Genomic DNA, 243793 nt, shown 5'->3' on the forward strand with positions numbered 1-243793 from the left:
AGCATACTTGGCCTATTTCTATTTTCAATATACACTGCAGATATTTCTTCACGTGGTAACATTTCAATACATTCGCTGAAGATATAGCGATTCTTACACGTAATTCGGACCCCTCAATTAACGCTCAACACTTACACAGCAAACCTGAATGAATTAACAGTATGGTTCACAAAGTGGAGAATGAAGATAAACCTAACGAAAAGCGTATAGATAAATTTTACCTTACGTAAAATATACAAAACATCTTTCCTGAGTGACTATAAATGGAATCCCATTGCCTAACCACTGACCTTGTGCTTTCTTGGACTTTCCATGAATAAACTACTGACTTGGAATCCCCACACAAGACTGAAAAGAAAACAAACAAACCGACGTTATAAATTATTAAAAAGACTACTTGTCTCACGATGAAAATTAGCCATTTAAAACAAATTTTCAATTTACAAGACAATTATTAGACCTCTCTGGACGTACGGTTGTGAAGTGCGGAGCTTAACCAAGAATTCCAATTCCAAATGTCTCCAATCAATCCAGTCTAAAATCCATCGTTATTATAAATGCTCCTTTTTATGTTTCCAATTAACTATTCATAATGACCTACACATCCCATTTGTACATGAACTCATCAAAACCCGCTATAAAAAATTTCATCAATCATTCATACAATAATCTTTTAGTACGACATTTATCACTTACAACTCTACCTGAAACACCGAGACCTTTTCATTGAGTGAAAATTGAAAAGATTTAAGTGTGAAGGAGTGTTGCCACAAGGCTTTCAGTTGCAAGAGACTCATATGACAATTCCAACATATACGAACATATTTACTTAATACAATATTTGTAGTTGTAAATATCAAATAAATGTAATAAAAAAATTCTTTTTCGTTAATTTAAATTCTCTTTTATAAACTAAATTAATCTTTTACAAATCAAATTCACCCTTTTGCAAATTAAATTCACTCTTCTGAAAATCAATTTTTCCCATTTGCAAATTGCTTATATAATTCTGTTAAAACATCTACAACGTTCAACATTGTACTTCAACCTAGATGGAAGTAGTGCATTCCATTTGTCCACTTTTATGGAATGTACATTATTAAATGGATCAAAGATCAATTTTTAGCTACAGAGAGATCTTGGAGAGACTAGAAAACCGGAGACAAGAAGAACAAGACTTCAGAAAATAACATCCAATTCTTTTTATGATTAAAAATAAATAAAGCTACACTAGTTTAAAATATAAACATTTATTAAACGTATAAAAAAATATAAAATGTTCTCTCGATTTATACATTCTACGATGGCATAAATAGGACGGAAAGTCAAATGACAATAAATTAGTTAAGAAATATGAAGCCCGTTAACTTGCGGCAACCATAGGCTCAGTCGATTGGGTCGACGTCGGTGCTGATCTCGTCGTCGGTGTCGATCTTGTCGAAGCCGCAGTGCCAAGGATTTCAACGGAGCGAACGGACGGCCGTACTGTTGAAGGTCTGGCCAAGAGCATCTTGATGAGTCCCGGAGAAGGCGGCCTCGTGTCAGCCGTGTCCCTGTGATCGTGAGAATCCATCCTTTCTTTCAGCAAAGCTATTTGATCCTGCTGCTGGGACACCTGTTCCGGCTGAGAGTACTGGACGTTCGTGTTGACGTACGGGTACGGGAGCGGTGGCTGCTGGACCGGCGGCCTGTAATATGGAATCCTGGGTAAGGGCGCGGGAGGGGGTTGATAGTAATCGTCGTATCTCGGCTGTTGGTAATACGGTGCCTGCACTGGTCTCCTTGTCCTGTACTGCAAGTACTGGATGAGATAGTTCATTATTTCTTCCCTGAGAGCTTCGTAATCTATGGGAGGGTAATCGTATTGCTGCCTGTACGCGGGAGGAGCCGGTCTCCTCGGCACCGGGTACACCTGTTCGTCGACGACGGAAGGTCTGTATCTCCTCGAGCTCAAAACTCTATCAACCATGGGTACGACTGCGGGCACTTCAGGGTAGTCTTCCTCAACGGGTGTATAATAACGGACCCTGGGATAGTCCGGTTTCAGATTGCTCTGTTCCAATAGCATGTTCCTGTAGACTTCCCTCGGGTCGGGCCCTATTATCTGCGGGTACCTGAAATTCCTCGGGACGTTCGATCCCGGAGTGTAGATGTCCTGGTTGTCTCTCGATCTGTCGAGTTGCCTTCTTATTAAATTTGGAGACTTCTCCAAAGGCCTTTTCGTCACCAAGACTCTGATGGGCCTTTCCGTCGTCCTCGTGTAATCGTACGTCGGCGTCGTCGTCTCCCCTCTTCTGAGGACCTGCCCGGCGTGATTGTTTCCCCGATAAACTAAAACGGGTTTTCTTGTTGAGCTCTCCCTTTCTCTGCCGTAATTTGTCGCCTGGAAGCCAGTACCGTTGCTCGCGGAGTACGAGACCCTCTTCAGCTCGCCGGTTTGGTCGATGAAGCCGAACATCCCCTTCACGTTACCGAGGACATCGCGGGTCTCTATTTTAAAACTGCCATCAGCCGCCTCGTACCCGAAAGTGTACGTCCCGTCTTCGTTGACACGATTGATCTGTTTTATTATGGGCACCTCTTGTTGCTCCTCTTCGGCCGAAACGAACAGGAACAAGCCCAAGCACACGAATCCCTATAAAAATAACTTATTAGAATATTTTTTAGAAAGGTCTTACTGAGTAAACATTATATACTAATACATTAACAGATAAAAACAAATATCTATTTCAACCAAAGAAAGCGCAAATCTTCCGAGAGAGCAAAAACAAACCGATATATTCCTATCATTCCTTCGTTTTTAAAAGCGCATAAATTCACGCGACTGACGGAATATCTAACAGGCGAACCTCTGAATGAAATGCCCAAACACGTCTGGTTGACAAAATCGGTGAAAATATTGTAGCCAGACTAGAATTTTCGGAGACAATTAAATCATTAAATAAACTATAAAAAGTAATATGTACATCAAAGATAATTTTTTATCAAGGGAAAAGTAGATTGTAAGGAAATTTTTTGACATAATACATTTGTGATAGTAATATAAAGTACCATGATGATAGAAGCCTTTACATTTTTAAGAATTAATTAAGTAAGGCAAAAAAAAATTAATTAGTAGTAAACAATAGCATTTTTAAGACAAACGTTTTTGCTAATAGCATGTGCAATTATTTTGCCATAGTATTTTGGTATGATGATCCTCTACATCATCTACACTGCCGACATACCTACACATTCAAACACAACTATCTCGCGGACGACACCGCAATCTTATCTACGCACTATCCTACCCTAGCCATAGAAGCAATCCAAAATCTGATCCTCATTGCCTATGGTCTGCGCATCAGGTTGAACGAGCAAAAAAGCCAGCAAACATTTACGCTAATAATAATACGTCAAACCAGTCGTATAAACAAGGTTATATCTATCATCATACCAAGTCCGTTACCTTAGGCTTTACTTAGATAGCAGACTTACATGGACTACAAGATTAAAACAGCAAGACTTTAACAAAACGTAATTTAGTCACCTACTAAAATCAATAGTAAGCATACATAACAACTCACTTCTTACGAAACACTCATCAGACCTATTTCGACAAAGCTCGGCCATATCCTCCAACATCCAACGAATCCAATCCTTCCAATGCAAAGTTCTCTGCCACCAATGCTCCATTCTACGGCACCAATCAAATGATCCATAAAGACCTTAAAATCCCCATTCGTGAAGGATCCGAACATGCTTTATCTACATCCAATCTAAAATATTCCTTCACCCTAGTCAACTATCCAAAACTCTTTTCTCAACGTTCCACCCTTACAATGCTACTTTAAAACGTCGATGTCTTCGTGACCTTCCTTGCCCTTCCAATTAAATAAAAGGGAGTTCCACCACTGGCTGGTTTCTCTCCCCATTGTCAGATTTGTATATACCTATACTATTTTCTCAATGTATATTTATTTTGTAAAATAGCAATACAATTTTAAAAAAATGTAAGAAAGTAGTTTTGTGAATAAGGCATACTGAAATTGCTTGAAAGATGGCAGGAAGGTTAAACATTGAACGATTTAATTCTAAATTATTAGTTAATATTATTCATAGATTATTCAGAAATCGTGAGATGCGGTGTGGTGTGATGTAGGTTTCAGAAAAAACATTTTCTTTATCGTGCCAACGTTTCGATCTTTATTGATCATATTCAGCGCCTGGGATTTACAAACATTGCATTGTATAAATCCACTTTTTTTCCACATCCTACATGTATTTGTTAAATTTAAACAATGTTTGTAAATCCTAGGCCCTGAAGATTATCTCAATAAAGATAGAATATCGCTTAACGGTCACTAATTACCACACATTATTCATATCATTCAAATAATTAGAAATACAATTATAGACAATTAATAATGTGTATTTCTTTGTGACATGTTGTTTCATAATTTGTGAAGTCGTGAGGAGCGGTCGAGAATGAGGTAGTTTAGAAAAACACCTTTTTCATTGTTTTACCGACGTTTCTTCCTTCATTCCTGTCTTCTTCAGGGCATAAAATGTAGTGCTTGTGGTGTCATATCGGTTGTCATATGAAAAAGCTGTTTTTCTAAACTACCTCATTCTCGACCGCTCCTCACTCCTCACGACTTCAACACATTTTTAATAATTGTCAATTAGTAATTTAATAAAATGCCGTCAATGATATTAAGAATTTTATTAATTATTATAATTTAGATTATTTCAATTATTGCTACGATATATATATGATGATAAAGTTAAAATCGATCTTAAGAATGTATTGAAGGATGTGATGATATCCTTGTTAAGCAGATCCACCTCTTGGACGGCGCTTTGCCTTTGATAGTCCCAAAAAAGGACAAAGTTATAATGTGTGGGTGATGTCCTGGTAGTTGACGCCTTCACACGTGCAGTAGGGAACAGGACTTATCTGCCTTTCTTAAAAGTGTCCCATATATGGTCCATGTGCCATATGACCGTTTACAGGTCGATGGGATTTCTCGTAGTGCAGCTCTTGAATGAACGGTGAGGAAGTATTTCTTCGCCTGTTGTCCTTTACGCGTGGTTTTCCTTTTCTTTTCCCATTTAGTGATGGTTTTACCATACCCTTTTTTAACACGCGTTCTGGGAATCTTGATGTAGCTTATTGTCAATGCGTCGTTTCAAGCCTCTGGCCAGACGATCTGCCTCCTCATTTTCAAAATATCCAACCTGCACCTTCACCCAGTGCACTGCAATCTCTGATCCTATCCTTGAAATGCTTTTTATTTTGAATCTGTTTTGTTCTTCCAGTTAACCTCTAGTATTTGGATCCATGAGGGTATCTAGTGTGACCTGGCTATCGGTCATGATGCAAAGTTTTATGCAATGTTAGTATGTGCTATAAGCTCAGTTTCCACTCCACCGCTTTCAAGACAGCCAACTGCTCCGCTGTTAGAGCAATTTTTATGCAGTTTTTTATTTAGTCTCTTTCTAAACATCACATAGGCGTATCCAACATTGTCATTTGTTTTGCTTCCATCTGTGTAGATTAGGTACACCTCATCTCTTTCTTGGCTGAACTGTTAATTTATTTTAACAACTTCTGCTGGGTGGCTTCATTGTTTGAAACGAAGTGGTCTGTCCATTTAACATAATTTTTATATCGATGCTTGTCACAACTCTCGTTTGTACAGTGTGTTTACCCTTATATTATTATTATCATCATTATTGATTGATATTTATTTAGAAATCGTGAGATGCGGTCTTGTGTGATGTAGGTTTCAGAAAAACATTTTCTTTATCGTGCCAACGTTTCGATCTTTGTTGAGATCCTCTTCAGGGCTCAAAGTGTTTGTCTTCTGTGTAATTGTGCCATCTTGCGTGTCGTGTCGAGAGTCACAAGTTTATAATACTTGAGAAAGTAAATTTTATTTGTCTGAAATAATGCATAAAGTTATCTATAAAAATCAAGCGCTATATGCTGACCGTATTGTTACTGGAAAGACTTTCTTACTGATAAACCTAGTATATTTTGACAATATATATAAGCTAATTTTGGTCTAAAATAGATTTTGTTAAATATAATGTATTTTTTGAATAGAAAAGGGCCGAAATTTTAAAATCACAAAGCATTAATTCGCACGGCACGCGTAATTCACACGTTTCGTAATTTCTAAGCGAAAGGACCCTAATCAGAGGATTTCCTTAAGATTCCACTTTAGTGTAGATCATATCTTTTTTTGGATGTTAATTGCTAAAACCGGGAATGGGAGTGAAATTGGATTACCGTGAAATGAGAAAGCAACAGGATTAGATTTGTCGGTTTTGGTTCTCCCCTTCTAGACTTCTTTTCTTCTTCAGAGGTTCTTCGTTTGAACGGATTTTCTTCGTTCTTGAAAATTAAAAAAGCGCAATGTGACGACACGCGTAAAACAGCGGAGCACCGGGCGTTGTGCAAGTCCGCCGCCCCGTGAGAACGTTCCCAGCTCGGTTCTGTGAACGTTAGCACACCTCATTGATAAACCGGCCAAGAATTGAGACAGTACCTTTGTTGTCGATGGGAGTGGCCGATTTTACACTCGCTTATTGAAATTTCGATACGTGAAAAAAGAGCAATAACAACAATAACTGCCTAATTACTTCACAAATGAAGAAACAATAAAGTCAACAAGAATTGTATGCAAAGAATAACACACTAACTAACAAAATGTTCAAGTAAAGTGCACCAATGCATTAAAAAATATTTAAAGTAACTTCTAAATATAATTTATATACTCAATAATAATCTGTTTTATGACCATTAATTTTTGGTTTATTTACGTTAATTTATTCAATTTCTTTAATTAGAACAAGATTAACATACTCTTTCTTTCAAAGATCAAAACGTCTATTTTTGAAACAAATTTCAAAAGCGCCCAAATGTGTTCCGGAATGAAAAGACAAGTAAATACCTGAAAATTTCAGGTATCTATTTATCTAACATATTGGATATATTCAAAGTCTCAAAATTTAAAAAAAATTGAAGTAAAAGTAGGTTTAGAAGAAATAAAATTTTAAAGTTCTACTTAAAAACACATTAGAAGTAACTTTGACTAAGAATAAAATTGACAAGAACAGTTTAACTGTATTGTAGTGCTTAAATGTTTCAACGTTTGTCTATTTCGTAAAATAATAAAAAATTTCAAGTCAAGCCAGGTCAAAATTATGAATTTGAACAACTGCACTTAAAAAACATCTAATAAAAATATCTTACAATGACCTTTAACATTCTATTATCTTTCCTTATCCACAACAACAATGTATTTACTATTTATTTTGTAAAAATTGAATAATATTTATCTTTAACGATCTAACAAGATTTAGTTAAAAAAAAAAACAATAATAAAAATATAAATATTTTTCCACACGGAGAAAAAATCTATGTACATAAAAAAGAGGGTTTAACTGGTAACTATTTAGATAATTTAGGGTTTAGCTATTCAGTGATACATAATCTAATAAAATATTTAGGTAAAATAAATCCATGACGAATAATTTCTAAAAGGTTACTTAAAGATCTTAAGTCCTATAATAGCAACTTGGTCTGATTTTTCTTCTTATATTAGAACGACCACAACGATAACAAATATATTATTACTTTGTAAATATATTTTTGTATAAAACATAAACAACGAAGTAAGTCTCTTTCATGTATCTTGTTGCCCCTTGTTTGTATTTTCTTTGTGATAATCGGTAAAATATGAATAATTATATAATTAACAGGCGTGAAATAAAACTATGAAAATCTTAATAATTAGAAGGATAATTGAAGTTCAATTATAATTAATGTATTTATTAAAATAATTTAATGTTATTAACTGATAACAAGTAAGCCATTCACTGCCTTATATATTAATGAAATCATATGATAAATTTATGGAGTACAAGATAAATTCCAAATTTTAATCCCAAGAAGCTATTAATTTATAAAAAAAAGGATTAACCTTAGAAATAAACGAACGAGATTATTTAATGCGTCCTTCAGAACTGTAATTTTGCATATTAAAATTAATTATCGCAACATCCTTTCACAGGTTGGATTTAATCTGTAAATCCTGTCAAAAAGCGATTGTTTAATGAGATTCTTTATCTCGTACCGTATATCGTTGCATCACGCATAAAAATAGAAAATTTTCGTCGAGATTTCTAAATCAATTTGCATAACGATACGCTTGTAAAATGGAACACAGGGGCCGCGGTCAACTAGTATTTACCAGGTTCTGGGTTCGAATCCCATGAAATTTTGACAGGAATTTCTTTATTATACCTAATATGGAAACAATTTTCTGATAGTCGGAGATATGTAAATTTGTTAGTGCTCCCAGAGTTCTTCTCTGTAAAGAAAATGACAATATCACTTTGTTTGTACCTTGCTCTATCTTCCTCTAACGCAGTTTTGTTCTCTTTCTTTTTCAACATATATTTCTTTTCTATTACTTTCTATTTTTCTTTCCTAATCTAACTACCTATTTCTATGATCTATTATTTCTCTCTCTCTCTCTCTCTCTCTCTCTCTCTCTCTCTCTCTCTCTCTCTCTCTCTTACGACTACTACTACTAGTACTACTACTACTACTACTACTACTATTGCTACTGCTACTCTAACTACTTACCTATTTACCAAAATATCTCACTCTCTTTCCCTCTTTCTTTCGCTCTTTTTCTCTTTCTCTCTTTCTCTTTCTCTCTCAATCTCTCAGCTTCTTTTTCTTCTACTACTACTACTACTGCTGCTCTAACTACCTACGTATTTACCTAAATATCTCACTCTCTTTCCCTCTTTCTTTCTTTTGCTCTTTTTCTCTTTCTCTCTCTCTCTCTCTCTCTCTCTTTCTCTCTCACTCTCTCTTTGCTTCTTTTTCTACTACTACTGCTGCTGCTGCTCTACCTATGTATTTACCTAAATATCTCACTCTCTTTCCCTCTTTCTTTCGCTCTTTTTCACTTTCTCTCTATCACTCTTTATATCATTCTCTTTTTATATGTTTATCAATATAATATTTCTACGTCTATGTATACACCTATCTATCTACAACCTAGCTACCTAAATATCACACTCTTTCTCTCTTTCTTTCTTTCTACTATTTACCTGTCAATCTATCCAACTATTTATTTCTCTCCTCCCTCTCTCTTTCTCCAATCCAACTAGGTTTCCGTTTCACGATTTTTATATGTCCTTTTTATATGTCTATTATATTAATCCATCCAACTATCACACTATCGGTCTTTCTCACATTTTCGCCATTTCATTCTCAGATACTCTTTCTTTCTTTGTATCTACTACTATCTACTTTCTTTTTTGCTTTAGTTTATCTTCTTTTTTCTATTGCTATCTATCCAACTATAAATTTCGTTATTGACAATCTCTCTCTCCCTTTAACTTATACACACTGTCTCTCTTGTTGTTAAATTTTATGAAGGGTTTAAAAAATAAAATCCATTGTCACTTTTCATTAGGGTAATGAATAAAACACCAATCCTCGACGTGACAATTGCTTTCAAACCCCTAAACATTACCTAAATAGTTTTATAATTGCTTTTGTGTTGTCTGATGTTTTTCCCAAAACCGGTTTTCCGTTGTGTTCATGTTCTATTTCTAATGAGACGAATTAGTCTAACAACCGACCTTGGTGTCGGAACAGCAAAACTGCAAATGAAGACAGGATACGTAACTGCCTTAACTGCAGATTACCCACGTGTTTCACACAATTCCTGTTGTTATGTAAATGTGCGTTTAAGGGGTAAATCTCAGGAACTTACGATTAGTTCCCTTTAGACTTTCCCTGGAAATGTGTTCACTTTTTTTCTCTATTACCTTAACAATTGAGACTTTGTCGTGGGACCGCCATGTCGAACGTGCCTAGTTTTATTTTTTTTTAAAACGCAGAGCATCAAATTTTGGATTTTAATATTTTTAAATAAAATAACCACGATAAGAATGAATCAAGGCTATGACTATCACACACAAAGCTGCCTTTCTATGGGTCTTAATACACCAATTTAAAAAAGTTAAATAAACCTCAGATAATTTTAGAGAAAAGATGTCTATGTGACAGAAAAAGGAAAATATAGTGATCGATACAGAAAAATATTTATACTATAAGTGCAAAGATAACTTTGGCTGAATGGCAGATAAGCAATTATATAGAGAGAAACAGAGGTATAGGAGAGAAAGAAAGAAACATTAATTTGAAGTACAAGAAAAATAGTACAGTTGGATAACAAACCAGAATAAGAAGAGTAAATGGAAAAAACACTCTAGGAAAATCATAATTGATACACAAATATGAAAACAATGAAAAAACACCAATTTAATATACGAGAAGAGATTGTGGAGCTGGAGGAAAATAATGAGAAATCCCAGGGGAAAATACGAGATAAGTAAACAAAATAAGTGATTATAACAGTTGGAAACACAAGCACGATCAAAAAAATTAAACAACAATTTAAACATCGGGAAAATTGGAATTTAATTTAACAAAGGTAATATCTTGGTTAGTGTAATAACTAGGAAAAGGGAACAAAAATACATACACTCACCACTCACGTTTCTAAATATCTATTTATTCATACATACGATTGTTTTTACATTTGTTTCCGATTTATTTGTTACGCTGTTTCCTACATTTGTATACCCTCTCTCTCGTATTGTTCATGTTAATTAAAATTATAGAGATTTAATTTATACACATGAATACAGGAAGATAATGTAAATAATTGTTTTATTCACTAGTTTTCTTGGTCCGCTTGACAAATTAATACCTTTCAATTAATTAAGGTTTCTAGTTGAAATAAAAAAGTCAGTGTCACAAGCGGGATTCGAACCCACGACCTTCGGCTAATACGCACTGCTCTACCCACTTGAGCTGCCGCGAATTCGATCCACTCGGACACCAACTCCCCATCTCAACCTTCAACCTTTCGAATTTTCCCTCTTTTATGTCATTTTTCAAATGTCGTATAATCAAGATTCGATTCTCAGCGACTTATGAAGTCCACGGGGAGCTGTTAGTGAAGAGATATTTCTTTACTTATTAAATATTAATTCATTTATGTTTATTTGTCTAATTTGAACAAATTACTTACTTCAATTAATAATTCTTTTTATGTAAGGTCTTGGTTGAGATGAAAAAGTTAGAGTCACGAAGCCGAAGATCGTGGGTTCGAATCCCGCTCGAGACCCTAACTTTTTTATCTCAACCAAGACCTTAGATAAAAAGAATAATTAATTGAAGTAAGTAATTTGGTGAGATAATACCTCTAAACATAAATGGTTTATCTTCTCTCTTTTCTTTTACTACCTTTTACTACCCTTTACCGTTTTCCATTGATTTCTGCTATCAACTTTTCTCTCATTACTACTTTGTTTTCTAGTCTTCTTTTCATTTTATAACTGTACTCTATCTTTCTTTATCTTTTTCTCTCACTTTCGGTTTCTCTTTGCTTTTTTTCTCATTTCCACTTCTTAACTCCTATATACACTTTTCTGTTCAACTTTTCCTACTGTCCTCTCCTTTTTGCACCTACTCGCTCTTTCTTTTACTCTTTTGATCGCACTACTTCCTCAATGTGTTGTTACCCCCAATGTGTGATTTATTTCTCAAATGTTTGTACATATATCTACATTTATATCATTAATCTTATACATATCCGATCAACCTTCCTCTCGTATTATGTAATACGCAGTTATACTTGTCCTTGATACTTTCTGGACTCAAAACATTGAATGGTTTAATCAATCAAATAAAGTTCTTTTATGTTAGATATCTTAATTTAACAATAATTTAAAATAATTAATCTCAATAGTTTTAGGATTAATAATAATAACAATAATATTTCTGTTTATTAATAAAGCTATTTAGAAAATAGAACAAAATATCTCAACGAAAACATTTTTTGCTTGGATACTAATCCAACAACAGAGTGCTCTACAACTTTTGTTTTTTAAATCGCAATGAAAAAAAAAAAAATAAAATAAAATAAATTCCAACTAATAATTAAATTCTCTGGCAAATAAATTTCTGTAATATAATGCATCTTTTAAATACTTACAAAGTAAACCTCAGTCTTTAATTACTAAGTTCAGAGTCCGTCTTAAAATATTTTTATACTACATGGCTTTAAAATATGGCAGACTGCAATTTTATGTTTTATTTATTTAATTTCTTTTATGTTACACAATGAGCGAAGATGGTACAAATCTGGCCTAAACGGTCTAAAATTTAAATTAAACTGTTCACTCCTTGCTTTCTTTATAATTTTAACTTCAGCAAACAATCTAGACTGTAAATAAGTGACATAATCAGCACGGTAGTACATTTTATGAAAAATCCCATTTCTAGCTTTTATTCTGCATTGCGATTTCTCTAAACTTATATAGAAAATTAATTTACTAAAATTTTGTTCCCACGTTGTGTTTAAATTTTTGTTTAAACGACTTGCTGATATCGTAATGGCATAATTTCTATGAGTTAAACCGAAAAATATTTTTTTATTTATTATTTCTTTACATATAATTTTTAGGAGTCTTTATAATCAGGCAGTTTTGAAATATTTGAAATGTATTTTAAATGCAATCATATAGAATATACATACTATTCATTCCTACATCCAAATTTAAAATATAATTAAGAATTGTAAGGAAGGTTGAACAGCCTTTTTCACAAAAAACTTGGGCTGCAGGACTGTCCGAGACGCTGCGTAAAACACCCCAAGTTTTTTCATAGGTATTTGGGATTTAATGAAACATTCTGCCAAGTGGAAATTAGTTCGGATTTTGTCACGAATATGACCATCAAAATTCAGTGAATATTTATCGATTTTTTACTAATTCTATTTCCTTCCCTTTGGACTTTTCTAATTGACCACCAAACCCCAAAACTCGCAGCATTCACCCAACGATTTGATGATTAATTACAATGTAACAGGTTTGTCCGCAACTAGTACAATATCATCGGCGTACACTCACGCACTCACTTTTATATCTCCTACACTCACACCTCCTCATCTAAAAAAAATATTTGAGTATTTGTTTAACAAAAATATTTTTCTGTGAAAATCATTGATATTTAGCGTTTTTCAAGTACACTGAACACTTACTTGGCTGCTGGTGTAACGTATGATTCCAGAGACTACGGGGAATGTTTCTTAATAAAAAAATTAATTTAAAATTACATTTATTTTTTGAACTTTGCTATTGCTTTGATCTTTTGCTTCATTTATCGGTTATCACATTGCGTGGAATCTGCGAGTGAAGGCGAAGGAAATTAAATGAAAATTTATTTTACGTTATGACTATGCTGAAGAATTTTCCCGGTTATTCCTCATTTGATTATATCATTAGGTCAGTAATGACAGTTTTTTTAAAAATATAATTAAATAATTTTCAGTGAAACTTCAATAAACGATGGTTCGCAGATGGCTGTCGCGTAATCCTCGAAGATAAACGTCAGAATTCACTTGCACGCACTTTGTTGATTGTTTTTTTCTCTCTCGCAGAAGAAGATAAATGTGCTGAAATAATTACTCACCGTCAGCAGACCGTGCGGATGCATGATCACAGTGACTATGGAGCGTCCTAGAACCCGGGTATCCTTTATAGAGTTGGTACTTGAGGGGGAACTCTTGTGCAACAGTCTTCGGACGCTGATGGTTCTTCCATCCCCATCCCCGTTCTACGGCCTCGTTGAACAATCTCCGAATTTCATTGTAATCGAATTATTCCCTTCTTTTACCAGTAATTAATTAATAACGCTGTTGAACTCCTATATCGAATTCCGAATATTAAGGATCGACTATCCTAATTTGCCAGGGTTCCACAAGAATTAATTAAACAAACCTCTTGATATAAAAAAAGCATAAAAAAGAGTTAAAAAAATAAAAAGGAAAAGCTCCAATGAAAAAATGTAACACGCCAAAAATAAATAAATTGTCATCATATTCTAAATACCTAGTTCTCACGGTTGAAACCGAGGAAGAAGTAAGTTACCTAAAAGTACAGTAAGTACCTCGTTGTGCTCTTGTTGGAGAAATACCATGGACCCATATCCACGAACCGGATTACCTCGGCGAAACGGTGGTGGTGATCTGGGTACTCGGACACATTGTTCTGGAGGGTAACGAAAAGAGCAGGTGAGGCGGCTAAGGCAAACGTACCAACTTCCGGACTTAACTACCACGACCCGGCACTCTGATGCTAAAAATGCAGTAAAACATCATTAAACCGGGGCTGGATCGGCAGAGAAACTTTTAAGTATCAAGAGCACTGCAGATAAGGAGCCTCAAATAATCTGACTTGTAGAAGAAGGACCGTCCTCTCACGATTAAGCATAGGCCTTGCGAGGTTGACACACAGACACTTAATTTTGAGCCAAAGACCGAATACATCCGGTATGTAGAGAAAGATGGTTCAATGTGTTCCACCTAATTGAAGAGTGCAACTCCTTGGCCCTACATAAAGAGCGCGTAGGAATGTCAAACCAATATGGGAAAGTCCTTAAAATTGTGTATATTATTAATAAATTTCAATTAATTAAGGCTTTTTGTTGAGATAAAAAAGTCATTGTCACGAGCGGGATTCGAACCCACGATCTTCGGCTAGATACGCCGTTGCTCTACCACTTGAGATATCGTGACCTCGATCCACATTGAAGTCACAATAGCTCAAGTGGTTAGAGCAGCAGCATACTGAACCGGAGGAAATGTGTTTTTAGTTGAGATTTAAAAAAAAAATGAAAAATGGCAAAAAGGAGGGAAAATTCAAAAGGTGGAGTTGAGATGGGAAGTTAGTGTCCGAGGGGATCGAAGTCACGATAGTTCAAGTGGTAGAGCAGCGGCGTAGTTAGTCGAAGGTCGTGGGTTCGAATCCCGCTCGTGACACTGACTTTTTATCTCAACTAAAAACCTTAATTAATTGAAAGATATTAATTGGTCAAGCGGATCACCAAAACTAGTGAATTATTATTAAATATGGAGTGGCCACCACACGTATTTTTCCATAAATCTCCCATTGTTACAAAAAAGTAATAGTGAAGTAACGCGAGAAAATAATTAATTAAATAGCTTAAATAAAATTTCAAATTACGTAGTTAACTAGTAAACCTTTATTTTATGGTGGAAAAATGACAAAAAAGAGGGAAAATTCAAAAGGTGGGGTTGAGATGGGAAGTTGTGTCCAAGTGGATCGAGGTCACGATAGCTCAAGTGGTAGAGCAGCGGCGTAGTTAGTCGAAGGTCGTGGGTTCGAATCCCGCTCGTGACACTGACTTTTTATCTCAACTAAAAGCCTTAATTAATTGTAATATATTAATTGGTCAAGCGAACCACGAAATGAATGAACTTTATTTTATTTTCACTATTTTCAGTGGTCTAGGAAAAAATGGCCCGAATCTAATTTAACGCCAGCTGTTAATAAGAAACTAAAACAATTGATTAATTTTTTAACCTATTGCAATATGTTTATGATGTTACGTTTTGTATAAAATAAATATTAATATGTACCCATGGTTTTCAAATTATTCTATAATTTTTAAAATAGTAAATTTTTAGCATAGCTGGATTGATTCCGCAAAAGAAAGAAATATACCTCTCACTCCATACTGCCGTGAGGGTTTTTTTGTTTTTGTTTTGTGCTAAAACATAACATTGCAAACCATGATTTTTTCGTGATTGGACATGGTTCTGGTGCTTTTCTGATTTCTGCCTCTAATTTTCTTATTCGATCTCTCGATGTGATAGATAACCTTTAAGTTGGTGATTAATATTCTATATTCGTGGAAAACATTTTAGAAATATATGAAAAATATGTTCTTTTTTTAAATTAAAGTACTGAAACTTTTAAATCAAGTTATTTTTTTCAGTTTGTCCCTTTGAAGGAGGAAAAAGTAATGCGTTGAGCCGAAAAACGATGTGCAGAATTTTCTCTCGATTGACACGTTTTTAAGTCTTCTGTGCCTTATAAAAATCGAAATTCCCCCCCCCCCATGATGACCACCCTGGATCCGCCCTTGGTTTGGAGTTTAAAGCATTGAAAAACCTATTAAGTAGATATAACGAAATAGAATAGAAAATGAATGGCCTAAAAAATGAAAAGAGTCGGCATAAAAACAAATAACAACTGAAATATAGTCTTTTGAAATTGCTTGCTTTAACTCTATTTCTGGGCAATTTTAAACAGGATATTTTTTTGAAACATTATTTTAAACTCTAGGATGTAGAACAAATAAGATGGGCCGTTTATAAAGGGGGAAACGCAAGAAGCGTGCAATTCTACTTATACATCGCCTATTAATTTAACTGTTTTTCGTATCTGCGACGCATTGCTTAACGGCTGTGAGAACTGCTCGTTTGTGGATTCTTGTGTATAATTGCACCCGGTGTCTAATACACACGATGCCCTTGCAGATTGAAGCAAAGACGAGGTTTATAAATATGATTGCACGAGCGTTGGAATCTGTTTTCCCAGGAGAGTTGCTACACACTTTTCACTCTGCCTGGGGTTCAAGGTACCATCCGCGAACAGTTTTTCCTTTCTGTTTCGAATGAGGAAATGCAATAAAATTACAACGCTCTTCTTGCCATTTATATGTTTAAAAAAATTTTTACTCGTTTTTACATGTTATCGTTTCATTCGTATTCACTATTAGGAAGAATGAATGAAATAAATGATGTGATTGTGTTGTACTTTCTTTTTTATGCTTTTTTTGTTTAAGTAATTTTTGTGAAAATATTTTCTAGTTCTTAGCCACCCAATTTATTTACAAAAAGCATATAACTCAAAGATTTATTCGTTGTTTGTAAGATACAAAAATAAATATTTAATCATAGTATTTGGAATAGTTTAAAAGGAAGAAAAATCACTCCTGCTTCAATTGATGAATTACTCATGATTTCATATATAAACTATCAACTTTTTAAAAATCGTGACGATCTTATCGATAATTCACTTTTTTAAACTGAACTGGTTCATTAAATCAAAACGATAAGATTTTGCAGTGATTTTTGAATTCGTGAGTGGACATCGCGGCAAGAATCCTTTCGACTGTCGTTAAAACATAGAAAAGAAGGATTTTTTAAATAATACAAATGATTTTCTTGTTTTAAATTTTATTTTATTTGTTTGTATACGTAAATTTATTTCATAGGGGGGTAAAATTTTTTTATGAAAAATGGGTTATTTAGGGCTGTTCATCTCAACATGCATCAAGCCTAGGAAGTCCTTTTCATTTTTTCGCAAAAAAGTAATAGTTTCTGAGATATTTTCAAAGATGTTGGAGAAAACGTGCTTTTTTGGTCTTAGAACTTAAACGAAGCTTTGTTGGACCTTGTAAATAGTGAACGAGATCACAACGTCAATTAGCTAAATAAGGTTATCAATTAAGTAAGATCAAAAAGTCCCGTCGGCATACGTTTTTCAGGCAAAACTGTTAAAAAATGAATAGGGATATTGCTAATTTTGTAGTATTTACTTTCCATAGCCTTTTATATTATTTTTATTATGAATTGCATTAAAATTTAATAGAAATCATTATGTTTTTACTAAAGGAAAATTTAATTAAGGGATTTTGAAAACTAACAAAATGAAAGGTTTTAATTTCATAATTTTGTTTATCGGGCACAATAATTTGTTTAAAACAATTAATGCCTGTTAAACCATTTTGTGTGCCCTTGTTAGGCGTACTTTTAATAAGGTGGTCAGTAATTTCATAAGGAATTTCACTCCACGGATGTTACAACGCTGCGCTCAGTAGTTGCAGGTCATGCTATGACGGTATGCTGCAGACGGTGATCGAAAAGCCTACTCTGCAACGCTTCCCCCATATGCTCATTGGTATTGAGAACTGGAGACAATGGGGGATGAGGCAGATGGGAAATTGCTAGGTTTTCTAAACATTGATGAACTACTAATAAACACACTACTATTTAACATTAATTTCATAAGAAATTTCAATCCATAGATGTTGCAACGCTGCCCTCAGCTGTTGAAGGTCAACTGGCTGCGGATGGAGATCGAAAACCCTTTTCTGCTTAAGCCTACTTGAGTAGATGGGAAATTCGAGGCTTTTCTAAACATAGATGAACAACTCTACCTCTGTGAGGTCTGGCATTGTCATCCAGAAATCGAAAATCTTTGCCAATGAGAGCCTGGTTTGAGGAGTGTATTCCTCGATAATTTCTTGGACATAATGGACTGCGATGATGTTTCCTTCAACAATATGGAGTCCAGTTCGTCCTCCAGTGTAAATCCCAGCCCAGACCATTTACACCGCCTCTGCAAACTGCACTAAAGGGAGCACGAACTGGAGCATTGTAGCTGGAGCTGTTCTCGGGTAGATTCTTCGGCGCCTGCTATTACTATACAGACAGAAACGCGACTCATCAGTAAAGATAACAGCATTCCAATTCATATTCTCTTCAAGGCGCTCGCTGCACCATATTCTCCTGATTTGCTGGTAGCGAGGTCTGCAGGTCGTCTCAAAGAGGCATGGAATGTGAGGTCACGTTCCCATAAACAGTTAAGAATTGTTTATTTGATAAATGCCTTGCCAAAAAATCTTGTACTTTATTTAGGATCTGGCGGGTACTATGAAAGGGCTCCGTCTTGTACCAATGACAATATTTTTGTCCTGCGCTGAGATCCACTACTAGGCCTTTTATTGGCATTTCCAGTCTCTTTGAATCGGGCTAAAGCCTATTAATATTGCGAACTTCTGGTTCAAGTTGATAACTTTCCATTGTTAAAGAGAATACAACTGGATTAAAATTGAGAGAAGACGAGAAAAGGTGTTTGTTTACAAAATGAGTATTCTTCGTGCTTACTATTCTTAAGTAAAACCGTTATTAAAAATGAGGATTAACATTTCTTTGTTTTTTGTTTGTATTTTCTATTTTGTTTTATCCAATTAACAAGAATATATCGGTTAATTTAATAAAAATTAATAGAATAAGAATAAATTACAAATATCCTTATTCATTTTTAAGCACTTTAATTGATAGTTGTTTTTTGATTATGTCTGAGAAAAGTTGATGAATTATTGCGTTAAAAATTTCTTCATTTTTTAAAAATAATATTTTGTTAGTTACATGTGAATGTTAAATTGGTAAAAACATTTCCCCATTAGTGTCAACTCGGTGTTCGAAAAACTGTTTTAAAAGTCCGTGTGAGAATAAATAATATAATGGGTCGTTGCAAAACAAAGATTAGACAAGCAAAACGACATATAGAGTCCATTGTCCCGAGTCGCTTTTCAGATTTATATAACCCGACAAAAACATCCAAAAGATAGAAAACAATAAAGGAGGAAAAATTATGAAAAATCCCAAGATAAAAGTCAATTTCACAATGCCACACAACACTCCGTACATTAAATACCACCGGGCTGGTTAAACTGCTGACGTACAAGAAAAAAAGTGAACCCACGATGTTATTTTATTTGACAAAATAAAACACCGCAATACAAGATCTCAAAAAATTCCTCTGTGACTCGGGGGGACACCAGCAAAGAGTTTGAATGTTGTTAAAATAACTAAGAATATTATTTATTTAATTTTATAAATAATTTTCGCTTCTTTTCAGTAGATTTCACTTTCTAACAGCTGTTTCTTCAACTCCTCTGGTAGCTCAGTTGGTAGAGCGGTGGACTGTAGTAGGTCAGTGAAAGGCAGTAATCCATAGGTCGCTGGTTCAAATCCGGCCCGGAGGAAGATTTTTTTTTTCAATTTTAAAAATTAAACCTTAAACGAATTGTGCGAGTTTTCTGATGAACTCGGCTTATTAACCAAGAGTAAAGGTTGTTTTGTTTCAATTTCTATGGATGACCAATATTCATGATTTTTCGTTCTTTAAATTAACTCGATTAATATCGTAAGTCTTGGTTGAGATGAAAAAGCTAGTGTCATGAGCGGGATTCGAACCACGACTTTCGGCTCAATTCGCCGCTATATTAATTGAAATAATTAATATAGTTCAATTATGGTCGTTAAACATGTATGGGCTGTAAACTGACATTGATATTACATCCCGTGCTTCCTTTACTAGCATAAATGAATTATTTTAAAATAAAAAAATAAATGTATTCAAGATAAGTAATACATATGCATATTACAGCGATATACCAAGAAAAGGATTAGAAGTTTTTAGACAATTCCCACTTCTTCAAGGCAAAAAATTTCACACATTCATAAAACTCGGTGATGTTTAATAATAATTATTTATTTCGTTATCATCGAAAACACAAACGATAAAACAGTTTTTGGATTTTTAGTCGAATAATAAAAACAAAATTTAGCATATAATTATAAAAGTAATTTGTTATTATTCCGTAGATTTCATACTTTTGTCGGATTGCAGGAGACTGCCTTCAACCGCTTAGCTCCTACGCCCTAACCTTGCTCCTTCATACCTCCTTTTCCTCGCAATGGCTGCTCTTAAGGCAAAAGTGTTTCATTGGTTTGAATAAGTAAAACTCGGTGTTGTTTGAGGTAAAAATGATAGTCGATAATCCGCGGGTTGTACAAGCTTAAAGTTCAAGAAGCAAGTTATAGCATTTTCTTTGAAAATCTAGGTTGTTTTCAATTTCAATTATTTCACACATTTCAAAATAAACTTAGGTCACTGAATAGAAACTAGAATGCTTATAAAGTATATTGTAGTGCTTAGATAGAGAGAATTTGTCCTTGGGTCTGGTGCTGCATGCAATCAGGCCACGGGATAACAGTTTTAAACTTTTCACAAAGATCGCAGAGAGTATTTTCTTAAACTTTGATATAAAGCTGTCTCTGAATCACTCTCATGGCTCTATTTTGAAGTAAGAGAACATAATGAAACGGCCTACGTCTCGGCCACAGACTCCTATTCCATTTCTTGCATGTAACAAAAAATGGTATTAGCAGTTCAGACTAGTGTACAACTTGTTTCAATCACTTAAGCCCAAAGCACACAGCAATCAATTTACGCACAAGCATTATGAAGCAATCCGGGCACTAAGGTAGGACGCTCTTTAATAGAGAGGACAAATGACGGGTCTTCAACAACTATTTCCAACAGTTCGGCATCATGTTATGTCCCATCAGCGGCACAGCCGGGGCCCAACCCAAGCCGCAAACCTCGGGCAGTGACAGTCCCAGGCTGGGAAAAACGACACCCAACGTACATCTGGCGACTAATCCTTTTAAACGTTACAATGTGCGCAGGGCTTTAGAGGAGAGGGTTCGGTGTCTAGTCACCGATGAAACCACCTCCAAGTTCACCGGAGATACTTTGCTCTCAATGTCTGGGAGGCACCTCCACATCGCCAAAATGGGGCGCTAGCAAAGAAAACAAGAATTGATGAAGATTTTATCTATTATGTAGTTGGATAGTCTATTAAGAAGTTAAAATTTATTGACGTTGAACTATTATTTATTTTGGTGTAGATTCTTGGGTGATTGGGTAGTGAATTCTGGCATAGGTATGTAAAGGACAATATACCATTGTCCAATTACGATGTTGGATATGTACAGATTGGACATATAGGTTTTCAAGAAAGAAACTATGGTTAGGCCGAATGTGGCTAATTCGAAGTCGGTTTAGAAGGGTTTCTTCTTTTCGGGAAGATCTGGAAGAAGATCATCTTTTCATAATTGGTTCTGATTCTTCTCAAAATGGTTCTACTTTCGGATTTTCCACTTGATTTCGGTTTACGCTAAAACACAGGCTTTCCTGTCTTTGTATGCTGCTTACTAGTGACATAGCTTGTTTTTAATGGTCACTAGATTAATGAACCATAGGACAATTTGGGTGTTATTAGCCAATGGGCCAATTTCGGTTTTAGTCCCCAATCGGAAAGTTCTTGTAGACATTAGCGATATTTTACTTTTTGAATGAAAAGGCTAGACCGAAAATTCATAGGCTAATGCAGGGACAGGCTCCAATAGCTTACTCACATAACAAAGAGCAACTTCGCGGGTAGCTACAGCTAGACAGAACTTTGGGGATATTGTTTATGCCTTGACCGCTAAATTCAGTTTTCACAAAAAATATCTAATCAAAATACCTTATAGAGCAGACTGGGAGAAAGGGATCCCAATTAATGCCGACCTTATCTGGTTTACAGATGGCTCCAAAACCTAATATGGGTCAGGATCTGGCATTTACGGAGATAAACCAAGGACAAGAATTCATATATTGTGTTATTCCCAATAACAACGGATAAACCCACACTTTTCTATACTAGGTTTTCTCCTTTTTTGCCTCTCTTTTTGCAGAAGAGGAAGCACAAGAAGTGCTCCTGCTTCCTCGGGTTCTAACATCGTACTGACCTCCCGTTAGGAAGAGAGGTTGATTCCACGAGTTGCCTGGGGTGAAACGAGCAAAGAAAGTCTAATTGAGGGTCAACTTAGATGAATCAACCAAAGCGCCTTGTCTGAAAGAGGCCTTGAATTTTGAGGCAGTACTTGAAATGCAATTTTAAAGTGAAAATCTCCAGCAGGTCTACATTAGTATATAATAACATAAAATTGGGAGTGATCGTTGCTAAAGCAAACAACTTCTTTATTAAAAAACAAACAAAAAACAATAGCAATAGATTTAGCCACCGATTTTGCAGGTATTTTTTGGAAAAGCGGGATTATGTTCTGCGCGAAGAAACCCCGACCGAACAATATTGAGGGCCATCCTCGCAGAAGAGACTTTAAATTTAATTTGCAACACGAAAACAGTGTCGAGAGGTAAGGGACAACACCAAAATACTTTTTACTTTCAATTTGAGATCCTCCGTAGTCTATTCTACCGTGTCCATCTCTCCCTTGAGGACAGTCTGCCTCCTCTTCGAAGCACCGCAATTTTAGGTTTTTCCAAGTTTACGGAGAATCCCAATTGATCGCAGTAATTTTTCAAAAAATTGTATGTGATTGAAGTCTATGGGGGTTTTCATCCATAATAACGACCTCATCGGCAACGAGAAGATCTAGATTTAAAAAAATCTATCTACACACAAAACGAACGTTTTTCCTATTTATTTCGAAAATTGTGTCGCCTTAAAGTTAATTATATAATTTATTATTTTTTAATTAATTAATATTTCAATTTATGTATTTTTATTTTTATTTATTGTTAATTACTAGATCTACGATGTTTTACCTCTATTTTTACAACTGCATCAATTTAATTTTTTTGTCCTCTTTTTAACTTTGGTGAATAGTTCAATTCTTTATTACATCTAGGTTTTATTGAGTGTTCCTAAAAAAATTAAAATTTTTTTAACCACCTTGAAGATGGACTTTAAGTAATGAAGAATATAAATTTTGCGTATCTTAATTTTTGTACATTAATATTTGAAAATGCTGCACTATATTGTTATTTTTTGAGTTAATTTAAAGCTGTTCATTAATTAATCATCACTGCATATAATTCCATTCATAAAAAAATAAGATGTAGATTGAAATTTTTTAACCACCTTCAAGATGGACTTTAATTAATGAAGAATATAAATTTTGCGTATCTTAAATTTTGGAAATTAATTTTTAAAAATGTTGCACTATATTGTTATTTTTTGAGTTAGTTTAAAGCTGTTCATTAATTAATCATCACTGGATATAATTCCATTCATAAAAAAATAAGATGTAGATTGAAATTTTTTAACCACCTTCAAGATGGACTTTAATTAATGAAGAATATAAATTTTGCGTATCTTAAATTTTGGAAATTAATTTTTGAAAATATTGCCCTATATTGTTATTTTTTGAGTTAGTTTAAAGCTGTTCATTAATTAATCATCACTGGATATAATTCCATTCATAAAAAAATAAGATGTAGATAGGAATTTTTTAACCACCTTTAGGATGGACTTTAAAAAATGAAGAATATAAATTTTGCTTGTCTTAATTTTTGGGAATTAATACTTGAAAATGTTGCACTATATTATTATTTTTTGAGTTAACACTCAAATTTGTTTTAAATTTTGAAATTTTGTACTATAATATAGAATTGTAGAGATTTTATTCTGAACATTGTCAACCGTAAAATGCAATAATAATAATAATTTTTGATGAAAATAACAATAACAAGTCAATGAAATAATATTATACATGAAAAGAGGGTCAATAGGAGGCACGTTCGGGTAATTTCACCTTTAGTCAGCTGTTTCCCCAACTCCTCTGGTAGCTCAGTTGGTAGAGCGGTGGACTGTAGTTGGGCGATAGGGAGCGGATATCCATAGGTCGCTGGTTCAAATCCGGCCCGGAGGAAATAATTTTTTTTGTACAACTTTAATTTTATTAGAACTTTTTTTAAAATTATTACATAGATGAATTGTATAGATAAATAAAATAGATTAATACGTTCTTAATAAATTTAAAATGCTCAGAATATACAAAAAAAAAAGGTATTTTGGTACGGTGGCAAACGGACTAGAGGCTGTTTCTTTTTATTTTTTATTTATTAATTAATTAAAGTGTATACTTTATTGTGACCAAATTACATGTTAGTTTCGCTGAATTTACAATAAGTAGGGTGCTTATGTTAAGGCCCTAATTCACGTGTTTATTTATTTATTTACGGCTTCCCAATTACAAATGGGAAACAATAAAAATATCAAGGATATAACGAGAGACCAGATTTTTATGCAGTTGCATATTTTGTTTGCCACCACATACGTCCGAGGGAATCAATTATCTATATGAATCATGTATCTAGGAAGCCGTAGGTTAAATTTTATAGAGCATATTTTTGCATATTTGATGAATATCGCATAAAATTGCATATCTGAATAGTATCGCATATTTGAAGGATTTTTACGTAAAATCGCAATTATCGCGCAAAATATTTAAAATATTGGTCCTTTTCCGTTAATGTGCCTCCACCGCACTCGACCGCTAAGATTTTTCTCCGGTCACTTAAGAAATGTTCCTTTAAAGGAAATCATAAATACTGAAACATTTTATTGTAGGTAATTCGTGTAATAATAATTAAGAGTATAAATTGGTAATAAAGGAAATCACATTTGAGTCCCAGGGGGACATCCACATTTCTTGCCGTATTGCGCTCATTTTGTAGTTTTCACCTGTCCGAGGACCGAAACATATTGTGAATTTAAAATAAAACAAGAAAAATATTTTCTTTATTGTACCAACATTTCGATCTTTATTGAGATCATCTTCAGGTCCTGGGATTTATAAACATTGTTTTAATTATACAAATACATGTAGGATGTGAAAAAATGAATTTATACAACGCTAGAAATTTTAAACTCAATCAAAGTATTTGTACTCACTCAAAGTGTTTGTTTTATGTGTAGATGTGTCATTCTTGTCTGTCGTGTGACACATCTACACAGAAAACAGACACTTTGAGTGAGTAGTAGGGATTAGGAAGTGAATACGACAGTACTTGGTCACTGGACAATACTTGGTACTTGGCAAAAATTGAGCGAGCATTAGAGGGATGTATTGTTGTATATCATTGTATTGTATGGTAATTGCATGTATTGGTGTATTATTTTGTGTAGCAGTTGTCAGAGTTCAGTGTTAAATAAAAATGAACTTTCTCGCATACGACGCGGTCAAAACGAATGAAACGACAGTTCGTTTCCTCCAGGAAAAGGGCGTCTTCCACTAGCCGTGCGATGTGGAGGTCATGACGGGAGGCTGCATTTGACAGGATTGCGTGACAAACGTATGTGCAAGGCGGAAATGGCGTTAAGAAGTAACGCATATCTAATTGGCTCAAGACTGCCATTCAACCACTGTGCTGTTCATATACGCTTGGGTATACGAAATGGTAAGCGTTAAATTTTGTGAAAGATAGTAAAGTGTAAAGCACAAGTTCGTTGATTGGTGAAACTGCACGCATGAAGTTTACATGAACTCTATTTTGCTCAAACATTCGCGCATTGGTGGCCCCAATTGCACTGTGTAAATTGATGAATCGCTGTTTTCGCGCCGGAAAAACAAACACCGTGAGAATATTACCACAGATAAAACATCTATGATTCTATTGATCCACAGATGGGTTTTTAGTGGCATTTGCGGCGAAACGAGAGAATGTTTTCTAGCCGCCGTTGTGGACAGATAAACCCCATAATTCGGGATCGGATCGCTGCTGGGTCTGTCATCATCTCCGATCTGTGGAAGGCATATGAAACATTATCCCAGGATCCTCCTTTCCTCCATATGAACCACCCTCTCAATTTTGTCAACCCGACCACCCGCGCACATACCCAATCCATTGAAAGTGTATGCGGAAAAGCAAACGCGAGGAACAAATGGCAGTGGGGTGGACTCAAGGGGATTTCCTTTATTACCAATTTGTACTCTTAATTATTATTATACGAATTACCTACAATAAAATGTTTCAGTATTTATGATTTCCTTTAAAGGAGCATTTCCGTAAGTGACCGGAGAGAGATCTTAGCGGTCGAGTGGGGCGGAGGCACAATAACGGAAAAGGTCCAAAATATCATTTTGGTTTTCGGGGAAAGCAAGTCAACTTCAAGATACTCGCAGCCGTGTTCAAGCACGATTCTCATAGGTGTATCATTCCTACATGCATATTTGCAACCAAGTAATTTCAGGCCTAGTTGGCCAGCCTATGCGTTTCCTTCTAAACCTTCATGTACCTGGAACTACCTTATGGTAACCTTTTCGAATGTGACATTAAGAAATCTATGCATTGGAGCTCTGAGCAAATGCCTAATGCCAAAAAATGTAGATATTTGTGTATTGTTCATTTCCTTCTTTGTCAACATTAGTGCACAAAGTTTGATTGCAAGGACCTCAGCATTGAAGATAGATGGAAACAGTTCAAGGGGTTTTACTACGGCATAATTAGGCTTTCATCTTTTACCTTTACACCTACTCCCTGGACGATCTTTGATCCATCAGTGTACCTTCCTAAAACTTGGGATTTACCTTTCGTCAAAGGTCTCTGTTATTTTTGAACACTTGGAAATCATGTTTTTCTTTCAATTGGCTCTGTTAAAGCTGTCTACATCATTTTAATTATAGCTAGAATTTTGTGACGGCTGTTTTACGTCCAGTTTGGTTTCTTTGCACCTCAGGAGGAGGTTATCACTTCGGGATGTAACTTTTGTACATGCACGTCTGGATTATCTCATTTAATTGTGATATCATAGGAACATACATCTAGAGAAACCTATTCTACTATATAATTAACTTTGCCATTAGGTACGTACAAGTTGTCAGCGTACTAGTACAATTCGCCAGTTATAGTATTGGCGATACCAGCAAGTAACTTGTTACTTTTAAAAAATTGTACAAAAATAACAATTTGATGAAAAGTTGGTCTAATTCGAAGAAAACTGAAAAAGGCCACAACGACGGGAAAAGAAGGTTCTACCAATACCGACAAAAGAATATAAAACCCCTTCTTAAGTCTTATTTCAATATTCTGACAAATTTTAAGTGCCCGTAGGCACAATTTCACGGAAGACAATTTAGAGAGGTGTTTTAGTTAGTAAACATTAATTATACTCAATTAGTATAAAATATATAATTTAATTATGTAAGTGAGAAAATATTTTTGTTAAATGTAAATAAACTCTGGAGCGTCGGAGGCCGCAACGGTTTAAGCGAAAAGCGTTGACACGGCGCTCATTACTGTAAGGTAAAGGTCCCTGGTTCGAATCCAGCGGCCCCGCGTTCAAACCGAATCGGACATACTAGCAAATGGGATTTCTTTTCAAAACCACCGGCACCCCTAGGGTTCAAATAACCTCGAAGTTGGGTTGGGGAGAGGGTGATCTAAATACTTGTGAATTTTAATTATTTTTAGTTTTAAAGAGTTTTAATATCTATTTCGTTTAAAGTTTCTATGGTGGTAAAAAAACTGGTTTACTGCATATCATTGCATATTTTACCGAATTAATACTGCATATTATTGCATATTTCAGGGCTTTCAGCTGCATATTTTATGGCATATTTCACCAATCTTTACAGCATAAATATCCGGTCTCTGGTTATAACTGTACATAAATTTAGAAATATTTATATTAATAAAAAAACAACAAAAAAAAACAAGCAATGTAGAATGTACAGAAACAATTTGAAAAATTATTAACACTATATAACTATCAATTATTATTTATAATCAAATTTAATATTAATTATATTAATGATACAATATTTAATTTTAATAATAATATTAAACTTACATTAAACTGACATTAAATATATCTAAATTTTCGAGTGAATTTAATAAGTTTGTTGTTCTTTGTTGAATTTGGCATAACTAGTTCTATGGCAATCGATGGAGAATGTCATTTGACTTCTGGAATGGTAATGTGGAACATGAAAATTAATTCGGTTAAGCAATAATGGGCAATCAGTTAAGGAATGTAATAATTTATACAATAATAAACAGTTAAAAAAATTCGTTCTGTACAGAACAGTCGTCAATTTCAGATCCGACATTAACTTTGAGTATAGTGTATCTCTGTATTCTCCGACTTCTGTAATGTATCAGGGGTAAAAATCTTTTTTGAACGCTGATGTGGGTGGATTGAAAGGGAGCCCAAAACGGTGAACAGTAATCTAATATTACAATGGAAGTGTAAATAATTTTAATTGTATTTGTATCATGGAAATGTTTAGTTTGACGTGTAACAAATCTTAAAGTTTTATTTGTTTCACACAGCCACTTATTTTTTGGGCGAAGGACCTTCTGCAAGGCTAAATTTGAGTCACCAGCCGCCAAAGCCGCAACATCATCAGAAAAATACGCCAATCCTGGCCATGTTCTAAACTGTCCACGAGTCGTGTACTAGACCCTGAGGTTATTTTCATTGAGCTTTCTCCTTACAGTCCTGAAGGAAACCGCAACATTTCCTTTGGAGAGACTAAAGTACACACACGAGGAGAGGGTTTGCGCTATTCTCCACAACCGGAAAAGAGGCAGGCCTCGCACACATGGATTAGCCTGGTAACAAGGATGATGGAAGAAAGACTACTACCTCAATGGATGCTGAGGACCGAGATTCATGGTCAATAACCGATATTAGACTGGAGCTGAATAAAAGTAAAAAATAAAGATTACGACAACAAACATGTGGCTTCCTAAAGATGACGACGTGGAAGATGTTGGGAAAGAGTCTCATACTCGAATTATTCTGAACCGTTAAAAACGGATTTCGACGATTTACCAATGGCTGTTGAAACTTTTAAAGACCGACCTCGCCGATTCCCAAGTATGAAGTAAAGTCAATTGAATCGCGGACATACGTGTTTTTTGGTCCGCCCGGCTGAGCTGGGCGCCGAAAACGTTAAGAAAGGGTCCGTCGATCTCCCAGAATTGTTCTGGAAAAGTTTTGTTCACACAGCCTGTTACAACGAGTCGTTCTTTTGTCATTCTCACTTCTATTTCTTTTGTTTCTTGTTTATCTCGCCTTGTCTGACGGGACGGGACTTCCTCTCTTGGGTTTGAGATTCCGCATTTTGAGTTTTTTTGTTGTTGTTGGGTGATAAATTTCTCTTTTTTCCTTATCCAAGAACGCCTGTTTTCGTCGTACGTTTCGCTCAGACGAGTTACAACGGTCTGTCCGTATAATTTTTTCATTATCGGGCCATTATTTCTGCCAGGTGGAGAAAAGCCGCTTACTGGCTCACATTACTCCGCGGTTTTCCGAAATTGCTAGTGAATCTGGAATCTATAATTAAACGTCTTTCTTTAAAAAAATATTACAAAAAAAATATTCCCAAGAAAATAGATTGAAAAAAATTTGTCAATATTTGAATCGTCGTTTCTCACTTTGGGCAGCCTTGTACTTTGTTATGCTATAGTTAAAAATAAATTAAACTGGAAAAGAAGCGAGTCAAGTAAATATGAATAATTTATTAATAGTTATGATTTATGAGGTTCATATGATTACTCTTGACTGCAAGGTCAGAAGTTAGAAATGTGGAAAGAAGAGAGAGAGAGAGAGAGGGAATGAGAGAAAGAGATAGATAGATAGAGATAGGGAGATATATAGATGGATAGAGNGAGAGGAGAGAGAGTGAGAGTGAAAGTGAAAGACAGGCAAGCAGACATATAAATAGGAAGAGAGTTAATGAGACAGGAAGACAAACAGACAAACAGTCACCAGTGACACCACCCAAGGAACGTTGTGTCTGAAATACCGAGCTGAGACCAGATCGTGGTTTTGGCCTAACAAAGTTTCGACAAACCCAAAAGAAGAAAGATCCTGGAGAAGATTTCTTCAATTGGTGGAACGTATTTAAAAAAAGAGAAGCAGTTTTTGCAGTGGATTAACCAAAGGTTTCCGGGTAAACCAAATAGGCCAAGATCGATATGTTAGAAGCATAAGCTATTCAGCATCAATGTCTCCACATAAAACAAAAAGAAATCTTTTTGAGATTATTGAATGTTGATAAATTTTACAAACCGAATTGGGAGAAGAGAATGGAGTCTTATCTCACCCTGCTTATGTCCCTGGCATCACGGCATCTAAAAAACTTTTAACAGAGTTGTATTCCTCAAAGTGAAGGTGTGGTATAGTTTCGCCAATATGTAATTTTACATTCCTTACAATTTTCAAAGTGCCATACTTTCAAAAGTACCACATTTAGATGACATAACGTCTAGTATCGGGTTGTCCGGAAAATAATGCAGGATTTTAAGTTTTCATTAAAAAAAATCTATATAAAATATTCTGTTTACGTTTACAGGATTACTCATTNATGGGAAATTATTTTGATTAAAGAACATTGCTTTAAAGTAACTAGTTTCTTTTTTTTTGTTTAATACCAAAATCCTGCATTATTTTCCGGACAACCCAATATAAACGGGGTGAAATGACTTTTTCATTTTTCCAAAAATTTCAATTTTCGAATAGACGTTCAAAGTTAAGAGCTTCGAGTCGAGTTAAATATCTAATTTTCCTCATTTGTGACTAGTGTCATTCTTTACATTTTAATCATATCTTTAGTAATTTAACATCGTTTATTAAAGAAACTCAATCGTATTTTCCTAAGTGTCGTACATGTATACATTCCAAATTGATCGTTTGATATCTTTCTTTATAAGTTTATTTATGTAAAAATTATATGATAGTTAAATTAATTTATAGATTTAGCTATTGATAACGTGTAATCAAAAGTCCCTTGTTAAATGGTGTATGAAGATCGGCTGAGTGCACTTAGCAATTAAACGCCTACGTCCAAAACACCCAGTTTATTTATTTAAAAAAATATATAAATGTGCATTAGTATTGATTTTCGACCCTGATTATGTTGGATGCTGAAAACCTTAATAATTTCTTTTAGCCTTTGTGTTTACCAAAAGCCATTAGGAAGCTCTTTCTGAAGTTTTCTGCTTCGGAATCGAGAAAAAAGATAAGAATGGAGGACGAGTCGCACGGAGTTGCAGACATTTGTTGCAACCCGGCCAACGGGCCAGCCATGAGAACTCAATAATTAAACAGAAAATTTTACCATGTTTGCGCAAGATGAAGAAGAAGGAGGCAACGGCTATTGTTTGCCTCCAGTTCTCACCTGCCTTGATGGACATTTGAGAACTTAATCGATTTGAATAATCCGGTTGAAACAGTGGCTCCTCGTTGCCGATATCGGCATTCGGGTTGTACAATGAAATTTTAAAAAATCTTACCGAGAAGTAACGAGAACTGGCGGACCCCATTCAGCTATCAAAGAAAAACATACCATGAACGAACAAATCCTGAACTTATCGTTCATTATTAACACATCAAAACGATATTAGTTAATTTATATATATACACGAAGGTGGGATAATAGGTCATCTCAAAAAAACAACAACCAGTTTTTCTTTCAATCCACACGCTTCGGATTTATTTTAATCCTTCCTCAGGTGAGTTAACGCCTATACATAGAACAATTAAGTCTTACATTTTTTTATATCAACGTGGTTATCATTGTTTCTTCACTACTTACAGGAATGGTTGGTCTGACAGATCTACCTGCCACTTTGGCGTAGCTGAGCTGCTGAATGATTGCCCAGTGTGGTTCGCTGATAAATGGTAGTCTTCCTATCGAGTGCTGTAGATGAGGTCTGATCGTATCCGATGTTGATACATGGTTTGGCTCGATTGTCATTTTCCTGGATGCTCCCGGCGGTGTCCTGGTTGGTGGAGCAGGAACGGCTGAGTGATCTTTGTTGTTCTGCCTATGCATTTGTATATACTGCAATTCTTTATGGGTGGTTGGCGGGGTGTGCACCGCCACATAAAGCGCCAAGTGGCGGGTAAAGTGGTTTGACTCAGTGGGAAGAAATGTGTGGTCCTGCATACTTGACGCATTTAGGATGGTGGTAGCAATATGCCCTGGTATGGCCATATTTTTGGTATTTAGTGCATTGTGGGATGTTCTTTCTTTGTCCGGGCTCTTTATAGTTTAGTGTAGATGAGATATTGCAGTATGAAAATATCCGAGTTCTTTTTATTCTGTATAAAATCTACGAAGAACAGAGGTATGGCAGTCCGGGTGATGAGGTCCTTTACTTGGTGTACCCTTTTGACACCAAATCCTAGTTTTGAAATTTCAGATTTTATTTCGTCGGTTGGCGTTGTGGGATGTAATCCTCGTATCACGATTCGGAAACATTTGTCTTCTTATAATTGGAAACAATGAAAGTCGTATGTTTCTTGTTTAAGTATTTTACTGCCTTCCTGTAACTGTCACTGTCGTGAGTTTTTATTAACAGTCGTTAGCACGAGGAATGCATTAGTTCCAATGATTCTTGCGATGTTACTGCAAAAATCAGTAAAGTTGTTTATTTTATTTAAAATTATTGGAGGTAGTTTCACGGATTGGGCATTTTCTTGAGCGGCAACGTTTGTTTGATGGGATTTGGCGACGTTCAAATCTTTATCTTCGTGATGTCTTTTTTTCATTTTATTTTTTGGTCGTAATGATTGGCTCTGGTTGGTTTTTTTATATGTTGACTTGTTTAAATTGTGAGGCTGTGTCATAGCAATTCGGTGCTGAAGTTTGAGAAGAGAGCTGTGTAGTTGTAGGATTTTCTTTGGCGAGCAACTGATTCATCGCTGGTCGGTGTTTAACTAAGAAAGAATTGTAAGGATTTCCCCACTAAATTATTCTCCCTTACTTTTTGTTGTTGTATCGTTGATAGGATACCGGCGCAGATTTTTTTCTTTCTTATTGACTTAACAATGTACACTATTTACGAAAAAAGAAAAAAAATTAGGTTCATCACCAGGAAAAATATTAATAAATATATGTTCCTGAATGACACTTGTAAAAAATAAATTGAAAAAACTACTTTAAAATAACTGAAAATGCTAGTTAAACACAGAGCACAGAAAAGAGTTGTTGACTGGCCAGCTGTTGGCTTCCAAATTGGTTAATTAATATTATAAATAAGTATTATACACAAAATTTATCTCTTTTTTAAAAGCATATCAAAATATTTACAAGTTGCACATTTTACAATATTTAAGCATCAAAAATCAAGTCCTTTCTTATGAAAATTACATTTACTTGAAGTTAGGGAGTTTTAAAAGATTTTTGCTTTCTCCTTCTTTTATCTTATTCTTTGAAAACCAAAATTTTCAAGAGTGGTAAAGCAGAGAGCGTGGAAAGGGTTAAATCTGAATTGCTTAAAAGGCACAGTGCTGGGCAGACTTATTCCGTCATAAACACTGATGGGCAAATTAAATGCTTTTTTATTTTTTTTTATAATTTGTAGTACATTACAACTACCTTAAAGTAGGTAACAAGTAACAGTGAGCAAGGTAATTAAAACAAGACAAAATTAAAACCAAGAGTGGAGTAAACACCCATTGGTATTACTCCAATGTTACAATAATATTGTTTGTTCAATTGATACGTGTGTCATTATCATTTTCACTGTCATCACCATCACTTCCTAGGAGATCTCGTGGCCAATGTCTCTTCAGTCGGCCGGGAGGGTTTGAGGGGATTCGTCGGGATGCGAGGTACGAAAGGAATATGTAAATCTGTATGTGTAGTTTGGTTCGATACATAAAATGGAGCATCTAGTATTTTTCGTAGTATTATAGCCTGGTCAGCCAAATAGACCTCTTCTTACAACAACTCAGAAACTGGTAAAGCTTCAATTAGCACAGGAATGTGTGAATTGGAAATTGGAAGATAGGGGATGAGTTCTCTTTACAGATGAGGTGAGAGTTGGTCTTCAGATGGGCGTAAGTTCATATGGAGACGCACAGAAGAAAGGCTTGTGAGTTCTCGAATAGATTATGGATTTGCACTCCTTTGTCAATGATAATATTATAAAAACAGACTCAGTGCATAAAGCAGGCATCAACTTTCGTTGAGAGCTTTCGGTTTGAGCTCTGTTTTCAGTCTTTGTGCTTATTCTGGTGAAACTCTTCTTGTTTCATCAGTAATTTCTGGTTGCAAGATAAGCATTAAAATCTCGTGCAAAGAAGGGGGCTGCTATACCATTGATAGGTCCTGAGACTTTCTGCGACATAGGGATTCACACTATCAATGAGTACCTTAGACAAAAAGATAAAATGAAAATGAAGAAAAAGTGGAATTCACTCATTGAACACAAACACTCAAAGAACCTTTTTGAAAGGAAAGAAGCAACAGAGTGCATTAAAGGAAGCAGGAAAAAACTTCGAATCCTGACAGGATTATTGATAGGACACTGGTCAAATAAAGAAGATTGTTATAATCCAATATGGCATGTGCAGATTTTGCAAGGAAGTAGAGGAGATATCAATGGATCAACTAACCAACTGTGGCACCACATTTGCCCGGGCTCACAAGAGTGCTATACGCACATAACGGGGGATGCAATAGCTCTCAAGGGCACGGTACATTACTCACCCCAAATCATCGTTCATCTACATCTACAAAGCGAGTTCACCAACTTGTAGACCAACACCCAACATCAAACCTAATTACACCTTTGGTACTTAACATTTTCTAATATGAGATTAGATATTACAAAGATTCCAAGAAACATGGGACACACTTCATATTATCTACACAATGAGCTAAAAAAAAAAAAAAAGAAGATACTTGGCTCCTCTTCTTTGCTGCATTTTCAGATCAATTTCCTCTGATAGTTCGTGCGCACCATTTTGTGATCAATCATCACCTCTTTCTCTTTACAATAAACAGTATATGCACAAATTCCTTGGTAGCAATAAAGCATAAAATCTCTTGTTAAAATAGAGTACAAAACGTCATACACTGATACTCTCAAAAAACGAGGTCATTTTCCTCCACTTTTCTATGGATCCCGGGGCATTCAATGTTAAGCCAATTACCATTATTAATATCTGTAAATATATAGGTGCAGTTCTCACACCAAAGTTGTCCTAAAAAGCTGAAGATTTTTTGTGCAGTCTCGTGATCTATCGTGTACTATGCATTTCAGGGTGTGGGGATTTGAGCACCAAAAAAAGAAATTAAGGTTGAACAGGTGTTATGGTTTCTACTGTTTTTACCTGTGTATACCCCAAAGCTAGAAACGCAGTTAAAACTTAAATTTTTTCCCATATCCTAAAAAGCCACTTATCATATGTAGCAAAGGTATTGCACGTACTCCGGAACACTACCGAAGAATAGTGGCAGAAGAAATTCTCAGGCATAGACTAAATTGGGTTGTCACTGATTTGTCAGTGAAGGATATAGGGGTAACTGACTTTGCATGCACCCAAATACTTTTTGGGTTGGCTCTTGATCTCAGTAAAGACAAGCATTGCCTATCAGGCACATGACATGGTTAGCTTATCCTGCCAACATCTCCTTTATAAGGAACTTTACCCTAACATAAAACTTGTGGACATGACAATAGAGAAAAAGCTTAGACCGTCAAACAATTTGTTGGTGTTTCTTTAAGCCTGTTTTGCACATATCCAGCAGTATTTAACTTATTAACCGTAAAGCTGGATTTCCATATTTCACAACATAGAAGCGAAAAAAGGTGAGCCATCAGTTGTGTGAGACAAGCATGCCATTTATAATTACAAAAACTGCTGCATCAGCGTTTGCTATCATGGCGAATCTTTATGTTAAGAAGAAAAACAAACAAAGAAAACACCATTGGTGGATCAAAGAATTATTTTGTAGTGAACGCCATTATAGTTTTCGTTTTTGCTTTAAGAGTACCGAGTTTGTTCCATTTTGATGCTAATTTCCTTTGACGCATCTTCTCTCTTGGTCTTGTTCTGATGAGTTTTATCTTTAGCATCCCACAAAAATCGGTAGCCGTGATACATTCGGATAAGTCTAATGCACTCCTACTGGTTCATTCTCATACTCTAGGCAAGTGCATTTACACGAAGCGAAACAAACAACACTTTGATGTACACTAAAAAATCGACACCCGGTTGGCTCACTCCGAAATATCCTTGCGCCAAAATTTTCAGTCTCAGCGCGGTCTCCACAATATGAGACAATTTTCGTGAAACCGTTGTGCCAGTGAGTTGTGTGTGCAGTGAAAACCCAGCTTAATGGTACTCTGGTGAATAAACATAACTTCACATCTAAAGTTATATGTATCACATCCTCTCTATACTGAGACCGATGACAGTTTCTCTAAAGATAGATGAATTTTTGACATCATAAGATTTTCTTAAGTCTAACCTGAGCAATATATTTTGATAGTTCAACAGATGTTCTATTAATAGATGAAACTATGGGCTCAATTTGTGGATTTTTGGAAGGCCATATATATTTGGGCATAACGAATTATTCATTTTGGATAGCATCTTTTTCTTTTTATCAATGTATTTTATTTCAAAACGGTTATCAACTAAAGGATAGGGATAAATAGATGGCCAAAAGGCCTTCTGCATCTCGACCTGCGTTGATCTATTAAGCTCATGTATGTTTTGTGTAACTCACTGGCCAGCTTGAGATTGTCAAAATCCATAGTCTTACCAGCAGCTCCTTATTGTAGAATCTTGTTTGCGGCTTTTCTTCTCCTAGTTGCAAGAATCTGAACCTTCACAAAAACATAAAAGGTGTTCTGTGGCCTCCTTCTCTTCCTGGCAGTATCTACACAGTGTTTGTTCTGTCTGTGCTCCTCTCTGTTGCATGTGCTTTTTTAGGTGGCCGTGCCCTGTCAGGAGTCCAACCAGATTCCTCGTTCGGTTGTGGTTGTCTTTCAGTAATTCCCTTATAGCTTTTGCAGATGGCATTTCTGTGAATCTCTTGTGGGCCTTAAGCTTGGGGAATTATTCAATCAAACTTTGGACTCATTAAGAATCCGTTTTAAGAGGTATCCTCTTTTGTGGCGAGATGTTAGGCCACAGGAGGGTTCGGGACCTAGAGCGTCCAGTCCATGTTGGCTCTCTCTTTGGCCAACATGTCAATTTTTTCATTGCCTCTATGCTCCAAATGCCCAGGGACGCATGGCGGGTCAGGACATTAGTGTCGCCGACTTTCACCAGGGCCTCCATGTAGTGCCAAACGGCAACACTCTTTGCCTTCACTTCACATAAAACAAGGGCCTTTAGTGCAGCCTGATGTCAGAGAAGATGGCTACCTTCCAGGAATATATTCGTAGATGTTTAATTTCCCTGTCACAGTGTTCAATGCTAGGCTTTCAGACTGGAAAACTATAGCATATTTACCTAAGCTTAGAAGTCAGTTCATTGTTATGATTCATCCCGACGACTCCAGCCCCAGTGTGCTTGTCAGTTTTGGAGCTGTTAGTGTACTAGTAGGAATTTGCCTATAGCAGTGTTCCTTTGGCCCCATTCTTCCCGTTGTGGTATCAATACCTTGTTCTTTTTTTAGTTCAATTATATTTTGGAGAAGTGGCATCAATTGGCATGCCTAATATGGCATCTATCTGTATCTCCTCCCTTTTTTTTTCCCATTGTTTATTTACATGGCCTATCCTTGTAGATGGTTGTCCAATTGCCTGTGAGCTGCTTCTCAAGGCTTCTCCTTTGATTAAAATATGAAATGGTGGGAGATTTAACAACACCTCCAATGCTGAAGTTGGAGTTGTGCTTATGACTCCAGTGACACGCTTGTCTTTGAGTGCCACGTAATGGCCTAATTGTTTTAGCCTAGTCTCGGCACACCACATCACTGACCCACATGACAGCTTGGTCTTAAGGCACAGGTGTATAACCGTAGGATCATTTTGGGATTTAATTCCCACTTCTTGGCATAGAACCTTCTGGCAATGTTGATTCTTTGGGTAGTTTTAGTTATATGTTGATTCCAAGTGAGCTGCTGGTCTAGTAGGATACCTAGATATTTGGCCTCCTTGGAAAACGGAGTCAGGGTCCAGTTTAGGCTTGGAGTTTTTAGGCTTCTTATTGTCCTCTTTCTTGCTAATGAAATCATTATCAATTTGTGGAGGTTGATACATATTTCCTCCGTTCCATAAACCACCTGCCAACCAAGGGATTGTATAAGAACTATCAACTAAAGAGTTACATTTTGTTTGAATTTTCTTCGTCGGATCAGACTTAATTTTTTTATCATTTAATAATTCTTGCATTCTTTCTTATAGTGAGATTTTTTGTACACCACTGAGATATTGCCCTTATCTACTTTTGAAATAATCAAGTTTGGATTGGTTTTTTTTGTGAATGTTCAAGTTTTTGGAATGGATTTTTCAAAAAGAGGGTTAGGGAGAGTTTATTTTTTGGTGAATCCATTTCTTATAATGTTAGCAGAGTCTGCCTAACATTATTTTTCTCTTTCTAATTTTTTATATTACTAACAATCATTTCTGCATCATTTATGAGATCACCGGTTGGGAAACTACCTTTTGGATAGGGTAAATTGTAGGTAGGCTCTAAAACGAATATACGGAAACATCAATTGGTATTACAGTATTAGTTAAATTAGTAACATATTTTTTCGAATCTAAAGATTTTGAAGTTTGTTTTGATAACCAGTTATCCAATCTTTTATTCAAAATATCATATTTCTTTTCAAAGTGCACAGTACTATATGTTTGTTGATTTGTAAAAAAAGAAAAGATAGTGGAAGATTAAATAGTATCGAAGATTTGAAAAAATTATCAAAAAAAATTGTAAAGAGAGCACTATAAGGATTTGGTGTGGTAATAAAAGTCAAATGTTAATATTCAAAGAATATTGTATTTTTTTATTGATACGTTAATATTTTTTAGATTTTTTGTTACATCCATAAATATATGTGAAATGTATACAAAATTATACCATACAATTTTTCTTTTTTCTTATTTATTTGTTTTTTTAAATTTGTAATATTGAATATAATATCGATATCATAACATTATAAAAATGTCTTAAACCTATAAGGTACCCCAAAATCTATTATTGCCAATTTTCTGCTAAAATATAATTTCACTTAATAGTTTTTACTCAATAAATTATCAAAATTTAATAATTCAATAAAAAATTCATTGGAAGTCAATTTTTTTTGGAGTAAAAAAGAAGAAAAAAGAATGTAAATAATATCAAGCATCAACTCCCCACCTGATAAAAAAGTGGTATAAATGCAGTATTTTTTGTTTTTAATAAAAATTTTTAATCTCTTCTTTAAATTACAAATAAATATATTACAAGACATACCAATGTACACTAGTACTAAAAACAATTTCTAAAGAACATATTTCTCACTACATACCATACAAATATTCACATATAACATTGCATTATAGTTCTTTAAACCTTTTTTGTGCATAGAAATACTGGAGACAACTATAATAATTAAAATACAACCAGGCAATTTTTTTTTTATTTTTATAATTTTCTGGGAATTTGGGTACATTTTTTGGGTAACAGACTTGGTTCAAACAGGCATAGGAAAACTAACATTTCTTTGGGTAAGTTAGCAATGGCAGCCTTAAATTGAAGGGCAAATTTGTAATTATCAAATTAAACCTGTCTTCATTGGATTGTATCTGGGCTTGACTTGCATAGCATATTAATAAATAGCAAACAAAATATACAACACACATCCTAACTTCAATTTCTGTGGACTAGATTAAAGCAGGGGGCATATAAAATTTTCCAATAATATTAAAAACAATATTAGAAATAGATAAAACAAGTTTTAAAAAATATAAACATATAATAATATTATTTGGAATGCAGTTACAGATCCAAAGAATTTTTTGTATACATCCGATTACAATTTTAAATTAAAGTAAACAAGGGCAAGTAGAACTGACCACAATTCCCAATCACTGGGCCTCCACTAAAGATACTGGGACAATATCAAAAATGCCTTTGTTTGTATAATTGTGTGCCCGACTTGTACTTTTGTGTTGTGTTATTATACTGAATTAGTATACAATTATCTTACGTGTTATAAAGGGTAATCTTTCTTTTCCGCTTCATCTCTTCTTTACTTAGAAATGTTTTAGGCTTCGCTTTCACCGGCTTTTAGTCTGAGGCGAGCAAAATCTTCAAATATAATATCGTCATCCGGTTCACCAGTACCAAAATGTTCATCCCTGAAATAATAACAGTACAAGGTTTAGTGTTAGATTAAAAATGCAAAATTGGTACTGATCGTCAAAATAAACACCAAAATTGCCATTTTCCCCCCAATGTTTTTATGTTACCAGGTCATAAAATATCGGCATATAAGCAGTCCATAGCACATTTCTAATTTGAATTTTATCCTATTTGTGTTTAGAAGCAATTTTTATTTAGTCATTATTGTTTACACACTTCCGAGTACAGAGAAAACATGTAGAATTTATCAATTAAAAGCCTGAGAAGTTCAAAGAGGACGGAATTACAAAACTACATGGAAAATGGCAAAAAGTATTGGAACAAACTGGTTCATATATTGATTTTTTGTTTACAAGTATCTGAAATTTTCATCAAATTTACCATTAAAAAAATGATCCTATACATTAAAATGAAAAGCAGAAAGTATATAGGGCATTCCCTTTAGAAGAGTAAAGACTCATAATCAATTAAAAAATGGCTAAAAAAACAAAAAAAAAACAAAAAAAAACAGCAAAATGCTTGTGCACACAATTCGTAATATTTGAGCCAGTTTAAAGACAAATCTAGAAAATATAGATAAAAGCTTTACATACGTGTCTAATTGTATGAGGTTGGTGTCAACAGGAACATCATTATTATTTGGGGCTTGAGTGGCGTCAGTTCCACCTGTGTTAATCGGAGGTTCTTCTTCCGGTTTAGGGTGCATAAGAATAAACGGAAGCTCAGCGACTAAATCCCTGCAAGACATGTTACCTGAGTATCTGATTCAATTTACAATTTTCTCTGTAATCTGATCCTTACCCTCCTAGCGGCCCGAGGCAAAGTTTAACTTTGACTTTATACTGCACTATTATACCAAGATTTTCTCTTTGAGAAGGATCAGCTACACTGTAAATGATAATTTTATAATTTACATTCATTTGAACATTTATCGATTGTTTTAAATTGTTAGTGTATGTTAAAAGTGATGTTGCTACATTTCAAAACACAGAATAGTATAAGAATTAATAAAAAACAAAACATAGCCCAAGCTTAAAGAGAAATGCATGCACGATGAAACACATGCACACTGAAATGCAAGCATGCAATTGTCTCAAATGATAATGGTGGCAATGATGGCGATGATGGTTTGGCAGACAGCAGGCACATGAGGCAAAAATAATTTATTCAAGCTCTCCGAAGGGGGAAAAAATCAAAACTAAAATTCCAAAGAAAATAATGATATACACTCAAAGACAAAAACCGGACACTCGTATTTTGTTCTTTATTTCAAACCATATGTATTTTTATCGTTATATTAGTTACAATATACTTATTTTCATGTAAACCAAATTAAACATGATTTATGAATTTTATTACAAAATATTTAATTATGTTGATTTGGGAAAAAATTCACGCCAAAGCATCTGCCCGAGCGAGATTTCGACTTAGAAAAATTCTTTTAAGAAAAAATTAATAATTAATTTTTTACTCAAATTTATTGTTTCATTAAAGAAACAATTAATCCACTTGACCAATCAGCTCTGGGAAGGACAACTTGAACGGATTTTTTTATATTTTTAATCTAAAGAGTGGAAAATGATTAATAATACTCTATAAACATAACAACAAGTTATTAATGTTGTGTTTATCTTTTAAATTAATTAGTAATCTTTATGTATAGTTATTATGTAAAACAAACAAATAAAGACGTGTCCATTTTTTGTCTTTGAGCATATAAAAATAAGCTTCCTCAATAAGTAATCTCAATTAAAGATTACTTTCTTAACAAGAGTTATAAACAACTTATAATTCATGGATGCGATTTTCCATGATTTTACTGTTCGACATTAAGGCATTGTTATAAAACTGAACAGTTTTGTTATTTTTCAAATAATACATAAACCCTTAGTGAATATTTATATTTAATTTATTTTATGTACATTCATTTTAGCCATTAGTAACACAGTAAATAAGATTATTATTATAATTATTAACTAAATTAGAACTTGTTTTAATTTTAGTTTACACTTTGACAAAAATATGTACAGTAGAATCATCTGGAGGACATTTTATTGTAATTGTGTTACAAAATAACATAAATCAATTTTTTTCTTTCTGCAAAATTCTATCAAAAATAAAAGCCTTTATATACAATTAACGAGCTACATATTATTTTATGAATATGTCATACATATATGAATGGACGTACGTAATGCATCAACTTTGTTTACAATTTAATTCATGGAACCTAAGCAGCACATGCAATAAATTGTCACAAGTCAGAGATTGTCCTTAATGTTTATATGTTAATTTTGAAACAATAACAATTATTTCTAAAAAAAAAAAAAACTAAATAGTTATTATATGAATATAAAAAAATAAATACAATGCAACAATTTATAGGCAATCAATTTTAATGCAAATAATTATGTACTTAAACTTAGACTGGTGTCACACTGGAACTGAATACCTCTGATTGCGACTACAAATAACATACTCATCTGATATGAGCTCTCATATTGGAATAGACTTGTCAGAGCCGTTTTGTTCATCAGTTGTGGTTGGCATGAATTTGGAATGATTTCCCCCCTAATTTTTAGGTTTTCTAGATAATTTAAAGGCAATTTCTTACATTAAAAGAGTTTCTTTTTCTGAGCCCAAGGCTACTAATGAAAAAACCAAACAATATCACATCAAAAAGTGCACTAAAGGCTCACATCCTGAGCAGAAATCCACAAAAAGTGAGAATTCACTTGAAAACGAGTAAACAATCCAAAATCAATTGTGCCCATCTCATTGGTCTAAAATATTGTGTACAGTTGAAAGTAGCGAGCGGACCAGAAATAGTTTAGATTTTTACTGTGAACTAGTATGAATGGTCCTCCGAGCCCACCATTAGGCTACCTAGGAAATGTGCAAACATTGTTTTGTGTGTGTGCATTTTTTCAAGAAAATAAAAATATAAATAATTTATATTGTACACTAGTAGTAATGAGGAAGCGAATGAGGAACACACACACCATTTTGATTGTAGAGTTTATTAATAAGTTGTTTTGCAGTTCGTCCTTTGGAAGTGAGCCTAGGTCATCAGTCGAAAGCAAAAAATCTCAACTGGCTGGGATGGAGTCACAGGCCAAAACTAAATGGGCATAAACAATGCCCAATTAAGTTGGTTCCAATGTGGGGGGACAGATAACAGTCCATAGGCGAGAAACTTTCTGCAAAGTTGGCCAATGGGCTGACCAAAAATCAAACATAGTCAGTTCCAGTGTGAATTTATTTTTTGTAGGATTGTATGATTGATTTTTGATGTTAAGGTTTTTGAATAATTTATGTTTGCTATATCTATTCACTAATAAGCATCAACAGTTGGATTATCCAAGATAATTCTAATCTAACTATTCATGTAGTTATTGCCGTACTTTTTGAGATATTTCATTGTTGTGAAACATTTCTGTCATGTTCTCTCTTGAGTTTGTCTAGGAAAGCTAGGGTATGTTTACATAAAGCCATTTGGAGAACTAGTCTATTATTGTGGATCATTTTTTTTTCTAATGGGGGTTCACAACAGCATAGGCCATATTAACCTCTGGGTGCTGATGTTTTTGGGGGAAAAAAAAAAAAAAAAGCTCATTTGTAAGTACTTAGGGTTAGACCTTAGCACTGCATCAATGGTTTAACTGTTGCGACCTCTGCCGCATTTGAATGAATAATTTTGCATCCTTGGATTAATTTTTTATATTCATTTTATTTTTTATCGCATTTCATTTTAATTTTTTATATTTATTTTGCTATTTATCGCAATAGCAGAGGTCATATCAACCCTCAGTGTGCCGCCGGACGAGTGCTGTGTCAATGCCTAAACCGACGTGGCCCCCTATGTAATAATTGCATTTGGTTTTGTGGATATTTGACAAAATCTACAGAAAAAAATTCAATTATGAGCCAAACAATTACCAGGTAACCAGAAAAGTTCATGTGGTCTTTCATTTGTTATTGCTGTAATACTGTTAGTCAACATTTTTATTTACATATGAAAATTACATGTTTCAGTTCATAAAGAATGTAAATTATAAAATATTTTCTTTTTCATGGCTTCAAAACTCATAATTGCATGAAATTAAGCTCATTACTAGGACAAATGACCCATAAAACTACTCAAATGAACAACAAAATGAACAACTACAACAAATGAACTCATAAAATTTGCACTGTGTTTGATGGTGGTATTATCCCGTTGTTAATGGTTAGGGATGGTTGAGGTTGGTTGACCTTTGAGCATAAAAATTACTTATTGGCTTTTTTACTCATTCAACCAGACACCGCCGATTGCACCAGTCGGTAATGAGGTTCAGATGTACTTGGATTGCTGCTGTGGCTTGGATAGGATTAGAATGTGTTGATAAGATTGCAGTGGCATCTACATAGGTTGTAAGTTGTGTGTTTGGATGTGTGGGTATGTCAGCAGTATAGATATTGTGAGGATATTTCCTTGTGGAACGCCTGCTTTGATTCCTGTGGTGGTGCTAATTTTCACTTTAAACCATCGAATCCAAAAGGAACGACGTCAGGATAAGATAGTACACATGAGGGAGGATACGTTTTAACTTATAAAGTAGGCCGAGGTGCAACACTCGGTCAAATGTTTCTGTAACGTCCAGAAATACGACTGAGCAGTATTGTTTGTTCTCTAGAACCGAAGATATTGTATCGACTATTCTGCAGCATTGCTGAACAGTGGAATGGAGAGGTTGGAATCCAAATTGATGGTTAGGAATTAAGTTTTCAGGGTTAAATATGGGAATTAGTCTTTTAAGGAGATGTTCAAAGATATTGGATAAAATAGGAAGGAGGCTAATTGGTCTATAAGAGGATGGAGCGCAGAGGGATTTATGAGGTTTTGGTATGGGGTTACTAACGATAGTTTTCACTGGAAGGGGAATAGGTGGTGCTAAATATTGCAATGTAAATAGATGAAATATACATTATTGCTTTTTTTGGTGATTTCAGACATTCTGTAAATTATAATATTTTCTTTCTCATGGCTTCAAAACTCATAATTGTATGAATTTAAGCTTGATACTAGAGCAGCTGAGTAGCTCTTAAAATTTGCACTGTCTTCGGTAATGAACTGAAAAGTAGTGAACTGCCCAACACATTGATTCAAGATGAACTACAGTCTGGTCGACCTTCTGCCTTGAATGACAAAAACTGAGGGAAGCTATTAAACTTGAATTGAACATGAGCAGTCTCAGGAGCTCACTAGTGTTCAATTAAGCCAAGAAAACATTCGTTCTAACTTTCATTGACTTGGAAAGATATGGAAGATGAACAAACAACACTTCATAAATTGACAGTGATGTACTTCAGCGTGTAAACATTTGCCTTTCATTACATTTACAATACAAAGTAGGGATTTTTTGATCACATTGTCACATGTGACAACAAATGGATCATGTACGGTAATACCATTGACTCACTTGACCCTCCTGTCCCATTGTCGCAAAAACTGAATATTCACCGACACAAGGTGATATTAAGTGTTTGGTGAAGTACGCCAGGCATTGCGTCCTACGAACATCTGCCACATGGAAATCTACTGAAGCCAACTGCAACGAATATCTCTTGCCTTGGCCCAGATTAGAAATGTAATAATGAAGCTTGTTTGGGAAGTCCTCCATACTCTCCACACTTGGGTCCATCTGATTTTCACCTTTTCTTACCAATTCACAATCATATGCACAATTGAGAGTTTGATAACAGTAAAAAATGAGCTAATTTTTTTTAAGCCCTAGGATCCAAACTTCTATAGAATAGGCATAACTGGGCGAGAGCTTGGAAGAAGGTTATAGATGATGTATTTTATTTTCCCAGATAAAATATTCTTAACTAATTTTAATTGTGACAATTATTGAATTATTTAAACTTGCACCAACTTTTCTGGTTACCTGGTATTACTTCATAAGGTTCTTAATTCTTCAAAGTCTTTAGGTGAGGTATTGGTTGAGACAAAGAAGTCAGCGTCACGAGCGGGAATCGAACCCACGACCTTTGACTAAATATGGCGTCGCTCAACCACTTGAGCTATCGTGACTTTGATGGGAAGTGGGGTTGAGATGGGAAGTTTGTGTCCGAGTGGATCGAAGTCACGATAACTCAAGTGGAAGAGCAGCGGCGTATTTAGTGGAAGGTTGTGGGTTCGAATCCCGCTCGTGACACTGACTTCTTTATCTCAACCATACCTTACATAAAGATTAATTAATTGAAAAAAAGTTATTTGGTCAGTCAATTGGACCACAAACTCTAATGGATTCTTCATAGTGCAATTTCCCATTTATCCTTGATCGTTGTAGTTTGCTTACTCTTGCATGTTACTTTCTTAACAGTTCATTAACTTAGAACTGAAATAGTGGACATATGCTGCTTTATGCTTGTAGGCTCTCATGAAAGCAAATGGAAAGTTATTTTGGATTATGTTTCCTCTGTGTACTTTATTTACTTTTGGAATAGTGGAAGTTTGGCAAAAAAAAAAAAAAAAAAAAAAAAAAAAAAAAAAAAAAAAAAAAAAATAGAGAAAAAACATGAGTAGATCAAACTGACGGGCAAAAGTTTAATAATCAAAAATCCATGGGGATAAATTGCTAATACAATGTGACTGTAACTTCAACAATTAGTCAAATTTTGGAAGCACAAATTAAAAGAACTATTGGAAAGATTTTGTTTTGGAAAATTGTTTTTTTATTTTTTTTAGGATCACAAAGCACTGATAACAATGCAATTTCTCTGCTTAAACTAAATAATCCAATCGTAAAGCATTCATTAATCTACAAAAAGATGTCTAGTTTGGATAAAATGTGTCAGTGCAATGATGACAGTAAAATATAACTCATAGAGTTGATGATTTTATATTTGTTTGAAGTAATATTTTCCCGTAACTTGCGATGACTGTTGAATATAATTGTGATGTTCGTATCGATGGTGATGGGAATATAACCACATCGATACAAACACCACAATAATATTTTCCCTTAAACCCAAACATTTTTGATAATATTAAGTATTTATTTATTTCTAGAAGATTTCAGATCATATTAAGCAATAAAGCGTGTTGAAAAACATATTGGGGAATTCCAATCTTGAACTAAATCCAATTTAAAGCAAGTATTAAAATTTACTAAAAATGTCAAAAAAACACCACATTTAAACAAACACATACATTTATTCTGTGCGTTTGCCAGTATATTTAAAATATAAAAAAATATTTATTCTTGTTTGTTTGCGCATTTTCTAAGTACTCACAGAGTGGACGAAGCAAGGTTGGTGTCTTCGTGTTTCAGCTGGCCATCTAGAGCAAGGCCCCATTTGTCCTTGTTGTTGGCCAAGAGCGGAGTCAACGAGAAGACCTTCGAGAGCGTGAAACCCGGTCCGATAGGGCAACCTTCCCTGTGTACCATCACCCATCTTTATGCTCACATCATCACCATCACCACCAACACCATTGTCACTTAGGCGTGACACAGTTTTGCCCCACACCGTCCCTCTCCGGTAAGGAGGCGAGGAAGCGAAACTGCACGTGAACGGGGTATTTCCATGCTCAATTACGACACAATTTGATTACAAAGGGTTCATGCAGAATTTCTTTTAAACAAATTTACAGCAGAACACCAATACTATAAAATCTAAATACAATAGAGTAAAAAGGAAAAAATCGTTCATTGGATAAAAAATAATTTTGCTATATTAGCCAGTTCTTTGGATTAAATCACAAATTTTAAAAAAAATTGTACAGTATAAAAAGTTATGGATAAATACATAAAATATCTATCATGATAGAAAGTATAAAAAAATTAAACATCTAGTTACAAAGTTAAGATGTAAATATAAAATAAACAGTAAATAGAAAATAAATATAATCAAGGAACTAATAAAGAGTTAATGGGGGTAAGAAGAAACTGAATAATCGTTGCTTATTGTTAAAAATGGATAAAGAAAATGGATCATAAATAATAATAAAATAAATGATATTAAATAATAATAATACAATAATGGAAAGTAAAAATGGATTGAATTATCAAGTCAAAGAAGAAAAGTGGAAAAAGGAACTCTTTGAAACAAATTGATTCCATGGAAATACCCAAAGGTTTTAGTGTCGTGGAGAGGAATATAAAAACATCAATAGAGAGAAACAGCTTTTGTCCTTCACCAAAATCAATTGTCTCAAACCAAAAGAAACCATACATCATCATTAATCGGTGCCCATTGACTCACATTGTACTCGAGGCTAGATTGGTGTCTTCGTGTTTCAGCTGGCCGTCCAACGCTAGGCCTCGTTTATCCTTGTTGTTTTGCAGTGTCGGTCTAACGGTCACCACTCGTGAAAGGGTGAAACCGGGACCTACTCCACCCCTGGGCACTCTCACCATTTTACTCTCATATTCATTTTTTATTTATTTATTGTTAAAAAAAATTATTTGTCATATTTGATGTCATTGAAAAAAAAAAAAAATCAATACTTTCTTACATAATATGTTACGGCATTTAAACAAAAAAATTGAAAATAAATTATACTCACTCGCTCTCTGCTTCTGCAACTGTACACTTATACTGTGCTGTTGAAAATAAACAAATATCCGCAAACTGTCTGACTGTAAAATAAAAACAAATTCTTATGTGATGTAATATTCTTCAATGAGTTTTAAAATGTATATATTGTGACTAATCATAAGAATATTTCAAAATGTTTTCTTACCAGAAACTTTAATTTTTTTTACAGTCCTATTAGAATTATTTGCTATGTGTACATTTACTGCAATACTTTCCCCATGATGATAAAGCTTTAAACATAAGCAATACGTGTTTTAATATTTAAATATTTAAAACAAAAATTAAATAAATAATGTATGAACCTCTTTGTCAAGAGATGCTTCTAAGTGCAGTTTATTAGGGCTCATCATGAATTCTTTGCTGACTTCTACAGAAGGCTGTTCACCTTGATTACAAGGAGCATACATGATCTTCCTGATAGCTAACCTTACAGAATTTCTGAAACAAGTGGCATATTTTGTCATAATAACAAATAATTGTTCAATTTGATTTTCTTTTACCGTTTATGTGGTTTGTCATCTTGATTTTCCGCAACGAAGGCTTTCAGTTCATAGTCGACGCCGCACGGTTTTCCTGTGTCGCCTGGTGCAGGCTGGAGTGTCACCGACGCAGGGCAATGCGGGGGAAGTTCAAAGTAGAAAGGGTATGCGTTTGGACCTAGTTTTTTCATCAGTCGTTCCTGCAAAATGAAAACAATCAATTCAAGTTTATTCATACTGGATGAATATCAAAACTGTCATACTTGTAGCCTTGTTATAGGGTGCTTTTGACGTTGTTCAATTGGAGGGTAAATCTGCTCGGCGGCCAAGTAAAGGTCTTTCCTGAATGTGAGCCCCAGCACATCCAAATCTTCCCGGCCATATCTGAACGCAGCAAGTACATGTCCAAACACCTTCCTTTCTTTAACATAATCTGGATCTATCAAGACTACACCATCTAACAACAAAAATGGAAATATTTACATTTACATATTATTATTTGCTAGATAATAATGCAGCAATAAATTAACAAAGTACTTTTTTTATTTAAAAAAAAAAAAAATCATTTGACAGATCAACTCTGTTTGACATTCTACATACTTCATTCATTCATGCTGTTCTGAGCTCAAACTGTTTGAATAGCTTATGTCTGCCTGGTTGGATTAAAGCGGTTTAAAATTAATTTAAATAGTAAAACTTTTATCACACCTATCCAAGGGCAAGTTCGTGTTGACACCGTATACAGGAACAATAGACTAGCCGCTCTAAACAAAAAATAATAAACTCAAAACTAAAATACCCTGCAATCAAGGGACCAGCTCTGATATTGATGAATTCAATCAAATAATCAAAGCAGCAGCCCAGATCTCCGCAGATCATCCTCATCACAAAACCAACCAACTTTGCAGAAACACCCCCCCCCACAATTATATCTTGAAAAAATTAAAAGGAAAAATGCAATCATGAGGGAATGGCAAAGGATGAGACTCCGTCACCTCAAAACGATGGTGAATCAACTACAAGAGATCAAAAAGAGCTAGGCACTCATCGTTATCACAGCTATGCACGTATGTTGAAAAGATATACCCCAAGGATAATAATAAATAAAAAATAGTAAAAATTGTTAACATAACGTTACACAAAGTGAGAAGTATAAGATTTTCCCAATTCATTTCCCAAGTGTGTCGTGAATACAAAGCAGTAAGAAGTATTGTGCTCCTCCCACAGAATGAACTGACTTTACAGAAAGAACTCGACATACAATTTTAATACTTGAACATTTGTGGAACAACCACACTGTTGAAAACTTTAAGGTTATTATAACAAATTAATAATATGATCCTCTGTGATGATCCTACTCTGTATTTGATCGATTGGATTTATAAGATGTGTTTTGGCAATTTGATTTTTTTATTTGTTGTTATCTATTCATTCTTATTTTTTACAATGACCTTTTTTCTAAGATAAAGTATTATAATAGTCATAGTTTTATTGCCACTTATAAAATTATTGAAAGACAAAAACTTATTATGAATTTTTACATATTTTGTACAAGCATCGAGGAGGAGGCCATCACAGAAAACTCAAAAAATTCTAGGCAGGCTTTCGGCCTATTTAATGACATAAATCAGGACAATTTATGACTTAAATAAAAATAAATAATAGGCCAAAAGCTGGACTGCAATTTTTTGAGTTTTATTTGATGGCCTCTTCTCTGATACTCATACAGCAAATGTAACATCAGGATGATAAAAAAAAAAAAAAAAAAAAAAAAAAAAAAAAAAAAAAAAAAAAAAAAAAAAAAAAGTTATATGAATATTTATCTACACAAACTAAATTAAAGGGGCCTACTTACAGGGACAGGTCCGGCCTTTTGGTGTCCCAGAAGCCTGATGTAAAGGAAAAGTCTCTGTGAATGGGGTCAAGTGTTAGGGTGATAAGCCTGCTGCCAGGCATCCAGTGTCTGGAGTATAATTCCTGGTGTTCAAGGAAGAGAGAAGTCTAGGTGAGTGGGGTAGAGAGGCCAAGCATCAGATGATGGAGGGTAGAAAGGTGGTTTAGTTTGTTTATTCAGATTGTGTAGCCCTTTTGTATCAGTTCTCAAACAAAACTGAAGCGGAAAAATTGTTTTTCAATCCAGAATTTTTATTAGAGTTCATTGAAAAATAATACATAAACCTACTGTGCCAATGGAAGTTGAAATCCGAAGTTTACTCAAATAATAGATTAAGGCAAAAGGCATGGGGAGAATTAGTTTCGTTTTTGAAAAAAATCAATCTAAGTGGGGATATTGTGATTTTATTAGAGTTGAACCAAGTTGCACAACAGCCCAATGTAAACTGAGGGGTCAAATCGAAATGTTGGCATTACCGCGAATGGGTGAAGGGAGACGGACTCCCGACACTTGAGACGCCACGAATCTGGTATCTTATAAGCTGTGAGTAGGCCCCTTAAAGGGGAATGGGAGCTTATAATACTATTCTGCCATAAACATTTCTTTGAAAGGCTTCTGTAACTGGTGATGATGATGAATATGGTTACTAGGAAGTCCAGGGGGCGGGGTTGTTTTTGTTCGCTACACAATGCAGCTTTCTGGCTTATTATACTTTTCTAGTTCTTTAGTTCAGTGCAATCGAATCGATCCTTCTTCTCAGAAGTCCATTGACTGCTGTCATATAAAATTTTTCCATTCCCTGGGTTTTCTTTGTATGCCGGGTTGTTTCTATTGAGCAATTGCATCGCATTTAAATGACTTTTTCTTCCCCCTCATTGCATAAATTAAAAATGGGGTCATTATTGCATATAGTCATGTTATGCAGGTATTTTCTGCAATGCCAATGACAGGTACTTAGTCCTATCACTCCCCTGAGTTTAACCCTCTCTCACTGCAGCTTTGAGTTTGCCAGTCTTGGTGAGGGGTTGTTTTTGCATAAGTTTACTATTGAGCACTTCTAGAGTTTATCTTTTTTGGATAGAGAACTCTGTGTTTGTTTTTGTATCCCAAGAATAGATTCAGGACCTATATATGATTTCCAAATTTTATGATTTATTTTAGGATTTTAACCACATCCTCTGAAAACATCTGATAAATTAGGCACAGGAAAAGATAAAATTGTGCTCATCGGCTGTGGGGGTGGTTTCTCCATCAGGGGTGCAGATGTGATCCACACAAAGCAAAAAAAAAAAATTAATTTAACAGCTGCTTGGCTATCAGCAAGCTTTATATCTTATAAGGATTTTTTTGTCAGTATAACATTTTTTAACATTTTCTAAGGCACAAGCAGCGATGGCATGTATTTCAGCTTGAAAGATCGAGGTGTACTTTCTTAATGAGTATGATGGCTCATATAATTGGGCTTGTTCAGAAAACTCACGATCTGTACCCTTCGTTTGTTTTGGTATCTGTAAAAAGTATATGGTATATCTGTATACCATATAATTGTATTTGATGTCCTCCTAAATTATTCTCCTTTTTGTCTGGTGAAGGTAGGCTAAAATGATTGCCTGATTATATTGATTATTGTTGTGTGCCCTAAACGTTCAGTTTCAACCAGTTTGATTGCTTCTGGAGCTTAAATTAGCTTTCCCTCACTTTTCCTTGTATAAATATGTCCAATGGAGATGGTTTAGCAATGTTTCTAGTGCAATTAACAAGGTTGTTTTCACTGATTATGTAATACATGTAATGGTGTGGATTGATTGAATTGAGGGAAAAGGATGAGATTAAAAGAAAAATAAATAAATAAAAATAATTTGATGAAATCAACTATTATAGTAATAAAACTTTTTTTTAAAAGGGCGTCTGTTCTTTTACACTCTTTTAGCATCAGACCTCAGATACACCTTTTTAAAAACACCGATTTATTGATCTTTGTTCACTGTTCCTTTGCGTTCCCATCACCAATGGCACTATCATCGTCTTCAGAGTTACCATCATCATTGATGAACCCCTCTAATCTCACATAGTTTGTCAATCTTTGTATGCTGCCTAAGGTTGGAGTAGCTTTGGCTCAACAAATTGGTGGGCCATAGTATAATTTGGTCTTTATTACTGCTCTGTATAGCTTTTGTAACTGGTAAAAATTCTGTTTGATGATCGTGCCTGGTATTTTATTGTTTAATTGTGAAGTATTGTACTTTTATGGGTGCTATGAAGTGATGAAACTGTAGTTTATCATCTCTAATCCCCCTTGCCAAAACAATTATATATGTGTTAGTTACTTACATCAAAATTAAATAAAACCAAAAATGTAATAAATGTTTTTCAAAACCTATTGCCAAAATTTATAGTAATAATAGGCTGATTATGAAAAACATTGCAATCAATAATAATAAATAAATTGAACTTTTTGAATGCTGTTTGATGTGACGTAGAGTTATGCCATTGCAATTTCTAATAATATTAACCTGCAAGTTAATTAAATATTAATTTTTTTCCTAATTACAAATTGGCATGTGACATTAATGTACATTTTGTTGCAGACAGAATATAAATAAGTAATAGATGATTTAAGTAAAATTTTTAAATACTTTGTCCCATAATAAAACGATTAACAATGTAATTTATCTATGTCATAATGAGAATGAATTTCAGCATTCTTTTGGTTTTGTCTGGGAGATGCAGTTTGGCATTTTAACTCTCGCTGGGCTATTTAAACAGTCATGACATTTTTATAAGGAGATCAATATAATCGGAGAAGAAAAAGCTTTTGTTCACTGCCCCAATTAAATGAAGATTGAAGAAAATTCACAAAACGAAAACAGAAAACAAAAGATTTACTGAAATATTATCAAGCCTTCTAGAATACTTGTTGAGCCAAGCATAATACATCTTTCTGTGAAGTCACCAAAGCAATAATTCTTATTGATCACCGTTTATTCTGTTTTATACTAGTTGGTCACTACATTTGTTCTGTGATATTTTGCCACTCCTGTCCCTTTTATACATTTGAAAAAAGTAAAAGGTGAAAGAAGCATAGCAGCATTGTCCCAGCTCTGTAAGATTTTTTTAAATGATAAAATCTAGCTTGTGTAAACAGTATTCTCTAAACTTTAAAAGATGTCCTTCAGCCTGCATGAATTTAAGGCGGCTTATAAAAATTTTGACATATAAATAATGATTATTACTTCTTTATAATCAATTATGTTATGATGAAATAAAAACATTTTTCAAAAATGAAAGTAAAAACAAAAAATAAATCAATAATATGGCTGTCGGAGTTATCAACTTAATGAAACTTGATATGAATCTATTTAGAAAGTGCCATGATCTACTGTTGTACAGCCACTGTCAAGCTGCACCTTTCCTTTATCCTGAAGTTGCTAGGTTCTCCAGACTCTCAAAAATTACCTCGCTTTAAATAGTTCTATCAGAAATTTCTTGATTCTCTGCCTGGAAATCACTGTTCGCAAAATATGATATTGGCTTTTTCCTGTCATTGGAAAATATCACTAACTGGGGTACAAAATTTTTGGCTCTCTCGTCTCTAATTAATTCCCAACACTGCAGTAATGTGCAGCTCGGCGCACCTTTCATTATATCAAGAGTTAAGGGGTCCTCCAGCGTTGTTCGATCTGAAGAAGCCCACTATTAAAGGTTATTCTTTGGTTCAGCTGTGTTGACTGTCTAAAATGAGCTGTGAGAACAGTGGTGAGCAGAGCATCTGCTCGCATTGTAATTCGCATGCCCTCAAATCTGTTTTTCATTTCTTGGCAATGTTCAATTCTGGGAGAGATCTGCTTCCTTCACCTACAACTATAAATACGAGCTGATAGAAGAATTTAATTTTTGAATTGTTTACTGAAGTAATACACGCACATACAAACGCGTGCGCGACTTTTGTTTTTCTGTTTTCACTTTTTTAAATGCATTCAGAATTTTCATTGTTTTAACACAGTGATCTATGGCAGACAGATTTTTCGATCCATTGACTATTTACAGTAGTTCTTCTCTCTATTGTATTTTGGTTTATATTGCAAATATAACAGATTTTCATTCATTTATTCAAACTTAATATTATTTTATTTGGAAATCGAGAGATGTGGTCTGGTGTGAGGTAGGTTTCAGAAAAACATTTCCTTTATTGTGCCAGCGTTTCGATCTTTATTGAGATCATCTTCAGGGCCTGGGAGTTATAAACACTGTTTAAATTTTACAAGTACATGTAGGATGTAAGAAGGTTGTGTATTTGTAAAATTTAAACAATGTTTATAAATCCCAGGCCCTGAAGATGATCTCAATAAAGATCGAAACGTTTGCACGATAAAGAAAATGTTTTACTGAAACCTACGCCACACCAGGCTGCATCTCAAATAATCGTAACGGTCATGATGAGTAATAACTAATCACAACACACTTAATATTATTATTGAAATAAAAGGAAATAATAATTTTTAATTTACTTCGTCAAATTTTATTTTTATACAAATCTCTAATGATAACTAATTCAATATAATGGCACTAATTTGATATAAAATGTATATAACTTTGTAAACTAACATAATTATTATTTCAGTAAAAACCTATGCTTGAAAGAAAGAAATTTAGGAGCAATTTTTTTACATAGACTTTACTTTCAAATAAGCACATAACCAAAATTGGAAAAATAAATAAACAATAAAAAATCATAAATAAACAATAACTGAAGACAACATTTATTGACCTGCTAACTGTCAATGTAAGATCCTGTGCCTGTCTTAACGAAATTTTGAAGCAGAAATTACGTACCCGATAAACTTAACACTTGACAAGTTAGACGACAAAGTTATAATTATAACTGTAAAGTTAGTACATGCAATAAACAAAAGGAAAAATGACATGCATCCATCCCTAGCGCCTCAGCTAATAAACTATCTTTTCTCTCTCTCCCTTGTCCTCTACCTCTATCACTTTCGAGATAATCGTTGGCAATTTGAGCCCACGTTAATCCGGATAATGGCCTCCTTCCCTCTTCTTAATTGAAAAACCAACTACGCAATTGGAGGCTCATTGACGAAAGTCACGCATTGTCGAAGAGTCGATCATGTTTAGCATAACCGTGCCGCCGTTTCTCCACGCTCCAACGTTCACATTTTTGTTTTTAATCCAGCAACACGTTTTCAACGGAAATTATTTCTTCCCGCTATTCCAGTTTTTTTTTTCTAGGCAAAATACTCTTACAAAATGATTTAGGGACATTTAAAACGCGATTTTCAACAGCACACATCTTAAAGGTTTAAATATACATTAGAATTATTAATTATACACTTATTCTACTATTATAAAAATGGAGATGGAAATATAAATAAATTGGCGATAGATAGAGAGAAAGAGAAAGAGAGAGAGAGAAAGAGAGAGAGAGAGAGAGAGAGAGAGAGAGAGAGAGTGAGTGAGTGAGTGAGTGAGTGAGTGAGTGAGTGAGTGTGTGTGTGTGTGTGTGTGTGTGTGTGTGTTATGAATTTTTTCAATTATTGTCAATTTTTCATGTTTTTAATCATTCAACTTTTCTCACCACTTAACACTTGATTTCACCTTGTTTTTCTTCTCACTATATCTCACTCACTGAAAGACACTCTCACACTTGCTCATTCTCTCTCGTCCAGTCTATCTATCTATCTCTATCCATATAATTATCTATTTCCCCCTTAATTAGTCTATCTATCCATCTCTAACACTTCATCTATCTATGCCTCACTATCTACCTACCTATATATATATATATATATGCAATCTTTATACATCTACCTCTATCTACCTACCTATCTAATCCATCTATTTATCTATATATCTGAATCCATCCGTCCATCGGATACGGTTACACTAAATCGGTATTATGAAGTAGAGTTTAATTAATTATTGAGGAAAGGTTTTAAGTTCGCATAAGTCTAAATTTAAAATATATTCATGTTAGATTAAATAAAATAAAATAAAAAACATTTAATCGCCTATGAAAAACAAAAACAACATTATCTTTCTCCACTAAATCCAAGATCTTAAGCAATTAAAATTTATTAATATAAAATAATTTATTTAAGTATCTTAATAAGATGTAACCTTTCACATAATACAACATAATTACACAGATGAACACTTATATTATTTTGTTTTTCAATTTTACTTAGAAGTGTCGTTTATTTATTCATTATACGTATTATTATACATTATTAAATAAATATGGGTAAAATATCTTTTTCATTGCCTATTTCTCTTTATTTCTTTGTGAAACTCTGCGCGTCTTATATACTCAAAGACAAAAACCGGACAATTTTATTTATTTATTTCCATAATAACTACGTATAAAGATTAATAATTGATTAATCTTTTTAGGTTGAAATGAAAAAGCTAGTATCATGAGCGGGATTCGAACCCACGGCTAAATACGCCACTGCTCTACCACTTGAGTTAGCGTGACGTTCTTGTGATCCTTACACACTTTACATAAAGATTAATTAGTTGAAAGAAGTTATTTGGTCAATCGGACTGCGAAAAATAATGGGTTCATTAAGTTAAACGAAGTATCTCTTATCCCTAATATCTCGCTTCTTTCCTCCTCCCGCTCTCTTACTTTCCATTTCACCCATCATGCTTTTTCATTATAAAGTATTTTCTTCCCCCCTCCCCCCCTCTCTCTCTCTCCCTATCTCTCCCTCTCCTCACTCACTCACTCTCTCTTTCCTTTTGAAAATAGAAGACAATAAAAAACTCAAGTGATAGAGTAGCGGCGTATGTAGGCGAAGGTCGTGGGTTCGAATCCCGCTCGTGACACTGACTGTTTTTATCTCAACCAATACCTTATATAAAGATTAATTAATTGAAAGAAGTTATTTGGTCAATCGGATCATGAACTCTAATGGATTTAATAAAATGAAGTATATCTTCATTAATGCTCTCCGTGGCCATTTTATTTGTCGCCGAGAATCGAACCTGATTACAAGACATTTGAAAAACGTCAGAAAGGAGGGAAAATTCGAATGGTGGGTTGAGATGGGAAGTTGGTCCGAGCGGATCGAAGTCACGATAGCTCAAGTATTAGAGCAGCGGCGTATTTAGCCGAAGGTCGTGGGTTCGAACCCCGCTCGTGACACTAGCTTTTTCATTTCAACCAACACCTTACATAAAAAGATTAAGGAATTGAAAGAAGTTATTTGGTCAATCGGGCCACGAAATATAATGGATTATTTTTTCTTTTTCCTCAATTAAGTACAAAGATTGTCAAGTTAAGATGTTGATAATGTATCTTTACAACTGTCCGTTATGTTTATAATGTTAAATCCTTAATATTGTTGGTTACAACTACTATCTATTGTTAGTTTTTTCTCCTGATAGAAGTTATGTTTGTACTAGTTAAAGATTACTTTTTATTTTGAATGCGTTAATCCACTGTAAACAAGTAAGTTTGTAAGAGATAATTAATTTGTTCAACTTTTTGTGTAGATTGAGTAGAGATTAAAAAATTATTTTGTTGAAATTTCACTTTAGGTGTAAGAGTGGTCTTAGAGACCAAAACTTGAGTGATTGTTAAATAAAGCGATAAACACGCCGCTGGTCTAACCACTCGAGCTAGACTTCGATGACTTCGATCCACTCGGACACCAACTCCCCATCCCGACCTATAACCTTTCGAATTTTCCCTCCTTTTTGCCATTTTTCGAATCCCGCTCGTGACACTAGTTTTTTTCATTTCAACCAAAACCTTACATAAAAAGATTAATTAATTGAAAGAAGTAATTTGGTCAATCAGGCTAAATATAATGGATTTAATCAATAAATTGAATTCAAACGAAAACACAACATTAATAAGTTTTGTTTACGTTTACTGTGTGCCTTCCTTTAATCCTTTTACACTCTTTAAATTAGAAATAAGAAAATCAGTTAATTTTCATACGATCCAATCCAGCTTGTCGAGTTAGCTGGTTTTTTAAAATTATTTTCTTCGATGAAACAATAAATTTGAGTAAAAATTATCTTTTTCTTTTTAAAAAGCGTATTTTAAGTCTAGAAGATCTCGCTTGAGCAGATGCTTTGGCCAACGACGGAAGTAGCGTCCGTTACATAGCCAAAGTCCTTAGTGTGCCGCGCTGAACCATCCACGACCGTCTACAGCGGTTTATGGCTTTGATGTGTACAGCTAAAGACGATCATTTTATTGCTCTTCCTGCACAACTAGTCATTTAACGGCTTGATAGGTAGTCAACTCCAAAAGTTCCGCATTGTATGGGGAAGCTCTAAAACTATCATAATATTTTTTCATAGTCTCTACATCCGGTAGGTTCTCCACTGCTGGAGAGGTATCGAGCAGAAATGTGACTCTCTTCACAGATGGTGGATGTTTGTGACCCAGCCAGTTATGGTATGGGGTGGAATCAGCGTTTGATTATCATATAAAACCTATATCTGACTCCACTAAGGTACATTGATAAAGTTCTTCTGGAAGAGTTGGTTCCATTAGCTCCATTTGTTCCGGACAACCTGTTTACGTTCGATTTGTCACCGATTACGTGAGGATGTAGGGATTACCACATTGAATTAGCTAGCACGTTCTCCTGACATGAATCCTGTAGAACACTTATGCGACATGGTAAAGACGGATTATTCATTGTTGAATAATTGTGTCGTTATAAATTAGTTTCGTAATTGAATAACTTAGGGATTTAAGGTAATAATAAAGTAATAATTTAATAATAGTATGAGAAAGGTATATTATGCACCTTTAGTATAATTATTTCTACCATCTTCAGTATAATTATTATTATACCTACTATTATTATAATTAGTATATCATACTCGTTTCTGTTTGTGATCTTCTTTTCGGAATGTCAAGTTAAGCTTGGATGTTTTGTGTGAGTTGGCAACGTTTAAAGTTTATTCAGAAATCGGGGTCAATTTAGCATTTTAACGTAACTGAAGTGAAACGAAGCGGAGGGTAATTTTGAATAATGAAATGAACGTTGCACAAACATACATGTACTTAAATGTCATTCCGGGACTTAACAATGATAAAAGCACCCTTTTTGGCAGCAAGTGAACTGTATCGAAATAATTCAAGATGAAATGGGAAACTACCGGGGCGCATTGTTCTCATCCATTACCGAGAAAGTTTCCAAGGTAGACCGTACAACCCCCAGACGCTAAAGTCAAGTTCGTACACCCGAGTGTTAAGTATAAACAAACACACAGGGATATTAATCACTTTCCCCTCTGATTAACACAATTTGGTTCTGTTTTAACTTTGAATAAGTTTGACAAGGTCTGTTTTGGACGTAATTTTGACAAGAGGGATCCAAATACTTGTCTCCGAAGCCGAAATAATTGATTATTCTCAGTTGTGATGTGAAAACCGCGGTGGCAAGGATGATGCAATCCCGTTTGAAAAGGGCGTGAGGCCTTCGAGTTCACCGTCGCCGCCTTGGCCGTTACTCGGAAGCCAAAAATTCAACTATTTCATCTTCAGTCAAAAATTATTATTGAATAACTAGAAACACGGACAAACACACTAGGTAAATTATTGTTTAACCCTAACAATATATTTCACTTTACCACAGCTGTGAAATTATCTTTTAACATAAAGCTTTTAATACTGTAGAAAAACTACGGGAAAACGCATAAATAAATAAAATGGACGATAAACACGGGAATGGAATTACTCCCCGCATGAAAATGTTATTAGTTAAACACATTGTTTGTGTAATTTTCGTCGAAATTTAACAAGCTGGCGGAGAGATTATTTTTTTAAGTTAAATAGCCAAAATTGCCTTATAGCCAAACTGAACTAAAAGGCAATCATGTACAGCTGGCTTTTAAAAAAATAAACAAAAAGGCTTCCCTTTATTTGAAAACGCTTTGTGGGGAAATGTGTACAGGGTCGGAAACGAACAATTGCAGAATAATCGCTTAAAGCCTTGCAAGTTTTTACAAAACGTTACAAACACCGCCAACTTTTCGGTGTAACATGTTTTATTTATTTTGATACGATTCAAAAATGTCGACTCTCGGGGGGGGGGAGAAAATAAAATAAACGTTTTCCACGGAATACGCGCTTTCTCGTAATTTTCCGGTAAAAGAATACGATGAAAAAGAACTCTTTGATTTCCCCCTTAAGAATTAATTTCTCGGTAAATGCTTAATTAATTATGTAATACTAATTTAAAAAGTTAGGGTGATTAAGAAATTAAATGAAAATTAAAAGGGTTAGAGATAAGAAAATAGATATATAGGGATAGGAAGATAGTTAATGGGACAAACAAAAGTAGAATTGATATATAAATGCAAACATTGATATATAGATGAATTAGGGAGAGAGGAGAAAAGAGTAAAAAGAAAGAGAAAGAGTGATATCGACAGATAGAGATAGTTAGATAGACAGACAGATTGATAGCTGGATGCATAGAGATAGTTAGATAGATAGATAGTGATATATAGATAGAGAGAGAGAGAGAGAGAGAGAGAGAGAGAGAGAAAGAGAAAGAGAGAGAGAGAGAGAGAGAGAGAGAGAGAGAGAGAGAGAGAGAGAGAGAGTGACTCAAAGGGAGGAGAAAATGCCAATAAGAAAATGTGAGAACGAAGAAAAAGTTCGAAAGTGAAAGAATGACAAAACAATTAAAACAATATATGTAAATAATATATCAGCGTAACAATGTATCATCATTTAAAAAAAAGAAGGAATTTTTCTAAGTTTATATGTATAACCAATAAATCGGGAGTGAAAAACATATTTACTAGAAATTACAGCAGTAATTTTCGCTGTGTTAAATATTTGAGTTTAACATAATGTAAATTTTATGTTCTATTACTCACCAATCGGATCAACGTGAGTGACATGATCGACGAAGTCACGCTTTCCTAGGTATACAGTGATCTGAAAAATAAAGTTTATAATAGTGACAAATTGTTTACAAAATTTTTATGTATAATTTGTATGTATGTATGAATTTTATTGCATATCATTTTTGATTTACAGTATATGCTTACAAATAAGTTGTATTGAGTTGGTTACAGGACATTATTGCACTTTTTCACGTAGACTACATTAAATATAGTATCAGACAGTTCAAGTTTTCGTCTTCGGGAGAATGGGACTATAACAGACTCTGCTTCTGAAATATCCCACTACGTTCGGCTCATACGCCGCTGCTCTCTAACCACTTGAGCTATCATGCCTTCAAACACTAATACGTGAAGTCACCGTGAGCCGAAGGTCGTGGTTTCGAATCCCGTTCGTGACATTAACTTTTTCAACTCAACCAAGACCTTAGATAAAAAGAATAATTAATTGAAATATCTAATATGGTCAATTATGACCGCTAAACATGTATGGGTTTCGATCTTTACTGAGATCATCTTCAGGGCAAGGGATTTATACACTTTGTTTAATTATACAAATACATATAAGATTTGACTATGAATTATCCAATGATGTACACAATATAGAAATTTTAGGTTTATTCAAAGAATTAGTACTTACTCAAAGTGTGTGTTTTCTGTGTATGTGCCATTGTTGGGTGTCGTTTGGAGGGTGTTAGTGAGATATTAATTTTTTTGTTTTATTTTGAAGGAGTGGGGAATGATGTAGGCGTAGAAATTCATTTTTCTATGAGGAATCGGCTTCTTTGAGGAGAAAGGGACGGACAATGGGAAAAAAGGGGAAATGGTTTGTCGTTCGGCCCTCCTTTCAGGATTACTATTGGAATTGTTGGATATTTAGACTATGTAAAATTGTTTGATGTGTGGAGTGTAATGATTGTTTTATATGTTGTATTATATGTTTTGTGTTATATCTATGTTATTAATGTTGGATTTGATTCATAGTCATATCTTATATGTACTTGTGTAATTTGAACAATGTTTGTAAATCCCAGGCACTGAATATGATCTCAATAAAGATCGAAACGTTGACAAGATAAAGAAAGTATTTTTCTAAACCTACATCACACCAGACCGCATCTCACGATTTCTACATAATTAAACATAAAATAGATAAGGGAATAATTTATTTTTTAAAAACGCTTTTTAAAAACCGGGTAAAGGCTCCTTAAGATGGTCCCTGCTTTTGAGCGTTTTTGTAAGATGATAATTTTATTAAGTCTGGGATCCAGATTCCAAGGTCCATTGAATTAGCCCCATGGTATTGGCGGATTATTTATTTTGACAAGTGGTTGTCTGTGTTTGAGTAAACATTATTGCCTCAGTCTGCTAGTTTTAGGTCTAATTCTCCATTTTTCAAATTATTCAACGTATGTACTACTACTAATACTAATAATTCTCAGGTGAAAGAATAACTCTAAAGGAGGCACTTATAAAGGCCGTATAATGAGCAACGAGAGCCAGTTCTGCTAAGTTTTTAGTTTGCAAAGGTCATTTATAAAGACGTTAAATAAGGTTGGTACAAGAACAGCCCCTTGGAGTACCCTAGATTCTGTAACCTTGCCAGCAATTTGTACAAAGAATTGCCTGTAGGTTAGGTAATTAATTACTAATTATTTGTTAGGTAGATAGGAAATTGATAGGACGTGTAAAATGTATAATTGTTTATAAGGAATTTCTATAAGTTGCTAATTCTATAATTTTAATTAATCGTTTATTCAATGCATCCTCCCCGATCCTTCATTTCCATATCTCGACTGGATTACACACTATAATGCATTTCTTAATCCATATCACAAGTAGATCTAATATTATTCCTCGGTTTGAATTTCAATGATCTACTTTATTACGGGCCTGTATTTTTTTTTTGTTAATATAAATTAACCACGCCCAATGTTTATAAGTACGGACGCGTAGTTACTTTAATTTTAGCAAAGGTCGGTAAACACCTTTGAATTTAGTCACAATGAGCAATTTACATGGGAGGTCAGTGTTGGAGCTTTTTTGCCCTCACCTTTTGAATTTGGAGGACAACTACGTTTAACACCGGTTAAAGCTTCGAACAAAATACTTTTTAAGAAAGATTTTTGACCTGAGATGAATATAAAAACGGTTAATTTTAAATAAATAACAGTTCTTGAATGACGAAATTATACTTTTCCCAAGAGACAGATAGATAAAAAGAACACAAGCGATTAAATTTCAAAATAAATATTGGGTTTTTCGGAAAATAATACAAGTTTACGGCTATCAAATAAAAACAATAAAATAAATGATTTTAAACATTTTTTATTAATTAAAATACCCTCTATCACTCTCAATGCAGTGCTTCTTATGATGATGGGAATTTCTTTACAGCCTCTGAATAGAATTTTGAGTCTTTGTTATTAACAAATTCTGTAAACGCGATTTTTGATCAATAAATTTTTTTATGTTGTCCAGGTTTCTGAAAAAATGGTAGGCGGTACGGCGAGAGGTCTGGAGAATATGGAGGGTGAGGAAGAACCTCATGACCGAGATCCATCAGTTTTCGTCTTGTCACAAGTGAAACATGAGGCCGAGCGTTGCGTGTATAAAAATCGGCCATTTCCGACTGACAAAAGTCGGCTTCAATAATGCCAACTTCTGGTGCTTTGCTTTAATTCGAGAGCAATACATTTCGGCATTGACTGTTTCGCCAGGATTCAAGAAGATGCAGTACATCAGCCCAAATGAAGTCTACCATCATTTTTTTTTATGAGTTGGGGCTTTGGGAAATGAGGTACTGTTCTCCTTTGTCCAGCCACTGTCCAGAACGTCTTAGGCATGTCCTTTTCCCCGGCATTGTAAGAAACTCTTTTGGTTGCAAGGGAGGTTTTCAGGCACAAAATAATGATGTAGCCTTGAGAGCGTGACGCATTCTCTATAGCACAAGCTCTATTCGTGTTTCCCTGCGTGCATGAGCTCCTTAAGCATCCTCCGCGGCATGTGGAAGATCGGACGAAGGAATCGTACAGCATGCGAGGATGCGAAGACTACGCCTCGAATACGTAAGGGAGTTGTTGGCTTTGGAGCCTGCTGCGGACGGATCAGTGGCACAGAGGAGTTAGGGTACCAGATCCTGTCTGTAATGACGGGGAGGGTGCTTAACCAACTGAACTGTGGGGTAGAGCAACAATATTCCAAGTTCCAAGTCTCGTAGCGAGCTACATTGGAATGGAATCGTAGGTGAAACCCCTGGCAGGCCCTTTCAGAAGAGCCTGTCGTTCGGTGGTGCCTGCATAGGCTACTTTTAACCAAGGAGTGGTTTGGAATTCAACTATAAAGAAAACCGCAGCCGGAGTGGATCCGGTAGTTCCGAAGCTAGTGGGAGCCCCACACTCAGGAAGGTTGAGTTGTCCCTACTAAATAATATAGCATGGTTAATCAGCTGATGATTTCAGCAGCAAGTGAAACCCATTTTAAACTACCCAACCTGTCTGAGTGGTGCAGTGGCTTCTACACCAAGCTTCACAGGATGAACAATGACACTTGTGAGCGGAGGCGTGTGTCGCTCCTTTCTTCAGAATCTAAACGAGTGATAAGGCCATGTGCCAGGTGCGCACGTTAAAGAACCTCGTTGTCCTTCTGATGTTATTGGGACCACAAATGGAAAATATATATGTCCAGAACGTCTGCTGTTATCCTAAAGAATCCACTTTTCATCACAAGTAACAATTATATCCCGAAAAAGTTCGTTTCTGTTTCGGCATGATTTTTCTGGCGTGAGGAACTTTTCGAACTTTTTCACCATTCCAATGGCCTTAAGGTGGTCAGCGACAGCCGAGTTGCTAACTGACGTTGGCTTGACTTAAGTTCTCGAACAGTCGTTCTGGGATTTTCTTCGACAAAAGCTCGCAGAACATCTAGGGAGGAAATCCTTCCACGACCTTCTTTGTCTTCAACGCTAAAGACTCCCCTCGAAAGTTTTTATAAACCATCTCTGAACGGTGCTCTCACTAATACTGCCCCAGATGTCATTAATGTTTTTAATGTTGCTCGGGCACCGTTCCGACCGCGTTTACTCTCGTAAAACAAAATTCGCGAAAATCACGCGTTGACATCTTACTAAAGACTGAATTATTCTCAAGTAACGTAATGCTATTGAGGTAAAAAAAAAACATTTTTGTTTGGAAAAGGATTAAAAAGAGTTGTCATTCATACAAAAGCTAATCTATCAAACGTAAACAGTTTACTATATAGAAGGGTAATTGAAAGAAAACATGAAAACCTGCTTTATTTTCCGGACAACCCACAAGTGCAGTAAAAATAATTGTTCATTTAGCTTTTTGAGAATAATAGATAGAAACAAATAAAATTCAATTATCAAATATTTTTCCCTCTGAAAGGAAATCACAAATTGAAGTGGCTTAAAATTCTACTTCATGAAACAGCAGAAAGTGTCCGGACTGCTAATATAACCGTATTCCTTCAGATAAGAGGCTAAATTTGTATGGGATATGACGTTTATCTTTGTTATTTTATATGTGAGAGCCTTGAATTATTTTCGACGTCAACTCGTCGACGACAGCAGTTGTTCTTCCATAGTAAAATTCCATTTGTGAAGTTGGCAGAAGTTCACCTGCATCTACACCATGTTAAGTAAATAAAGATTGTTGTAAGCTCATAAAAGTTGTCTTTCGTGCTTAGCGCGACTGCCACTCAAATATCTAGGCATCAAAAATTCCTTTTGATACTTTCTGGTTGCCGTCGGTCTTATATTATTATAAGATATTATTTATCTCAAAGAGAAGCATATAAATGTTAGCAAGTCTTTAAAACACCTGACGAAATACATTTATATAATAGCTCACCAAAGCTTATTTATTTATAAACGAATAAAATAATTATTCAGATATCGGTCACCAGATCGCATCTCACGATTTCTGAATAATTATCGATTAACGGTCACTAATTACCACACAGAATAAAATAATTTTGTAATATGGCTAAACCTTGAAGGTGATCTATTTCGTTCTCCCTGAAAAAAATCCTCTCTTTCAACTTGATAACAGCATCTATGGTAACAAATTCCTGTGAAATTGATAATTATAGGGCTGAAATTGCCTAATTGCAAAAGGGAGATGCTGTCTCCTATATTCTTTTCGTTCGACGAACGGGCAGTAAGTATGTCTAAAATAACTCGAGTGTTTGCCATAACATTTGCTAAACGTATTGACTTAAATGTTAGCCAAGTGGGTTTTCGATTTTAGTCTGAAGTTCTCGGTTGTAGGTCGCCTTTAGAGTATTTTTGTCTTTCGTAAACCTTTCTGGCCAACTCACAACATATAAATCGCACTAACGTTTGGGGAATTTTTGTTATTAAGATTGGTCAAATAATACCCAAACTTAATGTTTAACGAAGCATATATTCAAGTATTCAGATAGTCCGACAGCCATTTCGAACATTTCAAGATGTTTATGAAGTTATTTTGTAAGTAAATTGGCAATTTTTAGAATAAAATTTAAAAGGAAATCTAAAGCTAGCTTAATGTAAAAACGGGGCCAAAAGATGGGAAAAGTTTCGTTGGAGAGGAGAAAATTCATGTTTTAAGAAGAAGAAGAAAAATAACTTTCTTCTGGGGCTGGTGTCCCCTAAGAATAATATACATGAAATAAATAAAGGAAGTTCCTTCTATGAAATTAAAAATAAAATTAAAGGGAGTTCCAGAGTTTAGAGGCTCGGACCAGAAAGGCTCTTTCGAAGGTATGGGTTGTAGTATGTTGCAAAAGGATAAGGTCACTACCCACAGGGACACCTTCCTTTTGGGCCCACGCCAAGTCCGACCATCAACCCTGTGCCTGGGAGTAACCAATGATGGAGGCAATTTTCTTCTCTTACCTTCCCATACCCTTCCTTTCCTAATTTTCCTTTCATTTCCTTATCCCCTTCTGCTTTGAATGAGGTTTCCTGGGTTACTGAACCCGCACCACTCACGCAACGGGTGCATCAGTAGAGAGTTCGTATGAACTCTCGGGTGGGCGATCAGTCCCACTTAAAAATAATACTGAACTACGGGAGCTGAGTATCCAAGCGCCTCTACTAATTGAGGTTGGATTCGTGGTGATCGTGGTTGGTAAAGAAATTGTACCTTAGCTGGAGGGTACAGGCCAACCAGAGCCGGAGATAGAGTGCCTTCTTTATCTCTCCGGGGTTAGTGAACCACAAAACTACCTTTTTCAACGCCTTTTTTAGGGCACCTATGAACTTGGTTCGCATTGCACTACCTCGCTAGCCAAGGGATGTGAAAGGCCATACATGTAAAAATCTTCCTGGTGTTCTCTTTGAGTCCCCCCGGGGATAAGTCCGGACGTTAAAGATCCTCATGGGTCTCAACACCCATGAGTAAATATGGGAAGGATAAGGTCAACTGATGATGAGCGGGAGTTGCGAGTGTGATGTGAAGAATTGAATTGTGGGGGAGGGTGATGTAAGGAGGACGCCGAGTGTGGATGGACTGGAAAAGAAAGGAACCTAGGAAATACCGTGCACGGAAGGAGGGGTAGAACCAATTTTACAAATTTACAATCACCCCGGACACATTTCTAATATTTTTCTTCCTAGTATCATTTAAAAGTCTGTGACCCCTCGACCTAGCCTTCCCCTCTTGCAAGTAATTACTACAATAAACGACTATGTGGTCGGTGTCATGGATTTTATCCAAATGGGTTGAATTGAAAATAGATTTGATACAAAAATGCGGTTTCTGGTATTTAATGAATTGTAAATATATGTTGTTAAGAACGGCTAACTTTGCACTATTTTTGGTTTAGGTCTTAACTTGGTCGTCATCGGTCTTTTTCTTCCATTTACTGTGCAGCTGTCTTCATTCTTAACCAGCAGTTTTTCTCTTTCCGAAAATAAAACAGTTCTAAGAAACTAAAATAGACTTTATTGATGACTAGTGCAGCAAAAGTGTTTACAAATAAATACAACAACATACTAATACGTAAACAGACGGGGCCTGTAAAAGTTTATCGGCCCCAAAACGGCGTCAAAGTCAAATCCGACCCTTCCTCCCCCAAGTCCGAATTGAGAAATCTTTCTAGGGCTGACGGGGGAAAATTACACAATTGTTTTTCTGCAGTTGAGAACGACACATAAAGGACTGGCCTCCAAGATGGCCCCGGGGTCAAATTGAGTAATTGGTGTGTTAAGGGGGTCGTCGGCCAGATAGGGGCGGTGTCGGTATTCGAGGGAAAAAAGGGTATCCTCACGGGGAGAAGCTGACACTGACCAAAACAACTGACAAAAATTTCGCTCCATTTAAAACAAATTTGATCCATCTATTTTACTAAACAGACCGGCCATTTCTCCATTTAAATTACGCGCGGTTTTTAAACGGGCAGCGATACTTCAAAGATGACCTCAACAATATCGACCAACTTGAACAACCAAGTGAAACCTTAATCCACCTTTTATTCTCTTTTATTCAAATAATCCTTGTTTAATTAAAACACTCAAATTAATATTAGCTTGAAAGGTCACATATTTCGTTTCAGTCCGATTTCCACCAACTGTATAATTACATTTCTGGCCTCAATCTACGCAAATAATTTCATTGAATATATACTCAAGTATATGTTGGAATTAAATATTTCTATAAATTGTCTGCGCAATAATAATTAAGCTTTGTATTTCTGTCCTGAATTACAACCTGATAATGTCAATTATCCAATTAGTATAGATTAGGGCTAATATCCATCCATCCAGAATCCAACCCGATTACACGACATTTGAAAAATGGCAAAAAGGAGGGAAAATTCAAAAGGTGCGGTTGAGATGGGAAGTTGGTGTCCGAGTGGATCGAGGTCACGATAGCTCAAGTGGTAGAGCAGCGGCGTATCAAGCCGAAGATCGTGGGTTCGAATCCCGCTCGTGCCATTGAATTTTTATCTCAACTAAAAACCTTAATTAATTGTAATATATTAATTGGTCAAGCGGACCATGAAATTAGTGAATTAGGGCGAATAGTGTTATCGGCTATTAGTGCGTATTAACATAAAAGGTTAGTCACGCGAACTGTGCTAATTAAAGTCATGAAGAAATATACGTGCTATTTTGAAAACAATCATTCTTAAACTTGTTCGTTCATAATAGTAGTGGCCCGTCAAAAAAGGGAAATGAAGAAACAAGTTAGATTGAGAAAGGACGAAAAAGTTAGTCAAAGCAGGATAAAATGAAATTGCTTCTAAGGATTTTCAACACGGCACTTTATAACAGTTAATCTAGCATCTCTGCCTGTATTATTTATCCTTTGATATTTATTAAAAGATAAATAAGTTGTTTTAATCGCGAAGAAGAACTTTCAAACGTTATTTGAAATTCAATGAACAACTTCATGAGCAAGTCAACACAATAACACATTTAATACAATACGACGGTTAAATGAATACTCTAACCAGCTTACAATGTTATCATATTTTTTTAAATCGTACCAGGTAAAGTTATTGGCGCTAGATTATATTCATTAAAGAGTCAAAACCAACTAATCCACCATTTTATTCAAAAAAATTCAAATACATGTGGAATAAAATCGCATTGATGAAGACTGTTGCATAAATTCTTTGCTATATACTATATCTGCTATATAAATTCAAAAGTTGAATATCAATGAAGCCTTTAATTTCAAATGATTTTAACTTTATTTAATTTGGAAAGCTTTTCATTTACATTGTAAGCATCTTCAGCGTTATCCTATATAGAAATAATTTTGGAGATATAAATATACAAAATTTTGAAAAATCTGTGTACTAATGTTTACCTAATCTTATAATTTACACGTAATAATTGAATGAAATTATTACATCTAATAAAAAGAAAACTAGCTAACAACTGAAGATGTACTCTGTTTTCTGTATATACTGGTGTCAGCATTCAGACACAGCTTTGAACCTTCTCATCTCTTCTTCCCTTTGTTGACATCACAGTAGGTCATTGAGGGTGATGATGTGTGGATTACGGTTTGTTATATTTATTTCCATTTGTTGAGTCTCCTTCCATCCACTTTCACGGTGAAGAACTGTAAATTCATCTTTTGAGAAGTTATGGCTCGTTACGATCATATGGTACATATTCCTTCTCGTACCTCCCCGTTACATTATACATATTTCCCATCTATATCTTGTTTTAAACTTAAAGTTTCCTCTACTTCTTCTAATCTATTCTTCCCATTCTTCTAATCCGAACTATTTAATTTTCGTCCTTTCACCTTTCTCTCTTTCTGCTTTTATTTTCTTAGTCCATTGTTCTGCTTCGTCTTTCATTTTATTTACTTTATCTTCCAACTTTTCTATTCTTTCTACCCCATCAAATATTCTTTATCCTGGTTTTTGTCTTCCACTTCTTTCAATATATTCCGCGATTTCTTGCTAGCACTTCATTTTGTGTGCACAGCTATGGTGCAGTTCATTTTTCTTCTTTATTTTATCATGTTATTTTCCCACGTTTTCCATTGTAAAAAGCACGTCCTGCTCCTATGTCCCGTAATGGCTTAATTAAAGTTAGTGCTTGCTTATCTAGGTATATTAGTCTCCTGTACTTTGGGAATTTATTATGTTTTAGAACCTTTTCAACGTGTAAAACCTCATGATCTTATTTTTTAACCTGTTCACTATTAGCATTTCATATCCAATCATAAGTGGTAAAGAGTTGATTATTTCTATTTCTTTGCACGCGTTTTCGATTGACATAGGCACTGACAATGATCAGTGCACCATTGACCTGAAACCAGCCATTTTGTGTATCCAAGGGTGGTTCGATAATCTAAGAACAACTAAGTCTGTATGAGTGAGTTTTCTATGTATCGAAAAACCATGTTTACCATATTTTTTCCGTATAGTTATATCCAAGAAGTTGATCATACCTTCTGTTTCCGTTTAAGAAGAATTTTAAAGATTTTTTTTGCGGAAGAAAATTTCGCAAACTCGTTCGCATATATTTGATTTATTGTAGAGAACTGCTGAGTGTGTATCCTAACTATATACCAATGATATTTATTTATTATGCAATGCTTATTAAAGACTAGAGGCCATCTTTTAAAAATAATTCAAATGGAATGAAATCTCATTGATGAACTTTTTTTTTGGGGGGGGGGGGTTATTCTCACTACCCATGTTTCATGTTGTTGATTGCAATCCTCTAGATTGTTAGATATCTTCTAGATGCTCGACGGATCCAGCATCCGACGAATGGCCACGAAGCACCACCATCCGCGCCGTAGGAGGAGAAATAGAGCACCTTTAACTAGTCGTGTTCCTTTTACTCTTGGCAGTCTGGGAGACGTGGATAAAAACCAGGAACATCGAAGTACCAATGGAACAATGGAAAAGTCTACGTCTTCGAGGAGAGAACTCAGAGGAGTGATAGGACTACTAACCGGTCACTGGCATCTGAGAAAACATCTACAAAACATGGGCATATACAACGAAGATCCCATCTGCAGATTATGTAACGAGGAGGAGGAAACAGCCACCCATATAATCTTCGAATGCGAAGCAACAGCTCAATGGAGATTCAACCTAGCATACGAAAAAACAGAGAATGAAAATGTAGCATCGACAGTCAATGACCTGACAGTTCTATGGAGAAGGATAGAATCTATTGCACTAAACTAAGGAACTAGGAAGGTACAATGAGGCAGAAGGCTGTAGTGCCTGGGGAGTACAAACCCAGCTTCTTAGTATCCTTATCACCATAGCATACCATACCTCGAGGAGAGGGGCTAACACGCCCACCATCCCTCCCGTTCACCACACCGGGGGCACAAAAATCGATTGCTTACTTTGCCACACATGCACAGCTTATTAAAACAATTTAACCCAGGTAAGTATACAACCATGATTAGATTTTAAATGTCGGGATGTCGAAAGTATAAATTAAAAGTACAATCTAGCTGACAAGAATGCTAAGTCCTTTTCAAGTATCTATGCCACCTGTGCCTCGTTTGACTTATTGTTTTCCCATCGAAGCCTATGGGCTATACCAGAAGAAACAGTGTGATTTATTGCATGTCTCTCAAGGGGAGGTTTGAAAAATATACACAACGGCGCAATAATTAATAGAACAATACCACTTGTTTAAATATTGTGTACATATATATTTTTTTAACAAATAGTTTTGTTTTAATTATCACCTTCTATGGGTAAAAATTCTTCTAAGCCTATTGTAGGCATTTCAGTTTAAAATTCAACCACTTCAATAGTTATTTTCCTTGAAATAATTTTCTTATATTACTTACACAAAAGAAACGATTAGGATTAAAACACAAGTGTTTAAAGGGGATTTTTTTTTTTGATCGGGTTCAATTTCCCTCAAACGAAACAGAGGCCTCATTTCAATTCGAAAGACTCCTTATTCATTTAATCTTGCTTTTGATGTTACAATAAAACCGGAACCGACGATAAAAGTGCCAGCCAGGGGTTCACCTGGCATCGCTGTGCTTTTCCCATGGACGTTTTTATGCGCCTTTCACGTGAGAAAAATTAGAAAATTCTGGCACAACAGGGTCAAGTTGGAAACATCTCTGTGCCGAAGCGATTTGTTGATCGGGGAAAAAGAACCGTCAATACGTTCAGTCTGGTATCACCCTCTTTACATTTCGCCGAGGGCATCATGGGACATTAACACAGACGCGACCAAAATGAGGTTATAAGTTCTCATAGAAGATCTTTAAATTCTATTCAGTCCTGATGAAAACAGTTAAAAGTTACCACTATGTGTTCAATACAGAGCTAAGCTCACGTAACTTATTGCTTTCCAAACACAACACCATATAACTTTAGTACATAGAAGAGATTCTTAAACGAAGAAGCTTTACTTTAACATGTAGTTTTTATTTTAAACATAAGAAAGTATGCCAAAACAACAATCAAGCATCTGCTTTCATGTTGCAAGCATGAAAACCCGCAGAAATTATGGATGAACGACTTTGATTGTTATAGCCCATCAGGCTTTCCTGATCATAAGAGGCCCGACAAACCGAACGACAAACCACCTATATTTACTGCTAGTTTATTTAATAAGTGTTTCCACGGTGAATAAACCGATTAGGTTCAATGTTAATTATGGTTTAATGTAACTCTTACGTGCTGCAAGCTAATTATTAAATATTTAAACACAAAACTGACAGTGAAAAACTGATAAATAGACACTTGGGAAGCGCGCTAATAAATCAAATAGGTGATTTGATATACAATGAAACTAATGATGTGTTAACAACAGAAATACAATATAGTATATTATATTCGATATTGACCTTGAATGTGAAACAGTTTCAGGAAAAAGTTTCAACCCGATGGTCCGTAAATCTTCGCTGTTTGTTTTCTCAAGGTTTTCGCCGACATGGACAGATCATTTATAAGAGATGATTATTTTCAACTTATGGCTAGAAACATTTCTTATCTTTTTTTCTTGACATCTATCTGGACCGACATTCCTCGCTGATGTCTTCCGTTAAAAATATGTAATATCCTTTATAAGCAATGATAATTTTAAAAGTTATATAAATGTGAAATTTTCTCTCTCTTTTATTTTAAAAGACTTCTGGGAAAATTGCCTGCTTCAAATCATAAACGAGCTAGTAGATAGCTATGCAAAAAAAGAAGCCCATGATGAAAAATTGGTAGCTTTATTCACCCAAGTGCCAATTTCGTACGTAAAAAAGACATAAGGGAAGAGGACAATGACCCAATGGGAACATGAATGGACGAATACAGAAAAAGGCCCAGCAATCAAAAGGTTTTTTCGAAAATAATTAACGACCCTTTCTGCAACTGTGGTGAACAGCGAACATGGAAACACCTCATTTATAATGTTCGAAAGCAAACTTGCAACTCTGACCCAAAAAATTATTCATAATGGAGAAAAATGGCCAACAAGCGAGGAAATACTGATCCACAAGTTCCAGGAAGATTTTCTGAAATTTGTGGAACATATTTATCTGAAAGAAGATTGACGATATCGACGATTGATAGAAGTGATTGTGTTTTGTTGTAATTTGAATGTGATAATTAACTATATTTAAGACTAATTATTGAATTGCCGCTATTTAATTTATTTGTTAATTTACATGAATAGTTAAAATCCATGTTGTATATCCTATCTATTAAAAAAATAAATTCATCTGAATCTACCCCAAATTTTCATTGTAAAAAAGTAAATAAAAGACTGTTACACTTAAAAATACAATATTATGTAAATTAATATCAGATTTAATGGTAGTAAATTTGTGAATGCCCCTAGTCTTATTTAGGGAACGGGCAACAAATAAACGCCGTTCCTCTAGTGTTACTGGAAAAAAATCAGAGTTTGACATACATATGCAAAAATTTTTGCATTCTATAGTTGGAAATCTATCAATCCGGTCCGTCAATCCTGGTTGTTTATATGCATTTCCTTTAGGTATTATGGTGAGCATCGACTTGACATAGCTTTAGGGTTTGTGCTCTTTTGTTTTACATTGCTCTGAAAGAAGTAAGAACTCTCTGATCCGCTGAACCTAATAATCCGTTTTCAAATTAATATCGTTGTTCGGAACAACCCGAATCACACCTCAGTAAGTGATGAATGATGATTAATTTCAATCTGTAGTGTAAATATTTTTTTAACATCCTTCTAAGAGCACTGTACATTTTCTGGATCGGTTTATTTGCTTAAAAACATTTCATCATTATAGCGATCTGCAGTGCATGTTATCAACAATGTTCTTTTAACATTCTGAAAATACTGATCCATCCATGTTAGTCGGTTTTAAAAATAGCTTACGAATCTCATCAAAAAGTAAAGATCCGTTTCGATCTAAAACTTATGTTATCGTTAATTCTGATGTTTTAATCATCTGGATAACTGTTGACACATCAACCTTGAAGAAATCATCAATAGATGCCGTTCCATTTCGATCTATAGGTCAAAACATTTTTCGTTTTTTGTTCTGTTTATTTGCATCTCAAGCGTTTCGTTATTACAGCGAACTGTAGTATATCTTATCATAAATGTTGATGTGTAGCTGTATTTCGTCGTCTTTCGGTTTTAATCGTCCTGGAAGAGAACTATCAGGTCCACCAGACCTAGATATTTGTCGGTTTTCAAACCCACATTAAGTGATGATAAAATTCGATCAACAGTATGAACTTTTGCTATCATTTTTAACAATTCTGAAAGAACTAAGGATTAAATATATTTAATAGGATAATTATCACCAGATCTCTTTGTTTGTAAGTTTTCCAATTCCACAGTAAGTGATGTTCAAATCTGACGTAATGCCATAAACTTTACACAATTTTTTCTTTCTAAAGCTCTTACTGAAGGCACAGTACATTTCTCTAGTCCGTCAATCCTCGCTGTTTATTTGCACACAAGGTATTTCGATACTACAGCGATCTTTGGTTATGTGATCATAAATGGACATATAGGCAGAAATTTTCTATCACTTTTTATACTTCTGGAAAGACTATGAACTATCGGCACATGTACATTCTGTGGTCCGTCATTCCTCGCTGTTTATTTGCATCTCAGGCGTAATGATGATACATTCCGAAGTATAGCGGGGTACGTTTCTCTTTTTTGTTGTTTTCAAGTTGTTGCTTGAAGCATTGTCTGTCCAAACTCACATTTATTTGTATCTCAGGCGTTTTCTTCAATACAGTGATCTCTAGGGAATGTGATCATAAATGGTAACATAATTCTGAGAACTATTCAGATCGTCTTTTGTAATCGTTCTCGAAGAACTAAGAATTATCCTCGCTATTTGTCGTATTTCAGCAGCCTCAGTAAAAGAACATCAATTTTAACCTACATTATTTTGATTGATTTTTTTGCTTTCTTATGATAATTCTGTTAGCATCACCTGGTTCACGGTCCTCCCTGTTTATTTTCAATTCATGTAATTTGTTATTATGTCGATCTCCAATCTATTTGATCATAAATCTTGATATATAGCTATGAAATTTTGTTGTCTATAGTTTCTACCATTCTCAGTGATGATGCAGTTATCATTATTGTAAATATTCTATTTTAAACATTTCTTTTAACATTCTGGAGATCAGCGAACTCTTAGGCATGCCATTCCTTGCTATTGTTGAATTGCTGTGCCATTTTTAAAAGATGAACATCATCCCTAGGATAAATTTTTCAGATTTGTTTAATATGTGATACACTAAAAGACGTTTCCGACCAACACTTTCGCAGTTTTGAGAAATTCCCCTCATTATATACAGTGTCCTTTTTATATGGCCCGGCTGAATTTTTCTCACACGATGACGAAAAAAAAAAAAAACATTTTAAAGGATTTTTGTCGCTGAAAACTATGGTGTAATCGGAATTAAATCAGTCAAAAAATGACAAAGTTATGGCAAAACGTTTGAACACAAAATAGTCATTTGCTTTGCTACTTAGTTTGCTCTTTTGAACCACTCTTCACCGGTGCTCAGAGCGATAGAGTCAGGGGAGATGGGTTGACAAGCATTTTCTATCCTTTGCCGTAGTTCTTCAACTGAGGTTGCTGGGTTATTATTGGCGTGGACACCTTTTTTAAATGGCCCCATAGAAAATAGTCAAGTGGTATTAAATCGGGTGATCGAGGAGACCAACAGATCGGGCCATGAGGTCCTGTCCATTTGTCTCGGAAGTGACGATTCAAATAACGTCTCACGTGCATAGAATTTTATGCGGGGCATCCATCAAGCTGGAGAATCATTCTTTGTCGTTGTTGCAGAGGAGCATCATCCAATGGTATTGGTAAAACCTCCCACAAAAAATTGAGGAACTGACCTCCATTTAAATTGTTTTCGTAGAAATAAGAACCAATTAATTTATTTCCGAGAAGTCCACACCAAACGTTGAGACTGCACCATCTGACGATGACAAGAGTACGAAAATTTCGGATTTTCCTCTGCCCACATTCGAAAAGTCCGACGGTCTAGTATGCTATTGGAGGTGAGCTTGGATTCATCAGTCCATAGGATGGTTGGAAGAACGATTTCTTCAGCCTCCCAAATCAAGATTTGTGCAAGGAACGTTAGACGCCTCTCATAATCAGAGTCCAGAAGTCCCTAGATAAGATGAGAGCGATACGGCTTAAAATTGTAAGTCCGGAGTACATCTCTAATTTAATTTTTTTTAAACCTAAAACCCTTCTAACATTTCGGAAAGAGGAATTCGGATTTTCACCAAAATACAGTAAAATATTCAGCTCCTGGTCGAAATTTCTGCCAGTTTCTTTTTGCCATAACTTTGTCATTTTTTGACCAATTTAAATGCCGATTGCACCATTGTTTTCAGAGTCAAAAATCCTTTAAAATGATATGTCAGGATGTATAGAGTTGTATTTGAAATTATGAAGTTGAACTGTGCCTGAGATACCCTGTATAATTTTTCTGCAAAAATAGATAAAATTTGAAACCAGACTAGAAAATATTAAACAGGATTTTTTTGCGTCAATGGGTCAAAAGAAATTCAGCCGTGCCATCTAAAAAGGACATCCTGTATACTGTTATAAGTCCATTGAATTTATAGGGATATTGACGATCTTTGTATTAACCCTGTTAACTCTTATAATTAATTAAGGTTTTTATCTCAACTAAAAACCTTAATTAGTTATAATATATTAATTGGTCAAGCGGACCACGAAATTAGTGAATTACCTGTTAACTCTGTAAAGTCGAGTTAGATCGAGAAAAATGATGACGTAGACTTGTAAGAATCGGATATTTACCAGTGCTCGATCTGGGTAGGACTAATGTTAGATGTTAAGACGTAAGTCGAAGGTGTAGACACATTGCTAGTCGTTTGAGCGTAGGTTATCAACATGGTACCCATGAATTCAACAGCTATTTTTTGTTTACACATATTTTTATTCTTAAATACGCATTAATTAAATCAGACAAATACATTTCTTTTGTTAATTATGACCTGTCCTTATACGCTCATTCATAGTGGATACATCCCCTATCCAATAAGGTTGTGGGCTGTTAGATGTTAGGATACAATTTAGGTACGTCGGCACGAATTGAAGCGTGTACGAGGGAATAGATAGCATTGTGAATGAAAGAGTTTGATTAATATCTTTCAATTAATTAAGGTTTTTAGTTGAGATAAAAAAGTCAACGTCTCGGACACCAAATTCCCATCTCAAAAAAAAAGAAGCAAACAGAAGGGAAAATTCAAAAGGTGGGATTGAGATGTGACGATAGATCAGGTGGTAGAGTAGCGGCGTATCTAGCCGAAGATCGTGGGTTCGAATCCCGCTCGTGAAATTGACTTTTTTATCTCAACTAAAAACCTTCATTAATATTGCTAGTCGTTTGAGCGTAGGTTAGGATAAATTGGTCAAGCGGACCACGAAAACTAGTGAATTGAATTTGATTAATTTTGCATTTTTACTAACTTTTGTCGCCTTACAATATAGTACAAAACAAAACCAAAACGAACAACAACAAGCCTTCAACGTCTGTTGTACCTTTATTTTTGGTTCTATCGGCCACCACGCGCAGCATTTCGGAAAAATTAACATTTAACATGCTAAGAAAAGAAGGGGGCGTTCACGATCTTACTGGACATTTCTCTATTCGAGTTAATATCTAACAAACATTGTGAATACCCCTTAATTTATACTTTACTTACAAACCTTTAAAATTCCAAAAAACTTTTATTATTTAAGAAAACTATAAAACTTCTTATTTTAAGTAATAAGTAAAAACTTACTTTTCCATTAGGCGAACTCTTCTTAAAAACCCTGGAACAAAAAGTAAAACATTATTGTAAATATATAACATTTAGTCTTTTTATATTCAGTTGTAATATATATTCAATTTGAGTGAATATACAGCTGTGCGTTAGAGGCAATAAAAGTGATATTTTTTTTTATCTGGAAGAATACTCAAAAATAGCCTCCCTGACAATCAAGAAAAAACAGGAGTTCAAAGCCGGATATTCGTTTAGTTGATTTGTACATTCAATAAAGGGGGGGTGAAATGTTGTTAAACCGAATAACTAGAGCATATACTTAAAGGAAGTTCGTCGACGCATTATTCGGACGATTTCACTGGTTACCTGAATAATGACGTTACGTCGGAGACATTTTGCCTCTGTAATGAAAACAAGGGAGCTTTATGCTTCCTTCAATTTACCTCGTTTCCTTCCAAGAAATACCGAGATTTATTTTATAACGGGATAGCCGTTTGAAGAAACTGAAAGAATCACAATTACATATAGCAGTAAATCAAAAAAAAATTAAAACTAGAAAGAAGTTTTTTTAATTTAAGACGTTCTACATTTAAGAAGTAAAAGTAGGACTTATAGACTTGATTTCCTATTCATGAATGCTTTATCAAGGAAAACCGAGAGTTCTGCCTGTTGAGCATTAGTTTTGAATTTGGAAATTTCATCATTAACTATTTATAAGGCACTTTCCATCGACAATTTGTGTATTATTTTTGGCCGGAGACTTTCAAGGAGACTTTGATTTACAATTTGACATGTATTAATTCGTCTTTTATCCTCGGGTCGAATGTTAATTCGAAACAATCGCCACGACAGGGCCGAAAATAGAATCATTTGTAGCGGAGATTCGATCGAAAGCAATACAATGCCTTTTGTCCACCGGCATTCATTTCAATATTCTCACTGTCACGGGTTTTCAATTGCTCTTCTCGTTAATTAATAGAATGTTTCGACAAAATCATTGGTTTTGAGATAATAAAAAATGTCATTTGAAAATTTTTACAGCCCACTTCCTAAAATTATATCAGCATAATTGTACCTTTTACCTGCGCTAACTGCAATAGCAACTAATTGACAAAAACTTTACAATATTGTTATGGCATCTGTATTGTAATAAACCAAATAATTTGTAACAATATTACTAAGTTTAAGTCAAAATTAAATAAAAAATCTATTATTTTGCTGTTTAGTGTCAATATTTTCCATGTTTCATCCATATATTCGTATGTTCATAAATATTCTATGACTTATTAAACTATTAGAAAATTACTTTAGTTATACATTAAGAGCAAAAAAACGTCGCAACTTCATTTTTTAGTAGCAATCGTTACAATTAATAACAAAAAAAGCCAAATTAAACTGACCAAAACAATTTCACCAGAAATATTGCTATGGAAACAATCAAGAAAATATTCAAATCAGTACTGAGTATTTCCTCTTTTTGCCTAGATCACAGCTTGCATCGACGTGACATCGAATGTATGAGATTTTGAATGCAGTGCTGTGGAATATCTTCGTACTCCCCTAACAACGCCATTTTTAATTTTTGAAAATTCTCTGTCACCACTGGGAGACTTTTTACTCTCTTTGCCAACTCGTCCCAAAGGTTTTCGGTAGGGTTTAAGTCGGGACTACATGAGGTTCCCGCATACTCGGTCATCTTAAAAAGTACTCTGAGGATCTTTAACGTCCACACCTAGCCTATTCGGCCTTATCGGATGTTTTGATTCTCAAAATGAGAGCTGACGCAACTCCGCATACGACAGAATGGTGTTACTGCCGCAGCATTGGTGTAGAGGCAGCTCAGCCCCGAAGGGCCAAGACAACCTCGCTCCCCGCTTGTCCATTCCAAGTGGCCGGGCCTGCATTGAGCATCAGACCGTATGCCGCGCGCAAAGGGCTACCTAAGCCGAAATACATCAGCTCGGTCTCCCGCGCACCCCCTAGAGAGAGAAGGCGACTCTATCGCGAAGATCTCAAACAAAACTCTCGTCCGAAAACAAGATTTTAGCCCAATCTTGCTAAGACCAATTGAAGAGATTTCTTGCGAAACTTAACCGAGTTGTTTTGTGTCTTATCAGAAGTTCTGGACCAATGGGAGGCCTTCTCGCACATAATCCACCTTCTGAAAGTCTTACTGAACTGACATGACAACTGACACCATCCCTAAACGATCCATGCCTTCATCATCTTCGTAAAGGTGGAAGATCCTTCTGATAGTTGTTGTGGGAGTGTTGAGCACCCTGGCCATATACGCTTGACTTCTTCCATCTTACAACAATGCTATGATCCTAGACGAATCTGTATCACTTAAAACCAACACTCAAACAAATTTGCAACTTAAAAATGGTAGAACTTACAAAAAATCAAGTTGGAAAGAAACTTTACTGAAAAACCAACAAAGAAGAGATTGACTTTTCAAAGATTTATTTGCAAAATTCAATTGCAAACACACATAGATTTTATCTGTGTTTTATTTACCTCTAATAATAGGTATTACGGATAAGGACTTTAAAGGTAAAACAAACCAAATATTGTTGTAAGGTAACAATGGAGAATTGTATAAAAAAATTATTAAAAATATTAAGCGTGAGAACTTTTTTGTCTGTCGGTGTATTTTAGATTAATTTGCAATTAAAAAGTAGTATTGAGAAAAATGTAATTAGTTTATTTTATTGATTTAATAATTTTATAACAGATAATTAATTTGATAAACGCAAGAAATTAATGAAAATGAGAGGAAAGAGGCAAGGAAAAAATTAAGGAAACAGATACAAAAATATCTACCGGAAAAAAGAGAAAGTAGTAAGAAAGTAACTTGGGAAAACTTCTAAAAGGAGAGAAGTGAAAGCGAAAGGAATGATAAAGCATAACACGAATAAAGAGAAATATTTTCAAAGAGAAAGAGATTAGATAGATAGATAGATAGAGGGAGAGAGAGAGAGAGAGAGAGAGAGAGAGAGAGAGAGAGAGAGAGAAGAGTGGTGAAGAGAAGGATAAAAAAAGATATAGATTAATTTTGGGAAAAGACGCGTTGAAGAGCTATGGTAAAAAGAAAGTCATAAGACGGCAGGTGGAAGTGAAAGAAGACAAGAGAAACAGGAAAACGGGTGAGAATTTGTGCATTTAATGTAATTATAAAAGCAGTGAAAAGAGAATAGAAAAAATCGAGAAGGGACGTGAAAAAAGAGAAAGAGAAGAAGTTACCAAAACGAAATATTAGTAGAAAAGGGAGTGGTTAAAATGGACGAGTAGAGAGAAATTGAAGAGGTGAGAAGAGGAAGTGAAAGAAAGGGATAGAAAACAGAGAATGAGGGAGGGAGAGAGAGAGAGGGAGGGAGAGAGAGAGAGAGAATAAAAGAAATTTTTGTTATACTATAATTATCGCAGGAAATGTATCGAGTAGAGTTCGAAAGGGGAAGTGAACAAAAGACGAAGATGACCTGAAAGACCGAGTATAGTTAGAAAAAGAAAAGCGCGAAAATTGAATGGTGAACAGAGAAGAGTAGAGATGAGTTGAAAAAAGGAAATGAAATAAAAGCAAAGAGAAACATAACGTGTGAAAGAAGAAAGTGAACAAAGATAGAGGGTAATTACAGAGAGAAAACTATACTGGAAAAACTAAGTGACAATGAGATAAAAGTTGAAATTAAGAAGGAACCGACCGAAAGAGAACGTGAAGAAGGAAAATGATAGTTAAAGAAGGAAAGGAAATTTCTACAATTTTTACATTAGTTCAAGTTTAGTGGTTAAAAAACAGAGAGATAGATAGATATACAGATAGATAGAAAGATATAGATAGATAGATAGATAGAGAGAGAGTGAGGGAGGGGAGGGAGAGAGAGGGAGTGGGAGTGAGCGAGGGAGGAGGGAGAGGGAAAGAAGGTGAGAGAGAGAGAGAGAGAGAGAGAGAGAGAGAGAGAGGGAAAGAGAGAGAGAGTAGTAGAAGATAGCAAGTGGAAAGCGGAATGAAAAAAAACAGGAAAAGAAGAAAGACAGGAGAATGTCACCGTGTTACATTTTCGTGAATCAAACAACGTAATAGGAAATTGGGTAATAATTGCATAATTGGTTTTCGATGTTGACAACGTCATAATAACCTATCATACTGTCCAATTAAAAATTAAACTACCATTGTTGGTTGTAGTTCGTATATTATTTTTTATAATTAACGCGATCCATAACGGGGAATTATTTGCCTGTCCGTATAAAATTTTACAATATTATCTTTTGTTAATGCTCGAAAGAATTTCAAAACAGCATATGCAATGACAAAGAACGAAACAAGAACGACGCACGTGATGATGAACAGGCTAAAAATAAAGTACCTGTAACGTTCGAGATGTGTGGGATAATGCTATTGCTTCGGGTGTGCTTTTTGGAATAAATTCTACGTTGCATAAATGCAGAGGTACTGATCGTCGATTAATTTTTCCCAGTCTTTCAACTTATGCAGAAGGGTCAAACTATGAAAATATCTTTCAAAATAAAGTCATTTTGACTAACCTGACACCATCTAGTAACACCTCGGTGAGGAACTGTCGATACGCCATATCCGGCGAGATTGGAAAAAGCCACTAAAACCTTAGAGAAATGTACAGTCCTCACCCTGACTCCAAGTGGGGTCAATCGGTTTATTGAGGGGTCATTCCGTTAATTAGGCCTTTAGTGCCCTGAATTTCTGGGCAGAAGTTTTATGAGTTAAGCTTTGACATTGTGCGGCCAGCTGTTAACTGTATTGACTGTAGAGACGTATCTATGTTTTTATGACAAATTCAATCGACAGTTTATGCTTTTTAAAAGATTTGAATTGTAACGACAATTATTTTCGGAGATCGTGAGTTGCGGTCTGGTGTGATAGGTTTTAGAAAAACATTTTCTTTATTTCTTTATTGGGCCGATTTCGATCCTTATTGGGATCATCTTCAGGGCCTGGGATGTATAAACATTGTTTAAATTTTACAAATACATGTAGGATGTGGAAGAAAAAGGATGTTTAAAATTATGTTAAATTTTATGTTCCAATGGTCTGAGAAGCTTTTTTGTTTAAATTCAACACACGCTTTGTAACTAAATATTAATAATGGCTTATCATAATACAAATGATGCAGTTATTTAACCAAAATGACGGCGTTTGAGACAGACATCAATCATACCTGGCTTATAATAAAAATAATTAAACTTAGTAATTTAATCATTTGACCCATCGCGACAAGTTTTCCCATTGGTTGTTAAGATAAGACTTTCCGGGACAATTCTTTGAACAAAATCACATTGACGTTTCTGGCTTTTTCGACGGTAACGTACAACGCCCACGATTTCCTCCAGATTATACATCATACTCGTGTTCATCATTCTTCCTGAGAAATGAGCCGTATTCGGAGAAACAACAGTTTGAAAGATCAAATCTTATATATTGTAGTATATTTTCAGTCCTGAGGAACATATCTTCACTTATTCCGTTTGCGATTTATGTCTACTCAACAACAACAAAAAATTCTTATTGAAATATCATATAAATATGAAAGTGATTAGATTTGAATATTTAAACAGATCATTAAAGAGAAAAAAGATCATCAAGATAATCAATTTAAAAATAAAAATTTATCCCACTTTATTAAACTGAATGGCCAAATTGGAATTTTCCAACCTTTCAACTTTTGCGTCGACCTTGTGAAAAATTAACGACTTAAAATTTGTCATGCCACTATTCAATTTATCATTTTTTCAGAGACCGTCTGGTGGAGTTAAAAACCATTCATCCATCATGTCAAATGGTATCTTTTTATACCGACGGTAAGATTCGATTAAAACTATTCTGGTATCTACAAGGCTTTTAGTAGTTAATAAGTAACATTAGAGCTACATAAGCGTTTTTTTTAAATATTACAAGAGATAAGTGAAGGTGAAGGCGACAATGGCAAGGGCGTTCAAGTTCAAGAGTGGAAATACGACCTTGTCCCGAAATAAACAATCAAAATGGTTATTTTCACGCCTTACATTTAAAAAAGATTTAAAATTTTCAAGGGAAATGAAATGTATAGGATAAGCAAAACGCAATCAGACGATCTGAATAAAAAATCTGAAGAGAAGGAAACTGAATCAAAACCAATTTACTCTCTTTAAAGTATATTTATTTTCTTAGAGGGAAAACGCTAGTGAATAAAGAAGAAACATACGCACGGAATGATAAAGATGCTGCCAGTGAGTGGCAAATTAGAATAAAAAACTCTCCAAGCCTGAGTAGTGAAATACAATTATTGCCCAAAAATTTAAATAAAAGAAACAAATAATTCATATTCTCGGACGAATGTTGTTTCCCTAATTCAATTTGTTAATTTTGCTCTAATTGATCAATAATTTGAACATTTGAAACCAATCTTTTTTTTTATTAGCTCTATAACTAGTTGTTGTACACATAAAATTAAATAAATAAATCTTGTACTCGTTTATTTAGGATCGGGTCAATTTAAATTTAAATAATTCTTAAGTAACTTTGAAAAAAAATGTTTAAAGTTGGAAAACTTACTATGGTGATTCCAACAGAGACCAGCAAATTTCAGAAAACGTACTCCATTTAATAAAATTTGCTGGTCTCTAGGTTTAGAAACAGTAGTTTAGTAAGTGTTTCAACTTTGAAAAAAAAAAATTTATCAAAGTTCTCGCTATATTATTTCATGATGGTTTACAAGTTTAGTTTACAATTTAAGGTAGTTTTCAATGTCACCATCTTATTTGTCCAAAACCTTTTAGTTTTGGAGTTATCACTGTTTATTTGACGCAAGGTCTTGAAATCATAAAAAAAATCAGAAAAAGTGAAATAATTCCGAAGCTGTTTAAGTACGGATCATAGTTAATTAGGACTTTTTGGCTCCTTTTTGAATGTATAATGTACTTCCAAAGTTTGTAACACAAGTAGGGGAACACCGAGTACAGATGCAAGCCAAAAATACAGAAAAAACAGCGCCTTTATGGAGATTCAGTAGGTTGTAAAATGATTCGTGGCAGAACTGTAACGCCGGGTTGGTAAAACAAACTGATCATGTTGAGTTTTAATATAAAATAATCCACAACATGGCATAAGAGAACCGTTTCTCGGATCATCCAACGTCCATATATATTCTAATATCCTACTTGTTAAAGGGCGAAAAAAGAGACCGAATTTCTAACAGCTTACAGAACTGTACGTTTTTCAAGATTACACGAAGAAAGGCGTCTCCAGTTCTAAGAAGGACAAGACAATTTTTAAAATTAATTAAGATTTTTAGTTGAGATAAAAAAGTCAATGGCACGAGCGGGATTCGAACCCAACGATCTTCGGCTAGATACGCCGCAGCTCTACCGCTTGAGCTATCGTGACCTCGATCCACTCGGACACTAACTTCCTATATCAACCCCACCTTTTGAATTTTCCCTCCTTTTTGCCATTTTTCAAATGTCGTGAACTCGGATTGGATTCTCGGCGACAAATGAAATGGCCACGGAGAGCTATAGTGAAGTATACTTCATCTCAATTCATTAAATTCACTAATTTCGTGGTCCGCTTGACCAATTAATATATTACAATTAATTAAGGTTTCTAGTTGAGATAAAAAAGTCAATGGCACGAGCGGGATTCGAACCCACGATCTTCGGCTAGATACGCCGCTGCTCTACCACTTGAGCTACGTGACCTCGATCCACTCGGACACTAACTTCCCATCTCAACCCCACCTTTTGAATTTTCCCTCCTTTTTGCCATTTTTCAAATGTCGTGTAATCGGATTGGATTCTCGGCGACAAATGAAATGGCCACGGAGAGCTTTAGTGAAGTATACTTCATTTTAAATCATTAAATTCACTAATTTCGTGGTCCGCTTGACCAATTAATACATTACAATTAATTAAGGTTTTTAGTTGAGATGAAAAAAAGTTAATGGCACGAGCGGGATTCGAACCCACGATCTTCGGCTAGATACGCCGCTGCTCTACCACTTGAGCTACGTGACCTCGATCCACTCGGACACTAACTTCCCATCTCAACCTCAAGAATGGCACAATTACCCAGAAAACAAACATTTTGTGCCCTGAAGATGATATCGATAAAGATTAAAACGTTGGCACGATAAAGAAAATGTTTTTCTGAAACCATCACACCAGACCGCATGTCACGATTTCCAAACAATCAGGTTTGTTTAAACTTCAAAAAGGGACGCAAATCACTATAATTTCAGAATAACCTTCTTATATCCACGACTAAATGCATTCATATTATCCAGTAACCCCGGATCGGGATTGGGTTACTTGGCGTAACTCCCCCAAAGCCCTACAGAATTTTGAATAACAGACGGGATTTGTGTACTTTTTGCAGTTTCCTGGCCAACTTGAACTGTCAGCTGCACATTTACACCAACTGTCAAACCAGTTAAACGTCAGGAATTTCGGGCTTACGCCCTGCCCTGTTCGTAGTTGGCTCGTAAACTGCCACGATTTTCATAAATTTTTCAGACGTGGGTACAACAAGGGAATTGTGCACAAATAGGGTTCGGCATGGTCAATGACAAAGTGAAATTGACTGACCCACTCTGGATGACTTAACCCAAGGAAAATAATTCATATCAACCTCGTATTGAGATTTCGTAAAAGTAATATACAATAACCTATGAATATAAAATGAAATTAACGAATATATTTCTTTTATCTATAAATAGTAATGAAAATCCTCCATGAAAGTCCGAGTAGTATTAGTAAGCTGAAACATTACTTTATTAAAATTTATTCTAAGAATACTTGCTTTGATAACTTTAGCAATGTTAAATCCAAATCAAATTTGAACTAAAAGATAATATCATTTTCCACGGACTGTTTACCGAAGATTACACGGCCAATTTCATCAGATGATTCTCAATAGATCAACTTACATACTGCCTATTATGAGAAATTAAATCGTTTCGCTGGGGGCGGCGAAAATGATTGCAACCTCACAAACAATATTCGCATAGAAAAACAATAAACAATGTAAATATATTAGGCTTTTAGCCTCGTCTTTATCCACGCGGGACTCTGTTTTAACGTACCTTGCTAATGTGATACACAATGCTAGTATAGCTTTCTAACATAATGTCTCATGTCTCAAATTCATCTCAGTTCACCTCTATCCGTACATAGCAATAAATTGCCCATATGATCCCCTTAGGATGTAATTGCAAAAAATCCTTTCTTAGCACCTTTCCTTGTCATTATGGTACAGCACTGCCGAAATTTCAGCCCTTTAGACGAGTGGTGTGTTCTGTACATTACCTGTCAGCCAGTCACGAACTGTTCTGCTACTCGTGTACGACCTTTGCCATTAGATTCTACATTCAAAATGGAACCAAAAAGTTCTAATTAGTTATGGTCTGAATCCCAGCAGTTTTGGAGTTATTTCACTTTTTATGATTCTTTTAAGATTTTACGACCTTGCTTCAAATAAACAATGATAACTCCAAAACGACGGCCGCAACGATTTAGGCGTTGACACGGCGCTCATCGCTGTAAGGTAAAGGTCCCGGGTTCAAATCCAGAGGCCTTGCATTCGAACCCGACATACTTACAAATGGGCTTTTTTTTTCAAAAACAGTGGAACCCTGAGGGTTTATATGACCTCGGCTGTTGCGAATCCTCGTACAAAAAAGAAGAAGAAAAAAAACTATTGAAAAATACGTTAAATTCCAATAAGATGTGATCAATATTAAATTTGTAAACGTTGGTGAAATGAGCGTTTGAGTAGCACCGAAAACTTGCAAAAAACATGTTTTTTTCAAAGTTGGGAAACATACTATGGTGATTCTAAACTAAGTACTTATCAAAAAATAATTAAAAAAGCAATTGCACCACTAAAATGGATATTAAATGGACTTCGTTTTCTGAAATTTGCTGGTCTCTAGGTTTAGAAACAGTAGTTTAGTAAGTGTTTCAACTTTGAAAAAAAATATTTATCAAAGTTCTCGCTACTAAAACACTTATTTCATGATGGTTTACAAGTTTAGTTTACAATTTAAGGTAGTTTTCAATGATACCAACAGATTTGGCCAAAATCTTTTAGGTTTGGAGTTATCATTGTTTATTTGAAGCAAGGCCGTGAAATCTTAAAAAAATCAGAAAAAGTGGAAGAATTCCGAAGCTCTTCAGGTACGGATCTTAGTTAATTAGGACTTTTTGGTTCCACTTGGAATGTAGAATCTACTGGCAAAGTTTATAACACGAGTAGCCAAACACCATGTAGAGATAGGGTTGGAATTTAAAAAAAAATTTTCTTAGAACCTAACCTTGTCATTAAAGGAAAGCATTGACGAATTTCAGCCCTTTACATGCAGCGGTTTGGCCTGTATTTTGTCTGTCAGTCAGTCACGAATTGTTTTATATATATAGATATAAATTAAAAAAAGACGAATAAAGTGATAGACATCCATAAACGCAAACTGTTTTTTAAAAGCTACAAATTGGTATAAGGAATTTCGGTTATAAATATGTAGGTCGTCGTTGTAAATGGCAAAATATGCTTAATTTGCAAAGCACGAAATGTCAATTAAGTTACTCGTCGTCATTCGAACGACCGTGCAATTCGGCGAGCTTGCCGGCGAAGGATCACGTTTTAAATATTAAAATTGCAATTTGCCGAGTGTGCACTTTGTCGAGGAGAGGTGATGAAAGGTGATCCTCGCTGTGAAAAAAGATTAAAAGCCGGCCGGGCGCGATTTGTACAAGGGAATTAACTAATCCTCACAAGCCGACCACCTGTGACTCGAGAAGGGACGATGTTCTGTTACGTTAATTGCGTTTTTGTCTAAGAGTTAAGCCTGTTTCGAGAGTTGGGGACGTTTAATTTCCCTAACGTTGAAATTTTCATTCGACTTGTGCTATTTGCTTACAAACAGGAATATGGATTTAAAAAAGACAACGACAGCGAAAGGGGTCGACAAACTCCCCGAAATCTCCACATCAGAGGATTTGCGCGTTATTTACCCTTTCCATCAAACTTTTGATTCTGACACATAGATAAATTTATTTTTAGCAGCTTTAAAAATCCAGAAAAAATACAATATACGAAGCTTTTTTTAAAAACATTTTTGTGTTGAGGCTGTTGCATTCCTTAAAATTAGTTGGCAATTAACGGGGATGAAACGTCTAACGATTAGCTAATTTTGCGCCAAATCATTCTTCTAAACATCCCATTGGATACGAACATCAAAAATGAAATAACCTTAAAATGGTGAAAACAAGACAAATAGATATGGCAGGTTTTCAACTTTCCAGAAGAGAGGTAAATAGATAAATAGAAAGAGAAAGGGAGAGAGGGGGAGAGAGAGAGAGAGAGAGAGAGAGAGAGAGAGAGAGAGAGAGAGAAGGAAAATAGGAAGGGAAAAAGAGAGAGATAGAGAGAAGAGTGGTGAAGAATTAGACGAAGAAACATAAAAGACAAACAGAGCGTTATATTAAAATAGTTTAAATGAGATAGATAATTTAAAAAAAGAGATGAGAAAGTAGGAAAGAAGAACAATCACAAGATGACATACCATTGAATAAATGAGAAATTACGTAGAACTAATGGATACGGACATTGTGGATTGGACAGACAAATGTAATATATATTTTGAGGGAGGAACAGAGAGAAAAAGAGAGGAGGAGAAGGGAGAGAGGGGCGAAGAGAGGGAGTGGGCTGGTGTGAGAGAGATGGTGTTGACAATGTGGGGTTAAAGAAAAGGGAGATACATGAGGGAAAGAGAGAGGTTATTCAAACATATGAGAAGTTTGGTAGTACATTAAATATAAGAATATACAATAAGATATAAATATTATATATAATTCCCTAATTTCGTGGTCCGCTTGACCAATTAAATCATTACAATTAATTAAGGTGTTCAGTTGAGATGAAAAAAAGTTAATGGCACGAGCGGGATTCGAACCCACAATCTTNGAGAGAGAGAGAGAGAGAGAGAGAGAGAGAGAGAGAGAGAGAGAGAAAGAACGTTATAATATGCGAAACTGAATTACTTTTTGTCAACGATTACGTAATTTGTTTTTGATGTCAACACGATGAAAAAGTTAGTTAATTATTAAAAAAATATGAAAATCCACTAACCACATCTTGTCTTATCGATTGAAAAAACAGCCGGTATCACGTCTGTTGGCCCCTATCCATCATGATTTATAGGAATGCAAAATGATTTATGTAGTAATGCATGTTACCGATAAATTGCGAAAATCTATCGTAGGAAAAAAGAAAAAAGTCAATAAACAAGCGTTTAACCAACCTTTCGAACGGCGATTTCTCCAAGTGCGGCATGCTAACAAGTCGGCGCGAAACTGAATCCAAGCAGTTGAAATAAAAAAAAGTAAAAGCGCGTCTGTCACTCCAGCATGAAATGGGATTCTAAATTAACAATCGGAAAACACAATGTTTTGGCCGGTGGCGGTTTCTCTCACGCGAGGCCCGACGGGCCGTGTATAACGAGTTGCGGCCTACGCGAGAATCCCCCGACAGTTCACGTTTTTCCTCATTTCCTTTAAATCTTCCCCACCGTTTTTACGTAAAAGGGAGCGCCTGGGAGATGGGTCATGGCTGGAATCTTTTATTGTTCTCCAACTTGTTTATATAATCCGCTTTCGCCCGTCCAGGCTGGAGCAGCCATGGAAAATATTTCAGACACATTTTGCCAATTCATTCCTTAAACTAAACAAACAAAATGTCTCAAAAAAACCATTTCGGTCTACGATAGATTTTTTATTCTTGTATGTGGGAGTGATAAATCTATAGTTTGATTGCCTATCATCTGTTGGAGGGGGGGGTTGTCTAAGGATTAGTATTGTTTGTCGGTGTGTTTGATGGATTGCCGGATTTTTTTTATTGTTCTAGTTCTTTTTGATTTTCGGTCCTTTTCATTTTTAATCTGTGTAATGTTTTAATTATATTGTGTATTTATGAGTTTTTGAGTGTTGAACATATATTTCTAAATATCCATTTTAGTCCGCTTTTTACGTTGTGTAAAATTTTCATACTTGTTTTTATTGACGATGTTCGCGGTTGTTTTTCTGTTTGTTGAGACGCATAATTCGACTGTCCGTCGATGTTCCTAAACCATTTGATGTTTGTTTATTTGTATATATCTTTAATTTTTCTTAATTCCCCGATGTATTTGTCTCCGCATTCGCATGCTAGTAACTCATACAGCCTCGCAACTAAAACTTCTCTCTACACAAATCACCCAAAAACACTGAAGATTGCGAAATGCCTAAAATCATCAAGGACAGGTGGACTAAGATAATAGGTAACTATCAAACTATAGTTATGTTTCTCTCACTATCATACAACCCAACACAACTTCCAATAAAAAATATCACAAACAAACCTTGTAGGGAATAAAAATGTAAATTTACAATGTCTTAACTGTATGAAACAATACATAAATACTTATACCCAGCAGAGTGTATTGCATCTGTCTTCAGTTTCTCACTGAAGACGGCGCTATGCTGAAACAACAAACCCACGAGTGAACACGGACCAAATAAGTGACGCTTTGCCGGTTCAGCATCTGTTCGCCGACTCACAGACCAATACCCTTAATTACGATTAATACATAAATAACTACACTGGGGAATCATCGATAGAAAAACGATATGTGTGGTGATTAGTGACCGTTAATCGATATTTATTTAGAAATCGTGAGATGGGTCTGGTGTGATGTAGGTTTCAGAAAACATTTTCTTTATCGTGCCAACGTTTCGATCTTTATTGAGCCCTGAAGATGATCTCAATAAAGATTGAAACGTTGGCACGATAAACAAAATGTTTTTCTGAAACCTACATCACACCGCATCTCACGATTTCTAAATAAATAGAAAAAACGACAGTTCAGTTGACACCATAAATTTGCCCGTAAAAAAAATGTTACCAATATAATTATTCTTTTTATGTAAGGTCTTGGTTGAACTGAAAGAGTTTGTGAGGCGAGCGGGATTCGGACTTTTTCATTTCAATCAAGACCTTACATAAAAAGAATATTTATTTGAAAGAGTAACTTGGTCAGTAGACCACTAAACATAATGGATTTAATAAGAAAAATAAGTATCACTTCATTAACAGCTCCCCGTGGCCACTTCATAAATCGCTGAGATCTTGATTACTTGACATCTGAAAAATGGCAACAAAAGAGGTAAAAATCAAAAGGTTACAGGTTGCGAAGGCGAGTTGATGTCCGAGTGGAGCGAAGTCACGAAAGGTCAGGTGGAAGAGCAGCGGCGTATATAGCCGAAGGTCGTGGGTTCGAATCCCGCACGTAACACTAACTTTTTTATTTCAACCAAGACCTTACATTAAACAAATCATTAATTGAAAGAAGTTTTGGTCAATAGACCTTTAAACATAATGGGGTTATCAATATACAAGCAAACTAAGACTTTACATCAAACTTTAAAGACACTACAGCAAAAATCGTTTTGAACTGAACTTGCTTAAATTATAAGAAGTATTTCTGGCTTTGTAAAACAATCATTTTAAGCATTTTTTACATAATTTATATAAGAATGTTAGTTTACTTAAATAAAGAAAAAAGGAAAATGAAACGAAGAAGAACAACAACTCAGAGAAAATAGTTAAATATTCAGATACATTAAAACAAACAGCAGACTACAAGGGAGGAATAGAAATGATGAATGATGGAGTGAGTGCGGTGTTCAATCCTTTTTAAAAAAAAGATAGTTCCTACTCACAGTAAGTTGTTTTCCAACGTTCCGGATTTCGAGCTCTTAGCTCATCATCAGATTGAAGGAGTTCTACCCGCCGATTCCCCCGCCAACGCGACGTTCCAATGAGAAGCTGGTTTTGTTGGCGCTCAATTTGAACGTGCGAAAAGCGGGAATTATAACACAATTAAATATTATAATGGTATATACTTAATATTATTAAATTATTATAAAAATAATAACAATTAAAATAATTTATTTATTTATTTGGACGTTTAATATTATTTATGTACATATTTAAAATGGGAGGTAGACCAAAATATATTATATTATTAATGCATTTATCTCCATGTTCAATTTTACATTTTTTAATTTCAAATTACTCAAACCAATCTAGTTCTCTCCCTTTGTTGAAAATATGTAACACTGTTGTATTTAAATTTGAATTGAAATTATGTTTTGTTTCTTTTAGATGGTCCGAAATTCCGGAAATTCGTTCGATTTAGGCAAGTGTCTAATCTACGCCCTTAAATTTATTGTCATACAATCAATATTAAATGCAATATTAACGCTAAACAATTATTAATAATTATTTAACATTGATTTAATTCGAAAAATTTTTAACGTCAGGAGTGCGTTGTATCAGGAGGAAACCTGCTCGTGTAATTTAATTGATCGTCCCAGTAAATTCTTTATGGCCAATTAACCGCCGAACAATGAATATCTGATGATGCTGATAGACCATTATCAGTACTGATCTGTAATGACGTGAAACGCCATTAATCACCGAGTAATTTTATATTTTGGGAGCTAACCCTGGAAAAATACGAACCCGATTTTGATGGAATTAACAACAATAATTTAAGATATCAGGAGAATTATCAATTTATAATCCTCAAGATTATCAGATTTTCCCCGTTACGTTTAAGCTTAGTTAAAAGAAAAGAAAAAAACAAAAATTCAATTTGTTGTTTCTCTCATGCCAACCAAAAATGCTTTGGTGTAAAAGGAGTTTGTGACTGCGTTGTTCACTTATTTTTTTGAAAAACGAAAAAACAAAAAAGTGGACCCGCTCTTCTCGTGTAGATGAAAGTCGTGATGTAACGAAATGGTTGACCGGCCAACTGTAACCGAACAACAACCGAACTTGTAATTAAAAGTCTTATCAAAGGATAAATTTTAAAATTAAAGTCAAAATATTTAACAATTATCAGGAATTTGATTATCTTTGATTTTAGCTTTATTTTAAAGCCCGGAAAAGTTTGAGCACGAGGTCTCAACAAAGTTTAAAAATGGGTCAGAAACAATAAGGACAGGCGGGGCAAACAAATTGCTGAAATATTCCCGTACGAAAAGTACATAATTGAAAGCCTAAGAAATAACCAAACCGAAAACTTAAAAGGGAATCGGATAGATCAGTTCAATTTGTCATAATTGTAAAGGTTTTGCTCTGACTTGTTGAACTTGCAATTGCGTGACCTCCGATTTTGTTTAGCCAGCAACAAGTATACACCGCTGCTTACGGATCGAATGTTTGAACTAGGATTGTCCGAAAACACGCTTAACAATACATCACCGCGGATATCTTCAGGAAATAGTACAACGATAATGTGACACATCCCGCTGTGAACTTGGATCCTTCGGAGACTTAAAGTCCTCGTCGAAGCACTCAAGCCGGCTGAAAAAGTCTTGTTGAAGCCATATTTCGTACAACATTTAGCAAACCATAAATTCGAACGGCTTATTATTTCTAATTTACGGCAAGTCATAAAAAATGTCCACGATGATGGAATGTTATAGGACGAAAGGGACAATAACAAGTAGTTCATCAGGCGATAGATAGCCCGTCCAATAAGGGACATTTTTATGTTTTGACGCCTCTTCAATCAGGGAGGTTTACTGTGTCAAATCTGACGTAATTTGAGGATAGACCCCCGGGGATTAGGGTAATCGGGTCAATAAAACTCTTATTTACCAAACCCGGTTCAACAAGTCAGAAACGGTTTGAACATAAAACCCTTAATTATCTGAATTTACAGAAATCATTAAACCTATGTGGAAAATATTTGAATTTACATCAGAGAAAGCAAAACATCAACAATGATTAATATTTAAGATAGTGTTACAAATAATTAACTAAAAACTATCAAAAATTGATTTTTTCTTATATTTTACTAGGTTAAAAAAAGTTGTTTTATCGTCGGCTAAATACATTAATTATATCTTAATCACCCTCTGACATTATTGCCAAACGGTCTTTAGTCCACATGACCGAAAAAGCTATCTGATAACTAAATGTAATTGATTGTTGATCGATCATGTCTACTGGCTGACCATTGTTAACATCAATTCTGCATTTAGAAACATCTGAATTCACAGAAATCATTAAACCTATGTGGTAAATATTTGAATTTACATCAGGGAAAGCAAAACATCTACAATGATTAATATTTAAGATAGTGTTGCAAATAATTAACTAAAAACTATCAAAAAATGATTTTTTCTTTTTATTTTACAAGGTTTCAATTATTTGCTAAGTTTTAAAAATGGATCATTAGATGAACATTTTTAATATCGTCCTCAATTAATTTCTTTTCCGTTTTCTTTTAGTTTGTATTCGGTAAAAAAATGGAGTTAATAGGGTAAACATTTGTTGAATAAAGCAGGAAAACCCTACAGGGTATGAAGAATTAAAAATAAATAATATTTATTTAACATAATGGCATAGATGACTAGAATTAGCAAAAAAAAGCGCTATTAAAATGCATAATTCTTGTTTTATTCATGGTATTCTTCTTCCATCTCACAAATGTACTTATTTGCGTAAAATAGATACAGGAAGTGGATTTTGACTCAGAAATCAAGACTGTTGCTGTCTACACCAGGATGCGAATGCTGGCCCATTCCAACTGGAAAATACAAACCAGGAATAGATTTCCTGGACATTCCGGCAATCGTTATTAAACAGCTCACCTTCGTAAATCATGCTGACGGCAAAATTTGTAATAAAAAGTCCACCCGAGCTTTTGAATCCGTCTGCGTTAAATCCCATGGGAGCAATTTAGTTCAGGCGGCGAGCACACCTTTGGGGGAATGCCGAAACATTAATCTCCCTTACTATTTTACACTGTGGGAAACGTTCATTTGTCCATGAGGTTGGATTATTCATTTCGGTTTGCCTTACTCGTGTAAATAGTCTCATACTAAGTAATTTTAGATGGTTAGATGAAAAATACGCTCATGTTGTAAAAAAAGGTGTTTTATCGTCGGCTAAATACATTAATTATATCTTAATCACCCTCTGTCCATTATTGGCAAACGGTCTGTCTATCTGATAACTAAATGTGATTGATTGTTGATCGATCATGTCTACTGGCTGACCATTGTTAACAACAATTGTGCATTTAAAAACATACTATACACGATTTATTATTTTTATATTGTTGATGGACTGAGAGGTTCTTTTGTCAGATTAAAGCTTCCTTTTAATACCATTTAATCAACCGGCAATATTAACATGATATTAATTATTATAGAAAAATAACCTTTCGAAATAGCCGAATGGCTAGTACAAGCACAAGTGCAAACCTGTCAGTTATTGCCATGATGATTTACTACTTTTTAACATTGACGAACGCACGGAATGAAAGGAATTTGTCACAGGATTCACGGCATTCGATCGGGTGAAAATGGTCCCGGGGATAAATCACGAGAGCCCGGAAATTTTCACGTCTACCCGGCGAGTCCTGGGGATGACAAATAAAGAGAGGGCTCGGGGCAAATACATAAATATTGAAAGAGCTTTGCTGAGCAGATAAGATCCTCGCTTCAGATTCTACGGATGACGTAGGATAGGCATTAGTGAAAACAAGATTTGCCCTGGGGGGTGGCATGTACTTGTGGAAATATTTAATTAAACCTAAGATTTGGGTTTGTAATCTTAGGAAAACATGCTTTTATTACTAACTAGTTATTACTATTTTTCCTTTATTCCACATTTTCTGAACTACCTTACTTCTTTTAATCAAATACCAACTTCAAAACGATGAATTTACGAACATTAGAACAGATAAGAAATCTACAAAATGAGATTGCAAGACACAAATGCCAAATTAAGAATATACAATTTACAAATGTCTTTAAGCTCTATACAAAAATGACGTCTAGATTTTTTACTTTAAATCCTCTCTTTTTGAATCCTACTTATCTTACATTTTTACTACTCACCCAGCCGAAGCAATCCCGAACATTCAACAGAACCTAGACTACCCACATTACTTTCTTTTCCAAGTCCTGCACTCCATCACAGGTCAAATTCATAACCCTCACCTCTCAAAAAACCCTGTTTTCATTTTATTACCTCCGTTCCTCCAGGAAAACTCGATCGTGTGTCATTCCAGCCCATGCGAATTCAGGCAACATCACTCTACCTCTCAATGCAACAGGGTGGTAGATATAATAGCATTCTCGTTAGAGTGGAAGGAAGCTGTTTTAGTCTGGCTTGGTATGGTAAAAAAAGGATACTAAGAAGCCGGATTTGTGCTCTCTAGGCACTGCGGCCATTTGTCTTATTGTACCTTCCTAGTTCCTTAGTTCAGAGCAACAGACTCAATCCTTCTCCTTAGAAGTCGCAGGTCATTGACTGTCGCAGCTACAATTTAATTCCCTAAGTTTTTCCCGTATGTTAGGTTAAATCTTCATTGAGCTGTCACTTTGCATTCAATGTTTCCTCCTCCTCATTACATAATCTGCAAATGGGATCTTCGTTGTATGTACCCATGTTGTGTAGATATTTTCTCAGATGCCAGTGACCGGTTAGTATTCCCGCCACTCCTCTGAGTTGGGCCTTCTACAATTGCAGCAATGGTTTTGCTAGTCTTGGTGAGGGTTGTTTCATCATAAGTTTACTACGTCTAGCACCGCTTTATTTTGAGTGGAGTTTATCCACTTCTCCTTTTGTTTTGTTTGGATCCATTCTGCGAAGGAGGATTCTATATTTGTTTTTGTTATCCTATATATATTTTGTATAGGTTCGGGGCCTACGTATCCTTCTCTGGCCAGTCTGTCTGCTTTCTCGTTACCCAAAATTCCATTGTGCCAGGCACCCAAGATATCATCAGGTTGTTGTGTTTCCCCAGGTTTTGGATGCATTCACTGATCAATTTTGATATGATTATTTTACATGCCAATGGTTTAATAGCTGCTTGGCTATCAGATCTTATGAGGAGTTTTTTGCCAGTGTAACCTCTTTTAAGATTTTCCAGGGCACAAGCATTGATGCTATTTCTGCTTGAAAGACCGAAGTGTACTTCCTTAATGAATTCGATTGCTCATGTTTTGTTAAAGAAACGCCCGATCCGGTTCCTTCGTTTGTTCTTCCTCTCCTTCACACTCCATTGAGACTTTACAGTATTTGTAAAGAATGTTTTCCGGATCATATAGTCAGTCCCCATTTCTAAAAATGGGTGTCTGATTTTGTTGATTATGGTTGTACACCCGAATTGTTTAGTTCCTATCCAATTTAATTGTTTCTGGAGGCTAAGTGAGCTTTTCCTAGCCTCTCCTTGTAACCATTTGGCTATATGACCATCCCTAACCAGTTACTCTGGAAATTAATGGATTTCCTCCAATCTACTTTATTGTGAACTTTATTTTTACTTTATTACGTTATTGTGAAAAAAGGGCCAGAGGCGACGGTGGGAATCGAACCCACGACCGCGGCGTGAGAGTCTCTCATGCTAACCACTCGGCTACCGCGGTCCCCAAAAATCTACTTAGTTACATCAGCCAAAAATCCCACCTGTCCGATTGGTACTTTCAAATATAAATATACATTCAAATGCAAATTCTAATGTAAATTCACAATGCCAATCAGGTTTTACGCAAGGCAGCATCCTGGGCCCCATCCTTTATTCAGTATACACTGCACAATCTTCACTCTCTTCACATATGGACATGATACTACCATTTTTACAAGACCTTGACCAAATAGTGCTTTCAGAAACCTCCAGGACCTGTTTGCAAGACTCAAAGAAAGAAAGGATCAGACTGAGCGAAACCGATCTTGCCAAACAACCTCCTCTCTCCACCATATCGCCTCTCTTCCAATCTACTACGATTCTGTTCTCCTCTCAGTAATCAATGTCGTTCGCTATTTGAACTTTAGATCGAAAAAAAGACTCTGAACCCCTCAAAATAATATAGCTGAACAGATGATATAAACTGCGTAAAAGAGCAATTGAAAACAGATGGAATCTTTCACTACAAAACGAACACCTCATTCACATAATACTATTTCAACTTCATGGCTTATAAAAGTGAATTGTGGAGTTTAACCAAGCGTTCCAACCTCTAAAGAATCTAGTCCCTCTAGCCCAAAATCTTTCGAAATGTACAGCTCCCTACGTCGTATGTATCCTTACTATCTACATAGATCCCATTTGTCCTCGAAACCGCAAGAAGATACATGCAAGAAGATACTCCATAAAACTCTGGACACTCATCCCAATGCCCTAGGTCGACCTTTCCATCAAGAAATATTGACAATCCACTGAATTGAATCCATTGAATAGTGCTGCGATAGGAATGTAACTAATGGGTTACTTCTTCACTCTCGTAATGTAAAATTCTATCAAGACAACGCGGTTCCTTGCTGTCATCTCGATCTGGAGTAACATTAACATCAGCAATATTAAAAAAGGTTTTAAAATGGTGATTGAAAATCCTTCTCTGCATCGCATCCCACATGGGCTCAATTGGATTGAGGTCTGGAGACAATAGGGAAAGGGGTAGATGGGAAAATCCTATCATTTCTAAACATTGATGAACAACTCTACCTCTATCTTGTCTGGCATGGTCATCCAGAAATCGAAAATCCCTGCCAATGAGATCCATGGTATTCCTCGATAATTTCTTGGACATAATGGACTGCCTACAGTGAAGTTTCCTTCAACAATATGGGGTCCAATTCCTCCTCCAGTGTAAATCCCAGCCCAGACCATTACACCGCCTACTCCAAATTGCACTGAAGGGAGCACGAACTGGAACGTTGTACGCATCCCCTGTTCTCGGTACACTCTTCGGCGCCTGCTATCACTATACAGGCAGAAAAGCGACTCATCAGTAAATATAGCAGTATTCCAATTAATGTTCTCTTTTGCACCACATTCTACTGAGTTGCCGGTGGCTGGCTGTAGCAGCAGGTCGTCTCAAAGGGTCTATCATTTCATTTAGGATCTTGCGGGCACTATGGAAAGGGTTCCTTCTTGCAGTAATGGCCTATTTCTGTCCTCCCTTAGCGGCGTAATGCCCTGAGATCCACTACAAGTCATCCTATTTGTACTTCCAGTCCTTCGGAATCGGGCTAAAGCCACGCTCTGAGAAACGCCAACTGCCTCTGCGATATCCACTTGCCGGTGACCTCGATGACTCATTCACAATAATATTGTCAATTTCTAATACCAGATGATGTCGGTCCATGGTGAAAGAGAATAGAACTGAATAAAAATGGAGAAAAGGTGTTTGTTTACAAAATGAGTAATCTTCATGTTTATGTGATAGTTTAAGTAAATCCGTTATTAAAAATTAGGATTAACATTTACAAATGCAGTGCATTCAACAAGATCAAAAATACAGTATATTTTATGACCGTTTGCCAACAAAACGCATAAACTGGACTTTCTATATGAACGGGAAGAAAAGTGTAACTACAAACTGAATTTTGTTGGTAGAGAGAAAATAATAAAATATTCCGCACACAGAAGTATGGAAAAATAAATTTCCGGCTACATTATTTCGATATCGTTGTTTCCGATGTTCCCTCATTTCGTAATTTATGTAACAGGAACTTTTACTAATAATTCTTTGTCTTTATAAATGTTTATAAACAAAAATAACGAATACATAATCTAAAAGGAATATGTATTTAATAATTTTTCTCTGATATTTTTCGCGTGCTCCTGATTTCACGATTTATTTATCTTCCCTTAATATTTTAAAATACATTGCAGACTTTGTAATACGTTATTACAAGAGGAAAGATGTCAAAAATGGAGAATAACGAGGGTGAAACGAATTTAGCTTTCGCCACTCACAAAGAAAAAATCAATACCAAATGAAATTTCCCAAACATACTTTTTATTAAATAAAACGACTCGGGTAATTTTAAGAGAAAATTTTTACGATAAACGTAAAAACAAATTATATAAATCACCAGGATATGGTATTTGTGATGTTTTTCATACTAGTTTACATTGTTCTATTTGAGTACAAAAATAAAATCTTGATTTGGAATCTAACATTGAAAATATAAGAATAAACGCATGTTAACCCATTTTGATCAAACACGCATCCGATGCATTGTTTTGATTATAAAAAATCAAATAATAAAATAATATAATAAAATAAAATAATAATGATTAACATCAATATTGATTCAATGCGCGAAAGATTATGTAATGACAGAAAATCCACAGGGTTTTTACGATTTTGCCTCGATTCTTAACAGGAAAGTAAAGGCAATGAGTTTTTACATTAAATCATAATGATGAAGAATGATTTTAGAAAGTGAGAGTGAGAGAAAGAGAGAATTTTTGATTTATTAAGCCCGAATTAGAACCGGAAAAATGGGGGGAAAATGTACTAGTGGTACATAAACAAAGGAACATATAGGAAGTAGGTCCAACAGGCTGGATATAAAAAAGCGCCTCAAATTATTTTCAATAATATATAATATAAGCATTAGACAATTTTATAAAGTTATAGGACAGTTTGATAGATAAATGTAAGTTTTCTATGTAAAACGTTTTGATTGCTTGATGCCTCTTTGAAAAAAAAAATGTAATAGTCTCGTGAATTAGGGCTGTGATCAGAAAACAAACAATGCTTTTATAGTAACGCTAAGTTTTCGACGATACATCGTCTTCTTCATGATCTACAGAGAACAACCGGAAAAAAAGAACATAATAAACGGCTAAACATCATTAGATAGACCAATAGACCAATATTAATACCAAGTTAAATCATAATGATGAAGAATGATTTTAAGGAGTAAGAGACAGAAACACTAATAACATGGAACAAAGAGGGCATCGGTGGCCTCAACGGTTTAGGCGTTGACACGGCGCTCATCACTGTAAGGTAAAGGTCCAGGGTTCGAATCTAGCGGCCCTGCATTCCAACCTGACATACTTATGGGCTTTTTCAAAAACACCGGCACCCCGAGGGTTGATATAACCTCTGCTGTTGCGAACCCTCGTAAAAAAAAAAATAAATAAATAAATAAAATAAAAAATAAAAATCAACCTAAATAATAGTAATTAACGACTAAAAAAAAAAAGCAATTACCGGAAAATTAATTAAGTTTCTATTCATATATATGTCGGAAGATCTTATAATAATCTTAAAATATGATGAATTAAAGTATGACAAAGGAAAAGCAACTGTTCTTCCATTTAAAGTTAAGAATTTTATGTTCTTAAAAAAAAAAAAATAATAATAAGGTCAGGAATCGATTGATGTTTCGCCATAGTACAGAACATGCAGAAAGTTGATGATGTGATTTTGGAGTTTGAGTTTGTTGAGTTTTTGTGTGAGATGATAGCATGTGGGTTGATCATAGATGGTAAGAGTGGAGGAGACAGAGATCTATCTATGCTGGCTGGAGGAGGACCGTTTCATGATTTTTCTTCTTTATTACCCATTACGGTGCTTAAGTTTTTCGTTTTGCGAATGGCCTGCATTTTTAGGATTATTTCTAATCCAGTATATTTCGTGGTCCGATTGACCAAATAACTTCTTTCAATTAATTAATCTTTATGTAAGGTATTGGTTGAAATGAAAAAGCCAGGGTCATGAGCAAGATTCGAACCCACGACCTTCCGCTAATTACGCCGCTGCTCTACCACTTGAGATATCGTGACCTCGATCCACTCTGACACCAATTTCCCATCTCAACCGCACCTTTTTGAATTTTCCCTCCTTTTTGCCATTTTTCGAGGTCACGATATCTCAAGTGGTAGAGCAGCGGCGTATCTAGCCGAAGATCGTGGGTTCGAATCCCGCTCGTGACATTGACTTTTTTATCTCTACTAAAAACTTTAATTAATTGTAATATATCAATTGGTCAAGCGGACCACGAAATAAGTGAATTTAATTATTTCTAATGTTGTGCGGGCACCTGCCTGAGTACTCTTAATAATTGTTGTTGTTTTTGCAGATTACATCGGTGTTAGGAGAAGACTATTTTCTAATTAAATTCACTAGTTTTCGAGGTCCGCTTGACCAATTAATATCTTTCAATTAATTGAGGTTTTTAATTAAGATAAAAACCTTAATTAATTGAAATTATTTTCTAAGAAGAATGAGTTGACACATTGAAGAAGAGTAAGTTATTTTAAAAGATTTGTTAAATAGAAAAACGATATTTTATTAATTTTTATTGTAATATTTAGTTTATTTTATAATTCTCACAGGGTTCCGTAATTATTTGGTCATTTAAAAACTTTTTAAGAAAAAACATGGATATTTCAAATGCTATTAATGGATTCTAGGACGAATCCACTCAGAATGACCGTGTTGAGAGAAGACCGTTTCTTTATATAGCTAATTAGTTGTGTAACTAATTAATAATTAATTGTGTAAACATTACTGCATTATTATTACATCTGTATATATTATATTATTGTATTAACTGTATTGAACCACAATAATGAGGATGTGTAAAGGTCTTAGTAACACATTTTGTGTGTAAAATGAAAAATAGTAAAGGAGAAGGAAACCCCAGTACAGCAATTTGTAAAAACATTTTCTTTATCGTGCCAACGTTTCGATCTTTATTGAGATCATCTTCAGGGCGTGCCTTCAGTGTGCCCTCTCATCACGAAAGACAAGAATGACACATCTACACGAAAAACAAACACTTTGAGCCCTGAAGATGATCTCAATAAAGATCGAAACGTTGGCACGATAAAGAAAATGATTTTTCTGAAACCTACGTCACACCAGACCACATCTCACCATCTCCGAATAATAATTAACTAACGGTCACTAAACCTACCACATAGTATGTTAAGGGTAACTAGTCACCAACCAGTGATTGGTAGTATGTACGTGTATGGAATGTGAGTCAAAGTTAGGGGACATTTGACAGTTGGTCCTGGAGACGAGTGGGCTAGACTTCGTTAGATTTTTATGGAATGAGCGTGCTTTGGAGGAGTATAAGGCTTAGATCCTAGCTTTTGGATTTTAATTAATAAACGTTGTTGTATGTGAAGATCTGGACAGATTCTTTGACAACGTTTATATACGTAATCACAATTTAAGAACTTTTACACACGCTAAATAACAAAAAAACTCCTTCTTCACTCTTTTAACAGAAACGTGGGGTGGTTAAATGGCTTTTGATGTTTAATTAAATTCTGTTGTTTATTAGTTAATGAAAACCCTTTTTTTATTAATATGTTTTGCAAGCCCCTTCACCGTTATTGATCCCATGGTACCTGGGGCCTTTTACTGATTTTGACAACCAAAGGCATAAATTACGAAAATCAGGCCAAGTTTCGCACAGTTTCGTCGATCGTTTAGCGAAATGTACGTAGAAAGAGCTTACGTACGGAAGGAGATGCTTCTATTCTATCTCCCCCAAAAGGCACTTTTAACATGAAATACTGCCTTGAACGATGCCCCAATAATTAAACTAGGTTGAGCCCTTAAGGCGTAAATTTTACTTTATAGAAATTAAAAATGAACAGGATGAACCTTTCCTCTTAAATCTCTCTAAACGTCTCTCCCTATGAAATGTAAGGTCATTTTCTATAAGCAATGATCATTGACAAGTTTTCAGTAAAATTCGAATACAATGGTTACAGTGTTCTTTTTACAATTTTTATTAATTTTTTAATTTTTGTAAATAAATTTATTTTACATTATTATTTATTTAAACATGAATTGTACTTTCTAATGAATTTACTTGTTTAAAAAAGTACAGGGAATTGGTTTTTTAACCAAAACCAAAAAATGAAGCTGAAGTTATCGACCTGCAGCACTTAATGTTACTAGTTGGATCTTCTTTATTTGACCTCCAACTCGTAACAAAACCAAAAATGATAAATTAGTCTCAAAAATCCCCATGATCTAAAAAACATACCTCACAAAAAATATAATACAATTTTTTTTAAAAATCCGGCTGTTTGTTAGAGAATATAAGACAAGACCAATAGTAGAGCTAATTGAACTAATATTGATTTTCATAAATGCCACAGATTATTTTTTCTATCGGAAAGGAATCTTTATAAATACTTCAAAAGAGTCAATGGAGCAGCGAGAGAGAGTGGTTAGGATGTTGTGTGTTCGAATCCCGGAATAGCCCATGGCTTTTCCATAGATAATGGTTGAAAAATTTAATGTAAACTGGTTTGACTTCTCATCCGTGCCACCTAACGCGGGTAGTTGGACTAGTTGGCCCGCCTGTAATACAGGAATTACATTAAGTTTACTTTACATCAAAATAATGCAAAATATAAAGTTGTTAAGAAAATAATAGTCATTTCTATTTACGTTTTAGTGGTCAATTGACCCAGTTACTTCATTCAATTAATTATTTTTTCTATGTAAGGTCTTGTTTGAGATAAAATAGTCAGTGTCACGAGCGGGATTCGAACCCACGACCTTCGGCTAAATACGCCGGCCGCTGCTCTATCACTTGAGCTATCGTGAATTCGATCCCCTCGGGCACTAACTCAATCTACCTTTCGAAGGGAAATGCTTAAGTTAGGTATGGAGGCGTCGGTGGCCGCAACGGTTTAGGCGTTGACACGGCACTCATCACTGTAAGGTAAAGGTGGTAAGGTAAATCTAGCGGCCCTCCATTCGAACCTGAAATACTTACAAATGGTATTTAGCCGAAGGACGTGGGTTCGAATCCCGCTATCGACACTTTTTAATCTCAACCAAGAACTTATATAGAAAGAATAACCCTTTTTGGCAAAACATCAATGCATTTGGGCTCGGTCGTACAACCATTATCTAAGAAAAAAATGTGTTCCGATGAATGATAATTTTATGCAAAAATTGTGAACACTGAGGAATTGAAAGCCGGAATTCAAGAGAAGCATTTTGACCGGATGTAATAAAATGGTGAGAAAGACGGCAGGAAGTTATCAATAAATTCAGACATAACGTGATCTAAAAATATCAGAATAAAGATAGTAAACTGAAATGTCCAGTAACCAGTTCAGTTAAATCTTTGCGAGGTTTACTATCTATTTATCCATCCTATCTTAAACTTTATAGTAAACATTTATCAGGAGGTCATCTCATTATTTGGGGGGGGGGGATAAGGAAAACATTTGTCTGACACAGGTCAGATTTATCGTACAAACAAGGGTTGTCTCTTACCTTGTTGCTTGTCGCCTAATTGTATTGTCTTCCATGATTAATGCAAAGGGCGGTGTGACCACGCGCCCCTTTCCTCTCGCTTCAACCTAAAACAATAAACATACAAACTTAAACAACTTGATACAGTGTATAAACGCCGTCGGAAAGCACTCCACAATAATTACAAAACAAATAATTTAGAAAAAATATTTTAAAATATATGGCTAAAACTTTCGAATTTATTATAACTTACAGTACCTACTGGTTTAACTTCATTTGCAAAGCAGATGAAAAATTTAAAAGTTCGATGGGTTCATTATACCAAGACAGACCCAATTGTTAATCAATTCCAAGAAAACTTAAAAATTATTATTATAAAACGGTCTTTAATTATAATATTCAAACCTCGCTTTTTCCTTGGAATCCGGACACTTATAAGCTCTTCGTTAAGTGCTCAGATTGTAATGCATAATTCAAGATTCGTGCACCACCGATTTAGCAAAAAAATTTAGGCAGGAAAGGCATAACTTAAAACAGTAGTGATCTTCTGAATGCTACAGAAAAACGTTTTTGGGATTTTAAAACTCTGAAAAGACTTTCAATTATAACAGTTGGTAAGAAAAACGCTTTTACATGATTCAACCAACGTTAAAAGTGTTTACAATGCATTTTATTGAAAAAATTTCAATTTTAAAATTAAACCAGTAAGTAAAACCAATAAAACCAATATGATCAAATCAAAAACCGGATGAAAATAATTATACCTTTACAAATGTTTGAAAAATTGGTTATTAATCCTTAATATAAAAAAAAAGTTTAAAATTTGCTGAATGAATCTTCTAAGCAATGAACTCTATTCCTACGCAAACGGATATTTCGCCTTTTAAATTTTGTTTATTCGATGAGTATGAATATTTATTTTAATACAAAAGAAAAGATTGATTCCGTAGACCGAGTTCTTTTTTCTATAAACTTTACAATCTTTGCCTTAAGTCACAATTTGTAGCAGCACTAGAAATCAATACCTCAAAAGCCTGCATATGGTGTCCTAAAGGAAAATCAGTGTTTTCCAACATAAAATCGGCGGTATTCGACCAGGTTGTTTGCTGGGCCCTCTCTTGTTCTCTTTATACATAAATGATCTCATTGATGCACTGGATAACGGGGTACAGATCGATGGCGTTGTGGTCAAAATTTTACTCTATGCAGATGACTTTGTCATACTTTCAGAAAGCCCAGAAGATGATAAAATCAACATTGATAAGTTGGTACCATACTGCGACCTTTGGGGGGTTTAAAGTCAACTTAGAAAAATCAAATTGGTAATTCGGAATGGAGGTAGACATCGTGCACGTTGTACATATCAAAACAATAGTATCACTGTTATCAACGAGTACGAGTATTTGGTGGTCACTCTCACTTCTAAGTTATCCTTTAAAAAACGTATTAAAGAAAAAGGCAGCACCTCTAAATTTGCAATTAACACCATCTGGAATCGGGCAATTACACACACACCTTTCAATCACCTTAATTGGCAAACTAGAGGTATTAACTGTAGCAGTTCTTCGCTACGCTTTACAAGTTTAGGGACTTCAATATTTACAGGATGTGGAAAGGGTTCAATTTTTTTTGTTCATAAATGTTTACTCTTCCTTGTTTCTCTCCAACCTATATTATTTTAAGTTGGATCCAATATTTCTTTATAATCTCAGAACTCGCTTTAAATGTATAGTTCGAATATTAAGTTTAGAATGGAAAAAAAGGGATATTTTGGGCTTCAACGTGGAATCTCTAGTATAAAAAAAATATTGTTAACGCTATCCTATGACTCTAGTTTCTATTTTTGTGATCCCAAAAAAGCGAAAGTTAGTCTTGATTCCTTGTCAGAAGCTTAACAGGATTTCTTAAAGATTCCAGGGTTGTGAATTCTCATTATACGCTGTACAAAGACTCAACCCAAATGTGAAGTTGGTAGGTAAAGATTGGTGGGTAAAAATAAGGAAAGTTTAAAAACAACTTCTAATAGGTGGTTAGTAAAGCTAAGGGGAGAAGTACTAATCCTGAACTTCGAACCCTACAAGGTTTCAGATCGGGAAGATTGTTCTCTGTTTGAAAGAATTTTCTCTTCGTTGCGATTCCGAAAACAGAACGTTATTCTTCGGACGCAGTGTGTTGTCAAGACAAGACTATATAAATTTGCTGGATGGATCAAATTGGTGAGCACTGACGGAGTACACCGGAGCAGCTTGGATTTACAGAAAAAATCTGGACCATGAATTTTATTTTTTAGGAAAAAGGATATATTTTTACTTCTTTTCATTCAATCATCAATGTAGACCACACTTCATTTAATTGCCTTTGGAGATTTTTCTTTAAATTTTTTTGTCTATCATTTATTATGTATCTGTATGTTTTTATGCCTAATTATATATGATTATAAATATTATGTATTCATGAATGCATTTGCTAAGAACATCTTCCGGCAGATGAAATTTCCTTGCCGTATCGATTATTTATGTATTTCTTCTTATTTCATCTCGTAAAAGTAATGTAATATTCAAAAGCTTTATTATTATTATTCATGAACACTCTGGTTCAATGTATGTTCTTGAAAAAGAAAGTAAATTCAGTTGTTTGTTACTGGCATGCTTTCGACCAATTTTAAGGCCATCATCAGGGCAAAACAAACCAAAATACGACATACTGACATATTTAAGTTTTTTACAGGCCATCTCAAATTTCCTTAAAGACCGACTCATTCCCAACATTGCCAAGGACCGTGATTATTACTATTATTACTAAATTACTATTATTGCTATTATTGTTATACGAACACTCTGGATCAAGGTATGGTCTTGAAGAAGAAAGCAAATTTAGTTGCTACTGCCTAGCTTTCGATCTATTTTAAGGTCATCATCAGGTCCTATATTAATTTCACATTACGAAAACATATTTGTACAATTTATTTAACAATGAATATAACTGTATAGAAACACAAACCACCTTAAATATGTCTACAGGCGATCTCAAATTTCAGTCTCTCATTGCGAAGGATTGTAACATTATTGAACCCTTACTAAATTATTATTATTACTATAAACAGAAAGGTTTAGGAATTTTTCCGCAAGAATTCTTGTCCTACGCATATGACACTAATATTGGCGCAAAATAAAACTTCTGATTAATTTATTTTTGATTATCTTAGCAAAAGTAAAAATGTCTACTTTAAATTTTGCAGAAACTATCGTTTAGAGAGAGAGAGGGAGGGAGGGAGAGAGAGAGAGAGAGAGAGAGAGAGAGAGAGAGAGAGAGAGAGATCTTATCCAAATTGCAAAAGGTTTCCATTTTCCTTCCATATTCCAATTTCCTCATAATAATCTTGTAAGAAAATGATCGTCATTTTACCACAAATAGAAATTTGAACTCTTGAATTTTGTTACACAGAATTCCTAACAATCGATAATTATATCAGAACAAAAACATATTTTTGTTGCATCGGATAAATCAATCGTCATTTTAAGTAAAAAGGAAATAAGTTATTTCCAATTTTGACATATGAATATAATTTTATAAGAAATGGGACACATCCCAGAAATTGACATTTTCAATTTGAAGTTTTGTAACATAAACGATACAAAATTGACTCAAAGGTAGTTCCTAATTTGGCCTTATGAAAAATAGAAAAGTATCAGATCCAAGTATACATTATTGTTTTAAGGCAAATCTACACTCACTAAAATCTGCGAAACTTTTAAGCCAGAATTATTGTCGATTTATATCGATTATCGATTATACGTCGTTTGCCGTTGTGGCCATAATTAAAAAGCTGAGCAAATAACATTCAACCGGGGAGAATATCTTCTTCAAAATACCTCAGGGTTGTTTTTTCTGGATAAATAACTTTTTCACTCCAAGTATGCAACAGTATTAATCAATAAAATAGAACAATTTGAGTGAAAACTAATGTACATAACAAACAGGTCATTAAAGTTTGTTGAAAAATCATTATAATTTTCAAATTAACTCCATTATACTATAAATTACTTCTTTCAATTAATTAATCTTTTGTATAAGGTTTTGGTTAAAATTAAAAAGTTAGTGTCACGAGCGGGACGTAGAATTTTTTGATTAACATGAAAACTTTATTATCATGTAAACATACAACATAGCACTAAAAATTAGTTTTTAAATAGCATGTACAATATAAGCTCTTGATTAAAATAATAACGGGCCAAGCATGTGGACATTGACGATAGCCTATCCCGAACGCCGTTTACTGCCGACTACGGACGACTTCGTCATTATATGCTTTTTATTTAGCCCCAATTCTATCAACAACGTTAACAGATTAAAAACAAAATGATTATTTTTTTATTTAAAAATAACAGTGCAAATCTGGAGAAATATTTTACTTGTTAACGATTTTGGGTCATTTCCAGTTTATTCAGCTTGTTGATGACCAATTTCGCATAATATCGGCACTTTTAATTATGATATTAAAGATATATCAGCATGGGAAAATATGGGATCAACAAATCTTAGGTTTTAAATCCCCAAGTCGAATTGATTGTTAGAAAATGGTTCACGATTGCCCTAAAATGGAAGTAAAAAACTGTTGTTTATAGGGTTTATCAACGCTCAATTTCACTCTTTTCGTCAAACGTTTCCAAACATAAGCAAACTGTATGCATTTGGCCAACTTCCAAACTGGAGCTTTTTTCGAACCAAAAACCCATGGGAGAAACAGAACTATTTTAGAGAATAGAGTTACAATAATCATTTTACGGTGAGTTTAAAATTTTTACATTTCAACTTCTAATATCTAGGTTTTTTCCAATTAATTTAAAACTTACAATACAATACAAATTGACCGTTGATAATGTAATTGAAAGTCATAAAAAATCGTAACATCTTTATAATGTAAGTCAGCAGCAATAAAAGCAATTGTTTTATAGTATACAAGACGTTGTAAACTAATATTTATTTTATCAGTTTTTTGTAAAACTTAAATTAATATTTATAGTAATTCTACAAGGAATTAACGATGTTCGAACCAAGTCGATTTTATTACTTGGATTGGATCAAAGACATCAGATAAAAATTTTCGATTAATTAATTAAATATAAAAGTTGCATCAGCACGGAGCACTGTATCAATTACATATTCGTATATTGTGCGTCCAACAGGGTGATGAAATTGATAATCCCGGCCCATCTAATCTCGCTTTATCTTTCGATCAACTGAATTAAACTAGGTTTGGATGAGGGGGAATCGAACTGCCTGATATTACGACTTTCATAAAAGTATATATGAACGTATTTCAGCCGACTGTACATTGCTTTCGAGATTGGATCTTTTCGGAAACTCGAAATTATTAAAGGAGTATTGAAGTTCGTTTGACTTGGCTGTTGTTCAGGGGGGCTTTATATCGGAAACAATGGAAACTTTTAAATGTTTAAACGTAATGACTTCGATCGGTTGGATGGTTTTACAAAGAATCCATAAGGTAAAACGCGGTCAATTGGGTAATATTGTTCTGAAACTTTTTTTAAAACCAGGTTATGCGAATGCGTGAAATCATAAAACTATTCTGTTTTCATAAATAAACTAGGGGGCGTCGGTGGCCGCAACGGTTTAGGCGTTGATACAACGCTCGTCACTGTAAGGTGAAGGTCCCGGGTTCGAATCCAGCGGCCCTGCATTCCAACCCGACATACTTACAAATGGGCTTTTTTCCAAAACACTGGCACCCCGAGGGTTGTATAACCGCTGCTGTTGCGAACCCTCGTAAAAAAACGTAAAAAAAACTAACTATAAATAAACTCTAACTCAGTAAAATTGGTCCGTTGGTTCAAGATGGGTTTATTCTGAGAAAAATCAAGATTTTAACTGTAAACACTTTATCTATAATGGTCTCGGATCATTTGTTAAAACAAAACCTTTCAAAAGATAGAAAAAACATATCATGCCATATTCCATTCTCATTAATTTTTTATTTTTCTGATAATCTTTCTACTATTTCAGAGAAGAACTGATATTACAATAGTTCTTCATTATCTCGATGCTTTATGCATTCATAAAAATTTACTCAATGTCGTGTTCTGTGGCCGAAGACTGAAACTAATCTGATGATTTTGAATAGTAATTGTAAACGCAAAAATCATCGAAGATAGTTCAATAGTTCATTTTACTCTGTTGATTTCAAGAAAGATTTTTTTATTTAAAAAAATCTGTCCTTATGAACTGTGTAAGTTAATAAATCGAAATACCGAGATAATAGTAACAATGTCGATCCTTATGGATCCGTCCGTCCTCGTTGATTTTGAAGGAAAAAAGACATTTGAATTGATCTGTGGGGTTTATTAAGTATAAATCAAATTAATTATCAAGTATAATCTATTGTAATATTTATATTACAACTTAGAAAAATCACCCTAGAAGGTAACAAGGAAGTAAGGCATTGCAATCTTTATGGGTCCGCCTTTTTTCGCTGTTTTTACTTGCAATATCGAGATTTTCGGCAGTGTCTCTTGACGTATGGCATTGATTTTATAATGACAAAATTATTTTTATACTAAAATTATATATATCCTTTAAAAAGTATAAATAACTAGTAAAACCGTGTTTCAGTACATTTGATTCTGTTGGTTTGATAGAAATTACCCGATTGACAGCTTTTGGGTGTGTCCCCTTTGTAGAGAAGAGTTGCTCAGGATGTCGAGGAGTGCCATGCCTAGGACCCTCACAGGGAGCGAGGAATGGCACCCGACATAAAGACGGTCAATGGGCACGAGAGTGGATTATTGGATCCCCTATTCCGATTATTAAGGAAACGGGGGGGGGGGTGTTTCCCATTTATAATATTGTAAAGATAGCTTTAAGTGTGTATGTATGTATTTATTTATTTGTGTGAATGAGTGAGTGGGCCGACTGCGGTATATCGAGAACCCCTCGGCCATCCCAATTTGAGAGCACATATGACTCCATTGTTGGTAGCCCAACATAACAAAGAGGAAAAAACCGAGAAGAAACAAATAAATTATAAAATATTAAGATATAAGTAAATATAATATTTTAAACAAACAATAATGAGATAAGGAAACTAGATATATGAAAATATGTATGTAATATGTAATTAGAAGAAACCTATCATATTTTGATCTCTGCTTTTTCTTTTTCTACTAAAAATTCTAATTAAATATTTACGGAATGAGCATAAGCGAATAACTTATAAGAACTATGTACAATACTTATATAAAGTAGGAGGTTTATGCGCCCACAAACTGCTGTGGTCATCGCCAGCCCTCTGCGTGTTTTCATTTATATATATTCATTTATATATATACAACGTCGACATCTTAAAATACTACCCTCTCGTTTGAACCTCAGGTTGTCAAATACAGAATAGAAATAAAACGTATCTATGTACAATCACCACACAATATAAATATACCAGCCTGGTGACATTTACTCCCCCAAAGTACTCGATAATAAGTATGTACTTAATGAGAATAATTTGCATTATTTGATACTGCACGTCAAACCTTTTAATTTTTCCAATTTACTCGCTAATCCTCGACAAATAATTAAAGAATCTCCAAATAAAGAAAATTCGGGGGAAAATTGAAAGTATTTTTTAACGATGTCGTAAAGAAGATTGAATAGGAATGTTTTTAAGTGCAGCCAACAGAAAGGCGATCCGGCGAAAAGGGGTTACGAGAAAAATGGTCGTTAAATAAAATATATCTTGGCACGGAGACTGGAGAAGGGTCACAGAACCCAGCTTCCCGAATATAATATCATCCAGTACAGCTGAGATGTTATATATTTTCACTGGGGCCGACGCAGATATTAGGGTTGGCTAAATCGATATTATCAGTGGCTTAGAGGTTTAAGGATCCAAATTCATATAAATTTTCATATTATTTCATCAATGGGTTGATTGTTGAAGCGCTTTGTTTTTTATGTGCATATACACTGACGGGCAAAAAATTCCATCCACTTGTAGTATAAATTGATTTGTACTTGATTAATCAATATATAATTAATTTGTGTTTCACGTTTTATAACATATAATAATTGAGTCTTTGTCTAAAAAAGTTTAAAAAAAGTAAATTCTAACGAAAAAAAAAGACGGACGGATAATAATTGTTTTAATTTTGTCCCAGAGTTTTAATAAGCATTTCAATATCACGTATTTCGCCTTCTTGCCCTAATCATCGCGTGCGATGACGCCTCCGCACACTTTCTACCAGTCTGAAAATGTCTCTTTGCTGGAGGTTAGCCCATTCTTCTCGACGAGTCCTTTCAAGGTCATGGAGTGTATGTATATATGTACGAAGTGATATACGTGGGTTCAAGTCTGGAGAACGGGCTGGCCAGGCTAAGACCCTGATATTATGCTGTGGAAGGTACGTTTGTACTATGTGAGCGACATGTGAACGGGAATTATCGTGCATTACGATAGGATTTCGCTGATTTCATCGAGGATAAGCAATGCATGATATCCATCCATATACACAAAATATCGTCCACATAGCGAGTGGCCGTCAAAGACCCTCCACGAACAACAACCAACTCTGTGCGACTCTCCATTGAGATTCCCGCCCACACCATCCCTGATCTACATTGAAAAGGTTACCTCTGGGAAAAATTACAGACTTCGTATCCTTCATTTTCCTCTACACACTCTTTCACACCCATTTGGAGATCGTAGAGCAAATCCACCCTCATCTGTTAACAGTACAACACACCAATCGTCCAAAGACCAATGGCTGTGTTCTCGAGCACATGCGAGTCTTGCAACTCTGTATTTTCTGGTCAATTCTGGTCTTCTTACGGGGCGAAAACGCATCAATATTGATGAAAGTCCATACTGATTTAATTTTCTTTGAGCAGCGCGTTTAGAAATTTGGACTCCTCCAACTTCCTGGAGCTGATGAATCGCTTGAACAACAGTAGGTGCCGGTTTCGCAAAATCAAAAAACGGTCATCCTGTGGTTCTGGGCTTTATGCGGTAGAACCCAGTTTCTCGAAAAACTCGTAAAAAGTCTCGCAGAGTTTCGTAGGGAACTCCGATAGCAATAGCCGCTCACATACCTGATGGAACATCCATCATCAATAGGAGCTACACTACGCGCAACATCCTCGGCACTAAGTGGCATTTTTAAGTTTAAAAATTGATATTAAGAAAACAAATATGAAAACTAAACAGTTTATTAAATTTCAATTCAAATGTGTCTGAAAAATATTTTAACTTACGTAAAAATTAAACGTTGAAAAATCCTTTATCCTTGTTTTGGATTAAGGATATCTATTTATCTGTGTGTGTGTATATATTATATATATACATCCAAGAAGGTACTAAGAGGAAAAGAAACACTGCAAACCACGACAGTGCACAAACCAGAAAAATGTTTCGAGATGAGATGGAAATTCTATTTGGATAGAAAGCAAATTATGTTATGAAAATTGAGATGAAAGTAAATTGAGTTTTAAAAATAAGGATTGAAGGCACATGAATTTGAAGCGAAGTTCTGAAGATTAAGATATCGAGGTAATTTTTTACAAAAAATTGTGTTAACTTCAATCGCAAATATATTGTCTACGTTTCATTTACATTAACGACCTACTTTTGCCCCATATCGATTTATTAATTATATTAAAGCTTTGGCCCTCGTTATATTCTTGTAATTTAAGTTAATATCGATTGAAGTTTTTCAGGGTTTTTTAGTCGATAATAGTCGAAATAAGATTTCGTTTTAAATTCTAGTTTATTTATCTTTATTTAAGAAGGTTTTTTGGACGAGAATATGAACGTACAAACAATGCGGAATTAACTTTTAATTGTACAAAGACACGAACCAACAAAGACTTAACTACCCATGCTGGTAACTACAAAAGGCTTAATTCAGATTCAGCCTCCTCTCATTTGACTTTCACCAGTACCTTCAAAAAGCCAGCCGAGCATAAAAGACAACATTCAACGATTCAAAAACAGCGAGAACAAGCGGACCAGGGTAATCGTTAAATAATACGGTAACTTACAAAATTTTATCATTTACTACACACGTAGTAAATATACTTCCATAAACGACTTAGTATAATTAAGCGGATGCAAGTAAATCTTACAGATTTAACAATTGACAATGCCTTCTTAAGAAGTAAAGGGGGCGGTTTTCCAGCTCGAATCTAAATTGAGAACAGTCGGTTTGGAATAATTTCAGAATCGGTTGGGAATAATTTCTTCCTGCACATAATTTGGCTTTGATGTTCGCCTGTAAATGTCTATCTGGACGAATCATTGTAACACCTAATTTATGTTCTTAGAATACTTATAAAATAATGCAACTTTGGTGAATCCCCAAAGGAAAAGCCACAATTGAGTATTTAAAATTTTAAAAAAGTTTTGCCATTTGTTATTTTTTAAGCAGCTACTGTGTATCCGGAAGTGCGAATTTTTCAACAGAAATGTCGTTATCTTGTGGAAAAGTTAATATAGTTTGAGAAATAAAAGCCAGATTTGTATTTTATTGACGCTAAAATTGAAAAATTACGCTTTTATGTTCGAAAAATATTTTAGACTAAAATCGCAAAAATGTTAATATTTCAGGAAAGAGTCAAAATAGAAACCTCGTTCTGATGTCAGCATTTAACCTTGTAACATCTTGCATAAATACATGAATACATAAATATGTAGACGAATATGTATATTTGAGGGCCAAGATTTCAGGCTTAATGCCCTTAATCGTTTTCGTCCTGAACGAGTTGGCTTATGGCCAAACTGGTACGTAAAAGGGCTTTTAGGTTTCAAAACGGGTAGAAGAGAGAATTTTGAACATATCGCATTCAGGGCATAAAGGGCTGTTGAATCTTTTGAATTTAAAAAAGAATGACAAGAAGACAATCCATCCCTAAGTTGCCGTGACCGGTCAAGGTTTGCTTGGCCCAGAAATCCTAAGACCGTCATCGCTCTTGCCCTCTCCTCTACATTTTGGAAGTACTGGCAGGCGTGTCTTTCTTTAGCACTTTTTCCCATCCGTTTTTCCACGCAGTGTCTCCAATTTTTTATGCTTCCAGAGCGCTGCCTTTTTAGGATGTTCCTCAGCATTCCTAGGACGTGTTCTACGCTTTTTAGGTCTGGTTCCCATTTTAATTTGCCTGATGGCAACTTTCCTTTGGAGGACTATGTCAAACGGCTGGACATAGGCGAATACTTCGAGGGCGCGCATTGATATCGTCCTGCAGCTCTACCCCTCGATACTTAACTTTCTCGCTTGCTTTTATTATTGCTTATTATCGCTTCTATCTTTATTATTGATATACATTATAAATTTTAGACATTAAGCTATGTTACCATTTGAATTGAGATTTTTTGTCACATTGTTGATAGTATTTGTTTCATATACATCGTTAAAAATTTTCATTGAGATTTAAAAAAAATAGCATATATGTAAATATGCTGTTAAAACAAATCCTTAAGTTGTTAAAATAGGATAATTTATTATATATGAAGCTAATTCAGCTATTTACTTGCCCATCCCATTGGTGTTTTATGTCGTTTTGCATTTAGCATATAACCTCTGTAGAAAATGTAACCTTTGGAATATAATAATAATAAAAACTTTTCTATTTACTCGAAAAAAAGAGTGCCGAAAGGTGAGTTTATGGTTGAGATAAACCGTAGCGCAAATCGGACGGTAACGTTTTAATTTATTTGCATTTAAATTTATAAAAGGGTCCCTGCTGTTGAATCTAAGTCGAACAAAAAGCCAGTCATCCAGGGAAAATACTTAGCACGAAAGGATTTTCCAGTGACGTTCTGTCAACTGAAAACGTGATTTTAACAACTCCCATAAACCACTGTTATATTTTTCCTTCGGTCGTAAAATGCGTTGATATTAAAAGGATTTAATTAAACTGTCCGGTTTACAGGGAAACAGAAAGATAACAGAACGCAAATTTCTTTAACATTTTTAGAAAAGACAGACTTTCTAAAATGACAGACATGACCAAAGGCATAGGAAAAGATCAGAATTAAAGAAAAGGAGGTTAATTTTTATTTAAAATTACTTGTAGGAATACACTAAAAAAATCGATGAAAAGTGACTGTCAATATAGTACCGACTCTTAAATATGCATTTATATGAGCTTCTTTGTTAAATTGATCTAGGAATAAACTATACAGCTTTGGCGATCGATAAACTCACAAATAGAAATTGAGCCTATATTTATCGTTTTAGTTTTGTAAAATTACCTCGGAGTAAAACTAATGATAAGCTCGTTTGTGTATATTTACAAACTTAGCTTCTGATAAGGATAAATAATTTTAAGAAATGCTTAAATGACAATATGAATAGGAAATTATTAATAATGTTTGATCAAAAAATGTGTATGTAAAACTGAAGCCAAACTTAACTTTTCAATAAGGCTACGTAGGACGGTTTTATTTTCGAACTTTGTTCATGATGAAGGGTAAATAGATTTGCAAGGGCATCCCGGAACTTTCATCTCGTAAAATAACGCTGTAAAAGTAAGCCAGAGTTAAATGCATCTTGTTGCCTTCGTCTATATGGAGATAGTGAGCGATATTTCATTGGGAAAACTCGCTTTTATAACTCCAATAAATCAAATTGTTACAGCAGGCTAATTTTACAAACACTCGAACCATGGCCGATTAGGTTTAGCAGAGAATTTTTTTACAATTTTTACGATCTTATCAAGCCTATCACTGAATTACAAAAAGGTTTCGGTTTGCGAATATAATCAACTTTTTTCTCTTTTTTTTCAAATCTAAAACAAAAATTTGTGCCATTTGCGTTGTGATTGTTTGATGCACTCTTCCGTAGAATTCCTCGATAAATGAAATGCTTATACATTATACATTCAGTATTTCGTTGATTTTCGCCATCTTCAGTAGACCAAAATGATCGAAATCGACTAAAATGCGTATTCACTCTCCCGCAGAAGAAAACATATCTGCAACGATGCAACGACCACTGACAAAAATCAACGAAAAAGACAAAGCTACTGTTTATTACCCCGAAGATTAGACTCATGGGACACGGCCAGACTAGAGTGTTAACACACTAAAGTTTAAAATGATCGAACCAGCCTGCAGGTGCAGGTCCATCACCACACAGACTAAAATATCGGAAAAAGGAAACGAAATACATGACCAACAACCTCAGCCAAAATACGGCCAAGATACAGGTTCATCACCCCACAGACTAAAATGATCGTACACGACCGACCTGCAGTTTCATCACCCCGCAAATCAAAATATGTATATGAAACGAAATACAGGACCAACAACCACTGACAGGAACGATCCGAAACCTCCAAGATTCAGCCGAGCCACAGGTTCAATACCCTGATGGCTTAAAATAATCGGACACGGCCAGGCCTGAGGTTTAGCAACAAAAGACTAAAAGGTTCGGACTAGCCTGCAGGTTCAGCACCCCACAGACTAAAATGTCGGAAAGAGGAAACGACGTACAGGACTAACAATCAAAGACTAAAATGATCGGAAACGCCAAGCCACAGGTTTATGAGCCAACAGTCCAACACCAAGCGAGGAAGTGAAGTATGAAGAGATAGAGCTACAGGACGACATCGATGCACGCCCTCGAAGTATTCGCCTATGTCCATCCAGCCGTTTGACATAGTCCTCCAAAGGAAAGCCATCAGGCAAATTAAAATGGGAGCCAGACGTAAAATGCGTAAAAGAGCACGTGCTAGAAACGCTGAAGAACATCCCAAAAAAGGCAGCGCTCTGGAAGGATAAAAAATTGGAGACACTGCGTGGCAAAACGGATGGGAAAAGTGCTAAAGGAAGACACGCCTATCAGTACTTCCCAATCGTAGATGAGCGGGCAAGAGCGATGACGGTCTCAGGATTTCTGGGCCAAGCAAACCTTGACCGGTCATGGCAACTTAGGGATGGCTTCCAAGCTGCAGGAACATCATACCGTAGACCAAAATATCGGAAACGAATGGTCCAACAACCAACAATATAATCGTTAGCCGAAGGTTCACCGCCCCGCAGACCAAAATGATAGAAAACGACGCACTTACTGTCTCAATCCCCAGACCTTACTCAGATTTCTCAAAATAGAGAATTATGAGGTGACGATATTCGGAAAAATAGAGCAAAATTCGAATATAGATCATGAGGCGTGGAAATATTTATTGCCGTTTGATAGGAGGGTTAAATTTGTATCTGAGAACATTTGAAAACCAATAAGCTTGAACGTTTATTTTTAAGCAATGACAATGCTGTTTTCTGAGAAATATACTTGTTGATTATTGAAATTTTAGACAAGTTTTTTAACCCAGACTATTTGTCAAAAGTATCGAAATAGGAGTTAGTGTATTGCGGGATAGCTCATTCTCAGTTGGACCTCAATTTGATGCGGCTTGTTTTAATTAGGATAGGAGAGGTTGGCCCCACGAGTGTCCTGCAATTAGCGGATCCATTTACGGATTACCCTAGGAGGCCCATTTCCCCCGTGGCTCTTCAGCATAATTTATAAAATGTTTCCCTCCCAAACCCTCGGGAAAATTATGAAACGCCACGCTGCCTTACTGAAAATCAGCAATTGCACGAAGTGTTAGTTTCCTAATGTTTAGTAGATTCTATTCCACCGATTCCCTACGAGGTACAAACTGGCATCCCTTGTTTCACAGATTTAGAAACACGACAACAATTTCTAATAAAAGAAACCGATTCATAATGAAACTGTTCCGAATTGAAAGTGCATTTAACATGAATTAATGAATTGAAGAGGCTAGTTAGAAAAGCGGACATGTCCATTTTTCCAGCCATTTGTGGTGCACATTTTTGTTGTTATTTCAAGGCGAATCGGTTAGTGTATCGGGTTGTCCGGAAAATAATGCAGGATTTTAAGTTTTCATTTAAAAAAATCTATATAAAATATTCTGTTTACGTTTACAGGATTACTCATTTGTATGAATGTCAACACTTATTAATCCTCTTCCAAATGATATTGTTTGTTTACCTCTGTAGCATTCCGTTACTTGGAAATAATTCAGTCATCCTTATAATGTCAAAGCGAGAATTTCGTACGATTTTCTTTTACGAGTTTAAACTCGGCCGAAGCGGAGCCCAAACGGCTAGAAACATTAACCAAGTCTGGGGCGAGGGTTGTGTTAATGAGTGCACTGTGCAAAGGTGGTTTAAAAAATTTCGGGAGGGAGATTTCAGCCTTGAAGATGAAGAAGGTCGTGGAAGGCCTTCCTCTCTTAATGATGATGTTCTGCGATCAGTGGTGGAAGAAAACCCCAAAACAACTGTTCGAGAACTTGCAGAGCAACTCAAAGTCAGTAAAACGACCGTCGCTGACCACCTCAAGGCGATTGGAAAAGTGAAAAAACTCGAAAATTGGGTTCCACACTCATTAAACGATCGCCAAAAAAATCAGCGCTTTGATGTTTGTGCATCACTTCTTTGTCGAAACAAAAATGACCCATTTCTGGCCAGAATTGTTACATGTGACGAAAAGTGGATTCTCTACGATAACACTAGACGTTCTGGACAGTGGCTCGACAAAGGAGAAGCTCCAATACATTTTCCAAAGCCCCCAACTCATCAAAAAAAGGTAATGGTTACGGTATGGTGGGCTTCATTTGGTTTAATACACTACAGCTTCTTAAATCCTGGCGAAACCATCAATGCTGAATCATACTGTAACCAAATTAATACCATGCATCAGAAATTGGCAGTAATGAAGCCCTCTTTGGTCAATCGGAAAGGGCCCATTTTGTTGCATGACAACGCTCGACCACATGTGTCACGTGTAACGTCACAAAAATTATTGGAGCTTGGCTATGAAACTTTGCCTCACCCACCCTACTCTCCGGACCTCTCGCCTACTGACTACCATTTTTTTAGACACCTGGACCACTACTTACGACACATAATATTCAAAAATCAAACGGAACTGGAAAATGCATTTATTGACTTTATCAATTCTAAAAATTCTGAATTCTACTCAGACGGAATTAATAAGTTACCAACACATGGGAAATTATTTTGATTAAAGAACATTGCTTTAAAGTAACTAGTTTCTTTTTTTTTGTTTAATACCAAAATCCTGCATTATTTTCCGGACAACCCAATAGATTTTTCCGGGCCATACGAAACAAAATCCTAATGTAAAGATACAAAATCGGACATCTCCCCACGGGTAGTCATTTACAGGACATCTCCACTTCGACCAATCATAAGTGACAACAGGCCGATAATCCAAATGAACTTACTTGTTCGCTCTGTTGTTACTCGTGATTATGTTTTTTACTGTTCATTATCACTATTAATTGTGTATAAAATGGAAAAGTATATAGAAGTAACTCCACCTGAATCTTCAAGAAAAAGGAAAAACGGCCAAATAAGTGGAAGCTGGTCAGTTGCGAAGCGTTTGAAGTAACATTGATTGTATTTTCGATCTAGATAGCACAGCCTACGGTCTTCGTCTGGGGCCGCGGTAGCCGAGTGGTTAAGGCATCAGACTCTCGGCTAGTAGATCCCGCGGTCGTGGGTTCGATCCCCACTGTCCCCTTTGGACTTTTTTCTGACGCCTAAGGGGCAAGGTTACACGACATTCATCAATGCAAGGGGCGGGTTCAGGTCTCAGTGACCCTGCATTTGGTCCCAACTCACTTCAAACATGAGTTTCTTCGATGGAAGAATACCGGCACACCGGGGGATCAAATTCACACTCGTGTTGCCCCCATAAGTAGAGCCAGGGATAAAGTAGTCAAAGTACAGTAAGCCCTGGTTCCTGGTATCCATTGTTTAAAAAAGGGTCTTCGTCTTGCAGAACCCGAATATTCTGATTTTAATAACATTTTTTGGCGTATTAGATATTCCGCCACGGATATGCTGATAATGCCAACGTGCAATCACAGAGGAAACCTGAACTGCTCCCAATCACGAATGGCGAACCTTCCATTGATTCATCCAGGAAAGTTCCACGAAGCCTTTTATGAAATCGAAGCAACACCCCGATACTTTTGTTTGCAAGTACGTAAAAGAAAGGAATTCCCAAAGGAAAACGAAGAATGAGAAAGTGAAGTCAATACCGGTTGAATTTTTCGTCAAGGGAATTCACTGGGAGTACATACTTGTGCAGATTTGAGCATATATAATCCATTTCAATCCAATCCAACCACATAAAACAGCTGAAAATCCTGGGAAAGGAAATCAGGCTTATTCTAATGCTCTTTTTATGTGTCCAACATCAATAATTATAATCAATAAGTTACTTTGTGATTAATAATCTGCGGATAGACTTATATTTCTTAATATTTATCCAAATCCCTATTATCTTTTTCCTCCTTATGATTACTACCAGGTTATAACCTCGTATAAAATTCTAAGTCTCACAGCTCAAGATCATTGCTATAGAGAATATTAAATAAGACTTTATAAAACCAATTTAAACAAAATAATATATATATATAAATATGTACACTAATATAAATACTTTCTTAATTTGAGATTGTCATTAACATAATTAAACATGTTCCAATTCTTTTTTATAAAAACAACCCAGAAAACTGTACAATCACTAACGCTCATTAGTGATGAAAACATTTCCAGCCAATATAAGGTGTCAAATGGTAGTTTTTACCATAATCAAAAACCAAATAATTACAGGATATCACGATATAAGAGAATAATTTAGTACACAATGATTGTAAACATGTCATTCTTAATGAATATCACTTTATTTTCTATTGTTTCTCTTTTCAGAAGTATAACGAGGATAATTTCGTTATAAATGGATTTGAGAAGAAATATACAATGATTCTCATTTGTTTTTAGTAATGAATTTTCATTAATGAAATATCGGCCAACCACTAGAAAATGACAAGAAATCAGATCAGTCTATCATTGTGAGAATCATTATTCCCACAGATAATGATCATAAGGGAAATATTGGCTCAAAAAATGTTATCTGACAACATATAAATTAGTTAATAAATTCTCAATAAATGGAAACGAAGATCTGAAGAACGTTAACTTAGATATCGTACCGAGAGCTTATAAATCATGAATTAATTTTATCATCCCTCCATATTTCTCATCAGTGATATATTATTGCTAAGAATAACATCATTACACAATTGTTTAAATATATAATGTATCCCTAATGGACATCTATTAGAAAAATAAAACAACCATCATGCGGAATATAATCCCCAGAGATCGTGACTATGAGGAAAATTTTATACCAAAATGAAAGCAATTTAGCAAAATTTATTATCTCGTATTGATCAAAACCTTTTTTTCTAACAAAAAATCTTATCATGAAAATAATAAATTTCGTTCAGCTCATGATCGTAGTCTTGTACAGAATGTCAAGAGTGTTAATTAAAATTAGTAGTAGTAAAAATAATAATTACCTAATAAAGGAAACGTATCTAAAGCATTTTCAGATAATGATAAACCAAGCTAAAGTAATTAAGATTTAATGAGCTTTTCATTAAAGTAAAATCTAAATAGACCATTATTTTAAGGAATGATTAACAAAATAATTATATAAAGGTTATTTACAGATTCTGAATTCACTGAAATACTAACAGAACAAATATTTCTAAAAAAAAAAGTTCTTAGCAACGAATCTAAGCAGGATCGAACGCTCATCAATTATGAATTAACTTTGCTTTATGAATATTCAACTCCCATCTAGACTGCATTATGGAAAATTAAAATAATCCTTCCTAAAATGGAACCTGAGCCAAGAGACAAATCGCTCCAACGTTCTACATCACAATAAATAATTAGCGTCACGCCCCTAATTGATTTATTACAGTGATTGATAGTTCGACAGATTGTTTTAATGTATGACGAATTTACACATTTTAATTAATCCATCATCGACATGTTTAAGACTACTATTAATGTGTGGTGTTTAGTGACCGTTAATTAATGATTATTGGGGGGGGGTCGTGAGATGCGGTCTGGTGTAACGTAGGTTTTAGAAAAACATGTTCTTTATCGTGCCAACTTTTCGATCTTTATAGAGACCATCTTCAGGGCTCAATGTGTGTTTTCTGTGTAGATGTGTCATTATTGTCTGTCGTGTTGAGAATGAACACTGGCACTCTTCACACGACACATCTACACGGAAATCACACACTTTGAGCCCTGAAGATGTTCTCAATAAAGATCGAAACGTTGGCACGATAAAGAAACTGGTTTTCTAAAACCTACGTAACACAGACCGCATCTCACCATCTCCAAATAATCACTACTAATAATAACAATTCACAGAAGGCTAATCACCACAATCATAAAATTTATGACCAAGTAGAATAATGGCAAGGAATTCACTAATTTCGTCGTCCGCTTGACCAATTAAACATTACATTTAATTAAGGTTTTTAGTTGAGATGAAAAAAAAGTAAATGGCACGAGAGGGATTCGAACCCACGACCTTCGGCTAGATACGCCGCTGCTCTACCACCTGAGCTATCGTGACCCCGATCCACTCGGACATCAACTCCCCATCTCAACCGTGTCGTGGATTCGAATCCCTCTCGTGCCATTGACTTTTTTTCATCTCAACTAAAAACTTTAATTAACAGTAATTTTAATGTTTATGTTGGTTTTTCTTCTTTCTTTTCTCCTTCTGAAATGTCTCTTCGTGTCTTAATCCCTTCTCGCATATAGATTTTTTCCATATACGCAGAGAACCGCGTTTTCTCAAGCAAAGCAAGTGGTATTTTCCTTTTCAATCTCAGCCATAGTGATGTAGATGTAAGATTCGATCGATTACCGAGATTATCAACTTGTTTACATTTCTAAACGAAACCAACGTGACAATTCATATTCACTCTTGCATTTTCACTAATCATAATCTTCATACGTCAATGAACGATTTATACATTATTATATATAAAATGTGCAAATTTGGGGTCTGAATAATTAAAAACTGGAGTAAAAAAAATATTCGGGTATACTGAAATTAACTAGGCAAGGCAAATAATCATCAGCATAATTAGCTTGATACAAAATATAGTCGATCCTGACTAGGTTCCTAGGAATACCATTACCAGGCCTATCTGAAAGAAAAAGTCTATACAACTGTACAGAATCTATCAGCAATGTCAACTTTATACAAATCTCCAAAATACAGAATACAAGAAATTGCGGAGACTATTAAAGAAAGATAAAGGAGATTTCTCTGGTTTAAATAAGTAAAAAAGAATCAAGGGTGCAATGTTATTGTATACAGAAAACGTGTACAAAATTTAACAGGATCTATCAACAATATCAACATTATAAAGACCTCAACAATACAAGTACTACAAGCAATTGCGGAGATTATTAAGGAAAGATAAAAGAGATTTCTATGGTTTAAATAAGTAAAAAAGAATCAAGGGTGCAATGTTAACGTATACAGAAAACAGTTACTTGAACATCCTTCAAGGCTAAACTGTCCGGGTTTTCCTTTTGTTTGTCACCGAGGCAAGAGATGAATAATTACGTTGAGAAAATTCAATTTTCAAGTTGAGAGGGAAGAGTTGAGAAATTAGTATTCAACTGAGAATTTCTGCCAAGGAGCTGGGCTGATGCGAAGCGAGTGTAATTACGTGAAAACAGTTTCTGCTGATAATCGCAATTCTGAACGACGTGAAAATAATGAACAATATTATAAACCTACTTGTTCCTTTTAAATTAAATCTGTGACACTTGCGACTTCAGTGAGTTACAGTGAGTTATTTAGAAATAAATAACGCTACTCGTTCGTTTTCGGCTTTTTTGAAAATGTACATTTCATGTGATTGTCCTACGTAAAATGACATTTAAACCCTTAAATAACCATTTATGTACACTTCGTAAAAATTATTTAACAAGAGTAAAGAATTTAATATAGGCGTTAAATTGGAAACCTGAGCCCAATGAAATGGTTGAAAATACAATATGACTCTTTACAGACATGATTTTCCCTCATTTTAGTAGGTTCATAAATATTCATATATTTAGCACTCATTTTTTTAACTCTTATATCCAGTGAGTTATTTGTGTTTAGTAAAATTTTTAAAATGCTGTTAATATCTGAACATCAACCTTTTGGGTAAAAACAGCACACACATGTAATATTTAGAACATGAATACTGAATATAAAAAGGACTTAACTGCTTCAAAACCCACCTTTACACTTGTTTATTTCAAATAACGAGTTTTTAAAGGAGTGCCAGTTTGACGTTCAGTGTCATGGATCGAGAATATGTGTTTTTCTGAAATATAAATTTCCTCTTATAATAAATATGTTAGGTGGCCAAAATGGGTATGGTGTCGGATTCACGTCCACCCTCACGGGAAAAAACCATGACTATGGCGTCAAATTCCTTGGCTTATCATCATTTCAAAATATCTTTGGCCATGGGCTCAAACCTAAGACTTAGGAATTTGGTTTTGGCCATAAAAAGAAAATTCCGTCATGTAATGGATTTTGGAAATGAACAAAATAGTTATGGGTCAGATTAATGAAGGTAAAGATTAATGAGGGTCCATGGTCATGAAGGCGAAGATTATGGATTTTTTTGACATCTCGTTCATAAGAAGTAATGTTTCTTACTTGTGGGTGACCAAAATAGTTAATGCGTTAGATTAACGTACATAATCATGGGTTCGTATTTAGTCTTAATTGATGTTTCAGTCGCAAGATGCAAATTCCCTTATGTAATGGGTCATGAGGTGACCCAAATTGTGTTGAGGTAACAGTCACAGTTACGTCTATAGTCATAACCTTCTCCACAACATGAATTGTTCTTCATGTAATGGGTTTATTGAGTGAATATTGTGCATTATTTTTGAAATGACCAAAATAGGTAGGGCGTTAGATTAACTTGCACGGTCATTGGTTAGTTTCGAGACTTCGGAGCTTGTTGATATTTCATCCACAAGATGCAAATTCCGTTATGTAATGGATTTATGAGACGAGCAAATTGTAATGGTGTCAGATTTACGTTCATGGATATTGGTTCAAACCTAGAATTTGGAATTTTCTCAACTCTCGCCCACCAGATTTAAATTTTTACTTTAAAACTTTATTGTTCGTAATATTAGAACTTCTAATAACATTTCAATAGTCTTTTAATGAAGTCTAATAGAACCAATCAAAAATACGAAAAGCCAGAGTTAGTCTTAATTAACGTTAGGACACAAACGCAAATAAATTAATTTCGAAACATATATGTAATTTAAGAGATTTTCTTATCTCGAGGTGAGGGGGAAAAGCCCGCGGCTTTTAATACAACACCGCCATATCGTCGATGATGATGATGATGTAATTAAAGCAAAATTTGCGTTAAAAGCGCCAGAAATGGGATATCAATTAATTTCGGCATGTTATAACTACAAGCGGTCGGTGTGTTCGGCTTGGAAAACTTCACTCCCTCCCGGTTATCCTAAGTTCAGACACTTTAATATTGAACTTTCACGCTGGAGAAGCATGTAAAACCGAAGAGAAAGGGGTGAAAATGTTGAAGCGATCAATCAGTAGGAACAAAACTTGGTGAAAAGCTACTTCCGGGGGATGTACATACACCATTTACCACATCGTCAATATCTCCTTTCTAAACTTGATATACAACGTACAAATTAAAAATAGGTTATTATATATTAAATAGGGATCGAATCCCGCTCGTGCCATTGACTTTTTATCTCAACTGAAAACCTCAATTAATTGTAAGATATTAACTGGTCAAGTGGACCACGAAACTAGTTAATTTAATAGGTTATTATTTTTTTTTTACTTCATTTATTTTTATCTACAACTGTATATTTACTATATACAACCAGCAGATTGAATTTCAATTTATAATTCTGGCATTACGGGTGATATAGAAAAAGCTACCCTAATTAAGTAATTATAATGATAATTTACTGTGTAGCCTGTAATATGGTTTGATGGATGAAAAAACTGTTGATATGTGAAGATCTCTACGAAATGTGTTACTGTTTGAGTGAAACGGTCAAAAACAATTAGTCTTAAAATTTTTGGATTGAAAACTTCGTAATCTTTGAATATTGGAATATTTCACCGATCCATAAGGTTGGCACCCATACAACCAAATAGGTTTGAGTAGATATTTGTATGTCAAGTTATGATTTTAATTATAATTTTGATTGTCCGTTAAGCAGGTAGTATTTTAAATCGTTTGTTGAGTGACTGTTGTTAGTCGTGTGTGTTTGGATTCCAAGTTAGCCTTCTTCAAATGTAAATCCTAAATAGTAAATCCTAAAACTCCGTCGGATTGAGAATTTGTCATAAGTCATTGTACAAGTTAAGTCTCACGGCGTAGTGTAATGGTGATATGTTGTGACTTTGAGGAGTTAAACTTTATTTTCCAAAGATTACTCCATTTTTCATTTGTTGATACGTGGTTTTGTAACATAAGTGAAGCATTTGTGAGGGATGACTTGTTAATATGGCGATGTCATCTGCGTATGTGGTGGTAAAGGGCATTCTCATTTGTGTACATATCAGAAGTAAAAATTACGTGGTTTTTAAATTAAAAATATGTCCAGGTACAAAGAACAATATTTTATTGAATTTTAAAATTTTTAATGATATTGTGATTTTGAATAATTTCGTTTTCATAAACAAGTAAAGTTCAGTAGGAATTGAGTAATAGCCGCTCTGCTAAAAACAATTATCAGTGTTTGTTCTAATAAGAGCCGTACATTGTTAAATTCGGCTGAAAATTTAATTAGAGAGTTCATCAAATTGTAACCGTAGTGCGGTTTTCCTGTTTGTTCAAAGGGAATTGGGCCTTATATACGTTAAGAGGCGACTATCCACGCTTCCTATGAGGAATTATTGTATTTCCTCATTAACCATTACATTACTACCTGGTAATACTGTGGCGTATTGAGGTAGAAAAGGATCCCTGTTGAATTCCGCACGACTTGCTACAAACGAGATCCCAAAATTGGAGAAAAATCACATTTCAAGTAAACCCCTTCAATTATTCGCTCGATTTAATAATACCTAGGACCTCAAATTGAAAATTTACCGGAGAAATTTAGTTAAAATGGCCACAATCACTAAGGGCAGAAAAAATCAAAACCAATAGTCGGAGGAAAAGAATACAGAAAATAAAATGGAATTAAACTAACCATTTGGTGAGAAATGATAATGAAATAAAGAGTTGGAAAATCATTAATGGTGCAGACAAAAATAAAAAGAAAGCAGATAAGACGACCATATGAGGCAACGAAGACAAGAAGTTAATGGGTGAACAAAGTACAAAAACTGAACAGAATGGGAAAAAATTAAAATGTTAGGCCAAAAAAATGAAATAAAGAATAATCAAAATAAATTCATGTGAAGTATTTATAAATAAAATTAAAAAATGATGTGTCCTTAATTTTACTTTCAAGTATTGTAATCTATTAGGTTTCATGGTCCGATTGACCAAATAAATTCTGTTCAATTAATTAATCTTTAAGTAAGGTTTGGTCGAGATGAAAAAGCAGTGTCATGAGCGGGATTCGAACCCACGACCTTCCGCTAATTTACGCCGCTGCTCTAACACTTGAGCTATCGTGACTTCGATCCCTTCGGACACACCAACTTCCCATCTGAGCCCCACCTTTTGAATTTTCCCTCCTTTTTGCCATTTTTCAAATGTCTTTTTTATGTGTGGTGTTTAGTAACGTTGGTTAATGATTATTGGGGGGTCGTGAGATGCGGTTTGGTGTGACGTAGGTTTTAGAAAAGCATTTTCTTTATCGTGCCAACGTTTCGGTCTTTATTGAGATCATCTTCAGGGCTCAGTGTTTGTTTTCCGTGGGAATGTGTCAAGCCGGGAACACACTTATCCGATGCAACGCCTTCGACGCTACCCGTGGTTACCCGACGCTTGCCACGTTTTGGTAGGGTGTACACATCTATGCGAAGTCAAGCGAATTACTTTAAGTTTACTTTACATCAAAATAATGCAAAATGTAAAGTTTTCAAGAAAATAATACTCCTTTCTATTTACGTTTTAGTGGTAAATTGACCAAGTTACTTCTTTCAATTAACTAATCTTTAAGTAAGGAATTGGTCGAGATACAAAAGTTGGTGTCACGAGCGGGATTTGAACCCACGACCTTCGTCTCTTCGCTCTTCGGTAGCTCAAGTGGTAGAGCAGCGGCGTATTTAGGCGAAGGTCGTAGGTTCAAACCCGCTCGTGACAATGACTTTTTTATCTCGACCAATACCTTACTTAAAGATTAATTAATTGAAAATAATTATAACACTTCAACCTATTAGCCCATGAGCCGTTTTCTAATTTATTTTTTAGGGAATTTTGTTTAATTAAAACAAAATTAATAATTGAAGTATAAAATCAGTAAATAGTTTATTAATTTAATTAAATATAATTTTTCCACCGAATCTCTCAGTGTGGTTACTGCTGTCCGTCACAAATTCACGTCAATCATCTCATGAACTGCTTTCGCTGGATCCATGAACTGGATCATCTCGGCAAAACGGTGGTTGTTATCACGATATCCGGACATGAAGGTCTGGAAGGAAGTTGGAAACTAAAAGGCGGACATGGCGGTTTAGGCGGGGACGTCACAACCCCCGGAAGAAGGAAAAATTAATCGACCATCAATTTGTTGAGGATTAGGGATGCAGTTACAAAAAAAGTGAGTATTGCAGATCCTCAGCTCCGGACTTACCTATCTCAATCTGGCCCTCTGACGCTAATATACAAGAAAAAAACATGATTAAAAAAAGGTGGAGCGTCGGTAGGCTATATCGGCAGAGAAATTCTCAACAGTGCGTATCAAACGGACTGCCGATTGGTGGCCCTTAAACGACCTGACTTCTAGTTCATCCACACTCGACTAAGAAAAGATAGACAGACATTTATTTTACCAAGGCCGCGTATGTGACTGGCATGTATAAAAATATTTCTCGATGAATTTTAACCTAATTGAAGAGGGCAATTCCTTGGGTGTATATAGAGAGCGTGTAGTGCGTGGCAGTAACCTTCCCATGTTCTGACGTTTGGAGAAAACATAATTGTTTTATTGCATACTATACTTGATAGTTTTGTGTACATAGCTTGTGTTGAGATTGGATATATATATATATATATATTAGCATAACTGAGTGGTGAAAGAGAGCTATATATTTAGTACCCCAACGATGGAGGAAGGTTGATGGAGGAATACAGAACAGTACTCCACCACCCAAATTGACTGAATGGTATGTAAAATGGAAAGAAAGAATCCATGTAAGAATGAATGAGAGTTTGAATGTATCTAGAAACTGCGTTCAGTGCTGACCTAGCTGTTGACAGAACCCGGAGCCCAAGTGATTCTTGAGGCCTGCCGGTAATTTACTGTAAATTACAAAAGCTGGAACTGTCGGTGGCCTGCGACAGTGATAGGATCAACTCTATACTGATGTGTACAGGGTTTATAAACTGCCCCCCTTTTATTTCTTTTGTTGGAACTTTTCTTGTAGAGCTTGTCGTTTAAAAGTTATTAATGTTTGAAAAAACTTCAAATTTTATTCATCTCAATCGTCAATCATTTACATCCTAGCAACTTAAAATTACTAAAGTTAATTACCAATTCAATTACCTTCTAGTAACGTTATTAAATTAATCCTAGTAAATTAAATTTTCAAAATGGGACCACCGATCTCCAAAATACAAAGTATAATTCTATTATGGAATCCATATCACACTTCACGAAAAGTATTTGGTGTTATGCGAATTATCCCAATATCGGCAAATGTAACGATTCACTTCTTTGGTTTGTGTGTAAGAATAGAATAATTTCTCTGAGTTGATTTTAAAGAATTACTTTTAACTAATTAATTAAAGAAGAGATCGAGATCATTTGTTTTGGTTCAGTCCATCTCCAGCGAAGCAAAAGAAAAATGATAATTTGATTGTTTAAAGTATTAATTGTGTTTCCGTGGAAAAAATTAATATGCCGAGCTGGTCTAGATCTATGGAAGATAGGGTAGAATTAATTTTTCTTTATGGAGCCATCCATATTTTCACGAAGCTGAACGCATGTTTCACACCAATCATCCTTATTAGGTGTTATATCAGGCAATCAATAAACAAATTTGAACAAACCGGAACAGTCATTGATAAAAAGAGAATAGGTACGTTTTAGTTTAAAAAAAAAAAAAACCAAAAGCAACTTTTGATTTAATTTTTAAACAAGGCAGATATTAATTATTGCCGGGGTTTTTTCTTTTAAAGAGAGTAATAGACTTTCAGAAGAGGTGGTAGAGGATGTACTTCTCAACTTTGTCGAAACTCCTACCCAAACATGCCTGCGAGTCGCCAGTAGGCATAATATTTCGAAAAGTTTGGTCCGAAATATTTTCAACAAAAACAAATTTCATTCATACCAAATTCAACTGCATCAAGGAGCTGGCTCAGATAGGCACCATCAAATATGCGAAATTTTGGACAACGGAATCATAGTTGAACCGGGTTTGATACGGAGAATTTGTTTTAATGACGAGGCGACTTTTAAAATTGAATTGAATCGTCACGATTGCCAATAGTGGGATAATCCTAATCCTCATGCAATGAGGGAATAACACACCCAATACCCTGAAAAACTAAACGTTTGTGCAGGGATCGTAGGGAACCATGACACCGTTATTCATCGATGGCAATTTAATAGCAGAAAATTACCTTGAGCTCCTTGAAAAAATGATTTGATGGACGCTACGGTGGAACACAAGAGGAAGAACTTGAGGAAGGAGAAATTATTTTCAAACAAGATAGAGAACCACTCGACTACACAAGAAACGTGAGAGACTTTTTTGATGTCCGTTTACTTTCAAGATGGATAGAAAGACAAGGTTTCAACGAGTGGCCAGCGAGATCTCCAGATTATGTTTGAGGACACATTAAAACAACGGTGTACCGACCAACTTCAGATAATCTGGAAGATTTGGAAGACACAAATTCTTCTTTAAAAAAGTCACAGAATTTAATTCCATATTCAAAATGATACGTTCTCATTTGAAAACAAAAATGTTGCACAGACCTGGGGTGTACCATACATTGACATGGACTTCAGATTCAGATTCTACGTACAAAATTATGTAAAGACGAATCCTATTTTATTTTATATAGAATCCTAATTATTTAGAACAAAATAAATAAAAAGGGATGGTAATTTAAATTCAAATCCAAATATAACTTTTAACCACTGTTTTTCTCTCAAGAGTAACCAAAATCCTTACATGGCTACAGCAACAATAAAATAGTTTAGACCGTGTGGACTAAAAATAACATATATATTTTGTGTACATATTAGTAATTACACTTTCTTATCAGTAAATAACATCATAATTAAATAGTTTTTCCTTAATTGGAAAGTTTGAAAAAAATCATTTCCCAACAGAGAATTCGACAGGAACGTTAAACTCTCCTGTTTACTCAACAAATTCTGAAAAGCAATCTATCCGGAAGGATGAGAAAGGGAGACAAACAACAGGGTTGAAAATAATACTAAAACGCCCGGAAACGCTTGGCCGTGGCTTAAAAATATAACGGGATATTACAGAGTCACTCGTAATAAAAGTACTTTTTCCAATTGTTCGGGCACATATGAACGATTTATTGGCAATCTCATTGGAAAGATATTAAGCTCTTAAGCTCCGTGCAAACTTAGCCCTGATCCCATCAAAAAATACCCCGCCGTACCCTACTGTAATCATTGATAACATTTTTGTTGGTTATTTCAAAACTCAATTAAATGCACGCTTTCAATGTCGACAAATTCTATGTAGTTTAAACAATAATTATAAATCCCATTATTACCGATTACGGTGAGTGATTTTCTATTAAAATAATTCAATTTTAGCCCAACGCCCTTGCTAAGACACTTAAAATAAGCGTTTAATTTACATTGACTGTAACAAAACATTTTCAATTTTCTGTAAAGCCACCAAGATAAAACATAAAACCATTGCAATCGACAATTTTCTAAACTTTTTATCTTTAAATTTTAAACTATGAAAATTGAACTTTTAATAAATAATTTTCTTCAAAAATCAACTATTGCATCCGTTTTCTTATCTCAATCATTTAGAGGTCAAAGTCAATAAATGTAAAACTTATTTATGTGAGAACAATGATTGTTGAGAACAATGTCTCTTCTTCATCTCTTTGATGCTAGAAAAAGACATTAAATTTTAGCTTTCATAATTTAATAATACCTATATTCAATTTTAAATTAATTTTTGTAGTTCCCAACCGCTTAAGCCAAAATCCATAAAAAGGTAATAAACTTAAACGCTATTCTAAATAAATTTTATATCATTATATTTTATACCTCTGAACTACAGTCCTTTCCCCTTTTATATTAGACGTGGTCATCTTATTTGCGAATATCTCAGCATCTCAACGAACAAAGAATTTATCTTCCCCATTTAAACTTCTCATAAAGATATAAAAAAAATTATTTTGTTTTTGTAGGCTGTAATTCGATAATGTATAAGATAACAACAAATATGATTTACATATACATTAAATTACATAGGTCATTTAATTTTTAAAAAGTACTTTTGTAATAGTACTCACAAATATTAGTTGAGAACCACAAGTCTCTATCAATACATATTTATAATTTATGACCACTTAGTGAAAGAACAGTTAACTTTTTTCATTATTTAAACAACACAGTCATAAAAAATTTTGTGTGTGTGTGTGTGTGTGTGTGCGTGTATTTCTATTGCAATATTGTACTAATTAACATGAAATGATATTTCAAAGCTTATGTCACTGAAAGTGATACTTTATAACCTTAAAATACATATACAGCCAAGGCAGAAAAGCACATTATAAAAAAATTTATGTTGTTGTACATGCATTTCAAGGTTATTATAGTTAAGGCTATTATGTATTAACAAGGTTATTATATATTATTTATAATGACATTGTTTAATGTTTTTAATGTGGTTTTTTGAGATTATTGTGCATGTATCTTAAGGTTAGTATATATCACTTATAATGGCATAAGCTTTGTTATATTTAGAGAAAATCTAGAAAAGTTATGGATTTTTTGTTCAACACCGGACATCAGAGGAAAAATAATTACCCCCGAGTAATCCAGCCCAAAATGTCAATTTTGGTTGCTATAAAAATTCATATTTGAGAGCTATAAAGAGGGCTTAAAAGATTTTTTTTCCAAACAAAAAATCTTTTTGGTCTACTTTGCCGGAAGTTCAATTAATACGAACCTGCTTCTTATTTATTACTCTACGTTAAAAAATCGACTATTTAACGTGAGTATAATAACATTGAAAGAACATGAATAAAAACATGCACTAAGAAGGAAATAACCATATTTTTAAAAAAATTACATTTTAAAATAATTATTTTATCGACTCCGGGGGCGATTGTCAAGAACGCTCCGGAAACGTATCTAATATTTTTCGCGTAAGTACGTCCAAAATATTTCATTAAAATCGGTGATCACGTCCGTTGCCTCCCGTTTGGTAATAAGAAAACATTAATTTAACTCCACATTCCTTTGCCTTTAGTTCTTAGCCGATTCTGATATGAATTTTGAATCTTTCCATTATTTAAAGGACATATGAAATTTTTAAAAAGATTTGCCTTATTTACCCGCATAAAACCCAATACTGAAAATGTTTAAACGCAGAAATACGTCTGACAGACCAACTCAGGTATGATCAAAATTAGTGTTAACTATCGACTAGAAAGATCGTGAGATGCGGTCTGGTGTGACGTGGGTTTAGAAAAACACTTTCTTTATCGAGCCGACGCTTCGATCTTTATATCCCAGGCCCTGAAGATGATCTCAATAAAGATCGAAACGTTGGGACGATAAAGAAAATGTTTTTCTAAACCTACGTCACACAAGACCGTGTCTCACGATCTCCACAAATAATCATTAATTAACGGTCACTAAACACCACACATTAGGGATAACGACCAAATTATAGCTTTTCTTTGCCACTTTAGATGAGAAGAATAAATTTTCATCAGTTAACAATATCGCAAAGGTATTGGATACATTTTTTCTAGGTTTGGCTCGAAGTTAATGATAATTTAAGAGGAAAACAATTATATTCAGTTCATTCTTTAAAAAAGGTCACGTAAAGGTATGAAATACTTTTTTTTGTAATCTTGGCCTACAGTTCTTAGCTAATTTAGGCGAGATTAATGAATTTCTCTTCATCATTTAAAGGTCATATAAAGGTGAAGGTGTTAATTACTACTTTTTTTTAAAGTGAGGATTTATGAATGTAGAATCTAGACTTACTGGAGTTTGCAGGAGTAATAGGGGGGGATGAGAGAAGGGTAGAGATCGGATCGATCCTTGGGGATGGAGGGTAACAACCGTCCTTTCGCAAGGAAACACTCGCCGGTAAAGTACCAAAAGGGAAGACTCAGGAGGACGCCCGAACAAAAAGAAGCACTTACCCTATTTCCCTCTTGGGATGTTTGGTTATTAGGGATGCTGGGTAGGCCTAAAACTAAAAATTTTTCAGCTACGCGTTTATTCCTTGAACCCACAGTGTACTTTTGTTACAATCGCTTCGCCTATTAAGTAACATTTATTTAAGTAATATTATCATTAATATCATATATATAATAGTAAACTACAATCTATGAAGTAAATGAAGATATCAGTGTTGACTATTTAACAGGATGTTATATGTTTTTTCTTTGCATGTTTGATAAAATGATGCAACAACGAAATAATTTTTGTATTCATAACTTGGCACTTTTTATCTTTATGTCGGATTAGCCGCTTTTGAGTCTTCGGGGTTAAAATTAGTCTTAATTGGGTTCGCGAAGGATGAATATAATCCTTTCAGCGTCTCTCTCTAGTTTCTGCAACTATCCTTTCCAATACTACTTCATTAAATGGGGAAGGCTTTTAGTTTTCAATTTAACGCGTCTAACACGGAATCGGAAGCCAATTTTAAATGCCATGGAAAATCGACTAAGTCGCCAATGGCTTAAAACACTATACGGAGGATAGGCAATTTACTTTAATCTGTTCGTTTACGAAGAGAAAACCGGGTATGAAAAAAATAAAAAATTCAACTGTTCCAAGGTTATCGGAATTCTTTGTAAATACCGTATTATTGTGTTTTAAAATTCAACACAATGTGAGAGTTTAACATCGCAAACTACCGTTATATTCGTGTAATTTTTAATTTCAAATATTTTCCGTTTATCCTGTATGAGAGGTGGGCACTGAAACGATTCTCTTCGCCCTATTAAAGGATCAAAACCAACAAGAAACGTCAACCGTGAAATAGGTTGGTGCTCACCACGAATTATGGAACCATATATTTCCAAAGTACGCGCACATGCGTCATGAACAGGATAAATAGGGGCGTAAGGACATTCCGAGACATACACTATTATAAGGAGCAAAACATTGACAAAAATAAAAAAAATAGGCTTGTGGTTTATCCAGAATATAGGTAAACCATTTTACTACAGGCAGACATACAAATACATTGCCATACAGGAAAAAGGTAGGGACACACAGATAACCCATAAAGAAAGACAAAAAAGATAATACTATACAGAAAATAAGCTAAAAATGCACATACAATAATTAGCAAATAAAAAAAGTAACTATTTGACTCAAATATTAAGTAAATGTGTAAATAGGTTTACATATGTAAAATCGAACATTGCAATTTGATAATTATATATTTGATGTTATAATTATTAATTGGCTGATTTGATTAAATCTTGGCAACGTTATTTGCAACTAATTTAGAACCAAATAATGATTATAAAACTCGCCCATTACAACATTAAAAATTGAGGGAAATAATTTATTTTCTTCTTTATATAAATATACATAACTGCATTAGTTCGATAGTGATGGAATTCGTTATTACATCATCATGACGAGATGGGCCGTGGTGAGGTTGTCGCGGGAACAACGACACTGTCTCCTGCGATAATTTTTAGGTAACGTGGTAGCGACAGGTTTTTTGACGAAAAGGTTCGGATGATGGAATAGTTTGGAATGGAACCTTCGTAGCGGGATTGGACGTGATGAATAACCCGAGGAAGATTTGGTAGGGATGTCTGGTTGGTAAGAAACATAAAAAACGTCGAAAGAAGCATAAAAATCGTTTTAACATGATAAACAGTATGTAACAGTCTGTGCGCTTAAGTTGTGTATGGGGGCCCAAGGACAGTCGTTTTTCCAAGTAGAGTCTAGCAGAGCGTTCTTTAGTTTAGTGTGTATATATATATATATATATATATATATTCATACTAAACTATATATATATATATAATGTTATATAATATAAATAATAATATGTATGTTTATTTAGTTTCGTTAACAGGATTCTCCACTTCGGAGGATTCGAAGATATGCAAGTGATTGTGATTTTGGAGATTATGGGAAGTTGTGATGGGATCTTATGAGATAAAAGTTTGTTAAATGGGTTACTAGAAAGTAAGATTGGTTGGTAGGTAAGATGACTGGTGTGCCCCCAAGGAGGCGCACTATCGCCACTTCTGTGGCTGCTCGTAGTCCATGATCTAATCCAAGAACTCAATGAGTTACGATACCATACCATAGGTTACGCAGATGATCTGGTAACAATCATAAAAGAGAAATTTTAAGACATTTTGTCAAATCAGATCCATAGTGCCACAAATATTATAGAAAGTTGGTGTGAGGTTTGAAAATAAACCCTAAAAACACTTATCTCATACCATTATCTCATACACCCTAACCATCCCTAACCATTCACAAAAAGATAGAAGCTCAAACTAAGGCTCTCACTATAAAAGGTGAAGCCTTAATTTTCTCTAAAGAAACAAAGTACTTTGGTATAACCCTTGACCAAAGGCTCAAAGGGGGAAAACAGAGCCGGAATGGGCAGAGGAGCAGGAGTCCTAGAAGTGGATCCTAAGAATGAATTGGCTACCTTTGCAGATACGCTATGGTTTTTCAGTCGGTAATTATAATAATTGTACACTGAGTCAAGAAATAAAAAGGTTGGAATACACTAAGATAGATAGATTTATGACTCTAAACTCTAACCTCATGTGATCTGAAGTCAAAGTTACTAAGAATCCTTGGCGAAGTCAGTGACGATAATGACCTGAGCGTTGCCTTGGTTTTTGGGTACTCTGGGTAATAAGCAGGTTGACATATCATCCAAGGGTGAACTACTGGAATGAATAATTCTGGACCCGAACCTACTGAGGCCTTACATTGTGAACACAAAAAATTACACAATAAAAATGGATCTTTAACGAGTCCAAATCCTGGTAGAAATACCCCAGGGATTTGAGTATCGGCAGAAGAAACATACAAATTTTGCCAAAAAGAGGAACGAGCCGCGAAACTCGTTCTAATGTGAGAGGTCTATTCAGGCGTAGGTTTCTGCTACTAGGTGAGGAAAATTACCCGGGGACTGAACGGTTAGAGCATCAGAATACTTGTCTATGAAAATGGGCTTTTTTTTTAAACTAGCACTCCGGGGTTAATATGACCTCTGATATTAAAAACTCACGTATAAAAAAAAAATAATAACCCAGCAAATATTCTCTTATGCAAAAGAACGATTAGCCAGGCTAACAAAAGGATAGGAGAACAATGGCATTATTTAGACCGAGGTTCAAATGCTCGGTGGACATGTCTCTATTTCTCCGTACAAGGTATACATATAGATTAAGGATTTGATGAAAGTCCGCAAGATATATGTATATCAACCGAAACGAAAGCCATTACGGGAGTTGAACTTGATGGACGCGTGAACAACCTCTTTCCTTGAAGGCAATGCGCAACTGATAGATACACAAGACGGCTTTTAGCACGGCTGATAAAACTCTAACCTCGAACTGAACAACGGCACATGTAACAAAAGTTAAATACTGAGAACTGCGGTATTATAGCCTTTGATGACCCAAATGGAAATTAAAACCTTCAATTTTATCTCTGCAGGACTCCTTAACGAAAGAAACGTCAGACTGGACGCACGCAGAAATTATCACTGGTATTCATACTTCCAAGTCCCTATCCCTCGCTATAGTGTTTAATGTAGGTTAACGATTTGATGAAGGTACGCAAGATACAAAATCTTGGTAAATAGATAGCCATATAAGAGGTATAAATTGGCGCAGGGTGGAAAGAAAATTCAAATTAAGGTGCATTAAGAAAATTCGCACAAAACGTACATACATAGTTTGATAAATAGAGATAGATAAGTACACAATATAACAAATTCTTCAGTACTAAATGATAAGTACTCTCCGATTTAAAGAATGTGTGTAAAAAAACATTAAAGATAAAATTCTGTACAGATAAATACAAATTTGACGTAATTCAAAAGTTAAAATATGCTTCTGTAAAAATATGTTAACAACGGAACAATTCAAATTACAAGCTCTAACAAAAAATTTCATTTTCGTTATTGTTAAAATTAAAAGAAGGTTAATAAATGGAATATAGGGTGGACTTTCTAGAGAAGCAATTTCACACTTGGACGGTAACTTATTGTATGTGCTTAACTGACCGTCTTTGGAAATTCTCAATTCGTAAAAACGGATTGTAAATAAAATTGAACTTCACGATTCCGTTTGGAAGAAAAACGAATCCTTTTTATTCAACCATGTCAGAAAAGCAAATTGAGGAGTTAACGGCGGGAAAAATTTCAAGTCAAATAATCAGATAAAAGACTTGAGGTCAATTAAATTTACTAACATACAATTCTCAATTATAACAACGCTTCGAAAGTGAGTTTATTCAGCCATCGGAGTTAGAGCAATTGAAGACAACATAAACGAAGGCCATTACGGGAATGGAACTTGATGGACGCGTGAACAACCTCTTTCCTGGAGCCAATGCGCTACTCATAGATACACAAAGACGGCTTTTATCATGGCTGATAAAACTCTAACCTCGAACTGAACAACGGCACATGCACCAAAAGTTAAACACTGATGACCCAAATGGAAATTGAAAATTGCAATTTTATCTATGCAAGGCCCCTTAACGAAAGAAATGTCAGACTGGACGCAGAAATAGTCATTGATTAATGGCAATCATGTTGAACATGCCTACTAGTTAGTTTGAAGGCCGAATTTCTAGTTATGAAATACACTCGAAGTAAAACTTCATTAACAAATTAGATATAGCTTAACTTTGCCCTAATTAGTTCGGCAAATTTATTACTAACTTAATAATACAAATAGTGAAACATAAACAGTCTTCAACACACAGCTGACCCTTTGCATAAATGGTGATTTATACCAAGAAGATTAACGGCACATTAAAATCATTTAAACCGCCAATAAATTAGTTTGGCCGTTTCTGATCATTTTGGTCTGCCTATATTCAATGTTTATTTCAGATGGCTTCTTAATAACCAACCACAGATGGGTTCAGGGCTCTGCTTATTTCCCTGTCCAATCACCAAATATGGCCAAAAACCAGTCTGACCGACAAAAGCAGCAAGGCAGACCAAAAATGATCGGCAATGACGAGGTTATCAACCCGCATATACCAACTGAAAACCTCACAACATGAAAGACATTACGTTTTGCAAATAAAAGTTGTTCGTCATTAAAATATTTATTATTATTGATTAGAAGTGATTTTTTTTTATTGTCAAATTGAAAAATGAACGATGCAATGGGCGATTAATGAGATAAACTAAAACGTGCACCACATCTTGAAAACGATGATGAATAAACTAGAGGTTTTCAGGAACTCCTATCCGATTTTCTATATTCTGCAGGCGAATCTCAAAATAATTAATAAGTTTCACTGGAATTTGGCGGATCAAAAAGAAAAGGATCATATCTTCTCTTTCGTAAAGATTGAATTTATACTAATATCCTTTTCCTCCCTAAATTTTAAGAAATCTTTATTAAGCAGCACAAAGTATAGCCATAAGACATTTATTTTTAAAATACCTGTGCAGTAATTTACGACTCTTGAAGACTTAATGTAAATTTGTTTCGTTCTAAGGCCGTAAGAGTACTAATTCAACAAGTGGCGGTTGCTCCGCAGTCTGAAAGTCAACGTGTCCTCCACCTGATAGCTAAATTTACATATGAAGGCGTCTAGTCATAAAACCTTCGTCCTGTCGTACCTCTACTGTATTCCCACTTGAGTCAGAGAGGTCGTTAGAGAATGTCAAAAATGTTGGTTTGTCATAAGATGACAAATAGAATACGTGTACGTCTTATTTAGGTGTGCTCTTAAGTAAATGTGTGACACATTCTTGTTAATACTGAAGTTGCTAATGGACTGCTGTCAACATTAATCGGGGGGGACTGCTTATAAAGAGGATTTTATGCACCCTTTTAGATTTAATTAGACTCATACAGCACCCTCCCCTCTAAGAGCTATTGAATCCTTAATTTTGATCTTACTATACACCGAATTCATCTCGGTGATTATTTTATCTATATGCATGATCACTTTCTCTTCCACCAATTCCGCAGAGGAATAGGGCTGCACAATGTATTAGCAAATGTATCAATATTTCCTCTTTTTATTTACAACATACACGACCATACTCAATAACATCAATTTTCTTCATATGACCATTGATTCTACTGATGTTTTCTCAACAACGAGTTATACTTCCATGTTCCTTTTACATTTCATAATGTAAATCACAAAAGTTGCAAGAACTTAGATTCAGTCATATATCTACAGTGCATACTGTTAATCGCAATGTCTGTAAGAGTTTACGTCGAGGTGCCGGTGTTTTTGAAAAAAAAGAAGCCCATTTGTAAGTATGTCCCGGGACCTTTACCTTACAGTGATGAGCGCCGTGTCAACGCCTAAACCGTTGCAGCTACCGACGCCCCTATATGTCTATTGTGAAAGATCATTTATGTGCAAGATGCTGTTCTCATATTTCCTGCTTACTCTAGGACGAAATGTACAGTTATCATGTTTTGTAACTCAATTTAACTAGAGCTTGTCATTAAACTGATGCCATGCCGTTATTTGTTATTCCTTTGTTCTAATCGAATTGATCGCATCGCTCAATGGTGGGAACTTCTCATTGAAAGATAGTCGCAACTTGGGTTCAACGTCTTTAAATAATAAAATGCTCTTGCCCTTGCATCTGCGTCTTTACAAGATCCGCGAATGGCCAACTCCTTCCTACTTTCTTTGCAGAACGCATTAACCCATCACACAATCTTTCTTACAATCAAAATGGTGCTGGAAGTTGTCTAATGCTTAGAATATAGGGTTCTGTATCGAATCTCTTCAGACTAGAATCTCTCTCTAATCTCTTCAGATTAGAAATATGTTCCTGGAGTAAGAAGACTTTAACCTGAATCCTACTATTTTTGTTCAACATCTTTCCCACAATTTCCGGCAAGAAATGACCATAAAAAATTAAAGAATGTTTACTAAATTTAGAATGTTTAAAAGAGAAAAGGAGTAAGGGATAAAGACCAAATAAAGATAATAAAGAGTAGGACACGCAATTGCACTTGTTCAATAATATTAGTAGATGAATAATAAAAAAGTACATATAATATTAATTGAAACAGCTAGCACGTCCATGGTGTTAAAAACGTTAGAGGCTTTAAATTGAAAACAGACGTACTCAGGGGCTTACTGGTAGAGAATTATTTATTGAGCCGGCCATGAATATCCTGCCTGAACCCATTTTACATAAAAATAGTTATATTTAATTTATTTTTAAGAAATAATTCACACGTGTTTTCTGAACACAGAACTTTTAACTTTTGGGAAAGCAAACGTTTTTTATTAAAAAATTATGGGCTTATTTTACGCATTGCCTTGTCTGTCTAACTCTGACTCAGAAGCAAGATATTCAGCCGGATAAGGAAGTAGGTTAGATGAGATATGGGGTTTAAATTAACGGCCGTTCAGATAAGGAAAAAACCGCCAAATGAGTTGCTAAAAAATTTTTTTTAAAATTGGATTGTGATTACAATAAAAAAGACACTTTAAAATCGACAATGTTGACCCGAACAAAACCTCCTGATAAATAAAACAAGAAAGGAAATTGTTCTAGAGTTTGATTGATCGTAGATGTCGGCATTTGTTTAATCCACCTCCTTTTTTCGGTATTCAATGATCCGGTGATTTTCCCGGCTCAAGCTGCATTATTCCTCCACAGTCATATTATAAATCCCGAGAATATTTTTCCTCGTCAAAAAGCACTTCATCGCAGCCTATTAACTTGTGTATCTTGCTTTCGGCAACCACTTCTGCACAAACAAACCTACGTACACGCCATTAACGCCTAATGCTCACTGAAATAAAAATTGTTCTGGTGTATATCAACTCTTCCTGTTGTGTTTCTGTATGTTTTGCCTGTTATTGTCTGTAGACCAAAAACAAGACTTGCTGAGTCAAGTAAATTTTTAACTTTTTTTTTTCAACAAACAACAGATATAAAAACCCAATGTTTTATGCCGTTCCAGGACATTTCTCACTGTGTACGATGTATGCTTTAAGTGTTGATCGTTCGCCGACGGTATTAACGGTCGCCGAAGTATACTGACAAACTTGAAAGTCATTTCCGATAACATTTCTATCATCTCGTAGTCCGCCGTGTGTCTTATTTTATTCAATAAGCCCATTATTGCTACATAAGCTGGAGCGTGTCTCCCGGCGTATTTGCTCTTACTGTGGCTATCGTAAAGAAAAAATTGGAAATGAAGGTCATAACGTGTGTCATCATCGGTATTGATTCTACATTCGAAGAGCTCTTCGTTTCAACAAAACAGCTCTAGCATTATAATGAATAATGGAAGGGACACTTTCCTGTTTATACAACATGTTTTTCCCGTATATCAAGACAATTCCGTCAAAATTTGCCCAAGGACGGCAATTATGGTCTTGTGAGATTTCTTCTTGACGTCTGCGAGGTGATGAACCTGCAGATTGGTAGTTTCATGTCATATTGGGTCTGTCTATCCTCGCTGCTTTCCTTCCGCTTTGGTTAAAAATATGTATCAAAACATAAATCCGAAGAAGTAAGGACAGGCGGATCAAGACCAGACTGGGAAATTCTAGTTTGATCCCGTCATCGCAGTTTTGTGCTGTCATACACGCTGCGGCATTGATATGAACACGCACAGGACTGACCAAATAAAGCACAGTCTAACCAATTAAGATGATGTATCATGAAACTTGCCTAGCTGACATGTGAAACGACATGCTGGCCAGAAATGACTGGAAACGACCAAACAAAACAAATATTTAAAAATGTGTTCAGATGTTTCGTGATGACATAACAGTAATAATAGATCATAGTAATTACCGAATAAGGTAAATTTAGCAACGAATAAGTTTACTCTGTTTTATCTCAACCAAAATCTTAATTAACGATTAATTAATTGAAAAGAGTTTATTTGGTAAAGCGGACCACGAAACCTAATAAATGTAATAAGCAAAATGATGTATACTTCACTAAAGCTCTCCGTGGCCATTTCATTTGTCGCCGAGAATCAAATAGATTACACGACATTTGAAAAAGGGCAAAAAGAGGTTAAATTCGAAATGTGGGGTTGAGATGGGAAGTTAGTGTCCGAGATCGAAGTCACGATAGCTCAAGTGGTAGAGCAATGGCGTATTTAGCCGAAGGTCGAGGGATTCGAATCCCGCTCGTGACACTAACTTTTTTATCTCAACCAATACCTTACATAAAGACATATTTTTAAGGTTGACAGGTGTGATGAAGGTTTAATAACAGTTAAATTCTTGTGTCTGTATGCTTGTCTATACTTTCATGTCATTCTATAATAGTCGACGTTTGGTCCACTCTTGCTCTCCTCGTAGTTGTTGAAATAACTCTTCTTTGGTTAGAAAGCATTTTTCAAATAATAACATTCTAAAGTCCTAGAGTATTGTGCAGTTGTGTGATGTCTTCCTTTTATATCAAATAGGGAACATAGCTTAACGATCTTGCCAAATTTGCACTTATTTAAAATAATTGGGTTCGAATCCCGCTTGTGACACTGACTTTTTATCTCACTCAAAACCTTAATTAAAGATTAATTAATTGAAAAGAATTTCTTTGGTCAAGCGCACCACGAAACCTAATAAATTTACTTTGTTTATTGCAGAAAAGTAAACAAATTGGCAAATTAGAGATTTAATTAGTCCCTTAACCCAAATTAAACTTAAGAGGCGTTTGATTTGCCAATCGGCGGATCCTCAACATCACGGAATACTTATTGTAAATTAAGAGATGAGAAGGATCGATTATAAGCTGGGGATGGGCAGCATCAACACTTCGCCGCGCCCATCTGCAATCGGTTGATGCAAAATAGAAACCACTCCAGCGAAAGCATGTCACAACACTCATTGTAATTTACTGCAATTGCAATTTTAATCAATGCATCGTTTCTACCGGGATTTGCCAATTGGAATTTAAACAATTTACACAACTAGGGAGGGGGTTCCCCAGAATAAAAAGAACAAATTAAATTCAGTTCATACTCATAAAAGTGTAACTTTGCGCGTTTACTCGTATTAAGAATCTAATTGAAAGCTTTTTTTTCCTCACCCTGTTAAATCGCGATTCACGGATTTAGCAGAATTAACAAACGTCCCGAAGGCATTAATTAAAAATTAATGAAATCATTGAAAGACGTTCAATGTTTATGTTTTATCCCCCTTTATATTTATTCTTGGCCACTTTGTACCGTTAACAAAGCTTTCAACAACTCATTAAAATCAAACGATAGTTTAACATTTTTTTATCTCTATGACTCAAAAAAGGTCTGATTCTGTCATTATAGTTTCACATACTAACTGATGATTTTAAAATATCATTTAAATTCAATTTCTTTCTTTAAATCTATAATTTCTAATCGTTTCTAATTATAAACGGAATTATAACCTGAGAAAGCATGTAACTCCTTATATGACCCCCCCCCCCCCAATTTAAGGCTATTCTAAATTCTAACGCGTATCAGCGCACAAACGATAACCTTAAAATAAGCTGGTTTATGAAAATAAGAGGTGAAGTAGTTATTTTAAATAAGTGCAAATTTGGCCAGATCGTTAACTATGTTCCCTATTTAATATAAAAGGAAGACATTATACAACTGCACAATACTCTAGGACTTTAGAATGTATTATTCGAAAAATGCTTTCTAACCAAAGAAGACTTATTTCAACACCTACGAGGAGAACAAGAGTGGACCAAACGTCGACGATTTTAGAATGGCATGAAAGTATAGACATATACAAGCATACATACACAAGAATTTAATTATTATTAAACCTTCATCTGTCAACCTTAACAATATGTCTTTATATAAGGTATTGGTTGAGATAAAAAAGTTAGTGTCACGAGCGGGATTCGAATCCCTCGACCTTCGGCTAAATACGCCATTGCTTTACCACTTGAGCTATCGTGACTTCGATCTCGGACACCAACTTCCCATCACAACCTACAACCATTCGAATTTGCCCTCTTTTTGCCAATTTTCAAAGGTCGTGTAATCTATTTGGTTCTCGGCGACAAATGAAATGGCCACGGAGAGCTTTAGTGAAGATATACTTCATTTTAATTATTAAATGCAATAGAGTTCGTGGACCGATTGACCAATTAACTTTTTTCAATTAATTAATCTTTATGTAAAGGTATTGGTCGAGAAATAAAGACAATTTATTAATCATAAATTCGCGAACTAATTTAACGATAACAAATCTTCAAAGTTTGATCTTTCTTGAGATGAACCCTGTCCCATTTTTTCCTCAGTGAGATTAGGCAAAACGTGGGGCAATTCGACATTTTCACACGATTAAATTGTAGATATTCTATTTTTTCTAATAATCATATCTGTTATTTAGTGGTCCAATATTGTCTGAATGGAGGTAAACTGTTTTTACTTTTTTTAGATCGACTATCGAAACTTCACGACAGCTTAGAAGAGCCGGGTCAACAAAATATTCAGTTTGTAGAAGTATTTATTCAATCGGTTTTGTCATTTGGGTGTGTAATTTTTGAAAACGAAGTCTTCACCCTGGCCCCGTTTTTTGGGTATGTGTGAATCAAATGGATTTCTAATCGCGGAAATATTTATAGGATGATAGGCAGAACCGCAATGTGCGAAAACGACCGAGACATAAATTACCATTGCCACACATGACTTAGGGTGATGCAACTATTAATTTAGTTGTCAGTTACATAAGAATATTTGTCGTTTTGTCGAAACAATGGACGTTTATATTTGGAATAGAATTCTTTAGAATAATTATCAAACAAAAAGTGAATATGTGTTTGGCAAGAACACAGCGAGGATAGTCAAACCTAAAAATATCAGAAACAATCATTTTAATTGTATTTACTTATATTTTTGTCCAAATTGGGGGAAAATATTTAACAATTTCAATTTTCAACAACCGACCAACGGAATTGGCTAATTAAGCCTTACAACCTTTTCCTTTCTTTTCCTTTTATTTTTTCACTATGCTTTTCGGGGCCATCTTCCCGGCTCCCCTCTTCATGGTTGCATTAATTAACAATACAATTTATTGATATTATGTGTGTGCAGATAACACCACCCCATAAGACACTTTGTCTAACGCGTTATTATTTTCTTCAATGTTATTTATGTATGAACTTATGGTCACATATTTCATGGGGGGGGGGGTTCATTAAGAAAATACAATGTACGGTAACATACAAGAGGTTTATTTAACTCAGGAATACCATATGTGCATACATTCATCACGTATGCACCTATCCACAACATCAACACATCCTTTAAATACGACACCATCTTTTGGTACACAGATGGATCTAGAACACAAGAAAGTACATACATGGATGGTAGGATTATCCAAATACTCAGAACCCATGAGAAAGTACACCAGTATCTTCCAAGTTGAGGTCTACGCAATCTAACGAGAGATGTACTCACTTCAACATGACTAAAGGGTACAAGAACAAGAACTTGGCTATCATGTCAGATAGCCAAGCAGCCATCAAAGAACAACGCAGAACAAAGTTAACCTTCGCTAGGTCCCAGGAAATGTGTGAGTAGAAGGCAACGAGAAAGCGGACACACCTGCAAGAAATGGGGCTGCGATACCGCTCATAGGACCGGAAACCTTCTGTGGCATAGGAACCCACACTATCAATGAGTATCTTAGACAGAAGGATAAAAAGAAATCAGTGAACGAAGGAACTCACTCCTTGGAAACAATGCAAGAATCTCCTAACAAATTTCGGAAGGAAAGAAGTAATAGGATGTATCAAAGGACGAAGGAAAAACAGCGAATCCTAACAGAATTCTTACAAGAACACTGCACACTAAACGGACATTTAAAGAAGATTGGTATAACCCAAGACGGCACGTGTACATTCTGCAACGAAGCAGATGAGACACCAACATATCTGTTAACAAATTGTAGTGCTACACTTGCCCGAAGGAGGAAGTACTTTGGGACGTACAATGTGACCGTAGAAGAAATTCATCCATTGAAACCGGGCCTACTAATCAAATTCCTTGACGAAAGAGGACTCACCGGAGTGCTATAGGCACAGAACGGGGATACAATAGCTATTAAATGGCGCAGTATATTACACACACTGACTAATACGTCTACATCTACGTCTACATCCACGACTTCGAATCGCAACATTATCACCAACTATCGTAACCGATTTCGAAGTTCGAGGCGTTGTGAATTTTGGGTCTGTTTTTTGAGTATTTCACAGATGCATGACTCATTTTTATTGTAAAGTTTAGCAACTTCTAACAGCACGAGTTATAATGCTTATGGCAATCGAGGATGAGTAGTGAAAGCATGCCCAACGAGAATCTACAGTGTGCAAACTTGTCACATTTATCCAATCGGGCTAAAAAATAATTCAGTCTTTGTCCACCGTTTCGATAGCTCTCGATCTTCCTGGTTAGCCTTTAATGTGCAAGAATGTATGTTACAATTTAAAAAAAAAATCCAATAGCATTTTTTAATTATATTATTTTATCGTTTGTAAATTTTTGGGTTGAACAAGGTTGTATTCTTACGCTAAGTTTCTTCAAAAAGCGAATCTCGTAGGTACGTAACTTATAAGTAGCAAAGATTGCATTTCTTTCTTGAATTTCCACCTAACTATGTTTTTATGTTTAACTGTACGTTTCGGTCCAAAGGGCTTCGGAATTATACATCTTCGAACGGTACTGCTGCGGATTCTTCTAATTATTATTTTAAGTTAATTATGTTTTTTATGTGGTCCACCTAGTCTCGCTCTATTTACGTCACAACCATCCAACATACTTTACCAATTATTTGTTCGATTAATCTTAGTTTCCTTTCTTGTTTGTAAACGTATTTATTATAACCGATAGCCATTGCTAGCAGTTGGCACGGGCGGAATTATCACCCCTCATTATACATCAACGGAAATGGTGGATATAATTTTGGCCCAAGTAGGGTTGAACAGGAAATTATCGTGTTGTCGAGAAACTCTGCTCGCATCGGTATGGTGAAACGAGTCACCATCATGATCACAAAACTATAACCCAGATGCCAAAGGGGCGGAAGGACAATTTGAACAATCATCATTGAAAGACACGATTTCATAGAATTTTCATTATCCAGTTATAAAACAATAATTTCCAAGCACAACAGAATTTGAAGAACTGGGGTTAAATATAATTAAATATAAGAAAAGATGGAGTGCTTTACGGCAGAGATTTTTTGCTTTTAGATTGGACAGATATTTAATAATAGTCAAGGCAACCGTACTAACGATGAATTTGTTATTTTCTATTTCTATCATTATTACCATGGATATATTGAGGGTATTCACGCAGCCGCTGTAATGTGTACTAAATATCAAATTTTTTTACACAAGTGTTCGCATAACAACCGAGGTCATATAAAGCCGGTGTATTTTGAAAAAAAGCCCATTTGTAAGTACGCCGGTTTCGAATACAGGGCCGCTGGATTCGAACCCGGGACCTTTACCTTACAGTGATGAGAGCCGGTCATCGCCTGAACCGTTGCGGTCACCGACGCCCCTAGTGCCAAGTTATTAACCATTGAGACATTGTAAAGGGAACGACCCAGCATATTTCATTTCATATTTCACAAGTTTAGTTATAATGACGTAATTAGTATTAAACAGTAACTTTTGACTCAAGTCCGTCGTCCTGCCCCGGGTTTCCGTATTATTTGAAAATACACAAATTCCCTCGTAGCTTACTTTTTGCAAGCCGAATCGATTTAGGACCCTCAAGGAAGATATTAACGTCGAAACAGTGCTAAGATGAATTTTAGCCACCCAGGCCGTGAGTTGAAAGAGAATTATGTGTTTAACTTCAGGGCTAACAATAAGTGAGTGCTAACTCCAAACGCACTGTTCACCTGTTTTAATAGACATGTTTATTCAGAAAGAAAAACCAATCTGACAAGCCGAACCAACAATAAACACCGTCCTAAATTCTCGCTTCTAATAGTAGGCGAATTAGCTCATTCCTATTTTCTACAGGAGACTTAACAACCAGTTTATATGTAACCCAAGATCTATACTTTATTTCCTTTGCACGAATAGACTATGATCTACTACCATTTTGATCTGTTAGACGCGGTTCTTTATTTCGCGTTATTTAGTAGTTGTATGTATGTTATTTTGTCAACCGTGTCCTTTTTTATGGTTCCAAAACAACGCGGCATATGGCTACATGCAACGCATGAAAAACTAAAGAAATGGTGATAAGCGGAACATGAAACGACGAAAATATAACCCCACAGATTTTGTCGGTCAGACAAGTTTCATGTTTTGATTCAATCATCTGTTTTATTTGTCAGTTGAGTGCCTTTTTAAGTGTCAGTCACGTGATAGACCAAAACTGCCTACAGGCCGACTAAAATATCGGAAACGACCAAGCTGTTACAAGGAGTTCAAACGAAGCTGTATATTATTTTAATTCATCTTCAAAATATTAAACTGAGCAACCACAAACTCTTCGTATGAAAATCCAAAGTATAAGAACCTTCTCGAATACACGACGTTTATTTTTACCAACGAGCCTCCGGATCAATTTTTTGTTAGGTAAGTACAAATGGAGAGGAAAAGAAAATTGAATCCTACTGGCAAAAGACCTGGATACAATCCTGTCTTAATTGAAAACTTGTACGAACAAGCGGCTTGATTAATCTACGACCGAGCTGAGGAAGACGGAAACAAATACTAATTGAATTTTATCGATGAAAGGCACAAAGAATTCATTAGATTTTGAATTAGAAAAGTTATGTCACTGGGCATTGTTTACGATAGGATTACAATGAAATTCTCTTCGAAAGGGGCCAGTGTTGTAATCAACGTTTAAGTGTATTTACTGGTGACGTTCATTGATATCTACCTAATGGATGAATAAATCACATTCTTTGTAGGAAAACAATTATACAATTATTAATTAAAATAATAAAATAATAATTAATTAAAAAAATACCGTTGACCATTTTTAGATAAACCATATATGTTTTTATTAGTAGTTATAATTGACCGCATTAAATATTTTAATTACTTATTATAATTTTTATCGAAGGTCTTGGTTGAGATGAAAAGGCTCGTGTCACGTGCGGGGTTCGAACCCACGACCTTCGGCTCAATACGGCCCTGCTCTAACTACTTCACCTATCGTGAATACGATCCACTCGGACAATAACTCCTTATCACTACCAACAACCGAAAGGTACACCACTTCATAAGTCACCGAGAATCGGATCCTGAAAATATGGTAAAAAGAGGGAAAATTCGAAAGGTCGTAGGAGTAGTTGGGCTCGGGTCTTACATGCCTATAGAAGCCCCTATTCTTACAAGGGTGTCCGCTTTCTCGTTACCTTCTACTCCCTCATGTCCTGGTACCCAGTAGGGGGTGATGCATACCTAACCTGATTAGTTCGGTTTTGCAATTCAGCACCATCTTTGTGCTAATGATATTTGAACTTTGATGGCAGATTGGCTATCTGAGGAAACCCTCCTTTTAGTTCTAGTAAATCTACCGCCGAACAATGTTCTTCTTTCAATTGTTGGCATGCCAATCGCACATGTACGTACAGCTACGCAGATAGTGTGTGTGTGTGTGTGTGTGTGTGTGTGTGTTTTATATACTATATAGTATGTATTGCGTATTATATATATATATATATATATATATATATAATATTACAATATAATATAATTAATATTTTATATATATAATACAATCATATGTTTTATTTACGTTATATCTGTTTTATAATATATGTATCTAAGTATTATATATATATTATATAATAGATAAATGTATATATCTTTAAACTTTTCGACAATCTGCCGTTCATTTAGTTTTCTTTCTTAATCATTTTCACGTCCCATCTTCTATCAATCAGGACCAATTTTCTACTCAACGTTACAAGTATTAATTTTCCTTAGGAACTGCTGCGCGTCCTCATGTTAGGAATTGAAAATGAACTTACTTTTTTGTAATTAAACAAAATCAATTTAATTAGGAAAAGGCTGTGTTACTGCTAGAGCAGAAAATTATTCCCCGTTCAATTATTAACAATTGATCCGCTCTTTATGGAGTTTCCTTTGAATCAACATGTAGGTCAGATTATGAACTGGAACAAACCTATATTATCTGAACTAGCTCTTGGCTTTAATATATGTTAAAACATGTATTCAGAGCTAATTAGGCTAATAAATTTTTGATATACCGACGATGTTTGTTCTTCTTGTAAAGAGTTAAATCATTTCCCTTTCATAGGTATGTTTACTTTTGTATTCTGTTCATTTGTATTCATTGTAGATGTTTGAGATCTCTTTTTTAATTTTCAAACTAATTTATCGCAAAAAAGGCATGTTTTTGTTGTAAACTAACTCCATACGATATTGTATGGTTTTATTCGTTATAAATTTGTTTATCGGTTTTAGGCGAAGTTTGGTTGGAGAAGTATTTGTTTTAGTCGACGCGCATAAAAATATACGGTTATAATTGGCAAATTTTACGTATAAAGAAAACAACCGTTGTCAGAACGGATACCAGTTAATCCAATTATTCGTCTAACCCTGCCATCAAGGTACGTCGTGCGACACAAATATAATTGGCCGTAGCTTGATACACTCCAAATCCGAGTAACGACTTGTTAAATTTTTCCGACATATTTTCTCCTTTTACATCTTCCCAAAATACACATTTAAGCTTGGTTGGTTCATTAAGGGTCTTAATCCCCTTGCCCAAGGATAATGACCGCCCTCCTGTAATGAAGAACTCACGGGGTGCCTTCCAGCGTTAAAACCTCCATACCTTTCAAAGTAGTTTTCCTAGAAATCCACGCTGGAATGCCGACTCATCACCGATTCGGTTTTCATTCATGGTGGAAAAGCTCGTTTAGGGGTAAACTGTGAAGGTTGGCTACTAGAAAGAACGGACATAATTATAGCGAAATTATTTTTCCTACCTTGTCTAACAGGCAAATAATCGCACTTAAAAACAGCCCCTACGTAAATGGCCAATTTTTACTCATAAATTGTTCAAAAATTCTAATAATCTTTTAAAATATATGACAAACTGGCCTGGAAGGGTGCCCCAGCCACACCAGAAGGCAACAAAAGACATCGCCAAAGAAGTCTGCCCAACTACATCTGTTAACTGGACATTGCCGATTCAATAGACCTTTGAAAATATTAGAAATGGCATAAGTTAGCACATGCATTGTATGTTTCTTTTGAAGGCATAAGAAGAAGAAGGTTTTTACTGATGGCCAAGCTAAATCCAGCTAATATCTAAAGAACGACATGGGTGTTGTTCACGCGAGTCATGAGTCTTAAACTTAATCCATTCTGCAATTGTCCCTCTTTTTAGGCAGATTGATAGCCTGAAGTAGGAATAAACAACGCATACTAGTAGGAGCACCATAGGACTTAGCTGATGGACCTGGTTCATACGTCTTTATAGCCAAATGAATAAGATAAGGGTCAATTCAGGTGAAACAATAAATAATAGTGTGTGGCACAATAAATAATAGTGTGTGGCACAATAAATAATAGTGTGTGGCACAATAAAGAAACTTTTTTCTAAACCACAAAACAGCATCTCACGATCACCAAATATTAATTAATAAACAATAGAATGTCCTATAATGTAGCGTACGCTGACGGCATAATCATAAGTCGCACTAAGGCAGCAGGACAAGAGACCCTGGATTAATTTGAAATGCTGGCAAAGCTCATAGGCCTTAAGGCAAGCGAGGGGTAAATTCGTCTGCGGACATCCAGAAATCCCCCAATCAACCCTGAAGATGTGCGGTTAAACGAGCACATTTCAATATGTTCCACAGTCTATTTTCTTAATTTTCTAGTGTTGTCCACAACTAAGTTTAAGATGCGGCAAAGCAATACTGCTATTTCTTCATCAGGGAGGAAACTATGCTGAGCTACCCAAGCAGTACATTCCTTGGATGTTTTTCGATATCGCATTCCGATACATTACCATATAAATATATCGAAAGAAAAATCGGCTTATTAAAAACAAAGAAATGAGTTATCTCGGTTATATTACGCATTTCAATGGTTTTTACTGTTATAATGATCATATACTTAATGATTACCTGTTTATTATATCGCAGAGGAAGGTGTCAATTTTTATAACCGAACCCTCCAATTAGAAGAGGGTTTCCGCCTTTTTGGCCATAGAATTTTTTCCTGAAAAAAAAAGAAAAACGTAAGGGGTGAATTATTATTGACATTATTATTATTAACTTGCACATATGGTCAATGATTATTTCTAAAGGCAAGATTGGGGCTTTTTCCGCATAAGTTTCCGGACGGAAAAATGCTAATGAAGCCCGAAGAAAAACGGGTGGAATAGCATAAAACTGCCGGTGTTATACTATTATTGATCATTAAATCTATTTAATATAGGTTAAATGAAAAATACCGTTATTATCCAATAAACCCTACTTTTAAAAATAAGCGTACTATTAAAAATGCCTATTTATTTTGACATTGACGTGATATTTACTTTAACACATAATTTACGGTTCTGAACGTCAATTTAAAATGAAGCAGTACATTTTCTCTTAGCTTTAATTGTAAGTAATCGTTGAAGCTAGTAATTATCCAATGCGTGTGGCGACTATTACGAAAGATAAATTTTTCTTTCTTTTACTCAAAATAAAATGTTATAAATTGAGATATATAAAATGTAATGTATGAATACATATAAAAGCTGACTTATTCTTAATTAATCTAGTATACCGTATAAATGAGTTATTGCAGAATGCATACATAAAACATAGCATCAAATGTGTTATTTTTTGTCCTTTTACCTTGTAAAATTATTCATGAAATTGTGTTGAATAAAAACACAGAACCACGAGGACAATTTTCCCCAGCGGTTAGAAAACCTTTAACATTCGGCTGTCACGAAATAATTTATGCCATTAGATTCTTGTTGGAAAAAGAAGGACGACGTCTAGAATTGGATAATTGAGATTAGTGGACCTCCCGTGAGATAGAAGACACCCAGGGTCTTACAGATAACCGACCACGTTTTATTTTTTTCTCGGGGTGCTTTTTCTTGACTTCTCTGAACAAATAATCCTGCATGTGAAAGTTCCGAACGTAAGCTAATAAGCATTTTCTCTTTCAAGTTCTCCCTACTGTATAATGTAGTAATAAATAATTTATAATCATCACATTGGTCGCAATCAAAGACAATCCTTATCACATTTTCATATTTATTGGTCAGACGTTTTAGTCCAATGTTTAATATTTTTAGTCAATAAAAAGTACGTCAAAGTGCTTAAATAAATGCTAATTTAAAAGAAAGGTATCGCTGTTAATGAAATTTTCTCCTAAACAATAATCTGCAAAATTTTTCTGTATTCAAGTTTGTAAAAACACAATTCAGAGTCTAGAGAAATGCAAAATATTAATTAATTAAATTAAATTTCGTACGTTGTACTAATAAATACTTGAAAATTTGTAATTTTCTTTGCCAATCAAAGAATATACTGGCCCAATTATCTCAGCATGTTTTGAGCGAAAGTACTGATAAAAGTTGAGATTTATACCTGCCTTGCACTCTCAACACGACACGCAAGAATGGCTCACTTACTCAGAAAACAAACACTTTGAGCCCTGAAGATGATCTCAATAAAGATCGAAACCTTGGCACGATAAAGAAAATGTTTTTCTGAGACCTACATCACACCAGACCGCATCTCGCGATTTCTGAATAATTATCGACTAACGGTCACTAATCACCACACATTATTAATTTTGTTTTAATTAAATAAAAAATCAACCATCGAGCATATGGTAGTGGAAGCCTGATGGTCTCTTTTAATCATGTTTTTTATTCCATAGAAGCAATATCTAAAATAAATACGAATTTGTATCGCAGTTTGCAGTTTTTCTAGACGTTTTCGGTTCACTCTTAAAACTTTCTGTTAACTTTTGCATTTTGTTAAGTTTGCATATAAACAATATCAAGCATGTTTCGGTTAAAAAGGTCTATGTTCAATAATGCTTGTAGTTACAACAAAATAAGTATATATTTATAAAAATAAATACAGAACTAGAGTTATTAAGATATAATTTTGTCTTACTCTTAAAGCAGTTAATCCGTGAAATATATTTTTCCTGCTTAAGTTTGACAGATTCGACTTCCTTCCCCACCCCATCAAAATCCAATGTATATAAACATAAAACAGCAATAGCTAACTGGCATTCTCAATAGGACACGCTAGAATGGCACGATTACGCAGAAAACAAACACTTTGAGTGAGTAGAAATACTTTGATTGAATATAAAAAATATTTTTTTGCATTGTCTAAATTCACATTTTTCCATATCCTACATGTATTTGTTAAATTTAAACACTGTTTGTAAATTCCATGCCCTGAAGATGATCTCAATAAAGATCGAAACGTTGGCACGATAAAGAAAATGTTTTTCTGAAACCTACATCACACCAGACCGCATCTCACGATTTCTGAATAAGCATCGACAAACGGTCACTAATCACCACACATTTGTACAGAAAAAGCTTTTCCTGTGTAAAGGTCAGTTTTTAACCAGTACCGAATGCACAAAAATTTAATTTTATTAATTTAAATAATCGATCACTGAATTACACTCGGCAATTTGCAAGCCAAAATCGCTAGCATACATTTTAATTCAATTTGTAAACACCGACCGGAATTGACAACTATCCCCTTCAGAGTCTCTAACTGGGAGGCAGAAAATCATTACGAAGTTTTCAGCACAACTAGTCCAACTATCTGAAATTGAAACTTGAAAAACGTAGGGTTTAAATTAATTGAAAAAAGATAACGTGAAATTTATTCTCAAAGAAAGAACTATCTAAGATCAGTAAGCAGGCGTGAACATTAAATATTTATCACGTAGTACTTCAAAATTTTAAGTTTTTTAAGTTCTGTATTATCTTTACCCGAGAATTACTCGGGAACAAGGAATCTAATTGGGAAGAAATTTCAATTCCACAGTTAGTGTAACATCACTCATGAGATTTTACTAGTGTCTCCTTGGACGTCGTTTGTCTGCATTTAATCCCAGCCGGGTCAACTTGTTACAAAAGGCTCAACTCCCTTGTTTAACTCCCTCCTATAATCTCAGCTAGGCCAGTATCTCAACGGGTCTTTTAGTCAATTTTATCGATGACGCCGTATGTTTGCATTTGATATCAAATTTAGTAAACACTGTCATATTTTCTCGTAATTAACTGATCTTATCGCTTTATTGAGAGGGACTCGAGATTCCACGAGATCGATGGAACAATTAATAATAATTTATCGAGTCTATAAACTCGTGTGACGAGTGGAGAGAATCATTTTCTATAAAAAGACAATGTCACAGTCGAGTGTTACCTGTTTGTGATTTCATAATAAATACTTGAAATGTTTTTATTTCATTAAAAACACATACAAACCAGACAAAACAAGTATGCAGTTATTAAATCAAAATACTACAAATTTGCAACAATTTATTACTTAGAAATTTACATTGATGCTATGTAGATGTGTTAATCAGGGCGAGTGATGATATACTATGCTTTAGAGCTACTGTACTCCCCATTTTGACTTGAAACCTTACAGTTACAATGTCTATTATGAAATTTATACGAGAAAACATATGGTTGCCTGGGGAACCAAGCATGTTCTACACTTAAATTCACATCTACAATAATAACCTTAGATGTAGATGTATTAATCGGGGTGTGTTATATACTGCGCCCTTTAGAGGTTTTTTTTTTTTTTTTCTTTTTTTTCTTTTTTTTTTACTGGGGCTTCCGACATCTGGGTCATTTCAGCCCCAAGCTAAGTCAAGTCAATATTCTACTTACACTTCTATTTACAAACACTACATTCATACAGATAAATACATTCATACACATAAATACATCCATACAATACACTCATTCCGTTTGGTCGGTGGAGTACTTGATATTCCTCCACCGACCTATACTCGAACTAAACTAGATTGGGGTCGATGGAGTACTTTTATAAATATTCCGCCATCGACCCCGAACACATACTCATACGCTCTCATCGTTCGAGGGGCGATGATGATGTTATATTTCACCCTCACCCCTCGCCATTCATGCTAATAAATACATGCACTCAGACAAACATATAGACACACAACACATGAGACATACTATATACAATAAAAAAACCCAATTTCCCGTAAAAATCGGAACAGGGGACCCTGAAACCCGCTGCAGTGCTCGAGTACCTTCTTCAGATTGGATGGCATGCCTACGCGCTCCCTGTAGGGAGCCAAGGCATGGCATGTTTCCAGTATGTGGGACACATCGAGCAACCTTTCTCTGCATAAGGGACACCTGCGCGGGCTTTGGCCCAAGAGCAGGTGGCCGTGTGTCAACCGTGTATGGCCTATTCTTAATCGCGTTAGGACGATTCCTTGTTTCCGGCTCAGGTTCTCGGGGGGCCATATACGAATCGTGCTCTTGACGCGCAAAAGCCTCTCGGACGACCCGGCACACTGACGCTGCCATCTTTCTTTTATCATGGTCTTTACTGCTAGCTTGGCGTCAGAGGGCCTGGTCGCGATGGTCCGGTCTGGAGGGTTGGACGTCCCGGCCTTTGCCGCCTCGTCCGCACGTTCATTACCCTCCAGCCCGACGTATCCGGGGATCCAGACAACAACCACCGTTTTTCCGAAGCGCTTCAACTCGGCGATTTTTTCCATCAACAGCACGACGAGAGGGTCCAAAGAGAACCCGTCCCGCAGGGCCCAGACAGCGCTCAGAGAGTCGGTGCATACGAGGAAGGCTGATCCTTCCTCGGTCCGCACCGCCTCGAGAGCGTGCCAAATCGCGTACAGTTCTGCCGTGTATATGCTGCAATGGGGGGGGGCAGCGACCAGGAGGTGGCCACTCCTTTGCTATACACGGCACAGGCCACACCATCGCCAGTCTTGGACCCGTCTCTAAAGACAAGACCAAAACCGGCGTACTTGTTCCTAAGTTCAAGGAAGAGCTATTATATCCCCCCTTCTGACTTGAAAGAAAACCTTACAGCTAAAGTGTCTATTACGAATTTATACGAGTAAAAATATGGTTGCCAGAGAACCCAAGCATGTTCTACACTTAAATTCACACCTACGATAATAACGTTAGATGTAGACGAAGTTGTATTAATCGGGGTGTGTGGTATATTGCACCCTTAAGAGCTATTCTATCCTCCGTTCTGTGCTTATAGAATACTGGTGAGTACTAGTTCATCAAGGAACCTGATTAACAGGCCCCTCCGATGAGAACGGCACCATCTTCTGGAACACTGTCGGATCTAAAACGTAAGAAGTTACACGAGCAGGAGTATTCAATCCTGGAACCAAATACGCGATAAATTAAAACACCATTAGCACAAAGATGGTGCTGAATTGCAAAACTAAGCTAAACAGATTGGGTATGCAAAGTTCACCTTTTGCTGACCCAGGACAGGTGGGAGTAAGGAGCAATGAGAGAACGAATGCCCTTGCAAAGAAAGGAGCTGTTATACCGCGGATAGGCCATGAACGATTGTGGCATAGGGAATCACACTATCAGTGCGTACTTTAGACAAAATGAAAATGTGGAATCAATGGAATTCACTTATTCACTCATAAACGAGTACATAACCGTACAATAAATCCAATCACTGTTAAAAGTCACTGTCACAAGCGGGATTCGAACCCACGACCTTCAGCTAAATACGCCGCTGCTCTACCACTTAGCAATTGTGACTTCGATCCGTCGGACACTAACTTCCCACGTCAACCCCATCTTTTTTATCTCAACCAAAACCTTAATTAATTGAAAAGAATTTATTTGGTCAAGCGGACCACGAAACCTATTTTTTTGTTTTTCGATAACGTTATCAGTCCAAGAGAAATTAAGCCGGGCCATCTAAAACGAACACATTGTGCATACTAAAATGAATAATATAAAATAGGAGAAAAAAAAATCGTTGAATATTACTAATCAGATCAGTATCAATACAACTGGATAAATGTGTACATTTACATTCAAACTTTCTATAATAGAGTAGGAAATCGAATATTCCATTTAGTCCTATGTTATATATAATATCCTCATTTTAATAAATATACACACTTCTCTAAACCTGATTGCATAAATTATTAAAGTAAAGTTTGGGAAGAAGTCAATGATGCGACAACTCAGAGGTATACTGAGTTATTTATACTTATTAACTCCAAACACATAGAGTCGTACAAATTATGAGCGATGTGCACTGCAGTCTGCTCTCCCGTACATTAGCCAAATGAAAATGTGTCACTTCTCTGAATTTGCTTTAGAAATAAGCACGATGTGATAATTAAAGAGGTAAAACATTGCTGGAGTTTTCGCATATATAAATTCAGTTTATTCTAGTCATAAGGGCAAGTCAACGAGACGTATTATTGTTTAAATGATATTTTTGAATTGAAGAGGATTAAAATATCAATAACAGTGTACATTTTAAATCTTCGCAATCGATTACACAATACCTGAAAATAAATAAACAACGGTAAAATTTCATTAAGATAAAATATCCGATAAGTGAGAAGAGTTTTTTTCAATTAAATCTATTTTGCTTGTCAAAAACTACGTTTTGAATTCTGGAGAACCAAAAATAAAAACGCTTTTTCTAGTGATATTTTTCACACGTTTCAGAATAAAGTAGGTTATATTCTGTGTCCTAATACAAAAGGTAAACATGAGATTATACTTCAGTAGAAAAAGAAAGGCTAAATTTTTTAAATTATTTTTATCAGCTTATGGTTAATTATATAAATACTCAATTAATTATACACAATTTTTTCGAACTGAAAAATTTGTATCACAGGCGAGATTCGAATCTACGACTTTCGGCTAAATACGCCGGTGCTCAACCACTTGAGCTACCGTGACTTCGATCGCCAACGCCACAAACTCATTTCGACTCCCTGTTTATTCCAGTTGTAAGCAAATCACGGCTTCGTGTAGGAATACTTTTTATTAACGATTGTACTACAATCTAGGGGGAGTCGAAATGGGATGGTTGTGACATAGGCAATCGAAGTCAAGTGGTAGAGCAGCGGCATATTTAGCCGAAAGTTGTGGGTTCGAATCCCGCCTGTCTCAGAAATTTTTTATTTCCAAAAAATTGTTTGTAATTAATTGAGAATGGCTAAATTTAGTACATTTTTTAATAGTAAAGAGTGTTATTAATAGTTAAAAATATGCTTAACATTGGGTCGTAAGAGAAGTTTATTTAATATTCAGCATTAGTAAATAACATAGAATGAACATGGTTCAATTTGAACAAAGGGAAAAAAACAAGAATATAGCTATTATACCAGAAAGCCAAGTAGTCATCAAAGCACTAAGCTCAAACATCATTAGCTCAAAGAAGGTGCTGAATTTCAAAACTAAACTAAATAAATTAGGTATGCAAATAAAAGACACCTTCTGTTGGGTCCCAAGATATGGAGGAGTAGAGGCCAATGATAGAGCGAACGCCCTAACAAGTTCTTACAAGAATTAAATCCAAACTGAGATGATTTCTCTTCGAAATCTTCAAAAATTGAGTTCAATCACTATACTTTAGTTTTATAATGAGTTCTTGTTACATGAGTAAGGTGTTAAATTGAGTTTTATCATTAAAAAAAAGAGATAGTACAATGAGTTGCAATTTCAAAATCAGATTATAGGTTGAGTTATAGCAATGAGTTTTGACTCAAATGGCAGATTATACATTGAATTCAACCATAATTAAGAGATTGTACTGAACATGAGTTCCCATTCCAAAAGCAGGTTCTACATTGAGTTAAGCAAAAATAGAAGGTTGTTGATCATGAAAATGAGTTATATTTTCAAAAATCGCGAACTATTCAGTTCTAACACGGTCTCCGAAAGAAATTAACATGTATAGAGGATAAAAAATATTCCTGATTACATACTCTTATTTTCAGAGTTCAAGCACAATTAGGAGGTTTTACAATGAATTATAATTTTTAAAAAATGAGAGTACCATTGAGCCCTACTTCTATAAACAGGTTATAACCAATTCCAAAAGAAGTTGACATGCTAAGGTCTAGCAAGACCGAAAAGGAGATTCTACAATAATTTTATAATAGTTTAGTTATAATACAAAAATGTGGTTATAGAATGAGTTCTAGTTCCTAAAGTAGATAAGATGTTGGTTTCTGACATAAAAAAGCTTTGCAATGAATGGGCACCAATGTAGCTTGCGCATTGAATTTTTGCACAGACAATAAAATTAAGAGAGAAAATATATTATTCTACTAGAGTCCCCTAATAATAACAATAAGGTCACAAAAATCTTTATATATCTGGCACTTGAATTAATGAAGGTTTGACGTACACGTAAAGTGAAATAAGTTGAACTAAATCACATAGTATAAACTGTAAAAAGTAGTAATAATAGTATCAATAAAAATTTAGTGAATAAACAATAAAGATTTTTCTGTCTTTTGCGAACATAGTGACATAAGCAGAGACAAGATTTTTATGTAGTAAAAATTGCCAATATATGCCACCATAAAATGTACAGTTGCAAGCTGAAGTATGCAATAAGATGCATTATCAAAACGTTAAAATATGCAATGATACGCAGTAAACTTTTTTTATTATAGTAACTTTAAACAGAAATATAGATAATTAAACGAAAAAGATATTAAAACTCTTTCAAACTAAAAATAATTAAAATTCACAAGTATTTAGAGGTTATGTGAACTCCCGGGGTGCCTCTTTTTTTTTTTTTGTCATTGAAGGCTTGTTGTTTGTTCTGGTGTTAAATTGTAAGATGCCAAAAGTTAATAAAAAGGAAAATTAATCAACTCTTTCATTCAAAATGCTATCTATGCACTCGAAAAGTACTAACAAATGACACGCTTCAATTCGTGCCAACATACTAACTTACATCCTGTAACTTAGTAACCGGTGTTTTCGAAAAACAGCCCATTTGTAAGTATGGCGGGTTCGAATGCGGGGCCGCTGGATTCGAACCCGCGACCTTTACTTTACAGTGACGAGCGCTGGGTCAATGCCTAAACCGATGCGGCCAACGACGCCCCCTAGAGTTTATTTACATTTAGCAAAAATGTTTTCTCACTTACATAATTAAATTATATATTTTACACTAATTGAATATAATTAATATTAATAAACAAGTACTTCTCTAAATTGTCTTTCGCGAAATTGTGCCTACGGTTACTTAAAATTTGTAAGAAAATTGAATAATTTAAATAAGACCTATGAAGGGTTTTATATACTTTTGTCGGTATTCCTACAGTCTTTTGGAATTAAACTGACTTTTCGTCAACTTGTTATTTTTTTACATATTTTTTTAAGCTTCCTCGAAAACCAAAATATTTTAAATATTTTGTGAGATAAATGCGTTTTACTTAAAAATCCTTCAAATATGCAAAAATATGCTTTATAAAATTTAACTTACAGGTTCCTAGATACATGATTCGGATAGATAATTGATTTCCTCGGTCGTATGTGGTGGCAAACAAAATATGCAACTGCATAAAAATCCGGTCTCTACAGATAAGTACACAATAATACATAATCACAAGTAATAAGTAAACTTAAAAGTTGAGAAAAGGAAGGTAACACGCTTTGTAATGTAGCAAAAGCACCTAATAATATTGTGAACTATGTTGTCAATGTTTGGAAGGAGATGAGGTGTTGTATTTAAAAGAGGTATGGGAGACAGTTGTGCGAATTGGCAAGGAAAGAGAATTCCAGAGTTTTGTAGCTCGAGCTATGAAGGGACCTCTCAAATATGGAGGTTTTATGATGAGGAAGATATAGGTCATTGGAAAACGAGTCTTGGTTAAAAGAATGGGTACAGGATTTTCCATTCTATCTTATCGACAAAGAAGTTACGTTAGATTGTTTTGAAATTATAGTGAGAATCTTCAAAACAGACAATTTAAAAAAAAGGGTAAAAATTCGTTAGCCAAATAAAAAAATATATCGCTTTAACATGCGTTAATAAAAATACAAAAGTAGTCTAACAAATTGACCATGTCACATCCCATGGAGTAAATTTTCAATTCGTAACTGGAGAGAATTGGGCCGCAGGCGGAAATTGCTATTCAACGTCTGAGCGTTACGTAGCAGGTCCCTAGAGACATTTTACAGCACAGCGAGAGTGCGCGCATCACCCATGGACTAAAAATCTTTTTTACGAACCCTCTCAGGTCAAGGGACGAGGTCAGGGCAATCCGCTCCGAAGGCTTCAATCGTCGTTTAACTTCCATTATCAAAGCCCTCGGGGCAATTACTATCATTGTCGGCTCTCTTCCTTCAAGTAAGAGAAACATGTCACGTCCAACTCGTCTCTCCTACCCGTTTACTTTGTAAAACCTTCGCTTGTAAGGGCCTCTGCAAATAACAAAAAAGCTATTGTACTCATTAAATGTAGAAGAGATACCCTGTTTTTATTTTAGATTAAAATCATCAATAATACCGCATTTGTAAGTGTTTATTTATTGTGTATACACGGCGCTTGGCCATTTTGATAAAGCAATACAGTGCTAATTGTAATTTACAAATAAATGCCTGATTTTTGATATAGGCACAAAACAAATCAATGTCATTACAGTTAGCAAGACGACAAGCTCTTTCTATAGGGGCATAATAGAAATAATTACAATACTAAAAGGGAATAAAAAATAATTTGGTATTCCTTGTACTTTTGCCACAAAACATTTAAATAAATTCTATTTAACGATATGGTGACAACTTGGTTGTTCACAATTTTGAATAGGAAAATTAAGTCATAGGTGTTCGTTCTTCCGTCCATGTAAGTTAAATGAATGTTTGTGGTCAAATACAACACCTAAGTCCTTTATACTATCAAGTACTTACATCATTTATACAATAAGAATAATAAATAGGTTTTTTTTAATAAATAAAATTTAAAGGAATAACATTTCTTTATATTGAGCACCAGTGTGATAGTAATCTATCACACCATGATGTAAGATTATTAATATCACATTGCAATTTATCACAATATAGGCTAGAATTTATCACATTGTAACATTTCATGTCTTCAGTAAATAGTTTAAATTTGCTGCATTTAAAGCATTTTGAGATGTCATTAAAGAACAAATTGAACATTAGAGGGGAATGTGACAACCCTGAGGGACTCCGGAGGTAACATCAATAGATTTTGATTGAGCACGAGCTCGATTTGAGACGATTTGATCTCTATTAGACAGATAGTTCTCTGACCATTTTAAAAATGTACCACTAACACCAAGTTTAGGTTTTCGAACCAGGGGTGGAATATAAACAGAGTCGAAAGCCTTCGCGAAATCGGTGTAGATAACATCAATTTGCTTTCTACCCTCAAAAGCATCCAGAATATCATATTAAAATTCCATGAGGTCGGTTAGGGTGGATTTATTTTTAACTCTAGTTTATACTACAACTATAATGGGTAAAACCTAAGATTTTTTTTAGATTTTCCATTCCTCTTCATTAAAAAAGTACTTACCCTCTATCGGAATATATTTTCTTGGCAATACTTCTCAATTCCACTAGCAGTAGAATTAATATTCCTAGCACAACTATCTAGTTCCGATTCACTACGGATCAATTACATAGTCGAAGAATATCCAGCTAAAACGAACGAGAATGAACATCAAACTAGCCCACAATCTAGGACTTCACGATTTAATATTAAAGAAAACGTTATTATTCAAATCTGTCCGAAACAGTACAAATGTTCCACTTAGATAATCCGTTAAATTCCTACAATTTGAAGAATTACATGTTAACAAAAAATATATTAAATATATAACATATTAAATATATAAATATACAACTTTCATAAAATTCCATTTCAGTGACAGCAATTCAAAACCACGCCCATTATGATGCGCGATGAGATTTCAATGAGTATTCAGAAGAAGGAAAACACTGCGAGAATAGGCGGACAATCAGGAAAGGCTAAACACAAATATAGATAATGACTATGGAAAACACATAAAACTAGTGTTTCATTCTTTATTTATTTATTTATTTTATGAGTGTATTTCAACTACGAGGTTATATTAAACCTTGGGATGCTAGTGTTTTTGCAAAAAAAAAAAAAAAAGCAAATTTGTAAGTATTTCGGAGGGTACCCGAGACCCTTACCTTTTACACCCTAAGAGGGAGTGTAAAAGAAAAAATGTCGTTGATCGTAATATTTTATTTTTGTATTTAAAAAAATTATAAACACGCGCGCGCGTATGTATACATAAATTATGTAAGCTATTTACGAAGTACAAAGGCAATAGAACACAGACACTGTGAGAGTACAAATATTTTGATTAAACCTAAAACTTCTACATTCTGTCCATCATTGTATAAACTCATTTTCACATCTTACAGTTATTTGCATAGTTTAAAAAATGTTTATAAATCCCAGACGCTGAAGATGATCTCAATAAAGATCGAAACGTTGGTACGATAAAGAAAATGTTTTTCTAAACTTACATCACACCAGACCGCATATCACGATCTCTAAATAATTATTTATAAATTATTAATAATGAATAAGATAAATCACAGAAAAACTTTAATATCGAGACTGTCCACATTTATTAGCTGTCTCACAAGCGGTTGAAAATGAGATAATCCTATTTCCCTTTATTTACTTTGCAGGCTGCAGTTCGTTATTGAAGAATAACGGTACGATGGGTAGCAGAGTTCATAATTACTATGACCGAAGCAGGGTGAACAATACTCATGGAACATGCCCCCAATTGGGCCACTGCGTAGGTTTTTAACGAGATCTTTTTTAAAAGTAGAAAGAGTTGGTTGAAGGGTTCTTGGTTTTAAGGTTTTTCTTTAAATTGAGATTTTTTTTCTTGACTTTGAATAATAATTGAGTCCTTATACCTATTTTACTTTACAAATTAAATCAAATTACATATTTATTTATAATTTATAATGTATTTGTGTTTCTTCGGACTGTTCGCCCAGTAGATTATTAGTTTGAATTGCATATATGTTTATTCAAGTGCATACCATCTAACTAATTTAAACTATTTCCTATAATCAATCATAATTTGAAAATAATCAGGATAATAATTCTCTTTTGTTATAGAACACAGGTTCGTTGCAATAATTTTATTGGCGGTCTAAATAATTTTTCCATTTGGCTGGGTTTCCAACCAACTTATTACTATTCGAACACGAAATGATTTTTAAATAATAATGCTGATATATAAAAAAAAAAATGTAAAAACAATTTGTATTTGACCGATACACACTAAGACAAAAACCGGATACTTGTATTTATTTGTTTATTTTCCATAACAACTAGGTATAAAGATTAATAGTTGACTTAAAAAACTTTTGACTTGAAAACCTAAACACAACATACGAACTTGTTTACCTTTACAGAGTGTTCCTAATTCGTATTCGCTCTTTAGATATAAAATTAAAGAAAATCAGTTCAATTTCATCATTTCCAACACGTTTATAGCTATGTAAAGAATTTAATAAATCTCTTGCCTTATTCGATTTTTATAAAGATGATTTAGACGATTATGTAGAGATCGTGAGATGAGGTCTGTTGTGACGTAGGTTTAGAAGACATTTTCTTTATCGTGCCAACGTTTCCATCTTTATTGAGATCATCTTCAGGGCTCAAAGTGGTGTTTTGCGTGTAGATGGGTGTCTGTTGTGTGTCGTGTTGAGAGTGCTGAACGCTCTTGAACTTAGTGTAAATAAATGTAACTCTCTCTCTCACTCTCTATCTCTCTCTCTCTCTCTCTCTCTCTCTCTCTCTCTCTCTCTCTCTCTCTCTCTCTCTCCTCTCTCTCTCATCATTTCCATAGCCAACTTGTCGAGTGACTTAATTGGCTTTTAAATTGTATTCTTTGATGAAACAATAAATTTGAGTGAAAAATTGTGGTTTTTTCTGTGGTTAGGCTGGGCAGATGGTTTGGCCAACGACGGACGTAGTGTCCGTTAAGTTACATAGCTCAAGGCGCTCTACCATCCGCAAAGCTCTATAGCGGTTTAGGGCAACCGGAAGTCTCTATGGAAGAGAAGGTAGTGATCGACCGCAAAAAAGAGCTGTAAAACTATCATACAAGACTTCATGAGAATATCCTAGTCTCTTGACGTCCAGTACGTGATTCTCTACTAGTGGTGAGGCATCGAGTAGAAAGGCGACTATTCGCAAAACATCATCTCGCTTGCACACTTGAACAATAGCGGCTGATCGCTCTACAGATGCCGCTTGGTATGTGGCAATCAGATGATGGGACTGTATATGGAGACGATATATAGCTTTGCTTCATCTGTCATGCGTGATTCACAGCTTTTTCAAAGACAGACAGTCAGCTATGATATGGGGTGGAATTAACGCCCATGCCGTACCGGTCTGATTATTATACAGAATGGATCTTTGACTGAACTAAGATACATTGATGAAGTACTTCTGAAAGCTGTGGCCTCATTTGCTCCACTTATTTAACTTAATGCGTGATAATGCTCGACCGCATGAAGCTCGATTTTTCACCTATTACTTGCAGGATGGAAAGATTACCACAATGAATGAGCCAACACCTTCTACTGACATGAATCTCACAGAACACGGGAAATGGCAGAGAGATGGATTAGACATCACTCCTGCAAGCTTTGAACAGCTTCAAACTACTCTTGTTGAAGAATGGGATTCTGTTTCACAAGACGAAATGCGATTCCCTTATTTACTCGATGCCTCGGAGACCATGCAGAGGAGGTAATACGCGTTATTAAAGGCAAAAGTATGTAATCAATTGTTAGTTAAAATCATTATCTTGTTATCCTCCTTATATCTTGTTATTAAATTTTAAATTTATCATTAAATGATTATCCGATGTTTTGGTGAATTTTCTTGAAAAAAACAAACATCATAATTAAATATCTTTTTGTTAAAACTCATGTAATTCTGTTCTCGTTTAATTTGTTTACAGTAAAATAAGTATGTTTCATTAATTTAACGATAAAAAAATACTTTGACTTACAGTATGAAATAAACAACAAAATACGATTTTTTCTGTCACCGATCTTTAAAAAACTTTTTTGGTGACGCTTGGTCGAAAAATATTGTTGTTTGGCAAAACAATTTAAGGACAAACGAATCCGAATTGTATTTGCTATTTTTTCTCAGAAAAACATTTTTGCCTATTTTACCAGAAGCGTCTTTTGGATTTTGTAAGTTTTTATGTATGTAATAAGACATTGCTATTCTTTTCTTATCCTATGCAACAAACAATCTCCTGACACATCTATAATAACCATGAAATGCATTCACAACAAGGAAGAAAATCTTTTTTTTTAATATTTGAATTTCTTCAATTTTCGTTCATGGATCCTTTGGTTCGGTCCATCGGAAAAGGGGGTTCGTAAAGGTGTACAATATTTTTCGGCCTAGCATCACCAAAAAATGTATTCCCACGTCGATAGCCTCCCTTTGTCCGTACATTAGACAGTATATTAGTTACAGCATATTATTATATTAGTTAGACGAAATTAATTGTTTACTTGTACATATTTAATAAAAAGGATAAAGGTTTTTTGTTTTTTTCTCTATTGAAATCACCCCCTTACATAAGTGTTGTGTAAGAAAATACAATGAAGCTGTTATATTCTACCCACGTATGTTTGAATTTACCATTTAAATATATTTTCTTCATAATTTTAACAATTCTTCTCTAATTGCTTTGGTAATATCATTCAAAACACGTAAAGACAATTACTGTGTGGCAAACTTTACATAGTCGAAAAAACGTTAAAACCCGATCAGAATTTGTATCAAATTCGTTTTTCACTGTCACGTATTTGAATTTCCGATTCGTTCACCGACTGGGGGGCAAGTTTTTGAAGAACGTTTATAAATTGATTCGATCAAAAATAACAGTTTCCCTGTTTTCTGTTTAACCAATTACAAACGTGAAAATCGTTGAAAACTTGTGTAAATTCCTTGAAACTTTTTCGTTTATTTTCGATTCAAAAATCTAAGTTTTCTCTAATTACCATCTAATTTGATAACTTATAGTGTTAATAGCTAATAGTGTTAACATGAATCAGATTGGTACAGCCATATGCTTTCATCCTAAATGGTACTATACTTAATACGTTCAACAATTCTCAATAAATTTATTATATTGTAATACGTTTTTTTAAAAGTATTTTTGAAACAGATTCAATCCAAATATAATTCAATAATACCTAGGCAGTGAATTTTCTTTTAAATTTCAACCATCATACTCTAATTGTAAGTATTACTCGATTAGTGCTATTATAGTAATTAGTATAGTTCTATTATAGTAATCAGACCTCTTTTTCATTGAACGATTTTTATCGTACGATCTGATACCGTGGTTTAATGCTTTGACACTAAACGACTTTTATCGTAGTTGTTCACTTGCATCTTGGATCGGAGGCGCATCACATCTTTTACCGTCGTTTACAAAAAAGAAAAAAAAGAATCGTGTTTATTAGGTACATCCAATAAATCAAAGAAGAAATGAAGATGGGGTATTTAAATCTCTCTTTGATGAATCAAGATGCCATAATAGAAAATTTTTCATTTACTTTCGAAAACCTGTTTTGTTGTTCGTTCGATGAACTGCACTGCAAGCTCAAAGATTCCATTCAACGGCAATATACCAAGATAAGAAATTACTTTCCTCCTATTTCCTAAAAAAATTACGTTCCTATTCCCTAATTTTCTCTATGTGCTTACAATAATACTTACTTCTTGAAGGTGGGATAATAGGTCTCTCAAAAAACCACAACCAGTTTTTATCCACAACGTTTCGGATTTATTTTAATCCTTCCTCAGGTGAGTTAACGCAATGGTTAAAAAAGTGGTCGTCAGTCATTAATATTTTATAACAATTTATTTTAAAAAAGAGCCAGTGTGGTATTTATTCAGACTAGAAACAAACGTTTGTTTCTGGTCTGAATAAGTACCACACTGGCTCTTTTTTAAAATAAATTGTTATAAAATATTAATGACTGACGACCACTTTTTTAGCCATTGCGTTAACTCACCTGAGGAAGGATTAAAATAAATCCGAAACGTTGTGGATAAAAACTGTTGTGGTTTTTTGAGATTACCTATTATCCCACCTTCAAGAAGGAAGAAATCATAAGATTAACTGTTGAGGTCGAAATATAAGAAAACATCGTTAATAATACTTACAATTATTGTTTGTAGTTAAAATTTGCAAGAAAAGTCACGGTATTATTGAATTATATTTGGATTGAATCTATTTCAAATATACTATTAAAAAAACAGGTTACAAAATAATAAATTTAGTGAAAATTGCTTAAAGTATGTTAACACTAAATTATCAAATTAGGCGGTAGAAAACTTCGATTCTTGAAACGAAAATAACCGAAAATGTTCAAGGAATTTACACAAGTTTTCAATTATTTTCACTTTTGTAATTGTTTGAACAGAAAACACGGCAATTGTTATTTTTGGGCGAATGCATTTATAAATTTTTTCCAAAAACTTATCCCTCATTGGTGCCAGTCGGTGAACAAATCGAAAATTCAAATACGTTCCAGCAAACAATGAATTTGGAAAAATTTCTGATCGGGTTTTAACTTTTTTTCGACCATGTAAAGGTTGCCACACAATAATTGTCTTTACGTGCTTCGAATGATATTACCAAAGCAATTAGAGAAGAATTGTTAAAATTGTGAAGAAAAGATATTTAAATGGTAAATATAAACAAACATGGGTAGAATATAGTAGCTTCATTGTATTTTCTTACACAACACTTACATAAGGGAGATTTCAATAAAGAGAAAAATAAAAAAATCTTTATCCTTTTTATTAATTTTGTACTATTTAACAATTAATTTCGACTAACTAATATATGTTGTAACTAATATAGTAATATACTGTCTAATATACAAAGGGAGGCTATGGACGGGTGATCACCAAGTTTTATTAAACTTTTTTTGGTGATACTATAAAATTATTAGACAACTTCCCGAACCCCTTTCCGATAGACGGGAATCCAACAGATCCAAAAAAATTGAAAAAATTTAAATATTTAAAAAAAAATATTTTCTGTCTTGTTGTGAATGCATTTCATGGTGATGATAGGCATATCAGGCGATTTATTTGCGTAGGTCAAGCAAAAAATAGCAGTACCGTATTAAATATATAATAAGTTACAAAATCCAAAAGACGATTCTAGTAAAATAGGCAAAAATGTTTTTCTGCGCAAAAATAACAATTACAGTTCTGATTCGTTTGTCCTTAAATATGAATTGTTATGCTAAACAACAAATACACATCGTGCGTTGTCCAGTATGAAAGAGTCCTTGTGTTGTAGCCAACTTTTCAATATAATCGACTAAATGTTATCGCTAAAGGAGAAGATATTTTTGGAGACAAACATTTGTTTTTAAAGTTAAAAAACTGTTATAGACGAATTTTAATCAAAGTTGCACTATCTGCAATCTAGGGTTAATCGAGATCCGTATCTATAAAATTTTAGGAATATAATGTGAATAATCGCAAAACACAGGTAATTATAATTAACAAAAAACTCCATTTTACCCCTAAATTTATTAATTAATGTTTAATAATTGAAGGATTCTTTATAAACCATTTTGAAATACGAAAAAACTTTTAGTTCTTTGGAACGGATTAAGTGAATTGGATTGGAGAATTTTTTTAGATTAGAAACTCCATGCATCACATCAACCCCAGGGGAATGGCTATGGCTTAACGGCTAAGGCCAAAAATTAATAAAAATTAAAATAAATACCAGGGAGCGAGTGTTTTTGGACAAAAAAAAATTGGAAGCACATAAAAACTATATTATCTTATCTTTATAGTATGGTTATCCATATTCCATTCATGGCTATTAAAATTTATTTATCTTGATCCACTATATTCCACAAACGGAGACAACCAAAAAACATTTGTAAATATGTTGGGTGAAATTCAGGGCCACTGAGATACGAACACGGGACCCAACAGCAGTGTGACGCAGTGTCGACACCTGAACCGTTGCCGCCACCAGGGCGCCCGCGAACGGAGAAATTAAAAGCAAAATTAACAGTTAAATATGCTTATAAAAGTCCTAGATCTTATTTTGATATATAAATAATAAATACATGTATGTGTACGTAGGCGTATGATATTCTATGTCTGTTTTATTTACCACCCATGGACCGCTTATACCAAGATATGTTTTATGTTGAAAAATGGTTCACAGTATATTGAATAAATTACCCTACAATATGGCCTGGGCTAGCCAATTGAAAGTCAATTTTATTCCAATCGTCCTAAACACGTCCTGGGTACCGCTGAAATACGTCTGGCTACGGAGATAAGCAAATAAACCTTTGTGCATACGTGCAAAGCTCAATTAGCCCGCGGACTCGAATTCTCCCCGTGTACAGGTGATATAGCAAGCCGAGTCAATGAAAAGAGACGGCGTTGGGGAAAAAAGAAAAGTCCAAGCCTCATAAGACCTCCGAACGGTGGAGACGTAGTCCATTGTGTAACGTAAACGTAATCCCTCCGGTTTTTTGTCAAGGGAACAAAGCTATCGTATTGCCTTGCACAAAAGAAAACTCGAGAGTCAGGGTCTGGTTGATTCGGTTATACAACACGTGATCTTGTAGTATAAATATCAACAAGATCCTAGCACTCGGTAGTGTTAAAAAAAATTTACGTTAATTTTTCGATTTTAAACCAAATTATTTATCTCTGTGAACTAAAAACGAAATAACTTAACTCCTCATTTTGCATTATAGCATGTAATATGCCCAACCTCAACAATAAAACCAAAAAACCGTCCAGTGATTGTTCGAATAAACACAGTGCACAAACTGGAACTGACAGTTATTACTGGCTGATGGTGCACAGTGAAGAGAAAAAGTGTTAAAAATTGTAGCATAATAAATCGAACCGTTTATTATAAAATATTTTTCTTTTTTGTCACATTACGTCTGTAAATTACAGCCAAAACAGCGAAGAAATCTTGCAATCCTATATTAAAAACTTGATAATTAATTAAGGTTTTTGTTGAGATAAAAAAGTCAGTGTCACGAGCGGGATTCGAACCCAGGACCTTCGGCTAAATACGCCGCTGCTCTACCACTTGAGCTGTAGTGATTTCGATCCACTCGGACTCTAACTTCCCATCTCAACCACCTTTCGAATTTCCCCTCCTTTCTGCCAGGGGTGGGATGTTGAAGAGAGGGCTTGAGGTAGTGGGCTGGAAGAGAGCTAGGAGGTGAAGTTATAGAATCAGGTCTATCACGATTGAGATTGCGACTGGGGACGTTTGATTGAAAAGATTGAATTATTTAAAAGTCGGATGGCTTTGCGAAACCCCACAAGTTAACGCCGTAAATCCAAATAGGTCTAATTAGTGTCTTTCATATCGTTAGTTCGTTGTGTGTACTCATTGTATATTTAGTCCAAATAGGCGTCCGAGTGTCCGTATTTTCGGTTCTTTTTTTTTTTTTTTTAATTCTATGTGTACGTTCCATGTACTTTACAAGCGGAACCCAAGGAACCAAGGGAGCGGATTTAGTTGGATGGGTAGATTACCTTACTATATATGTGCACTAGTGGGGAGGACTTCTTATGGACTAGGTAACTTCTAGGTGAACTAGTTACACATCAAAACAGATTTTTAAAGAGTTAGAAGAGAGCTATACACATTAGCCTAAAACAGTCCCATCGTACATTACCGTATTTCATTGGAAGAAAAAATGTAATTACTATTATTACCACAGTCTTTACATAAATATAGCAGATATTGGGAAACGGAGAAACTCCCTCCTTTCAATAAAACAAAAGTTACACCAAATGGTGTAACAATAATAAAAAATAAAACGAAGCAGGCCTTATAGGCGGGCTAGTTTATCACTTGTTTATTTATCACTTTTTTAACCAATTTGAAACTATTATTTATATTTATTAATACATAATATACATTGAACAGTTTATAAGAAAATTTGGCGACACAAATGGCATATGAAAAATCTAAAGTTCGTCGGCTGGAGATGGTGTTGTTAAACTGAAGCCTTTCTTTTGTAACTGTATGCTTTATTCTATTTTATTAGGAATACTATGTATTAATAAATAACACATAACCTTAATCTTTGCTACAATTGCAAACCGGTCAAAATACTAACGAAATTAATGAATGAGTTAATTAAAATTATTGGTTAATACATTTTTGTGATTACAGGCCACAAAAAATAAATACAGACAGAAGTCAGAAAGAGAGAAACAGAGAAAGAGAGAGAGAAAGAAAGAGAGAAGAGAGAAGAAGGAGGGAGGGAGGGAGGGAGGGAGAGAGAGAGAGAGAGAGAGAGAGAGAGAGAGAGATGCAGATCTTTTTTGGCAGGTTTTCCTCCTTTTTTATTCGTATTAATAATATATATTTCCTTCTCAGCAGTAATAATATAAAACAAATAGGTGTGCATTTCAATTTCAATTAAGATTAAATAATAAATAGTACCAACAGGGTTAACAAGTGCTCGTTTGTATACTAAAATGTACAAACTTACCCTGCGTATATAATGTATATTGGACTCTGCTGTTAAATTTGTACGAAGAAAATTAACGTAATTTCCTAGCGTATGAAACACACTGAACTTAAGATATAAATTAAACTGTAAGGCGTAATAATGAAAAAAATCCCCAAAATTCAACAATTAATACATTTCAATGAAACCCTTCTCAAATTAAAACACGAGATAAAACATTATATCCGGGACAAGAAAAAAAGGCACAATTTGCTGGAAATCTCTTAGACCGAGGTAAAACTTGAATTTCGCCCAGTAGTAAAAGTTGATGGATACGTTCACCCTCGTGCTTTATATACCCCGGATTTGGATCGGAATGGACGATTTGCATTACCGGATGGGAGAGGATATCTGGAGCGGCTTGAAAGAAAAATAACGCTCCAGTCGTTTCCTCACTTCTTTAATGACAGTCATCAGCCTGCTGATCACGCGAGGGCCGGACCTTTCGTGCTAAATTGACTTTTATCAACTGGAGAATGATTCATTGAGAAAAATTTCCACCCGAGCCAATCCCAAGAAAGCAATTTTTCGATTGGAACTTCCAAACGGCTGATAATTAAGAATAAACACGGCAAAATATTTGCGGAAATCAATTTCAACCAGGGAATTTAATTTTCCAGGTTACACGTTTTAAAAAACCCATATAGTAAGACGGAAAAAACTAGTAAAAAAAAATGAAATTAATATATTGTTCTATTGTTAGGAATCGGTGATTGCGATAGGATTGAAATAAAGAAATTTTCATTTAAACTTTTGATGAATATAGATCCAAAGCCAAACTAATTAAACTTGAAAATAAGTCATATTTTGTGTTTTTTTAAACGTGAGGGACAATAAATTAATGGTTTTTTGATTAAGAATTCGGGGGGGGGGGATATTAATGTATGACCCCCTCGACACCCAACGAACTAACTGTTAGACGGTAAGCATTTCTGTATGACAGGAATTACTTAACTGATTACTAAATTATATAAGGGGTATTCGCGTTGTTAGATGTTGTTAGATGTAGCTCTAGTCGAGAAATAACCAGCTAGATTGTGAACACCCCGTTTTTTTCTTGGCAAGTTAAATGTTAATTTTTCTGCATTGCAGCGCGTAGCGACTGGACTGGTAGAACCAAAAATAAAGCTACAACAGTCCTTAAACGCTTGTTGTTGTTTGTATTGTTTTGTTTTGTGTTAAATTGAAAAATGCCAAAAGTTAGTAAAAAAGGAAAATTAATCCACTCTTTCATTCAAATTCAAATTGTATGCACTCGAAAGGTAATAGCAAACGACGTAACTTAATTCGTCTCGACATATTACTTCGACCACTTACATCCTAACGGCTAAGGTTAACGAGACGATTCTAACGCAGATCTATTTCATCATTTTTCTAGATCTAACACGAGTTAACAGGGTTAACAAAGCCCACGTGAAGAGAGCTGAGCCTATCACATTAAGCAGTACGAGACTTTTAGCTTTTGTGTAATTTACATTAAATTACCAACAGGACTTGAGAACCCACCCAGGTTGATAATCTCTAAAATACATTCTTCCTATTTACGTACCACCCACTCAGTTAGGGGAGAGGAGTACTTGATATTTCTCCATCATGATCTACACATATTATATAACTGATCTAATTGAGAGTCGATGGGGTAATCAATATTACGTCTTTGGCCAGCTCACAATATGCACGCTAATAAATACAGTCAATCACAATGTACACAAAGAAACACAAGACAATGTATCTATGAATTACTATATGATGTAACCTCCTCCCAGAATCGGAACAAGTGACCCAGGTACGCGCTGCAATGCTCAAGAACTATTCTCATATCGGGTGGTATTTCTACCCGCTCTATATGTACATCGAGACAAGGTGTTTCACACTTCAATTAAGTGGGTCACTTCTAGCAATTTTTCTCTACATGCCGGTCACATACGCGGACTTCGGTCAAAAGTAAGTGTCCGTGTCTCAACCTCACATGGGCTATCGTTAATCGCGTGATGATGACGGAGAGCCCATTCCCAAAAACGATCAGACATGACTAATATTATTTTGGGATAAAAACCTATTTTACCTTACTTTTTACTAAAGCTTTTGATATATCATTTTAAGTGATAATAACGTTGGTAACATTGATAAATTATATGAAGATGATATTTCCACAGCTTCACATAATACTTAATAAGCCATTTGTTAGCTCAGATATAAATCAATAAACCTTCAATACTTTCTAAGAAAAATCTGGAATACAGCAAATTGGAAAGAGAACACAGTTCCTTCGTTGTGCTTTCGAGGAACGCATCTCCTTCATTCATTATTTACATTGAAACTAAGTTACGAGTCACCAATTATAAACATATATTTACAATAGTGAAATTTAATGGTTTCAAAAATATGAAATGATCAACGGGTGTTGGACCTAATTCATTATTATTTAAAAAGGGCTTATCACATTAGCTTCAATTCGGCTTATCTATGATTTTTAAACACAGAAAAACTGGATTCAATCGATAATACAATCAAATTATTATTGTAATAAGAAATATTTTGCATTTAAAGGAATATAGTACACAAATTATAATCAAATTGTTATAACTTTGAATTAATAGCCAAACATAACTGACAATAAGTAATTATTTATTAACCCCTTAAGCGCATGCTATTCTCAATTAAGATTAGCAGATACACTGATATTGTTGACAGCTGTGTGATTATCCGTGTTTCTAATTATTTACTTATTTGGGATGATGTAACCCCTGTTTTGATTCTCGTTTGCCAAATTTCATAAATGAAGAGTCGACATTTTTAATAAATGAAATCACCAAGAAACCAAAACTCATAGATTTTTACTGTAGTACTAAGGTTGGAGAGGTAGATACACTCGAAAAAATGGTACACGCATACAGTGTTTCATGTTGAACACACCTCAAGCTGCTGTTACAGAAGCATTGGTATTGCACAAAATAGCTAACTCTAAGAAAAATTTCAAAAGGAAAACTTCCAGAAATTTTGCTCACCAGCTTTTCAAACCTCACATGGAACATCGGCACAACACAAATTTGCCAAGTTAACTTGCTCAAGATGTTTACAGTTTTTTTTAGGGAATAGTCATATAATAAAGATTAATGGCAAAAACTACCTTCAAAACTTCTAAAACAATCAATGTATCACTTTTGCCCGCTACCTAACGACAAAAAAAGTCAAAACGGCTTGCACGAAAAGCGGAAAACCGGCTTGCAGTGATCACGGAAAGATTTTTTTTGCCGGTGTTTTTGAAAAAAGCCCATTTGTAATGAAGGGCCGCTGGATTCGAACCCGGGAACGGAAAGACGTTGTGTACCGACAAGAACTGATTTTTACTATCACTATCAGTTTCTCACAATGGGAAATTGGAATTTTTATATGCCATTCTATAATACTTGATAAATAAAACACAGAAAATCAATTGAAAATTAACGTACTCAAATTATTCTTGAAATAAGTTTTTTTTTCGGTCATATATTACTTTATACAGATTGCAATCGAACATTTCTACATTTCCTGTGAATCCTACCTGTAAACCATTTGTAATACTGTCGTTAAGTAACTATAGTAATAAAATTATCTTTAAAATTGAACACAATCACTATTTCCAATATGAAAATTCAACACTATTGTTTTTATTTTCATATACGATTATACAAAGTCGACATTTTTTCTTAATTAAAACAAGTGTTCGATGAAGAATGAAATGCCGAAATTTTATTATGTGATTCGATACTTATAGCTTTGAACGTAAGGAGTCGAATACTCATTTCTAAAAATTACTATTTCATTAATGTTTTTTTTAAGCTCTGTTCTTACATATCTACACATCATACCGAGTGTATTGCTCACTGTATTGCAAGTTTAATTTAATGAGCAATTACATTTGAAACGAATAAAATAAAGTTTGGGTGAATTAATTGTTATATCAACCAGTTAAAAACGAACCATAAATTGAGCATAAATATGAAAAGGTTAACTCACAGCAACTATGTCCAGGCAGCAAATTTAGGAAAGAACCTAAAACAAAAGATAAATATTATAAGAACGTACAATGCTAGAAACAAAGTTAAATTAAATTATAGGCATGTGTATGTATCAACCAACTGGTAAATTTAATGGAAATCGAAATTATTGTTTAACTGTTTCCAGTTTCCAGTTATACAGTATGCACCACTGCTGGTCGATAATGCAATGATGTATTTACAGTTTGTTATAAGAAATAATTCAACTATCAAATCATTTATGTTAGGGAGCTTTTTTAGGTTTCTGCAGAGAGAGAGGAGAGAGGAGAGAGAGAGAGAGAGAGATAATACATATTATATATAATAGATATTATATATAATAGATATTATATATAATAATATATATTTCCCTCTCAGAGGTAATAAGAAAAACTAATAAGTGTGCATTTCACTCTCGTTTGTATACTAAAATATACAAGAGACAAAGAGAATGAATAAATGAATGAATGAGAGTGAGAGTGAGGAGTGGAGAGGGAGAGGGAGAGGGAGGGAGAGAGGGAGAGAGAGAGAGAGAGAGAGAGAGAGAGAGAGAGAGAGTGAGAGAGTGAGTGACTGACGGGCGGAGAGGAGAAGGGAGATATTGACTATTAAACTGATCGATAATTATTTAGAAAATAATCAATTACAGTGATTAAACAAGAGGTAGCGAGAGAAGGATTGAAAGAGAAAAGAAAAATAATGTCTTTTTGAAACTGAAGGGCAAACGAAGAGGATAAGTGAGGAGGATGAGAGAAGCATAAATGCAATTTAACAATTCAACAAATAAGGAACAATCAGGCAACCAAATAAACAACATATTTCTGGCATTATTTTACTTTTTTTAAACCAGTGGCTGTACAAAACAATACACGAACAAAAAAATTCTCTGTCACGCTTACATTCCTCCGTATGTGCGATCATGTAAAGACACGTTTTATGTTAATTATGTATGTATTTAGTTCCGAATATTAATTAAATTACAAAACACCCGTGAATGGATTTCACTTTTATAATTACAGCCCGGTTACAAGCCAATTCGCCAATTATAAAGGGAATATGCAAAAATTGAAGGATTTCCATAGATCTTCCTTCGGCTTTGATTCCGATTCAGATCCAGGCGATATTTGCAATTTCGTCAATTAACGGGTTGTGCGGTTAAGTCGATGAGTCCCTCGTCCAAAGATTATCGCCCCTTTCCAAACGTTATCCTGTTTAATTACTAATTTACAATTCATACATGTAAATGCGAGATTTATGGCTCGACTCTTCCTCTCAAGACAGATTTCAGAACCATCAGAGAAACTGTAGATAACAATTATGTCTAATTTATTTTAATTGAATTGAGAAGTTTGGGGTTGTGCAAATTGCGGAACATTACCAGTACGTAGATTATCCTCAGGCGCCATAGAACAAGACTAAAACTCAAGAACAGAAACAGAAAATCGCACAGCTGACAAATGTTTTAATTAATTTTACTCTCGTTTGAAAGTCAATATTGGCTAAAATAGTGAAAGTTTATATTTCAAAGTGGTTTACTTTTTTCAAGAGTTCAAATTTAAACAGGAATGCCGAAAAGTGAATTTCGCCGCATGAAAGTAAGCGGCGTTACTTCAGTGATAAAAACAGGTGGTTCCTCAGAAGGAATTCCACCGTCATCACAAGTGATTCACACGTCTTCCCCCACATTCCGGCGAATGCCTTCTAACTTATTTCTAGGTAAAAAGACGTGTGCATCTCGTATTTGTTTAAATTCATGCCGCGTGAGACGTGTGGAATTCCTTCCGTAGCCTTCCTTCGATGTTACTCCTGGTTTAAAAAACACGCTACTATTATTTATTTTATTTTTTTAAGCTTACTCTGTGTTTGAAGAGAGTGAATAACCTCTAGCTCCAGTTAAAAAATATGTCTTTCTGAACCACAAAGTTTACGTAAAACCGTAAAGACGTGTTTTCAGAAAAGGTAGGCGGCAGTGAAAATTCACAGTTTCACCAATTAAGTTAATAAAAAAATTAAATGGAACAGTTTTTATGAGCAGTTTTATATATGCGGTTTATTAACTGTATATGCCACACTTCTACGGAAAACCCTAATCCGATATATTTATTGTAAATGAAAAATACATAATGATTTTTCCAAGTGGAATTATAAACAATTAATAACAAATTGACCCAATTTCCAATTTATGTAATATTAAAATTAATATTACAAATTTAATTAACTAAATTTATCTAAAATTAATATGTAATATTAAAACAAAAACAAGCTCTCTTTCTCTTTCTCTTATCAGAAAGAGAGAGAGGGAGAGAAAGAGAGTGAGATAGATAGATAGAGAGAGAGAGAGAGAGAGATCGTGAGAGTGAGAGAGTGAGAGAGAAAGAGAGAGAGAGAGAGAGAGATCGTGAGAGTGAGAGAGTGAGAGAGTGAGAGAGAAAGAGAGAGAGAGAGAGAGAGAGAGTCAGAGAAAGAGAGTATGTGTGCATATGAGAGAGGCGCGGTAGGTAGAGAGAAGGTGGGGGATAAATAAATGGGAAAGATATATAGAGTTAGAGAATGAGTGGGACTGAGTTTGTGGGTAAAGAGAGAGATAGAATGAGGAAGAGGTACAGGGATAGAGAGAGAGAGAGAGAAAGAGAGAGTGATAGAGAGAGAGGGAGAGAGTATGTTTGCGTGTGAGAGAGGAGGTATGGTATGGTATGGTATGGTAAAAAAAGGATACTAGGAAACGGGGTTTGCGTTCCCCAGGCACTGCAGCCTTCTGCCTTATTGTACCTTCCTAGTTCCTTAGTTCAGTGCAATAGACCCAATTCCTTCTCCTTAAAAGTATTAGGTCATTGACTGTCGCTGCTGCAATTTGATTCCCTAAGTTTTTTTCCGTTTAAATCTCCATTGAACTGTTGCTTCTCATTCGAAGATGATTTGAGTGACTGTTTCTTCCTCCTCATTAAATAATCTGCAAATGGGATCATCGTTTTATATGCACATGTTGTGTAGATGTTTCCTCAGATGCCAGTGACGGTTAGTAGTGAGAGAGGAGGTAGGTAGGAAGAGAGTGGGAATGAATGCGGTTTTATTTAGTGTCGCAGAATTTAGTCAAATGACCACTCTTACATTCAAAGATAAAGGAGGATAGAGAAAGATAGATAGATAAACAGAGAGAGAGTTAGAGAATAAGTGAAAGTGAGTGGGTGGTTAACAGAGAGACAGAATGCGAAAAAGGTAGGTGAGAAAGAGGGATAGAGAGTTACATAGATAAGAGATAGATAGATAGAGAGAAAGAGAGGGGGGAATGGATAGAGTTGATGATGAGAAGGGTATTGGTATTTCCCAAAGACTGTAGCTTTTTGGCATATTGTACTTTTTTCTCAATCTTTACTACAGTTCAATTGACTAATAATAGACAATAGAATATACTAGAAGCAAGAACAAGGACCTTTAATTCATTCTAAAATCAAGTAGTAAGGTACTATGATACAAATATACAGTCCAAACGATATGGAGAGAATGTCAAGTAAGATAGATAGATAACTAGATAAATAGAAGACAGATTTCTATCTGTTAATGATCTTTATTCTTTAATAAAGTAGAATTATTGGCAGGGGTACGGTATCGACGTCTTTATTGCTCAGGAAACGTTAGCCAAGTTTAGATGGCATTTCTCTAATTGCAGGGTAGTTGGATAGGATTTCTATGTTGTTTCTTCCAGACATTGAAACTCCCTTTAAGAAACGTTATAATATGAATGTAGCTTTTTTTTCATTTAGACGTAACTTTTAATTAAAAATAGTAAATCAAAACTTTAATTAAATTTCTTTGCCCTAGCAAAGTGTGTTCGAATGAAAGATTCAAGAGCAGAAATGAAAGTTATTAGTTATATGTGATAAGATTACATATTATTTTAGACCAACTTTTATCATCTAAGATTCTCTTTTCTGTTTCCTACGTGATCTGTTTTATCAAACAGGATTATTTTTATTTTATACTTCAATATTTCTTACTTGAAGATCGTGTATAACGTTATAACATAACCAAATGTTTGAAAAACGCGCGCGTAATTTTTTTCCACAGAATTTTTCGACGTGCATCAGTCAAAGCTGATCTACCTGACGCCAACGCAGTTCAAATAATACCTGTTGAAGCGGGTATTGAATATTCATCCGCGGGCAAAGTGTAATCAAATTGCTAGTTTCCCTATAAGATTACACCTGGATGTATGACGCAACCGGTAACCTAAGGTTCAATGAAACTGCTTCCCTCCCAAACATCGTCACTCTTAGGCTTAAAAGCTGGAGGAGAAAAATATACTATATAAATTGTTGAACGCAAAAGAAAAATTTGAAACAAGCCGGCCGTTTTATAGAGCCCCGCAGTGGTAAAAAGGAAAGTTACGACCATCCTTTCCACGTCGATATGGTGCAGGTGGTTTATTAGAGTGAAGTCGTCAACAGTTAAAATTTAACACAACGTAATTTCAACTTTATATACAACTCTCTGTAAAATAGAATATTTAACCAGGAGTCCTTACTTGTTAACGAATTTGCAACCATATAATTACTTCATTTGAGCTTTTCTTTATAACATATTAAAAACAAACATAAAAGTACGTAAGTAATAAAAAGTAAAGATCTAAATAATTTTTCAATGTATTAATAAATAATATTAAATATTATATAATATATATAAATATAATATATATGTGTGTATATATATTATATAAATATAAATTTTATTGTATCATCTGTTTGAATATTTTCTGTTATCATACTGTCTATTTATTTCTGGTGATATTGCACCCCTAAAGAATCTACATGTAGTGAGATTCTGCTCTGAAAATAGTACATTACAATTGCTTAACCGGTTTTGAGATTATCAGTAGTCTTTCAGCGAATGTTTGACGACACTTTCCATTTGTGTGTTCTGGCGTTATCTTGGCACTAGAAGATGGAATTATGGTCGTGCTGCATTGACTTCATTGTCATTCAACTATGTACGCACAACCTTCTTTGTATTCATTCAGTTATTTGTATAATTACGACAAGTATGGCCCGGAGTTATGTAATATATTGATGGAAGGAAAGTTATGCGAAGTTGCAAGAGGAAAGTTAAGGATAACAAAAGGCTGAAGGATGCTGAATGCTGAGAACCAGAATTCAAGAGCCTCATTCAGGTCGCCCTTCTGATGCCAATGTTACCTAACTATTCGCGGTTTTGAACGCATGCTAACACACGTTGCAATCAGGTTTAATTGTCATTAAGCATACACGATGATTTGGCAAAATCCCACGACAGACATAATTAACCCATTTACGTTTTAGTGGTCAATTGACCAAGTTACTTCTTTCAATTAATTATTCGTTTTTTGTAAGGTCTTGGTCACCATAGCTCAAGTGGTAGAGCAGCGGCGTATTTAGGCGACGGTCGTGGGTTCGAATCCCGCTCGTGACACTGACTATTTTATCTCAACCAAGACCTTACATAAAAAGAATAATTAATTGAAATACTGCAAATGTTTACACCAAAATCTAAAAGATGGCCGACTTTGACAATTTTGATGAAATGTATGTAACTGTTGCACCTTAGGACGGAAACCGATTCAGAATAAACCTCATTCTATGCGTATGTTGGAAGTATGAAACCCAATTTGGAATGGCTGGAATGGCTTGTATTTTATGAGTCCGTGTTACATTGTAATTTTTGAATAAATCATTTTTTACAAATAACTTTTGTAACAACCTACCCTGTCAATGAGAGTCTTGTTTTGGCCTTTTTAAAGGGTGGTATTCGTTTCAAGCAGTCCGAGTTAAAATTGGACAACAGTTGACGTTAGAAGCTGGTTTCATTCAGTCTTACTTTAATATACGTTGTCTCGGTCGGGAAACTATATTTCAACCGTCTCTTGACATATTGACTTTTTTAAAACCACTGCCAGAACGTCTAAACACACTTCAACCCGTGATAAAACGTGCTGAGAAGCGAAAGACCACGCTCTGTGGATTTGTCTGCCTCAGCAATAGCCTGTTGGTGACCCTGGGCCTTTATTTTCTCCAAGATGTAACAAACTTCATGTGTAAGATTTTTTTCATAATTGAATAACGAAATGATGGACGGGAAATCACAATAAACGTAATTTCAATTAATAGTAATTTTACAAAAAACAATTGCTTTGAAATAAATGTCTTTAATTAAATCAAAATTAGGAAACAATTGAACGTAATTAATGAAAGCATCATTTCTATATTAATGTTTGCGTAGTACTATTATCTAAATTGACTTGAAAAGAAAATTTATCACCTTGAATTTTGCAATTCTCGTTCTTTCTTATCTCTATGACTTATTGTTTTTTTTTCTCATTTATAATCACTGATATATTTCATATTTGTTCGCATTTCATAGAAATAATAGAATTATGAAAAACACGCCTTTAGCCTTGGGATACATGAATAAAAGGAAGGAGAAGAATACGTTTCTAACCTGTTTTAAAATTTGTTTTTTCCCTCCAGTAAAACAAGGAAAATGCGATTTGAATAGTTTAGTGAGTGTGTGTATAGTTTTCCCCCCTCAGGACAGTAACCCTGCACTAATGGAGTATATTTCCACAAGCCTCCAAATTTTACTGCGTATGTTTAATTTGAAATTACAAAATTTCAAACAATATTAATCATTTTTCATAAATGGATATTACTAAAGCTAGGAACACTTATCATCGCTGGTTCGGTCTGTCAGATGCATTTCAGCCCTTTGATATTTTTATTTATTTACGCCGATTCGCTTAGGAACTTAGAAAAGAGACCGGACTAAACACGAATCACCAATACGATTAGAAATGCAGGATAATCACATCGTAGACCCCAAGAGGAAATCTCACGAGAAAACAAATTATAATCCTCATGTCCAGTTCGGATGCAAAAACCTAAAATACAAGCCTGTTGAACACAAATCAGAAATATATTCGTTACCGAAAGTAAAACTAGGAACACACTTACCCGACACATACATGCTACGCCATGCGACGCTACCCGATGCTACCCGACGCAAATCCAAAGTCCATTTTTCCATAAGGTTGTATTACCCCCGTCCACATCTGCCCGATGGTATGCTATGCTAAATGCTAACCTACTGTACGCACCGCGATCCCCACTGTCCGGATTTTCGTCGGGTCGCATCGAGTACAGTCGAAGGCAAAGAACCGGACACACATATTTTTATTCAAACTACTACTATTATTGTCGTTATATTAATTACAACCTACTTATTTTAATAAAAACCAAATTAACCGAGATTAAAATTCATTGGTTTTTATTTAAAAAAATTAATTTTAACGGCTTCGTAGAAAATTGATCAAAACACCGAAATACCATTTTTTGATATAATGAATTTAACTAACAATTTTTCACACGGTTTTGCTCATAAAATTTAACTAACAATTTATTTCATGGTTTTGCTCTTACAATTACCCCATTTTCGTCGAGTAGCGTCAGAACAGGTCACCCATATTTTTTGTGGTTTATTTTAAACTATAATTTTGCCGTTATATTAATTTTATTATTTTAATATAACCCAAATTAAACGAGATCAAAAATTCATGAGTTTTTATAAAAATTATTTAATTATGATGGGTTTTTTTCTTATTAATAAAGGCTGCGATCTTATTGGTCATTAAGCTTTGAGTCTATACTAGTCAACGATGCAGCCCGGACCAATCAGAGCGAAGCCCCCGCAAACCCCAAACCCCAGAGCAGTGGCAGCCCAAGGCTTGGAAGGAACGAAACCCTTTTGTGGCTTTATTGAGGAGGGATCGGTGTCTAGTTACCATCGACACCTCTTCCAAGCTCGCTGGAGATTCCTTGATCTCAGAGTCCAGGGAGGCACCCCTCAATCCAGTCCAAGACCGACCAGCACCCGAGGCCCCGCACGGGCGTCGCCAGCCAGAAGCCAGCCGTGCCACACAGCCTACACGGAGAACCAGCAAAAGAAGTATACACTTGTTATGAATAACATATATTGTAAGTTTGTAGATTAGCGTGGCCTTTTCTTTATCAAATAAGGTGCAGATGTATATAACGTGCATCCGGATCTGTGGTCCCAAATCACAAGGACATCTTGGATCATACACGATGTTGAAATACGCTAGATCGGTTCTGTTTTTCCCATTGTTTGTAGGAGCCAGTGTAGTCTTATGGGTGTGGTCAATGATGATATCCATTCGGGATTCGACTGTCGGGAAGTAACTCCTGGTATATGCTGCATTCGTCGTCCATTCCTTCTCGCAGACCATCCTGCTCTGAATGCTAGTACTTCTCGTGTCATGGCTTTTTAGTAATTTTATAAATGTGACACCGAGCCTAATGAGCCCCCAAAGCCCAGCAGGAGCTTTTATCCACTAGAGGTTAATTTTCCATTGAAGGTCGTAACGCATTTCTCTAAGCGAAGTTTTTTTTCCGCTAGTTCGTCATGGTTTCTATGGTCTTGTATTTTAAATAATGCAACCTCTCTGTCAATTTTTAACACAACCGTGTGTGTGTGTGTGTGTGTGTGTGTGTGTGTGTGTGTGTGTGTGTGTGTGTGTGTGTGTGTGTGTGTGTGTGCGTGTGTGTGTGCCACAATGATTACAGTGTGTCTAGTGTGTCTGTACAGGATATAGTGAGAGAGAGTAAGGTAGAGAAAGAGGTGTGAGTGAGTATGTGTGTGTGTGTGCGTGTGTGTGTGTGTGTGTGTGGGAGAGAGAGAGAGAGAGAGAGAGAGAGAAAATAAATAATGAGTGCAACTGAGAGCAGTATCTTTGTATGTTACTTACAAAAACAATACAAACAAAATAAACATAATAAAATCAGTACTTTTTCAACTTTTTCTTGTTTCAAGATTTGTTTACAGTCTAATTGTTTTATTTTTATTCACTTAAGCACACGCACAACACAAATATAAATACAGGCAATTGTAATTATGATAGAAACATTACATCCTTAGGAGTAAATACAGTTGCTAACAACTGAAACAAAGTTACTGCTTCTAAAATTGGCGTATACCCAATTAAAAATAAAGAACCAAAGAAAAGAAAAATTTAAACAGTATTATATGAAATCATGTTCGAAGATTTTATTACAATCCTGTGTTTTATTTGAAAGTAGAATTCTTGTTAGCGTTATTACAAGTTTTTTAGTTGACCTCATTTTGAACCTTATTGAATTTTTTTATCAGCTATTTCGAAAGGCACCAGCAATAATACAGACGTTAAAAATATTTTCCGATCCGATCAACTTGCTTTTAAAAGCTCTCTACTACAAGTTTATAATGATAAAACCTGACGAAAATCCCCTTTGTAAAATGCCATTTTCCACACTTTCCCTACAAGAAAATGACGTAGATCTCTTATATAATGGCATGCTATCGACAGGTGACATCCGCCGCCTATCCTTCATCGAAAGGGGCCGATCTTAAGGAACCCGTACACAATATTGCATGTTCTTCAGTTTCTCTCTCTCTCTCTCTCTCTCTCTCTCTCACTCTCTCTTCTTTTTTTTTAAATAACGGTCAACATGTGCCCCCTCTTGAGGTTTCGAAACTGATAAGATATCTTTGTATCTGCTTACGTGTTGTGTAAATACATAGCGGAAACTGGGAATAGGCCGTTTTACAAATAAGCCATGCGCGTCGGAATTTTCAAGGATTTTTTTATTGCAAGAAGGCCGAGAATGCACATTAACCTTGTAACCTTCGATTCGACACAACACAAATAATCACGATGAATGGTTAATAACGAAATTACTATGAACTACGCTTAAGCGCTGGGTTGTAAAAATGACGTCGGTAAACTCCAAGCGAAGGCGACCTATCTAGTCCAAGGGTAGTTGCGATTTCTAAAAGAGATGTTTCCAATAAGGAAAAACATAAGCCACTCATCCGTGACGAAATTTGTAATTGATCTTAAATTGATTTAATATACCTTCCTTGAGATGAGTAAGTACAGTTCGGAGGCCTTTCTTGACGTAAACCAAGATTTTGATCATGATTCGTACCCGGGCTAGCTGTTCAGTCACGGGCCTCGACCTACGATCTCATACTGCAACTGACCGGTTTTTCCAAGTCATCGACGGCAATTCCCTCGCCGTCCCTATACATGCTGGTTCTGCGTAGCGTTCTGGCCTCCACACTATCCCAGGTTCACAGTCCATTACATCATTACATCCACAAACCACTACACTAATATTTGAAGATTATACAATTCTCTCTAGTAATCCTGCCATTTCCATCAGAAACCTCCAACACCTCACACTACCAGAGTCTTGTACTAGAGTCGTGGTGAAGAAATGAAAGATTAAAATGTAACAGACAAAACCATCTACATTACATTCACTCGCCGTTAAAAAATCTCCCCCCCCCCCAGTATGCTTAAGTAATATTCCTTTCCAACTCCAGAGAAGGTACTCCGGATTGTACTACGACAAAAACCTTTCTTGGAACCGTCACACACGACTGAATCTCAAGAGGTTATGATATGATACAGAGCTCTTGCAAGTTTCTTGACAAACGTTCTGATTTACCTATCAAAAATAAAAGGCTTCTTTACACTTAATCCTACAAAAAATACTACGAAAAGATGCTCTAGTTTATGAATCAAAACAGACATACATATATTCCTTTCATTCAAGATTAAATTCGTTCCAGTTACCACAAACCAGCGGCTTCTTATTGTAGTCTTGCTTGCGGCTTTTCCTCTCGTAGCTGCAAGAATCTGAACCTACATAAATCGAACCTCACAAAAATATAAAACTTGTCCTGCCGTCTTCTCTTCTTCCTGGCAATATCTGTGTGTTTCTTCTGTATGTACTCAAATCCGGTGCATGTGCCTTCTTAGACGGCAGTACCCTGTCAGGACACCTTCTTTGTGGGCCCAGGCAAAGTGCGACTATCAACCCTGGTGTCTGGGGGGTAACCAATGATGGAGGAAATTTTCCCCCCTATACCCATCCTTTCTTAATTTTCCTTTCTCTTCCTTACCCCCTCTGCTTTTGCAGAGGTTTCCTCGATTACTGAACCCGCACCACTCAGGCAACGGGTGCATCAGTGGGGGTTCGTATGAACACCAGGGTGAGTGAACAGTCCCACTTAACAATAATACTGAACTACCGAAATAGAGTATCGAAGCGGCTCTACTAATTGAGGTTGGACTCGTGGTTGTGGTTTGTACCTTATCTGGAGGGTACCGGCCAACCGGAGCCGGATATAGAATGCCTTCTCTATCTCTCCGGAGGTGGTGAAAGGCACGGCTGAAAAGCTGTGCCGAAAATCACAAAACTGCCTTTTTCAAGGCACATGTATGGATGTGCCCTTTGTAGGGCACTTCTGTGAATTTGGTTAGCATCGCTAGCCAAGGAATGTGACAGGTCCATGCACGTAAAATCTTCCTGGTGTTCTCTTTAAGAACACAGGGCGTCTGAGAAGTCCTCTTGGGGATAGGTCCGGACGTTACAGATCCTCATGGGTCTCAACACCCATGAGCAAAGATGGGAACATCTGTCCTGTCAGGAAACCAAACAGTATCCTGGTTCTGTTGCTGTACCCTCCATTAATCCCTTTCTAAATCTTATTCTTTTATCTATCCGCGTGTCTCATGCCACTGGTATTTTCCACCAGATTTGGACTCATTAAGGATCCATTTTTTGGATGTGTCTTTTTTTTGTGGCTAGATACTGGCCACGGTAGAGTTCGAGGCCTAGAGAAAGCATATTGACTCCAATTTTGGCCAACAAGTCCACGTTTTGGACAATGTGTCTTTAGCCATTTGATAAAATGGTTTACTACAGGCAAGTAAACGCGATTTCCAAAAACTGTGTTTCAAACAAAGAAAAAATAACACCTAACCGTAAAGGAATTTTTTATGAACCGTTTCAAAAGTTAAATACCAAAGATTCCGGGACTTATACCCTGCCTAATGGATAGAAACCTGATCCCTTGGACCCTATCCCTGTTGGACCGTATCCTTATTCTTTTCAAAATCACTTATAGTAGTTAGAAATAATTGAAGGACTGTGTTCTGAGCAATTGGCAGTCTTGCTGACCTGTAAGTCTTTTCATATTTGATAAAATGATTGCTATGCAATAACAAATTATGGGGATCAGGGGCAAGGACATGATGCAGAAGACTAGATAAACATCAAAGTTTTGTTCTTTGTGAATCAACCTAGGATTTAAACTCTTTTATGTATTTATGAAGTTCAACTGGTAAAACTGGGTTAAACTAACAGTCACTATTAAAAGGAAAAAGTTGCAATTATTAAACAAGAATCGATAAAATGGTCATGATTATAACGAAATCCTTCGAATGTTTTCCAAAAGGAAAGAAAATACACCTTTGGTTTTAGTGATATATGATTTAGTAATGACAACTAAACACGGTTTTCGTTGTTTCTATTATGGAGAACGAGACACGAAATCGCCGGTGACGGGGGAGTAAGGTGATTGTGTTTACCAGCGTTTCCATAGCCACCGAATCTAATCAACGTCAACCCCTTCGTCCTCAGTGGAAAACCCTCTCAGAGCATACTCCCTACGAACAGGAAATTGGCAAATTTTCACATTAGTAAGAAGGAAGATTGCGTTTGCAACCACCAATCAATCGGCGATTTTGTGAGAATTGCTTCCTCTCTGGTAAGGTGCCACTTTGCAAATCAGATCTGAAAAGGATTTTAAAGAATAAAAATTCTTTTTAAATTGGACTTTGGTACTGTAACATTTTACGTTAACTAGCTGAGAAGATGCCATTACTATTCTCTACAGGTAAGGAACAATACATTTAATTCAATCAGTGCTGTTTCCAACTCAACAGCTACGCAATTAACAAATAATTAAATTTAATTGTGATCACTAAAGGTTGTTACAATGGGACTAGGAAAACGGTCGACTAGGCAGGATGCTCCTGACAACAATCACTTTCAATCCCAACAGCTATGCAAATAACAAGGAAAATAAATCGAAATGAAGCGTCATTAAAATAAAATAATTAAAAGTAATTAATGAAACAACAGAAATTGTTTCACTTGGACTAAATTTTATGGTCGGCCGGCCAGTATGCAAAGTTGTTTTTGCTGCTCCACTAATCGGGTACTTTCATCAACTGCTGTTCCCAGAACGACCAAAAATGCATTTATTAGTCATTTCATTCATAAATACAGCAAAAAGATTATGGTCGATTAGATTTTTTCTTTTGTTTTAAGTGTTTAGTAGTTTATTAGAAGTTTTCATCAACTGCAGTTCCCAACTCGACATATATGTAAATAACAAGGAAAACAGAAGCAGCAAACGAAAGCTCCATCGATCCACTGAAATACAAATCATTAAAAGTGCTTAGATGCAGCAAATTTTTGATCGAGGGGAATGGTGCAAATTTTTTTAACGAACTCTTTCTTTAGAACGGACACCCATCCAATACTGTTCCCAATTTGATGAAAAACAAATGCATTAGTGAATAAATTAATATATGTTTATCGAAAAAGATTTGGGCTGGCTGGATTTTGAAATGAAACTGCATCATGTCAGTGGTCTTTATTAAATGTTGTTCCTAACTTGATTAAATAAAAGCATCAGTAAAAAGATTCTGAATTTTTTTTATCAATTACTAAAAGTGTTGTTGCACTTGAGATGATACTTTGGACTGGCTGGTCCAAGTCTTTAACTATTACTGTTCTTCTTGATATCGATCAATTTAATTCATATTTTGTTCGTACGTTGTACCAGAATGAGACAGGATAACTCATACAGTTTTATCCAAAAATGGCGTCAGTGTTATATTAAAAAGTCGTTGGTCGATGGCGGAATATTTATAAAAGTACCCCATCGACCCCAATTAGTTTGTTATTTTATGCAGATCGATGGAGTTTATTGAGTACTCCATCTACTAAATAGAACGAATGCAATGTATGTATGTGTGAAGTGAATGTATTTATTTGTGCGAATGTGTGTTGTTATATTTCGCATGCGCTCGGGGCTGAAATAACCAAGCTGTCGGATGCACCTTAAAAAGAAATAAAATAAAATGTTGTAGGAGTGTTTAATCCAAACAGTTATCAAATAATCGTATTAAACGCAAATCACAAAGGTGTGAGGTCTTCATTAGTAAATCTTTCATAACTAACCAAACGGTTGATTTTTAGCGTTTTTTTGTTGGTTTAATAATAAATTGCTGCAATTGTATTGGAACGAGTCAACCCAACCCCATCCACCAAAAATAGTACCTTCACATTGTAGAGCTAACTGAATAAATAATATCACATTTTAATCAAAAAAAAATAGACATGGGCCACGGATAGTTTAATTGAACCAAACCAAGTGCATCCTGAAAACGCTCAATCCTACCAAATACTGTTGTCTGAAATGAAATCCAGTTCGCCATTTCAGTCTAGACAATATGTAAAGTAGGTTTCAACAATACGTCGGTACCTGACTCCCTAAATAAGAGTAACTATAAATAGGTAAAATGAAAGTAGAAAAGGTGTCTTGTTTTCTGAAATAAGGGCAATCATTAATAACGGGGTTCGTCAAGCGCTCTTTTCATTCGAATCTGTTCGAGAATTTTAAAAATTTTATTCATCTTTTCTATGAAAAGCTTGAAATATTGAAGCTTATTCTGTCTTTGTCCGTAGTTAAAAAAAATGATGATCCCTCTATGAAAAGAGGAAATTAATTTTAGTTGTAAAATTGTTATGGGTACACACATTCCTAAATGGGCTAAGCTAAGATTTTTTTAAATAGATTAGCACGACTGTAAGGATGAAATAAAACATTCATCATAAATATAGAGAAATCACGCTTTATTGGACCTGCAAACTTCATTCTGTCTAGCATAATGGATCGCTTAAACCAAAACAAGAGTGATTAATCTTGTTTGAATAAAGCGAACTTTAATAAAGAAAATTGTTGCAAACCATATAAGAACACCTAGTTCGATCAATGTACTGTCAGTTTAGATTTGAAGACATAGTAATTGTTCTTCCCCTGAGTCGTCTCGGGTGTCACGAATTTGGATAATGTAAAACGATTTACATATGAATGACGAAAATGACAGAGTATGAGTAAACGAGAGGTGTATGAGCAATGCCAATATTGTTCCTGTTTCATTGCATTTACTCAATTTTGATCTATATTCGACACAATACCACCCTACAAAGCGACCCCAGTTTTATCGATTCGAAAAATTAGTCACCGGGGGACACGTTTTATTGTTATCGCCGCCAATTCATGACAGACATGAAAAAGCCTATCCAAACCAGGCAGTATGTACACAATTGATTTTTATTGGGCTCGACATAAAAGCAACGACATGCCCTGAAACGTTAGGCACTAGTTTGTAGACAACATCGACAAAACGGTTTAACATCAGAAACCAAAATTGAAATAACCGAAAGCGAAATTCTGTCTGGAAAAGCGAAGGCCAGAAAGGGGGCTGTGATTAAATCAAAGGTCATTCATTTTTCAGAAGACCTTTGAGTCGACCGCCTCTCCGGTCCAGACGAACCCTCTTGAATAATTCCTTCTCCTGAATAGGACTCATCTCGGCTGGAGTGTTTTCATAGCAGACTGAACGTTTACTGGAAATGTGTATGCAGCAGGTTTTTATGGAAACACGTGACAGTATTTTTGATACAAGTTTAACACATTCTTATAAGTTGGTGAAATCATAACCTTAAAACTCCAAACCCGAGCATAGCTTAGGTTCGATGCACGTTAGATGCTAGGTTCGGTGCACTGTAATGCTAAACCCTTTGAGGGTAAATTCATCGATTAATATCGGATTTGTTGCCAAATGAGGGTGAAGTTCCGTCATGCGTTCAATTATATTTTATAGTCTCTTCTAAAGCTGTGGATCTGCTTTCAGGACGCCCAGAAAATAAAAATCTAGACTGCCCGGTTTGATAGCTCTTGGTGGCATTTTGGTTAAAAGCCCTTACGCAGATATATAACAATAGTAGCATGTTCCGTTTTGTTAACAGGATATCGATGGATGTGCGCAGATTTAACAAACGTACAGCAGAAATAAAAAATAAGTGGGGTTTTCCTTCTTGATTCTTCAGGAGGAGAACCGCCAGGTCATAGACACACGTCAAAGTGATCCCAAGTTAACTTCTGTTTTAAGCCCTCATCTGGTTCCCACTGATATATCACAGTAATGAGCCAAGGTGGGACTCCAAAAAGATCCATAACGACAAGACAAAACAAAACCGTCTTGAACGACTATGTTCCAGTTTGCATGCTATAAACTTGCCATTCGCAATCCGTTTTCACATGTTCGTAAATCAGATTCCATGGATTCCAGAATGCCATTGGCCCAACAGGCCACTACTTAATATAAAATTATATGTGCGTTATAGCAAGTTTGTAAATTTTTTCAAAACCTAAATATAATAGACAATATGATTATTGATTTTATTTTATAGTCCCTTGTCTTTATTTATTTATTTGTCATTTGATTTTTTTTTTTCATTTTATGATTAATTCTGCCAAAATTCGACGTCTTGAAGCAAAATACATGACGTGTCAGGACGAGACATGAGCCATAGATCATCTGCCGATCAAATTTCACCGAGCCATGCATGTCACAGCATGTATAAACAGTAATTAATTTGTAGTAACATTGGCCTCGGTTGCAACCTTGGAATGTTATGCGATAAGACACATTCCTACTATAAACGGAATGAAACGAGGGATCAGTTCAACAATATTACGCTGTTATATTTAATTATGAATTATGACACTAATAAACTGGCGTTAGATTCTGAACACGCCAAATTTTTAATTAAACTGCTATTTTATGACATGCAATTTTTAGGCTACAATCGTATTTATGTGTATATATGAAGCATAAGTGCCTAGGGTAAACAGTTTTAACAAATGATAACTTTTCTGATGTGGTTTAATACTAATATCTTAATAATGATAAAACAAGAAGAAAATTATAATTTAATTAATAATAATGCAATTATCAAGACATGCTATATTAAATAGCATCAATGTTTATAAAGGCAAAAAGAAGATAAGAAACCATTTAGGACCCTTTCCACGTGTGATTTCTTAATTTATGCATTCATATATATTATGTTAACCCTCGGAGGGCCGATGTTTGTGAAAAAAGCCCATTTATACGTATGTCGAGGACGCGGATTCGAACCCGGGACCTTTACCTTACAAAGCCTAAACCTTTATGACCACAAACCATATATTTAAATCAGCGAATGACATTTTTGTGTTTTGATACTAACAATAAAACCTAGACGACAAATTTTGAAGATTTTTTTTTAAGTTGCAATATTGGAAGTGCTGTGTTATCAGAATTTTACGATACGATCGCGTATCTATTTTGAATTGGAAAATAGAGGGAAGAACTATAAATACGTTATGTTCACAGGGGTATAAACTGGCAGGAAAAAGATAAATGGAAATGAAAATCAATAATTCAAATTTAATTTTCAATATCCTCACATGGCGTCTTACTCAATCTGTAAATATTCATTTATGTTCAGAAATTATAAATATCCATATGTAAATGTCAATTAATATAGACAGATATTTATTTGTTTATCTGTAAAATCTATATCTATAGTTATTTACCTCCTATTTTAAACAAGTACCTAAATAATATTTAAATTAAAAATTATTTTCTTATAGTATTTATTATGATAATATTCAGTCTCAATTCCTGTCGAGAGACGTGTTCCTTTCCTTCCATCTGATGATGGGCGTTTAATGCTTGAAACCCGTATCGTTGAAAATAACAAACAGTGCGTAAGTACTGTGTAATGTATGTAAATACTGTAAGTACTTCTTTCAAAGTAATTAATATTCATACATGCTTTATAAGTTGATAACTGATCCATTTTAAGTTTGATGGGGTAGTCAATATTCCACCATCGTTTCACACTACACGTTTGTAGGGTGGGTCAAAAAATATATTTTTTCATTATAATTTCACTTATTGGTAAACAGAATTAAATTATCTTGCATAATTATTGGACTTTTAGCGAATACTAATCAAAATTTTGACAAAATCGTTCAAGAATCAGAACGACATCGTGAAGACCGCCTAAAACATCTTCTGCAACATCTTACTAATTTCTGGAGCTTGAAATTAATTTGGTTATAAAAAAGTGAAATCAATGCTACCAAAAGCTAGGTATTTGTATGAAACAAAATTACGAATATTTTTCTATTTACTTTTTTTAAATCCACTGTACGAAACCAAATATATTTGCGACTTCACAATTCTCTTAAAAATATACTATTAAGCGAGGGGAGATGTTTTTAAATTGGAGTTTCCAAAATAAAACTGAGGGAGTAAATAATAAAATAACCTTTGTTCAAGCTGATTTTGCACGGAACAAAATAGTTTAATAATACTATTTCTATTTTTGTTTTAATTTTATAGATATTTTATAAATGTTTTAATTTATACAAATAAAGGTTTATTATTTTTTACTTAATTAAATTACTTTAAAATTAAAGAAATTTGACAGTTCATTGTAAGATTCCCTACTGGTTGATTGAATAGTGTTTTTGACAAATGATGATGCCTGAATTGAAGTATAAGCATTTCCTATTTTAATATTTTCCATAAAGAAGCTGTGATTTTGGAAGCTTTGATTACCAAATAGGTCTCGGATTTCTTTCGACGCCTTTGCTGTCTTTTCAAAAAGCTTTGTAGATTTCTGAATAAGCGCGATCCCTGCCAGAGGGGGATCGATGTAGTTCCAAGATTACCAGACCTTCCCAAAGCATGCTGGAGTACCAGAATAGTCGTTTGGGGCTTTTCAAGAACCACTTGACCTTTTAACTCGTTTCCTGTTATTGAAGTGAGGCCTAGAGGGGCTCAGCTTGGGCCGGTTGTTCACTCGAAAAAATCTTAGTGATAAGGCACAAAGTCGGCGGTCCAAGATAGTTGGAAAAAATATATGTTGATTAGGGCCGTTAAATATTCGAGGCACGTCGTCACGTTTACGGGCTCCCGTATATCATTTAACAGAATTTCCTTCTGGAATGGCTCTTTTTCCGAATAATTTCCTCGCGGCAGATAGTAAGAGATCATATTTGATGTCGAATCTGAACAAACAAAAAACGTATATTGGATGTTTCGGTTTTTTTTTCTTATCCTCGCTGTTTTGGTCTGTCAAACGAGTTCGGCTTATCGCCAACTTCAGTGCTGGGTCTGTATTTGTGATTTTCCCTTTATATAGACACACCAAAATAATCAGTATCAACGAAACTGCAGGTTTATCACACTGCAGACCACAGGAGAAATCTCATAATTAAAGATAAAGAAGTTGAACTGGTAGTACCTATTTACCAGGTTTGGTAAGTTTTTGCCATTAAAAGGACTCGAGCGGTTCAGAATGTTTAAAGTTTATATCCTCTATATTTAGATGAGAAAGATATATTTTAACGACCAAGCCGACCAACCATGGTAAACACAATTGATTTGAAATTTTAATGATCCATCCGCTTCGTTTACAATCTCCTGTACGCGTAAAACCTTCGCCTTTTCAGAACACTTTTTCAAACAATACCAATACCCAGATAACCGTGGGATGTTCCATTGTACGATATAACATGGAAAAGGAGGCGACGTGGGAAGAAATAAAAAAAAAATCAAGAGGGGTAGACATGGGTAACTCACCAGTTCGGCAGGTATAACGTTCCCGTGGGACAGAGGTCATCTCTCACCCTTATCTCCAACAGAGACGAATTTTAATTGGTGTTGCCATTCGGATGAGACAAGCGAGAAATATATCCAGAGAGCAACTAAATAGAATGCGTTTGAAATTGGTCTAGCGTTAATTAAACCACCGAGCTATTTTCCTATTAGTGCTTTAATCAGTTCCCCCTGCGAAATTAACTCGAATGATTTGATTCGGCCGGCTCACGATTTTCTTGTCCAATTATTTAGCTAAGGTTTCCCTCGGATCAGTTAATTAATGCTGATAAAGAGACCTTCTTGCCCTTTATACGCATTTAAACAACGTCATGAAGACAAAGGGGTGAATTTTGGCCAAAAGGAAAAACCTCTACACGGGTTTAAGACACTTCCAAAACGTTAAAACCCTCAGACCCTGTAAGATTACAACAAAACAATTCTATGAATATAAACATGATCAATTGTATAGCAAATTTCTTGTGTTTCTAAAGCTTAACGAAAGCAAAAATATGTACTTATGTATCATTTCTCTTCAAATCAAAAACCCTCAATAATGTTTCCATCCCAAAACAGACTCCGTCCGCTCCCTTGGGTTCCATGTAGATTCAAGACTAACCTGGAACCAACACACACACGACTAAATTGACAGGAATTAATGACACGTTTCGGACTACTACATCTACAAAAAACAAATTGATCTACGAGGCAGTACCAAACGGTCCTTCCAATCCAAACTCCTCAGAACTATAGTGAATGCTGCATACTACGTCTCCAACATCAATCTTCACAAGGACATCCAAATCAAAACATTTTCCATTTTCCACAATAAACTCTCCTCTCACTCCAACCGAGCTGTTAAACCCTCATCCGTCAGAAACCACCCTTATGATCCCACTAGATGAGATGACCTCGTGACCTACTACACTAGGATTAGTCCCAGCGTATAGCTGTGAGAACAACACGTGATCTGTGTCGTTTGTAAAACCAGCTCATTACATAATGTAAATAAGGTTGGTCACCTGTATCACGCAAGTTGTGCTAAACATTTTAAGTGTGTTAAATTAAAAACCTTTGCGTTACAAGTGTAATATTTCCAAATTTGTAGTACGCTCCATAAGTAGGATCTTGAATCAGTCCATTCCTATAGCCTAAACTATTTTCGTTTACTTGTTATCTGCTTATAATGGAAACGTTCACAACAGAAACAGAAAATGAAATTAGATTGAGAATGGAAGGATCTAAAAGATAGTCAAAGCGAATTTAGCAGATGAATATCTAAAGTTCGTGAATATTGGTACGAACTTAACAGCACAATAGCACAGTTATCACAAAATAACGGATGCGTGGTGAAAACCCTAAACGGATTCCAGCAGTACTACATTTTCTAAATATTATTACTTACTAACCTTAGATCATACATATTAAAGATTAAATTAATTTTATAATAATTAGAAATACAAGTCGAATGAAATTTCACTAATGAAGAGTTACTCTGCAACATATATTCAGTTTATTAAATCAATTTACATAATTATGTTTAGTTTGGATATAATTTTATAGTGTTGCCAGGAAGTTGAAAATATAAAATTCTCAAAGTACATTCCCGCCGACAAAATTACGAAGACATTTTCAAATAACACCTATGCCTCATTTGACTTATTGTTTTCCCACCGAAGCACTCGTAATAAAGAAAATCTTGGCTTTACCAAAAGAAATAATCTGAGTTATTGCAACGGCATAATCCATTAAGAGATTTTTTCTTAAAACGTCATAAATTTACATAATCGATGTTAAACCCTCGTGGCCCGAAAAAATTGTGTTTTTTACTATTTTAAAGACCGAGTGGCATTAAATGACTCTTAAAGAAACTGACTGAGAACGGAAGGAAACGTCTCCGGCTGAAGAAACAAAGAGCTGAAGGGTATTGACCGTAACACGATCAATTGGTTCCGAAAAAAAGAAGCAAAATATAGTCCCTCTGCAATTCTTTGCCGTTTGGCCAGAAGGAAAAAAGGCGAAATAGGCAGAATTGTCAAGGTACCGTGTTGACGAACATAGCATACGCAGACGTTACACTGTACCTGTTTATAAACAGGGTGTTCCAAAAGTGGTTTTCCAAGTTTAGACGTTCCTATTTTGTCTCTAGAATGTAAAGAACTCTCAGGAAGTAAGCACGATGAAGAAAAGTCATCCAGTCTTGAGATAAAAAGATATGCTATTTCCTACAACAGACACTTAGATATCTAAAAGCCTCCATACTTGTATTACAACCTATACGCAATATAAATTTAACACGGCAATTTCGCAACGGTTTGTTTTCAAAATTCAATGCTCTAATATCTATTTCTGAGATAGTAAGTTTGAAACTTAATCCTTTCTCGAGAAATAGTCAATTACTATTCCAAAATGAATCAACGATTCGCAGCCACCAATGAAAATTGGGTGGCATTAGTCAGTACGTTTCTTTAGAAAATGAAGAGTAATACTTAAACATGATCCCACCCACTCGGAATGTCCAGCGGATTTACAAAGTACGATTAACTAATGCAATAAAATAATGCATGGCGAATCCGCTCGAACAAATGAATCACGTCAAAATTTACAAATGTAAAAGATATCGTTTACTGGCCTGCGTAGGCTGGATCTATAAGGGAAAAGGCCATACTTATCAGGTTGCGCATAGGTCATACCAAGACCACAAGTCAAGCACGACTCAAAGAAAGATATGAATGTTGAATGGCCTAAGCACGGCACTGGTATCCAATACCTCAGGGCCATAAATATTTTTAATTGTATATAGATCTTTCTACCCCCCAGGAATATCGTACTCTAGAGCAGTGTGAAAGAATTGTGGTGTGTGCAGGTAATTTATTAGTAGTAATTTATTATTACCCCGAGGAATATCAAGTATTCTGGAGTAGTATGAAGAGTGGAATCGACTATATGTTGTTGTGTATGTGTTTGTTATTGGTGTTATTTTACACACAAATGACGAGACCTGAGTACAGAGAGGCTAACATTAGAATAAAGAAGAGAGAGAGAGTCGATTACCGTAATATCATGACATAAATCACTTGGTTGGAAATTCCTGAAAAGAAATTAAAAGGAATAAAACGCGAGAAAAATAGGAAAAGAAGTGAGGGCTGGTGATGTCCAAGTATTCTGCCGGCAGTTAGTAAGAAAATTGTTACAGAGAATGAAAACGGCACACCATATTTTATTCTCATATAGAATTTTGTTTCATGTAGAATCTACGGTTGATGGAACGGTAGGATTGGATGGAAAGTAGTATTTTTATTCATAAAGTGTATTATCTAAACTGTAAGTAAAAAGATTATCGTATTTGCATTGAACATGCAGATAAAACTATTACATTTCGTGGCACATGGTAGCATCGCTCGGTCAGTATTTTTCTACACTAGTGTTTTCTACACAATTTTGGCCGATTCCAACTTGGTAATGATCAAGAAAAATTGGGTAGTATTTGTTAAGTGTTAACGAAAGAGCGTTTCATTCTGATAATACAAAGACTAGTTGAATGAATGGTAATGTGAGGCGACACAAATGTTTGCTCTGTAGTGGGAAGTGATATCTCACCCAACCGACAACGCCTTCACAACATTTGCTATCAGTAGTGTTTTGTTTTAAAAGCACTGAGATCTACTTCTTAAATCAGTTACAATGCACGAAATGTCATTTGAAAATTAATCCATCCTTGAGAACACCCAGGAAAAGAAATTCCATCAAATAGACTTTCCAGCTGGTGTAAACGATTGCAGCTATAATTAGTAAAGGTGCGAGGGAACTGCGGTGGCCGAATTATAGGGTATTTGCCACACCAGTGGTCCTGAGTTCGGTTAAGCCCATGGTTTTACAATTCAAAGAAGTTTGAAAAATTTATTGTAAATTGGTTTAACCTGTCGTCCGCGACACCCACCCATAGTTGGACATTAAGCCCTCCTGTAAGACAGGAATTACTGTCTTTTAGTAAAATAGCGACGTTAGTTAAAACGAAATTATGTTCATTTATGATAAAGCGAAAACAAATTGGACTGATTAGGCAAAAGTCCTGCCCGTGGGCTAGGTCGTTTTGGGCAGATGGAAAACCTTTTATCTATAAAGTGTTTTTTTGAAAACTGTTGTTTACGCCCGGACAGGACTTTTGCCAAAATATGGAGCCTGTTGGCCACAAAAAATCTGGATATGAGAACGATATAACTGGTTATATGACAATCGAAATACGAATTGATTCTTTAATATGATATGGTAATTTTAATCAAAAATTGTTTCAACTAGACGATCTACATGCAAATCTCAAAGATACAAAAATCACATTGATTTATTGAATAGTTAGCAGTTCTTTAGCATAGACAGGTACACATAAAATAAAAGGAGAATTGACCAATTCTAAAGGTGCCAGACAGTAAACTCGTGATGCCCAAAATAAATTACCAAAACCGGCAAATACATTGCTACAGTTTACTCGGTAAAATTCAGAGGAGTGGTACCATTCACTGGCATTTGCGTAAGCATTGTCAATTATGATCCTGCCACTCATATTATCATAAAATACGAAGAAAATAGTCAATGAAGACATAACCTAGGGTACCAAGAAAGAAGAATTACATTCAAGTACTACTTCAAAGAATGATCGAGTTAATTGTAATAGGTAGGACTAGGAAAAGTACAATAAACCAAAACGCTGCAGTGCTTGTCGAATAGCAAATCCCCATATCCTAGTATACTTTTCATTCTCAGCAGCATAATAAATAGCAACGCTTGATTTTTCATTATTAACGCAGCAAAAATTGTTCCATATCCACTTTGACTGGAACATGCTACTATACCAACCACAATCCTGATTATAAATACATGAAGCTTCAAAACATAATTTTCGGCCATATAGATTTCTTTTGCCAAAATTAATTTATAATAAAAGCTAACTGTTTGATCAGCAGAATGACAAAACAAAAATGTTATGAGAATGCAATATAGCGGGAGGTGATCAATAAAAAGCGTACGTATTAGAAAAAGTATACATACTTAATGCACTTAATGTAAGTAGGTAATGTAAATGCACATTTTAAATTTCAACGTTAAGAAAAAACAAACTCAGGGTTGTCCTCGCACCTATGAAATCATATAACAAAGTCATGATATATTGGACACGCAATAAAACGGGATCAGACTTGTCCTAGAGGATTATGGAGGATCATGAAGCAGCAAGTAAGTTATAGGAAGATGATTAAAGTAACAAGGGTCAGTAAATTTAGTACATATGTTGTAATTGCGACATAGATCCTCCATTTTATCCCCGTTCCAAGATCATCCTAGAGAATTGATATTAACAACTTTATTTTTTTCGCTTATACTTTTATTGAGCTAATGCTTCTATTGTTATCGTATACTAAATACAAAATATGACTTGAAACATGTAGTGAAGTAAAACGGCCAGCGGTATTCCTTACTTAATCAGATAATTAATAAATTTGGTAGCAATAGCGTCCAATAATTAATTATTTTGAAGTAATAGATACGAGTTTAGGATGGTACAAGGTCGGAGTGTCTCTTTCTTTTCAGACGTCTTTATGATATTGGCGTTGGTTGGCCCTGGGCAATTTCTTGCATCTGTTGGTAGGGGGGCGCCATGATGGACCGGTGGAGTAGACTGTAGGTTCCTAACCGAATTAACATTTGTGGATAGTTTGGTTCCGAACATTCCACCGAGCATTTATAACTAACCGGAGGATACGGTTGCACCTTTTTTCATTTGTGAATCAGAAGCCGATGTTCATATGACGCAAACTTATTGCAAGATAGGCCTAATGATCATTATGTAAATGAGTCGCTTAACGTGAAGAAGGATGGTTTTACTGGCGAGATGTTTCAGTGGGGAAATTTGTTAACAAGTGTTTACCAGATTAGGGTTTGATCCAGGTGTATCCCTACATATCACACCGATATTTTACTTAGCTCCCTGCAACAAAATTGCTTTATTTGACACAAGGCGACGGTAAGTGAATTGGATTGCTTGTGACTTCGTTGGGTTCAATTTTACCCTCTATCTTCTACACCAATTGCTGACGTTATTCGCGAATTCCTATAGCACGGAATGGGCTTCTTCACTGGTATCTTGTTTTGACAATATGACATCATCAGCAAAGTGATGCTGCAGTTTTTAAATGCATAATTGGGAAATGTCTTGGAAAGAGAAGGTAGAGAAAAGGACCCAGTACACTGCCTTGAGGTACTCCCGATTTAGTTCCGAAAGACTGTGAATAGGCCCCTCCAAAACGCACTGAATATCGATTCGGAAGATAAGTTTGTAGTACTTGTATTGTTGCAGTAAAGTTTGCAGTATCAAAGTGAGGCTTTCAGTTTTATTAATAGGCCAGGCCTAATGAACACCTTGTCGAATGCCTTTTCAGCGACTATGAACAGCCCTAGACAAGACTTTCTTTCCCTCTCCGTATCTGTCTAGTATTTCATAACCATCCTGAGGAGTTGATGTGGACAGGAGGTGGTTGGATTTATTTGTTAACATAAACAATAAACGCACTTTTTTTAATTTTTCGCTATACAGTACATGGAGTTTTTATGTAAACAGTAAAATATACAGATGGACTAATTCAACGCACCCCTCAATTTATTTAGTTTAAAATTAAATCATTTATCTTTCCGCATTAGTTACAGGTAATTAGGGCTATCTTAGTCAAAATAAACAGTAAACAATGCTTTGTTTACTTCCTTTATTTGTACTGATAATCCCATGCAATTTTGCACAAAAAATAGCATTATGCCCTTCCATTCTGCTACGCCTAAAGATCGCTTCCACTTTCTCTTTCCTTCGTTTATTTCATTTGATATTATTCTTAAAGGTTTTCAATGGCTCCAGTGAGGCATTTCAGTGAGTATGACAGATTCAGGGTCATAACATAATTAGCAGAAAGTTGCAGCCAGCGCGACGTCGCTAAGAGAATGAGGGTAAATCACTCTACAATACGAAGGGATCTTAAGAGAGTCAGGGCTTCACTCTAGAAGGCCAGGACAGGATCGACCTAGGTCTATCGACGAGAGAGAGGATAGGTTCTTCCGTCATCAGGTTCTTCGAAACCGCAGCATTACAGAAATGAGATAAGAAATCTGATAAGACAAGTCCGAAATGTTTCAATTTCTTCTCCGGTTGTAAGGAGAAGTCTCAATGAAAATAACCTCGGGGCCTGGCATCTTCTTAACACAGCTCAGAACATGACAATGCTTCAATTCGCACGGGACATGTGAATTGGATATTAGAAGATTATACTTTTCTTCGACTTCTCTTTTCAGTTGAGGTGAGAGTTGGCATAAAATTTTCAGATGGGCGTAATTTCATATGGAGACGCTCAGGAGAAAGGGTACGCCCCATGCTGTGTGGTTCCTCAGGTGGCATTCCACGGTGGGTCACTGATGTTCTGGGATGGCATTTCCTTGGACGCCCGCACCCAATTGGTTCTTGTGCGAGGAAGGGCTCGCAGGGATCCTTTCAAGATATAATCGAAGAACATTGTTTTTTAATTTTCAATTTTTTTTACTCAATCTTTTTTTTTTCAAATAGGTAATAAACCATTTTTTTAAATGTCTTATTTTTACAACATTTTTGGTACGCGAAATATGAATAAACATAAATACATTACAATTTAAGGGTGGTACGTTGATTTTGTCCCTCATTGTATATTATATAAAAGTTTCACCTTTGTATTTTTTTATTTACTTACTATTGTATATTTTGTTTATATATATTTTATGTACCTACCAGATTTTTTAATTAAGTTTTTTTGTTGTTGTTTTTTTTTACTCCGGCAGACTTTTTTCTCTACATGTACATATTTATATATTTATTTTATTGTTTAAGTAATTTTTTTTAAGTAGTACTTTTTCTTTAGTTGTAAATAAAAGTATCCATTTATTTATCTAATATATATACAAATAAAAAGAATTCATGCTTTCGTTATTTTCAAATAAACCATATTGTTTGTGGTATAGCTACATTGCATAATTAAGTCAAAAAGATAAATAATTAATAAAATATCATTTTATTATGTGTTCCCCTTTTAAAAATGTAATGTTTGCTACTCTTTCATTGAGAGTAAACAAGAGGAGGCTCAAACATCTTCCTACCACTTTGATAAAACATGAGCTTCTGCCTAATCTTTCTCCAAACAATAAACCACAAGCAGAAATGATTCTGGAATAACCAGAAATTAAGAGAGATGTTCAGAGCTTTTGAAAACGGAACCACCGAAATGCCCCCAAGGTAATCTCTGATGTAATTTGAACGTATGGGGGGACGAGAGGAAACTTAATTTCGTTAAATTTTCTAAAAGCCTTGATAAAAGGGGAAGATTAAATTACATCCGCTCTAATCCTATGGTTAAAACGGGGTTACTGAAATTATGATTCAGTCCAAAATTTAAATTTCAACCCAGTTGGCATTACAGAACCAACTTCCATTAAACATGAGAAACAAAGGGACAGTATTGAATTATTCTTTTGTGTAATTTGGTTCGAAAACAATCCATCTCTGAGGACACTACTCAATTCTCAAATACTATAATGTGAAAAAATGTATTTTTAAATAACTATGTAGAATAAATTACGAACCGAATGTTCGCGTGCGCTCACCAATTCTTCAATTTTTTCTGTAATCCTGTTTGATACGCGGTCATTCCGAGATTTTTTTGTGAATAGTTTGATCTACTATCAAGCACAAACGGTGAACAAATTACCACCGTTCGCTTTTATCTCGGCTTTGGTAGGCAGCACGGAAGTAATAAATTGCCCCTGGGGAACATTATTTCTATTTTTGAATTTTGATAACGTGGAATATTCGGCGCATTCAGCCTTTTGACGTTCTAGCGAGTTAAAATCTAATTTCGTGATCGAAAGAAATGTGTTGGAAAGTTGAAACAAAAGTTTCTTCACTAGGCATTTATTGAACGAACTGTTAAACTAACGAATAAAGAGTTCTAATGGAATATGTGGGGCACAGGTTGAACTTAGAGGCAAAAACATCTGATCTAAGTTCTTCAATCATACCCACTCAAAGTTATTGATGTAATAAATGCAAATCCGAAGAAGCGAGGTCAGGAAATACTCATTGAGGGAGAGGATCTTTGCGAGATGGCCTGGCGTGAAATGCGTCCCTTGTGTTGACATGCTGGAACAAACATTGTTGCGGTATACCAGAGATGGCTGTTTGTCGGTCAGAATGCTATGCCTTTCAAGTAAGGCTGAATGGAGTCCCAATTCCATTCGAATTCGAAATACCACCAAACATACATTTTTGGTAATCTTTTCTTGCTTCTTTTCTTTGATACAGTAAGAGCTGATTGCCAAGATTGCCTTTACGGTATTAGGTTTGTTAAAAAAATCGACTTTTCACCGCAAATGATATTCCATTCACATTTATACACATTTTAATTTTGATGTAAAAAAACCTACTCTTGAATAGACAGATAGATTGTGTAATGAATCAAAGCAGCATGGTCGATGAAGAACGTTTCACAAAAATAAATTCCTAAATTGATGCAGCGAAGAAATAAACCGTAAAAAAGAAGGTTAATTCTTTCAACATCAAGGTTCTTTTTGAATCAGGTTTTCTAGCAAAAGTAAAAAAAAACCCTAAGAAGTTATAGATATAATTCACTACTTTGTAACATACAAGCACGCCATCCGATCTTAGCGGTTTGAGTAAAAGATTAATTTTTTTTACCTTTTTGCTCATCAAGATCTCTCTCTACCTACTATTGACTCATCGAAAGCTGTTAGGCGAGCCTTCGTTGTGAACGTATCCTGTGTATCCCACTTCCTTTCGTGATTGATAGGATCGGATGATTGTTGTGAGAGCTTCCCCTTTGCACAATCACTTTGCATGATTGCTCTCTTCCTCTTCAAGCAAGAAGTGTCAATTTACCCAGTCGTGTTAAAATGTTAACACTTTACTGAGCTGGGATAAAATGTATTTTTTTTTCTACCAATGTAATTTTATAGAACTGAAGAGGCTATGTCTCATATTTTAATTACCTAAAAACTTATAAATTTTAATTATTTAAAACTCCTCACGACTATTATAAATTTTAAATGCAGAAATTACTATTGTTATAAATCAAATTAATGCGAGTGACCGTAATCAGTAAAATTTTAACCGGAGGCCAACAATTCTGTAAGCTTTGTCTTTTCCGGATCATTTCTTCGCGTTTCGACTTCTCGCCTGTTCTGTTTTGGGTTAGAAGCATGGCGAGGCACTAAAACATCGAGAAAAGCAAGCCAAAATTATAGAAAACGATGAAAGTTCTAGATCATTACCCCGCAGCCATAAACGGAAATCTCAATCCCGTAGGTGTTAGGTTGTAAATGATTTATTCTTTGCTTTATGATTGTCCTTCATGTTTTATGTAATTTGTTTATTTTCATATTTTTCTCCATTATGTAAGTTTTACGGTTACAACCTACAAGCGATAATAAAATTGGAAATAATTTTGCCAGTTTTATGTGACATCTATACCATAATAAAATATATGCATCAAACTGTCGATCGTGTATTTATTATAAATAAAATTATGAAAATAGTTGTGAATTCGTAAGTCACGGCTTCAACAGCCAACAAGAAATTCCACTTTCCCATATGCAAAGAAAAGACTATGAAACCCTGAAATTTATATTTTTGGTCAGTCTTTATTTATGTGTATTTATTGTAATTTATTGTTCTTTCGTATTAAAATGACAAAATTGCTATAAAGTAATCAAGCAATCTAAAAGGATATTAAAAACTTGCACAAAATTAACATAAAAATAACCAACATAAAGTTCTTTACATATGCTTGCTCATTCTCAAGTATATACATATACATAACTGAGGAGAGAAAGAGAGAGAATACACTAAAGACTAATACCCAAAGTTTATGCCTTTCGTCGCCATATTTGTCGTTAAAGTAAATGGCTCCGGACATGCGGTATTCGCCGAATACCGATTGCCGCCGAATATTTGCCAAGTCTCGAGATGCTCGTCTTGGCATTCGCCAAATAGCGTGCCTATATGTACACTCATGCGGGGTTTGTGCAACCTGTTGCGGAAATAGCGTATACGTATTTGCCAAGTGCGGTGCGAGTCCCGAGACTTACTACCAATCGTGATGGACAATAGTAAAACTGTTATTGAAGCAAGTTACTATTTGAGTAGTGGCTACAAACTATTTGAAGTAAAAAGCGTAAGAAATGGAGATGGTGGATGGTATCACTTAACCATCAACAACTGCCCCCCCCCCTTTGTCGCTCTCCTTGATTTTTTTAAGGCAGATTCTAAATGATGCCATTACTAATTCTTCTTTGTTTTTAAATTAGACACAGAGTATTGAATCCTTTTAAAAAGATAGTTCCTACTCAAATAATTTGTTTTCAACGATTGCATAAGTCCTTACAAAAAATAACTTTTGCTTCCAAAAACCTTTGCAATTCATGTCGAGAGACGTGGTTGTAGAACTCCTTACCTAATGATGAGCTATAAGCTCGAAATCCGTATTGTTGAAAACAACTTACTATCAGTAGGAACTATCTTTTTAAAAGGATTGAACACCGCACTCACTTCACCATTCATCATTTCTACAGAGTACTGATGCTGTATCCTTACATCGTTCCGATTTTTATGTAAGAAAAGTTTTCCAAATTATTGGTTCTGTTTCGTAAACATTAAAGGACTCCGAAACAGTTGCGTTGGGCCAATCCATTTCTAGTAAATAAAAAAAACGTTGTTATTGTGTAAATTAATATCTATTCTGGTTAGGAATCGCTTATTAATGAAAAAGAAATAGCATTAAATAGAAGTATACTAGAAGTATACACTTACTGTTGATTTATTGTAACAGTTGACAGATGGTTAAAGATATGTACAGTTACAGTTGATTCCCGAATGAGTGGATGCTTTGAGAGCGGTTAATTCAAGAATATTCGTGCACTTTGTAGAGGACAATAAAACCGACAATAAGCCGAGCACGGCGAGCTCCGAATATTTTGGTTATTTCGACGAATAACCCATCATCCATCCCCACTAGTCGGGATTCGGCATTTGCCGAAAATCCCGCAGGTCTGGACCCACCTTCAGAGAGTGAGTTGAGAGATAAACAGAGAGTGAGAGGTAGAGAATGAGAAAAAGAGAGAAAGAGCGAAAGAGAGAGAAAGGGAGGGAGAGTGTGTATGTAAATGTGTGTATGAGAATAAATGACTAAATAAATTAAACTAAAAAGGTGATACAAATCAATACCTGCACCTAATATTTTCCCTAAACATCCACTATATTGAGCGAGAGGTCAGATTATAGTACACTATTACATTTAATTACTACGCTGATAAAACCACGAAACGTGTCCGTTAGTGAATGTGGCACATATTCGATTATGTTCTGACACACACATATATATACATTACGAGTTAGATAAATAACTAATAGTAGCGTTTGCATATTATATGTTAGCTTTGTTACGAGTATGGTAATGAGAAAGTTGAACATTCGGGTAATATTCATAATTCGATGCGTATTGTTGTTGGCATGATAAGAGTTGTTTTGGTTCGTCTAAGTTTTCCTTTCTATAAAATAATCTAGAGATGACAGATTAGTGTTAATCTGAAGGCACTGGCAGTCGAATGTGTTGGGCGAGGTAGCACGTACCCAACCCAAGCGGATCAATTTTTGCCGCGTCACCGACGAAACACGACGCCCTGCGTTGTCATGGGGGGAAACGACACCATTCCTATTCACCAATGCAGACCGCTTAATACCGAATTGGAAACAGTTTCTAACCAAAGATTCCTCTCAGGCCCAATAGATTCCAAGGTTTGTAATAATTGGATAAAATATCGTTAATTGGGCTTCATTCTGTATTCCGCGTGTTCGCCCGCTATTTATGACACAGAATCCACACTCCAATCCCTCCAAATCACAGAAACCACTCCCGATAATTTCCTGGAGAATAGAGAGGACTAAATTTCATAAAACTCCGGAATTAAAATGCAATAAATCTGAGCTCTCTTTCCAGTGGCGGTTTACCGTGGATTAGTTAAGATTAAGACTGAAAATTGGCCGCCATCATCCTTCATGAACATACTATGTCTTTTAAAGAAAAATCCCTTTCTCTAATCTAAGCAATCTGCCTCTTAGTCACGTTGTTTACAATTCAATGCTCAAACTTTTACACAAAATTCAGTAATTTTTCTTTGCGAGTCAAACAATTGGTTTAAATTGATACTTTTCAAACAATTCCACCTGAGCATCTACAAATGAAATGAAGACCCATTAAAAATCATTAAATATCATATTTTACACGCATCGCTCAAATCTTTCCTCATAATTCAGTCAAATGTTTTTATTGAGACAAACGATTGGGTTTATAAGCGTTCCAATTAAACAACAGTAAAATGGAACAACGCTACAGGAACATCAAAACATTATCGTGACACTGATTTTTTTATCTCAACTAAAAACCTTAATTAATCGAAAGATATTAATTGGTCAAGCGGACCACGAAAACTAGTGAATTTAATAAGATAAAACGAAGTATATTTTCACTAAAGCTCTCCGTGGCCATTTCCTTTGCTGCTGAGAATCAAATAGATTACACGACATTTGAAAAATGGCAAAAAGGAGGGGAAATTCAAAAGGTGGAGCGAGAAGGGAAGTTAGTCCGAGTGGATCGAAGTCACGATAGCTCAAGTGGTAGAGTAACGGCGTATCTAGCCGAAGATCGTGGGTTCGAATCCCGCTTGTGACACTGACTTTTTCATCTCAACTAAAAACCTTAATTAATAAAAACGAATTTAAAAAAAATAATAAGTTTCGATGCATAAGGGTGTAGTTAGATCGTAGTACCACGCGAATTTGTTCAGGGAAAAAACGCAGGAAACAAAGACACAAGGGTTGAATATGACGATGCCAGCACCCTTTTACAGACAGCTCAAAGGACGTATTACGCCCCAAAGCCTTTTGATTCCGTATTGGGTTTATTGTTCCTTTGTCTTTTATTATTTAACATCTTTTACAATATCCTGTAAGATCACTGTTCAGGTTTTTCTCCTGAATTTGCGTAGTTAAATAACTGAGACTCGAGTAGAATTCACTAATTGATTTTTTTCGCGTATACAGTTTAAATTTAAGCAATATTACGTTGTAAAAAAGAAATAAAGGAGAGAAACCAGACTAATTCAAGTGTATTAAATTACTAAGTAATTACTATATACCATAGTAAACATAAACAACATACTAACTACCTAAGCCACCTGACGTAAAAAACACATTTATTGCATAAACTGAACCAAACAGTATAAACTATCACCCACATAGCCACAAACTGTCTTCACATAAATACTGATGTGCAGATATACATAGAGAAAGAGACGTAGAAACTAACCAAAAATCAAAATTAGAAAACTACCCAGACAAACCATCTACAGGACTAATCCGAACGAGAAATAAGACAGATAGGAAGGACATATAAAGTCATTTAGGAACGTAAAAACTTAAACTATGTGACCCTACACACAATATAGGCAAGACACAAAAAAAGGATGAAAAATATGCTTGAATATCTAGAAAATGCAAAATTAACACATTCAACATACTTATTTACACTAAAATACAGTCGACGGTTCTTTCTCGATGACCGTCTGTAAAAAGCAAAAAATCCTAATCCGTCACAAAGACTGAAAAACAAAAACAATACCTTCACCTTTCACACTTCACGACGAATTTATAAAAGGTTTTATACAGGAATATAAAACAAAAAACACTTTAGTTAAATAGGCCAAATGATCGGAAATGGCCAAGCTAGAAAAACTATGAAACCTCTAAATGCGGGTAATGAAAAATCCGGGTAGTTCGGGCTATTGAAAAAAGTAACTGCTATGGATGACCAACAGCCAAACATAACGAGAGTCAAAGCCAGCAATTTTCACAAAAAATGAGGCAGTTAAATACCAACTAGTCCATAATTATATGGATTTTTTATGGTGTCACACCTAATAAACGATAAGTTCAGAAAATTCAATCATTTAAAATTTCTGGAGGATTAACCAAGTACTGAAAAACAAACATTACAACATGTCTTTTTTAACCAATTGATTTTAGATAAATACGCTTAGTAATGATTTTGTACGTCTAATTCTTTCATCTGGATTTGACATAGGAAAAGAGGTTTCTTGTCGCTAAAAAAATGTAATTTATCTTACACCGGAGAAAAATACATGATTAATGTCCAAGAATGCAGAAAAAATACTTTACATGTATCGGTACGTCGCCATTGGAAACAAATATTTTTTACTTGAACATTTTTTGTATACTTTTACTCATACAATACTTGCGATATAGGAATGAGGTGTACAATCATATTCTCAAACATGACTTCAATTCAATTTTGATTTTTGGAATGATCACAATGGCATCAAAGTGGCAAAAGAAAACGAGGACAGATGGAGGATCTCTATCTTCATGACTATGTTTTTCGAATAAAAACTTATTCTGCCAAACACTGGGAAGGACCAAAAATAAATGTCCCTAAATTAATGAAACATCAAGGCAATGTAGCATGGTCGTTTCCGATCATTTTTGGTTTGCATGTTCGCTGTTTCGGTGCTTCACCCAGTGACCGCTGAAGATGGCGGAAAGCCGAAAACAGCGAGCATAAGCAGACCAATAATGATTGACAAGGTTCATCACCCCAGAAGGCCTCATGATGAAATCTCACAATTTACAGCAATATTTATTTATTCTGGAACATCGACCCAAAATTAGATAGATTGGAACAACACATAAAAACATAAGAAATCTGGGAAATAAAATATCGATAATTTTACTTTTTAATAATACAGATGGTAACACACTATCGGTTCCCTCAAATATTTGATATTTTCCATCGTATGTTTAGGTGTCAGAGGTGAAAAGAACGCCCTTATATTTTATTCATCATACCTCTACATGTGTGTCATCGATTGTCAAGGCTCTTTCGAGTTGAGCTATGAGTTCATTGAAAATGAGGACGCTCTTTGAATAAAGACAGGAACAAAATCCCACAGCTACGTCCCTATTTGCTTGAAGTCCAGTTTCACCGAACAGTACACTTTCGGCGTCTAAAGTAATAAAATGACGCCGAAGCTTCTGTACAAAACTCGCGTGTCCGATAAAACAACCCTCCTCGCAATCCATGAAGCGTAACGCCTCGAAGAAACACCCCCTGATGGAAAACTCTCAGTGCCCCAGTCGAACGAGTTGGATTGTTAAATAATTTTGACCTCTCCGAAAGGTCAAATTGTCGTAAACCTCAATCGGGTGATGTCCTCTGAGGATATTGTCTTCGTGCCATGAGAAACAAATCGGGGTCGGATCGATATCTTTTTACTTACTGAGTCGAGGTAAATACGACGACCTTCCTTCTTTTCCCCCGACGCTAAGCCGTATCGTAAACTAACCCAAGTTTTAACATGAGGCAAATTCAATACATGAATGCTTATGTAAGTAAAAAGTATAGCAAATTCCTGCCATAATGAAAGATTTTTCAACCAACTAAGTTGTCCTGGACGAATACTCAATTTTTTATTAGATAGGCAAAAAATAATAATATCCTTAAAAGCGCAAAACAGCATTCCGAGCATTGCTTTTATCACTGTAAAAACCGTATTTAATTCTAATTTATTTAAACTAATATGTCAGGTTTGGAAATAAGATAAAATTCTCGAAGTGTATCATTTGATTATTTTGGTTCAACATGAACAGACTGGAAATACTTAGATTTTCTTTACACTAAGCATTTCCATCCTTTAATCACATAGGGAGAAAATCGAATTAGATATAAAAATACCGCTTGTCAAATACTGATCGCTCACCGCTTCCTATAATGCAAAAGCGCAAATTAAAGATAAACAATAATCTGTAGTTTAGTCGTTTCCTATAATTTTTGGTCCCCTTATCCTCGATGTTTTGGCCTATCAGACGCGTTTCCGCTTTCTACCTCAGTGGCATCCCATAACACATAGGCCAAAAAATGATCGGAGCAGCTAGCCCTTTATACCATGGCCTTAAGAAGAAAGAAAAAATGCTTTGTTAAGAAAATGAATCTCTAGTATTTAACTTGATTATATTATAAATTCCTTCCATTTGACTGAATCACTATCACCTACAAAAAAATATCACCAGGAGTCCCACAGGGAACGATTCTCAATCCTATTTTCTTCTCTCTTTTCCGGACGGAAACAGATTCAAGATATTTTATGATGGAAACTCAAAATTAATAGCGGAGCTATGGCAAGAGTGAAGTAGAATCTAATAAATTACCAGATCTATGTATTGTTCATCCATTGTTTTTCTATTTTTCTATTCACCAAATGAAATACCATTGTTTTCTAAAGTCTAAAGTGGAATATTTATACTTGTGACTTATCTGCCAATAAGTAAGAAATGTTGCGAAGAGTTCTTTTGCCACTTTATCATCCGACCTTTCAATCGTTGTGTTGGCCAAATCTAATGGAGGTCTTTCTAACTTTTTCATTTAGAGGCACTTGTTGCGTCCCCTTTCATTCCCCGTAATAAACTTTTCATGTACCATATACACTTTTAAAAGATAATCAGTGAATGCTTGCGATCAGCTAAGACGTTTAGTCCAAAAACAATATCAGGCACATAGAGGCTTAATATCTAAAGGTCTAAAAATTATTCATTGTAATTTTAAAGTTGTAGTTGTTTATGCTTTTATAGACGAATACACTTTATTAAAAATAAAATACTACTATTTGAACTATTTCAAGTAATAAGAAATATTAATGCGAATTTTCCTTGATAGAATAATAAATAAACGTCGGCTTATTCCCGAAGCGAAACAATTTGCCACATCGCAATCGGTAATGTAACTTAAACAGTCGGTTTTGAAACGTCAACTTTTCTCCTCGAAAGTTTCTGGCAGGGGAAAGCTCAGTTAACATGTACGTATGTTAGAGAAAGATCGGAAGGAAGACCATTTCACAAAATAAAATCCATGTGGAATGATTTAACGAGGCATAAATAAAGTTGAAGACGCTGGCCCCTAAAATTTTTTGCTTTCCTTAATGGCAATTCTTATGACCGAAAACAAACAATTTAAGCTGGTGATAAAAGTTAAATTGTGTTTTATCATCCCGTCATTCACAGCACATGAAAAACAATGTTTAATAACATGAAAATTTCCTTTCAAACGAAATAGTTAATTAAGGGTAACACGACCAGGGCTAAATCGTTTCAATGAGACGTATTTTAATTTAAATTTCTATTTTTACTGCGTTTAAAACAATAGCAAATTTGTCAGCCAATCAAGTTGTTTTACACGTTAATTAATCTTTCATTTTTGTAATAAACTAGATAATAAATTATTAGGTTCCGAGTTACCACAGGTTTACTAAAAGTAAAGTGTTTTCTCTTCACTCATCTTTGTACACAACAATATTTAGTTTTAGAAACCAAAATTCATGTTTTGGATAAGCAGGAATTAAACAGTATAGCTACAACAGAAAGCTCCTACAGATAGGCGTTTGACAAGAACAAAATTTACAGAAATGAAGAAAACAGCGTCGAGCCTCACCCTGATTATATCCCTGACGTCGTATTGCCTGACAAACGACATTTTTCACCGCCACTTTGCAAAATACAAGAATATCGAATTTTTAAATCCAAAATACTTTCATGTCTGCGCTTGACATAAAAATTCGCAGAAATTGAAAGTCAGGGTATTGACTAAACCGGCTTATATCCTTGACGGACGTCACACCATCTGGCAATTGTATTTAAAGAACCACCGGAGAAAAGTACCAAGATGAAAATAAGAAAACTAATGTTTGAACGTCGAAGAATTTCATCAGACTTTCTCAGTGTGATTTACGAGTCTTCCTTGTGAACAAGACAAACAACTTTTTATAACTTAAAAATAACTTTAAGTTACAAAAAATCCCATGAACTGGTGGTGTTTTACATTAAAAAGAAACATCAGCTTGTACCAGGTGATATGCCTATTAAGTCTGAACTTTTTTTGACCGATTATTAGCTATTACAACCATAAGACAATCTAGAAGAAAATATCTACTAATTTTCAGGGAAAATTTATTTCTTAGCCCTTCTTAGCACCCTAACGTCACGCCAATGATAACGCCCTTCTTCGTTCGATAGCTTCTTCTTGTTAAACCAGGGTACCAAATTCAGAAGTTTTTTTAATCTATTTTACATCAGTTTGATAATATTTTACTTCCTAGGTGTTACAGTGAGTACTAAAGAGGAAATAAACTAAAAATGTTGTTCAGTCAGATTCCAAACAGTAATTTTTCTCCTTTAATCTCAACCGTTGACGATGAAATCATTTAAACGATTTAACTGCGATGATCAGTTTTTCGGATAAAAAGGCAATTTTAATTAATGGTTTAAGCAAAACAAATCAAAGAGGGCAGACAATAGAGAGCAAAAAAATTTCTTGGGCATTCCTGTTCAAACTTTCATTTCTTTTCATTAATAAAAACGTTTTAAAAGGTTTGCAATTTGCTTCTTCTTTTTTTATTTTATATTGCTGTTTTCCAGAAAAGGGTTTAAAACATAACCGTCAAGCATTAAACCGTGTTTGTGTAATACACTTTTGAACAGGTCCGCTTCAACAGCTTCTTATTTGCTTTCGTTAAGATAACCGGTTTTCTTTCAAATGTATTTATTGGACATTTATTTTCAACTATTCATAGTTTGGCTCTTAGTGGAATGGGAGTCGTCTTCGTTTTCGTTTCGTCAAAAAACAATAAAACAAAGAACGGAACCCGTGGAACTGGATAACCCGTTTCTCTCAATCCTGACGGGGCCTCTTGGGAGCTGAAGAACAGAAATAAATAAGAATTAGGGTTCTTTCTCCTTGACTTTTTTTAAATATAAAATCAAGATTTGGCGTTTTCAACAGAACATTATTATGCATCAATTCGGGAGTTTTATTTGAGAGAATACCTTGAAAATGGTTGGTTTTAAATTGCTTCAGCCCAAATAGGGAAATATGCGCGTTTGTTTTTTTAGACCGATTTTACTTTTGTTTACTTTCATCCTTAAACGAGGAGAAACATTACAAACGAAACGATTATTTGAATTATGACAACAATTTTCATACCGGTCCATCACAAACTGAATCAAGCTCTAATCTAAAGGTAAAGTCTTAGGCCTTCTTATTGGACGATCTTGAGCTTAGCCAGGGCATTCCACAATTTTAAGAGGACAGCTATGAATCTCGAAACATTCTTAAACTTTTATTTATTGCATGACGTACAAATTAGCATAACTCTATTTAAGACTTTTTTAAATTCACGATATTTCTTCTTCTGTGAGCCTTACTTTAAAATGTCATCACTTCAAATCCTTGAAAAATAATGTTTTTAAAAATGAAGTTAACCATACAGGCTAATCAGGAAATGCAATTAGTAAAACCCATTCGCAAATTATGCACATCTTTGTATGGTTTTGGATATCAGCCTAGGCATTTCTTAATTTTTCTATATTATAAGACATGTTTACCTTCCAATAAGTAAAAACACACATTTGCCGCCCTATCATTTTAATTCCCAATCTTTATATTTTGGACAAGTAATACTAAAAACTCCAGGTGAAAAACTGATCCAGGATTAAAAAACTTCCTCAGTGTTCTGCATTTAACAACTTGAAAGAGATTCATATCGAGAACCCTGCATTTAGCCATGACATTTCATCCACATTAGTACTTCCGTCCAAAAATAACGACTTTCCATTCTTTTGAATCATCCTTTGACCTCTTGGCAAAAGAAATTGAGTAGCTTTGAATACTTCTTTTTAAATATAAGAAGATTCCAACTTTGCAAGAAGGAACTTCTTTCATTTATCTGAATCATCAGAACACAATATGTAAGTATATTAATAAGTCCCTTTAGCATTTTTATCAATGCATAAGTTGTCCAAGGACATTATTAAATTCCTTTTTCATCGGTTATCACCCACGTATCCATATATATATATATANTTTAAATTCACAACTTCATGGACCTCCAGAATGAAACTGCAATATTTATTTAGCAAGGTATGTTTATTTAATTTTTATAAAGAGTAAAACAACAATTTTCTACCTAAAAAGGGTAACATGTATTATTATTATCTTTTTTCTCTTTTCTCTCTTTTGACTCTTTCAAAACGAAAATACTGAGCAAAATCTGTAAAGAACTGAGCTCGTGAAATGGTAACATTTCCATTCCAACGTCTATTTTTTAACGCCCACATTACTTTTAAAAAATATTAATTTTCTTTCTTTTGATTCTCATCCCTTCTCTAAAAAATCTGACAATTGATTAAAGTCATAACTTTTTTTATCAACTCTAAATAAATGTGCCAAATCTGAAAAAGAACATGGTTTAGTTTTTTCCTTTGGTACATTTCTTAACAAAAGCTTCGTTAAATTAATTTTGCCTTTAATTGTCTTTATTTTACAAGTTGCTGGTTTTTAAGACTACTTTAGGTTACTTCTTTTTGATAAGGCCAGTTACAGCCAGTGCCGTTTTATAAGTTACATATACACTGCTAAACAAATTTAACGCACCACTCAATTTATTTAGTTTAAATTAAATCCATTATCTTTCCACATTAGTTGCAATAATTAGGAATTATCATACTCAAAATAAACAATAAATAATGCTTTGTTTACTTTTGTACTGATTAATCCCATTTGCAAAAAAGTAGCATTTTTCTCCACCTAAAAATCGCTTTCAGTTAATCTTTTTCATTCGATGTCATTCTTATTCTTAAACCTTTGTCAATGGCACCAGTGTGGCATTTGAGTGAGTATGGCAGTGTCTGGGGTATAACATTGTTAGAGGAAAGTTGCAGCCAGCGCAATGTCGACAAGAAACTAAATTGTAAATCACTCTCCAATATAAAGAAAGGATTCTTTGGTGCTTCAGAGAAACATGGCTTCATATTAGAAGGCCAGGACAGGATCGACCTAGGTCTATCGACGGTAGATAGACACTTCCGTCATCAGGCGCTACGAAACCGCAGCATTACGGGAAATGAGATAAGAAATCTGATAAAACAAATCCAAAATGTTTCGATTTCCTCCAGGATTGTAAGAAGAAGGCTCAATGAAAATAACTTCAGGGCCCGGCACTCGGCTGGTGGACCTCTTCTTTCCACAGCTCAGAAAATGACCAGGCTTCAATTCGCACGGGAACATGTGAATTGGACCATTAGAAGAGTGGGGACGAGTTCTCTTAACAGAAAGATAAAAGTTGGCCTGAAATCTTCAGATGGGCGTACGGAGACACCAGGAGGAAGGTACGACCCCATGCTGTGCGGCTCCTCAAGTGCCTTTCAACGGTGGGTCACTGATGTTCTGGGATGGCATTTCCTTGGACGCCCGCACCCAATCGGTTCTTGTGCGAGGAAGATCTCTAACTTTAGAGAGATACTTACAAGGCATATTCGAAGAACATGTAGTGCTATTTCCCCCATCACATTGGTGAGAGTGTCTTGCTAATGCGCAGGATAATGCCAGACCCCATAGAGCACGCATTGTGGATGACTACCTGAATGAGGTTGGCCAGCTCAAAATCCAGATTTGAACCCAATCGAACATATTTGGGACCAACTTACGCGACGAGTACGACCGCGAAACCCAGGTCTTAACATCCTATAGTCATGTATTACGCAATGACAACTGTGGCACTAAAGAATGTCCATTTAATGGTGAACCACACTCCTTTTTATTAAATAACAAAAACAAAACCTGGCCAAACAATATTGTACATTCAACGAGGTCACAACCTTTTTAAGAAGATAAAATCTATATATTATATATAGATCGGTAGATATCGGTATATTTAATATATTACTTTTAAATCATCAATTGCATTTGTGTATTTTTTCAATAATTTACGATTCCTATTTTTGCACAAGCTTCTTCAATCCCCTTTCTTTCGAAAACTCAAAATTACTTCGCATTTGAACTAAGCTAAGATAGATTATTAGCTTATTAGATAATAATTATTCAGAAAGGTCTGGTGTGATGTGAAAAACATTTTCTTTATCGTGCCAGCGTTTCGATCTTTATTGAGATCATCTTCAGGGCTCAAAGTGTTTGTCTTCTGTGTAATTGTGCCATTATTGCGTGTCGTGTTGAGAGTGCTTGTATATTATTAGATAATATAATAAGCTAGATTAAACATTTTGAAAAAAAAGATGAAATAAAATTCTTACCTTTTTACATTGCAAAATGTTCTAAAAGCTTAAAGCTAACAAAAATTTAATGTCGTACTTAGCCATGACATTTCTTCGGCATTACGTTTTTTTAATGATCCGGAATTCCTTTATTTTGGAAAAATTGTAATAAAATAATTCACTTAACCAAACAATTCACTAAAATCGATGAAGGTGTGACCTTTCTATAATTTGGTACACTGAACCATCAACAGCATTTAATAACTTTTGCATATTTTAAGTAAAAATGCCTACTTTGATATGCTGATCTTCTCATTTGAAACCTCAAACTACTAAATTATTACGTCAAACCCACAATGATAAAAAAACTAATCTAAACTGACTAATTGTTGGACTAAATTTCCTTTCATTTGGACGATCCCACCAATTGCCCCAAATTTATTTCACGACATAACAATTTCCTAATTAATCCAGACGTAAGCAGTGATTTTTTTTTTTCAAAAATAAAGTTGATCTTTGGTACATTTTGAAAGCGTCTTTTTAAAAGTTTCAAATTTTCCATGACATTTATACCACAATACTACCTTTCAAATATTCGACTTGTTTTTCAACAATCAATACCCTTTACTAAATAATTGCTCCAAATCGGTTAAGACAACGTTAATAAAATAAAATTTCCACAATGGCACACCAAACTACTTTAATTCTATGATCTCTTTAACTGAATCAAAATTGCAAAACATTTGTGAAAAATTCCTGCCTTGGAACACGAAAACCTATCACTTTTGAATAATTTACAGCACAAAGCGTTGAACCAAATCTGTCTGGTAATTAATGAGTTAAAATGACTATTTTGCTACACTGATCTCTTTTTAATCATCAATGATAGTAACCTCCTAATTATTTTATCATCAATAAAACTGAAAAAACATAACTTTGATACGCTTGTCTCTTAAAAACCAGCAACGACACTACATAAGAATTCTAAACTAAAAAAAAACTTGAGCATTGCTTCAAGGGGATGAAATCCCAACTTTGGTACATACATTTCAAAACTGGGAATTCCATATCAATAGAAATAGTTTTCGTTGGTGAAATTTTGTACTCCAATAATCACTTTTGAATCATCAATATTACTAACCAATCAGCATTCCAAGAAGATAAAACTACCAATTTGACATATCAAACTTTTAATTTTGGACTCTTTTGGATCCTCAGTGCTAGAAACCTCCTCATTATTTAATCATCAATAACACTAAATGATCAATTCCTAGGTTTATGCATCTCAAAACAACCATGAACATATTGACAATCCAAGATAATGTAACTGTTTCTTTCTAAAAAAAAATAGACAGTTATGAGTTTACATCATAAAACTATCATAAAACTACACTGATCTCTTTTGAATCCTCAATGCTAGTAACCTCTGTATTTAATCATCAGTATCACTAAAAAAGCTTTCTTGTTGTAAGCTTGGCTACAATGATTTCTTTTTGATCAAATGATAGTATCTTCCCTGTTAATTTAATCATCAATAATAATAAAAAATGGTAAATCATTACTTTGGTATGCCTAATAACTTCGATGGATTTATTGGGAATCCCAGAAAATCCAATTGTGTTTCTTTCCAAAAAAATGGACGAAATTCTGTACACGTTTTGAATCATCAAGCACATTTCGTGCTTTTTTTTGTTATTAGTTCAATCATAAAATTATACTTTGCTACACTGATCTCTATTGAATCATCAATGCTAGTACTTACTAATATTTAATCATCAATAACTCTAAAAAAAGATTATAAATCATTACTTGGTGGATCTGAAAACTTCCGTGGACTTATTGGGAATCGTTGAACCAGAAGTTTTTATTTCTAAGCGTTTTCCCGGCAATGTTGGCAGGCGATGGGGTATTTTTGAAACAACGCTGTCAGCATTTTGATCACGCCTGTCTCCAACTGTCGGGGGCCTTTCCTTTTCTTTTACCATCCAAACTTATTTCTTTAATTTTCTTACAAGTTCATTTTGTTTTAAATTTATTAACCAGTCTGGGTTGTTTAGTTTTTCTGGGACTATCGAAATTATAGAGTGACCCCGGTGTGAAATATACATTTTGAAGACTTATAAAAGAAGATCTTTGTTCGTGTTTAGATGGGAGGCAAGGATAAACTTTGATATCACTCGCAAGCGATTTATAAATCATCTTTCCTTGAAACTAATTTTATTATATTTATCTCGTTTTGTAAGTTTTTCTTTTTATGGTTTAGCCGCTTTTTAATTTAAAAGTAGGCAGATAAAGCCTTTTAAATAAGAAATTAAACGGAATCGGCACCACAGGCGGAGGGCGGTCAAATTCAAAAATTGGCGTCGGACGTAGGCGAGAAGACGTCCCGCTGTTAATCCAGCGGTCAATCCTTCGACGGACGAGATAAGATATGCCCCGAGTGAAGTAAAGAAATAAGAAAATACCTTTTAAAATCCGGTCCGCTTTACCTGGCCAGGTCTGGGCCTTTTCTCCGAACGGCACTCGACACAGAACTCGCGTTTTTCCTCGATTTCGAGATAATTCGACCCAGAGTCGGCCACAGAACAAGAGCACATGAAGTTCACACCGATCTTAAGAAAACACTGGAAGGGAAAACTGTTCTCCGTCCCAATCGCCGACCACGTCTGGCCAGTTCGCCGAGATCAAGGCTCTATCGATTGCCGGCCCAATCGATCCGACTGATTAAACCACTTTCAATCTTCTCATTCGGACTTTGTTTTTAATTAGTGAATTTTTTCAAGTTGTTTATTTCATAAATATCACAAGTTTGAAGAAAAAAACCGGATATTAATCGATTTTGAATGATTCAAGATGTCAGTGGAGAAAAAGATCACCAGCCAAGTTCTCGCCTTGTTCTAGAGAGAGCGCGAGCTGATGACTGCCGACAGGTACCTTTCGGTTTTGTACATTTTACCACTTAATAGAAAAATTCTAATATTTATCAAATTTCTAGCTTCCTAACCAACTGCTACTTTAATATTAAAATTGAGACAATACTTTCTAGCCAGTATGTTTTTCTATCAATTTAACACTTATGTAAATTTATTATAAGAAATTATTTGGCTCCAGAAATTGTTCATTCCGTAGACTAACCGGTGTATACATCATCAGCATGAATTATGAATACAGTACAGAAAATATTTTTCTAAAGCATTGCTATATGTTTGGGTGATAAAATCTTTCGGATCTGATAATGATAGAATAAATCACAGAAAGCTTGGTACAGCCCAAAACGGTGTTTTTGCTCCATGTGACCAATAAAGAAGATCTTATCACCCAAACTTAACTAGCTGCAGCTCGATAAACATCCAAAACCTACATTGCTATACAGTTCACTACTCAAATTCGGCCAAACCTGTCAAGGCAGTGTTCCTTTAAATGTGAGAAAATTGTTGACACCCTAAGCCAATCATTCAATAAATAGTGACCCCGAGAATATTTTACTATTAATCAGCAGGAAATATCAATATAGTACAGCAAATATTTTTTCTAAACTATTGCTGTACTTTTGGTTGATAAGATCTTTTGGATCTGATAATAGTGGAATAAACCACCAAAAGCTCGCCACAGCCCAAAAAATTATTTTTGCTCCATATAACCTCTAAAGAAGGTCTTATAACCCAAACTCAACTCGCAGCACGACAATAAACATCCAAAACAAATATTGCCATACAGTTCACTGCTAAAATTCAGCCAATCCTGTCAAGACAGTGTTCTTTTTTTTGTGTCCCTTTGAATGTGAGAAAATTCAAAAAGTTCAGCAAATATTTTTCTAAACCATTGCTATATGTTTGGGTGATGAGATCTTTAGAGGTCATATAGAGGAAAAACAACTTTTTGATGTTATAATTAATTAAGTTTTTAGTTGAGATAAAAAAGTCAATGGCACGAGCGGTATTCGAACCCACGATCTTTGGCCTGATACGCCGCTGCTCTACCACTTGAGCTATTGTAACCTCGATCCACTCGGACACCAACTTCCCATCTCAACCCCCACCTTTCGAATTTTCCCTCCTTTTTTTTATCTCAACTAAAAACCATAATTAATTATAATATATTAATTGGTCAAGCGGACCACGAAATTAGTGAATTTTTTTATCTGTGCTGGGCATGGTGTAATAAACCACTGAAAGATGGGTACAGGCCAAAAGGTTTTTTTGCCTCCATATGACTGCTAAAGAAGATCTTAACTTGCTGCAGGATAAACATCCAAAACAAACATGGCTATAGAGTTCACTACTGAAATTCAACCAATCCTGAAGCAAGTCGATAAACATCCAAAAATTTTTACTTCTTGAAGTATCTTTGATATCTTGGGCATTTTTTTTTTTTTTTTTGACAATTAATACAAACAATTGTCATAAGAAATTTTTTTCTTCAAAATTTCAACTGGGTGTATTTTACACTTCTGAAACATATTAAACAATTTCTAGACTAAATACTAGTGAGGAACTTTGTAAGTTAATAAAATGCATACATTACCATTGCCAAAGGAGTGTACAATTAATCCATGCAATAACAACTTCAAACCACTGATTTATAAATTGAATGTCACAGTAGACTCTCATAATCTGCGCTTTCACTATCTGTAGTTGCCCTCCTAGTTGAGTCTATTATTTGGCGCCTAATAATTTTTTCTCATTTGTTTTGATGTATTTCTTCTAAAGTTTGCACCTCTTTGCACGAGAACTTCATTATATATTATTGTTTAGGTAAATTCAAAAATCTATTAGTTCCAGCAGATTTCTGAATTTTATTCATTATTCAATATTAATCACCTTTCCAAATCAATTTATTTCGTGGATCTTTTGGTCAATATTTTGATCATAAGTTGCCAGTCATAATCCGTTTAGTGTATAATAAAAGAATAAATGTGGAAACTAACTTACAAGCCAAATATTATATATGATTGCTTAGGTAAATTCAAAAAGCTTTTAGTTCCAGCAGATTGTCTTTATTTATGGAACACTCCTTTCACTCACCTTATGAGCATCATCAGCCTTCATTAAAACAAAACAGTACAGAAAAGGCAGAACTTATGTATGTTACTGTGCATTGTACTTTTCTTATTATATTAGATGATCTAATGATAATCACCTGAAAGTCAAGGTTTTTCCTATTATCCATGGTTCTTTTTATCCGAGGAGATGTTTGGTACGTATCTCCCGTGGATAAAGAGAGTCTACTATATTTGTATTTATTGATAGCTCTACGTGATTAAATAAGTAAATCATAGTTGAAATCTGTTTGGAATAAAGCGAAAACTGATATAACAATAGTTTAATATGGTTTTATATTAATAATAAAATTATACACAAAATACATTATTATAAATGCGCTTCAAACTACAAATGCATTATGTTCATCAGTGATAATAGTTGAATGTTTATGAGCTGTCAGTGACTGACAGAAAGTTGAGATCCCATTCTATGTGAGCGTCTCGCCTTTGGTGACCCTCGCTTCCAAGTATTCGATCCTCCTTTCCAAGGTGGTCAACTTTTCGTTGAGGGCTGCCAGCCGCGATCTGCACGACATGTCGAACGAGTTGAGGAAGTCTGTGATCTTCTTGATGCTCACTGTGATCACCTCGATGTACTCCCGGTTGGCCCAGTCCTGCTGAATCTGCTTCTGGATGGCTTCCGAATGTCCAGTGGCCATCATCTTCTTTCCGGGTCCTTTGATTTTTTCACATCAGACAAACTAACTGGAAAAAATACAGTAAACAGTATAAAACAGGTTGATAAGCAATGACTAATGTTTGGAATAGCTTTAAGCTTGCTGCTAGTCGAGCAAGAGTAGCGCTTTCTACATGCACAATAGGAAGCACTGAAAGTGGGACCTAGTCCCTGCGAACTATAACTACTGTAAGTTATTGTATGCACTGGAAAAAAACAAAACAAGAAAATCATCTGTATTCTTAAAAATCTACCTGTCTAATGAAGTGATCAACAGGTGGTTTGCAAATTTCTTTAAATTTATGATCATGATCTTCCTGATGTACAATCTTTGATTTACTTATACATATATTTAAATTTTATTTTATATATGTACAAAGACACATCTAGGGTCACTGGCCATCATAGAATTGCCAGTTTCAAACTACATTTCTAACAGAAATTCTTTTAATTTATATACTATAATGACAAGATGATCAAGATTGTTCAAGTTAAACTTTGGCATGAAGAGCAGGTCACCCCACAATTATAACCCAAATTTTTTAAGATCTTGCAATTTGCATTCAAGATTAGTCTCACAGCATTTTCGGAAAGTCGCAATTTTCTTGATCAAAATCAGTTGTTTCAAAAAGGAAGTTGGTACTAGTTTAGTAAAATCTATCCACATTCCTTAGAAGGAAAAGAACTAGTGAAAATTATTACAAATTTTGGCATAGTAAATCATGGAGTTCTATTAAATAAACAAAAAGCATACGGTATGAAAATTGAAAATAAATTCTGTCCAAGTTTTTTGTACTCCCCAAAGTTAAACATGGGGTAACACAGGGTTCTCCTCTTGGACTTGTCTTTTTCTTCATTTATATCAATGATTTGGTTTCCTCCATACAAATTGATATCATAGAATGGAATTATCCCATTTGTTATTATACACCATACAAAAGAAAAAAAATCTTGACACAATCTCTCACATCATTATTGTGTCAATGGATGCAAAAAAAAAAGTATTTACTACCTCTCAATTTCCAGAAATAATATCCTACGCCTTAACTCCTGAGGAAATGGTGTGATAACAAATGAAATCCTTATAATTCAGAAACTTTTTAAGATGAGTGAAGGACAAGTGGACTCCTGTCAAAGGATTTTTACAAAACTTAAATTATCATGTAGAGATACTTTCAAAATTCTGTCTATTTGATAGTTGACAATCTGAGGTACAAAGAAGGCATATAATAGCTTGGGGCCAATAACTAGAAAAAGAAGTAAAAACTCTGAGGGTCGGCCCATAAACCTTACACATAATATCTTACACAGAAAAAACTTTAGCAACCTTGCAGTAAAAAAATAGACAATATTTGAGGTTATGGGGATAAGATCTATAGCAAATTGTTCATGCAAAATAAGTACCTGATGCATTAAAAAAAAAAATTATAAATGCCTTGCTATAAATCCTTTTTATTTTCTAAAACAATTCTTTGAAAATGACATTGCACTATGATAAATGTATATATGTATAATAATTTATTGTAGCACAAAAATTTTCTTTTAATTCATTATTCTAAATTATATTGTATCTGTTAAAAGGTTGACCATGGTTTTTTTCTTTTTAAGTTTGCATTATTTTGTGCACAACAAAAAAGTAAATTTAAATTCAAATTCAAATATAGCCAAAGTGAAGTTATACTGAGGGTGTGTAGGTGGATGTTGAATATTTGTTGCATTTACTGTGTAGTTGTATTATTTATGCTAAAGCACATTTAGAGTTAATGCTGGGTCATTTATGTATTTTTATATACTGCCTATTTTTTATTTATTGAATTATTTTGTGAGTTAGCTTGATGAATCAGATAGCATTCATACTTTTTTCTTTCAAACATTAGTATTATTTTAAAAGGTTACCTTCATTTGTGTACATAAGAGTTGTAATATCTTCGTTTCATCATTTATGACATTTCCAATTCTGCAGGACAAGTTCATAGCGTCCGCATCATTAGACAACAAGCCCAAGGCCATGTATAACGGTCTATCTTGCCACTATTTTCATTTCAACCTGGGTGGATTTTATTGTTTTTCCAATTTTTATTCGACCTTGCGGCGAGTTTCTGTTGAAGTTCGCATTTCTTCTCTAAAATTGCTGAAAGAATTTTAAGTAAGGCTTATTTAAATTATACCAATAGAGACAATTACAGTTACTTCGCAAACCAGTTTTTCTATTGCTGATTTCTAACAACAATTCACCACTCTCGGACATAGATATAGCAGGAGGTTCGCCTTGTCCCATTCCTGATGTTCCTTCATTTGCTATCAGTGGTGGTGCCTTACAAAATTTAAACTGTTAATTTATTATGTAATTAAAAACACAAACAATTGAATACCTCTTGTAGCTTGGTTTCGTCATTAATTTCTTGTTCCACTTTATCTTCACTAATTTGTTTTTGTCTTAGTTTTTCTCTAATAACTGACATTCTTTGCAATTCAATCTTGACATCTGCTTCTACCCTAGTATTTATTATCGTGTAATTGTGTATGATTTGCTTGACTAACCATCTGCAGAAAAGGAAATTATGAGACTTTAACTATCAAAAGTTTTTTTTAACAAACCTGTAGCCTCGTAGAAGGCGTCGGTCTAACTGTGGTGTTTTTGAAGTCTGGCAGACAGGAAGAGCAGTGCAAATTTCTACTAAAGTCGGGCATTTCTGTTTATTGACTAACGATTCTAATCTTAAAAGTTCAACGATATCAATTTCGTCTAAAGCATCTGGTTTGTCTTGTTTGTTAGCAAGTCTACAAGTCACAGTGTATTATTATTATTATTATTAATTTATTTTATTTTATTTTTTTATATAAGATTGATGACTTACACTAGAACAGGCTTTCCTGATAATTTCTCATTGCACAACAAAGACTGTAAGCTGTTCCGTGATTCTTCTAGTCTGGACGGATCACTAGCATCAACAACAAAAATAACTCCATGAACCTGAAATGGTTAAAAAAAGAAAAAACTTGTCAAGAATTTTGAATATAGTCCTAAATAGAAAAGATAGAAAACAAAAGATTCTGAAAATAAGTAAATTGTGGAATTTATCAAAAACAAATCATACATCATGGAAGTAGCTGGTCCAAATTGCTCTTATTTGAGGTCCTCCTCCTAAATCATAAATAAAAACATCGTATCCTCTAGTAGCCAATTTCACCACTGAGAACCCAACAGTGGGTACAGTTGAGTTGACAAAATCTACATTAAAAAAAAAAAAATCAAAATTAGTTTAGTGGAGTTACTGCTACTATGCATCTGTCATACCTCCAGTCAACCCTTTGGCCACTGTAGTTTTACCAGAATTATCGAGACCAACTAGCAACAGGACGATTTTTCTGTAATAAACTCAGCAATAATAGTTTAAAATTAACAAATATTTATTAAAAAGACAAACCTTCTAATGGGCACTGCTCTCATTTGTAAACAAGGGTCACAACAGTTTCCCATATCCCATTCATTCGTACTCCAGACTTGGATATGTCAGGAAAAGCAGTGTAAAATGGGAGATTTTAATAAATCAACACTCGTTTATTATAATCCACTAATAAACTTGAAAAAAGCAAACAAAAAACAAGAAAGTAGTCATTATTTGCTTCATAGAATTCGTCAAAAAAGAAAAAATTGAGTTACTGAAAATATATATAGTTATGTGATAGTTAATAGTCATTATTCGCTTCATACAATTCGTCAAAAAAGAAAAAAAATGAGTTTCTGAAAATATATATTTATGTGATAGTTTTGTAATTTTATGGGCAGACGTTGCAAGAAGAAAAAGGGTGACCCTTCGAATATTGTGAATAACATTAAAGTCCAAATATTGTTTTAGAAAAAGAGAAAATGCTATAATTTTATAAACAAAAGTTCTAAAGTAAGGCCGAAGTCAATATTAGTGGGAATATTCAAGAGCTAGGAGATTTATGTATATTTGTGAAGCTTCTGATGTCAGCATAAAAATGCCCCTTCCTGTCACAAGTCTTTTAAACAAAAATGACGTAACGATAAAAATCTCTTACCTTGTCGGACGATCGGCAAAAAACAAAATAATGTGAGCTTCATCTGGAAAATATATTTATTTTTTTAATAGAGAAAACCAAAGCGTACCGAATCGAAAAATCGATGAGACAGGAAAAAAATGACAATGTTTTCAATGTTCGATTCGAAAGCCGTTTGCCATGTAACGGAGACGATCGTTTAAACTGGAATTACACCATGGCATCAGTATTTTTATATTTTAAACATTCGAAAGAATATAAATTGATTGCAAAAATAAATTGAAAAATAAAACTCCAACAGTAAAACTGGTAGAAAAGAAGACTTGTACGTAATCAAAACAGTTTTTATATATATTCAAATTTCCAATTTTAAATTTCCTCACAATTTTCTTGACATGCGATGAAAATAGTCAGGTGATTTTTCGAACACCGTTAAAATTTGAATCTGTACAAATATATAGAAAAGCGAATTTTACTAGAAAAATCCGCGTTCTCCTGAGGCTAAAAATGCAATAAAAAACATGATTGAAGGAAAGTGGTCGTTGGTAGAAAAGCTCTAACATATGAAGAGCAATGTCGATAGGTGGCCTTCGAAGGCCATGCGAACACTTTCTGGGTCTTTCTTATACGACCCCACCACAATTAAACTGTTAAAGCTATTTTTATTACTACTTTCATTTTTGTATAACATGGCGTGTAATAAAATTCGATATTTCTGGACTAGAATATATGAACTAGAATAGAAAAAAGAAAAAAAAACTTTAGAAGTAGTTGCTATGAGGTCGTCGTTATCGAGCTACATGCTAAGTTCGACTTTCCAGTGCAGTGTGTTCCGTTCACAATCATGTCCCTTATTCGGCTCGTCCGTGAAAGAAATACTAAGAAAAAGGCGCCTTAAAAGTATTCGACATAATAGGGGTTATTGCGTTAACGGACAGGAAATGGCTCTTAGTGTATCACGACGGGTGGAAATGTACTAGGAAAGAACGTAGCCACAGGTGTTAGAAAACGTGGAAGAAGGGAACAAATTATCCTTTGATACCACACTGATGGACAAAACAAACGCACCACCCTTGAATTTTAATGTATTGTGGTTTATTCATATTTTGCGTACCAAAAATAGGCCTGGTTGTAAAAATAAGACAATTAAAAAGAAAACGTTTATTTTTTACGAGGGTTCGCAACATCAGAGGTCATATAAACCCTCGGGGTGTCGGAGTTTTTGAAAAAAAAGCCCATTTGTAAGTATGTCGGGTTCGAATGCAGGGCTGCTGGATTGGAACCCCGGACCTTTACCTTACAGTGATGAGCGCCGTGTCTACGCCTAAACCGTTGCGGCCACCGACGCCCTAAAACATTTATTATCTAATTCTAAAAAAACAATTATTGAATAAAACTTGTCCTTAAGTTGTACCAAATGTGTTCGATTAGGTTCCAATCTGGACTTCGAACTGGCCACACATAGCACTCAAATCCAACCTCATTCATCCACAATACATAGTGTTCTATGGGGCATTATCCTGCATTAGCAAGAATCTCATCCATGTGGCAGACAAATGGCACTACATGTTCTTCCATCATATTTTGTCAGTACATATGTGAAGTTAGAGATCTTCCTAGCACAACAATACGATTTCCCACAACATTAACATTTCCCACAATTACCACGTAAACGTATGAAAAGAATATGGATTAGAGATGCCAATGGGTAGCTTTCTCTATAACGCCCGTAATGCCACAAACACAAATTACCCAATCTGCTCGTTGTATATAATACATGTTCAGTTGTAGATACAAATAAATTAAGAAAAAAATATCTAGGACAATAAAATAAAATGCGGGATCGGACAAAACAAGATAAAACTTATTTTTATAGTTACAAAAATCAAAAGACACTTCCAATAAAATACAATTCCGCACTTTGTAAAATCATTAAATATAAATTTTCATCGTAATAATAAAATTTTCATTTTTGGCTATATTCGCTGGTTTTTTCTCTGATGTTAGGTGTTTCACTTAAAATTTCATACATTTTCTGGATTTATCTAAATTAAACGTTATGAAAACTATTGGAAAGCTGGATTGTTCGACTTTCGGGCTATGTAAACAACGTTGGATATAATTAGTGGAAAAAAATTAAACCAACGAAAACTCCTTGTTATTTAGTTCTAATTTATTTACGGAGGCCAAAATTGTGTCATTGTTTGTAGTTTAGAAGGTTCCAAATTACTCTAAAGTTTCCGGTGGTTGATCAGTGTTGTTTCAACGTTATAGCTATTTTTGAGGAAAATGAAATATTTTTTTATTTTTCCAAAATTTGTATTTAGGGGATTTTGAGATTGGGGAGCAAAAAACGGACTTTGTTTCTTGCTGAAATAATATTTTAACTATAAGTAAAAGTGGCCAAGCAATTGTTTTTAAATAGTAAGATTTCCTCTTGTAGTCTGAGGAGGCATTTTTTAATTTAGTATATTTTTCAGAAAAATAGCTTTCCGACAGCGTAAAAATATACAAATTCTGATTAGAAATCGCTTTATTTTTGACGGGCCAACTTACAGATGTAATGCACCCTGCACATCCATAGGTATCATTAATATGTGATCCTTGTTCGTCCTTTCCTCAATCCATCTTTACAGCCATTAAGGCCTTCAACGTTCCTTTTTTGATGGGTTGATCTAAATTGTTTGTGTGGTAAAATTCTTAAAATTCAAAGGGGTTTCGGTGGCTGCAACCGTTTAGGTGTGAACACGTCGACTCATCACTGTAAGTTAAAGGTTGAGATAGAAGAGAAATTGAAATGAGGGTACAAACAAAGATAGACTAAAAGAGAAAAAGTACTACATTCAAATAGGATATTTTTCAAGAACAGCGACACCCCTATGACCTCTGTTGTTGCGGACCCCGTTCTGAAAGAAAAAAAGTCTTTGAAACACCTATGTTGCGACGTGATAATGGACACTAATTTCCTATGACATGGCCCCTCCAAACTTAATTTCATGCGTTGGGAAGAAGGATTTAACCCGTTTTATTGTCCTGTTGTTTGATATATCATTTTTTCCTTTTCTTTGTAGGTTTAAAAAGCCACAAGTAAAGGCAAGCAACTGTTTCCTTTCCTGAATCGACTAGCAGCAAAAATTAAGACCGTAAACTTTAAAATACGCGAGATAAACGCAAAAACAAGAAAACATGTTTATACTCGACACATTTTTCAATGCTTCAAAATTTTACGACCGGCAACTTCCACAGTCGAACTATTTTAATGTAGAAAATAAATGACCCCGAGCATTTTAAAGATGAAATAAGTTTCAACAAGTTATTTTTGTTTACTGCGGTAATGGCGGGCTTTTGTTCTGCTCTATAACTTATGTAGATCGATGACCTTTGCAGATTTCACTCCTCTTTGCTTTTGCCCGTTATCTGGATTTGAACTGCCCGAATTAATGAAAATTTAAGAAAGTAGTTTCTGGGAAAGCTAATGGAATGAAGATAATACTTAAGAAGGGTTGCAGTGTGCTTTGTTTTCATGCATATAAAAACAACCGTATTTGTGCAATCTAATCTGTCCTACTTAGAAAACGCATCTCTTCACCCAATACACGTTATCAATATGAATCATCCATCCGATTTTCGAAATAATATTTCTAACTTTATTTTACATCTAGATAGGAATTTTTAGAAGTTTGAGAAATAGAAGCAAAACGTAACATATTAATTAATCTTATCACCCATTTATCACAAACTATTAATGATTAATTGCTCGATTAGCACTGGCTTTTTCGAAATGTATTTTTTTTAAATCTCAAACTCTACTTAATTGTGAAGCAAAGTTAATAATTAAATTTAAAAGTTTTTCTACTATTTATTTCTAAAAACCTATTAGTGGGAAAATGCGTATAGTCTTGTCTAACAACTGTTTTATATGAAATATACAAACTCAAGGCATATAATATATATAACCTTTATAAACTATTAATCAACTACGCATTGGTAATGAGTTTTTAATTCGGCAATTAGATTAGAAAATTAAACGGGTTTGACTTGTTCAATTCGTGTTACTGAATTGTTTTAAATTTTTCACTGACATCATAAATCTTTTTAATTTGGTCTTGAATTCACCCTGAAGATGACCAAATGGCGAAACACGTCACGCTGATAAACCAACACCCAGCGAGGATAGGCAGAAAAAATGATTTTATGGTCATTTAAAGATTACGTTAGGAATAACGACAGTTGAAATAGAAGAGATAAATAGAAAGAGAAAAACAAAGATAGACTAAAAGAGAAATAAGGCATTGAATGATAGAGAAAAAGAAAGGGAGGGGTGAGGAAGAAGGAAGAGAGAGAGAGAGAGAGAGAGAGAGAGAGAGTGAGAGAAAGAGAGATGGACTCTTAATTAGGTTAGTTGCATAATATGTGTAAAAGGTGATGGAGGAATATCGAGTACTAATTGAATGAATGGTATGTAAATATGTCCTAACTAACCCTCAATTAGGTTAGTTGTGTAATATGTGTAAAGATTGTGTTGAGAGTGAATGTATTTATTAGCATGTATGTGGGTTGTGGAGGGTCAATGGCAGAATATCAGTAGCCCATCGACCCTCAATTAGAAGCGTGATGGAGGCATACCAAGACCATCACCCAAAATGAATGAATGGCATGTAAATAGGAGTGAATGAATATAAGAATGGACGTGAGTACGAATGGGATTGGAACTGAATGCGTTGGGTGCTGAATTGGCCGCATCTGGAGCACAACTTCGTTGGCTGGACTCTCTACAGCCCTAATTGAGTGAATGGTATGTAAATTGGAACGAACGTATTTAAGAGTAAATAAGAGTATGGATGGGTTTGGATCCAGAAACTGCGTTCAGTGCTGAATTCACCTAGCTTTTTGACAGCACCCGGAGCTCAACCTCAGGGGGCTGGACGGATCAGACTGAGATCCGGCCTCTGACTGCCAACTACCGGGGTGAGTGATTCTCGAGTCTGTTGGCAGTAAATAGGAAAAGCTGGAATTGCCGATGGACTAAGAGAACGAATAGGCTCAACCCGTCACGTGTATGTATGTAAGTACATGTGCGGTTTTGAGCGTATATAAATCCAATCCAAATATCTATCTGAAACTGTATTTTCAATGCAAGCGTATTAAGTGAATTTTAAGTGTTTATTTTTCAAAAAATGTAAAAATGTAAGAAAACAAAATCCAAAAAAAAGCGATTTAAAAAATCGCTAAGAAAAATATGTATAAGGGATTTTATGTGCTTTTAAATGCCTTTGGATGAAGAAATATTTGCTTTTTATAGCTTTTTCTGCCTGTGATCGAAAGATCAGCAAATTGATAGTGCTTTATTGCATTTAGTTTTTAGAAAACCTTACGTAATAAATGAAAATTTTGTCTTTTTCTATCGCAGATATGAAATGTGGAAATGACCATCAAACATTTTATAAAGAAATGTTTTGGTTTAACTATAAACACACCTAATTTATCTAAAATCTGGTCCTTTCCCAGTATTTTTATTTATTATTAATTACTCTATTACTAAAGTTAAAACTATGCTATATAAATAAATGTCTAAGTTTATCACCTAGTAGATATCCTAAAAACGTTTTAAGAAAAATAATCAATAGAAAGTCGTTTTGGAACACTGATTTAAGAGAAGTATAATTTAAATATAATGGATGTATTTCAAGATTTAAAAAAAATTGTGAATTAATAGATAAAATTACAAATTTGATGCTTATTGATTATAGACAATTGTAAGAGGTGAAGAGTACTCGTCATCCTCTCTATAAACATTGGTGTAGTGTAAGCCAAAATGTAAGGTCCGAAATAAATACTAGTTCGACAAATTGGCTAACAAAGCTTAGAGAATAGTTACTTAAATAAAAATCTTTACAGGCGTAAAAATGTACCCGCTGTGTAACCGTGGGGAAAATTAAGATATTTATTATTTTGTTGCTTTGCGCCCTATCCTGAATTCAGTACCGGTTACTTTACTTTAATAAATGTATATTGATATGATATGTAAATGAAGGAACTTTGGATGTTTAGTAAAATACTGTAAGAATGCCTGGTAATAGAGATACAACGTAGTAATTGAATTTAATTTCTAAATTCGGATTTTTTACTGGCTATGTTATTAAAATGTCTCCGATGTAATTGTATGTTATGCTTTATGTACTTAGACTTAACAAGGGGACGACCACGGATTTCGACCAAACCTTTTTTCGTGATTCTACACTCCAAAATATCGGACACGTATCCGCCACTGTGAATAGGCCCTGGGTCCGCAAAAAAATTGAAAGTTGAAATTTTCTTTTTTTTAATTTTTATTTTGACGTTTTTCTTGCTCAAATCACTGTGAATATATAATTTTTCAGTATTTTTTGAGTAAATTGCAATAAAATATGGTAAAAGCTATCAAAGTTTATCAACAGCCAAAAACATTCTAAAAACCAAATATTTTTCAAGTAAGTGTGTAAGTGAAACTAATATGACATTTTGTTTGAACACCTCTAGAGACCCTTACATATAAATTTTTTTAAAATTTAAATTCATCGATTTTTCAACACCTACAATTTTTCTGTATTTTAAGAATCGTTATCGGAATATCTTATTGGAACGGCTATAATTCGAAAACTGCTAAAAGGATTTTAACGTTGAACATACCATTTCAAAGAAGAGAAACATAGCTATTGAACGATGTATGTACCATAAAAATATATAAAATTTCTACAACGAAATACATAAAATAAGAAAATATTTTTGTCAGAAATTAACTTCGTTTTTTAAATGGAAATAAAAGTCCGATTTTAATGTGTGATACAGTTATAAAATGCAATTGACAGTTTCTT

At 34.9% G+C, this 243793-nt stretch overlaps 4 protein-coding genes and 3 non-coding genes across 13 annotated transcripts; 3 read left to right on the forward strand and 4 right to left on the reverse strand.

Annotated features, from left to right (window-relative positions):
• Positions 1-1231: 1231 nt before the first annotated feature.
• LOC106671998 (adhesive plaque matrix protein-like) lies at positions 1232-13650 on the reverse strand. Its single transcript, XM_014403040.2, has 2 exons — positions 13559-13650; positions 1232-2635 (listed from the first exon to the last, which is right to left on the reverse strand). Exons 1-2 carry the CDS (start codon positions 13580-13582, stop codon positions 1364-1366), a joined length of 1296 nt encoding a protein of 431 aa, XP_014258526.1. The 5' UTR covers positions 13583-13650; the 3' UTR covers positions 1232-1363.
• Positions 13651-15215: 1565 nt separating this feature from the next.
• Trnat-agu lies at positions 15216-15288 on the forward strand. The gene has a single exon. It is a non-coding gene; the product is annotated as a tRNA-Thr (tRNA).
• Positions 15289-19636: 4348 nt separating this feature from the next.
• On the forward strand, positions 19637-19729 carry Trnay-gua. The gene is made up of 2 exons: positions 19637-19673; positions 19694-19729. It is a non-coding gene; the product is annotated as a tRNA-Tyr (tRNA).
• Positions 19730-24158: 4429 nt separating this feature from the next.
• Trnay-gua lies at positions 24159-24251 on the forward strand. The gene is made up of 2 exons: positions 24159-24195; positions 24216-24251. It is a non-coding gene; the product is annotated as a tRNA-Tyr (tRNA).
• Positions 24252-39186: 14935 nt separating this feature from the next.
• On the reverse strand, positions 39187-229873 carry LOC106671975 (beta-arrestin-1). 5 transcript variants are annotated; one of them, XM_014403003.2, is made up of 16 exons: positions 229662-229873; positions 184266-184301; positions 158755-158848; positions 108165-108250; positions 80052-80082; positions 62267-62327; positions 49758-49951; positions 49516-49694; positions 49318-49453; positions 49161-49245; positions 48984-49056; positions 48680-48817; positions 47711-47854; positions 41231-41317; positions 41023-41166; positions 39187-40425 (listed from the first exon to the last, which is right to left on the reverse strand). In XM_014403003.2, exons 4-16 carry the CDS (start codon positions 108197-108199, stop codon positions 40332-40334), a joined length of 1401 nt encoding a protein of 466 aa, XP_014258489.1. In that variant the 5' UTR covers positions 108200-108250; positions 158755-158848; positions 184266-184301; positions 229662-229873; the 3' UTR covers positions 39187-40331. The 5 variants fall into 5 exon arrangements, with proteins under 5 accessions (XP_014258489.1, XP_024081646.1, XP_014258490.1 ...); XM_024225878.1 differs by lacking the exon at positions 184266-184301; XM_014403004.2 differs by lacking the exon at positions 158755-158848.
• A 2635-nt stretch (positions 229874-232508) lies between these two features.
• Positions 232509-232997, reverse strand: LOC106671993 (protein BRICK1). The gene has a single exon (XM_014403035.2). It carries the CDS (start codon positions 232897-232899, stop codon positions 232666-232668), a length of 234 nt encoding a protein of 77 aa, XP_014258521.1. The 5' UTR covers positions 232900-232997; the 3' UTR covers positions 232509-232665.
• An 87-nt stretch (positions 232998-233084) lies between these two features.
• On the reverse strand, positions 233085-237339 carry LOC106671992 (ADP-ribosylation factor-like protein 2). 3 transcript variants are annotated; one of them, XM_024225881.1, is made up of 9 exons: positions 236961-237339; positions 236342-236496; positions 236212-236282; positions 236012-236145; positions 235772-235887; positions 235512-235694; positions 235286-235457; positions 235113-235227; positions 233085-235044 (listed from the first exon to the last, which is right to left on the reverse strand). In XM_024225881.1, exons 2-9 carry the CDS (start codon positions 236392-236394, stop codon positions 234956-234958), a joined length of 933 nt encoding a protein of 310 aa, XP_024081649.1. In that variant the 5' UTR covers positions 236395-236496; positions 236961-237339; the 3' UTR covers positions 233085-234955. The 3 variants fall into 3 exon arrangements, with proteins under 3 accessions (XP_024081649.1, XP_024081647.1, XP_024081648.1); XM_024225879.1 differs by having other exon boundaries at positions 235098-235227; XM_024225880.1 differs by having other exon boundaries at positions 235104-235227; positions 236961-237338.
• Positions 237340-243793: the final 6454 nt, after the last annotated feature.

The sequence above is a fragment of the Cimex lectularius genome, unplaced genomic scaffold (genome assembly GCF_000648675.2).
Source record: "Cimex lectularius strain Harlan isolate CLEC.00 unplaced genomic scaffold, Clec_2.1 scaffold32, whole genome shotgun sequence".
In the NCBI taxonomy this organism is placed as follows: Eukaryota; Metazoa; Arthropoda; class Insecta; order Hemiptera; family Cimicidae; genus Cimex; species Cimex lectularius.

Bases quoted from the DNA above. Each gene is read 5' to 3' on its own strand.
- LOC106671992 (XM_024225879.1), bottom strand. From the start codon at position 236,394: ATGGGAAACTGTTGTGACCCTTGTTTACAAATGAGAGCAGTGCCCATT. The intron at 236,283-236,341 runs GTTTGTCTTTTT...AGTTTATTACAG, and splicing joins AGAGCAGTGCCCATTAGAAG to AAAAATCGTCCTGTTGCTAG. The intron at 235,695-235,771 runs GTAAGTCATCAA...TGTGACTTGTAG, and splicing joins TCAGGAAAGCCTGTTCTAGT to ACTTGCTAACAAACAAGACA.
- LOC106671993 (XM_014403035.2), bottom strand. From the start codon at position 232,899: ATGATGGCCACTGGACATTCGGAAGCCATCCAGAAGCAGATTCAGCAG.
- LOC106671998 (XM_014403040.2), bottom strand. From the start codon at position 13,582: ATGCATCCGCACGGTCTGCTGACG. The intron at 2,636-13,558 runs GTGAGTAATTAT...TTATTTTTATAG, and splicing joins ATCCGCACGGTCTGCTGACG to GGATTCGTGTGCTTGGGCTT.
- LOC106671975 (XM_024225878.1), bottom strand. From the start codon at position 108,199: ATGGAAGACAATACAATTAGGCGACAAGCAACAAG. The intron at 41,167-41,230 runs GTAAGGATCAGA...CATGTCTTGCAG, and splicing joins TGCCTCGGGCCGCTAGGAGG to GGATTTAGTCGCTGAGCTTC. The intron at 40,426-41,022 runs GTATGTAAAGCT...TTATTATTTCAG, and splicing joins AACCTCATACAATTAGACAC to GGATGAACATTTTGGTACTG.